The sequence below is a fragment of the Lepidochelys kempii genome, chromosome 24 (genome assembly GCF_965140285.1).
Source record: "Lepidochelys kempii isolate rLepKem1 chromosome 24, rLepKem1.hap1, whole genome shotgun sequence".
NCBI lineage: Eukaryota > Metazoa > Chordata > Testudines > Cheloniidae > Lepidochelys > Lepidochelys kempii.
Window position 1 is genome coordinate 11,256,241 of NC_136403.1, and position 282,335 is coordinate 11,538,575.

Below are 282,335 nucleotides of genomic sequence, written 5' to 3' on the forward strand. Positions count from 1 at the left end.
GTGTCAGCCAATCCACTTGCACAGCTCAGGGCAATGCAAAGACTAAACAAACTAGTCCAAAGAAGTGTCTCTCCCTTAGTGAAGCCCCAGGGAAGGAGAGCATGTACTAATGTCCAGGGGCTATTGGTCCCATACTGACACTTAGTGGGGGGTTGGTGGGTGCTCTCTGAACACCAGGTGGAAGGGGAAGGGCTGAAGAGGAGTCAGGATCCTGAGATTGATGGGTCCCCAGGGTCAATGGGGAGAAGCTGGCACTCCTAGTTTGCCTTATTCACACATAGGCAAGCATAGGTGACTGGTAACTGCAGATGGTTGGGGAGACAATGGCAGCCCTGCTCCCACCACAACCATAGCCATGGTCAGCTTCCCGGTGACTGCAAAGGCACCCTCCAGCATCACTTTCTTGATCAGAGCGCCCCCCCTGACCAGGGCACCTGGGATTGTCGCCCACCTCACCCACCCTTAAGACCAGCCCTGCCAGACTCATCTTTAGGGAAAATGGCACTGTGGGGGAACTTGTATTTTGGCGCCCTGGCCCCTGCTGCCTCTCCCACCCCCTCACCTGTCACCTCTTTCCATGCTGCCTCCCCCAGACCCGTATCCCACACCTAGCACCCCTGAGCCCCACTGACTCCTCCCCCACCGCCCCAACTCCCTGAGCTCCCTTCTGCCCACCCCTGGCAGGCTAGTCCAGACACGTACACAAGCAGGTGTACTTTCCTTTCTGGTTTAACACTCATGTCACCATGCCGGTGTCTGCAGTGAAGAGGAGTTATTCTCCCTGGGGCTATGTGGCTGCCGGAGAAGAGGGACAGACTCAGCAGGCTTTCCTGCGCCCCCTCTAGCAGAGAGCTGTGCTGCCAGCCCGGTCTCGCTCCTCTGCTCTCGGCGCCACCATGTGGGGCTCAGTGGGAGTGCTTCCCACTGGTGTCTTTCCCAGGAATGTCCCTTCAGCCCAACTCCCACCCTGGCAGAAATTGGGGGGCAGGGGGAAGATGTGACCCCACTGAGCCACCTCCGCCCCGCCACATGCGTCAACTGTGCAGGCAGGTCAATGAGGGAGTCAAGAGTCCATCCTCTGCATGACCTGGGGCTTCCAGGGCAGCATAAGGCAGCAGCCCACAGCTGAGCAAAGGGACCAGAATAGCAGCCCAGAGCCACAGCCCAAGAACCGAAACACAGGAATGCTCCTTCCTGGGCCTAGCAGCATATTACAGATGGGTTGTGCCAGTTTTCCCCTCACTGGTGACATGACATCCTCAGGGACCTGGTTCAAATGGCTTCCTCACTGCAGACAGCATGGTCATCCCAGCATCACTGAGCATTTGTAGAATTAAATGAATTCTTTGTACTAAGCCCATTTTTCTCAGCCCTGATTTTTCAGACCCACTCATCACACAACAAGCCACAGTCATAGTTCTGCCTGCACAAGTTCCATCCTGTCTACCAATAGACAGTTCCTGGAGATGGAGACCTTGCCCACGGCCCTCAAAAAAGAATGTTTGCCCATACACTGAGGTACTCCCTGTGTGGGACACCATTTGTCCTGTCCCCAATTATGCAGCCCAAAGCTGGCTTCAGACAATGCAGGACTGAAATGCCTGCCTGACCGAGTAGTATTTAACATTACAGCCTATCCAGTTCCAGGTAAAAGAGATGAATACATGTGAACATTCAATGAGTGCCCCAACAGGACCACTCGAACCGGAAGGTATGAGAAGGAGTGCACTACCCCTCTAAGGGGTCAGCCTGGAGCTCCCAAATAAAACAGCCTGGGTGCAATGAACAGGACCGTAGGGACTATTCAAACAGGAATCAGAATATAGCAAGGGGAAGAGACTAGAAGCTCATGAAGGGGTGATCTCCTTCCAGCTTTGGAAGGTTAGCCTGAACAGGCACAGAAACTTTGCTCGGACTTTATTTTGCAGGATCCAAACCTGGATCTGTAGCTAAGAGACTTTGGCTTGTTGTTACATGTGCTCTTGCCCTGGGGCATCATTAAGGGAGACATACTTCTTTGGACTCGTTTGTTTTGCCTTTTTATTACCCTGACCTCTGTACGTGTCTTGGTTGAACCCCAGTTAGGGGAAGATAAGGTAGGGCTCAACTACAGTCTCACATCTAGTCAAAACAGGGTTCTTCAGGTGACCACCTCTCTCCACAGGGCCCCAGACCAATGATGGTTAAAATGTCAGAAACCTTGATCCGAAACACTTTCTGTTAAACAACATTGGGAGGTTGGAATAATTTGTGGGGAGACACCAGGCTGCTCTTTTACCTCAGCAGTTTGGGAGGTTAAGTACTGGCATTGCCCATCTGGGACATACCAAGCACCTACTGTTAGGCAGTGAACAGTGATAGAAAAGGTCTAGGTGCCCTGAATAAGAGAGAATACACAACATCCTATCTAGGTTAGTCAGTAGAAAGAGGGGAGCCACCGGGGTGATACCTCTCTTATGATTTACAGACTCTTACCAGCCTTGATTATCTTCAGGCCAGGGGTCTCGAGTGGCACTAAAGTAGTGCACAAGCACTGCTCCATGCACAGAAGTGACTTTTTACTTATGGGTCCAAATTCACAAATGTATTTAAGCACCTAACTCACATTGTTTTCCATGGGAGTTAGGCACCAAAGTAGCTGGGTGAGTCTGGACCAGAGTGGTTGATAAACGAGGAATGGAGCAGAAAGGAAAACCAGAAGGATGATAGTATAATTCAGAATCGTTTTAATGTGGATACGAAGCAGAATACACAGAAAGAGACAGAAAGACAAAAGAAAGAAAAATAATATCTCTGTGGCACGACCAATCCCTTGCTTCAAGGTGATGTATTCCCAGAGGCTCTTTATGCTTCATCACACATGTAGAGTCTGACAATCAAGTTCTGTTTGAAACCACTTTAAGGTACTTGTTCCAGAATCAAATGAGACAAAGTACAATTTAAGACAAGGACTAAGCTGCTTCTCCAGTATACTGCTTCTAGAGCACTGTTGAAAGCAGAAACAAATGGTACATATTCATGAAAGGGCTAGAACATGTAGGGTTTGAGTCTCATTGACACAAAGACACCTTTACATGGCTCTTTAAGGAGTCTTACAACGACTATAAATGTCTTTGACTCACCCATAAGGCCCCTGCTTCATTTACTGTGTCAGAGCGGCCTCAAGGGGCCTTCATGGAACCGGCAGCCGTGGAGCCAGGTGGAGGGAACAGGGGGAGCGATCCAAAAAAAAGGTGCCACCCACTGCGGCGCTTTTACTCACCCAGCAGTGCTCCGGCGGCCGCCCTCACTTGCTCTGGGTGTCTTCGACACTGATGGTCCCACCGCCGAGGTGCCGCTGAAGTCCCGGAGCGAGTGAAGATCCCACCACCGAGGTGCCGCCAAAGTCCCGGAGCGAGTGAAGGTCCCACCACCGAGGTGCCGCCAAAGTCCCGGAGCGAGTGAAGGTCCCACCACCGAGGTGCCGCCAAAGTCCCGGAGCGAGTGAAGTTCCCGCCACCGAGGTGCCGCCAAAGTCCCGGAGCGAGTGAAGGTCCCGCCACCGAGGTGCCGCCAAAGTCCCGGAGCGAGTGAAGGTCCAGCGAGTGAAGGTCCCGCCACCGAGGTGCCGCCAAAGTCCCGGAGCGAGTGAAGGTCCCGCTGCCGAGGTGCCGCCGAAGACCCGGAGCGAGTGAAGTTCCCGCCACTGAGGTGCCGCCAAAGTCCCGGAGCGAGTGAAGGTCCCGCCGCCGAGGTGCCGCCAAAGATCCGGAGCGAGTGAAGGTCCCGCCGCCGAGGTGCCGCTGAAGACCCGGAGCACCGGCGGGTGAGTAAAAGCGCCGCTTTTGGATTGCTCCCCCTGTTCCCTCAGCAGGGGAAAATTTGAAAGGCGCCAAGACATTGAGAAGGCGCCACTTGTGCTCAGTGGGGGAGCGGCTGCTCTCCTGCTCGCCCCCTAGCTATGCCACTGGGAACAGGGATTCCCGCCCAGATAGATTGTTCTAGAAGAAGCAGAGAGTATGGAAGACAGTAGAGGAAACAGTCAACAAGTGTAATCTGGGAAATAGAGATATGGGGCAGATTTACTGAGATACTGAGCATGCACAGCTCCCATGGGAGTCAAGGGCGATCTCCATTTCGGAAAGCCTCTGCCCATAAGCTGGCACCCCCTCTATCTCTCACTCCCCCACGGCACTGAGAGGGAGGGAGGAATGAAACCTCCTTTGCTCTCTTCTCCCACTGCCCCCGCTCCAGCCGGCTGAGCCTCTGCCCCACAGCTGTCAGGGGGAGCTAAGCAGGGAGAACAGGGAGCAGCAGTTTAAGGCTTTTATGGTTTTCCAGTTTTCACCAAAATCACTCATTTGCAGGGAGATACTGCTGCCCTCTTCTTATTTACAATGTCACCTGAAAGTGAGAACAGGTGTTCGCATGGCACTTTTGTAGCCAGCATTGCAAGGTATTTACATGCCAGACATGCTAAACATTTGTATGCCCCTTCATGCTTTGGCCACCATTCCAGAGGAAATGCTTCCACGCTGATGATGCTCGTTAAAAAAATAATACATTAATTAAATTTGTGACTGAACTCCTTGGGGGAGAATAGTGTGTCTCCTGCTCTGTTTTACCTGTATTCTGCCATATATTTCATGTTATAACAGTCTCGGATGATGTCCCAGCACGTTGTTCATTTTAATAACACTTTCACTGCAGATTTGACAAAACGCAAGGAAGGTACCAATGTGAGATTTCAAAGGATAGATACAGCACTCGACCCAAGGTTTAAGAATCTGAAGTGCCTTCCAAAATCTGAGAGGGATGAGGTATGGAGCATGCTTTCAGAAGTCTTAAAAGAGAAACACCCAGATATGGAAACTACAGAACCCGAACCACCAAAAAAGAAAATCAACCTTCTGCTGGTGGCGTCTGACTCAGATGATAAAAATGAACATGCGTAGGTCCGCACTGCTTTGGATCATTATCAACCAGAACCCATCATCAGTATGTCCTCTGGAATGGTGGTTGAAGCATGAAGGGACATATGTATCTTTAGGGCATCTGGCATGTAAATATCTTGCGACACCGGGTACAACAGTGCCACGCGAACTCCTATTCTCAATTTCAGGTGACATTATAAACAAGAAGAGGGCAGCATTATCTCCTGCAAATGTAAATGAACTTGTTTCTCTGAGCGATTGGCTGAACAAGAAGTAGGACTGAGTGGATTTGTAGGCTCTAAAGTTGTACATTGTTTTATTTTTGAGTGCAGTTAGTTTTTCTACATAATTCTACATTTGTAAGTTCAACTTTCATGACAAAGAGATTGCACTACAGTACTTGTATTAGGTGAATTGAAAAATACTATTTCTTTTGTTTTTTACAGTGTAAATATTTGTAATAAAAAATAAATATAAAGTGAGCACTATACACTTTGTATTCCATGTTGTAATTGAAAACAATATATTTAAAAATGTATGTAAGCAGTGTCAGGATGAGCTCCACCCTGACATCTGGTGGTGAGGTGTGGCAAGTTGTGGAAAAGAACTTCAGGGGCCGATCTCATTTGCATAGGCACACCCACCACGCCTAGAATGAGACCATAGCTGCCCAAATGGTCACTTTGGCTGCTGTGGGATCCCCAGTGTCTCTGTTATTGGGGCAGGAAGAATAAATTGTTATTACCCTGATTATGGGAACTGTGCTTGGAACTGTACGTGGCCTTTTGTTATGATGGAGGGATTCACCATCCACTAAGTAGCACTCGCTAGGCAAGGGTCATGGGTTCCAAAACTGTGTGAATGAAGAGAGACTGGGGACAAGTATTAATACTTGGTGGCATGGGCCCCTTGGTGAGGGCCTTACATGCTAATTGCACTTCCTCCTCTCTCCACTGTAGAATATCAGAGCTAATTTTGATTTCATTAGAAGTCTAGTCATAGGCTGCTGAGCTCACTTTGGGCTGACAGTGCACCAGCACTGGGGCTCCCCTACTACAAGCTGAATTCACCTAAGAGCTGAAATCACTGAGTGTTGTGTTAAGTAGTGGGGGAGCCTGAAGCTATATTGTGGAGCGGTTGGCGGGCTGGCTGGAGTGCCTTGCGGACCGGCTGGTGGAGCAGTTTGTGGATGGCAGGAGCTGCTTGTGGAGCTAAGCGAAGGAGTTCGTGGGGCGGCTGGCGGAGCGAAGGAGTTCGTGGGGCGGCTGGTGGAGCGGAGTGCTGCTATGGAGCTATGGGGCGGTCAGCTTCAGATCATGTAAGGTGCCTCTTACCCCCATCCCATTTCCACCCAGGTTGGGAGGTAAAGCTCCACAGATAAACTTTTGAACTCTGGGGCTGCCCTGACCAGGGACAGAGACTTTTGGGGCATTGGACTTTTGGGACTTTGGGTGATTTGGGGTTGCTGGACTCAAGAACCAAAGGGAAAAGGGCATGCCCCAATTTGCCTGGGGTGGGTTTTTTTTGCTCATGGGTTGTGTTATGAATCCTGTTGGTGGTGTTTCCCAAACATAATGCCACATTGTTTCTCATTGTTCACATTGTTTCATTGTGGCTCCAGACCCAGACCCACCCCCAGCTGGAGCCCTAGACTCAGCCCCCTTACACCTGTCTGGCACTGGCTCGTGCAGGGCTTGGGGGGGGGAATGACCATGGGGACAGGGGGAGTGTGACCCTCAAAAGTTTGGGAACCACTGTTCCAGGGGCTGGGCAGGGAGCTGCATGGTCAGAGCTCTCAGGATGGCGTGCTCAATAGAGGCTGTGCGCCCCGAGCCTGTATCCAGGGACCGAAGTGTCTGAGCACAGTTCGGACTCTGCAGGCTCAAAGTACCTGGGACAGCAGTCTAGGGAGAGGCGATGGGGGGGGGGAGAGGAGGTGCTTGACTGGACCAGCCCTGTGGACAGATGCACTGCCAGTGAATGGAACTGATTGCAGATCAAACTTCTCCCACCTCACCCTCTGCCAATGCCCCTCACCAGCCTGCCCTGGGGGACCCGCTCCAGGCAGAGAGGGGAAGGCTTGACTGTGCCGCTCTGCTGAGGCTGCCAAGGATGGGTAGTTAGCACAGGTGAGGTTGACGCTTTTGAGATGGGGACCCTATCCAGCAGGAGCTGGGCTGGGCGCACCCAGTGGGAACAACGCCTGGCTTCACCGGGGCGGTGACGGCACCATCTGCTCCTTATTTCTAATTTACTTTTGTTAGCGTGAATGCCGTTTGAAGCGAACATGAATCATGTCGGGCCAAGGAAAGCAGGGAGGTCAGGTGTGGGCTAAGGCGAAGTCTCGCTCCTCGCGGGCTGGGCTGCAGTTCCTGGTGGGCCGTGTGCACCGGCTGCTCAGCAAAGGCAATTACACAGAGCAGGTGCGGCTGGCACCCTGCTCTACATGGCCACGGTGCTGGAGTATCTGCCCGCTGAAATTCTGGAGCTGGCTGGCAACGCGGCGCGGGGTAACAAGAAAACCAGGATCATCTCCCGACACCTGCAGCTCTCCATTCGTAACGATGAGGAGCTTAACAAGCTCCTGGGGAAAGTTACCATCGCTCAAGGGTGTGTCCTGCCCAACACACAGGCCATGTTGCTGCCCAAGAAAACCGAGAGTCAGAAGGCCAAGAGCAAGTAAAAGCCGATGAACAAGAAACCATCTGCTCTTCTGCCCAAGATGACACCACACTCGTTAAATTCCTCAAGGTGGTGCCATGTCCCCGCTGCCCCCACCCAGGGTCTAACAGCAGCCTGGGCTCAGTCTCCCTCTTGCTGAAGGTTTCCAGGAGCTGGAACAGGCTGGAGCCCGAAGGTTCAATCTCAGAGACGCTGAGACTATGGGGTCTGCCCCTAAGGAACAGTGGGGCCACGTGAGGGGCTGGCACACTGACAGACTCCTCCAAGGGACTGTTTGACAGCTAGGGCGTGGCCCAGATGCTGGGGATCCGGGACAGCCACACCCCAGCCAATCCAGTCCACCATTCTGGTAAAAGTTTTAGGCATCAACAGGCAGAACTTGAGTAATTTTGGTGAAAACTGGAAAACCAGAAGAGCCTTAAACTGCTGCTCCCTGTTCTCCCTGCTGAGCTCCTCCTGACAGCCGTGGGGCAGAGGCTCAGCCAGGGGCTGGGAGGGCGGGGTGGGGGGAGAGACAGTGGGAGGAGAGAGCAAAGGAGGGTTAATTCCTCCCTCCCAGTGTGCTCTCTCCCCAAAGCCTGTGCCATGGGGGAGTGAGAGCTAGAGGGGGTGCCAGCCGTTGGCCCCTCCCTTCCCAGCAGAGGCAGGGTAAGAAAGCTACTGTGGATGGGGGAGAAAAAGGAGAGCCACAAGAGCCACTGGTAAGCAGGGCAATGGGGGAGCCATGGCACGGATGGGGGCGCAGATGCCTGATTTGGGGGAGACGGGGAAGTTGCAGGAGGTCCCTGAAATAGAGCGGATGACAGAGCAGTCCCCAGGGAGCCTGGAAAGGGGTGGAGGGTTGCAAGACGTACCTGGTGCAGGCAATGAGCTTGGCCGACAGATGCAATGAAGTTCGTGATCGCCTAGTTCAGCGTTTCTCAGGTGGGGACAGGTGTTTCTTGTGGGCACAGCCAGTGATGAGCTGCCAAAATCTTAACAACGGGTTCCCTCCTCACCCCACGAGGGGGTCGTTGCCCACCCCACCCCCTGGGACCCTCCCCATCCACCCCTCTTCCCCTGTCCCCTGACTGCCCCCAGAACCGTGCAGGAGGGTCTCGTGGGCCACTGTAGTGGGTGCCCACCCCACCCCTAAGAGCCAGAGGCACCTGCCGGGGGGCAAGGTGGGGAGTCCTCACAGTGCTTACCTGGGGCAGCTCCCAGGAAGCATCCGGCAGGTCCCTCTGGCTCCTAGGGGCGGGGGAGCGTAGCTGGGAGGGAGCAGGGGAAGCAGCCGCTCCCCCCACTGATCACATCAAAAGTGTCGCCTTAGGTGCCGACTCCCTGGGTGCTCCGGGGCTGGAGCACCCACAGGGAAAATTGGTGGGTGCAGAGCCCCCATCGGCAGCTCCCCGCCCTGCACCCTGCCCCAGCTCACCTCCGCTCCACCTCCGCCCCTGAACGCACCACGCCACTCTGCTTCTCCACCCCCTGTCCCGGCTTCCAGCGAATCAGCTGTTCAGCAGGAAGCCGGGGAGGGCTGAGAAGCAGGCCGCGGCTTCCCGCTCAGGCCGAGGGTGGCGGAGGTGAGCTGGGGCAAGGAGCGGTTCCCCTGCGCACCCCCCCTCCCTGGGTTACCTGCTGCGGCCCTCCTCGAGACACCCCACGCCCCTGCCCGAGCTCACCTCCGCTCTGCCTCCCTGGGCCTGAGTGCGAAGCCACCACCGGCTTCTCAGCCCGCCCCGGCTTCCCGCACGAACAGCTGATTCTCGGGAAGCCGGGGGGCGGAGAAGCAGAGCGGGGTAGCGCGTTCAGGGGAGGAGGCGGAGCAGAGGTGAGCTGGGGCCGGGGGTGGGGCAGGGAGCTGCCGGTGGGTGCTCTGCACCCACCAAATTTTCCCTTTGGGTGCTCCAGGGCTGAAGCACTGTAGAGTCGGTGCCTAAGGCGCCACTTTTGTCCAATTAAATTTAGAAGCCCTTTTAGAACCGGTTGTCCCTCGCAGAACAACCGGTTCTAAAAAGGCTTCTAAATTTAACAACCGGTTCTAGCGAACCAGTGCGAACTGGCTCCAGCTCACCACTGGGCACAGCCTCTTGGGCAGTGATGAGAAGGGGGAAGCAGCGGCCCTTCCCCCAGGGCTGCCAGCAGGGGTTGGGTCCTGCTCCCTCTGGAGACACCAACGCTGGAGAAGTCGAGAGCCAGTGAGTTCCCCACCTTCCCGGGGGCAGTGGAGTTGGGCTTCTGCGCTGGGGTGACAGGGTGTGACGAAGTGGGGATTTTCCCTTGTTATGGTGTATGTGAGTCTTACTGTTGAGCCTATGTGAATTTTACTGTTTTGCATGAATGCTGTGTGTGCCTCAGTTTCCCTGTGTGCTGCACCAATAACTCGGTGGTGGGAATAGGGGTGTGTGACTTTGGCTGAGACCTCAGGGGCAGATGAGTCTGCTCCAGCTGCCTGCACATATGCTATGGCTGGTGCCCTTCCTAACCTGAGACCCAGGAGGGGGATGCGACCAGGTGACTCTTTGCACAGGAAGCGAGACAAAGAGAAGGGGGAGGAGCAATGATGGTGTCTGAGATTGGGTCACTGGAAGCTGGAAGTCTGCTTGTGGGGACTGGAAGAGGGGGAGTCCAGGGCTTCTGGCCCAGGACTCCCCAAGATGGACTTGACTGAAAGTCACTGATTTCTGTGCTAACAAGTTCTGTTCTATACTGTGTTCCTGTCTAATAATAAACCTTCTGTTTTACCGGCTGGCTGAGAGTCACTCCTGACTGCGGAGTTGGGGTGCAGGGCCCTCTGGCTTCCCCAGGAGCCTCACCTGGGCGGACTCACTGTGGGAAGTGCACAGTGTGGAAGGGGATGCTGAATGCGCCGAGGTCAGATCCAGGAAGGTTGAAGCTGTGTGAGCTTCTTGCCCTGGCGACAGTATGCTCAGAAAGAAGAGGCTGCCCCAGAGTCCTGGCTGGCTTCATATGGAGTAGTTCCAGAGCATTGCCCTGTGATTCCATGACACAGGGCCTCTGGCTCTGGCTATGGGGTTTCAGGCTCCATCTCCAGGCTCCATCCCTGGGCCCCATCCCCCGGGCATGGGGCTTTCGGCTCAGTTCCCTGGCCATGCAGCAGCGGGCTCTGGCCTTGGGCTTACCTCCCCACCCCCCTGCCACCGTTGCCTCTGGCTCCAGGCTTTGGCTGAGTAGTGGCAGGGTCCTTCCCCCAGCCGTAGGGCTTCAGGCTTGGGCCCTGGAATCTGGCTGTGGGGCTTTGGGCTCAGGCCTTGGCTGTGCAGTGGTGAGTGCCATCCCCAGCCTCCAGCCCTCCTATTGCTCCTGGCCCCCACTGTCTCCCTACCCACCTTCCCATCCAAGGCTTAATTTGTCCCTGGGCTTGCCGGGGTTGAGTAAGTCTGCTGCTGTGAAAAGAGGTACTTGTATGTTAATATCACTTTTCACAGCAGACTTACTAGCCAGCAAGTCAAAAAAAAAGAAAAAAAGAAAAAAGCAACCAAAAAAGCAACAACAAACAAGACAAAAACGTGCAATGCACCTTATTTGTGTTTCTGTTTTGTGTAGGTCCAGGAAAGAATAGAGACAACTCTGCATTATTGGTATTATTCAGTCTGCAAAAGTTAATTAGGTATTTTAGGAAAAACTGTCAGAGTTGGTGGCTGCACTCTAGGGCCACCAAATTTTTTTTTGTGAGAACCCCTGGCCTAGTTTGTCTCCACAATGTGCAGAACCCACCCCACCCCTGCCCCTGGATAGTGCTGGCGCTTCTGGCTCCTGCATCATGCCAAGTGAGCTACCAGGCCTAGGCGCTCAGGGTTTCATCCCAAGGGTGGCATTCCCAGGAGCACAGCTCCCCCAGCACCATGCTGGCTCCTGGGTAAGGGCAGCCCGTGCTGAGTCACCCCCACAAAGAAAGAACCACCCCATCCCTGCATAGTGCTGAGACCTCCCTGGGCTCAGCCCCCGCAGAGCAATCTGGTGACACCAGCGCTGCCTCCCGTGCAGGGGACCGTTAGCCTCCAGCACCCCCACTTCCAGCGTGCATTCGCCAGCCCCTCCGAGGAGTCCCGGGCCTGGAAAGTTCAGCTCCAGGGAACGGTGCCCTCTGTGCTCCATGCCATGTGGTCTGTACATGGAGACGCGTCATGGGCAGCGTGTGTACCTAGGAATGTTCCTGGCACAGGACGCAGAACGAGGCTGGGGCTCACCCAGAATTTTCCTGGGGACAAGGCCCAGGTTGCACACACTACGTTCCCAATTTCCTCCTCAGCGGACTCCTGCTTTATGCAAGTATGCCCTCGCCAAGCCACTGCCTCTCCTCCCAGAGTGGGGCCGGCTGCAGCAGGGCCAGAGGAGGCAGCATGAGGAGATGGTGGCCCAGGATTCTGGGAAGAGGGGAGCCGTATCTGGGAGCTCCTAGGGGCCAAAGCCCCAGGAAGAATCGCTGCTCTCATTTCTGTTGTGCTGGTCTCTGGCGGCTTCAATTGCTGCTTCTTCCTCATCTCCAGGTGACAGACACTGGCCAGGACCTCTCCCCCTCTCCTCTCTGTCACAGAGCACAGGCTCAGTGGTCTGGAGCTGCTCTGAATGAGGTTCAGGCAGGACCCTCTTGCAGTGTGACACCCCTCAGGGCTCATTCTGCCTAGGGCAGCCTCCTGGCTCTGACCTTGGAGCGCTCAGTGCCCTGCTCCATGCCATGAGCTCCCCCAGGGAGTCCCCCTGGATGGAACACCTGGGGAACCCTCTCCACAAAGGGGCAATGCACCCCACCCCCACAATCAGCAGTGAACCCAGCCAGCAGGTAACACAGACGAGTTATTATTGGGAACACAGCATAGGGCAGAGCTAGTTAGCACAGAAATTAGGAACATTCAGCAAAGTCCATCCTGGGGGAGGTGGGGAAACCCGAGCCCAGAGCTCTCCTCTCTCATGTTCCTCAACTGCAGACGGACGAGCTTCCAGCAGCCAAGCCTCCCTTCCCTCCCACCAGACAGACCAGGCCTTGGCCAGACCATATCCTCCTTCCCTCCCACCAGAAGACTGGGACCACCCACGACATCTCTCCCCTTCCCTCCCATTAGAGAGACCGGGACCACCCAGGACGTCTCTCCCCTTCCTTCCCACCAGAGAGACTGGAACCAGCTGGGACATCTCCTCCTCCCCTCCCACCAGAGAGACCAGGACCAGCTGGCATGTCCTGTCCCCCCTCACCACCACCACCAGAGAGTCTCCCTCCCTGCCCCCAGCAGGCCAATCTGGGGGAGTACTTGAGCCCACATGTCCCGTCGTCCCCCCTGGCCCATCACCTCTAAGCGATAAGGAGAAAGACCAACCCGTAACCTTGTTACACACTACTGATATTAGTAATTATCAGTGAGATGCTGAGAATGACCATAGAAAGTGTTTCCATCGAAAGAAAGAAAGAGTAACACACACACTGCACTGGCAAAATTCATCATAATGTGTGCCATACAAGAAACCTTCACCGCACACTCAGCAAATGTGTGCTTAACAGGTGAAGGGTCCACGTTGCTGGAGGAGGTGGATGTGACTATGTGACGCAGCAGGGAGGGGGGAGTGTTGACCTGGGAATATGCCCTGGGGATGGGAGACCTGAGAGCCTGTCACCTGAGCCAGGAGGGGGAGGGGGAGGTGACACCTCTGCCCAGGAATGTGAACAGAGGCTGCAGGAGGGAGCCTGCTGGGGGGGGGGTTAGTTTTCAGTTTGGTGCTGGGTGGAGGAACGCAGGGAACCCCAGGGCTGGGGTCTAAGCTCCCTGCTCCCCCAGAAGGACTTGACTGAGGGATCCTGGTTGTACCCACAAGCTCTGTTTTGGACTGTGTTCCTGTTGTCCAATAAACCTTCTGTTTTACTGGCTGGCTGAGAGTCCCAGAAAGAGGGGTGCAGGGCCTGGACTCTCCCACACTCCGTGACAACTGGTGGCAGCGGTGGGATGTACTGCACCCCGTGAACGGCGCTTCCTGCAGTAAGTGACTGGGGAACAGTAAAACGAAGGGGGATTGACGGGGACCAGGCGTGCTGAAGATTCAGAGAGAGACAGTTTCAGGGGGCGGTTAACCCCTGGGAGTGTGTGACCAGAGAGAAGGACTTTTGCAGTAACAGGGTCCCCCGGGGGATTGCAGCGAGCGGTCCCAGGGGCGGAGGAGTCTGCAGCTTGACCCTGGCAAAGAGGTGGTGACCTCAAGAAGGACTGGCACATGAGGGGTTTTTCTTGGAAACCGTAGAAAGCTGCCCAGGCCTGCGAGTGGCCAGCAGGGAGATGTACGCTAAACGCCTTAAGAAAGACCTGGTGGAGCTGTGCAGGCAGAGGGGGCTGCGCGTTGGGAGGTCCACCAAGGAACAGCTGATTGCCCAGTTGGAGGAGAGGGATCACTTGGATGACCCGATCCCTGTCCCTGAGGGAAGCCGCCCGGCGAACGCAGCATGGGCCCTGGGGCCTGACCGGGCTGGGAGGGGTCAGACTGCTGCCGAGGACATCCCGAGACCCTTCCTACCTATTCCTGGGGGAGGGCTTGGGGGAAGCCCAGCGAATACCGAGGGCACCCTGACCCCGGCAGCCAGCAGGGGATCCTCCCAGCGGAGCTCCCCATCCCTGGAGTGAATGCGGCTGGAATGGGAGAGGGAGATGAAAATGAGGGAGCTGGAGGATCATGAAAAACAACGTCAACATGAGCAGGAGGAGAAGGAGCGGGAATGTCAGGAGAAGGAGCGGGAACATCAGGAGAAGGAGAGGGAATGTCAGGAGAAGGACGAATCTGGCCAGGGAGAATCTGGCCAGAGCCCAGAAGAAGCAGAAGGTCTGGTATGACCGTACGGCGCAGGCCCGTGCCTACGCCACCGGGGATCGGGTGATGGCTCTCATCCCTGTGAGAAAGAACAAACTACAGGCTGCCTGGGAAGGCCCTTTCAAGGTTGTCAAGCAGCTCAATAAGGTAAACTATGTGGTGGAGCTGTCTAACCGGGCGCACCACCACCGGGTGTACCATGTGAATATGATGAAGCCATATTATACCAGGGGGAATGTGGTGTTGGCCGTGTGTGGACAGTGGGAAGAGCAGGGAGATGACCCTTTAGTAGATCTATTCCCTGGGACCAGAGCAGGTTCCCCCCTGGAAACAATTCCCCTCTCGGATCAGCTAACCCCTGCCCAGCAAGCTGAGGTCAGGGGGGTGCTGCATCAGTACCGACAGCTGTTTTCCAACCAGCCTGGACGCACTAATCTGGCTGTCCACCAGGTGCAGACAGGGTCGCACCCGCCGATAAGATGCTCCCCCTTCCAAGTCACAGGGAAAACTGCTCAGGACCTGGAAAGAGAGGTCCGGGACATGCTGGCTTTGGGGGTGATCCAGGCATCTGCCAGCCCTTGGGCCTCGCCAGTGGTGCTGGTCCCCCAAAAGGACGGGTCGGTCCAGTTCTGTGTGGACTATCAGAAGCTCAGTGCCATCACTATATCTGATACCTACCCCATGCCCAGGCCTGACGAGCTCCTAGACAAGTTGGGAGGAGCTCGGTACCTTACCACCATGGACCTTACACAGGGCTACTGGCAAGTGCCGCTGGATGCAGATGCCCGGCTGAAATCGGCCTTTATCACCCCTCTGGGGCTCTTTTAGTTCCTGACCCTGCCTTTTGGCCTCAAGGGAGCGCCGGCCACCTTCCAGCGCCTGGTGGACAAGCTACTGAGGGGGATGGAGAGTTTTGCCGTGGCGTATATTGATGACATCTGTGTCTTTAGCCAGACCTGGGAGGATCATGTGTCCCAGGTTTGCTGGACCGACTCAGGGGGCTGGGCTGACTGTAAAAGCAGAGAAGTGCAAGGTGGGGATGGCTGAAGTATCTTACCTGGGCCATCGGGTGGGAAGCGGCCGCCTAAAGCTGGAACCAGCCAAGGTGGAGGTGATCAGAGACTGGCCCGCTCCCCACACCAAAAAGCAGGTCCAAGCCTTTATTGGGATGGCAGGATACTACCGAAGATTTGTGCCCCACTTTAGCACCATAGCCACCCCCATCACTGAGCTATGCAAGAAGGGGAAGCCAGACAAGGTGGTCTGGACCAAGCAGTGCCAGGAGGCTTTCCGGGCGCTGAAGGAGGCTCTGGTCAGTGACCCAGTTCTGGCAAACCCAGACTTTGACAAGCCCTTTGTGGTGTTCACCAACGCCTCAGACACGGGACTGGGGACGGTGTTAATGCAGGAGGATGAAAAGGGGGAGAGACACCCCATCGTGTACCTGAGGAAGAAGTTGCTACCCCGGAGCAACACTATGCAGCCATCGAGAAGGAGTACCTGGCCATGGTGTGGGCCCTCAAGAAACTAGAGCCCTATCTCTTTGGGCGACACTTCACCGTGTACACCGACCACTCTCCCCTGACCTGGCTGCACCAGATGAAAGGAGCCAACACCAAACTCCTGAGGTGGAGCCTGCTCCTGCAGGATTATGACATGGATGTGGTCCACGTGAAGGGAAGTGCCAACATGATAGCGGATGCGCTGTCCCGGAGAGGGGGCCAGGAACTTCCCCAGGTCACTGGTCACTGGTCAGTTCAGTCTCGAAGGGGGGAGAGATGTAACGATGTGACGCAGCAGGGAGAGGGGAGTGTTGACCTGGGAATGTGCCCTGGGGATGGGAGATCTGAGAGCCTGTCACCTGAGCCAGGAGGGGGAGGGAGATGTGACACCTCTGCCCGGGAATGTGAACAGAGGCTGCAGGAGAGAGCCTGCTGGGGGGGTTTAGTTTTCAGTTTGGTGCTGGGTGGAGGAATGCAGGGAACCCTAGGGCTGGGGTCTAAGCTCTCTGCTCCCCCAGAAGGACTTGACTGAGGGATCCTGGTTGTACCCACAAGCTCTGTTTTGGACTGTGTTCCTGTTGTCCAATAAACATTCTGTTTTACTGGCTGGCTGAGGGTCTCAGTGAATTCCAGGAAGAGGGATGCAGGGCCTGGAGTCCCCCACACTCTGTGACAATGGACAAATGTTTGGAGTGAAACGAGGCTGGAATTAAGATTTAGTTTGACAGTATCAGCAGCATTTTGCACAGGGCAGTTGAAAAGCAGCTGGAAACCGAGTAGGATGCCCATGGAATGATGGGATTGAGAAACTTGCATCATGTGACACTGAACCTGCCCTGAGGAGGCACTGCAAACCCTTCCCCAAACACCCTGTAGCAGGTTGCACAGTGGGATAACTACCCACTGTGCGCTGTTCTCTGTGTTGATGCAAGAGCTGCTCCTGTGGATGTGCTCCACTGACACAAGGAACATAGTGTGGACATGAAACAGTGATATAATTACAGTGGTGATTGTACATCAACATAACTTAAATCAAATTAACTTTGTAGCATAGACATGGCCTTAGGTGTCATACTCACAGTGACTGCAATAGAAGTTAGGTGCCTAAGGAATTCTGAGGATCTGGGCCACAGTTTGTAAATAAGACATGGAGCAGAAAGGAAAACCAGGACGCTGGTATTATGATGCAGAATGACTTTAATGTGAAAAAGAAGAGAAGTACACAGGAAGAGACAGAAAGAATGCAAAGTACATTTGAGAGGATATATTTCCAGGGTTTCAAGAAGGTCTACAATGAATCACTGGTTCAAAGGTGATGCATTTCACACTAGATGTTCTTCTTTCTTCATTACAGTTGTTGAGTTTGACAATCAAGTCCTGTTTGCAACTATTTTAGGGTACTTGTTAGGTACTAGGGGGGCTAGTGCTAAATGGAAAGCAGAAATTTGGGGAGGGTATGTGATCCCGCATCCCCCCTCCCTACCCCACATCACTTCTGGTTGCAGGCATGTTCGTGGACTCTCTTGATTATACTGGTGGACCCCTAAGGTTCCTGGCCAATGGGAGTTGCGGAGGGGGCACTTGGGGCACGGGCAGCACGCGGAGACCCCTGCCCCTCGCGGGGGCTGCAGGGACATGCTGGCCACTTTCGGGAGCAGCATGGGGCCAGGGCAGGTAGGGAGCCTGCCTTAGCCCTGCTGCGCTGCCGGATTTCTAGCAGCCTAAAATCTCCCGGATTGGCTTTAGTAGTCTCTGGGAGATAAAGCCCAATTTTGGGAGACTCCCAGCAAAAGCAGGAGGGTTGCAAACCTAAGAAAGGTATTTAGGCTCCTAACTTCCACTGATTTCAATGGGCCTAAATGAGCTAATGTGTCCTTTTGACACAAAAAGTAAAGGTTTGAAGCATGTTATAAAAACTAAAATGGTGCCTTACCTGAATTTCTTATTATAAATCTCTCAGCAGCTGAGAAACTGCAAATAAAATGTCAATTGGAAATAACTGTGAGAAGTGTGTTTTTATGGAACGCCCCATTATGGGGCATGGTGGCATATGACCAGGCCAGCGCAGATCTACTTGACTCCACCTCTTGCAAATCATATCAAAGCACAGCCCTACGCCTACAGCACTGAGGGAATTTTGGGTCCCTATCAGCACACCCCTTACACAAACACAAACAAATACACGGTGCTTGTTAAAGGGGCGTACTCACTGGGACGGTGAGCAAAGTTTCCAAGACCTCTGAAGAGTCATCGCCCAACTGCTGACAGATTTAATGAAGAAACTCAGATAAGGCACCATTTTTCCTTTCTTATGTGCTTAAAACCTTTGCCTTGTGTGTCAAGAGGCCTCCTTAGCTGATGCTCTTGAGCCCCCAAAGTTTTGACTGGGTGCCACATTCCCTAGCCATTTGCGTGATTGTGACCAGTTTCTATCATCGGCACCTCTTGTTTACCCTTAAATATTTCTACTTGCAACTTAGCTGTGATTTGGCCCTATGCACCCTGACATTGGAATTATTCGGAGTCTCCTGATTAGGTTTTGGCATCTCAAACAACAGCTGAGTCCAAGAGCTGTCCTCATGATCACATTCATTACCCATTACCATGGTTGTGTGGTTCTCATTACATGGTTCTGGGGTCTCAGACATCGGTTGCAACAACCATATAGTTGTGTATTGGGTTTTCACAACCTTGCCCATGTAACATCTCTTCGTGAGCCACTTGTCTACAGAGTGGTGACAAGGAAAGATTGAAGGGTCTTTTCAGCAGCTCCATCTTTACTCAGCAGGCCTTTTCAATGGCACATCCTTATTCATACCCTGGTCATTGTCTTAGCCAATCGTTTAGGGGCAGCACATCAAAACCCTTTTGGTATCAGGATTTATTTATCATAAACCATGTTGACTGGCATTTATAATATTACCCTCCAGTGACCAGTCCTCTTCATTATTTACCCCTCCGCCGTCAACTGCAAACTTCATCAGTAATGATTTTCTGTTTTCTGTGAGGTCACCGATAAAATGTTAACTAGCAGAGGACTACTAGTCAGGACTATTCAGCAATGTTGATGAAAATTATAGACAGAAACAAGCAAATTCAGTAAAAATGTCTGCATGGTTTTTAATGTGGGGGTCTGGGGAACTGGGAGAGAAACACGGTGCAAAGGGTGAGCGACTGCTCTGAGGGCTGATTAATGCTTCTGTGGCCGAAAGCAAGTCTGTGCTGGGATCCTGACCCACAGTGACTTTCACAGTCACCCAGCTGTCCCCGGGGCAATGGAAGCTGCCAGCCCCCTGAGAAATTCTCCAGAAGAAAAGAGAATGTGGGTCAAGCAAACCCTGTGAGCTTTCTTCCATGCCAGCGACGAAGAGAAAGGAGGGCTGCTCTCCCAAAAGGACATGCCTCTGCTCTGTACACAGTGTCAATTCCTAGACAGGGGCCGCGGCAGGCTCCGAGGCATCCAACAGCAATTTCGTTCTTTGCTTCCCTAAGGAAGGGGGGAACAAATGTCATTCCCAGAAGTTGCAGAGCTTTCGGGAAGGGGTGTGTATTAAATATATTTGTTCTCTGCCCAGTGACTATTCACACACACACACACACACACACACCCGAGGGGCAAGCACACCTTTGCATTTCTGTAGCACCTCACCAAGCCTCACAGGCTAAAGACGTGCACTGCTGGTGACATGTGGCAGTGTCTGGGGAGCTGGGAGGCAGCAGACACCCAGCGCAGCAGAGCGTCAAGATCACAGGGAAAACTCCAACAATAGCAGAGTCATGGGACGCACAATGTCTATGCAGATAGGACAGGTTTTAAGGTCACAGGCAAAAGACCCAACCATCATGGGACTTGGCTCAATTACCTAACTGGCTGAGCTGACCCTGCGGGGCTCACAACTGAGCTAATGGAGATTCAATCAGACAGCACTGGCATTCTCTCTGTGCTCCCTTTTGGCTTCAGCAAGGAAGTCAGCAGCCCCAGCAGACAAACAGCCCTTGTAGCTTTGTTCCAGCCGCGAGTTGAGTTGTCATGGGGAACCAGCAGGAATGTCTCCAAATGGCCATTCCACCACAGCTACAGGTCGTTGTCTGAAGGCGGCTGGAAGCCACTCCTGCAGCTCTCTCACAGGGACTATGGTGCAGCCAGTCCCTGCCTTCCAGTGGAGCCACTGGGTGGGACTGGCCTGGCAGTCTAATGCCAGCACCTTATGGGGAGGAGGTTTGGGGCCATGGCTTGGCACCTGGCCGGACAGGCTGGGAAGGCTGTGGAGGCCACAATCCAGTCTGGTGGTAGAAGGCCCTTCATGCTGGCTTTGTGGCATCAGACTCCACCTGAGCGAAGAGGGGAAGCTCCCTGTGCACAGAACTATGAAAATCAGATTCCCTGTTTGTGTCACAACCCCTGAGCTGCTGGAGGGTGGGGGTGGGAAGTTCCCACTTTTATTTCCTAAGGGGGAGATTTCCAAATGCACCGAAGGCTAATGGGGACTGAGCGCCGAGCTTTCATGTTGTCTCTGGAAACCTGCCCCCACTGGCAGCAGCTGGTTTCTATGTGGGAGACAAGGACAGAGCAACACTGTGACACCCTGCACCTCCCTCCCTTCCTATCCATCTGCCTGGGGATTTGCACCATGCCCATCCCTGTGGTATCAGAGTGCCCATCCCCCTGCATTCTCCTGGCATTGCGTCCCTCTCCTGCAGGTGTATACAGCTCACAAGAGGGCTCTTCAGTACTTGGCAGAGCAAAGCCAGTGAACAGTGATTCTTGTGATAGACAGCTCCTACCTGAGCGCTTCCGAGAGAGAAGGAGCCCGAAGACAACCACTGCCAGGACCAGGACAGAGAGGGGCAGAGCAATGAGCAGGATGTTTCTATAGTCGTGCACGGCATCTTCCGCACCTGAGCAGGGAAGAGGAAGATGTCATGAGTGCCGTGGGCTCTTCTGGGCAGGGAACTCCAGCCAAGTACGCACAGGCTCTGTAGCTGTGCTGGCGCCAGGCATTGGGAAGAGGAATTCCAGCCACCTGCTGCACCATGAAAGCTTCTCACACTCCATGAGCCAACAGACCATGACAGAGTGGGGGAGGAGAGTCACAGGGAAATTCAGACTGCCCAGAACTTTAGCCTGTCTACTCTTTAGCCTGCATTCCCAGCCCCCCCCCCCCCCCCGGATCCACAGCCTTCCTGCTGTTCTGCCAGGAAAGTCACAGAACCCGGCTAAAAGCAGCTGCAGGAAAAGCCAGAGGAAAAGCATTCTCCAAACACCCCCGCTGCCCTCCACCTCCCGACGGTGCCAAGAGTGAGCTGAGGCAGCAGGAAATGCGGGGGAAGCTGAAGTTCCTCTGCAATCCAGAGCGGGGAGGATTTCTTGCAGCTTCTTTAGATTTGTGGAATTTCCTCACCCTTCCATGGATCTTCTTGTCCTGTGTTTGCAACAGTCCAGGCCAAAGTCTACTCTCAGCTACACTGGTGAAAATGCAGAGTGAGGCCAATGACTGAATTGGAGTGACTCTGGATTGACAACCATGTAAATGAGAGCACAGTGTGGCCATTACTCGTGCATTCCCTTGTATCAGCTGTGGCACTGAGGGGCTGAGTGACCTGGGCTGCCAACTCCCAACCTTTAAACTCAGCCATTGTGCAGGTAACCGAGAGCCCTCCTCCAGTGCTGCAGATGCTTCCACAGCTTGAACCCATGTGGGGGTCTGACCAGGGCTTGGATCATTCAGAACACCCTGGATATGCCTGTAGTTTTAGACTCTCTGGGTGATAATCCTCAGTGAAGATTCACCAGGGACCGTGACTCCCTCTCCACCTCATCCACCTTCACATGGTAGCAAATCTGCTATCAAAAGTAAATGCCCTCCCACAAAATCCATCTCCCAGGCACTGTCTTGTGGCTGCAGACAGCTGGGCCATTGGCTCATGCCAAGTGGCTAGGCACTGGGCTGGGCATGGGAGATGGGTGAAACATGACATACCTGTTTCCCTCTGGCAGTGTTCCCAGGGTGCGATGGTAGCTGATTCCCAACTGACAGCATTGGCTGCAGTACAGGTATAGGATACCTGCCTATCCGAGGGGCCCAGCTTAGCCCATAGGACCAGGCCAGCCTCAAAGAGAGAGTGATTGTCCATGCTCAGCACCTTGCCATCCGTCCTGCCCCAGCTGTAGGTTACGTTGGTGCCAGTGGCCGCCACACAGGTCAGGAACACCTCGCAGACCCTCGCAGAGCCACTGCGGCTGCTCTCTGATGTGAACACCTGCAGTGTCAGCTGGGAAACCACTTCTGGACACAGAGCAGACAGGACAGCAGAGGGGTCAAAGCCAGTAATCTCCCCCTGGCTGGATACTCAAACCCCACCTCCCTGCGGGACCACCCGCTGCACCAGCACACCTGGTATTAGTGTATGAATACATCCATTTGCACTCACTCACCAGATCTACCCCTAGAAATATCGGGCTCTGTCTGGGGGTTTGGTGCTGCTCTCCCACTGGGCAGGGCTTTCAAACTTCAGTCCTAGTAGCCCCAAGTGTATGTGTGTGGGGGGGGAGGGGGGGTGTAGGAGGCTGTGACAGCCTGTGTGGCCAACTTCATCTATTGCCGATCTCACAGGGTCCCTCGTCATCCAGAGCCAAAGGGCTGTGGTGCCAGCCTGGTAGTTGCTTTGTAAGAGCAGAAATAAAGGCAAGGGGGAAGTCACAGCCCCAAGTTCCCTACATGCTGCCTTGTGCCTGTGACAGCATTTCCTGGTTAGCAAAAGGGCAGTGCTCCCCTGTCCCTGCCCTCTGGGACATGTCCATTGGGTGCCCAGAATGAGGGCGATGGGACACGCAGTCACCTCCCAGGGCAGGCTGGCTCTGGATGCCCAGCTGACGTGCCCCGTGATGGCAACGGCGCTCGCCTTCCATAGTAATGCAGGGAGTGGAGGGCGGACTAGACGATCCCTTCTGGCCTTGTAACCTGGGGAGTCGCCGAGTTATACCCTCTGCAGCAGAGGCTGGACCAGGCCTCACACCACAGGCTAATCCCCTTCGCCAGGCCAGCAGGACATTTGCCCCCAGAGCTTCGTATTAGAACATAAAATACCCAAGGAGTCTGGGTAGGGTGGGTGCCCTGTCCCGGGACTGCCTGCCTGGAAGCTCAGCACAGCTGCCCCAGCTCCCTCAGGGGGCCTCTGTCAGAGTCAGCTGCTGGGCCTGGCAGCCTGCGGGGACAGGGCTGGCGCCAGGCAGCGGGTTGTTCCCTGCTGGTTCAGGTGAGACTGTTAGTCTCTAAGGTGTCACAAGTCCTTCTTTTCTTTTTGCGGATACAGACTAACACGGCTGTTACTCTGAAAACTGCACAGAGTGTTCGTCCATGGAGAATTTGGCCTAGCTCCAAACACATCACCCTCCTGCGCTTAAGTGGCAAGGAAACAGGAGCCCAACCCGGCGTACCGTAGACTGCCAGGTGCAGCATGCGCGTCTCCGTCTGTCCTCGTGTGTTCACCAGCAGGGCTGAGAAGGTGCCGCTATCTCCCAGTTCCACCTGACTGATCTCCAGGGTGAGGTTACTGTGGAGCCAGCTCCGCCCATAGAAACGGGATTGGTACAGGGTCTCCGCTGAGCCCCTGAAGTAGGTGGCCACTAGCTCTTCTGCCGGCGCTAGGTACCTCCAGATGGCATCCCTGACTTGGAACCCCAGGGGGATGTCGGCTCCCAGCAACACTGCTCTCCCCACCACTCCTGTCACCTTCACGGTGGCACGGGCTGTGGCCGGTGGGGCTGGAACGAGGCAACAGGCAGATGCCTTCATGTTAGGGTCATGGGAGGAGCTGGGATAGAAGCAGCATATCTGAGGCCACAGTGGTTCTCCTCTCCCGACACCCAGGGCAGCCTTCTCCTTGCTCCCCTGGGCATCTTTGGCATCTCCATGGCTGAGTCTGACATGGTGGCCAGTGCAGAGTCCCCACAGCCTCTCCCATCCCTGCCTCTGGTGTCACCTTCCCAAGCTCCCTCTTCCCCTGCCTACAGGCTTCCCATCTGCAGTGCCCTGGGAAGGTGAGGCTGCCAGGACCAAAGGCATCCATGTCACAGGAGTCCTAGGGCCTTTCTCCTGGCAGGCACCCACTGGGAAGCTCACAGATGCCCAGGGGCCTCCAGGCAAAAACAAGACCAGACTTTCCTAAGGCAAAAAGGAACCATCAAACAACAAACTTTGAATCACCCTCCCCCATCCCTGCCTCTAAACCGTCCACCTGTCCCACACCTCTCTGCTCTTTCTCCATCACAAAGAATCTAAAAAGAGCACAAGCCCCATTTAAAAAATCCTGTGCAGGTTGCCAGTTAAGAGCGAATGTTCCAGCAGTTGGAAGCAGCGTGGCCGTTACTATGGTGAGACAGGAACCAACAGAGCAGCCCCTGGCTTGCTCTAGATGCAGCCTGTGATGTAGCAACAAGGAATTATGCTGAAGTCAGATATTTAACTGACATATCCTTCTAAAGTTAAATGCTGCAGATTGAGACTCCCAATAAAAAGAAGATCCAGGCCCCCACACAAACAGAATTTGACATTTCCACAAGGATAAACTCTCTCCAGAACACTTCCTCACCAGCATCAGCTTCCTGGCCACCACAATCAGCTTCAACAGTGGAACCCTACAGACAACTGTATACAAGACACCCATGGATCACCGCACCTACCTTCACAGATCCAATAACTACCCCAAATACACCAAGAAATCTGTTCTCTATAGCCAAGCCCTCAGATACCACAGGATATGCTCCAAGGAGAAAATCCAGGATACACACCTTAACACACTTAAAACTTCCTTCAACAAAAAAGGACACTCCACCAGAGAAGTAGATCTATTATGGAATGGGCCACCCAAATACCCCAAGAGAACCTGCTTCAATACAGAAATAAAACCCCCTCCAACCACACACCTCTAGTTGTCACCTATCACACCACATGGGAACCCATATGGGGGATCATCAAACTAGTACGACCCATACTCAACGGGTGTCCCATCCTGAAAGAAATTTTTCCTGAGCCCCCTCTTTGGGCCTTGAAGCACCTCCCCCCACCCCACCCCACCCCACCCCCCCACAGCCTTACCAAGCTCATCATCAGAAACAAGCTCCCCACAGACCAGGACCCACCAACTCAGAGTGACACCAGACCCTGCCAGAACAACAGATGCAAAACCTGCAGACATTGCTCCACTGCTACAATGATCAACACCCCCCACAACACACCTTTAAAGACCCCTTCCATGGGTCCCTACACATGACTATCAAAACAAATGATAGTAGGAGAACACTTCAATCTCCCTGGCCACTCAATAACAGATTTAAAAGTAGCCATACTTCAACAAAAAGCTTCAAAAACAGACTTAAAAGAGAAACTGCTGAGCTACAATTCATTTTCAAACTTAACACCATCAATCTGGGCTTGAATAGGGACTGGGAGTGGCTGGCTCACTAGAAAAGCAATTTTCCCTCTCTTGGTATTGACACCTCCTCATCAATTATTGGGGGTGGACCACATCCCCCCTAACTGAATTGGCCTTCAACACTGGTTCTCCACTTGTAAGGTAACTCCCTTCTCTTCATGTGCCAATATATATTTATGCCTGTATCTGTAATTTTCACTCCATGCATCTGAAGAAGTGGGTTTTTTACCCATGAAAGCTTATGCCCAAATAAACATGTTAGACTTTAAGGGGCCACCAGACTCCTCGTTGTTTTTGTGGATACAGACTAATACAGCTACCCTTCTGATACTTAAAACAAATGGTGTACCTAATCCAGTGCACTAAATGCCTCAGTAACTACTATGTGGGTGAAACAAGACAATCACTACACTCTCCAATGAACTCACCCAGAAAAATGATAGAAGGCAAAAATACTTCACAAAGTGATCACTGCATATCTGATCTCTCAGTCCTCAGCCTCAAAGGAAGCCTGCAAAACACCTTCAAAAGACAAGCCTGGGAACTTCAATTCATAACTTTGCTAGACACTGAAAATCATGAACTCAACAGAGATACTGGATTTGTGACTCATTACAACAATCTGTAACTCACTAGCCCCCTCCCCAGCTTTTTTTTTCCTTCTCCCCCTATGACTGGAGAGGTGTTAATGGGCCACTTCACCTTGAATGGTCTCTTGAAATGTGCTAACTACTTATGCTAAACAATCTGTTCCAGGTTGTGTTTAGCTGTGACACTCTGAGTACAGTTCCTAGATCTGAAGAAGAGCTTTGTGTAAAGTAGAAAGTTTGTCTCTCTCACCACAGAAATTGGTTTAATAAAAGAGATTACCTCATCCCCTTGTCTCTCTAATATATTTTGTCAGCTTCTTGGGGCAGGGACTGTCCTTTTGTTCTGTGCACAGTGCCTAGCACCAGAGTTCTGGTCGTTGGCTGGGGCTGCTAAGCACTATGGTAATACAAATAATACACAATAAAAATTACAACTAGCCCTGAATCTGTAGCAACCCATGGAGATCCAAGTGAATCTGCACTGGCATATGTGTTCATGTGGCTCACCCAGCTGCCCTGAGACACTGCTGGCTGCTCCCATGGGTGAAAGGAGCTGCTCCTCTCACTCCCTGATAAACACACAGGTCTGACGTGTTCCAGTGATGCTCATATCTGCGGTGAGCCCTGTGGCTGAGTTAGCATCAGGGACTGGCTGAGAGTCAGCTCTCCATCCACTCACTGGTTAAAGGTCAGCCTGCAGAGACCGCAGTAAGTAACAGCAGGGTGAGGAGGGGTGAGAACTCTTACCTTTGTGCAGGAACAGAGCCAGCACCAGCCAAGCCACCATCTCGCTAATCCAGAGCCTGCTAGGGTGCTTTTTCTGGAGAAAATGAAAGCTCTTGTTGATGTCTGGCAATGGGATTGCCTGATTTTCCCACAGGAAATCCCCTCTTCTCTGTCATCACTCAAACCCGCAACTCAAAGCAGAAGTGAGAGGCTGTGCTCAGCCTGTACTTCTCAGGAGCAGTTAATGGGCCCAAGACAGAGGCTGGAGATTCTGGTCTCATGCAACACCAGAGCAGTAGCTGGCCCCTCAGAGGAGGCAGGATAGGGCCAGACTGTGCCTTGCAGGTACCAGGCCACATGGAGGCTGCATTGGCTGGGGAGGAGCACAGTACAGGCCAAAATGTTTCCAGAGAAGACGCCAGTGGCCCATGAGTGCACGATTCACACTGCTAGTGATGAGACCAAAGCACCATGGCAGACCTAGGACCTTGGTGAACTCTGTCCTATTGAATGGTTCTTCCATGACCCAAATATCTGGGCGCCTTCCAGCCGGGCATTAAGTAACATGATCCTGGCTTCCTAGAGGGAGAACTCTGCATGCCAGGGAGGGGGTGCTTTGGGAGAGATTTCAGGGGAGGGGCTGTTTTTAAAGGTCCTGTTTCTTTCAGAGCAGACCAGGCAGAGCCATACTGCTGGCACTGGGAGCAGGAAGTGGTGAGTCCATAATTCCTGGGGGAGTTTGCTCCACAGTCTGGGAGTGGCCCCTGAGGAAGCCCTGTCTCCAGCACAGATGAGCTTTCCCTGCTGGCGGAGAACTCCATTGGACAGTAAGAACAGTAGGACAATGGAACAGATGCCTCGGGAGGTTGTGGAATCTCCTCCACTGGAGGTTTTCAAAAGGAGGCTGGAGCCATCTGTCTGGGATGGTTTAAACACAACAAATCCTGCATCTTGACTAGATGACCCTTGTGGTCCCTTCTAACCCTATGGTTCTATGGACCTGAGAAGCAGAGCTGTCAATCACAGCCCCCCGGCTGGAGCTTTAGGCTCTTTTAGGTGCCTTGGCCCAGGCCACTGTTATAGAAAAGTGCTTATATGCTATTTTATATAAATGTTGAATAAGTTTGTTCTTATAACTTAGCATAAGTTACTAACTTAGCATCAGCGATTAAAGTAGTTGAAGCCTTAGGCCAAGGTCAGGCTGACCTGAGAGAAATGCTGAAGAAGCAGCTGCAAAACCAGTTGAGACTGCCCGTTATCACTGGAGATAAGGGAGAAATGCAAAAAGAAGAACTAATTGTCTTCAGGAGTACATCTGGTACCCGGCAACGGACAGTCCACTCAGCAACAAAACTGTCCAATAGGAAAGGACAGAGACCCCTACTCAAATTAGGGGATTGGACTTTGAACATGGGCAAGGGCGGTGTTACCAACTGAAAAGGGTATAAATGCTTGCAATTTCTGAGGGGCGGAGTCCCTCTCCTGAGGCACCCAGCTCGAGCTGTATTTCTGTTGACTAATAAAGGATGCTTGTATAAATTGGACTCAGAGTTTAGAAGTTTGTGGGATCCTAGAGTCGAATCTAACACCTAGATTGGTTAGAGACCTGCTAATTCATTTTCCTTTACACCACTGAGCGTCCCAAAAAACAGGGCTGTGACCTTGCACCTGTTCTGGTGAGGCACTACAGGTCCTGAACCAGGGTGCATAGGTCCCCAAACAACCTTTGCCCCCAGCTGCCGCCCCATGGCTTGTTAGCAACTTGTGGGCTGAGTGGCTAATGGAACCCTGGCCCACGAGAGGCACCACCCACATGTGTCCTGATTGGAGAAGCACCCGGCCACACCGATTGGTCCAGCTGCACTATTTAAGCCAGAAGGAGGCACAGAAAGTTGTTTGTGCAAATGGATTAGTTCCTGGCTGGCTGCTTTGTCGGACCCTGCCTTTTTGACTGGCTCCTGAGCCCTGCTCTGCTGACTTGTACCCAGATCCTGCTTTCCTGACCTGTTCCTGCCTCTTGGCTGTGACCACTAGGTCTGACTGCCCAAGCCCCAGTTGTGACATTTCTAAGGGGAGTCTGTGCAGGGTCTCATGGGCTCATGGTAGTCTGTGTTCTTGAGGAAATGCACTGTGGCGTTCTGTATTAGTTGGAGTTTTCTAAGGGCTGAAGGCTTCATGCCCAGGTCTATCACACTGCTGTCATCAGATGAGTGGTGATGAAGGTGTGAATAACTGAGGCCAGGTGATTGTCTGCCAGGAAGGCATGAGTGGGCTTGCCAGCTGGAGGTGGGAGAAAGCACGACTCATGGAAGCTGCATTGTGTCATGTATTTCCCCTGCTCGACCTTTACCAATTCCACAAATCTTATTGATTCCAGTGCAGCTCCTCCTGATTTACACCAGATTGCTTCAGAGTAATGTGGGTGTAATCAGGATCTGAATGAGCTCTCCCATGACATCTAGTGATGGGCTGAGGAAGAGGACTTCAGGAGCTGACTTTAGAATCATAGAATCATAGAAGATTAGGGTTGCTAGAGACCTCAGGAGGTCATCTAGTCCAACACCCTGCTCAAAGCAGGACCAACCCCAACTAAATCATCCCAGCCTGGGCTTTGTCAAGCCTGACCTTAAAAACCTCTAAGGAAGGAGATTCCACCACCTCCCTAGGTAACCATTCCAGTGCTTCACCACCCTCCTAGTGAAATAGTGTTTCCTAATATCCAACCTAGACCTCTCTATGACAGACCCCCCCATAAAGCTTTATGAAAATATGCTTATGAATATATATATGATGTATCTGGAATATGTTTCATGCTACATATGGCATGTAACATATCTATGTAAAGGTTATGATCTACTGAATATATTCATCCTATTTGTATGCATGTGCCATTGTTGTATTTGAAGTTATGAATACTGGCTGTATACTTGTTTGATTTTAAATAACCTAAGTAAAGCATTTGGTCAGCTTCTTTAGAAGGGAATTTGCAAGTTAAGTGCCCAATCAAGAAGCACTTAATGCACAATGGATCTTGGAAGGCTCCAATCCACATAAGAAGTCTACCTGAGGACGTTCAAGGTAGCATGTAAGCAATGGCTGCTGCCTGTAAAAACTGAGTCATGCATGGACATGTGACTTGCCCATGTGACTCCAAAACTCCATCTTGGAGCTGGACTTTGCATAGGAGAGAGGAGCGGGTCTCCACCTACAAGAGAAAGTCTGTTTAAGCCTGTGGGAGACCCCTCCATTTGGTCTTCAGCTGGCTAAAGAGATAGCCTCTCCACCCCCAAGGATACCTGAAAGAAACTGGAACAAAGGACAGTAACTACAGGGGGTGTGAGTTATTGCTAGACCCAGACTAGAAGGAGACTAGCCTGTAAAAGGAAGCTTACTGGAACTCCTCTGAGGGTGAGGTTTTACCTGTTCTCTTAGAAATAGACATAGACTTGCATGTTCTATTTTATTTTGCTTGGTAATTCACTTTGTTCTGTCTGTTACTACTTGGAACCACTTAAATCCTACTTTCTGTATTTAATAAAATCACTTTTTACTTATTAATTAACCCAGAGTATGTATTAATACCAGGGCAGGTGGGGGGGCAAACAGCTGTGCATACCTCTCTATCAGTGTTATGGAGGGCAAACAATTTATGAGTTTACCCTGTATAAGCTGTATACAGGGTAAAACGGATTTATTTGGAGTTTGGACCCCATTGGGAGTTGGGCGTCTGAGTGTTAAAGACAGGAACACTTCTTAAGCTGCTTTCAGTTTAAGCCTACAGCTGTTAGGGGACATGGTTCAGACCTGGATCTGGGTTTGCAGCAGGCTAGCGGGTCTGGCTCAAGCCAGGCAGGGTTCCAATCTGGGAGGGTAGGGAAAGCAGGGGCAGAAGTAGTCTTGGCACATCAGTTGACAGCCCCAAGGGGGTTTCTGTGATCCAACCCATCACACTCTCCCACTGCAACTTGAGACCATTGCTCCTTCTTCTGTCATCTGCCACCACTGAAAACAGCTGAGCTCCATCCTCTTTGGAATCCCCCTTCAGGTAGCTGAAAGCTGCTATCAAGTCCCCCCTCACTCTTCTTTTCGGCAGATTAAATAAGCCCAGTTCCCCCAGCCTTTCCACATAAGTCATGTGCCCCAGCCCCCTAATAATTTTCGTTGCCCTCCGCTGGACTCTCTCCAATTTTTCCACATCTTTTCTATAGTGGAGGCCCCAAAACTGAATGCAATACTCCAGTTGTGGCCTCACCAGTGCTGAATAGATGGGAATAATCACTTCCCTCGATCTGCTGTCAATGCTCCTACTAATGCAGCCAATATGCCATTAGCCTTCTTGGCAACAAGGGCACACTGTTGACTCATATCCAGCTTCTCGTCCACCGTAATCCCCAGGTCCTTTTCTGCAGAACTGCCGCTTAGCCAGTCGGTCCCTAGTCTGTAGCGGTGCATGGGATTCTTCCGTCCTAAGTGCAGGACTCTGCACTTGTCCTTGTTGAACCCCATCATATTTCTTTTGTCCTGATCCTCTAATTTGTCTGGGTTACTCTGGACCCTATCCTTACCCTCCAGCTTATCTTCCTCTCCCCCAGCTTATTGTCATCCGCAAACTTGCTGAGGGTGCAATCCATCCCATCATCCAGATCATTAATGAAGATATTGAATAAAACTGGCCCAAGGACTGACCCCTGGGGCACTCTGCTTGATACTGGCTGCCAATTAGACATGGAGCCATTGATCACTACCCATTGAGCTCGACAATCTAGCCAGCTTTCTATCCACCTTATAGTCCATTCATCCAGACCATACTTTTTTAACTTGCTGGCAAGAATACTGTGGAAAATGAATCAAAAGCTTTGCTAAAGTCAAGGTATATCACGTCCAGTGCTTTCCCCATATCCACAGAGCCAGTTATCTCATCATAGAAGGCAATCAGGTTGGTCAGGCATGACTTGCCCTTGGTGAATCCATGTTGACTGTTCCTGATCACCTTCCTCTCCTCCAAGTGCTTCAAAATGGATTTCTTGAGGACCTGCTCCATGATTTTTCCAGGGACTGAGGTGAGGCTGACCAGTCTGTAGTTCCCTGGATTCTCATTCTTCCCTTTTTTAAAGATGGGCACTATATTTGCCTTTTTCCTATTGTCCGGGACAATCCGATCGCCACAAGTTTTCAAAGATAATGGCCAATGACTCTGCAATCACATCAGCCAACTCCCTCAGCACTCTTGGATGCATTAGATCTGGACCCACGGACTTGTGCATGTCCAGCTTCTCTAAATAGTCCTTAACCTGTTCTTTCACTACTGAGGGCTGCTCACCTCCTCCCCATACTGGGATGCCCAGTTCAGCAGTTTGGGAGCTGATCTCGTCTGTGAAGATGGAGGCAAAAAAACATTGAGTACTTCAGCTTTCTCCACATTATCTGTTACTAGGTTGCCTCCCCAATTCAGTAAGGATCCCACACTTTCCCTGACCTTCTTGTTGCTAACATACCTGGAGAAACCCTTCTTGTTACCCTTCATATCCTTTGCTATCTGCAACTCCAGTTGTGCTTTGGCCTTCCTGATTACACCCCTGCATGCTCGAGCAATACTTTTATACTCCTCCCTTGTCATCTGTCCAAGTTTCCACTTCTTGTAAGCTTCCTTTTTGTGTTTAAGCTCACCAAAGATTTGTCTGTAAAGCCAAGCTGGTCGCCTGACATATTTGCTATTCTTTCTGCCCACTGGGATGGTTTGTTGCTGCACCCTCAAAAAGTCTTCTTTAAAATACAGCCAGCTTTCCTGGATTCCTTTCCCCCTCATATTAGCATCCCAGGGGATCCTGCCCATCGGTTCCCTGAGGGAGTCAAAGTCTGCTTTTCTGAAGACCAGGGTCTGTACTCTGTTGCTCTCCTTTCTTCCTTGTGTCAGGATCCTGAACTCGACCATCTCATGGTCACTGCCTCCCAGGTTCCCATCCACTTTTGCTTCCCCTACTAATTCTTCCCGGTTTGTGAACAGCTGGTCAAGAAGAGCCCTGCCCCTAGTTGGTTCCTCCAGCACTTGCACCAGGAAATTGTCCCCTACACTTTCCAAAAACTTCCTGGATTGTCTGTGCACCGCTGTATTGCTCTCTCAGCAGATATCGGGGTGATTGAAGCCCCCCCCCATGAGAACCAGAGCCTGAGATCTAGTAACTTTTGTTAGTTGCCTGAAGAAAGCCTCGTCCACCTCATCCCCCTGGTCCGGTGGTCTATAGCAGACTCCCACCACGACATCACCCTTGTTGCTCACGCTTCTAAACTTAATCCAGAGACTCTCAGGTTTTTCCTGCAGTTTCATACTTGAGCTCTGAGCAGTCATACTGCTCTCTTACATAGAATGCAACTCCCCCACCTTTTCTGCCCTGCCTGTCCTTCCTGAACAGTTTATATCCATCCATGACAGTACTCCAGTGATGTGAGTTATCCCACAAAGTCTCTGTTATTCCAATCACATCATAATTCCTTGACTGTGCCAGAACTTCCAGTTCTCCCTGCTTGTTTCCCAGGCTTCTTGCATTTGTGTATAGGCACTTAAGATAACTCACTGATTGTCCTGCTTTCTCAGTATGAGGTAGGAGTCCTCCATTCTTTTGCTCTCCTCCTTGTGCTTCCTCCTGGTATCCCACTTACCTCAGGGCTTTGGTCTCCTTCCCCTGGTGAACCTCGTTTAAAGCCCTCCTCACTAGGTTAGCCAGCCTGCTTGCGAAGATGCTCTTCCCTCTCTTTGTTAGGTGGAGCCCGTCTCTGCCTAGCAATCCTATCTCTTCAATCCGACCCATAGCAGGTCCATAGCAAAACTATCTCTTCAATCAGACAGCTGAGCACAAAGCCCTACATTTCAACAGTCTCCAGGCACAGGAAGCTGTATGTTAAGGAGGTGGGAGAAGGCTCCTGAGGGGTAACACTACCTTTGTTTGTTTGACTCCTTACTTTTATATTTTTTAAAGAGCAGCTGCATTCCACACCTTGAGTAAACTCCTAAACGTTGCCAGTTGCATTAGAGAAGGTGGCTATTTCGGAAGCCATTTGCAGCAATGGTCAGTGTTGTATATTGAGACATTGATTTCTTTAGTCATTTCTGTTAAAAGTAAATAATTAAATTACTAAGAAACTATAATATCTAAAATTATTAAATGTTTAAATACTAGACCATACTGTGATTTACCCCATCTTACTATAAATTATTTCTAGGCTAATTTTAAGTAATTATAATTAACCTATAGATCAGCGTTTCTCAAACTGGGATCTGCAGACCCCTGGGGGTCCAAAAGGGTAGTCCAGGGGATTCGCGGGCCCCACTGATCAACTCCTCCCCTTTCCTCCCAGCACCTCCTGCATGCTGCTGAACAGCTGTTCAGCGGCATGCAGGAGGCACTGGGAGGGAGGGGGAGGAGCGGGGCTGGGGTGCTCAGGGGAGGGGGTGGAAAGAGGCAGGGAAGAGGAGGAGCAGGGGTGGAGCGAGGGTGGGAAGAGGTGGGGTGGGGATGGGGTCTTGGGGGAAAGGGGTGGAGTGGGGGCAGGGCCTGGGGCTGAGTGGGGGTCTTGGGGGTCCATGAAAATTTTTAAATCATAATGGGGGGCTTGGGTTGCTATAGTATGAGAACTGCTGCTATAGATTCAAAGTGGGGGTAGGGTTTGACAGACACAAATGAATGTCAGTGAAAATGTCACCCCCAGATGTTGAGGCCAGAAGGGGCCATTTCAGTCCTCCAGTCTGAGCTCCTGCATAACCCAGGCCAGAGACCCTGACCAAGGGACTGCAGGATTAGGAAATCATTTTTCCCTACTGCATAAGTGACACTGTGAGGTCCGGTGACTTTTAAAGACATCCAGCTCTGATGTAAAGACTCCAGGTGATGAAGGATCCACCATCCTGGGAACCATTGTTCAGTGACTAGCTCCCATCCCTATTAAAATGCGTCATATTTCCGTTTTGAATTGTTCTAACAGCACCTTCTAGCCCTTGGCTCCTGTTACGTGTGTGCCTGCTAGTGTCCCTAGTGTCACAGTGGATGGATGGGGCAGATATCTCCTCCATGCGGACTCTGGTTTCTTCTCTTGGAGCTAGAGCCAGGTTAGATATAAATATTTCTTCTGGTTCCTCTTCTCAACTCAGATAACAATTTTTGCAGCCTTTAAACAAAATTGCTGAGACCACAGAAGGAAATGAGCTCCCAGCAGGCTGCTTCTGCTCAGCTTTGTTTCTCTTTGTGCAGAAGAGGCTGAGGGATATTCTGTGCAGTGGATTCCAAGGGGCAGGACAAGCCATGATCTGGCTGGCTTGCTGCGTAACTGGTGTACTTATCATTTTGTTAGTGCCCTGGAATCTACACCAGGGTTTGTCTTACTTCTGTAATTTGTCTGGTCTTTCTTAGCTAATTGATTTCGTAAGTAACTACTATGATAGTTATTCAATCACTACACAATAGAGTCATAGATTACTGTGATCATTTAGTCCTGTATAACACAAGCCATAGGAAGTCCTGTTTGAACTAGAGTGTATGGTTTAGAACCTTACCTGATCACTCTCGTTACGGTGTGTATGGTAACACTCATTGTTTCATGTTCTCTATGTATATAAAATTCCCCCACAGTATTTTCAACTGCATGCATCAGATGAAGTGAGCTGTAGCTTACGAAAGCTTATGCTCAAATAAATGTGTTAGTCTCTAAGGTGCCACAAGTCCTCCTGTTCTTTTTGCGGATACAGACTAACCTGGCTGCGACTCTGAAAGCTGGTGTAGAACAGCATATGCAGCCCACAAAGTGTTACCTGGGCTGCAGGTTGAGAACCACAGTACCCCCCAAACTCCTATGCTCAGCACCCTCCACCCAGAGACACCCCCCCACAGAGTGGGGCCAGGAGTGGAGAGCTGGGCATGGGGCAGTGTCAGTGATGGAGAATCCACAACTCTTGGTAAATTGTTCCAAAGGTTACTTGCCATCACTGTTAAAAATTTGCACCTAATCTCGAGACTGAATATGTCTAGCTTCAACTTCCAGCCATTGGATCTTATTATACATTTGTCTGTTAGATTTAAGAGCCCTGTTCCCCTTATAGGTACTTGCAGACTATGATCAAGTCTTCCATTAACCTTCTGTTGTTAAACTAAGTAGCTTCAGCTTCTTGACTCTAAAGCACTAATCGACATGTTCACTAATCCTTTAGTCATTCTTCTGGCTCTTCTCTGAACCCTCTCCAATGTGTCAACATCCTTCTCAAATCATGGACACCCAAACTGGCCACTGTATTCTAGCAGCAGCCACACCACTGCCAAATACGGAGGTGAAATAACCTCTCTGCACCTGCTCAAGATCCCCTTGTTCATACATCCTAGGACTGCATCAGCCCATTGGCCTCAGCATTGCAAGGGGCCCTTGTGTTCAGCTGATAATCCACCGCGACCCGCAAGTCTTTTTCAGCGTCACTGCTTCCCAGGGGAGAGTCCCCCATCCTGTAAGAACAGCCTGCATTCTTTGTTCTCAGATGTGTAACTTTACCTTTGGCCACATTAAAACAAATATTGTATGCTTGCAACCAGAATAACAAGCGATCCTGGTCGCTCTGTACCAGTGACGTGCCCTCTTCATTGTTTACCCCTCCACCAATCTTTGTGTCATCTACAACAGTGGTTCTCAACTAGGGGTCCGAGGGTCCCTGGGGGACCACAAGCAGCTTTCAGGGGGTCCATAAAGCAGGGCCGGCAAAAGACTTGCTGGGCCCCAGGGCTGAAAGCTGACGCTGGACTATGAGGGGGTTGAAGCCCAAGGCTCTGAGCCTCACCACCTGGGGCTGAAGCTGAAACCTGAGCACCTGAGCTTCGTGGGAGCCCTCTGTGGCATGAGGCCCCAGGCAATTGCCCTGCTTGCTACCCCCTAACGCAAGTCCTGGCTCTTATATGCAGAAAAACAATTGTGGCACAGCTGGGCCATGGAGTTTTTATAGCATGTTTGGGGAGTGGAGGGGGGGGCTCAGAAAGAAACGGGTTGAGAACCCCAGATCTACAACCTTTATCAGTGAGGGTTCTGTTTTCTCCCAGGTCATTAATAAAAATGTTAAATAGTCTAGTGCCAAGAACCCATCCACCTGGGATCCCATTTGAAACACTCCTACTCCGTGACGTGAGTCACCATTTGCAATTGCATTTTGAGATCTGTCAGTTAGCCAGTTTTTAATCCATCTAATATGTGCCATGTTAATTTTATATTGGTCTCATTTTTTAACCAAAACATTGTGCAGGACCAAGTCCAACGCCTTACAGAAGTGGAAGTATATCACATCAACACTGTGACTTTAGCGCTCTGTAGTTTATGTGCTTAGTATTTAATTTCAAGCAACCACAGAGAATTGCTACAAAGCCTGGCAGATGATTCCCTGACTGTGCCTGAGAAACGCTGTGGCTTATGGTGTGAATTGAGTATGGCTGGTGCCCGAGTCTCAGATGGGGAGCATTTTATGCCATGCACTTGTGGGTCACTTCATTCTCTGCTGTATTCTCCCCCTGGCCCACACCTGTCTTTATGGCGATCTTCTGGAGGCGACTGGCTGTTAGTCAAAGATACAGGGGTGGTTGCGGTCTAAGGAGTAGATCCTCTCAGGAGAGGTAAAAGGGGCATGAAGTACATGGGCTGGAGCCAGGAGTAGTGGAAAACTCCCTAAAATTGTGGGGCCACCAGAGCCCAAACCATGGCCCTGCCCTCACACTGCCCATTCCCCCTGAGGCCCTGCCCTCGTGCCACCCATTCCATCTGGAGGCCCCACCCTCATGCCACCTATTTCATCCTGAGGCCCCGCCCTCATGCCACCCATTCCCCCTGAGGCCCCTCCCCAACTCATTCTTCTCTGCCCACTCCCCCTGTCGCTTGCCCTTACGGGTGGGAAAAAGTGATGGGGCCCCTGGCGTCCCCTATTCTGGCTCCCCAGCTGGAGCATTCAGCCATGGTGCCTGTTTCCCAGAGGCACTGAGTCAGGGGCAGGTTACACTCCTGTTTCTTTGGCTGTATTTCCAGCTGGGGTGGGCTTGTCTCACCTTCTCCCCTGATGCTCTTTCCCTGCTGTGGCAACAGAGACACCATTCCTCCTGGGTCCCCAGCCTGCATCTCTAATGGCTCTGAGCTGCCCCAGAGTGCTCTGGGCTCCTGAAGATCACCCCTGCCCATCGGGGCACTGGAATGGGGGGAGGGAGCCAGGGGGCCATGGCCCCCCTACTTTCTACCAGCTGAAAGGGCAAGTGATGGCAGGAGGGGGTGAAGAGGAGCAAATGAGGGGCGGGGCCTTGGGGGGAAAAGGCAGTGCGAGGGTGGGGCATCGGAGGGAATCAGGGCCTCGGGGAGAAGGGGCGGTGTGAAGGCAGGGCCTCAGGGGGAATCGGGGCCTCGGGGAGAAGGGGCCATGCTGGGTGGGATCTCGGGGGGCGGAGGGTGTGGTGTGGTGCAGGAGGGGCCCTGTGGCCCCCCCTTCTGTGCCCCCCCCTACTTTCAGGGCGCTTCCCCTGCTCCTGCTCCCATGCTCCATGCTGAATGGAGACAACTCTGCCCCTCGCCGGCAGGGCGTCTGAGCCACAGCCATCGATGGGTTTTAGGCTTGATCTGCGTTACCAACTTATCTCGGTATCACTGCATTGCTCAAAGGTGTAACCTCTGGTGTAGACAGCGCTGTGTCGGTGGGTGGGATTTTCCCATCAACATAGCTACCGCCTCGCGGGGAAGTGAGTATCAATGCCAACAGGGGAGCTTCTCCCATTGGCATAGGTAGTGTCTTCTCTAAGTGCTACAAACCCTTAGTCTCAGGCCCCATGGGCAGGGAAGGGCCACCCCCATTGTACAGATGAGAGCTGAGGCACAGGAGAGGCTAAGGGATTGGCTCAAGGTTATGACACAAAGCCAGTGGCAGAGCTGGGAAGAGGAACTCGGGCTCCTGCACCCCAGTTCAGAATGCTCTCTACTAGCCCAGGCCTATGTGCCAAGGGCAGGGGGAGGTGATGGGAGCTGGGCTGAGCAGACTGGAGCTATGGGGGGATAGTGTGCTGGAGCATTGATCATTTGGGGGTGGGGGATGGGCCAGCATTAGGGGCTGCTGTGCCCAGTAGTCAGCTGCCTTCATCTCCCCTTCCTCCATTCTGTCACCTGATTGGACGCGGCTGGGGCTGATGCCCTTAGTAACCAGAGAAGAGTATAAAAGATTCATGGATTCCAAGGCCAGAAGTGACCACTGTGCTCATCTTGTCTGACCTCCTGGATAATCCAGGCCAGAGAGCTGACCGCAGGTGATTCCTAGAGCAGAGCTGTTAGAGAAACATCTCAGCTTGGGCTAAAAACTGTCAGTGATGGAGATTCCATCACAACCCCTGGTGAATTGCTCCAATGGTAATTACAGTCATTCAAAGGGTCAATCCGAGCCCCGCGGCCCCTGTCCCAGCTGGCCAGGGAGGCTGGGCAGGCAGTGAGGGCTCCCGGGCAGCAGGGAGAGTAGTTCAGAGGAGGAGCTGGGACTGGGAGCTCCCCTCTCCTGGGGGCTATGTGGGACCAAGAGAAAGAGAATGGGAACAAAGGGGTGACAGGGTCTGAAAGGAACCCATGTGCCCATGCAGGCCCAGAGCCTGCCACGGAAAAGGGGGGTGTGTGTATGTGAGTGAGCATGCAGTGAGAGGGCTGCGTGTGTGTGTGTATACGCACCCATGAGTGGCTCTAATGGGGCACAGCCCTCACGCTCTCCCCACCCTGTAGCCAGGAGGGGAAGAGGTCTCAGCCCCATCCATTGCTTTGGGGAGGGGCGGGTCTCGCCTTCTGATGGTGTTAGAGGACACGTCCCATAAATGATTCAGTCTGTTTGACTCCTTTAATGGAACTGCTCTGTACATGCCACTACCTGTGGCCAGCCTGGTAGACCCTGTGTGACACACACGATCTATAGGCTGATACCTCTCCCTTGGGAGCAGCGCTACTTGGCTCTTACACCACTCTCCACAGACGAAGTGTGCATCACCAGCCGCAGTCTATGGAGGCAGAAACTGAGGCACAGCTTGGGAAAGGGACCTGCCCCAGGTCACACAGGGACACATCAGTAGCAGAGATGGAAACAGAACCCAGGAGTCCAGGTTCCCTGCTTGCCACACTAGAGCATGATGACTGAACCATGCAATAACCAAAGTTGGTGTGGAAGCTTCTACCCCACCTCACCCCAACCCCCTCCCCATCAGACCCCATCAACCCTGACCCCAGGGACCCCCCCTCAACATCTGTCCCCATCACCCCTAGGAAGCCCTTCCCCCACCTGATTCCATCACCCCTGGTCCCCAGTTGCTCCCTCAATATCTGCCCCCATTATTCCTAGGAACCTCTTCCCCCCCTGACCCCATCAACCCAGTCCCAGGAACCCCCCCTCCTCACCCAACCCCATCACCCCTGGTCCCAAAGAGCTCCCTCAATATCTGTCCCCATCATCCCTAGGAACCTCTTCCACCCCGACCCCATCACCCCAGCCCCAGGCAGCTCCCTCCCCATTTGATCCCATCATTCCTGGCCTAGAGAACCCCCTCCCCATCTGACCCCATCATCCCTGACCCCAGGGAGCACCCTCCCCATCTGACTCCATGATCCCCAGTCCCAAGGAGTCCCCCCCTCATCCATTGGCCCAGAGAGCCCCCTCCCCATCTGACCCTATTGTCCCTGGCCCAGAGAGCCCCCCTCCCTACCTGACCCCCATCATCCCTGACCCCATCACCCCCAGCCCCAAGGAGTCCCCCCCTCATCCCTGGCCCAGAGAGCCCCCTCCCCATCTGACCCCATTGTCCCTGGCCCAGAGAGCCCCCCTCCCTACCTGACCCCCATCATCCCTGACCCCATCACCCCCAGCCCCAAGGAGTCCCCCACATCATCCCTGGCCCAGAGAGCCCCCTCCCCATTTTACCCCATCACCCCAGCCCCAGGGAGCCCCCTCCCCATCTGTCCCCATCACCCTGGCCCATGAGTAAGGTGTGTCTGTCATTCCAGCTGGAGCCCAGACAGGCTGTGCAAACCCCAGGGCCTCCTAGAGAAACAAGGTGTTGAGCTGTAGAGGGGCAGTTCCCAGGCTGCTGGGTGCTGTCTGCCCTCCCCCCGTCACATTCCATACTTGTATCCGGCTAGTGCCAGGTGCATCATGTCACGACACACGGCCTGACATGTCGTGATACAGTTCACCCCACTAAGTGTGTGTGTGTAAGGTGGGTGCGGGGGGTATTACCAGCCCTACGTCTTGTTTGTGTGCAGTAAGGAGTCTCCCTAACCGTGGGGTGCGTATGGCATGGGTGGGGGGTTCTCCCACTCCCCACTGGTGGACATGGGGCAGGGGCTCAGCAACCCTGTGAAAGAGGCACAAAGGTCAGCGCTAGGTCCCTGAATGTTGCTACCGCCCTGGGGTCTCAGCCCAAGAGCCCTGCCCAGTGTCAGCACCATCATGGGGATGCCCCCGCAGCAGCTGGGATTGTTCATGGGCTTCCCATGGGCAGGAGCAGCGTCGGAGCTCCCTGGATCTGCGCAGAGGGTGGATGGAGCCGTGGGGCTGGGCACACAGTGGGGAGGTTCTTGCTTCTTGGGTTGCTTGGAGCTGGAGCATAGCTGGGAGTCCCGCTGCTTGCAGGGGGTGCTCTCCTCCCCACCCCTGGGGGTGTTACTTCTGGCATGGCGTGTAGCTGATGTGATGCGAGCAGCCGTGGCTGGGGTGCAGGTGGCCACCTCTGTATGGGCCAGCAGGGGCACAGTCTCTGTGGGCAGGGATAGGCAGCGTCAGGTCACTCCTCCCTGCCCCTTTAGCACCCAGCCCCCTCCGCTGGCTCATTTTGAGCCAGTGCCAGGCCTACCTGGCCTGCCACAGTCTGCTCGCCCTCGGGGCGCATGCAGGGTCTCTGGGTGCCAACGCAGCCGCTTTGGGTCACACTGTCACCCTGAGCCTCGGGTCTCGCTCTATCGTTCCAGCCTCTTCCAGGCTTTGCCTGTTTCCCCTCTTTTTCCTTAACCCCCTTTCTTTCCTTGCCCCTTCCCCCTTATTCCCCACCTCCCTTCCACGGCGCCCCCTCCCCCCAGCCCAGAGGCGTCACCTGATCTCAGTAGGTGCCACGGGCTGGCTGCGCCTCCGTCGGCAGTACCACAGCAGGGCCCAGAGGATCGAGAGCAGCAGGACCAGGAGGAAAATGGCCCCCAGGACAGAGCCCACAATGAGCCCCACGTTCCTTGTACCTGCAGAAGGGGAGCAAACCTGTCACCTTCTCCCCTCCCCGTACCGGGCTGGGACCTACACCCAGAAAACACCACAGGGACCCCTGGCCGCTGAGCCCCATCGACACCCCTGCCCACCGGGCACTGTTCCCATATTCGCTCTGCAGGCCCAAGGGGCGTCCCCTGCTGGGCTGCCCATGAGGCCCTGGCCAGGCCCATGTAATCCATGGGGCCCTGCACGGGCAATAGCTCCTGTGAGAAGGTGCCTGCTACGCGGGGTCAGTGCATTAGCCTGGAGCTGCAGCTTGGCCCCAAGAACCTGGCCGTCCCTGGCACCTGGTCAGCCCCAGCGATGGGGGCAGAGATGGGGGAGTCGCCTTTGCTGTCTATGGGTCATTGTTCCCAATGCAGGAGGCAAGGGGGATTAGAGTCAGAGAGCTTAAGGCGAGCAGGACCCATCAGATCATCCAGTCTGCCCTCCTGCACATCACAGCTCACCAGCCCTCCCCCCACAGCACCCCATAGAACCGGGATTACACTAAAGTACCACAGCCCAGCAGAGCCCTAGCTGTGGGGCACCAACCACAGAGCCCAGGAGGGGCCGAGTCTCCATTGTTCTCTACGGGGAAGGGGGTTCTCCACTGTTCTCTATTGGGGGGGTTCTCCATTGTTCCTTATGGGGAAGGGGGTTCTCCATTGTTCACTATTGCGGGGGGGTTCTCCATTGTTCCCTTTGGGGAAGCGGGTTCTCCATTGTTCCCTAGGAGGGTCTCCATTGTACCCTATGGAGAGTTCAGAGTCGCAGCCGTGTTGGTCTGTATCCGCAAAAAGAAAAGGAGGACTTGTGGCACCTTAGAGACTAACACATTTATTTGAGCATGAGCTTTCATGAGCTACAGCTCACTTCATCGGATGCATCACGAAAGCTTCTGCTCAAATAAAAGTGTTAGTCTCTAAGGTGCCACAAGTCCTCCTTTTCTTCCTATGGAGAAGGAAGTTCTCCATTGTTCCCTATAGGGAAGGGGGCTCTCCATTGTTACCTACAGGGAAGGGGGGGTCTCCAGTGCTCCCTGGGGGCTGCTGGGGGCTGAGCTCTGTTCTGGCTCTGGCCCCTCAGGCTGCCCCTCACACTGATATTTTTGGACATGCCCCTCTCCTCGGGGTGCTCACAACGCCAGGCTGGTCCCGCTCCCAGCCCAGCCTGGGGTCCAGGCTCAGCTTCAAGAAGCTGCTGCCAGATGCTTGGGTCCTGCCCCGCTGGGCACTCGGGTGCTTGCCCCCTGTCCGGGCCTTGTGCCCCCCATCCTACCTGAGTAGCCGGTGCGAGGGATGGAGATGTGCACCATGCACTGGGAGTAACCCACCCTGTTGGTCACGCGGCAGCAGTAGGTCCCGGCGTGCTCCTGAGACAGGCTCTGGATCATCAGGTCTCCGGAGCCTTGCCCTGCTCAGGAGAGACCCAGCCCTGAGTGGGCCCCCACAAAGTACCCCCGACAGGGCGGCGGAAGCTCCTCCACCCCTAGGTGGCCCTGGGACAGCGCAGGACAGCCAGAGCCCCCTGGCAACACATCAGGGCCATGTGTGGGCCCACCCCCAAAAACACCCCAGCTGCTCCATCCATGAAAAGGGTCCCCCCAGTGCCAAGACCTCAGGAAACTCATGTCACAGACATTTCCAAGGGGATGCTCCCAGCTCAGCACAAGAGCATCCCACCCTCTGGGCGCCCCCACCTCTCCCCTGCACCATCCTGGGGCACACACCCCATGATGAGCTCAGCAAAGTGAGCAGCCCACCTCCCAGGGATCCCCCGCCCCCACTGCTTACCCTGCACTGTCCTGGGGGGCAGCCAGCCCATGGCATAGTCCCCTCCCATCTTGGACCACTGGTAGGAGAGGGGAAGGGAACCCCCATCAGAGCAGCACCTGAGCATGAGGTCCCTGCCCCTGGCCGGCTCCCCATCCATCCAGCACCGAGGGGCGGCCGGCTTCTCTGGGGAGAGACACAAATCACATCAGTTAATGGGAGCTAGTAAGGAGCAGCAGGGATGGACAGGTGGACATGGCCATGCTCAGAGACAGGCAGGCAGGCAGGCAGAGCTCGGGTACAGCAGGAATGGGGTGGCAGTGCCCCCTGAAAGGGGGAGTCAGAGGATGGGGATTGCTGATGGACAGGCAGATTGGTGGGCAGGGTCGGTGGGCTGAAGTCAGCATATGGGGACTGGCAGGCAGGGTCAGATCAGTAGGCAGTGTCTGTCCACGGGGAATAGCAGGCGGGGGTGGTGGGCAGAGGTAGGTCTGGGGGTGGCGGGGGCAGTGATGGTTGGGTCAGCGGTTGGAGTTTAGATCTGTGGCCGGGCTTAGGTTGTGGGGGTTCGGTCAGTAGGGGGAGTTTGGGTTAGTGGGTTGGGTCCGTGGGTGGGGATTGGAACTCACCTAGCACAGTGATGGTGACCTGGTGGGTGTTGGCAGTGGGTGAGGGTGGGTCAGTGGGTGGGGGTGGGTTAATGGGTGAGGGTTGAGTCAGTAGGTGCAGGGGGATCAGCAGGGTTGCTGGGCCTCACCTAGCACAGTGACGGTGTTGGCAGGGGTTGGTGTTGGGTGAGTGGGTGGAATTTGGGTCAGAAGGTGGGGTTGGGTTAATGGGTGGGGTTGGGTCAGTGAGTAGAATGTGGGTCAGTGGACCATGGGGGGATCAGCGGGGGGGTGGGACTCACCTAGCACGATGAGGGTGACCTGGAGGGTGTTGGCAAGGGTTCGTGTTAGGTCAGTGAGTGGGGCTGAGTCAGTGGGTGGGGTTGGGTTAATGGATGGGGTTGAGTCAGTGGGCAGTGGATGGGTCGGGGTCAGAGGCAGATTAAAGGTTTGTGGGGCCCTGGGTCAGAGCAAGTGAAGGCCCCTTCTGCCTGCAGAGCAATCCCACACTCCCCAGAAGGAGAGCTGGGTGGCCAAGTAAGTCGGGGCATGGGCACCCATTTCTCTGGGGGACCCCCAATTGGCTGGGGGCCCTGGGAATGGGCCCTGTTGGCCCAGTGGCTAATCTGCCACTGCTGGGGGTGAGGGGCCAGCAGTTGGGGGCGGGACTCACCGAGCACAGTAATGGTGATCAAGTGGGTGTCGACAGTGGCTTTCTTCACCCTGCACTCGTAGGTGGCCGAGTCCGACACCTGCAGGTTTGCCAGGTGGATGGAGGCATCATACAGGCTTGGGTCCTGGGCCACAAATGCCACCCTCCGCTGCAGGCCTGGGACGCTGCCATACCTGATCTTCTGGTCCTGGTAGATCAGGAACTGATGGGGAGGAACCGAGCAGCAGTGAGCAATGGTGAGTGGTGAGCAAGGGGGACTGGAGACCTGCCAAGGGGCAGAACCAGGGCAGGAGCAGCACTGGGGGCTGAGAATCCAGGTCCTTGGGGACCGTCCTGTACAGGGAGCTGCTAGAGATGCATGTTCTACACCAGTGGTTTTCAAACTGTGGGTTGGGACCCCAAAGTGGTCACAACCCGATTTTAATGGGGTCACCAGGGCTGGTGTTAGAGTTTCTGGGGCCTGGGGCCAAGTCCAAGCCCCAACTCCAGCTCCACCACTGAGGACTGAAACCCGAGCCCCACTGCCCAGGGCCAAAGTCCCATGGCTTCTGCCCTGGGTGTTGCGGGTCAGGTTACAGGCCCTGCACCTGGGGCTGAAGCCCTCGGGCTTTGGCTTTGCCCCCTCCCCCAGCCTGGATCGGTAGGGCTTAGGTTTTGCCCCCCTCCAACCACTCCCCACCCAGGATGGTGGGGCTTGGGCTTTGGCTTTGGCCCCCAGGGCCAGGGTGGAGGGGCTCGGGCAGGCTCAGGCTTCAGTCCCCACTGCTGGGGTTGTGTAGTAATTTTTGTTGTCAGAAGGGGTTACGGTGCAATGAAGTTCGAGAACCCCAGTCTACACTGATGGTGCTGGGTGGTGGGGCAGGGAATGCCCTGCCCAGGGACTGGGGCCAACTGGGAGCGGAGAGGCTGGTGGAGCCCAAGCCAGGTGAGCTCAGAGTCCAGGCATGGGGTGGCGGGGGGAAGGGGATGTAAGGGATTCTGTGGAAGGCAGAAGCGCAGGGCCCAGGGGGAAGGGGTCAAGGCCTCAGGAGCAGAGGGTGACAGCCCCTCTTGAGGGAGGCCTCTCGCTGGGGCAAGTCACAGGGGGCAGCTGGAACAGGACAATTCAATGGGCCCTGGGGGAGACTCGGACCTGCTGCTGGGGCTGTGCCCGAGGGAGGGACCGGCACCATGAGGGGGCTCAAGAATATGCACACACTCAAGGGTGAGGAAGGGTGGCCGGGTGCCATCAGCCAGGTTGGCAGAGGGGGCAGTGCCCAGGGGTCTCCGCAATTGGACTGGATTCGTGGGAGATGGAATCTGAGCAAGGACCCAGTGCTGGGCAGGGGGTAGCAGTCCATGAGGCAAAGGCAGGGGCAGGAACTCGACCAAGGTGTCCCAGCAAGCCAGGGGCAGAGCTGGAAACAGACCCCAGCACAGATTCCAACCAGGCGTTTGATGTGCCTTGCTAAGGAAGTGGGATGAGGGGCAGGACTCAGACTCACCGGCAGCCTCTGGTCAGGGTTCACCATGGTCCATATAATGTCCAGGTTGTTGGGTCCATTGTCCTCAGGCTCCAGGATGTAGGGGCAGCCCAGCCTCACCGAGTCCCCCTGAGCCAGGTACAGCACCTGCTGGCTCTTTGCATTGATCCGCACGGCCTCCAGCAGAGCTGAGGGTCAGACAGACAGAGCCACCCATCAGGACAGACAGGCTAGTTCTGGGCAGAACAGCTGCAAAGAGAGGGAGGAGTCCCCGGGCACCTTCTGCGGAGACTGAGCCCTTCCTGCAGTGCCCAGAGCCAGCTATGCAGGGAGCCAGTCCTGTGGCCTGCCAGTGTGGGAATGAGTGAGGGGATTGTCAGAGAAGGGGCTCTGGGGGAAGCATGTCCCATCAACTTTTAGAAGATGCTGCATAGGGGGGCATTATCCATGCAGGGACCAGGCTGTGCCCTGGGCAGAGATGGGCTCCCTTCCCCGGAGCTGGGCTCTATTGCCCAATATTTGTCAAGCTGTGGACATCTTGCTGCAAGGATCCCACTTGGCCCTGTCAGAATACAGCGAAGCAGGGTGGGTTTTGCCCTGTATCTGAGGCCAGTGCCCCTGGGGTGATCTCTGGTGAATACTTACCTCAGGCTAGTGAGCTCAGACAGCCCCTAGGGGGAGCCACACTGCTGATACTGGGGCTCGATTTGAAATGCCGTGCAGCAGGGGGCACTGCAATGAACAAGTGTGCACATAATGCACTCACGAGTGTGCCAGTCCAACACATTCCAGCCAGCAGAGGGCAGCATCCTGCACAAAGCCCCCCCGCGCTGATGAAGCGAACAATTTCACTCAACTGATTTTTAAAGTTGCCAGTTTCAGCAACCTGCTGGGTCCTGACTCAGCCTCGGGAAAGTGAGCGAAGGTCCTGCAGGGAATGAGGGGGCGGGGGTGTTGTTATTTATTGCACTGCTTCATTAAGAGGCTTCTCCAACTTGCACCAATTGCCAACAGCAGCCAGGGATCCACAGGCCCGGGAAGCCCAGCCATGCCCCCTGCCTGCAGCTGGAAAAGAGTCCACAGGGGAGGTTCTCAGAGCTAGATCTGCCAGGGCTGATGTGTCTAAGCCAGGTATGTCTGCAGAACACACCCAGCCTTGGTACTCTGGGAGAGCTGCCTGCTATCAGCCTGAGGGGACCTCTCCAGTGTTTCATTGTTGTGTAATTAATTGGTGACTCTTTGCAGAGCACTTTCTAGGTGCAGTGTAATCCAGGTGCAAAGGACTCTTGCTTGCAAAGTGTCACTATATGGGAGGACAGCACAGGAAGGTAACATGCCTGGGAAAAGGGTGCTGCTGGCTGATTGTCACTCCTGCAGCAGCTGAGGGGATTTCAGCTCAGGTAGATACACATATTCTAGCTTTGATGGAGCTGCTAGCTCAGTAAAAATAGCAGTCCAGCTCTGGCAGCACTGACGGTGGGATGGGCTAGCCACCTGAGCAAGCACCTGGAGTCCTGGGCGGGACTGTACTCGGGGTAGTTATCCCAAGTGTCCTACCACCCATGCCGTGGCAGCTACACTGTTCTGTGTAGCTCAGTGGTTCTCCCTGAAATGCTGCGGGTACACAGAGATCTTTCAGGGGGTACATCAACTCATCTAGATATTTGCCTAGTTTTACAACAGGCTATATGTAGCGAAATCAGTACAAACTAAAATTCCATACAATGACTTGTTTATACTGCTTTTTATATTGTAAGTACAATATTTATATGTCAATCAATTTATTTTATAAATACATCGTAAAATGAGAAAGTCAGCCGTTTTTCAGTAGTAGTGTGGCTGTGATACTTTTGTATTGTTATGTCTGATTTTACAAGCAAGTAGTTTTTAAGTGAGGTGAAACTTGGAGTTACACAAGACAAATCAGCCTCCTGAAAGAGGGACAGTGGCCTGGAAAGGTTGAGAACCACAGATGTAGTGCACTAGCTCAATCAAAACTACTCTGTGTACACCGACCTGAGCTGGAAATTACACTGCCAGCTCCAGTGTAGACGTACCGTAAGAGGTTTTTCTCTTGCTGCATTTTGTCAGCGCTGCTCCATATGGGAAATGCCCAGATTTATGGAGCCGGAGCAGTTTTGTGGCGCACTAAGGGCTTGAGTACACACAGGTGTAAAATGACAGCTATAGGGGAAACTATTCGGCTCTAGCTCTGCCTGCTAAACTGCCCGGTGTGAACGCTTCTCTGGAACGAGAATGACTGTATTCCAGTATAATTGCTCCTGTTCCATAATGAACTCCATGTTATTCTCGAATCAAGTGTCCACACAAGGAAGTTATTCCAGCACAACTATTATTGTTATTATTTATTAGGTGTATTACCGTAGCTCCTAGCAGCCCCAGCCAGGGACCAGGCCCCATGGTGCTAGGAGCTGTACATTATTTATTAGGTGTATTATCGTAGCACCTAACAGCCCCAGCCAGGGACCAGGCCCCATGGTGCTTGGGGCTGTGCAAATGCAAAACAAAGAGACAGTTCCTGCCCCAAGGAGCTCACAGGCATTATTCCACTACAGCTATGCTGGGCAATTTCCCCATGTAGATGAGCCCTAAATTGCCAGGCTGGGAGCCATGGGGAGGGAGGGGGGTTTAGAGCCAAGTTCAGTAGCGTTCCCACCCTCTCCGGCTCCCTGTCACTGGCTGGGGAGGGCCTGAGGGGTCCCTTGGAGAAGCCTACCTGGTGTTAGACACAAGAGGAGGAGCTGGACAGTCCCTCGCCCAGCCATGGTCCTGCAGCCTCTCCCAGCGTATCCAGAGCAGCAGAGAAGAGAGACGATCCTGAGTGGGGAGCTCGGAGACAGGGAAGCAGAGCGTCTTGGGGCTGCTTTTATCTGCCGGGGCTGGGTGTTCCTCCCTCCAAGGAGAATGCCTTTGGGGTGAGTGAGGAGGTGAGTGAGCGGCTCCAAGCCGTGAGTGTGAGCTGCCGCCCGCTCTCTCCTGTGCCTACCTGATAATTAACACTGGCTTGGCTGGCGTGGGCTTTCCTGCTAGCCGGGCTTGTTGCCCTGCATCCTTCTCGCACAGGGAGGCCTGACAGGTGGCTCTCTAGGCTCAGGGCTTGGGAGGAAGGTTAGCGACAGCTGGCCTCAAAGCTTTTAATGGGGCCTCAACCCATCCGCTGAGCTTACACCTACAGTTTCCACCTGCAGTGGCAGGCACCAGTGACCTGGTAGCAGGGAGATGTCTATTCTCCCTGTGTGGTGTGTGTGGCTGCCAGGCTGCCGGCCCCTCCCCCTGCACCATAGCCAGTGGGACAGAGCCGCAAGCCCATACCAGGCGCCCGCTTGTCACACAGAGTCTCAAGGGAGAGATAGGGTTGCCAACCCCTCCAGGATTGCCCTGGAGTCTCCAGAAATTTAAAGATTAATCTTTAATTAAAGATTATGTCATGTGATGAAACCTTCAGAAATATGTCCAACCAAAATTGGCATCCCTAGTGAGAGAACATCCCAGGTCTGGCCAGGCAGTGGAGGAGGGGGCAGGGCAGGCTGCCTGTGCCGGCAACACATCTGTCTCTGGTGCCGGGGGCAGAGGGACCATCTGCAGAATGAGCAAAACCAAAGGAGGATTAGAAACAGCCAGGGAGGGAGAGTAAACATGAGTCCACCTGAGCGGCCAGTTTGGATGTGAGCGTGCAACATAGGGAGCACCAGTGTGTGACAATGAGCCTGTAACACTGTGTGTGAATGTGCAATTGTGAGCATGTGACGGGGTGTCATAAATATAAAGGGAAGGGTAAACCCCTTTAAAATCCCTCCTGCCCAGAGGAAAATTCCTCTCACCTGTAAAGGGTTAAGAAGCTAAAGGTAACCTCGCTGGCACCTAACCAAAATGACCACTGAGGAGACAAGATACTTTCAAAAGCTGGGAGGAGGGAGAAAAACAAAGGGTCTGTGTCTGTCTGGGTGATGCTTTTGCCGGAGACAGAACAGGAATGGAGGCTTAGAATTTAGTAAGTAATCTAGCTAGGTATGTGTTAGATTATGATTTCTTTAAATGGCTGAGAAAATAGCTGTGCTGAATAGAATGAATATTCCTGTCTGGGTGTCTTTTTTGTAACTTAAGGTTTTGCCTAGAGGGATTCTCTATGTTTTGAATCTAATTACCCTGTAAGGTATCTACCATCCTGATTTTACAGAGGTGATTCCTTTTTTACTTCTATTAAAAGTCTTCTTGTAAGAAAACTGAATGCTTTTTCATTGTTCTAAGATCCAAGGGTTTGGGTCTGTGGTCACCTATGCAAATTGGTGAGGATTTTTACCAAACCTTCCCCAGGAAGTGGGGTGCAAGGGTTGGGAGGATTTTGGGGGGAAAGACGTTTCCAAACTACGTTTTTTCAGGAACCCAGATAAAGTTTGGTGGTGGCAGTGGAAGTCCAAGGGTAAAATAGTTTGTACCTTGGGGAAGTTTTAACCTAAGCTGGTAAAAGTAAGCTTCGGAGGTTTTCATGCAGGTCCCCACATCTAGAGTTCAGAGTGGGGAAGGAACCTTGACACGGGGTGTGGGACTGTGGGCATGTGACGGGGTGTGAAAGGGTGTGATGGGGTATGTGTGAATGTGAGCATGTGATGGTTTGTGGGACTATGTGTTACAGTGTGTATGAGAGATGGGATGTGACAGGGTTTGTGACTGAGCATGTGATGGGATGTGACTGTGAGGATGTGACTGTGTGTGATGGTTTGTGTAACTGGGAGTGTGTTACACTGTCACACCCTATCTCACACACACTGTATGTGACTTTTGAGTGTGTGATGGGGTGTGACGGTGTGCGTGTGACTGTGAGCATGTGATGGGGTGTGATGAGATGTGTGTGAAAGTGAGCGTGTGACAGTGTGTGACTGTGCATATGTGATGATTTGTGTGACAGTGTGTGTGAGATGAGGTGTGACAGTGTGTGTGTGTGACTGCGCATGTGTGATGGTTTGTTGACTGTTACAGTGTGTGTAAGATGAGGTGTGACAGTGTGTGTGTGACTGTGAGCATGTGACAGTGTGTGACTGCATGTGTGATGGTTTGTGTGACTGTGTGTTACAGTGTGTGTGAGATGGGGTGTGACAGTGTGTGTGACTGTGAGCATGTGATGGGATGTGTGACTGAGTGTGTGACAGGGTGAACCCAAATCTAGATGTTCTCATGCTCGTGTTGCTTCTCCAGGTGCTCTGAGTCCCCCCCGGGGGCCTGGGCACCACATCTCAGGTTGTATCTTACCCACAGTGTTTGTGTGCGGGTGTGAGAGGGATAGTGTGCATGTCTGGCACAATGTACATGTGCTGGGGTGTGGCACACCAGTTAGCACTGACTGCTAGTGGGGAGCGACCCCTACGGAGTCACCTGCCCTGCTCCCTGCCGCACAGCGCCCCTCAGCAGCAGGTGCTGCACTGGGGCCAGTGTTGACTGGGAGAGGAGAGCGCCCCCTACTGAGCCCCCACCCCGCTCCCTGCAATACGGCACGCCTTAGGACCACACTGTCATTGGGGCCACCACTGACTTCGAGGGGAGAGCACCCCCTACTGAGCCCCCCCCCCCCCTGCTTCCTGCAATACAGCATCCTCTAGCACCGCACAGGGTCATTGGGGTCAGCACTGACTCTGAGGGTGGTGCTCCTGCCTCACTCCCTGCACTTACTCTTCCTTGAAAATCTCTGCCAGGAGCTGAACCCGCCCAGCTGGGGTAATCCAGGGAGATATGCCTAGTAGCAGCCCGAGGGGATCTCCCCAGCGTGCACTTATCATGTAATTAACTAACTCATCCTCCCAGAGCACTTTCAATGGAATTCAGGTGCCAATTGTTATTGTTGTCTGCTGCAGTTTCCACGGTAAACATCTGATGAAGTGAGCTGTAGCTCACGAAAGCTCATGCTCAAATAAATTGGTTAGTCTCTAAGGTGCCACAAGTACTCCTTTTCTTTTTGCGAATACAGACTAACACGGCTGTTCCTCTGAAACCTGTCATTGTTGTTATTGTCACTGTGGAGGGAGACGATCAGGAACAGGAAGGCGTATGGATGCCTGGGGAGAAGGGTGCTGGCTGATGGTCTTTCCCGCTGAAGAGATCTGAGCAACCCCCCATGGAGGAGTTATGTCATTAAATCTGCCTGAGGCCCCCCATGAGGCCCCCAGGGCTGGTGAAGGCCCAGGATTTTCCAGCAGGTCAGAAAATGGGGACATTTGCACAAGAATTTGTCTCTTTTTCCCACCAACTTATTTTTGAAATTTTCCGGCCTGCTCTGTCCAGGTGAGAATCTGCCCGTGGCCAATGCGGCCAGCTCTTGCGATTTCATCCTGAGATTTGCAAGGTTCTTCATGCCTCGGCTTCTGGAATTGTGATGTAGCAGCAGGACCTCGGCTTTTATTTGAATAGAAAGTTAGTTTCTAGCACTTGTGGCTGAAGAGAAAAACATGGACTGAGTGCGACCCTTGAGCTCCAAACCAGGGGACAAAGAGACAGAACCCAACATTCACTAGTTTTAAAATAATCTCATGATTTTAAACCAATCTCACAACTTTTGGGCCTGGACTCCTGATTTGGTACCATTTGGGGCTGACAGTGCTGCATGTCCCTCTGTGCCCGGCCATAGGGACCGGCGCACTCCTGACCTCCGGACTCAAGCAGAGCCACTCGCTACCTCTAGGGAGAAGCCTGCCCCGAGGATGCCCCCCAGTACAAACGCCGGAGCCCATCTGGATTTCAGTGGGATGAGCAGTGTTGGCCGCATGCTGGGCCTCCTGAACTGTGGGGAGTTTCGCTTGGAGAAACAAAAGGAGACCGGGAATCTTGTCTGTTCAGCCCCGGCTGCTGGAGCGGCCCTGGGAGCCCCAGCTGAGCAGCTCTGCTGGTGCCTATACAAACCAGGCTGCATGTCTCCCTTCCCAATCCCATCCAAACCATTCCTGCTGGTACCAGTGTGGACAGGCCCAGCTCTCCACTAATGGACAGGAAGTGGGTAGGACTCACCTGGGCAGCACCTGGCACCTTGCTGGTAGGGCTGATGTTAGAATTAAGGGGGACTCCTGTGGGGTGGGCACTGAGACCACGGGGAAGCAACTGGAGAGGATGAGGAGGGAGGGAAGTGTTATTGGGAAAATGCCCCAGGGCTGCCCATATCCCATTATCAGGCGCATCGATCCCTGTATGTGGGATGGTGCAGGACTGCAGCCCCTCCCCCCACCCCCCGAGCCTGCTGGTTTCAGAGGCTGAGGTGTGATTTGAACACTGAAGGAAGCAGGCAGGAGGGACCTTGGCTAGGATTGTTTCATCTCAGGGCTTGTCTTCTTCTTCAAGCTGTAGTTCCATCTATGTGGGGCCAGCTCTTTGAGTCCTTCTTCTCCATTGCAGTCGATCTCAGAGCAGTTCCCCAGAAACTCCACAGCTAATCAGTCCTTTTGGGTGACACTGCAGTGGGGCCTGCTCCATCCCCACTCTCTGCTGCCCAGAAACCAATCAGATGCTCCAGTGGATGGCACCTCCACCTTAGTTCTTTATAGTCCCGTCATCAACCCCAACACAGTCTTGTGCAGCAGTGGTTTCTTGTGCTTTCCCACAGGACCAGAGGGGACCAGAGCTCTCCCTCCTGTGGGATCTGAGAGCATACTAGGCTTAGCTAAGCCAATCCTCTTCCTCCTGTTGCCGGCACCCAGTGCCAGAGGCAAGCAACAGCAGGGGGTTCGCTGCCCGGAATGCATCACCCAATAATCACAATGGGGTGGAGAAGCAGAAAAGTTTATTTGAAGCTTCAAAGAAGGTACAGGGAGAATAGAATCTCAAATCCTGCACATAGAGCAGGAAGTTACGTAGGCTTTTATACATCCTTTCTTCAGCATACTTATCCAATAGCAAGCTGCCCTAAGTATCCATATAGCCAGCCAATCCAGTTACCAGCTAGTTCCCTTGTTCTCTGTACCAGCTGTTAAATCATACATAAAGCTGCTTTATTCAGCATTGTTCTTCCATATCTGTCTTGTTTGGCCTTGTTTAGTTTCAGACAGTCTGACTCTGCAAGATATTGTTGCAGATCCTCAGCATAACTGCTGCGAGTGCCTCCAGGCGGGGGGGCCAAGGACACTTGGGCCTAGTGCGCATAACTGCTGTGAGTGCCTCCAGGCGGGTGGGGGGCCAAGGACACTTGGGCCTAGTGCGAGGGGGCTTCATCGACACTCGTGGTCTTTCATCGCCTCAAGTTACCTAGTGGCCATGCCCCAGTGTCCCCAAAACTCCCCACCCTCCTTCCTTCCTTCCTTCCTTCCTGTGTCTTCTTTTACAGCCCTCAGCTAATGGCCCCCAGACTGATCAGCTAGTTTTCCCCGGGGGTGCTCCACCCCAGCTCAGTCCTGAGGCCCTACCCCCACTCCGTTCCTTCCCCCAAGGCCTCACCCTTGCCCCACCTCTTTCCTCCCTCGCTCCTCCCACTCCCCCCAGCACCTCTCATCCACTGCCAAACAGCTGATCAGTGGCAGGCAGGAAGCACGGAGCGGGGAGCTGAGCACCCACTATTTTTCCTGCTCCAGGGTGCCACTCTCAGGACATTTTCTGTTAGTGTCTGGAGCACTGACGCGAACGCAAAGGTGATTTGTGCCAAGCCTACATATGCTCCGACTCTTACTACAAACTGTTCACTTCCTCCACATGGCCGTCTGACTGTGGTGACAGCATCTTGTGCATGTCCTGGACGAGTCTGACAGTCTCCAGGTACCTGTTTCATTCTCATACACCACCTGATGTTTGTCTACACAGAGAAATGGACCAGAATAGCTGCCCCTGTGGACACAATAGAGTCCACAGAGGGAGCTCTTCCAGAGCAGCTGATTTCACCATAGCTGTCAGTCAGTTTCCCTGTGTAGACAACCCTCAGAAAGGAGGGACATAGCAATGGAGCTCTGGACATTCTCACCACAGGATGGGTGCCAGGAAACTCACGGTCCTCAGGCCAGATTCACAGGAGTATTTAGGCACCTAATGATGCAGGTAGGCACCTAGTGGCATTTGCAAAAGCACCTGGGTGAGTTAGGCCCCTCAGCCTGATTGATTTCAATGGGAATTAGGCACATAGGAGTAAAGACCCCCCCCCCAGGGACTAGATCCACAAAGTGGCTTAGCCATTGCAATGCTGAACTCCTCGGCACCCTGCTGCACATTGGGATCCTCAGTGCTGAGCTGTGCACCCAGGCTGCCCGTACAATGCATGGGGAGAGTTGGGCGCCAAAGGAGGGGATCCTCTGACACCCGCAAGCTGAGCAGGGAGCCCCCTAAGCTGGCCAGGAGCAAAGTGTGAAGGGATGGGATTTAGGGCCCAGATCCACAAAGGGATGTAGGCGCCTAACTCCCATTGACCTAGGTCATTGGCTGATGGGCTGGATGGAGGCACCTCTCTCTACTCAGGTGTCTTAGCCGTGAACCCGCTGCAGGAGTTAAGTGCCTGAGCCAGGTCCGCCCATTCTCATGAAAGAGGGAAACAAACCCCAGCCTGTTGTAGCCAACAGCCTAGCATTTAGGACACTCACCTGGGAGAGCCACATTCAAACACCTGCTCTACCTGATTTGGAGTGAGGAATGAACACATCTCCTGCTCCCAGCTGAGGGCCCCAACCACTGGGCTATTGGCTATGCTAGGGTGAGGCTCTCTCTGCCAGGAAACACGGCCTGCAGCAGAGCCAGTCTCTGGCAACCTAACAAGCGCAGCTGGCCTGTAGCGGGCTCCCTAGTTGGCTACCCTGCCTGATTGGTGGGGAGAGTGGCAGACTGACTCTTCTGCCCAGCAGCAGTAGCGGTTCATGGGCTGCTCAATGCATTTGTCCACAGCTGAGATAGTTCCTGCAGCTGCTTGTTTCCTGCGTTGTTCCAGGCAGGCCCCTGCCTTGGACCCAGACCTACCCCTGCCCTGTCTCACTCCAGGTGCCCTGGTTCTGACCCTCGGCTCCAATTTCTGACTTTGGCTCTGAGCTGGGCTCCAATTCCTGGCTACGGATGCCTGCTCCAGCTGTTAGGTCTGACTCCTGCTCTGAGCACTAGGCAGACTGCCCATGTCCTGGTCACTGACAGTTGGCTCAGCCCCAGCACAAGCCCTAGGAGAACTAGAGCTGTAACAGCGAGCATGGATCCTGCAAAGGCCAATCTCTCTCTGACAGACAGAGTGGGAGCCCTACAGACTTTGCAGGCCCAAGCTGCCATCCTGCAGACCCAGAATGATGTCCTGTAAGCTCCAGCTGTGCCACCATCAACTCCTCCCCCGCCCCCTGCAAACGGCTCCCTCTGTCTGGCAAGCTTCATGGTGATTGTGACAAATTTCGTGGGTTCCTAAGTTAGGGTTGCCAACTATCTAATCACATAAACCCAAACACCCTTGCCCGCCCCTGCCCCGCCCCTTCCCCAAGGTCCTGCCCCACTCACTCCATCCCCTCTCCCCTCCATCACTCGCTCTACCCCACCCTCACTCACTTTCAGCAGGCTGGGGCAGGGGGTTGGGGTGTGGGAGTGGGTGCAGGGTACAGGCTCTGGGAGGGAGTTTGGGTGCAGGAGGGAGCTCAGGGCTGGGCAGGGGGTTGGGGTGCTGGAGGGGGTTTCGGGTGCTGGCTCTGGGAGAGGGCTCAGGGCTGGGGTGGGGGTAGGGGTGGGGGAGGGGGTGAGTGGTGCAGGCTTCAGCTGGGAGGTATTTACCTCGGATGGCTCCCAGTTGGTGGCACAGCGGGGCTAAGGCAAGCTCCCTGTCTGCCCTGGCCCTGTGCTGCTCCTGGAAGTGGCTGGCACATCTCTGCGGCCCCTGCGGGGACAGGGAGCTCTGCGTGCTGCCCCTGCCTGCACGTACTGCCCCCGCAGCTCCCATTGGCTGCAGTTCCTGGCCAATGGGAGCTGTGGAGTCGGCGCTCAGGGAGGGGGCAGTGCACGAAGACCCCTAGGCCCCCCCTGCACCTAGGGGCTGCAGGGACACTCCAGCTGCTTCTGGAAGCAGTGTGAGGCCAGGGCAGGCAGGGAGCCTACTTTAGTCCTGTTGCGCCGACAGACTTTTAGCGGCCTAAACTCTCCTGGTTTGGCTTCAGTAGCCTCCAGGCGATAGAGCCCAATTCCAGGAGACTCCCGGGAAAACCAGGAGGGTTGGCAACCCTATGATCTAAATCAGTGTCAGCTCCTGTTTCTGCTACGCCCACAGTCATATCCCACTGACCAAGCCCAGGTGAGATTAATTGTCAGCCTGCTTCCCATGGAGGCCCTGGCTTGGGCACCTCCACTCCTGGGAAAATCAAGCCCATGTCTGGGACAATTTGAGGACTTTGTCAGAGCTAAGGCAGCGATCTTTGATGACCCCTGCCATGAGGACATGGCGGAAGTCACTCTTCAGGGGTTGTGGCAGGGACACCAGAGTCCAAGCACTTGGTAGTGGACATCGAGTGGCATGAGGCCACTCAGCATTATTATGTCTGGCACGGCCTCATCCATGGTATTAAAGATGAACTGGCACAGGAGGAGTCCGCATCCAGCCTGGATGCCTTAGTCAACCTTTGCATCAAGATTTACGACCACCTGACCAAATGCTGCCATGGAAAAAGATGGTCCTCCTGGCTCCAGCCAGCCCTCATGGCTCTGCCCCACCCCCCTCACCCGTCCTGTCTCCATCTCCCAAACACATGCAAGTCGATCAGGTCCAGCCCCACCTCTCCAATGTGGAGAAGAATTGACACAGAACATTGGGCCTATACTGCAGGCCACCAAGTCAAGCTGCCCTGCCTAGGTCCAATCTGCACCCAGGTCAGGAAACACCAAGCCCCAGCTGCAATAGGAAGGTCTGAGCTGGGCTGGTGTCCTTCTCTTTTCCCCAACAGTCCACACCAACACTCATCCTCCAGTGCCCTGGTGATGGCCAGTCAGTACCCAACACATCTTTAACTCCCTCTCCAGCACCCTGTGATGTCCAACACCAACTTATAGGGTGCTGGTGGACTTGGGTGCCTCAGGCAATTTCATGGATCTGGAGTTTGCCCAAGCACACAATATCTCCTCCCAGTGCAAGGACTTCCAAGTTAGTGAAGTCCATAGATGGGTCATGCCTTTCTATAGGATTGGTCAACCACCAGACAGCTTTCTTAGAGATAATTACCCCTTGAGGCCACTGAGAAACCCTCCAGTATGGGCTAAGTCATGCACCACATGCATGTTGTCACTGGCATCCTGTGGCTCATTGCACATGACCCGCATGTCTGCTGGCAGTCAGGCACAGTACGCTTTGACTCCCCATCTTGCCGACAATCCTGTTTCCCAGAGCTGACCTTGGACCAGCAACTCTTTATGGCTTACTCGGTCCTTCAAAGAATTCAGAGATAGTCCAGTTAAATATCAACTTTATGCTGACATGTTCAACAAAAAGAAAGCCAACACCTTACCACCTCATCACGGCTATGCCCATCCCAATGAGCTCCATCTGGGAGCAGAGATTCCTTTCAGATGCATTTACTCCTTCTCTGAACCCAAACTACAAGTACTCTGGACCTATCTAGAGAAAAACTTGCAGAAGGGATTCATTTGCCCTCTACATCCCCATGAGGGGCCACAATCTTTATCGAGATGAAGGCTTTGGCCTTTTGTGGACTACTGAGTGCTGAACAAGATTACAAACTGAAACTCGTCCCCTTACCACTGATTAATGAGCTGTTCAAAAGCTCTGCTCTGCCAAGGTCTTCATAAAGTTGGACCTCCAAGGAGCTTATAACCTGGTGAAGATCCAGAAAGGAGACGAATGGAAGAGAGACTTTCATACCAGGTATGGTCGCTTTGAGCATTTGGTCATGCTGTTTGGGCTGTGCAACACCCCAGCAACTTTCCAGTATTTCATAAATGACATATTTAGGGACATACTAGACCAATTTTTCATTATTTATTCTTAAAAACATCCTCATTTTCCCTGAAAGTCAGGCCCTCCACAATTATCATGTGCTCACTGTCTTGGAGAGATTCTGCCAAAATTACATTTATGCAAAGCTCAAGAAATACAAGTTTGATAGGCTACTGTAGAATTCTTGGGATATATTGTCTTTCCCAAGTTATTTACCATGGACCTATGTAAGGTGGCAGCAATAATCAACTGGGCATCACCCAAGGACGTATGCATAGTTTAGCAATTCCTGGGGTTTGCCAATTTTTGTAGGTGGTTTATTAAAGAATTCTCTATGGTTGCAGCCATAGTGGCATTCTTGCAAAAAGGGGCCTGGTTCACCTGGTCTATGGAGGTTCATTTGGCCTTTCATTGACTATAGAGGGCATTCACCTAGGCACCTGTCCTGATTGACCCAGATCCCATTAAACCATTTAGGAACAAGGCCAGTGCCTTGAACTTTGCCATTGGTGCAGTATGGCAACATGTGGGCCTCCACAACCAACCCCACCCCTTTCCTGTGCTTTCTTTCTTGGAAGCTAACCCTTGCTGAGAAAAATTACAATATTTAGAACAAGGAGGTACCAGTTATCAAGGTGGACTATGAGGGGTGAAACCATCTTGCAGAAGGAATCCAATTCCCAATCCAATAAACCATAAGAACCTGGAGTACCTACAGATCGCTAGAGGCCTTAACCAATGTCAGATCCACTGGTATCAGTTTTTCACTCACTTTGAATTTTTGGTAACCTATTAGTCAGGGACAGGAAACTGGAAGGTGGAAGCCCTCTCCAACAAAATGTTGAATCTGGTGAAAGGCCCTCTGCCACCCTCTGACTATTTAGAAAAGCTGGACGTGCACAAGTCCATGGGGCTGGACGAGTTGCATCCGAGAGTGCTGAAGGAATTGGCGGCTGTGATTGCAGAGCCATTGGCCATTATCTTTGAAAACTCGTGGCGAACCGGGGAAGTCCCGGATGACTGGAAAAAGGCTAATGTAGTGCCAATCTTTAAAAAAGGGAAGAAGGAAGATCCTGGGAACTACAGGCCAGTCAGCCTCACCTCAGTCCCTGGAAAAATCATGGAGCAGGTCCTCAAAGAATCAATCCTGAAGCACTTGCATGAGAGGAAAGTGATCAGGAACAGCCAGCATGGATTCACCAAGGGAAGGTCATGCCTGACTAATCTAATCACCTTTTATGATGAGATTACTGGTTCTGTGGATGAAGGGAAAGCAGTGGATGTATTGTTTCTTGACTTTAGCAAAGCTTTTGACACGGTCTCCCACAGTATTCTTGTCAGCAAGTTAAGGAAGTATGGGCTGGATGAATGCACTATAAGGTGGGTAGAAAGCTGGCTAGATTGTCGGGCTCAACGGGTAGTGATCAATGGCTCCATGTCTAGTTGGCAGCCGGTATCAAGTGGAGTGCCCCAAGGGTCGGTCCTGGGGCCGGTTTTGTTCAATATCTTCATAAATGATCTGGAGGATGGTGTGGATTGCACTCTCAGCAAATTTGCGGATGATACTAAACTGGGAGGAGTGGTAGATACGCTGGAGGGGAGGGATAGGATACAGAAGGACCTAGACAAATTGGAGGATTGGGCCAAAAGAAATCTGATGAGGTTCAATAAGGATAAGTGCAGAGTCCTGCACTTAGGATGGAAGAATCCAATGCACCGCTACAGACTAGGGACCGAATGGCTAGGCAGCAGTTCTGCGGAAAAGGACCTAGGGGTGACAGTGGACGAGAAGCTGGATATGAGTCAGCAGTGTGCCCTTGTTGCCAAGAAGGCCAATGGCATTTTGGGATGTATAAGTAGGGGCATAGCGAGCAGATCGAGGGACGTGATCGTCCCCCTCTATTCGACATTGGTGAGGCCTCATCTGGAGTACTGTGTCCAGTTCTGGGCCCCACACTACAAGAAGGATGTGGATAAATTGGAGAGGGTCCAGCGAAGGGCAACAAAAATGATTAGGGGTCTAGAACACATGACTTATGAGGAGAGGCTGAGGGAGCTGGGATTGTTTAGCGTGCAGAAGAGAAGAATGAGGGGGGATTTGATAGCTGCTTTCAACTACCTGAAAGGGGGTTCCAAAGAGGATGGCTCTAGACTGTTCTCAATGGTAGCAGATGACAGAACGAGGAGTAATGGTCTCAAGTTGCAGTGGGGGAGGTTTAGATTGGATATTAGGAAAAACTTTTTCACTAAGAGGGTGGTGAAACACTGGAGTGCGTTACCTAGGGAGGTGGTAGAATCTCCTTCCTTAGAGGTTTTTAAGGTCAGGCTTGACAAAGCCCTGGCTGGGATTATTTAACTGGGAATTGGTCCTGCTTCGAGCAGGGGGTTGGACTAGATGACCTTCAGGGGTCCCTTCCAACCCTGATATTCTATGATTCTATGATTCATGTTCAAGGGTGTGAAGGGGATGATCAACAGCAGTCCAATGTCCTCCATCTGTTCCTTGCTCCCCAATGACCTGTTTGCAAGCCAGATCCACCAAATCCTGAATGATGCAGGTAGTCAACTCGCCTTCGAGTTCCAAGTACAGAATCACAAGGATTGGCTTCATGTTCCACAGGGACAAGAAAAGGTTATTCACTTTGTGCGGTAACTCAGTTGCACATGCGCCTCTCAAGCCCTTCATCGGAGATTTTTAGTTAGCGGTGTAGGCCTTGCTGGAGCCCTAAGCTAAGTTTCACTTCAAGTGACTTCCAAGCAGTATCCCCAGATGGAGGAGGAAGTTTCAGAATAGAGTCCAGAACTGAAGTCAGTACTGCAGAAACACGGGCTGCATCAGATCTGATGGCTTGGATCAGGACATAATATTTCAGAAACATACACATTAAAGCCCAAGTAGCCACCCTACATATTTCAGATACTGGTACATTCTTCAGTAGGCTGTGAGCCAGAGTACGCCTGGCTTTGGCAAAATAGCAACGCACCAGGATTCAGCTAACCAAGTGAGTACATTCCTGACCAGAGACAAGAGTACAAAAACACACAGATCTCTCAAGCAACCACAGGGACACTACTCAAAGAAGAAGAGGTGACTCACCTTGTGCAGTAACTGCAGTTCTTCAAGACGTTTGTCCCTGTGAGTGCTCCACTACCTGCCCTCCTTCCTCTCTGTCTCAGGGTATGTCCACACTACGGAATTAGGTCGAATTTATAGAAGTCGTTTTTTTAGAAATCGTTTTTATATATTCGAGTGTGTGTGTCCCCACAGAAAATGCTCTAAGTGCATTAAGTGCATTAACTCGGCGGAGCGCTTCCACAGTACCGAGGCAAGCGTCGACTTCCAGAGTGTTGCACTGTGGGTAGCTATCCCACAGTTCCCGCAGTCTCCGCTGCCCATTGGAATTCTGGGTTGAGATCCCAATGCCTGATGGGGCTAAAACATTGTCGCGGGTGGTTCTGGGTACATATCGTCAGGCCCCCGTTCCCTCCCTCCTTCCATGAAAGCAGCAGCAGACAATCATTTCGCACCTTTTTTCTTGAGTTACCTGTGCAGACGCCATACCACGGCAAGCATGGAGCCCGCTCAGGTAACCGTCACCGTATGTCTCCTGGGTGCTGGCAGACGCGCTACTGCATTGCTACACAGCAGCAGCAACCCCTTGCCTTGTGGCAGCAGACGGTGCAGTAGGACTGGTTGCCGTCATCGTCATGTCCAAGGTGCTCCTGGCCACATCGGCCAGGAGCGCCTGGGCAGACATGGGTGCAGGGACTACATTAGAAGTGACTTGACCAGGTCATTCTCTTTAGTCCTGCAGTCAGTCCTATTGAACCGTCTTATGGTGAGCAGGCAGGCGATACAGATTGCTAGCAGTCCTACTGTACCATCTTCTGTCAGGCAGGCAAGAGATGAGGATGGCTAGCAGTCCTACTGCACCATCTTCTGCCAAGCAGCCATGAGATGTGGATGGCTTGCAGTCCTTCTGCACCATCTGCTGCCAGCCAAAGATGTAAAAGATAGATGGAGTGGATCAAAACAAGAAATAGACCAGATTTGTTTTGTACTCATTTGCTTCCCCCCCTCCCCCATCTAGGGGACTCATTCCTCTCGGTCACACTGCAGTCACTCACAGAGAAGGTGCAGCGAGGTAAATCTAGCCATGTATCAATCAGAGGCCAGACCAACCTGCTTGTTCCAATAAGAACAATTACTTAGGTGCACCATTTCTTATTGGAACCCTCTGTGAAGTCCTGCCTGAAATGCTCATTGATGTAAAGCCACCTCCTTTGTTGATTTTAATTCCCTGTAAGCCAACCCTGTAAGCCATGTCATCAGTCGCCCCTCCCTCCGTCAGAGCAACGGCAGACAATCGTTCCGCGCCTTTTTTCTGTGCGGACACCATACCAAGGCAAGCATGGAGGCCGCTCAGCTCACTTTGGCAATTAGGAGCACATTAAACACCACACGCATTATCCAGCAGTATATGCAGCACCAGAACCTGGCAAAACGATACCAGGCGAGGAGGCGACGTCAGCGCGGTCACGTGAGTGATCAGGACATGGACACAGATTTCTCTCAAAGCCTGGGACCTGCCAATGCATGCATCATGGTGCTAATGGGGCAGGTTCATGCTGTGGAACGCCAATTCTGGGCTCGGGAAACAAGCACAGACTGGTGGGACCGCATAGTGTTGCAGGTCTGGGACGATTCCCAGTGGCTGTGAAACTTTCGCATGCGTAAGGGCACTTTCATGGAACTTTGTGATTTGCTTTCCCCTGTCCTGAAGCGCATGAATACCAAGATGAGAGCAGCCCTCAGAGTTGAGAAGCAAGTGGCGATAGCCCTGTGGAAGCTTGCAACGCCAGACAGCTACCGGTCAGTTGGGAATCAATTTGGAGTGGGCAAATCTACTGTGGGGGCTGCTGTGATGCAAGTAGCCCACGCAATCAAAGATCTGCTGATATCAAGGGTAGTGACCCTGGGAAATGTGCAGGTCATAGTGGATGGCTTTGCTGCAATGGGATTCCCTAACTGTGGTGGGGCCATAGACGGAACCCAGCTCCCTGTCTTGGCACCGGAGCACCAAGCTGGCGAGTACATAAACCGCAAGGTGCTGCAAGCTCTGGTAGATCACAAGGGACATTTCACCAACATCAATGTGGGATGGCCGGGAAAGGTACATGACGCTCGCATCTTCAGGAACTCTGGTCTGTTTCAAAAGCTGCAGGAAGGGACTTTATTCCCAGACCAGAAAATAACTGTTGGGGATGTTGAAATGCCTATAGTTATCCTTGGGGACCCAGCCTACCCCTTAATGCCATGGCTCATGAAGCTGTACACAGTCAGCCTGGACAGTAGTCAGGAGCTGTTCAACTACAGGCTGAGCAAGTGCAGAATGGTGGTAGAATGTGCATTTGGACGTTTAAAGGCGTGCTGGCGCAGTTTACTGACTCGCTTAGACCTCAGCGAAACCAATATTCCCACTGTTATTACTGCTTGCTGTGCGCTCCACAATATCTGTGAGAGTAAGGGGGAGACATTTATGGCAGGGTGGGAGGTTGAGGCAAATCGCCTGGCTGCTGGTTATGCGCAGCCAGACACCAGGGCGGTTAGAAGAGCACAGGAGGGCGCGGTACGCATCAGAGAAGCTTTGAAAACCAGTTTCATGACTGGCCAGGCTACGGTGTGAAAGTTCTCTTTGTTTCTCCTCGATGAAACCCCCCGCCCCTTGGTTCACTCTACTTCCCTGTAAGCTATCCACCCTCCCCTCCTCCCTTCAATCACCGCTTCCAGAGGCAATAAAGTCATTGTTGTTTCACATTCATGCATTCTTTATTCATTCATCACACAAATAGGGGGATGACTACCAAGGTAGCCCAGGAGGGGTGGTGGAGGAGGGAAGGAAAATGCCACACAGCATTTTAAAAGTTTACAACTTTAAAATTTATTGAATGCCAGCCTTCTGTTTTTTGGGCAATCCTCTGGGGTGGAGTGGATGGGTGGCCAGAGGCCCCCCCACCGCGTTCTTGGGCATCTGGGTGTGGAGGCTATGGAGCTTGGGGAGGAGGGCGGTTGGTTACACAGGGGCTGTAGTGGCAGTCTGTGCTCCAGCTGCCTTTGCTGCAGCTCAACCATACACTGGAGCATACTGGTTTGATCCTCCAGCAGCCTCAGCATTGAATCCTGCCACTTCTCATCATGCTGCTGCCACATTTGAGCTTCAGCCCTGTCTTCAGCCCGCCACTTACTCTCTTCAGCCCGCCACTAACTCTCTTCAGCCCGCCACCTCTCCTTCCGGTCATTTTGTGCTTTCCTGCACTCTGACATTATTTGCCTCCATGCATTCGTCTGTGCTCTGTCAGTGTGGGAGGACAGCATGAGCTCAGAGAACATTTCATCACGAGTGCATTTTTTTTTCTTTCTAATCTTCACTAGCCTCTGGGAAGGAGAAGATCCTCTGATCATTGAAACACATACAGCTGGTGGAGAAAAAAAAGGGACAGTGGTATTTAAAAAGACACATTTTATAAAACAGTGGCTACACTCTTTCAGGGTAAACCTTGCTGTTAACATTACATACATAGCACATGTGCTTTCGTTACAAGGTCGCATTTTGCCTTCCCCCACCGCATAGCTACCCCCTCAACCCTCCCCCCTCCCCGTGGCTAACAGTGGGGAACATCTCTGTTCAGCCACATGCAAACAGCCCAGCAGGAATGGGCTCCTCTGAGTGTCCCCTGAAGAAAAGAACCCTATTTCAACCAGGTGACCATGAATGATATCTCACTCTCCTGAGGATAACACAGAGAGATAAAGAACGGATGTTGTTTGAACGCCAGCAAACATACACTGCAATGCTTTGTTGTACAATGATTCCCGAGTACGTGTTACTGGCCTGGAGTGGTAAAGTGTCCTACCATGGAGGACGCAATAAGGCTGCCCTCCCCAGAAACCTTTTGCAAAGGCTTTGGGAGTACATCCAGGAGAGCCGCGAATGCCAGGGCAAATTAATCCTTTCACATGCTTGCTTTTAAACCATGTATAGTATTTTAAAAGGTACACTCACTGGAGGTCCCTTCTCCATCTGCCAGGTCCAGGAGGCAGCCTTGGGTGGGTTTGGGGGGTACTGGCTCCAGGTCCAGGGTGAGAAACAGTTCCTGGCTGTCGGGAAAACTGGTTTCTCCGCTTGCTTGCTGTGAGCTATCTACAACCTCATCATCATCATCATCTTCTTCGTCCCCAAAACCTGCTTCCGTGTTGCCTCCATCTCCATTGAAGGAGTCAAACAACATGGCTGGGGTAGTGGTGACTGAACCCCCTAAAATGGCATGCAGCTCATCATAGAAGCTGCATGTTTGGGGCTCTGACCCAGAGCGGCCGTTCGCCTCTCTGGTTTTCTGGTAGGCTTGCCTCCGCTCCTTAACTTTCATGCGGCACTGCTTCGGGTCCCTGTTATGGCCTCTGTCCTTCATGTCCTGGGAGATTTTGACAAAGGTTTTGGCATTTCAAAAACTGGAACGGAGTTCTGATAGCACGGATTCCTCTCCCCATACAGCAATCAGATCCCGTACCTCCCGTTCAGTCCATGCTGGAGCTCTTTTGCGATTCTGGGACTCCATCATGGTCACTTCTGCTGATGAGCTCTGCATGGTCACCTGCAGCTTGCCACGCTGGCCAAACAGGAAATGAGATTCAAAAGTTCACGGGCCTTTTCCTGTCTACCTGGCCAGTGCATCTGCGTTGAGAATGCTGTCCCGAGCGGTCACAATGGAGCACTCTGGGATAGCTCCGGGATGCCAGTGCCGTCGAATTGTGTCCACAGTACCCCAAATTCGACCCGGCAAGGCCGATTTAAGCGCTAATCCACTTGTCAGGGGTGGAGTAAGGAAATCGATTTTAAGAGCCCTTTAAGTCGAAAAAAAGGGCTTCATCGTGTGGACGGGTGCAGGTTTACATCGATTTAACGCTGCTAAATTCGACCTAAAGCCTAGTGTAGAGCAGGGCTCAGACTGCTCCTTAACGGATGTTTGGGTGGAGAAGGAATTGAGGGCAGCTTGCCACACACGCCTGTATAGCCTTGGTGTTCTCGCAAGGAGGCATAGGGCGTGTCCACAGGCTGAATGGACACTGGTTGTTGTTAGTAATGTGGACCGTTGCTGAAGCTGCAGCATTTATACTGCTGTTACTGTTGCTGTTCTTGGAACTCTGATGTCAGCTGCATGAGCAGAGAGTGCAGCATGTTAATTCAGCAGACCTCGAGTCCAAGTTATTCGTAAAAGAAAGACCACGGGCTCAGTTTGGTGGCAAAGGTACTCGGCCAGATTTATTGTCAACAAAGCACAGTACTAGACCGCTGGCTCAATGGTTACAGGTACAACAACATTGGTACAACATTGTATATCAATGGTACCAACTCAGTCAGCACACCAGAATGCTGTCCCCTCAGCAAGTATAAAGATACCCCTCCTATGACTTCTCCTTTTATACACTGTTACAAACAAGGTTACGTATACACTCCAGATGTTGTTAGTTACCATCCTTATTCTTGTACCTGCTAGTTTGAACAAAGTATTGTCACCCATTAGCCTGTCATTCACTCCTTATCTTATGAGGGGTCAATGTGTTCTTCTGCCATCTCTTAGGAATGTGCTTGCCATAGAAGTTGCCTGTGATCTGGTTGAATGTGCTATCACTCCAGAAATCCACCTTGATAGTCTTTGAGTAGAGATGAAGGATCCCTTGGATCTATCCGCAAAGGAAATGAAGAGTCTTGGTGACTTCTAAATTGCTATCTAAATGAAAGACCAATACCCTTCCAACAGCCAGAGTATGTAAGCAGGACTCCTAGAGGGAACAATGTGGTTTTGGGAAAAATACTGGTAGATGAATGCATTGACTGAGGTGAAACTCCGATAGAACCTTAGGTAAGATTTTAGGGTTTGGACGTGTAGAGACCTTGTCCTTAAAGAACACCATGAACAGGAGGTCTGTCATCAAAGTTCCAATCTCCTCAACCCTACAGGCCAATGTGACGGCTACTAAAAAGGCTGATTTTATAGATAAATGCAACAGTGGACAGGTTGCCATAGGTTTGACTGAAGATCTCATAAACTAATTGAGTACCAGGATGAGGTCCCAGGTCAGGGTAGGGTTCCTAATCTGTGGATAGAGATTCCCCAAACCTTTAATAAACCTAGATGGCAGCTGATGGGCAAATATAGAAAATCCTTCCACCAGAGGATGAAAGACTGATATTTTGGCCAAATGGACCTTAATTGAACTAATTGATAACTCTGATTTCTTTAGATCAGTGGTTTTCAAACTGTGGGTCAGGACTCCAAAGTGGGTCATGACCCCATTTTAATGGGGTCACCAAAGGCTGGCATTAGCCTTGCTGGGGCCCAGGGCCAAAGCCCGAGCTCCACTGCCTGCTCTAACATAGGTGGGGGGCTGGCGGGGACTCAGGTTACAGGCTGAAGCCCTTGGGATTTGGATTTGGCCCCCCTGCCAAGAACAGTGGGGCTCTGGCTTTAGCTTTGGCCCTGGCCCCCCTGCCCGGGGCGACAAGGCTCAGGAGGGCTCAGGCTTCAGGTTCCTGTCTTGAGGTGGTATAGCAATTTTTGTTGTCAGAAAGGGGTCGTGGTGCAATGAAGTTTGAGAACCCCTGCTTTAGATCCAGCAGATAATCCAGGAAGACTGAAAGTGGCAAAAATCAGGCATGAGGTAGCGATGACAACACCTATGGAAGAGCCTCTTCCATTTCTGCAGGTAACTAGTGTGGGTTGATCTCTTTCTACCATTCAGTAACACCTGTTGTACTTCCAAAAAGCAGGGGGATTCTAACCCTGTGAACCATTGTGGAGCCACGCCCTGAGGCAGAGAACTGCTAGATTGGAATGAAGCACATGACCTGCATCCTGTGACCTGAGATGAGTAATGGTCAGGAGTTTAAATGATGGTTGGTGTGATGCTATGCACCCCTGTATTCACACACCCTATACAGTTCTGTACTAATCTTCGTACAAGGCATGCCTTCTGAGGTGTCACTTGAAAACATAACTTACTCATCAGTAATATCATGGTAAAATGCATGTTGCAACATTATGTGTAAAATGATGAACGTAAGCTGAAATCATGACTGAAGTGTGTTTCCCACATAAGTCTGGGCACTGAATAAACCAGTTTCTCAAAGACAAAGGGCAAGATGATTCCTCAGCCAAGTGTCAACAAAGCTGATGGGCCATCACCTATAAAGTGGCCATTCTTTGGCAAGAAATGTGGTCAGGAACAAAGAGACCTGCACCTTAGCAAACAAACAGCATGCGGTCTCCTTCCTCCACCAGACCCCAGTCTCTTGGTTCTCAGCTGGAAATGCTTTTCAAAGGGAGACTGAAATTATAAAAAGGAGGGGCAAATACCCCAAGAGACCTTCCACCTGCTCATCTTATTCTCTGCACCTGAAAAGACAAAAGAAACAGCCATTGACCTCTGGGGCAGGGGTCCTGACCTGAAAGTTTGGTCAGTGATGCTCTTGGAAGCATGTGGTGAGAAACTTTGCTTTGAATCTAACATAGTTTGTTATGCTAGGCAATAGAAAGTTTTTTACCTTTATTTTTCTTGTAACCATTTCTGACTTTTATGCCTCATTACTTGTACTCACTTAAAAGCTGTCATTCTGTAGTTAATAAACTTGACTTGTTTTACTGTTTTATTTAATCCAGTGTGTTTAAGTTAAAGTGTCTGGGTAACTCCATTTAAGGTGGTAAGCTGGTGTATATTATTCCCTTAAAGGAATAACAGATGTTATGTACTTATACTGTCCAGGAGAGGGTTGGGCAATACAGGACATACATTTCTGGGAAAAATCTGGGGCTGGGAGTGTGAGGGGTCACCCTGCAGTGTAAGCCAGGCTGGTGAGAGCCAGAGTGTAACCCAAGTGTGGCTGGCAGGCTGCAGTTACACACAAACACTCGGGGTGTGGCTCGCATGCTGGAAGGCTGTTTGTGAGCAGCCCAGGAGGGAGCTACTTCAGAAAGGCATTGTAAGGCACCCAGGGTTGCAGGGCAAGGTTGCAGAGACACAGCCTCCCAACTAGTCTTGATTGCACACCAATATGTCACAAGTGGACACACAGGTGAAGCTGGTAAGGGTATAAAGTTAGTCTTGGTCCGGTTGGCTCTATCCTGTCTGATCTTATTCATCACCTTTACTATCAGCTGTGTTGGAAGGAATGCATAGGACAGACCCCTCCTCCAAGATAGAAGAAAGGCATCTCCCAGGAGCGGTGGCCCAGGCCCTCTCTTGAGCAGAAAAGAGGCACTTTCTGTTCCTGGAGGTGGCACAGAGATCCACCACTGGCAGTCCCCTCCCTGGAATATGCTATGGAGAACTTGGGTATCTAGCTCTCATTCGTGAAAGGGAAAGGGATTAACTCTGTGAGACGTGTCTGCTGAGGACATCATCTGTGATGTTCTGAACACCTGGGAGTAGACTGCTGAAATTTGGATCTGATGATCTATGCACAAATTCCATAGCTTCATGGCTATGGCACACAAAAAGGGAGATCTTGCTCCTCCCTGCTTGTTGATATAAAACATGCAGGATACATTGTCTGTCATGACCCTGGTTGATCTGCCCCCGATGAGTGGTAAGAAATGAAGGCAAGTGTTCTTGACAGCCCTGATCTCCAACAATTTTGTGTGGAGATTGGTTTCTTGAGCTGTCCATCTGCCTTGGGTCCTGGCATTGGGGAGGGCTCACCATCCCAATAGTGAAGCATCTGTTTTTAACATCACCAATGGAGCTGGGTGACAGGAAGGAACACCTGCACAGATGTTAGGCTGAGCCTTCAACCAGTTGAAGGAGTTTCTTACTTGTAGAGGAACCATCACCTGTCTGCCCAGAGAATAGGTCATTCTGAGCCAACCCTGGAAGCAGCGGATTCATAGCTTTGCATGATCAGTCACAAGGCTTCAAGCTGCCATATGCCCCAGGAGCTGAAGACAGTTTCTTATTATGGTCTGAGGACTTCCCTGAATTGCCCGTACCAGCCTGGACAATGGTATGAATCTGTCTGAGAGAAGGTAGGCTCTGGCTGTCATCAATTCCAAATGTGCCCCTATAAATTAAATCTTCTGCGCAGGGGTTCATGTGGACTTTTTTTACATTTAGTTGCAGACCCAACGTCTGGAATAGAGCAAGGGCCGTCTGGGGGAAGATAGCGCTGCTTCATAAGAACAGCCCTTGAGTAGCCAGTCACTGAGGGAAGACTAGGATCTCATCTTGTTACTGGTAAGCAGCCACTACTGCCAGGACCTTTGAGAACAAGTGAGGGATTGGTCGTGACATGGTAGCTGAGGCCATGGTTGCTGCCACCAATGGTGCCGTTGGTGGGCATACCAAAGACAACACCAGTGATGCCTGGTGCCATTGCCTGCTCCATGATGAAAGTGCCAAATGCATAGATACTGACAGCTGAGCACAAGGCATAGATACTGACAGCTGAGCACAAGGCATAGATACTGACAGCTGGGCAGAATGCAAAGGTACTGACAGCAGGGCCAAACTTGACAGTGCCCATCCTGAGTGTCTATGTTTGCCCTCCTTGCTTGAAGATGGTACCAAGGTCTTATCAGAGCCGTGTCCTTTCCCCTTGGCATCCCAGGACTTCATGGTCCTGCCAGTACAGAGGAGTCCTTTGACTCAACAGTACCCAGCTGAGAAGACAAAGCTTTGGAAACTGTAGATCTCTCTGGGGACCCGGTCTTTTTTAGAGCTGGCTCCTTAAGGTGAGACTCCACAGTCCTCTTTTTGAAAGCTTTCCTTGGTGCTTCCAAAGTCTCCCCTTTCTTAGTGGAAGGTTGCGCCAAAGTAGAGGGGGCGCTGGATCTATCCAGGGATAGATGTGGTGTGCGGGGCAATGGCCTCTCCTGATCCGGCTCAGACACTGGTCAAATGGAGCACTCCATCTTAAATGGTCTGAGCTTAATCTCCATGGTCTTCCTTGCCCTGAACTGAGACGTGCGCTTCTGGGAGATGAGGGACCCCCTCCCCCCGCAAGCAACAGACACACTTAGAGTGGCCATTGCTCACCAGTATGGCCTTTTGGCAGGTGAGGCAATGTTTGAAGCTTGGAGAGCCAGGGATGCCCTGCCAGGAGAAAACAAGTCCCCAAAAGGGAAAGAGGAGAGAAAATTATCCTCTCCCTATTTCACTCTACTAACTAACCATAATAACACTCAACCTAACTAACTTCTGCACAGGCCTGACTTCCTCTGGGCCCCAGGAGTGCTCAACCCCCTGCCCTGTCTCAGGCCCCACTCTCACCCACCCTCTTCCTCCAAGCCCCCCCTGCCCCACCTCTTCCCATTCCAGCTCTGCCCCAGGCCCCACCCCAACCCCATCCATTCTCCCAAGCCCCCACCTCTGCCCCGTCTCTTCCCACCCAGTTCCGCCCCCCCCCCCCCGAGCACGACCTGTCCTGCTCCTCCCTTCCGCCTCTCCTCCCAGTGCCTCCTGCATGCCACGGAACAGCTGATTGCGACAGGCGGGAGGCACTGGGAGAGAGGGGGAGAGGTTGATCAGTGGGGCCGCAGGCAGATGAGAGGCGCTGTGGGGGTGAGGGGAGCTGACTATTGGTGGGTGCTAAGCACCAGCTAATTTTTTTCCATGTGTGCTCTAGCCCTAAGTATTCTAAGAGCGGTTTAAAAGCCGAGGCATGCTCAAGGCAGACACACTAAGGCTCCATCTCAGGCCAAGACAATTGAGGGCGATTCACCCATGCACCCCTAGATAGCCTGAGTGTCCAGCACAAGGAGGATGCATGCATGTGCCAAATGGAAGCTGCAAACTGAAAGTCTCTGATCAAGGGCTCGAGAGGTGCATGCACCTGAAGTGGAGCAGCCATAGGGATGCTACTGCAGGAAGAATGTAGGCTTCAGGTATTGACACCATCCCACAATTGGCCACTCCTGGGCCATTGTAAGAACAGGAATCTGATCTCCAGGTGCTGCTGGTGGCCAGGCCTACTAGTTTACATCAAGGATTCTATAAGGTCCTGTGACGTCTGCACCAGTACCAAGAACTCACAATCAGCCCCTGCCCACACCTCCACAGCTTGGGTCTATGATCTCAAAGGGCTTCATTGTAGAACAGCTATACTCCTGTGGACACTTGCCAAGCCTGGTTGTCGTTGACCTCCCAACAAAGAAGGGGCACTTGTCTCGTGCCATGCTGTTCCTACTGCACAGGAGATGACTTGGCTCTTCCTGCAAACAGCGGGTTGATCAAAGATTTAGTTGGGGATTGGTCCTGCTTTGAGCAGGGGGTTGGACTAGATGACCTCCTGAGGTCCCTTCCAACCCTGATATTCTATGGTTCTATTGGAGGAGGAGAACTTAGTCCACTGAATTCTTGACTTTCAGCAAGTTAGGGGAAGGCTCCAATACTTGATGTACTGGGAAGGCGACAGTACAGACGAGTGGTCTTGGGAACTGGTAGACAACATCCACGCTCTAGACCTATTGCAAAAGTTCCATTGGAAGTATCCTGAGAAATCAGGCCCCAAGGCCCCTAGAGGCACCTTCAAGGGGTGGGGAGGAATCAGGGCCGCAGCAGAGCCAGGCCACTGAGCACAGATGGCCTGTAACAAGCTACCTAACTGGCTATACTGTCTGATTGGTTGGAAGGGTCCGCAGACTGGCTCCTAAGCCCAACAGCAGCAGCAGTTCAGTGGCTGCTCAAAGCACTTGCCCACAGCTGTGATAGCTTCTGTGCCTGCTTGTTTCCCAGCCTTGTTCCAACCCTGCTTCTGCCTTGGACCCAACCCTGCCCTTGTCTTGTCTCGCTCCAGGTAGCCTGGTTCTGAGCCTTGGCTCCGATTCCTGACTTCAGACTCTGGCTTTGACCCTTGGCTCTGACTCCTGGCTACTGACACCTGCTCTAACCACTGCCCTGGTCCTGGTCACTGACACTCTCCATCACTCTTGTTGGAGCAGTTCCACTTTGTGCGCAGTTCACTGCTCACTGGGCCAGAGAGAGAAGGACTTTCCTTGCTAGGTCAGGACACTCCGGGGTGTGGGAGAGCCAGGTTTAAATCCCTGCTCCAACTCAGGTAGTGCAGGGATTTGAAGCTGTATCGGCCACAACTCTGATGAGCACTCGAACCCCCAGGCCTTTGGGTTCTCTGGAGACACACACGTGCACACCCAAGACTGAAAAATGCTGGACCTGGTCACCCCAGCTGTCTCTTGTGCGCAGGGGAGCTAGGCGGGGGAATGCCTGGCCTAAGAATCCCACTGGGTCTTAGGCACGAGCAAGGGGTCTGCACTGCTTGTTTACAGGGGGCCGCATCAGAACTTTGCCTATGCCAACCAGCAGGAACTTAGGCACTGGGGGACTTAGACACCTTCAGGGTTAGGTAGCTACTGAGTGCTGGTCTTAAGGATGTCAGAGGTGCCTAAACGTTGGACGTAGGCACTTAATGTGGCAGGTAGGTGCCTAATCCCCTTTGTGAACCTAGTCTTAGGTGCCTGTCTGCATCTTTAGGAGCCTCAGTCTCAGTGCTTAATGTGTAAGGAAAGAGGTGCCAGGGCTCAAGCAACATTTTTACTTTCATGCCTGATGTGGCAAGCCCAGAGGTGCCGGGGCTGTGAACTGCCAGGCCCAGAGGTGCTGGGGCTATGGACTGCCAAGCCCAGAGGTGCCGGGGCTGTGAACTGCCCAGCCCAGAGGTGCCGGGGCTGTGAACTGCCAGGCCCAGAGGTGCCGGGACTGTGAACTGTCAAGCTTAGAGGTGTCGGGGCTCAACCTTGGCAAGCCCTAGCACAAATTAAACACTGCTTAGTCCCTTTGTGAGTGACAGCTTTGTAACTGGTTTGCCCAGGTCTGACCAGCCCAGCCCACGTGTCACTCAATCCCAAGACGGCGCCAGGAGAACTGGCCTCTGCCAGAGAGCTGGGCTGCCTAGGGAGTGGCCGTGTTACTGGGAGGGGCAAGGACAGTGGGAGGCACGAGGGGCAAAGGAAGCAGTAAAGTGAGGTTCAGTCCTATGGGCATGGGTGGAGATTGGGGGGTATGGGAGGGCCTTGCCCCCCCAAATTGAATAGGAGGCAGAGGTGATGCATGGAGGGGCGCCCAGTTTTCTCCCTTAGCTCTGGAACTTTCGGGTGGGGGGAGCAGTGATGCCGGAAGCTCTGTGCCTGCTGGTCACTTTCCCCAACTGGGCTGTGGCTATTTTCACCGAGGATAGCCAGGCGCCTAAGCTGCTTCCCAACCCAGGTGAGCTGTCAGTTGTTAGTCCCGGCTGGGGGTGTGGGGGAGAGGATGACTGGACTGCCCCTGCTGGGAGCCACTGGGGCCAGTCAGAACCACCCCCGGCTTCAGGAAGCTCTGCACCTCTCCCCAACTTCCTGTCCCCATCACTTCTCAGCTGCGGTGGGGAGGGGTCACTGTATGGGACCCACTCCCCCCGCCCCGTCTGCCCAACCCCTGTGCACCCAGACCCCTCCCCCACTGAGCCCCACCCACCTTCACCTGGACCCACCCCCTGCAGAGTCCCATTCCTTCTGCACCCAGAACCCCACAATGAGCCTCTATGCATTCAAATTCCCCCTGCATCCGGACCCCGCACTGAGCCACTTTGACGAAGTGGGAATGTTCTTAATGTTTTCTCTGAATACTGTGTGGGTGCCTCAGTTTCTCCTATGCATTTCTTAAGTATCTTAAGTATAAGGTGGTGGGATAAGGATGTGTGATAGTTGCAGAGCTCTAGGCAGGTGTGATGCTGTCTGCACAGAGAATGGCCGACACCCTGTCTCCTAGCAACTGATAGCCTGGGCCCCTCCCCTGTTTGTTCTCCAACAACTGAAGGTTTTGGAGAACAAAGAGATCAGGTGGTGTCCTGGCCCGGGGAGAGACAAAGGCCAGAGGAGGGACTGGAGGGGGCTTCAGTTTGGCTGGCCAGGGAAATGGAGAGAGGCCCAGAACCGGGGTCTGGGCTCCCTACCCTCCAAGATGGACCTGACTAAGGGGTCCTGTTCTCTGTACCTACAAGCTCTGTTTTAGAGTGTGTTCCTGTTGTCTAATAAACCTTCTGTTTTACTGGCTGGCTGGGAGTCTCAGTGAACCTTAGGAAGTGGGGGGTGCCGGGTCCTGACTCTTCCACACTCCGTGACAGCCACTCACACCAAGATTGCCCCACACAGAACCCTCTTACCCCGCACCTGCATTCCCCCACACTGATCCCCTCCACCCTTGGACACTGCCAGGCTGAGGCTTGGACACTGCCTGTCCCACACCTGGATTGCATTCCTGTGAGACTCTGTCCCTCTCACTTGCTATCTTGGTGCACCTGGTGTGGAGGGGCTGGGGACAGCCTTTAGCAATGGGTTTGTTTGATGTGTGCAAAAGACATTAGCCCTCCCATTTCGGGGGAACAGAGCGTATTTCTTTCTAAAAAGGTGACATAGGAAAAGAGAAAATCGGAGCTACCAGTCTTTCTGAAAGACATATTTTGACACGCTATATGAGGATTTAATTTCAGTTTAGTATGGTTAATAAATACAAAGTGTTTATTAAAAATGCAATTAACTCTGTGGCAAGCAATGCAGGCAGATCTGCTTCATGCAAAGGGTGAGAAACGGGGAACTTATGTGCAAGACGGAGATCTCAGTTTGGAGTGAGCTGTACAAATCTTGTTTTGTTGATGTTGCTTTCCCTTTTCTTCCCCTCCCGCATGCTTGCCTGGAGTTTGGGGAACAAACTGAAAGCTGAATTCAACTGCATCAATAGAGGTGGAACCAACAGGTGTCTTTAGCAACATCGTGGGGCTCTGTGGCCTCTTCTAACACCCCTAGAAAAAGCTAGACGTCAAAGGGCAGGTCCACACTTGAAAATTACATCGGCGCAGCTGCACTGATGTAGTTGTGCCCAGGGCTGATCTTCATGAAAATGGTGCCGAAGGCACACTTGTATTTTGGCGCTCCTGACCCCCGCAGGCACACCACCCCCCATTGTCCCTGACCCTCAGAGCTCTCCCCCATCGCTCCTGATCCCCACAGTTCCCCCCCATCACCTCCAGGCCCCACTGCCTCCCCCCAGTGCTTAATTTGTATTGGAAGAGATGCTGGGGCTGAGCCCCCCCCACAAATTCAGCACTGGCGGCTGGTGCTGGCCAGGCATCCCTCTCTGAGCGTTTGCGGGCCGGGGGAGTGTTGCGGGGGGGGGGTGTATTGTATGTTGTAGGGTGACCATATGTCTCATTTTGGCCAGGACAGTGCTTTTTTGGAAAAAGTCATTTGTCCCATTTGCTCTTGATAATTTGATCAGTTGGAAAGAGCAAACGGGAGAAATGCCCCTTTTGTCAAAAAAGGTGGGGTGCAGAGGAGCGTGAGTGGGGGCGAGCGGCGATGCCAGCCCTGCGCAGGGGGGAGGCAGGACTCGCGTGAGCAGCAGTGCCATTCCCAGCCTTTGGGAAATATGGTCACCATGTGTGTTGCTGCTCACCCGAATCCCGCCTGCACCTGGCGCAGGGACGGAGGCTCAGGTGAGCGGCTCGGGCCAGCCACACGTGGGCGGGGGTGCTCGGATGTGTGGTCACCCTAGTGTGTTGGGAGTCTGTGTGTGTGAGAGAGACAGTGTGCTCGCTGGGGGAGTGTGTGTGTGAGAGAGACAGTGTGTGCGCTGGGGGAGTGTGTGTGTGAGAGAGACAGTGTGTGTGCTGGGGGAGTGTGTGTGTGAGAGAGACAGTGTGTGCGCTGGGGGAGTGTGTGTGTGAGAGAGACAGTGTGTGCTGGGGGAGTGTGTGTGTGAGAGAGACAGTGTGTGCGCTGGGGGAGTGTGTGTGTGAGAGAGACAGTGTGTGTGCTGGGGGAGTGTGTGTGAGAGAGAGACAGTGTGTGCTGGGGGAGTGTGTGTGTGAGAGAGACAGTGTGCGCGCTGGGGGAGTGTGTGTGTGAGAGAGACAGTGTGCGCGCTGGGGGAGTGTGTGTGTGAGAGAGACAGTGTGTGCGCTGGGGGAGTGTGTGTGTGAGAGAGACAGTGTGTGCGCTGGGGGAGTGTGTGTGTGAGAGAGACAGTGTGTGCGCTGGGGGAGTGTGTGTGAGAGAGAGACAGTGTGTGCGCTGGGGGAGTGTGTGTGAGAGAGAGACAGTGTGTGCGCTGGGGGAGTGTGTGTGTGAGAGAGACAGTGTGTGCGCTGGGGGAGTGTGTGTGTGAGAGAGACAGTGTGTGCGCTGGGGGAGTGTGTGTGTGAGAGAGACAGTGTGTGCGCTGGGGGAGTGTGTGTGAGAGAGAGACAGTGTGTGCGCTGGGGGAGTGTGTGTGTGAGAGAGACAGTGTGTGCGCTGGGGGAGTGTGTGTGTGAGAGAGACAGTGTGCGTGCTGGGGGAGTGTGTGTGTGAGAGAGACAGTGTGCGCGCTGGGGGAGTGTGTGTGTGAGAGAGACAGTGTGTGCACTGGGGGAGTGTGTGTGTGAGAGAGACAGTGTGTGCGCTGGGGGAGTGTGTGTGTGAGAGAGACAGTGTGTGCGCTGGGGGAGTGTGTGTGAGAGAGAGACAGTGTGTGCACTGGGGGAGTGTGTGTGTGAGAGAGACAGTGTGTGTGCTGGGGGAGTGTGTGTGTGAGAGAGACAGTGTGTGTGCTGGGGGAGTGTGTGTGTGTGCCGAGTGTGTCAGTGCGCTGTCTGTTTAAGAAGACCACTAGGAGCCTGAACAGCAGCGCCAGCTCCCACTCCAGATATGGAGGCACCAGCACAGACAGGCTCCCCCTCACCCCCACCCCAGCTCAGCAGAGACTGGGTACCCGGGTTCGGGGGAGGGGGACAGCCTGACATCAGCAAGCCTCCTCTCCAGCACACAGGAGCCACGCTCCAGGTCCTGAGCTTGGCCAGGGCGGCTCCATGGGTGGGGGCAGAGGGGGAGGCAGGAGCAGCGGTTGCTGCAGACTCAGTGGAGCAGGGCAGCGGGGAGGAGGGGCACCCCCACTTCAGAGCAGTTACCTGGCTGCTCCAGCTGCCCCCCCTTCTTCCCCCCTCCCCCCGCAGCTCAGTCCGTCCACCCTCTCCAGACGCTGCCATGCCTGGCTGGCTGCCTCTAAGCCCTGCTATCGGCAGGTCAAGTGGGTGGGATTTACCAGCACTGTGCCCTCTTGGCTATCCACCCTGGGCAGGGGCCTAGCCCACCCACCCCTAGGGCCAGCCCTGGCTGCACTGCTGTAGCACGTCTGGGGAGGATGCTTTAAGCCGATGGGAGAGAGAAGCCCTCCTACCAACATAGCTCTGTCTACCCGGGGGGTTAGGTTCGCTATAACTACATCGATCAGGGGATGAATTTGGCACACCCCTCAGTAACATGTTACCGCAGTGTGTGTAGTGTAGACCTCACCAGAGACTCCTATTGACTTCAATGGGCATTGGATCAAGCATCTTGAGAAATTACTCTAAAAAGCTACAGCATAGTTATAATTTTCTATTAGATGCTATAGGATGATGCAAAACACCTGTGGAAAAGTGACTCTGTGGCCTATGAAAGTTTTAATTTGAGTAAAATATTACTCTGTTTTAATTTAGAGCCATCAAATTATTTTACTTTAGCTAAAACCGAGAAAAGCTAACCGTAGGGAAAGACAATTGCTTCTACATTAAGATTAATACAGTATTTCTATATTAAGACAATCTTTATGTAACTCTCAAACCAGGGAGTTATGAGCCATAGTTACATGAAAGTGCTCGGTTCTGTTTATTCAATAATTTACAAAAACAAGGGGAAATAGGCTACCTTGCATAATGACTTAGCCACTCCCAGTCTCTATTTAAGCCTAGATTAATAGTATCCAATTTGCAAATGAATTCCAATTCAGCAGTTTCTCGCTGGAGTCTGGATTTGAAGTTTTTTTGTTTTAAGATAGCGACCTTCATGTCTGTGATTGCGTGACCAGAGAGATTGAAAGCTGGAGGCATGCAGGTAGGAATAGCGGTCAGTAGGTTTCCGGTATAGGGTAAACACATAAACACATAAACACCACCCTATACCAGAAACCTACTGACCGTTATTCCTACCTGCATGCCTCCAGCTTTCACCCTGACCACACCACACGATCCATCATCTACAGCCAAGCTCTGCGATACAACCGCATTTGCTCCAACCCCTCAGACAGAGACAAACACCTACAAGATCTCTGTCAAGCTTTCTTACAACTACAATACCCACCTGCGGAAGTAAAGAAACAGATTGATAGAGCCAGAAGAGTTCCCAGAAGTTACCTACTACAGGACAGGCCTAACAAAGAAAATAACAGAACGCCACTAGCCGTCACCTTCAGCCCCCAACTAAAACCCCTCCAACGCATTATTAAGGATCTACAACCTATCCTAAAGGATGACCCAACACTTTCACAAATCTTGGGAGACAGGCCAGTCCTTGCCTACAGACAGCCCCGCAACCTGAAGCAAATACTCACCAACAACCACATACCACACAACAGAACCACTAACCCAGGAACTTATCCTTGCAACAAAGCCCGTTGCCAACTGTGCCCACATATCTATTCAGGGGACACCATCACAGGGCCTAATAACATCAGCCACACTATCAGAGGCTCGTATACCTGCACATCCACCAATGTGATATATGCCATCATGTGCCAGCAATGCCCCTCTGCCATGTACATTGGTCAAACTGGACAGTCTCTACGTAAAAGAATAAATGGACACAAATCAGATGTCAAGAATTATAACATTCATAAACCAGTCGGAGAACACTTCAATCTCTCTGGTCACGCAATCACAGACATGAAGGTCGCTATCTTAAAACAAAAAAACTTCAAATCCAGACTCCAGCGAGAAACTGCTGAATTGGAATTAATTTGCAAATTGGATACTATTAATTTAGGCTTAAATAGAGACTGAGAGTGGCTAAGTCATTATGCAAGGTAGCCTATTTCCCCTTGTTTTTTCCTACCCCCCCCCCCAGATGTTCTGGTTTAACTTGGATCTAAACTTGGAGAGTGGTCAGTTTGGGTGAGCTATTACCAGCAGGAGAGTGAGTTTGTGTGTGTGGTTTTTGGGAGGGGGGTGAGGGGGTGAGAGAACCTGGATTTGTGCAGGAAATGGCCCAACTTGATTATCATGCACATTGTGTAGAGAGTTGTCACTTTGGATGGGCTATCACCAGCAGGAGAGTGAATTTGTGTGGGGCGGTGGAGGGTGAGAAAACCTGGATTTGTGCTGGAAATGGCCCAACTTGATGATCACTTTAGATAAGCTATTACCAGCAGGACAGTGGGGTGGGAGGAGGTATTGTTTCATATTCTCTGTGTGTATATAAAGTCTGCTGCAGTTTCCACGGTATGCATCCGATGAAGTGAGCTGTAGCTCACGAAAGCTCATGCTCAAACAAATTGGTTAGTCTCTAAGGTGCCACAAGTACTCCTTTTCTTTTTGTGAATACAGACTAACACGGCTGTTACTCTGAAACCTGTCAATAATTTGTGTTTAAGCAAATGCTGATTTTTTAAGTGGTAGCTGGTAAACATGGCAAATAATTAAGTTAAAATAAAAAAAGGGTGATTAAATAATGAATGTAAACTGTATTTGTGATTTTGGGTACACTGTAATTTAACTACCACTAACAATTGTACCACGAACAATCGGTAGATCTATATGTATGATTAAAGCCCTTCCCTCCCACCCCCATGCCCCCTATAGAGAAGTCAAACTACACCTAAGCCTATGGGTGCAATTTGCTTGTTAATTACAGTCTTGTGCTTGGTGCTCAGGGCCTGACTCAGGTGGCCCCACATGTGCTGATGTTCCCAGCACACCCATGCAGCGTAGTTAGTGCCTCCATGGCCTTGGCGTCTCCTTGTTAAGGCTCAGGGCGCTTGTATTTAATGCCCACATCAGTTTATTTAAGCATTGCAGAATTCACCCGACAGCCACCAAAGCCTGGTCCTGCGGCTGAGTGCAGCCCTCCGGCCCCCCTCCCATGGCCTTCCAAGATGGCTTGCATCTCATTGTTAATGCATCTCATCTCTGCAGCCACCCTCAGCTTCAGCAGCTTCCCTCCATGATGGGCCCCACTGGAGTCCTGAGAGCCCACTTGCCCCTCATTTTGCTTCCACCCTGTTTCTGGGCTAGGACAACAGTGCTGCCTGGGGCGGGGGGGGGGGGGTGAGCAGGGCTGACCTAACCCTAGGCTAAGAATGCCTGTCATTTAACCCTCTGAGTGCAGTACTGGGGTTAGTGAGAGTCCGGCATTGATCAGGGGCTGTGGTGTCTGCCATGCTGTAGCTGTGTGGTTAATCACAGAACCCTCCCTGCCCTGGACTCTCAGCTCCTCTACAATAATGCCAGCCCTCCTGGTCACAAAACGCCCCTAGAAATGTGAGCAGAATGAGACCAAGCAGCAGGGACAGCCTGAGCCTGCAGAGAGCCTGAAACAAAAGAGGTGAAAACAGCCTGTTCATTTAAGTGGGGGGTTGTCTCTGAAACCTACGGATAATTTAAATGACAGTTAACTGCTTCACAGCTGAACATTTTAGCAGCAACATCCAGCTAGCGTGCTTATCCCCCAATCCTAACCTGCTCCTCTGGGGACCAACCCCACAAGGGTCCCTTCCCAACTACCAAGCCGCATCCCCAGCTTCGCCTTGCTCCCGTTTCCACGCTGCAGTTCTGAGGCTGGGATACAAAGATCCTTGGCATCTCGAAAGCTGAGTGTGTGGGGAGATAAATTGACCTCATCTGAATCGGAAGATAAACCACCCGGGCACAGCTTTTGTTTGTGTATCAGATCCAGTAAAAACCTCCTGCATCTGGTGCAGAATTGCCCCCAGCAGGGGCACCGAATCCAAGGATTTGGCTCCAGCCCGGATACCCTGCACCTGGGCATTAACTCACAGGCCCTGAATTCCAGCCCCTGCCAATCCAGGCCATGGCAGCACCATCCACCTGCCTTGTCCACTCCCGCTGCCAGCACAGGCACTGAGACCTAGCTCCTGCTCAGTAAAAGCATCTGCCCTGGGCACTGGGCACAGCCTGGGTCTGTGGTTTCCCAGATGGGTCCCACGCCCATTTGTGAGTGATGCGGAACCAGCCTCTTCAGTGCTGCCCGGCCTGCTCCTCCAGCCAGACTCAGCCACAGCCTGATTATTAACACTCCGCTGGGTCATCTGCTGCACCGAGCTCAGTCTTCTGATTTAACCCTTAGAGGGGTGGATCCACGTGAAGGCTCTGAGCCAGCCACACGCTCTGCAGTGTCTGTGATTTATCCAGCCCAGACTAGATCTGGTTTGAAGAGAAGTGTCAGGTGGGGAAGCCAGAATGACTGTTGGGAGGAATGCCGCGCCCAGCTTGGATGCCCTGGCAGCTCCTCTGCTCCACACCCCTCCACAAGGCTCACGCTCATGGGGCTTCACTCTCTGGGGGGCCGCTGACAAAATCTCATCACAGCGTTCTTCCTTGTTGCACCACAAGGCTGAGTGGCTTCTGGATCCTGAGCTCAGCAACAATCTGTCCTGGCCTCCTGCCCTCACCAGAACCCCCCATGGAGCCCCCCAGCAGCAGCAGACACAAAGAAATCCCCCAGGGCCTTGCAGCCGGGCCTGGGGACCCAGACCTCTATGACCCAAGGTGCTCCAGAGCCAGGCACAGCTCAGTTATTAGTTATTTATTTGTGTTACCGTAGAGCAGTGGTCCCCAAACTTTTTATGTCATGCCTCCTGTGCCCCCCAGGAGCCGGGCGGCCAGGAGTAGGGCTGCACTCCTGGGGGCTGGGGGGTGTGCAGACAGGGGTAAGGGGGCTGAGGCTGGAGCCACAGCTGTGGGTGGGTCTGGGGCCAGGAGTAGAGCTGCGGCTGGGGGCTGGGCGGGGCAAGGCAGGGCGGGGCTGGGGCGGGGCAGAGAGCAGAGCTGGGCTGGGTGGTGCTCCCTCCGCAACCCTGGCCCAAGCCTCCCTATACCCCACAAACTTTCCTCCATGCTCCCATAGGGGCATGCCCCACAATTTGGGGACCACTGCCGTAGAGCTTATGAGGCCGAGTGCTGGACTGTGCTAGGCGCTGGTAGCGGCAGAGGACTGGGAGGCTGTGCGTCTCCTCTCCTGAGGCTCTGATGGGAACCTCAGAGCTTGCCTATGGCTTCATCTCCTGTCACCTGCAAGCACATTGATAAATAAATCTAAGCTCAGTGGCAGAGACAAGACTAGAACCCCAGAGCCTTGGGGCCCAACCCCCTCTTTGCACCACTCGGCAACATGTCCCATGTCATGGGATCTGCAGAGAGGCGCAGCGTCCTTTAGGCTGGCTGAACCCAGTAGCTCAGCGTCCCTGTAGACCCTAAATCAAGATTCAGCATCTTTGTCCCTTGGGTCCGTTCTCACCCACAGACAGCAGCAGTATTCCCCCAGCTCAGCACTGTCCTTGGGACCTTGGCTGGCAGAGCCCTCTCATTCCAGCCGGGAGCGTCCCTTCACTGAGCTGCTGGATCCCGTTCCAGGACAAAGGGAGCTGGAGTGGGTACGAAAAGCTGTTGACTCAGAGTGGGGACGCTGCAGCCAATGCACTGGTATAATTGGCTGGGCTGGGTGCAGAGAATTGGCACCAGCGTGACAGGTGCCTGAGGAGCACCAGAGAAAGGCAGCAGTTACTCAGAGCAACCTGCTGAGCAGCAGATTCACTGCTTTTCTCCCTTCCCCATGGGCAGGTCAGCAGGCGTGGGGGAGCAGACCCACGGCTCTCCTGGGCTGCAGGAGGATAAGACTAAGGAAGGGGTTCTCTGGGCCCCAGCAGCAGGAGAGGACTGGAGCTGTGGCAGTAGGACACAGGCTGGCTGGCCAGCAGGCCAGGCACAGAGCCTGTGGGGAGCAGAGACTGGGGGCCCTGCAGCTGAATGGATGAACAGAGGGGCCTAAAGGGGTTCTGAGTAGCATGGGCTGGCAGCTCCCCACAAGGCAGGACCTGAGAATCAGCTGTTGCACCCCTGGTGTTACAGCCTGGGAATGGGGCAGGCGCAGGGCTGGGGGTGGAACTTGCAGCCTAAGGGTGGCTCACAGGGCAAACAGCCCAGGCAAGAGCTGCGGGAGAGTCCCTGTGAGGCAGCAGTGTGGGAACAGACCCCGCCCAGGGGGACCTGCAGGCCAGAAAGTAGGGGGACGAGGGGCTCCCTTGGGAGCAGGGCTGGCTATATGGATGATAAAGGGGGGGGTGCATAGGGCTGAGAACACAGTGTGTGCACTCTGGGGGCACACACGAGTGAAGCAAGAAGTGGTGTTCACCCTAGAGGCCAGTCTGAGGAATAATGGTGGACGCCCCCCCCCCCCCCCACACACACACTTTGCGCCTGGGCTGGGCCTGCTGCCGCGAGATGGTGCTTGTTTCTGGCTGGGATTGCCAGTGCTGGTTGGACGTATTCCTGGAGGTGTCATCACACAACATAACCTTTAATTAAAGGTTAATCTTTACTCCTGGAGATTCCAGAACGATCCTGGAGCCCGGCAGTCTATTTCCGGGTGGCGCTGTCTGCCGCCCCTAGGCTGTGGCGGATTACCACACGGGCCCATGGGACACCTGCCCAAAGGCCCCAGCCAATTGGAGGGCACCCCGCAAGAGCACCAGAACTCTGGCCCCTACCCCTGCTCCTCCTCTTCCCCCGAGGCCCCACACCCTGGCCAGGCCAGAAGCTGGAGCCTGGCTATGGGAGGGTGGCCATATTTGCCTGCCCCCACATGAGGCGCTGGCCCAAGCCCCTCCCCAGCCCCCGAGTGGAGCTGGCCCAACCCCCTTGCTCCCTGTGTGGGCCTGGCCCAAGTCCCACTGCTCACCCCCCCCAAACCCTGCCACTCGGCCCCCCAATCCCCTTTTTGGCAAAACTGGGCATTTATCTCATTTGCTCTTGCCAATTGATTATCAGTTGGCAAGAGGCCAAACCGGGGCCAAAATTGGACATATGGCCTAGGCCAGTAGTTCCCAAACTTTTTTGGTGCCCGCCCGCCCCCCTCCCCGCTTACCCAGTCTGCATGCCTCTGGGAGCCAGAGCCAGGAGTAGGGGCAGAGCCAGGATTGGGGGTTGGGGGCCAGGAGTGGGGCTGTAGCTGTGGCTGGGGCCGTGGTCAGGAGTGGCACCGTTACTGGGGCACGCTCCCTCCCCACTCCCCATGGGGGCTGACCCAGGCCTTGCCATACCCCTCCCAAATGTTGGCATATGACGCATATTGGGGACCACTGCCTTAGGCTGTGGTAAGAGCCACCCAGGGAGCCCGGGCAGCTGTGAGGAACCCCAGATCCTCCACCTGCCCTGGGTGGGGGGGCCAGGGGCCCCGAGAGCAGCCCCCAGCCCATGTCCCTACCCTCCAGGGCACACTGCCCTGGGCAGGTAGAGGGTTCTGGGCGCACCAGACAGCTCTTATCATGGCCCTGCTTCTGGCCAGGGCAGGTGCCGGGGCCTTGGGGAGAAGGGGAGAAGCAGGGAATGGGGTGGGGGGAATATTCTTTGTGCCCAGGGCCCCAATAAATCTTTATCTGCCTCTGCCCATAGGCATGTGTTGGGGCAGAGAAGACTCCATGCACCTCAGCTAAAGATAAGGAGCCTGAGGCCTGCCCGTTCTTGCAGTGCATCCCCAAGGGCTCTGCATGCTCCCCTCCCAGACACTTCCCCTGTACTGCTGCTCCCAGGCAAAAGGCAGGCCTGGCTGGAGTCCAGATTTCTTGGAGGAGTCCCTGCTGGCTGAGACATGTAGAGCATTCCCAGCTGCCCTTGCTATTCCTGCACTAAAGAAAGTTTTGGAGATTCTCTCTCCCTCCCGCACCTCCTGAATGCAATCACATATCCGCATGCACACAGGTTTCTGACAATGCATCAGTTTTAGAGGATAAATAATTAGAGGAAATGGTCACTTTTTGCTGTTATTTTTTTAACAAAGGTCATCAGAGGTTGCAAAATGAAATCAGCTTCCAAGAAACAGCACTGGTGAGGCCATACCTGGAGTATTGCGTCCAGTTTTGGGCCGCCCACTACAGAAAGGATGTGGACAAATTGGAGAGAGTCCAGGGGAGGGCAACACGAATTATGAGGGGGCTGGGGCACATGACTTACGAGGAGAGGCTGAGGGAACTGGGTTTATTTAGTCTACAGAAGAGAAGAGTGAGGGGGGATTTGATAGCAGCCTTCAACTACCCGAAGGGGGGTTCCAAAGAGGATGGAGCTCGGCTGTTCTCAGAAGTGGCAGATGACAGAACAAGGAGCAATGGTCTCAAGATGCAGTGGGGGAGGTCTAGGTTGGATATTAGGAAACACTATTTCAGTAGGAGGGTGGTGAAGCACTGGAATGCGTTACCTAGGGAGGTGGTGGGATCTCCATCCTTAGAGGTTTTTAAGCTCAGGCTTGACAAAGCCCTGGCTGGGATGATTTAGTTGGGGATCGGTCCTGCTTTGAGCAGAGGGTGGGACTAGATGACCTCCTGAGCTCCCTTCCAACCCTGATCTTCTGTGAAGACTTCTCTTTCAAAATGGCTCCTAGCTGCTGTTGCTTCCAGCAGTGAAAACGGTAGCAGCATCCTGTGTTGCTCGGAAGCAGATTCAGGAGCCCTGCAAAGAGCCAGCAAATGGAGGCAGTGGACATATCTGCTGAGGGCACCTGGAGCTTCGGCCCTATTGAGAACAATAAAAGATGGCAGCCCATTCTGAAATGGGGCAGCTCATGGCATTCTCTGACAGGCTATAGGCCAGCCTCTGCTGAAGGAGAAACTTTCACTCTGAGCAATGTCAAAAATGGCCATTGCCTCTAAAACGTGGCTGGAAACATGGTCAGTGTGGGGATTTCAGTGCATCCTAAGTCTTTGATGACCTCCTGAGGTCCCTTCCAACCCTGATATTCTATGATTCTGGGAAGTTGGAAGAGTTAGAGTTATTCTGTTCAGATCATCTCAGACAGAAAAGGTCTGACATAGGGTTCTCAAAATCTTAGAGGATCCCTTTTTAATTAGTTTTTATTCAAACTATTTAACAGATGTTGTGGTACATTCTCAGAAAACCCATTCCACACTCAGAGCACGTGCTGTCATGTTGAAGGCTATTCGCACTTTTCACATTAACAAAGTGGTTGAATCCCTGCTGTAAGAGCAAAACTCGGCCCAAACTGAGCTGTGGAGCCCAGAGAGGCACCTGCACGATGCGGCACTGCGCAACTTGAAGCTGAGGTTGGGTGGGGGGATACGGACCGCTGCTCATGGTCCCTATCGTAATGTGCTGCTAATGGTCTGGCTGAGATATCCCCCTCAAAGAGCTGGCATTCCTCCACCTCCCCACCCTCCAGTTTACACCAAGCCCTGGTGTAAATATTTTCTCCAAGCTGTACCGTTTACAGAGTTCTCTACAAACTCCGCCTGGATGCAGCAATAGCCTCCTGGAGAAAAGCCAGCGACAAGCCTCGCACCACCTGCTTCCTCCCATTATCTTCGCAAACCATGGCTGTGGTACAACAGGTTAGCGCGCTGGCTCTTAGTCAGTGGGCTAAGCCTATTCAGGGAGGTAGCTGTTTCGTCTGGGTTTCTTTGGGAACGCTTGGTGCACACGTCTCTGAGCGTCTGGCTCTGACGTCTCCGACAACGTACAGGGTTGAGGGAATCTCCTACTGAGGAATTAATTCTTGCACAGTTCCTGCTGGGGAGGGTCTCCTCGTGAGAGGTCACAAGATGGTACGGGGCCTGGGACTATTCATACGTAAATGCTTCTGGAAAAGCACTTCGAGTTCCGAAGGAACAATGATACAACACCCAGCACCACAGAACCTATTCTAAAGCCACGGACTTCCCACAGCACCTCTTCTATCACACACAGTCCCTGCCCTCCTAGGCCAGACAACCTCAATGCTCTCCTCTGGGCGGGTGTCAGCTGGGCCTTATTCCCTGTCCTGTTGTAACAGATAGGTCTGGGACATTTTGGGCTCTGGGAAGAATTGCCTGGCCTACTTCCCCCATGCAGGGGATTCACTCTCGCTCTGGGGATACGTTGCCCCTGCTAAGCTGTGCAAAGAGGATTGGATCTCCCAGCTCTGTGCCACCCCTTCAGAACCACTGGTACAGGGAGCGTTCAGGGACAGGAGACATGGCCTGCGGAGTCTTGCACCCCAGCTAACCTCTGCTGCCACAATGCTTAGAAAGCCTATTACTTAGGGCAGCCCTCAGGCTGCTCTAGCCTTTGCCAATCTGTCCCCATCTGCCTCTGCACAGGAGAGGCACACAGCCTCTCTGAGGCCCCTGTGCTGATTGGGGCCCGCAAGGCACGGTAGAGATTCACACGCTCTCAGATCTGTTGGGTCCATCACGCTGCTCTGAATTATTCAGCAGAACAAGCCCTGAGCTCCATGTCCGATGCCATACACTCAGAGAGGGAGAGGCAGCCCCACTAGCTGAGATCTCAGCCCACCCCTGTCATAAATATAAAGGGAAGGGTAAACACCTTTAAATCCCTCCTGGCCAGAGGCAAAACCCTTTCACCTGTAAAGGGTTAAGAAGCTAAGATAACCTCGCTGGCACCAATGACCAATGAGGAGACAAGATACTTTCAAAGCCGGGGGGGAGAAAAAAAGGGTCCTCTCTGTCCGTGTGATGCTTTTGCCGGGACCAGAGCAGGAATGCAGGTCAGAACTCCTGTAGAAAGTTAGTAAGCAATCTAGTTAGATATGCGTTAGATTCTGTTTTGTTTAAATGGCTGATAAAATAAGTTGTGCTGAATGGAATGTATATTCCTATTTTTGTGTCTTTTTGTAACTTTGCCTAGACAGATTCTCTATGTTTTGAATCTGATTACCCTGTAAGGTATTTACCATCCTGATTTTACAGAGGTGATTCTTTTACTTTTTCTTTAATTAAAATTCTTCTTTTAAGAATCTGATTGCTTTTTCATTGTTCTTAAGATCCAAGGGTTTGGGTCTGTGTTCCCCTATGCAAATTGGTGAGGATTTTTATCAAGCCTTCCCCAGGAAAGGGGGTGTAGTGCTTGGGGGATATTCTGTGGGGGGAAGACGTTTCCAAGTGGGCACTTCCCCTGTTCGTTGTGTAACACTTTGGTGGTGGCAGCTTTTAACCTAAGCTGGTAAGAATAAGCTTAGGGGGTTTTCATGCAGGTCCCCACATCCGTACCCTAGAGTTCAGGGTGGGGAAGGAACCTTGACAGCCCCTGACGCCATGTATAGGACCATGCAGTTCTGGGACATGGGGACAGAGCTGGACTTGCAGGAGCCAGAGGAGGGAGGTAAGCCAGTCTGTGCCTCCCTCTACCAAAGACCCTCCGGTGATTTTTCTCATCTTTCCATTCCCCGCTTGCTCTCTCTCTCCTCCTTTCCCCCTCCTCCTCCCGCCCAGAGTCTCTCTGTAACAGCAAGGTTTATCACCTCTGGGGTTCAGGCAGATGCTGTTGTATGAGGTGGGAGGAGCAGCTGGAGAAACTTCTGTCCCAGGGATATGGGTGCCTGGAGCCTTCAGTTAGGCAAATTTTCCTGCCTCTGACAGTGATTCTTCTGGAGAAAGCTCTCTGTGGGGTACGCTGCTGTGCCTGACACACTGGCTCCTGGCACTCCTGTGTAGCACAGCTGGGAGCAATCTATCCATACTCAGGGATTTTCTGCTGTTGCTGCACTTGGCGCCAGTCCATTTCCCCACGCAATGTGACTCCCTCCAATATGTCGTTCTCAGAGTATACATCAAGAATTTGCTCCAAAAAACACTGACAGCAGAACAGAACTAGACTGCAAAGGAAAATCCGGTTTCAACTTTAACTCTAGTGCTGCTCTCAGCACCAATCCCTACAGCACTACAGAGCCAATACTGCATGCAGGACGGGTGGTGGGACTGTGCGGGGACTGTCAGCCATCGAAGTGGGAATCGGGAGCCAAGGGCAGGGTGTACTGGGAGAATGAACCTGTTGAGAGTTCTTGATGGTGTTCTGGCAGCTGCTACACTGTTCATCCAGCTTTAATGACAAGGGTTATTAAAGTCCAGGGAGCGCTGCTTGATGCTAGGGGACCTGGAACTGAGCTGAGAGCCATCAATTCAGTCAAGCCAAGGAAGGGACCCACCTGCGCTGTATCTAACTCTGTCCAAAGAATTGTTTGGGGGTCCGGAGCCAATGCCGTCTGGAGGGCAGGGGCCCAGCGGGGTCTGGAGCCGATGCCGTCTGGAGGGCAGGGGCCCAGCGGGGTCTGGAGCCGATGCCGTCTGCAGGGCAGGGGCCCAGCAGGGTTTCCAAGAGCGTATGGTTTCTCTTGCTCTTCTCAGACATCAGCGCACAACTCCAGCCTTTAGCATTCTATACTGATGGACATGGGGATATGGGAACAGATCAAGCCGGGATTTTTCCCTGCTGCCAGTGACTGGCTGGTCTGGCTCTGGCCACAAGCTGCAAGCTGGCTGAGCAGCCCCATGTAACTGAGCTAAGGACTGTAGCACAGTGAAGAAAATGCCCATGTACCTTGCCCACAGTAACCCAGGAAGCCTGTGGTTGAACCACCCATGTCCAGGACCTGACATAAGCCCCTCCATGGAAGCGGAGGGGAGGTACCCTCTAATGCGTCCCTCTCACCTGGGGAGCATGGGTGAGCCACTCTCCACAGCCCATAGAGCTGGGTCGAGCTGGAGAGGGGATGCTGTTCCCACCTTCCCTGGTGGGGTTGGTTTGGGGACACAGTAAAGCGAAGGACACCAACACCTCCATAAATATCTCTATTCAAAAAACATACTCTCAGAAACTAACAAAATATACAATCTAAGCCCCTGGCGAGGTTGGGCTGCTATTCCTTTCTGTGCGGTGGAGCCAGGTTGGGCTAGGCAATGCTGCCTTGGAGACCCTCAGTGCACGGAGGCTGGCCCAACGAGGGCTCGGCGCTCCACCTGGGCACAGTACTTCTCAGGCAGGCCAGCAGCTCTAGAAACAAAGAAAACAAAGGAAGGGATGTCACTGAAAGCCCCAAGGCCCTGCTGCAGAATGCTGGGGTATGGGTCCAGCCCACAGTCGGAGCCCCCATCTCTCCCAGGTCCCATAGAGTCAGCTGGGAGGGCCACACTGGACTTGGCACTACCAGCCTCCTCACCATGATCAGTGGGGCCTCTGTCTGGTGGGGCAGGGGGCCTCTTCGCCATGGAATTTAAATCTGTCCCTCTGGCTGCTCCCCCTGGGGCCCCGCTGCCTGGTCACAATGAAGGAGTTGGCAGATGTGATTGCAGAGCCCATTGGCCATTATCTTTGAAAACTCATGGCGATCGAAGGAGGTCCCGGATGACTGGAAAAAGGCTAATGTAGTGCCCATCTTTAAAAAAGGGAAGAAGGAGGATCCTGGAAACTACAGGCCAGTCAGCCTCACCTCAGTCCCTGGAAAAATCATTAAAAGAAAAGGAGGACTTGTGGCACCTTAGAGATTAACCAATTTATTTGAGCATAAGCTTTCGTGACCTAGAGCTCACTTCATCGGATGCATAAAGTGGAAAGTACAGTGAGGAGATTTTATATATACACACAGACCATGAAAAAATATACATTGTAAGCAGAGTGATCTCTCAGGATGAGCTATTACCAGCAGGAGAGTGGGGTGGGGGGAGAGAAAACCTTTTGAAGTGATAATCAAGGTGGGCCATTTCCAGCACATTTCCAGGAGTTAACAACAATGTCTGAGGAACAGTGGTTGGGGAGGGAGGGGCGGGGGCGGGGGAGGAATAACAACAAGGACAAGTGCAGAGTCCTGCACTTAGGACAGAAGAATCCAACGCACCGCTACAGACTAGGGACCGAATTGCTCGGCAGCAGTTCTGCAGAAAAGGATCTAGGGGTTACAGTGGACAATAAGCTGGATATGAGTCAACAGTGTGCCCCTTGTTGCCAAGAAGGCCAATGGCATTTTGGGATGTATAAGTAGGGGCATTGCCAGCAGATCGAGGGACGTGATCGTTCCCCTCTATTTGACACTGGTGAGGCCTCATCTGGAATACTGTGTCCAGTTTTGGGCCCCACACTACAAGAAGGATGTGTTAAAATTGGAAAGAGTCCAGCGGAGGGCAACAAAAATGATTAGGGGACTGGAACACATGAGTTATGAGGAGAGGCTGAGGGAACTGGGGATGTTTAGTCTACGGAAGAGAAGAATGAGGGGGGATTTGATAGCTGCTTTCAACTACCTGAAAGGGGGTTCCAAAGAGGATGGCTCTAGACTGTTCTCAGTGGTAGCAGATGACAGAACAATGAGTAATGGTCTCAAGTTGCAGAGGGGGAGATTTAGGTTGGATATTAGGAAAAACTTTTTTACTAGGAGGGTGCTGAAACACTGGAATGCGTTACCTAGGGAGGTGGTGGAATCTCCTTCCTTAGAAGTTTTTAAGGTCAGGCTTGACAAAGCCCTGGCTGGGATGATTTAATTGGGGATCGTCCTGCTTTGAGCAGGGGGTTGGACTAGATGACCTCCTGAGGTCCCTTCCAACCCTGATATTCTATGATTCTATGATAAATAAGGGGAAATAGTTTTACTTAATATAATGACTCAACCAGTGACAGCAGGATTCTCTGGCTATGTAGACTCCCTCTTCAGGCCCTACGCTACCAGCACTCCCAGCTATCTTCGAGACACCACTGACTTCCTGAGGAAACTACAATCCATCGGTGATCTTCCTGAAAACACCATCCTGGCCACTATGGATGTAGAAGCCCTCTACACCAACATTCCACACAAAGATGGACTACAAGCCATCAGGAACAGTATCCCCGATAATGTCACGGCAAACCTGGTGGCTGAACTTTGTGACTTTGTCCTCACCCATAACTATTTCACATTTTGGGACAATGTATACCTTCAAATCAGCAGCACTGCTATGGGTACCCGCATGGCCCCACAGTATGCCAACATTTTTATGGCTGACTTAGAACAACGCTTCCTCAGCTCTCGTCCCCTAATGCCCCTACTCTACTTGCGCTATATTGATGACATCTTCATCATCTGGACCCATGGAAAAGAAACCCTTGAGAAATTCCACCATGATTTCAACAATTTCCATCCCACCATCAACCTCAGCCTGGACCAGTGCACACAAGAGATCCACTTCCTGGACACTACAGTGCTAATAAGCGATGGTCACATAAACACCACCCTATACTGGAAACCTATTGACTGCTATTCCTACCTACATGCCTCTAGCTTTCACCCAGACCACACCACACGATCCATTGTCTACAGCCAAGCTCTACGATACAACCGCATTTGCTCCAACCCCTCAGACAGAGACAAACACCTATAAGATCTCTATCAAGCATTCTTACAACTACAATACCCACCTGCTGCAGTGAAGAAACAGATTGACAGAGCCAGAAGAGTACCCAGAAGTCACCTACTACGGGAAAGGCCCAACAAAGAAAATAACATAATGTCACTAGCCGTCACCTTCAGCCCCCAACTAAAACCTCTCCAACGCATTATCAAGGATCTACAACCTATCCTGAAGGACGACCCATCACTCTCACAGATCTTGGGAGACAGGCCAGTACTTGCCTACAGACAGCCCCACAATCTGAAGCAAATACTCACCAGCAACCACACACCACACAACAGAACGACTAACCCAGGAACCTATCCTTGCAACAAAGCCCGTTGCCAACTGTGCCCACATATCTATTCAGGGGACACCATCATAGGGCCTAATCGCATCAGCCACACTATCAGAGGCTCGTTCACCTGCACATCTACTGATGTGATATATGCCATCATGTGCCAGCAATGCCCCTCTGCCATGTACATTGGTCAAACTGGACAGTCTCTACATAAAAGAATAAATGGACACAAATCAGATGTCAAGAATTATAACATTCATAAACCAGTCGGAGAACACTTCAATCTCTCTGGTCACTTGATTTCTGATCTCAAAGTGAGTATCCTTCAACAAAGAAACTTCAAAAACAGACTCCAACAAGAGACTGCTGAACTGGAATTAATTTGCAAATTGGATATAATTAACTTAGGCTTGAATAGAGACTGGGAGTGGTTGAGTCATTATACTAAGTGAAACTATTTCCCCTTGTTTATTCCTCCCCCCCCCCCCCCCCCCCCCACTGTTCCTCAGATGTTCTTGTTAACTCCTGGAAATGGCCCACCTTGATTATCACTTCAAAAGGTTTTCTCTCCCCCGACCCCACTCTCCTGCTGGTAACAGCTCATCTTAAGTGATCACTCTCCTTACAATGTATATTTTTTCATGGTCTGTGTGTATATATAAAATCTCCTCACCGTACTTTCCACTTTATGCATCCGATGAAGTGAGCTCTAGCTCACGAAAGCTTATGCTCAAATAAATTGGTTAGTCTCCAGGGTGCCACAAGTACTCCTTTTCTTTTTGGGAATACAGACTAACACGGCTGCTACTCTGAAACCTGGAAAAATCATGGAACAGGTCCTCAAGTAATCAATTCTGAAGCACTTAGAGGAGAGGAAAGTGATCAGGAACAGTCAGCATGGATTCACCAAGGGCAAGTCATGCCTGACTAATCTAATTGCCTTCTATGACGAGATAACTGGCTCTGTGGATGAGGGGAAAGCAGTGGACGTGTTGTTCCTTGACTTTAGCAAAGCTTTTGACACGGTCTCCCACAGTATTCTTGCCAGCAACTTAAAGAAGTATGGGCTGGATGAATGGACTATAAGGTGGATAGAAAGTTGGCTAGATTGTCGGGCTCAGTGGGTAGTGATCAATGGCTCCATGTCCAGTTGGCAGCCGGTGTCAAGTGGAGTGCCCCAAGGGTCAGTCCTTGGGCCGGTTTTATTCAATATCTTCATTAATGATCTGGAGGATGGTGTGGATTGCACCCTCAGCAAGTTTGAAGATGACACTAAACTGGGAGGAGAGGTAGATACGCTGGAGGGTAGGGATAGGTTACAGAGGGCCCTAGACAAATTAGAGGATTGGGCCAAAAAGAAATCTGATGAGGTTCAACAAGGACAAGTGCAGAGTCCTGCACTTAGGATGGAAGAATCCCATGCACCTCTACAGACTAGGGACCGAATGGCTAGGCAGCAGTTCTGCGGAAAAGGACCTAGGGGGGTTACAGTGGACGAGAAGCTGGATATGAGTCGACAGTGTGCCCTTGTTGCCAAGAAGGCCAATGGCATTTTGAGATGTATAAGTAGAGGCATTGCCAGCAGATCGAGGGACGTGATCATTCCCCTCTATTCGACATTGGTGAGGCCTCATCTGGAGTACTGTGTCCAGTTTTGGGCCCCACACTACAAGAAGGATGTGGAAAAATTGGAAAACATCCAGCGGAGGGCAACAAAAATGATTAGGGGACTGGAACACATGACTTATGAGGAGAGGCTGAGGGAACTGGGATCGTTTAGTCTGCAGAAGAGAAGAATGAGGGGGGATTTGATAGTTGCTTTCAACTACCTGAAAGGGGGTTCCAAAGAAGATGGCTCTAGACTGTTCTCAGTGGTAGCAGATGACAGAACAAGGAGTAATGGTCTCAAGTTGCAGTGGTCTTCAAGTTCAGGTTGAATATTATGAAAACCTTTTTCACTAGGATGGTGGTGAAACACTGGAATGTGTTACCTAGGGAGGTGGTGGAATCTCCTTCCTTAGAAGTTTTTAAGGTCAGGCTTGACAAAGCCCTGGCTGGGATGATTTAGTTGGGGATTGGTCCTGCTTTGAGTAGGGGGTTGGACAGATGACCTCCTGAGGTCCCTTCCAACCCTGATATTCTAGGATTCTAAGATGGGGATCCTGCTAACCAACTTCCTCTTCTGGCCTGCCCAGCTCTGCCCAGCAGCTGTTCCTCCCCATCTCCCTGTCGACTCCATCATCTCCACAGCCCCCATCTACCCTGCTGGGCCCAGAACCAGGGAGTGGATATGGGGAGAGAAAGCAGGGATGGGGTTGTGACCCTACGTACCCCTGTATTCACACCCTACGCCAGGGGCAGGCAAACTTTTCGGCCTGAGGGCCACATCGGCTTTCCAAAATTGTATGGAGGGCCAGTTAGGGGAGTCTGTGTCTCCCCAAACAGCCAGGTGTGGCCCGGTCCCCGCCTCCTATCCGACCCCCCCGCTTCTCGCCTCCTGACAGCTCCCCCAGGACTTCTGCCCCATCTAACCCCCCTGTTCCCTGTCCCCTGATGGCCCCCCTGGGACTCCTGCCCCATCCACCACACCCTGCTCCCTGTCCCCTGACCACCCTCAGATCCCCCACCCCTGCCACCCCATCCGATCCCCACCTCATTCCTGACTCCCCCCCCCTCGGGACCCCTGCCCCATCCAAACCCCCCGTTCCCTGCCCTCTGACCCCCCCCGACCCCTATCCACCCACCTGCCCCCTCACAGCGCTGCCTGGCGCACCGGTGGCTGGCAGCGCTACAGCTGTGACGCCCAGGGCATTGGGTCAGGCTGCAGCTCTGCAACTGCACTGCTCGGCCACCCAGAGCGTGGCATGGTGCGCTGAGGCTGGCAGGGCGGGGGCTAGCCTCCCAGGCCAGGAGCTCAGGGGCTAAGCTGGAGGGTCCTGTGGGCCGGATGTGGCCTGCGGGCCGTAGTTTGCCCACCTCTGCCCTACGCCCACAGCACGGATCAAACTATCCTTGTGGGGTATCATCTGAAAACTACTAATGCACAGGTCAATACTATCATTGTAGAATAGATGTGACAAAGCTGCATGAAGAGTTATGAACATCCCTTGAGACTATGTTTTAAAGTCTGTATTTGAACAAAGTAGAAACAGGTCTGCCCATGGCTTGCATACCAATGAAGCAGGTGACTGGTGACAATGGAATTGTAAACAGAACCATTCAAAAATAACGAGGAGTCCTTGTGGCACCTTAGAGACTAACAAATTTATTTGGGCATAAGCTTTCGTGGGCTAGAACCCACTTCATCAGATGTATGGAGTGGAAAATACAGGAGCAGGTATACATACATGAAAAGATGGGAGTTGCCCTACCAAGTGTGAGGTCAGTCTAACGAGATGTGCCACTCTCATTACCACTATAAAAGTTATTTTTCCTCCCTTGGTATCCTACTGTTAATTGGGGTTCTAGCCCACGAAAGATTATGCCCAAATAAATTTGTTAGTCTCTAAGGTGCCACAAGGACTCCTTGTTGTTTTTGCTGATACAGACTAACACGGCTACCACTCTGAAACCTAGAACCATTAAATCTCACCTGGTGGTTGGGGAGTCAGCATGTCTAGACCATAAACGACTGTGTATTCACTTGTCTAACCAGCCTCATCACCAGGCAGAGACAATGAAGCTACATTTACATGAAAGGTAACAAAGCCATTCAGTGAACAAGGGGAAGAGGCGAAGACTAAACTATCAACGGCTGATGGAGACACCACCCCCAGGAAGCCTTCATCCTTGTTGAAGCAGGATCAATGCACTTTAAGAGAGAAGCTTTTCAAAGGTTTACTGGACCATAAAGAGAGGGACAGTGAACCACTGAGTTATTATCCTTCACCATGGAGACAAGGGAACCAGTGCCCTGTATTTCTGTGATGGTCCTGACTGAAGGACAGTCAGCCATGCTGGACCATGAGTAACTGGTCAGTGACACCATCTTAAGCAAAACACAGTGCCTTGCTAGATAAAGTTTCAGTCTTTTAAATACGGGTTTTCACTTTGATTTCTTGAAACCATCTCCCCCTTTATATATTTTACTTGGCATCACTTAACCTGTGCCCTGTTGCTAATAAACTGGTTTTATTTTAATCTAAACCAACCCAGTGCTGTGTCTGAATTGAAGGAATTGTTAACTCCAATTAATAGGGCAAGCTGCTGGGTACTGTCTCTTCAAAGGAATAAACGACCCTGATTTCTCTGAGTGATCCAGGACAGGGCTGGATGCTTCAAGGCAGATGGTTTTGGGGAAATTCAGGACTGGAAGGGTGTTGGGGTCTGTAGCGGGGCAGTTACCCCGCTCCTGAGAGAAAAGGCTAGGCTGATTGGGGAAGCAGCCACAGCTGGGGCCACGCCCCAATCAGGCCACAGCTGGACCTGTTATAAGGGCTCAGGGAGGAGCTGGGTTAGTCTCTCTCTAGCTATGGCAAGAGAAGGACCTAGCTGTCAGGGAAAAAGGGTACCTGGAGCAGAGCTGGGGGAAAGCTCCAGCCTGGCAACGGCCTATGCAGGGGCTGGGAGGTGCAGACCAGAGACAGGCAGAGGCAGCTGGTCCAATCTCCTTGCCAATGATGAGTGGCCATGACAGACTGCAGTTAGCCCCAGTAAGCGGGGGCTAAATGATGACTGGCAGTAGTCACTGAGGCAAGGTGAGTGAGAGGGTTGGGGCTTCCACTGGGAGGGGAGACCCAGAGTGTGGGGGTACTGCAGGGGCAGAACCCCAGGGCAAAGGGCACCGGGATCTGGAGGGAAACAGGGGCCAGCGGCAGGCAAGACACTGGCCAGTAGGAGGCACTCTGTATGCTAAAGCGCTAATTCCCAAGACAACCAGCAGGAGGTGCTGTACCAGTGAGTTGGCGGTTTGCTACAGGGTCATCCTCCCAGGTGTAACCAAAGTTGGTGGACGGCAGGGTGGGACTGTTATGTTGTGACAGGCTGCTGAAGTCAGAAGTGCTGACCCAGGGCTGCACAGCACACAGACACTCAAGATATCGCATGCCTGTCTGCTGGCTGTTGGTATCTGAGCTGTGAACTATAGCAGCAGAACATTTACAGCACTCAGGGTTACAGGGCACAACCCCTTACTGGTCTGGATTACACCCCAAAATGTAACGGGGTATCCTGCTGGACTGTGCTGCATGAGCAGTGACCCTCTAAGCCCTTCCCATGGCCTTTCCCAGCACTTGGAATGGGCTGATATCATGCCCAGCCGAGCCCAGACTCCCAAGGCACAGGCCTCCTGCTTGGCCCTGCAACCTCACCTGAGCTCCTCTATCTTCTTCCTCTTGATCTCGCTGATACGCTCACTGCGCCGGCGTGCCTCTTCCTTCAGCCGCTTGCCCTCCTCGAAGGTAGCAATTCTCTCCTGCACCTGCTTCTGCTGATGCTCACGCACTTGGCGTCGCACCTGGTCGGCGTGCGTCACCTGCAGGGCTGCGCGTCGCTCCTGCTCCTTCCGTTCCTTCTCAATCTGATCCCGCTGGGCTCTGCAGGGAGACATTGGGCTGCATGACCCTTGTGCTTGAACTGCCGCCTGCCCCAGCAGCAGCGCTGGAAAGGCAAATAACCCTCTGTCCAAGGCTCTGGCCCATGCTGCAGCCATAGGTTCCTCCTGATGCATTCCGGTTTCATTTCCCCACTCTCATGCTACACACCCTCCCATGCAGACAAGGATTTCCTTGTTCCTGCTGCTGACTGCCCAGGCTGTGTCCTCCCCACCATGGCTTCATGGGGGAAGCTGGGCTCCCCAGGCAGATCTGTAATGGGCAGGCTCCCCGTGCAGTCCAAGGCAGATTGCAGTCTGAGCAGGCAGCTCAGGCCCAGTGTTTTGGCTGATGGCTGCTCAGCCTGGGAGCTGGGTGGGCACAGAGAGCAGCGTGAGCCTGACATACAGAGGGAGATTTTCTACAGAACCCTGCTTCCCACTATGCTGCTCAAAGCTGGAGGGGCAGAAATGACACAGTGCATGCTGGGTAGAATTTTCTGATCATGTGATCAAAGATCCATAAAACCATTGTCCATATAAAGAAAATTAATGGTGTGAAAAGCCTCTGAAGGAAACCCTGGTGCTGAGGGGGCAGGAGATCAGCCCCCAGTCCCTTCAGCACTGGACAGGGCAGAGGGAAGGTGCACAACCAGGGGTGCTTCACAACATCACTGGGAACTTGGTCCCTGAACTACCTGGCTCTCCGGGGCTGGGCCTCAGTTACTACATCAGTGACCCCACCAGCGCCACCTGTGCTACCTGAGGATCCTCTCGAACTCCTTGCGGTCCCGCTGCACCTGCACAGCCAGGCTATGCTCCTTGTAGGCTATCTGCTCCAGCCGGCTCCTCTTCAGCATGGCTTCAGTCTCTGCCTTCCTCTGCGCAGCTTCCTTCTCCTTCTGGCGCAACTCTCGCTCGGTGGCCTCTTGGTTCCGCTTGGCCCGCAGCGCATCCTGCCAGGAAGGGAGAGCACTGACTCCCACTGTGAGCAGAGCAAGGACCCTAGCCCCACACACCTGATGCGGGGCCCAGGACAGACAGCCCCTGTTGCTGCTCAGGACCTTGGGCTCCCTTTGTCTGGGTTACAGAGGAAACAGCTGGATTCTGTCCTGTCTCTTGCCCCACAGCACAGCATCCAGCTATGTGTATGCTCCTACTAGTGATGCAGGATGGACCCAGCCAGAGTGGCTGAGCATGGGCAGAGCCAGTGGTGCTGGACGTTACAGAAACCTTGTTAGACTTGGGATCTGAGCTGAACGGAGAGAAGAAAGATACAGAACAATGTGCTGGTGCCATCTGAGTTATGCTGGCACCCAGCTCACAGCCTCAGGGTCCTCATGGTCCTTCAGAGCCAGTGATCATCTATAGCAGGGGTAGTCAATACGCGGACTGTGGGCCAAATCCGGACTGCCAGATGCTTTTGAACAGACCCTGAAATTTTTTTTCTGACTTATTATCGTTGTTGTGTGTGGTTTTTTTAAAATTTTCTCTGGAGTGTGGATCTGGACTGTACCTTGACAAAAAATAGTCTATCCCTGATCTATAGGACGCTGCAGGCACCTCCTGAGCAAGGCAGGCTGCTGGGAGCGCATAACACAGGTTCTAGTGGGTCCACTGAGGGGCTGATAGGATCTCCAGAGCTGTGGGCTGGGGCCACCTGAGAAACCTGCCTCCTACCCCATTATGGCAGCAAGGCCTGGCTGTGCTCCTGAGGTTGCCTCTCCAGGACAAAGAGCAGAGCTTTCTCAGCTAGGTTACAGACCTGTGGACACAGGTTTCTCATGTCTCCCTTGCTTTGCTGTGAGACCCCCAAGAGGTATGTGAGGCAGCAGCATCATTCCTGGTCCCTTGCCAAGGCGAGGGATGGGGTGAGACCTCCTCCCAGGGCAGGGGAAGGGAAGGCTGCTCTACACCACAGTGCCTCAACAGGGCAACACAACTGGTTTAACAAGGTCCATTTCTCAGTGCGTTTCACTGAAATATTCCCCCTCCTCGCAGCAGCATGGGCTGAGTGATGGGCTCCTGGCAGGACAGCCAGCAGAGAAGAGAAGCTCCAGCTTCTCCATCTTATCTCTGTCCCAGCTGCCCTTGCTAGCCCCTTGCCAGCTCCAGCAAGGGGGACAGACATTCTGTGTGAAGGGAAGCTGCTAATTCCTTGGGGCTGGGGAACATGCTGCTCAATGCAAGTCTGTTAAGAGAATGCAGCATCTCCCCTGGCCCCTTGCTTGGCCCCTCCGCCCACTGGCTCTGGAGCGTGCAGATGTAATGCACTCTGACCAGGTGTCCTGGCCATGGGGTGCCACCCACCCATGCCCCCTTCACCACTAGGGCTCTAGGGACTGGCCTGGCAAGAGGAACCATTCCCCTGCTACTCCCATTGGGTTTCTTGAGGTTTTGACATGGCTGGGATGGGATGGAAGCAGGGGAGAGAGAGGGAGGGAGGGAGACGGACTGGCATGGGGGCAGGCTTTGCGAGCATGTTACCTGCTCTGCTTGGTAATCCTGGGCCTTTTCCTGCATCGCCCTTAGACGTGCCGTCTCCATCTCCTTCTCCCGACGGATCTTCTCCTGTTCAGCCTCGAACTCTGCTTCCCGTGCCTGGGCCAGGCAAACAGCGCCGGGTCAATGAACTGCACCCGGGCTGTTAACAGTAACCCTTCCCCGTCGCCAACCCGTGCGAGTGCACAGCATAATACACACCCAGCGTCTCTGTCTTTTGCTCACACACACATCTCTGACCCCCTGTATAACACTGGCCAGAGAACTTCCCCCAAATAATTCCTAACACAGATATTTAGCTACACATCCAGACTCGTCAGTGATGGAGAATCCACCACGACCCTTAGTAAATTGTTCCCCTTCTTGTCTGGACTCCTTACAGGGGCCAGCATTTAGCTCTCCAGACATGCTCCCTCTGTTCTCAGCTGAACAATGCTCACGAGCAGAAAACGTGGTACATACAGATGTGTGTCTCTGCCTGTGGGATATGGACATCCATCAGCACAGATGGATCTCGCTGACAGATTCACAGATGTTAATGCCAGAAGGAACCATTATGATGATCTAGTCTCAAGTCCTGCATAGCACAGGCCAGAGAACCTCACCCAGTAATTTCTGCACCAGGCCCAGAACTCCTGGCTAAACTAGAGCAGAACCTTCATGGTGACATGCAGCTCAATTTACTGGGCAGGAATGCCACCTGGTCTCTTGTCCCCCTGCCCACAGAACATACTATTTTCTGCTTCTGGTACTGCAGCACCCGCTGGTCAGCCATCCTCTCCTGTGCCAGCTGCTCCTCCTTACGCTGCTGGTTTTCATCATTGATACGTTTAATCTCAGCCTGAATTTTCATCTTCTGCTCATGTCTGTGCTCCATGTCCTGAGAAAGGTACAAGACAAGGTGGCCATGAGAGAGGGACCCCAGGAAGATGGCCCCAGCCCCGGCCCATTCTTGCTTTGGCATTTGCCTGGAGCCTTCCTGGTACCATGCACCAGGAGGGACAGAGGGGCCAGCTACTGGGCTGGGGTTGAAGAGCCCACTTTCCAAGTGGGCTCCTTGTCTGCTTCCCATAGTCCTCAACCGTGAGGAGATTAACTAGCTCTGGGCTGCCCCTTCCCCGGGCCCCAGGGGATACTAGAGAGCCGGAGTCTGAGTCTCCTCTCACATGCGCTGGGTTGGCAGCAGAGCTCCTCCTCACTTACACCGCTGGGAGCAAGAGAAGAGTGGTTGGACGGGCTCAGAATCAATCTCTGACACCTCACCTTACATATATCTCTCTCACCCTCAGGTCTTCCATCTGCATTTGCTCCAGATAATCCAGCATCTCCTGGGCCTCCTGATCCCGCTGCTCCGCCTTCATAGCCCTCTCCTCTTGGTTCTTCTCTATCTGCTTGATGATATGTTGCCTCCCTCTGAGAACAGGACACAACAATGTCTCTGGCAGGGAGACATGAGTGGCCCATCATATTGTCCCCGGCACAAATGTCTGCAAAACCTGCCTTGAGGGCTGCTATGCTGGCCATGCCCCATGGCCACACAGGCAGGTATCCCTGGGTGCCTGTCACCTTGCACTGGAAGTGGGAAGTGCTGGGAGAAGGGCTGCACTATGACTAGCTCTGCCCAGTGCTGGGGGAGGGGCATTCCTGCTCACCTGATCTGCTCCTCCTTCCTCTTCTGCTCCAGCTCCTCCTGCATCTTGGTGGCTTTCTGCCTCTCCACCTCCATCATCTGGTCCAGGCGCTTCTCCTCCTCCTCCAGCTCCTTCTCAATCAGCTGTTTCTCCAGCATCTGTGCATCGCGGATCGCCTGGCACTTTGCGTTCAGGATCATCTGTGGGGACATAGGGGTGACAGTGGACGAGAAGCTGGATATGAGTCAGCAGTGTGCCCTTCTTACCAAGAAGGGCAATGGCATTTTGGGATGTATAAGTAGGGGCATAGCGAGCAGATCGAGGGACGTGATCGTCCCCCTCTATTCGACATTGGTGAGGCCTCATCTGGTGTACTGTGTCGAGTTTTGGGCCCCACACTACAAGAAGGATGTGGAGAAATTGGAGAGAATCCAGCGAAGGGCAACAAAAATGATTAGGGGTCTGGAACACATGACTTATGAGGAGAGGCTGAGGGAACTGGGATTGTTTAGTCTGCAGAAGAGAAGAATGAGGGGAGATTTGACAGCTGCTTTCAACTACCTGAGAGGTGGTTCCAGAGAGGATGGTTCTAGACTATTCTCAGTGGTAGAAGAGGACAGGACAAGGAGTAATGGTCTCAAGTTGCAGTGGGGGAGGTTTAGGTTGGATATTAGGAAAAACTTTTTCACTAGGAGGGTGGTGAAACACTGGAATGCGTTACCTAGGGAGGTGGTAGAATCTCCTTCCTTAGAAGTTTTTAAGGTCAGGCTTGACAAAGCCCTGGCTGGGATGATTTAATTGGTCCTGCTTTGAGCAGGGGGTTGGACTAGATGACCTCCTGAGGTCCCTTCCAACCCTGATATTCTATGACAAAGAACCACACTGGCTCAACCTTGCACACGGGGGAGGAGAAGGGAGAGACAGTTCAAGGAGAAAGAAACAGACCATGATCTATCTAGTGGTTAGAGCAAAGAATTAGCTCTATTCCCAGCTATACCACTGACTCACCGTGTGCCCTCGGGCAGGTCACTTAACTTTTCTGCACCCAGGTTTCCTCACATCTGAGTACAGCAAGGACTGCATGGCACAGGAGGCTGGTAATGACCCAAAGAGCTTCCCCCCCACAGGTAACCAGTTCATATCCAGCCCAGGTCAGTAGTGACCGTAAGTCCTTGCTATCAGATGGCTGGCCAGTGGTACCATGTGGAATGAGTCTTGGTCCCACTCCTCGTAGACAAGTCATGATCTGCACCATCACAGCAGGCACCTTCACTGACAGCTATCGCACAGGGGCCAAGAAGACTCAGCTTCCCTCTCCCTGTACAGGGTCCCTCCAGGGAAAGGCTGAGCTTGCCCTGCTTTGGATAAACCTGGCTCTGAGTGCCATGGGTCAGTGGGTACAGCACTGACCTGCTTCACAGAAGGGCCTAGTTATTGGGGAGAGGGGCAGACTGCAGAGCAGAGAGCCCGGGACCCCACCTCGCTGAGCTCCTTGACCTCGTCCTCCTGCTCCATGCGCATCCTGTTGGCCCGCTGCAGCAGGTACTGGGCTCGCTCCTTGGCCTCCTCCTCCAGGTCACTCAGCTTCTCCTTTTTCTTCTGCACTATCCCCTTCAGCTTCATGACGTTCTTGCGCTCATTCACCCCAGCCTGGAGGGGAAAGGCAGGCTGCTGACAGAGGGATCCCCACACCACATTCCTGGCGCTGAAGAGACTGGCTGACCCTCGCTCCAGAGTGCTGTCACAAGCCAGATTCGTCTGGGCCAGCACCACCATGACACCATATCTGGGTGGGGTTGACCTGAACTGTGGGGAGTGCTGGGCCTGCCTGGGGGGTGCTTCAGGGAGGCAGCAGTGCTGAGGAAGACGCACGAATCCTATCGTCTCCGAGACAGGAGAGCTGCCTGGAACCATGGGCTCTGTGATATACCCCCTCATCCTGTGTTCATGAGCCAGCGGCTTTGTACAGAAGGCTCCTTCCTCCATGGGATCCCTGAGTTTGGTAGCAACCACCCAAGCCCATTAAATGAGCCACTCTCTCCACTGCCAGAACTTCCTGAGATTGTAGCACTGCTGTCTCCCCACCCCACAGGGGGTGAGGATTCTCACTGGGATATGAACTGTGGGGACTGGCTGATCCCTACACCCCTCCATCAGAGCCTGGGCTTGCTCCCTTGGGTCCCAGTGTAGGGTACAAGTTCCACGTCTCTGCTGCTAGGAGCATTTGGGTGGAGAGCTCTTTCCAGATCTCTGCCAATTGCTAGAAGTCACCAGAGGTCACTCTGGAGCACAATGACCCTTCTCCCCTGACAGGGAAGCAGTTTGGGGTTAGCAGCATAAACAGTTCGCTGGCCCATAGACATGAGCTTGTCCAGGGGCTTCCTCTGTAAAGCCCTACATGATTTGGGGCCTGGCTGGTCACAAACCCCACCCCCTCCTTGCAGTCTGCACCCCACTGTGACACTCTGTACCTCGGGGGAAGACCCTACACCCCCACGTTCATCTTTCTAAAATGATGGTGTGGTATCCAATGCAAACTTTGTCATGTTGGGTGTCTTCACAAGGCTCATAATGCACCGAGCATAGTTGTTATAGTAAGGTGTCAAGGTTCCTTCCCCACTCTGAACTCTAGGGTACAGATGTGGGGACCTGCATGAAAGACCCCCTAAGCTTATTCTTACCAGCTTAGGTTAAAAACTTCCACAAGGTACAAACTTTGCCTTGTCCTTGAACCTTATGCTGCCACCACCAAGCGTGTTAAAGAAAGAACAGGGAAAGAGCACACTTGGAGACATCTTCCCCCCAAGCCCTACACCCCCTTTCCTGGGGAAGGCTTGATAAAAATCCTCACCAATTTGCATAGGTGAACACAGACCCAAACCCTTGGATCTTAAGAACAATGAAAAAGCAATCAGGATCTTAAAAGAAGAATTTTAATTAAAGAAAAAATAAAAGAATCACCTCTGTAAAATCAGGATGGTAACTACCTTACAGGGTAATCAGATTCAAAACACAGAGAATCCTTCTAGGCAAAACCTTAAGTGACAAAAACACACAAAAACAGGAATATACATTCCATTCAGCACAGCTTATTTACCAGCCATTTAAACAAAAGGAAACCTAACGCATTTCTAGCTAGATTACTTATAAACAAGTTCTAATACACCATTCCTGTTCTGTTCCCGGCAAAAGCATCACACAGACAGACAGACCCTTTGTTCCCCCCCTCCAGCTTTGAAAGTATCTGTCTCCTCATTGGTCATTTTGGTCAGCTGCCAGCGAGGTTATCTTAGCTTCTTAACCCTTTACAGGTGAAAGCGTTTTGCCTCTGACCAGGAGGGATTTTATAGTTCTGTATACAGAACGGTGGTGACCCTTCCCTTTATATTTATGACATAAGGTTACGGGGGGGATATTTTGGGGGGAAGACGTCTCCAAGTGGGCTCTTTCCCTGTTCTTTGTTTAACACGCTTGGTGGTGCCAGCATAGGGTTCAAGGACAAGGCAAAGTTTGTACCCTGTGGAAGTTTTTAACCTAAGCTGGTAAGAAAAAGCTTAGGGGGTCTTTCATGCAGGTCCCCACATCTGTACCCTAGAGTTCAGAGTGGGGAAGGAACCTTGACAGTTAAAATTTCATGTATATAGTTATGAGGCTGAAAATGCACCCTCATGGCTAAAAGCAAGCCCATGCAAAAACTCTCCAAGAACAGAGAGGCAGTTCATGCCTCGTCAGGGCATGCATGGGACAAACCCAGCCCAGCCTCACAGGAACAAAGGGCACTGGCCTGCGCATCAACAAAAGAATCTGTTATACCCGTGAGGGAGTCACCCCCTTCCTTTGGGCATTTTTGGGACTGCAATGAGGTAATGCTCACCTGACTCTGAAGGGGGGAGGGAGGAAGCCAAGAGGGAAGAAAGGACATGATAAAAGGGAGAGACATTTTCCATGCTCATTCTCACTCTTCCACCTACATCTGCAGACACCACCACCACCAACTGAAGTGCTGATCAAAGGGGCGAGCCTGACTGAAAAGTAACCAGCCAGCCTGTGGTGAGAAGCATCAAAGTTTTTAAGGACACTGAAAGTGTTCAGATCAGCTTAGAATGTGTTTTGCTTTTATGTCATTTGACCAAATCTGACTTGTTATGCTTTAGAAAAGAAAAGGAGGCAGCCAGGGAAGAAGCTGCACACAGAAGGGCCATGCAAGACAGAGAGAGAGAGAGAGAGAGCAGGAAGAAAGAGAGCGAGAGTGAAAACATCAACTGGACCTGCTAGAGAAGCAGAACCAGAACCTGCTGACCTCAATGACTCCCGTCACTCCAAAAATTCACAAATGGGAACACTTCTGTCCTGCATACAGTGAGGACAATGATATTGCTGAATATCTGACTACCTTCAAAAGGCTGTGTGTAATACATGAAATCCTTGATAAGAGTTCCTACCCTGATTACAAAATTAACTGGTAAAGCTGAAAATGTATTCAATGGAATGCCTATTGACGATGCTTTAGACTATTGTAAATTTAAAGATACTGTTTTGCAAAGTTTTCAGATTACCCCTGGAACATAGAGTTAAATTTAGGAATCTTAAAAGGGATATTGGTATGAGTAATGGGGAATATGTAAGCAAAATGGAAGATTTGTTGAGAAAATGGGTGAGGGGTAAGGAGGTGGCAAGTTTTGAGGGAATGTTGGATCTTGCTGCTCAAGAGCATTTCCTAAGCATATGTGAGGCTGATGTGAAGCAGTGTCTATGGGACAAAGATATCAAGTCTGTGGATGAGAGAGCTTTTTTTGCTGATGCCTTTGAGCAGACTCAGAAGTCTATTGAGGGCAGGCTCCAGAAAGAGGGGTTTAAAACTGGTGGGAAGGGAGAATCCCATTTTGCCCCTGGGAAGAGAGAAGGGGGCTGGGAGCCTAAACAGTCTCTTACCCAAAAACATTCCTCTACTGACAGGTTTCAGAGTAGCAGCCATGTTAGTCTCTATCTGCAAAAAGAAAAGGAGTACTTGTGGCAACTTAGAGACTAAAAAATTTATTTGAGCATAAGCTTTCGTGAGCTACAGCTCACTTCATCGGATGCATGCAGTGGTAACTCTCATCCCAAATCTCCTGTAAAAGCAGAAGAGCCCAGAAGGTGCGATCAGTGATTACACTGATCACCTGAGCAATAGATGCCCTGTGCTAGGAGGAAGCAGGCAAACAATAGCTCATGTTAGTTCTGCTGTCCTCAACACAGAAACCCCCCAAGCAATGGAAACCTATTATACTTGTTCTGTGAGGTTAGTCTCTGCAGAACCAGATATGGAGCATGTTAAGGCTGTCTGTCCAAACTGATGGCAGGGAATACTTGGAGCAGAGGGATACAGGGGCCCAGATCTCTCTGTTTAAGTAGAGTGTGGTCCTAAAGGCCACTATGTTGCCTGGCCAAATGGGAGAGACTGTGGGGGTGCGTGAAAGCAGATTCCTCATACCACTAGCTAAAATCCATTGGTTTGGAAAGTGTTTTGACTGTGGGGGTAATGGAACACCTCCTATTTGACCTGCTCCTTGGTAATGATTTTTTTCTGTGTAGCTCAGGTTAAAGTATTTGCCTGTAGCAGGAGGGAGTGTTATGCTGGGACCCGTGAGGGGAAGGGGGAAGGTCTCAGGAACTGCTGAGAGAATGGGAAAGAGTCTCCTTGATACTTCTGCAGCTGGGGGAAGCAGTGTGCTTCCTGGTGGGAGGGTGGTTGAGACCAACTCCTGCACTGCAGCTGGAGGCAACACCACATCAGGAAGGGATGGGAGTGTAATACCTGCCAGAGAGAGAATTGTTCAGGTTGTTAGTTGCTAGCAGGTCGCAGCTGAACCAGAGGCAAAACCAGCTCAAGGGAGCAGAGAGCAATGTGTCCAGAGGAGAGCCCAGAGAAGGGGCAGGAGATCTCAGAAACCACTGAGGTGGGTGAGGATTCCTGTGACTCTGTAACACAGGGAAGCAGGGTGCTTCCAAGTATGGGAGGGGCTGAGACTAGCTCCTTTCCAGCAGAAGGCAACATGTCCTCAGGCACAGGGGCAGGAGAGGTGCTGTCAGTGATTAAGGAAACTGTCCCAGTTGTTAGCTGACAGAGTTCTGCAGCTGAAGGAAGGGGCCCAGAGGAGGAAACTGGGGAAGGAATAGTGCGGGTAAAGGAATGTCTCCTCACTAGTCACTTGGGGCAGGATGCCCAAGACACTAGGAGGATGGCTGGGTCAGCATCTGTGCACCAAGGCACTCAGCCTGTGACCCAGGTTTTGAGAAGGAACTGTGTCACTGACCTCCTGGAGGGGAGCAGTCACACAGCTGACTTCTCAGGGACAGAGACAGGGGTGATGGAGGGTATCCCAATCCAAGTCCCAGTTTTTCAGGATGCTATTCCTGATAAGAAAAGGAGTACTTGTGGCACCTTAGAGACTAACAAGTTTATTTGAGCATAAGCTTTCGTGAGCTACAGCTCACTTCATCGGATGCATCTTGTATTCCTGATAAGTTTTTGGAAAGTAACTGTGTCTCTTTACATCAAGATGCAGCTCCAACGCCTGTAACAACAGAGGAGTTGAGACCAGGAAATTGCGAGGTGGTTGTCTGCCAGAATACAGACGACCCAACTCACCGAAGTGGGGGTGCTTTCCCCCAGGCTGGTGAGACACAGAGAGCAGTTAAGGGAAAGCTGCTGGGAAAGGTTGAATCTGATCAAAGGGTAAATACACCTAGCCCAGAGAGCACAGATCACAGCCCTCCTGGGGGCAGGGAAGGACTCAGTGCTGGGAGGGGGAAACACAGGGTAACCCCAAAAGGGGAGCTCTATTACCTACATATGTACAGTCCTGTGGTTGGGAAACAGCTCCCCAAAGGGCCTTCGAGGACCTAGACCCTTATCTTGCCAGACCTTGAGATACCAAAATGCCAGAAACATGATTAAATTAAGAGCCCACACAAAGGGAAACACTGGAGGGAAAAAAGCCAGTGACTAATTACATGGGAGAGAGTCAAAGGACACCATGGGTAATGAACAAACTAACCTCAAACTACACTAACTGAACAGAGGGCATGGTATCATAAAGATACTTGTAAACACCCATCTGTGATAAATATTTGGGTATTAATGTTAAGTTTTGGGGATAAGAATTTCAACACAGATGTTAAACCTTATGATAACGCTACTTTTCAATTAATACCTGTAAACAGGTTTAAAGCTTATCACAGCAGAGAAACCATTTAAAAAAAAACCTCCTGGTTTGCTGTGTGTGACTGGGAAAACTGAGGCATGCTGCCTCATGGCCTTAATGGCAGGACGCCAAGAGAACTATAAGAAACTGCCTTCGAGAAAGTTTACTGCAAGAGGGTTAGTCACTGAATAACAGGGGAGGTGTGATGCTCTGTAACCTGGGGAAACACCCTACACCCCCATGTTCATCTTTATAAAATGATTGTTTGGTATCCAATGCAAAGTTTGTCATGTTGGGTGTCTTCGGAAAGCTCCTAATACACTGAGCATGGTTGTTATAGTGATGTTATAGTAATTGTTGCAGTAATGTTATAGTAAGGTTATAGGTTATAATTTCATACATAGGTATGAGGGACATAGGACATAGTTATGAGGCTGAAAATGTATCCTCATGGCTTAAAGCAAGCCCATGCAAAAAGTCTCCTAAAACAGAGGCAGTTCACGCCTTGTCAGGGCATAAATGGGACAACCCCAGCCCAGCCTCACAGGAACAATGGACACTGGCTTAGGCAGCAATGATAGAATCTGTTAGACCCTTGAGGCAATCACCCCCTTCCTTTGGGTAGTTTGGGACTGCAATGAGGTAATGCGCACCTGACTCTGAAGGGGGTGAGGGGAGCAAAGCCCAGATGAAATGCTGATCAAAGGGGCGAACCTGACTGAAAAGTAACCAGCCAGCCTGTGATGAGAAGCATCAAAGTTTTTAAGGACATTGAAAGTGTTCAGATCAGCTTAGAATGCGTTTTGCTTTTATTTCATTTGACCAAATCTGACTTCTTATGCTTTGACTTATAATCACTTAAAATCAATCTTTATAGTTAATAAATCTGTTTATCCTACCTGAAGCAGTGTGTTTGGTTTGCAGTCTCAGAGGCTCCACTGGGATAAGAAGCCTGGTACATATTAATTTCTTTGTTAAATTGATGAACTTATATAAGTTTGCAACATCCAGTGGGCATAACTGGACACTGCAAGACTGAGGTTCCCAGGGTTGTGTCTAGATATGGGCTAGTATCATTCGCTTGCAAGTAGCTGGGAGCAGCTGATATGCCAGAGGCTGTGCATGAACGGCCCAGGAGTGGGGTTCTCACCGCAGAGCAGGGTAAGGCTGGCTCCCAGAGTCAAGGATGGGAGTGGCCTTTACCGGCCTAGCAGATCAATGGTCCAGACAACACCAGAGGGGAATGTCACACCCCCCTCCCCCTCTGTCTAGCCCAATGACCTCTGGCAGGCAACAGCTGGACCCAGCACACCACGAATGCCTGGGGTGGCTGCCTTTCCCCAGCAAGTCAACCCTACATGGCCATTTCAAACAGCATCCTGGAATCTGCCTACAAACCAGCTGACAAAAGGAAGCAACAGGAGACACATACTATAACAGCTTCCTTCTCTGCCTTGAGGGCTGCTATCCTGGCCTCACGCTCCTCCTTGGTCAGTACTCGGGATGCGGTCTTAATGCGGTGGAAATCCTCTGGGCTCATAATGAGGGATTCTCCTGATGGGTCCTCTGCAGGAACACTGGCAGAACAAGTGAGCAGGGCACAGAGAGCAGAGTCACTGACATAGATTCTCCCTACCCCACACTTCGCACACACTTCCCCATAACCACATCAGCCTGGGCAATGTCTGGTGGTTTCCTGTGTGGAGAACAGACCCTGTGGTGCTGCCTGCAATAAGGGTTACCGGATCCATGGAAGGACCATGAGGGATTTGGGTGTAAAGTCACTGGCACTGCCTTTGGCCCAATGCCTATTTCATTATTTATACGAAGTGGAACACCTTCACCAGGAGATATGGAGAGTCTGGCTCCAGAACACCCCATAGCCCTGTGATTAGGGCACTCACCTGAGAGGTGAGAAACCCTTGTTCAAATCTGTTCTCCTCATCAGGCAAAGGGGGAAATTGAATCAGGGTCTCCCACACCCAGGTGGGTTCATAATCGCTGCACTGAAGGGTATGGGGGAGTTCCTCCTTGTCCCCTCTCCCTGGCCAGTTTGTGTAGTTAGGCATTCTTAGAGCACACAGATCAGAGCAGGCCCTGCAGGCAGGATAGGTTTGAGGATCACATTAGGAAATAGGCAGACACCCAAACCCCCATGGGAGTAGTATCCATGCCTCGAGGCAAAAACTTAAGTGCCTTGGGGACTTTTACAATGAACATGTAGGTGTCTACAGGGTTAGGGAGCAGCTGAGCAGGGATTTGGTGAACTGCCGTGGTACCCAAATCTGGACCTTTGTGTATATGGGCCAAAGTGCCTGGGCATAGTCTAGTGTGGGGAGTAGGCAATGGTGCTTCAGGAGAAGCACTGTCAGATTAGTGGGGAAGGAAGATCCCCAAACCCCAGTGAGAGCAGCATGATGCTATCACATGCTGGGCAAACTGACCTCACTCCAAGAGTGACGGTGTTTAGACATGTTCAGTGATACTGTGTAAGTGCAGAAAATCAAAGACTCCCCTTCATGCGACTCCAGTGCAAACATTGAAACCATCAAACACATCATAATGCAGAACTCCAAATACGGATTCAAAGGTGAACTGGGTGATATCCACAATGTCACAGAGCAGGCCTTGAAATGGCTTATCGACCTGCAAGTGCATCTACAGAATGTTGCTCTGCAGATCCCATATATGCACATGAGAGAGAGGGGCAGCACAAAGACAATCATGACTAAGCCCAAGCCCAAAGCCTATAGGCCAGCTTTCCTCCAGGGACTGGATTTGATCCATATGGAGTTTGGATAGAAGCACATGGTACCGAACAGCACAAGGTGCATCTGTGACAGCATGATGCCAACAGGTCATTTCCTGTGGACTCCCCATAAGTTTGACTGGAATCACAAAAACACTACGTGTGGAGCTATTTAGCCCCTGATAAAAGAAGTTCAAAACATTTCAGAGTCGGACTTGAATTTCCCAACTTTTTGTGAAAGCAGCTCAACTGTCATCCTGGTGCTTTCACCAGTTTCAGTGGGACATGATCATCTTCACTGCCTGTCCTCAACAGCAGGTCAGCACTGCTGTGCACTGTCAAACAGCTGTTGTCCTCCACTGTAGTAGTAGGATTTTGTGTTTGTATTTTGTATAATTTTAAATAAAAAATAATAATGTAGCATGCATTAAATGTATTGATGTATGATTCAATCATATTCTGCCAGCCACCCTTTCTGAAAGCAGAAAGGAATGGCCTAGTGTGCCATTGGTAAAGATGCATTAGCCAAAATCTTGCGTCCGAAGCTAATTTCAAGGCAGTGACAGACTTTTAGGATCACCACTTTGTTGTAGGTTTAGCATTTTAAAATAAGTAAAAAAATGCAATGATCAACCTAGCTGTCCACTAGATTGATCTGGACTCTGGACTGGTAACTATAACATTGACTGGCAGGACAGTGTGTGTGTGTATTTGAATGCATATGCTAATTGTTGTATATCCAATAAACATGGCGTATTGCCTTTTCCCCTGAAAAAGATTCCGTGTACTTCTTATAAGCATAACACCACCCCAGTGATGTTTGCATTTCAGAAATGGATGATGTAATCCCTGTGCCTAGTTTGTATGGCAGTTTGTTGAGATTTCAAAGTGTATTGAGTCTCTAGGGAAAGAAGATACCAGGAAAATATAAGGACACTCTCCTAACCAGGAAACAGAAAACACCAGTATGCTGCACACATTGCTGACAAATGACCCTTAAAGGGTTAATATCTTTATAGAAGGCAGTGTAGTTTCCTGTAATGAGAACAGAATGAGGAAGCAGAAGCAACTGAATTCTAGTCCAGGTTCTGCAGCTGACTCACTGCGTGACCTAGGGGAAGCTGACTGTGCCCCCATTTTCCCAGTTGTAAAATGTGGATAATATGGGTCTAGTTCCTGGGGGAGTTCTAAGAAATAAATGACTCTGTGTATTACTCAGATACCATGGTGATGGGCGCGGTATAAGAACTCGAATAGAAGAGAATGTGTAAGGCACTTTGAAGATGTTCCGTGCTAAGTATTTAATAATTATTAGTAGTATTATTATATGTTGCCTTTCATCCACCCACATAAATAGTGATACCTGCTGAACGATTTCTTCAAAGAGAGCAGCAGCAGACAGGATTCCAGAAACACTTCAAAGAATGGTTAATAATAATAATAATAATAATAATATCATTGCTGTACTCAGAACCTTTCATCCCACAGGATCCAAAACAGCCACCTTGTCAAATGAGACATTAACCTAAGTGCCTCGGTGTTTGGTTGCCCAGTCTGAGACATCTTGGGCCTGATTTTCAGGCACTCCCATTGACTTCTGTTGGCGCTCTGGCTGCTCAGCATCTCTAGAAGTCAGCTCTCCGGGGTCTCAAACCGGGTGCCCAAAAAATTGGAGTGCTCAGCATCAGTAGCCACCTTTGAAAACGTTAACCAGAGTGCCTTGGATCATTTCACCTACCACAAAAATGAACCCACCTCTGGAGTGAGATGTGATGGCTGTTTAACAATGCACAGTAACATTACACAACAGTTCAAGCCAGGAGGTGAAGAAGCCTGCATGAAGTTAAAACTGCAGGGAAAATTTAGGGAGGCAGAAAGTAATTGTCCTGGCCAAATACCAATTCAGACAATAGCCCTATTCTTGCAAAGTGCTGCAGGTTCTTTAATGAGTAATCATGGCCCTTCTTTTACATTTCAGTCCTGCTTAGAAAACATTCCTGGAGCAATCCACAGCCCTGTCTGCTGGATGTTGACAATGCACTATTTTCTGTACTTAGGCTGCCTTTCACACATAGGGGGACATATGGGACAGTGTTTGACCAATCACTGCTTATGTCTTGAAGGTGCTCTGTGCTGCTCCTGCCCTGCATATACTATTGACTGAACAAGAGGGGCCTGTAATGTGGCCACTGAGGAAGGGAACTTTATAGAGCAGGGTGCTAACAGTGCTCTCTGACCGGCTCTCAGGAGGAGTCATTCCCCTCCACAGTGCGTAACTCACTTCACACCTCAGACCAGACATTCCAGGGGATTGCCACTTGCTTCATCTACAGGAGACTACACAGTAAGGGCTAGCCTAGCACTGTAGCACTTTCATGGGACAGGCATGCAGCCCCATGGGGTCCCTAACACAACCTCAAAGCAGAGGCTCAGGTGCTGGCTTACACGAGATCACGGATGAGGTCCCTGGTGATGAGGCGGATGGTCTCAGGTTTGTGGCCCCAGCCACAGGCAGAGGGTGATTTCTGGACAGTCTGCACATCCCGTAGGATCACTAGGGGGCTGCCAGAGCATGATCGCTGCAGGTTCTGAAAGAAAGAAAGAAAGAAAGAAAGAAAGAAAGAAAGAAAGAAAGAAAGAAAGAAAGAAAGAAAGAAGTGGGGTCTTCTCAGGGTTGCTCATTGCTCCCCGCACAAAACACACCTTTGGAATCCTGATGTGTCTCTCCCCTGGCTCCTGTGCATGGCTGTACCATTGTGTGAGCACTAACCCCCAAGCACTAACTTACCACAGAACATTCATGACCCTTTCTGGCAAACATCCTGACAGACTACTGGGTCAGGGAACTGGAGCTGAAGCTTTTCACCTGGTTCTAATCCAGGCCAAACACCCAGCCCCTTTCTAGCCCCAGTCACCAGAACCTGAAGGATATTCTCTCCTAACAGCTGTTTAGGTGCCAGCATCAGCCCTAGTCCATGAACATTTGGCTGAACTGAGCTGACATTGTTCACAATCCACCTGCCTAATGCCCCAGAAATAGCCGTACTTACTCTGATTGGGGCCTGGCAGAAGCAAAAAGCTAAAAGCAGAAAGGAGTGACGACGAGGTTTGGATTCTGTAGGAGCCAAGCATCCAGCCCCTGTCATAGACACTGGATCCTGCAGAACAGATTAATTCAGCCCTAGAAATGAACCTTCCAAAGAATAACTTTCCCTAAAGCTGGTCCTGTCCCCATTCATTTGAGCTGACATTGCCACCTAGTGAACAATCCAGCACACTCCAGGGGTGATTCAGCTAGACCAGCCTGAAGGCACTTGTGCTGTCTTCTAATACAAAAACATGTATCAGTACAAGCGGTTTGCTAATGCACCATGGAGGTAAAAAGTTCAAATGCACAAACCCAAGAAACTGAAAGGTGATGGTCTCCAGAACAATGCTAACGGAGCCATGCAGCACTCCTGGAGATCAGAGATGGACTGTGGTGCTGGGACAGACCCAGTGCAGAATGGTCCCGGGGTGGCGAATGCAGCATACTGAATAGTGCTGCGTCTGTAGTACCTCAAAGCTCTTTGCACACCTGGACTAATTAATCCCATGAGACAAAGCAAACCTTATTACACCCATTTTACAGATGGGGGAAACAGACCCAGAGTGGTCAGACTGGGTCCTGTGACACATGCCTAGAAATAGATGTGCAATGTGGCTAAGATAAATGCTGCTCTAGGGATTGTAACTTTGGATCATCCTGATTTGTCTGTGTCAGAATTCTCAAGATTAATATAATCTACTTGTCAATATAGCGTCTAAGTGGCAAATGATGAAATAACAGTGTTAGCACTGAATTACCTACCCTTTAACACAAAGAAAACAGTGTCATTTATTCCAGTCTGTGACTGAGTCAGCCAGTCCCACAGTTCCTCTTGATCCCACAGAACTCAGAGTGGCTGTGTTTACTCTGTGCTGTCACACATATCAAGGAACTCAATTAATGCTACAGTGATTACTACACTAATCTCCCTGCTGAAAAACAATATCTGCCTGGAGGCTTGTGTGATATCAGATCATAAACCTGTCTAGAGCTCTTCTGGCACTAGTCTGGCCTTTAATACAGCAAGTCCCAGACTTCAGGCCAATGCTCATTCCCCAGCTAAAGCTGGACTCCTCCTCCTTGTGGATCAGGGTGCCTCTTGAGAAGCCTGAAGTGTGAAAGGGCTGTTACTGTTCATTTAACCACATTTTCTACCTCTGCTTTCCTAACTCAGAAATGGCCAAAAGGGTTTTACTCGATCTTCTCTGAAAGAATCATCTTGGGAGTGAGGCAGAAATAGGAAGTTTTAGCCCAAAACAGCCATTTTGGATAAAAGAATGGAACACGTCCTTCACAAGTTGCTAGAGTGCAGCAATCAGCACTTACGGGACTGGGAGCCAGCAGCCACTCCTGGCTTATACAGCTCTTCCCCTTGTGACTGAATAAAGATGTTCTCAATCTGTGTTGACTAAGTAGCTACTAAAGCCTTGCCTTCTCTGCTAGAAAGGAGTATATAGCACATGAGCTATCCCACGGGGAAAACCCAGTGAAGACAAGGCACTAGTTTCACTGGGAGGTAAGCCCCAGGAGTGGGTACACTGCTGACCTCACGTAGTTTACTTGATGGTAAAACTAAAGGCCCAGATCCACAGAGGGACTTAGGCATGGCAACACCAAGCTTTGCAACACCTAACTTTTAGACTTCTAGAAAATCACTGGAATAAATAATGTGATCCACAAAGTCTGACTTAGGCACCGCTACAATGAACTGGTGCCTTACACTGTGACTCACAAAAACCAGCATGTTAGGCGGGGTACCACCTACGCTTGCCGACAAGATGGGCATGTCCTAGCCCCCTGCCCCTCAGAGTTCAGCCCCTACATCTGGGCTGCAAGGGAAGTGCCTCTCTCTGCTTGGGATCCAGAGCCGGGAACTCCTCTCGTGGAGTCAGATGGCTTAGGTGCCTCAGCTGTTTCTTATGAGAATGAGTAAGGGTCTCCCTAACTATGCACACAATGGCTAGGGTTGAGGGAGAAAGGCAACCACTCTTATAATCTTTAGCCCAGTGGTCAGGGTACTCACCCAGTATATGGGAGACCCTTGGTCAATTCCCCCTCTGCCTGATGAGACAAAGCGATTTGAACAAGGATTCCCCACCTCTCAGGTGAATGTCCTAACCACCGGACTGTGGAATGACTGTTGCTCTGTGTCTGCCCCAATTCATAACAAGATAAAATTCAATAACGATAAGTGCAAAGTACTTCACTTGGGAAAGAAAAATAAATGCAGAACTACAAAATGGGGAATAACTGGCTAGGAGATGGTGCCACTGCTGAAAAGGATCTGTGGTTATTGTGGATCACAAATTGAATACGAGTCAGCAATGGGATGCAGTAGTGAAAAAGTCTAATGTCATCTATGGTGTATTGACAGCAGGGTCATATGCAAGACATGAGAGGTGACTGCCCACTCTGCTCCGCACTGGTGAGGCCTCAGCTGGAGTAGTGTGTGCAGTCCTGGGTGCCACACACTAGGAAAGATGTGGACAAATTGGAGAGTCCGAGGAGAGCAACAAAAATGATAAAAAGATTTAGAAAATCTGACCTATGAGTAAGGTTAAAAAAACTGGGCATGTTTAGACTTGAGAAAAAACCGCTGAGAACGCTTCACGACTGTGCACCTCATCCTTATACAGGGGCCATGCTAATCTTCTCTGTATTTTTCCTATTTTCGTATATGTGCTGCCGAAGCGAGAGGAACCTGATAACATACTTGAAGACTGTTAAGGGCTGTTATAAAGAGACTGGTAATCGATTGTTCTCCATGTCAACTGAAGATAAGGCAAGAACTAATGGGTTAATCTGTGGCAAGGAAAATTTAGGTTAGATATTGGGAAAAACATTCTAACTATATGGAGAGTTATGACGGGAAAAGGCTTCCGAGGGAGGTTGCAGAATCCTCGACATTGGAGGTTTTTAAGAACAGATTGGAGAAATACCTTTCAGGGATGGTCTAGGCTTACTTGGTCCTGCCTCAGCAATGGGGACTGGACTTGATGACTTCTCAAGGCCCCTTCCAGCCCTGTGCTCCTATGAGTCTATGAATATTTAATTATTGAGAATATTCAATTATTTCATTATAGTAGAACTATTTCAACAGGAGAGATCGTGGAACCCACATCAGAATATCCCATAGTTCAATGGCTAAGACACTTGAGAGGGGACATCCCTCCTCCTCCTATCTCCCCCCTCATATCTCCCACCAGGCTATAAAGCCATTCCCTCTCTCTGCCCCAATGACTATTTAATCCAAAATGGAATGGCTTTAACAGGAGAGATTGAGGAATACCCACATCAGACTATTACATAGCCCAGTGGTTTAGACACTCTCCTGAGAGACCTGAGACTGGCCCCTCTCCAGCCCTGTTTTAAATCCTTTCTCCACATCAGACAAAGTGGGGAATTGAACTTGGGTCTCCTACATCCTAGATGAGTGCTCCAATTAGTGGGCTAAAAGTTACAAGGGAGGAGGCAGCAGCAGCACCACCACCTTTTAGAAACCTAAACCACCTGACTCCAGGAGACAGATCCCCATCTGTGCATTGCTAAACAGACTTAGGTACTTCCTTGCTGTCTGGACTTCCATGAGAAGGGTGGGGCTTAGGACACACCCTTCTTGTCGGCATATCCCACTGGCTAGCTTAGGTGGCTCCTCGCCTAGCATGTTGGGAGCCTGTGGGCCTAATTCAGGCTTTGTGGATACCATTGTTCTTCCAGTGTTTCTAGGCACCTAACAATTAGGTATTGCAACACCTAAGTACCTTTGGGAATCTGGGTCTAGATGCCAAAGTCTGGGGTTGTGGATCAGGGCCAAGGTGCCTTGTCTTCATGGTGTTTTTACTTTGGGATAACTCACATGAATTAGTTAGCCTGAGCTTTAAAAAAAACAAAAACAAAAAACACCCCACACTTTTTTTTAATCAGTGAAAACAAGCAAGAAAGCCCAGAGTCATAACGAGACTTACGTGTTGCAATGCCTACATTTTAGGCATCCAGGAAATCACTGGAACAACCCATGGGACCTACAAAGTCCGAGTAAGGTGCTGGGATTCCCTATACAGTAACTCCTCACTTAAAGTCGTCCCTTAAAGTCGTCCCGGTTAACTTGTTTCATTGTTACTTGCTGATCAATTAGGGAACATGCTCATTTAAAGTTGTGCAATGCTACTTTATAATGTCTTTGGCAGCCGCCTGCTTTGTCCACTGCTTGCAGGAAGAGCAGCCCATTGCAGCTAGCTGGTGGGGGCTTGGAACCAGGGTGGACTGGCAGCCCCCCCATCAGATCTCCGCTCCCCTAAGTTCCCTGTGCAGCAGCCGCCCAGCAGGCTATCAATTGCAGCAGTTCAGCTGTCCCTCCCCCCACTGCCATGTGCTGCTCCTGCCCTCTGCCTTGGAGCTGCTCTCCAGAGCCTCCTGCTTTCGGGGGGAGAGGGGGGCTAATGTCAGGGTGTCCACCTGCACCCCGCTTACCCCATCTCCATAGAGGGGGGGGACACACGACAGGGCTCAGGACAGAGGGATCTTCCTGGCAGCAGCTGCTGCGGTCTCAGCTTGCTGATTAACTTAACAAGGTAATGTACTTAAGAGTGGTGTTAGGTACTTAAAGGGGAAATGCACATCTCTCTCTTTCACACAAAGGGTGTGTGTCTCTGTCTGCCATGCTGTCTCCCCTCTCTCCATTTGTGCTGCTTTGCAGAGCCTGAGGCTACATTAACAACTAGTTAACCCTTGAGGGCTCAGCCAATTGCTAGTTCATCATTTAGCAGTAAGGCATTCCCTGGGAAATATCCCACCCTCTGACTCCACCGACTCAACCAAGCTTCACAATCATCATCGTGTACAGTATTAAATGGTTTGTTTAAAACAGAGAGAGAGAGAGAGTGTGTGTATGTGTGTTCGTTCTTTTGTCTGGCAAAAAAAAATTTCCCTGGAACCTAACCCCCGCTATTTACATTAATTCTTATAGGGAAATTGGATTTGCTTAACATCGTTTCACTTAAAGTTGCATTTTTCAGGAACATAACTACAACGTTAAGTGAGGAGTTACTGTACCACAAATGGGGAGAGACAGAGGCCTGAGAATGCGAGCCACAAAAGCAAACATGTTAGGCAGGGAATGTCCTAAACTAACCAATGGCTGTGTCATAAATATAAAGGGAAGGGTAAACCCTTTTGAAATCCCTCCTGGCCAGGGGAAAGCTCCTCTCACCTGTAAAGGGTTAAGAAGCTAAAGGTAACCTCGCTGGCACCTGACCAAAATGACCAATGAGGAGACAAGATACTTTCAAAAGCTGGGAGGAGGGAGAGAAACAAAGGGTCTGTGTGTCTGTCTATATGATGGTTTTCTGCCGGGGATAGACCAGGAATGGAGTCTTAGAACTTTTAGTAAGTAATCTAGCTAGGTATGTGTTAGATTATGATTTCTTTAAATGGCTGAGAAAAGAATTGTGCTGAATAGAATAACTATTTCTGTCTGTGTATCTTTTTTGTAACTTAAGGTTTTGCCTAGAGGGGTTCTCTATGTTTTTGAATCTAATTACCCTGTAAGATATCTACCATCCTGATTTTACAGGGGGGATTTCTTTATTTCTATTTACTTCTATTTTTATTAAAAGTCTTCTTGTAAGAAACTGAATGCCTTTTCATTGTTCTCAGATCCAAGGGTTTGGGTCTGTGGTCACCTATGCAAATTGGTGAGGCTTTTTATCCAACATTTCCCAGGAAAGGGGGGGTGCAAGTGTTGGGAGGATTGTTCATTGTTCTTAAGATCCAAGGGTCTGGGTCTGTAGTCACCTAGGCAAATTGGTGAGGCTTTTTACCAAACCTTGTCCAGGAAGTGGGGTGCAAGGTTTTGGGAAGTATTTTGGGGGGAAAGATGCGTCCAAACAGCTCTTCCCCAGTAACCAGTATTAGTTTGGTGGTGGTAGCGGCCAATCCAAGGACGACGGGTGGAATATTTTGTACCTTGGGGAAGTTTTGACCTAAGCTGGTAAAGATAAGCTTAGGAGGTTTTTCATGCAGGTCCCCACATCTGTACCCTAGAGTTCAGAGTGGGGGAGGAACCTTGACAGGCTGATATCAATGAGAGGGGTGTGTCCTAAGCCCCGCCTCTTTCAGGGTTAGGTGTCTAAAAGCCTTGGCTGCAGGGAAGCATGTGACCCAGAGTTGTACACCCCTCTCCTGGAGTCAAGTGGCTTAGGCACCTGAACTATTTCCTGTGAATTAGGCACCCAGCTAACTCCATATAAAATAAAGCATGGTAGTGTTATAACACTTATCACAGTGGTTAGCACACTCACCCAAGCAGTCAGAGATTCAGGTTCAGTTCCTCCCTCTGTCTGATGGGGGACAGGGAGCGGAAAAGTATTGGAACAGGGGTCTTCTACCTCTCAGGAAAGTGCCCAACCACGGGGCTATGTGATAGTCTGATTTGGAGATTTCTCAGTCTCACTTGTTGAAGCCATTCCACTTTGGATTAACTAATTAAATAATCATTAGGACAGAGAGAAACTGAATGAGAATGACTCTATAACCTAGTGGCTAGGACACCCACCAGGAAGGTGGGAAATCCAGGATCCCGACCCCTTACTCCAGTGACTCTTCAATCATTGTTGTGGATACAGACTAACACGGCTACCCCAGTCATACTTCCATCATTTATCATAAGTGGAACAGCTTCAACAAGAGAGATTGCCCGTTGCCAATTGTGCCCACATATCTATTCAGGGGACACCATCACAGGGCCTAATAACATCAGCCACACTATCAGAGGCTCGTTCACCTGCACATCCACCAATGTGATATATGCCATCATGTGCCAGCAATGCCCCTCTGCCATGTACATTGGTCAAACTGGACAGTCTCTACGTAAAAGAATAAATGGACACAAATCAGATGTCAAGAATTATAACATTCATAAACCAGTCGGAGAACACTTCAATCTCTCTGGTCACGCAATCACAGACATGAAGGTCGCTATCTTAAAACAAAAAAACTTCAAATCCAGACTCCAGCGAGAAACTGCTGAATTGGAATTAATTTGCAAATTGGATACTATTAATTTAGGCTTAAATAGAGACTGGGAGTGGCTAAGTCATTATGCAAGGTAGCCTGTTTCCTCTTGTTTTTTCCTACCCCCCCCAGATGTTCTGGTTTAACTTGGATTTAAACTTGAAGAGTGGTCAGTTTGGAAGAGCTATTACCAGCAGGAGAGTGAGTTTGTGTGTGTATGGGGGTGGGGGGGATGTGAGAGAACCTGGATTTGTGCAGGAAATAGCCCAACTTGATTGTCATGCACATTGTGTAAAGAGTTGTCACTTTGGATGGGCTATCACCAGCAGGAGAGTGAATTTGTGTGTGGGGGTGGAGGGTGAGAAAACCTGGATTTGTGCTGGAAATGGCCCACCTGATGATCACTTTAGATAAGCTATTACCAGCAGGACAGTGGGGTGGGAGTAGGTATTGTTTCATATTCTCTGTGTATATATAAAGCCTGCTGCAGTTTCCACGATATGCATCTGAGGAAGTGAGCTGTAGCTCACGAAAGCTTATGCTCTAATAAATTGGTTAGTCTCTAAGGTGCCACAAGTACTCCTTTTCTTTTTGCGAATACAGACTAACACGGCTGTTACTCTGAAGAGAGATTGAGGGTGCCTCCCATCAGACAGAGAGGGGAATTAAACGTCTATCTCCCATATCCCAGATGAGCATTCTAACCACTGTGCTAAAACTTGTAAGATCATCACTACTACCTCCCCCGCCTCCTGGATTTTGAATGGCGCCTGATGTGGTGGACATTCTCTAAGCACATTTACTGGATCAGGCAAGGTAGGTGGAGGAGCAACTATCTGCTCCTGGTTTTTGGTTTGCAAGGGGTATCAGGCATCGAGACGCCTAGAATGAGGCAGCAGCGTGTGTGCCCAGAGGCAGACTCATAAGCATCTAGGAAATCTTTACAGTGAAAACAGGTGTCAAGGGAGTTTAGATGTCTACAGGGCTAGACACCAGCTGAGCAGGTTTTTTGTAGATCATGGTGGTACCCAAAATTGGGGCACAAGCCCCTAAATCCCTTTGTGACTCTGGGCCTAAGAGATTAGAATACAGTTGGATTTAATTAGGAACAACTGATTCTTTCAAAGCCTGATTGCAGTGGGGCCATGAGCGTAAGCTATGGGCCACCTGTGGGCTGACTACCCCTGCCTATAGTTTCAGGGTAACAGCCGTGTTAGTCTGTATTCGCAAAAAGAAAAGGAGTACTTGTGGCACCTTAGAGACTAACCAATTTATTTGAGCATGAACTTTCGTGAGCTACCGTGAGCATCCGATGAAGTGAGCTGTAGCTCACGAAAGCTCATGCTCAAAAAAATTGGTTAGTCTCTAAGGTGCCACAAGTCCTCCTTTTCTTCCTGCCTATAGTGACCACACAGGCTATAAAAGCCCTCAAACAGTCCCTTTCCTGAGTCTCATCAATAAAGGAGCTGGAAAGGTGCTTTAGTGGAGCTCCTTTATATCCAAGGAAAGAAGGGAGTAAACGGGTATATTCGTTTTCGCTTCTTTCTAGGGTGTTTTATACTTGATGATTGTGCTTTGGAAATATTGTTTGCATTGTTCTACGGGTGTCTCAACACCAGCACAGGCCGAAAGGGTGGGACATACAAGTTGCCCATACAAGCCCCTTTCCTTACCTTGGCAATTCCAAACAGGCTCTCGTCCACCTCTGAGTTCAGGGCCTTGGTTCTGTAGCGAGTGCGGGTCCTGGACCTGTTGGATGCACTGGATGAAGCGCTCATTGAGCCAGACACGCTGGCCGGCTGGGGAGCAGGGAGAGAACCCAAGCCCTTGTTAGTCACAGCCGCTCCCAGCACGGGGCCAACACAAGCCTAGAAGCCAGAGGGTTCAACCTGGGATGCGGACGTGCCCTTGCCCTCGGGGCCGGCCTGGAACAAGGGGGTCGCCCAACATCCACGCACCGCCCAGGCCGGGCACTTCCGAGGGAGCGGCGGGGCTGGGGGCCTGGCCCGCGGGCAGGGGAGGGGAACACCCCCAGCGGGCGCAGGGAGCGGAGCGGAGCCTGCTGGCGGGGGCCTGGGCTGAAGGCTCCGCCTGGGAGAGCCCCGGGAGTGGCTGGGCTGGGGCTGCGGGGAAGCCCGCCGCCGGGAAAGAGGCAGGACGAGGCCCGGGGCGCGGCCCGTCGTTAGGGGTCAGTGGAAAGGTCCCAGCGTGCTGCGGGAGCAGCCGGCCGGGATGGCGGGACCCGCGGGGCAGGGCGGCGGGACCCGCGGGGCAGGGCGGCGGGCCGGGCCGGGCCGGGCCGGGCTCTCACCATCTTCGCTGGGGCCGCCGCGGCCGCCCCTCTCCCGGCTCGGCGCCGGCCCCGCCCCCGGTGTTGACTGGTCGCCTTGGCAACCGCGGAGCCCGCGGCCTCTCCTAGGCAACCGGAGCCACGGCGTGGAACGTTGCGGGTCAGCCGGAGGTGATCCACCCAGCCCCGCCCCCTTCCCCTCCCTCTGTCCTGGCGGAAGGGAGGCCGCTTCCGCCTCAGTCGACGGGGGAGGGGGCGGGGTTGTACTTCAGAGAGAGCGGTACCATGGAGGTGTGGGAGGAGCTGACGCTAGAACGGCCCGCTTGGGGGCGCGCTGGGCAGCGGGAGCGCGCGGGGGGGGGAGGGGTGAGTGGAGCCCAGCTTGGGCGGGGCCCCGCGCCCGCGGGAGGGCCCGGCGCTGCCCTGAGCCCCAGGTTGGCAGGGGGCTGAGAGCCATTGAACCAAACTGTAAACCCCGAATATGATGGAAACCGCTTCAAGCTGGGGCACGGCAGCATCACCAGCACCCCTAGTTCCAGCACCTCTGGCCCAGGGCCTCCCTGAGCCCTGCCTAGCGGGGCCCTGCCTCGGTGCTCACTGCAGCCTTCGGTCCCGGTGCCGTGGGCACTGGGCGTGTCCGTTGGCTCGGCTCCTTGCCTCGGGGCAGAGCAGACGGTGGCTGCCTTGGCTGTGGCCCTACACTGTTTGCGGTGCTCCGGCTGGCCCATGGGTGCTGGACCAGTCCCTCTTTGTGCCTCGCTGCTGCCCCAGGCGCTTCACAGCAGGGTGACCTCCCTCCTGTTGCCTTGAGACCTTTGAATTACTCCCGCAGCTTTTCCCTGGCTCTGTCCAAGCACTTACGCATCCTCCTGGGGTGATCGCTTGTTTCTCCCGCCCAGAGAGGGCGCATCAGCCTTCCTTGGGTCTAGTTATTCCAAAGATCTTTACTTAAACTACCCTGACCAGTTAGTAACCTCAACCAAAGCACCTGGCTTTTCCTAACCAAGACTTGAACTATTTTGTTATCCTTAACTCTAGGGCACAATTCAGAAAAGCTGCTTCCTCTTTTTTCCTTAATCCGAATCCGATTTTTTTCCATTCCTCTTTTCCATTTTTCTGTAGGAGACTTTTGAATTCCTGTTCGTTCCTGGGTATTTCTACATCAGTCTTTCCATTTTTAAAGTGTTTTAGCAGCTTTGTCCACCATTTTGTTCTCTGTTATCCCAGTATGCGCTGGGATCCAAGCTAATGCTACGTGTATCCGTCTCTGTACTAATGCTGTTATTAGGAATATAATTTCTTTGATTAATCACTTCTACATACTGAGACACCTTTTTTATCACCCTAAAGCCTGAGATTAAGTCCAAAAAAATGACTACCACTACTGGATGTACAGTCCAATTTCAGTTTAGTGCTAGGATTTATTGTTAGTAGTTTGGCTCTCAAGACAGCTATATAATCAAATATTCTTTTAGATGTACTAATTCCAAATTTTTGCATAAAATATGCCATTCAGACTCCTCTTGTTTTCTTTTTAGGATCTATCTGTATATTTTTGGTAAAACCCACACCAATTTTCATATATATATATATATATACACATGGTTCACTTCATTTTTAATACCCACTGTCTCTTTTTTACTCTTAAGTTTATAAAAATAAATCTAAATCCATATTTGGACATGTGACTTTCCATCCATTTAGTTTTTCCCTGTGTTTCTGCATCCACACTTTTAACTTGTGGCGTTCTAATACTGTAACATAGAATCATAGAAGATTAGGGTTGGACGAGACCTCAGGAGGTCAAAAAATAAGGTTGGCTGTACTGGGTCAGACCAGTTGTCCATCTAACCCTGTATCCTGTCTACTGGCAGTGGCTGATGCTAGATGCTTCGGAGGGAGTGAACAGATCAGGGCAATTATCAAGTGAACCCATCCCTTGTTGTCCTGTCCCAACTTCTGGCAGTCAGAGGTTTAGGACACCAGAGCAGAGGGTTGCATCCCTGACCATCTTGGCTAATAGCCATTGGTGGGTCTATCCTCCGTGAACTTCTCTAACATTTTTTTTAAACCCATTTTTTTAAACTTTTGGCCTTCACAACATCCCCTAGCTGGCAATGAGTTCCACAGGTTGACTGCGTTTTGTGAAGAAGTACTTCCTTATGCTTGTTTTAAACCATTTCATTTGGTGATGCCTGGTTCTTGTGTTATGTGAAGGGATAGTTCCTTATTCACTTTCTTCACACCATTCAAGTCATCTCTTTTCTAAACTGAACACTCTGTCTTTTTAAACTCCTCCTGTGGAAGCTGTTCCATACCCCTAATCATTTTTGTTGCCCTTCTCTGTATTTTTCCAGTTCTAATATATTTTTTTGGAAACGGGGCAACCAGAACTGCATGCAGTACTCAAGGTGTGAGAGTACCAAGGATTTATATAGTGGCATTATTATATTTACTGTCTTATTATTTATCCCTTTCCTAATGGTTGCTGACATTGTTAGCTTTTTTGACTTCCACTGCACACTGAGCAGGTGTTTTCAGAGAACTGTCCACAATGACTCCAAGATCTCTTTCTTGAGTGGTAACAACTAATTTAAACCCCATTATTTTGTATGTATAGTTTGGATTATGTTTTCCAATGTGCATTGCTTTGCACTTGTCAACACTGAATGTCATCTGCATGTTGTTGCCCAGTGACCCCGTTTTGTGAGATCCCATTGTAACTGTTTGCAATCAGTTTTGGACTTAACTATCTTGAATAATTTTGTATCCTCTGCAAATTTTGCCACCTCACTGTTTACCCCTCTTCTGAATCATTTATGAATATGTTGAACACCACTGGCCCCAGTACAGATCCTTGTGGGGGCCCCACTATTTAATTTTCTCCACTGTGAAAACCACCATTTATTCCTACCCTTTGTTTCCTATCTTTTTAAGCAGTCACTGATCAATGAGAGGACCTTCCCTCTTATCCCATGACTGCTTACTTTGTTTAAGAGCCTTTAGGGAGGGATCTTGTCAAGGGCTTTATGAAAGTCCAAGTACACTATATCCACTGGGTCACCCTTGTTCGCATGCTTTCTGACACTCTCAAAGAATTCTAATAGATTGGTGAGGTGTGATTTCCTGTTACAAAAGCCATATTGGCTCTTCCTCAACATACTGTGGTGATCTGTGCATCTGATAATTTTGTACTTTACTATACTTTCAGCCAATCTGCCTGGTACTGAAGTTAGGCTTACAGGCTTTTAATTGCCTGGATCTCCTCTGGAGCCTTTTCTAATACTTGGCGTTGCATTAGTTATCCTCCAATCATCTGGTACAGAGGCTGATTTAAGTGATAGGTTACATGGTAGTTCTGCAATTTCATATTTGAGTTCCTTCAGAACTCTTGGGTGAATATCATCTTGTTCTGGTGACTTATTAACTTGTAGCTTCTCTGCAACACCTTGTCTTCCTTTGAGTGCTCCTTTAGCACCTCCTACATCCTGTGGCACCACTGATTGTTTGGCAGGCTTCCTGCTTCTGATGTACTTTTTATTTATTTATTTATTTATTTATTTTTGCTGTCAGTCTTTGTTTTTTGCTAGTGTGCTATAGTTTGCCTGTCAAATTCCCCACAATCCTGATATATTTGTTTGATACTATCATTGCAATTCCCGTTAACTCTGGCCCCAAAAGTTAGGTCTGGTAGTTTCATTCCTAGTGTAGCATTTCAGTCAAACTAGCATTTCACTAGAAGCTATCCATAGTTCGCTTATAGGTGCTATAATAGAGGTGCTACATGCAATTAGCTTGAATTAAAGCTAATTTTTTAAGTTCTGATTTTGATGCTGACCCAAAACCTTGGCAGCCATAGTCAGTAACGGCTCAGATTAAGGCTCTATATACCCTCAGCAGTGTTTACTTATCTGCCCTTTGGTTAGTCCCAGGAAGATTCTTATATAGGTTAATCTTTCCTGTATATTTATCTTTAACATCAGTTATATGATCATTCCAAAGTAATTTAGTATCAAATATTACCCCCATATGAATTTAATCCTTTTAACAATATTTGTTCTCCATTTGTTCACATTCCTTTATAACTTTCCTTTCTTGTAAAGATCAGTCCTTTGCTTTTAGCAATGGAGAACTTAAAACCCCAGGCATTTCCCCACTCAGAGGTCTGTTGTAACACTTTCTCTTTTCTGCCATGCCAACAGTCCTGTTTCTAACCCACAGAGCACAGTCATCTGTAAACAGAATGACACCTCCCCCAGTACTTATTCATTTTGGGAGATCATTTATTATAATAAATATCGGGTGGATAATACTTCCCTGTGGTGTACCATTTTTCAATATTGTGTACATTAGATATAACTTTCCCAACTCTGACCTGCATGGTCCTTTTACTCAAAGTGTCTAATCCACCCAGACCTGAAGAAGAGCTTTGTGTAGCTCAAAAGCTTGCCTCTTTCACCAACAGAAGTTGTTCCAATAAATGATATTACCTCACCCACCTTGTCTCTCTAATCTACCCATACATTCTTCCCTGTATCTCTAGGCCACCTATTTTGTACAACAGCATGTCACACGCCTTTTCAATATCTAGAAAGACCACTCTCGTAAAACCTTTCTCCCTCATACTTAATTAAACACTGGGATCAATGGTACATCTTCCTCTCCTGCAACCACGCTGCACCTTGTCTATTATGCCATTGTTTTCCAAATAGGCAACTGATCTTTCATTCACCATTCTTTCTCTGTAATTTTACCCAGACAGGATGTGCGGGTAATTGGTCTATAGGCATCCACTTTCATGGCTACTTTGCCTGGTTTTCACATTGGAATTACTGCTGCGTGTTTCCACCCTACCGGTATCGCTCCTTTTTTCCATATGGCGTTATAGAATTCCAAGATAACTCTCAAACTGCTTTTAGGGAGAGATATAAACATTGTTGCATATATTATCTTTAACTGGGGATGTAGTCTTGTGACTATCAGTAGCTTTCTCAAGTTCCTGCATACAAAACCATTGATTCAGTATAATACTTTGTGTTTACTACCCAAAGGGTTTCTTCTCCAGCCCTGGCAGGAAACGGCCTCTGAGCAGCTTTGGTTACCAAGATGCCTGGCTGCTCCCTGAGAGCTCCGTAGGCTGCATGGAACGCTGCCTCCTGCAGGACAGATTTGAAAATGTGTGTACATTTTGAGAAGAGAGGCTAGAATGGGTGGCTCCTACAGGAGATTCCCCTTCACCTCAGTGGTTGAGAAGAGGGTTGTGGCTTCTCTCCCACACCAACCATTCCCTGTATAGAGAGCTACAGCAAGCATTGAAGGGTGGCAAACGCAGGTTAATGGGAGAGCAGCAATACTAGGTTAACAAGGGTGCCGTGGTGCTGGGCCCGCCCTCAGGAAGGGGCCTGTAATCCCTCCCCGACTACTGGCAGCTCTCCCTGGGGCTGGGAGGTAAGAAGGGAAGGTTGGGTCACATATGTGGTGAGGGCAGCAGGGGAGAGGCTGCGGGGGGGGGGGAGCCAGGGGATGTTTGTCTGTCACTCAGCTGAAGATGGAGCACGTCAGTGCCTCACACCGACTGAAGGGCTCAGGGGAGCACAGCAGCTCTGCCACGCCTGGCCTGGGGAGGCAGCAAGCGGTAGGTGGTGTGGTTTGTCTGGCCCTCTCTCCTCCTGGTGGCTCAGCAGGCCCAAGTCAGGGTTTTCTGGCTGCCGTGCAGATGGCTGGGCTCCCCTGTGTGCCGATCGCATGGCCCTCGCCCAGCCTGGGGCAGCGCTGGCAGAAGGGTGCTGAGCACTTGGGAGTGCATCCACCCTCAGTGCATCCACCCTGGCCCTGCCATTATATGAATGCAGAGGCCAAACCAGGTGGTGCGGGAGCACAGGGGTCCCAGACCATGCTGGTCAGGGGGTGGTGCCTGACGCATAGAAATATAGTGCGTGCTCAGCATCCACCAGCTACCTGCCAATCAGCTGTTTGACGGACCCCACCCTCCTGCCATGGAGCATCCCTGGGAAAAGCTGAAAGTCTCCACCTGTGGCCTGGTGGATGCACACTCCAACTTGTGAGTGTTCGTTGCACGAGGTAACCCCGTGGGGAGGGATGTGGATCAGGTCTGGTCTGATCTGGAGGGTTGGCACGGTCTTGGGGGCATAGTTGGTCCTGATCCTAGTCTCTCTGCCTGACTAGCAAGACCAGTATGAATAATGATGCTGTAAATAAAATGTGTTAAAGTTTTTCATACATTTTATTTTTAAAATGTTTTAAAGAGTTGTAAATCTACCTCAATTTCATACAAAAATGTGATTCAAGCCCTGGTGGTTCAGATGAGAAATGTGAAGGTTCCCTTTTAGTGAGATCAGCACATAGCTGGTGTTTTTGCTGCTTTGGCTTTTGTTACCCACTGTCTTTTATTTTGTATTTTTTTCTTTTATAATGGATTTGATGTACACTTGTGTGTGTACCTTTTGCTCTAGGAGTGGGGTTCTCAAACTTCATTGCACTGCGACCCCCTTCTGACAACAAAAATTACTGCAGGACCCCGGGAAGGGGGAGTGAAGCCTGAGCACCATCACCCTGGATAGCAGGGCTGAAGCCCGAGCCCCACCGCCTTGTGGGGTAGGGGCAAAGCTTGAGGGTGTCAGCCCTGGGCAGGAGACTCTAACCTGAGCCCCAGCGCCCAGGGCTGAATCCTTCTGGTTTCAGCTTCCACCCTGGGCGTTGAGGCTTCGACTCTGGCTTCAGCCGTGGGCCCCAGCAAGTCTAACGCCGGCCCTGGCAACCCCATTAAAACGGGGTTACGACCCACAGTTTGAGAACCGCTGCTCTAGGGCTACCGTGGCTGGAGCCCTAGTGGCAGCCACCTCCATCTGTAACTTAAACTCGTAAATAAAGCCTGTGTTGCTGTGTGAAGACAATGCCTACATCGCTCTGCTGTCTCACACAATCGTTCCCCGGGGGGCCCACAAAGAGTTGATCTGGCCCCTGGAGAGCAGGCACTCCAAGCATGCTTAATCCCCAAATCCTTGCACCTACACCTGGGGGCTTTTAGCCCAAGTGCCTCAGCTGATCTTACCCATGCAGGTGGTATCACAGTTGGGTCTCGCTGGCATATTGGGGGAGAGGGAGATGGGTATGAGGGAGCCAGCACCTGGACCCTAACGGGCTTCAGGAATCCAAACAAATATCTAGAAAGGAGGGGGTGGCAGAGTAGGCTTTGGGTCCTGGAGGGTTGATGTGCCTAGGAGAGAAGATGGGCTTGTGATTAAGTTCCTTGTCTAGGTTCAAATCACACACACCCCACACCTCCCCGTCAAGGAGAAGAATATGGGGCACTAAAGCTGCACGCTCTCTGTCCTGCCAGGCCTGCAGAGATGTCAGCACTACCTGTGCTAGGTTACAGAGAGCTTAGCAGCACCCCCACTCAGACCCACCTTGTGGAGAGCTCCCCACAATTTCCATACTTATGGCATACATCAGCAGCAGGAAGCCTGCCTTTTCTCTCAGGGGCAGGGAAGTGGAAGGGTGGACATATGACCAGGGAAGAGTATAAAAATATTGCTCGGGCATGTAGGAATGATAACAGGAGGGCCAAATCGCACCTGGAGCTGCAGCTAGCAAGAGATGTCAAGAGTAACAAGAAGGGTTTCTTCAGGTATGTTGGCAACAAGAAGAAAGCCAAGGAAAGTGTGGGCCCCTTACTGAATGAGGGAGGCAACCTAGTGACAGAGGATGTGGAAAAAGCTAATGTACTCAATGCTTTTTTTGCCTCTGTCTTCACTAACAAGGTCAGCTCCCAGACTGCTGCGCTGGGCATCACAAAATGGGGAAGAGATGGCCAGCCCTCTGTGGAGATAGAGGTGGTTAGGGACTATTTAGAAAAGCTGGACGTGCACAAGTCCATGGGGCCGGACGAGTTGCATCCGAGAGTGCTGAAGGAGTTGGCGGCTGTGATTGCAGAGCCATTGGCCATTATCTTTGAAAACTCGTGGCGAACGGGGGAAGTCCCAGATGACTGGAAAAAGGCTAATGTAGTGCCAATCTTTAAAAAAGGGAAGAAGGAGGATCCTGGGAACTACAGGCCAGTCAGCCTCACCTCAGTCCCTGGAAAAATCATGGAGCAGGTCCTCAAAGAATCAATCCTGAAGCACTTGCATGAGAGGAAAGTGATCAGGAACAGCCAGCATGGATTCACCAAGGGAAGGTCATGCCTGACTAATCTAATCGCCTTTTATGATGAGATTACTGGTTCTGTGGATGAAGGGAAAGCAGTGGATGTATTGTTTCTTGACTTTAGCAAAGCTTTTGACACGGTCTCCCACAGTATTCTTGTCAGCAAGTTAAGGAAGTATGGGCTGGATGAATGCACTATAAGGTGGGTAGAAAGCTGGCTAGATTGTCGGGCTCAACGGGTAGTGATCAATGGCTCCATGTCTAGTTGGCAGCCGGTGTCAAGTGGAGTGCCCCAAGGGTCGGTCCTGGGGCCGGTTTTGTTCAATATCTTCATAAATGATCTGGAGGATGGTGTGGATTGCACTCTCAGCAAATTTGCGGATGATACTAAACTGGGAGGAGTGGTAGATACGCTGGAGGGGAGGGATAGGATACAGAAGGACCTAGACAAATTGGAGGATTGGGCCAAAAGAAATCTGATGAGGTTCAATAAGGATAAGTGCAGGGTCCTGCACTTAGGACGGAAGAATCCAATGCACAGCTACAGACTAGGGGCCGAATGGCTAGGCAGCAGTTCTGCGGAAAAGGACCTAGGGGTGACAGTGGATGAGAAGCTGGATATGAGTCGACAGTGTGCCCTTGTTGCCAAGAAGGCCAATGGCATTTTGGGATGTATAAGTAGGGGCATAGCGAGCAGATCGAGGGACGTGATCATTCCCCTCTATTCGACATTGGTGAGGCCTCATCTGGAGTACTGTGTCCAGTTTTGGGCCCCACACTACAAGAAGGATGTGGATAAATTGGAGAGAGTCCAGCGAAGGGCAACAAAAATGATTAGGGGTCTAGAACACATGACTTATGAGGAGAGGCTGAGGGAGCTGGGATTGTTTAGTCTGCAGAAGAGAAGAATGAGGGGGGATTTGATAGCTGCTTTCAACTACCTGAAAGGGGGTTCCAAAGAGGATGGCTCTAGACTGTTCTCAATGGTAGCAGATGACAGAACGAGGAGTAATGGTCTCAAGTTGCTGGGGGGGAGGTTTAGATTGGATATTAGGAAAAACTTTTTCACTAGTTGGGTGGTGAAACACTGGAATGCGTTACCTAGGGAGGTGGTAGAATCTCCTTCCTTAGAGGTTTTTAAGGTCAGGCTTGACAAAGCCCTGGCTGGGATGATTTAACTGGGAATTGGTCCTGCTTCGAGCAGGGGGTTGGACTAGATGACCTTCTGGGGTCCCTTCCAACCCTGATATTCTATGATTCTAAGTGGCCAGAGGTAAGAGAGGAAGGAACCTAGATCATGTGTTCCCAGTGTGAACAGGGCCTGACTGGAACAGACTTCACTCTCCTTGCATGAAACAGCTGTGCTGGGGCCTTGCTGCTGCTAACTTCTGTTCTGATTGCAACATCCCAGCCCCCTAACTGAGCTGTTCTGGTCTGTGACAGGGTCTGGCTGATAGAGCAGGGCTGCCGCTATCATGAAGGGGTATCCAGCTGCTGGGCTGGAAATCCACATTCTCCAGCACGCAGCCCAAGCTCCACTCCTAGCTCAGCTGCTTAATTAACAAGAAGAAGGTTCTGGGGTGACTTGGTTACAATCTGTAAGAACCTACATGGGGACAAATATTTGACACTGGGCTTCAGTCTAGCCAAGAAAGGTCTAACACAACCCAATGACTGGAAATTGAAGCTAGACAAATTCAGACTGGAACTAAGATGTACATTTTTAACTGAGACTAATTAACCACTGGAACAACTTACCAAGGGTCATGGTGGATTCTCCATCACTGACAAACTTTTCAATCACGGTTGGATGTTCTTCTAAAAGCTCTGCTCTGGGAATTATTCTGGGGAACTTCTGTGGCCTGTGGTATCCAGGAGGCCACAATGGTCCCTTCTGGCCTTAGGATCTATGAAAAGTGCAGAGGCTAGGGCAGGGGTGGGCAAACTACAGCCCCCCAGCCTTTTTAATTCGGCCCTCAAGCTCCCGCTGGGGAGCAGGGTTTGGGGCTTGCCCCGCTCTAGCCGGGGAGCAGGGTCAAGGGCTGCTCCACACTGCTCCCAGAAGCAGTAGCATGGCCCCCCTCCGACTCATGTGCGTAGGGGCAGCCAGGGGCCTCCGCTCTGCACACTGACCCCACCCCAAGTGCCGCCCTTGCAGCTCCCATTGTCCAGGAACCGTGGCCAATGGGAGCTCCAGGTACAATGCCTCTGGACGGGGTAGCGCATCGAGCTGCCTGGCCGCGCCTCCACATAGGAGCCGGAGAAGGGATATGCCGCTGCTTCCGGGAGCCGCTTGAGGTAAGCACCGCCCAGAGCCTGCACCCTGAGCCTCCCTCCATGCCTCAACCTCCTGCCCTCCAACCCCCTCGCTCCCAGCCCGGAGCACCCTCCTGCACCCCAAACTCTTCATCCCCAGAGCCCGCACCCTCAGCTGGAGCCCTTACCGCCCCCCACATCCTATCCCCCAGCCTGGAGCCCCCTCCTGCACCCTGAACTCCTCATTTCTGGCCCCACCCCGGAGACCGCACCCCCAGCCAGAGCCCTCATCTCCTCCCACACTCCAACCCCAATTTTGTGAGTGTTCATGGCCCGCCATACAATTTATATTCCCAGGTGTGGCTCTCAGGCCAAAAAATTTGCCCACCTGTGGGCTAGGGAATTCAGTTCCTGGGTGATGCCTCATAAATGCCCATAGTAGAGATTACCTGGCTCCTGGGGGAATGGGGTGCAAAGCTCTGGGTTTGGGCAGAGCCATGGCATTTGGTTCTGGAGAGTCTTATGAAGTTCACACCCTAGAAGCAGGTTGAAAACAACATGGAGTTTTTGTTCGAAGGGGAAGTGGAGGATCTTCCCAAACAGTTGGATCATATGGTCCTGACTGACCCAGACAGACAGCTGCCTGGTCTCTCTTTAACTCTTTGGGTCTTGCATGGCGTTAGCTGATGTCTGCCTCCTTGAATGTATCACAGGCATGAGGGGTAGGTACATAGCAATGGGTGACTTGGGGCCTATGCCAAAGACCCTGGCTTCTGTGCTCTGGCTCCGGGCTCCAGAGCCCCTGTGCTGATGGCCAGCTCTCAGGAGGGAACAGGTGCACTGTTAACCCTTCAAATGCTGGGAATAAACAGGCTGAGCTCTCCCCAAAAGAGGCTGACTCCATCCCATCTCCTTCACCTTCTTGCAAAGTGCCCCAACATGAGACTCCCCTCCCCTGTCAGCAAGTTTGTCCAGCAGCAGGGCAGTCAGGCATGTTCACCCCAGAGTAAGGGGGTATTTCTTGTGTCCCCTGGTCTGTAAGACCATGGAGGGGCACCCTGACCCCATCAAGCTGCCATTCCATAGCATCTCAGCCACTTTTCCGCTGAGCTGGCTCCCTCCTGTGAACGTGCCAAAGAGACGGGTGGCCTAATGAGGCCAGTCAGGTCAGTGACTGGGGCCAGCACAAGATGCTGCTAAAGAAGCCAAAGAAATGTCAGCCCAAGCCAGGAAAATTCCCTGCCAATCCTTGTCCTGGTTCAGCAGGGTCTGTGACTTCCCCCACCCCCATTGTAGCTAAATGCCCGAATGTCTAAAACCAGCAAGAGCAGCACCCCTCAAATGGCACCTCAGCAGCAGCCCCCCTGAAGCACTGGCTGTGCAGAGCTAGCCAGTGCAGTGGTGCTGTGCTGAGGGGGAATGGTTACACTGCAATAAAACAATCTGCAGCACCAAGTCTCTCAGCCCTGGGCTGCAGGGCTAAAAATAGCAGTGTAACTATTGGGTGGACTCCTGGGCTCTGAGACCCTCCCCCACTGTGAGTCCCAGAGACCCCAGGCCAAACATCTTCACTGCAATTTTATAGCCCCGCAGGCCTGAGTCAGCTGACCTGGGCCAGCTGAAGCCTTGCAGTGGGCCTTTTATTGCAATGTGGAGGGAGCCAGGGGGACTGCAAGGTAATGCCAGACCCAGCACAGCTGAGAACAGGGGCTCATCACACTGCCCCTTGCCAAGAGGCAGAGCTGGTTCTTGAGACTACTCAGGGGATGAGGAAACCTGACAGCCCTATGGAGGTGGGAATATCAGCCCCTCTTCCCTCCTGGGGCTGGAGGCCCAGCCCCTTCCCAGGTCCTCGAGAGAAGGCTGGGTCACAGTGTGTACGCACATGAGCACACGCATGCAAGCTGGAGCTGGGCCCTTTTATATCCTCCCTCCCCCGCCCGCACTGGGAATGTCTCATTCACTCCATTACACTCCAGTGCCTCTGATCTGAGGGCCTGCCCCGGACACAGCCCTTGACAATGATTTTCCACTACGTGAATGAAAGGAAATGACTCACTGGGATATTGTGTCACCTCCTTGCCGCTGCTCCCAGCCTCACACCCAGCCCAACTGTTGGTTCACTGCTGACTGGCGGCTCTTTAGACAGGATTAGGAGCCGGCCTCTGTGTCTGGCCAGTGCACATAGGTGAGCTGATGTGCACCAATGACAGTAGAGCAAACAGACACACCCTGACACCCACCACATGTGCACACACACTGAGTGCAAACACCCTGCCCTGTCCTCACGCTGCCCCCCCCAGCCCAGCTTTCTTCCTATCAGCTGGTTCTGGAGTTGTGCAGGGGTCTCCATTCAGCCAGGGAAGCCTGTAAGGAGGGGTTGGCTCTGTGCCTGTCCTGCTGCAGTGACCCTGCAGGTTTCTGTTCCCTTCCCCTCATCCCAGCTGAGTCTCTCCTCCCTGCTCTCTGCCCCCTCCCCAGGGCTGGAGCAAGGGCCTGTCAGTCTCAGGCCAGGCCTGCACCCAGTTCTGCAGGGACGGCATGATGGTTGGTGGGATGTGAGTGTTACTGAGTGAAATTGGCACAGCCCCCCCTGTGGACTTAGTTAGACTAGGCTAAAGGGGCCTTCTACCAGCCAAGCGTATGTTGCAGAGGAACAGCACCAACATATGGCCCTTCACCCCAGGTCTGCGGTGTCCACACCAGAGGCCGGCCCGGTCCAGTGGTGCTGGGTTCAAAGTTCTAGCGTTAAAGCAGTACAAACCCTGCCTCACCCCTTGCCAGCTGCAGCATGGAGCCATGCCTGAGCCTGTCGTCATCCCCCAGCTCCCACTCACACATGCAGCAGGTACAGTCTGCCAGCCCAGATGCTGCAGCACAAGCCCCATGTTGGCACATGCATCCCTGGAGCCAAGACTCAAAGCGAGGGGAGGAGCTGCCCCACCCCCAGGCCTGGCTCTCTACTCCCCTGCATGCCACAAGGGGGTTGGGGCTGACCCCCTCTCCTCATCCAGGGACACCCCCCTGCTCCCATTGAGCCATCCACCCACCCTGTGTGCAGGCATTCACACCCATGCAAAGCGCTGCCAGGTCAGCAAGGTGGTGCTTTGCACGCCCTTGGCATTGATATAAATGATAACAGGCGTAGGGCATCAGGCCAGCATGGTAACATCCTGCCTGACCTACAGCTCAGCAACAGGCCTGCCTGGTGCAGGTGATGCTGGTTGCCTGGCTACAGCAGCTGTGGCCAGAGTGGGTTTAACCTGCATCAAATCCCCACTCTAGCCCAGCTAAGTCATGGTTTAACAGTCCTGACTCAAAGCAGGCCTTCTCCATGGCTGGCCTCTTCCTCAGCACCATGCCCTGGGGCCAGGCTACACCAGTCCTAGGGGTGGCCTTGCCCTGGCACCCACAGAGAGCATTCCATCAGGGGTTCTTGCTCAGGAAAATTTTGGCTGGTGGCTGCAGGGATCCTGACCCAGGCTGGTCAGTTAAGGCAACACGGCAGCAGCAGAGAGTAAATATTTGCGCTGGGAGGTGGCTGCATGTTCAGCCTGAGCCTGTGGTTTGAGAGGGCTGCAAATGCCTTGATATCAGACTCTGCAATTAGCTAGCACAAACTGTGCCAGCAGGAGGGGGCAGTGACTGCAGGATCAGCCTGGCTGCAGGGGCAGATGCTGGGAGGGTGTACTTGCCCCTCTGGCTGTGCTTTCTCCAGATCCAGGATACTGGAAAACACAGGGTGTGGTGCCTTGACTTGGAATGCCCTCCAGGTGGGCCCACTGCAACTCCTCAGGGGGGTGGGGGTGCCTGCACCCCAGGGTGTTGAAGGCATATTCACTGCTACTTGTAAAGGCCCCAGAATGTGCCCAGGGTGTCTAAGCACAGGCCATGGGAGTTGGCTGTGTTCACTGTGCCTAGCTGAGGGATCAGGGATGTTCCAGCTGGAACTCCTGGACTGGCTGTGGCTAGGTGTGAGCATGGCCAGGGCCAGGTGCTGCATAGTGTTACTTCGCAACACACATGCAGACAGATTGCACCAAGGCAAATGCTCTTCTGGGAGCGTTGCAACTTACCAAGCCCCTTTGCTTCCTAGAATTCAGACTGCTGCACCCAACCTGTAGAAGATAGAGAACCCAGGCTCCCAGCTTGGGCTAGGGTCCCCCTACTACCCACTCCTTTCCATCAGAGGGTGGAAGGCAGCAAGGCACAACTCACCCCCCCCCCTTGCTCCAATTTGACTCTTTAGACTGACTCTGCTCCTGAGCCCCAGAGCCTGCAAGCAGGACCAGGCAACCCCACCACCCCAGTCTTAAAGTGATAGCTTGCAATTCCCACAGCGCTCAATACACCACACCATGGTTGAGAAGGGGCCCAGGGCCTGCCTGTCTTTTGGGAGGCCAGAGTGGGTAGGTGGCTGGCTCCACGGGCTGTAGCTGAGTAGGGCCAAGGAGCTGTCTGCCTGCTGGGAATAGGGTTAAGAGCCTGTGTGCATCTGATGAAGTGAGCTATAGCTCACAAAAGCTTATGCTCAAATAAATTTATTAGTCTCTAAGGTGCCACAAGTCCTCCTTTTCTTTATGTGGGCTCAGTTTGTTCTCACCAAGTTTTAGGAACTCAGGGCTCCCAGACAGGTGACTGGAGAGAGGCAGGCCTGCTGGTGCTGCTGCAGCACTCGGCTCCAGGTAGTACATGCACTGATCAAAGCAGGCTCTTGGCAGTGAGCTGGGCCCGAGCCCTGGCTACAATGCAAACCTTGTTCCTACCAGAGCTGGGATGTGGGCAGCAGCTCTGCTAATATCAACCTTCTGTTCCCCAACAATGGCTGGGGCTGCCCTTCTGAGCAGAGCCCTGCCCTGACCATGCTGGGCCAGGCCCTTGTCAGGGTCACTATTGCCTCTATTGTATGGAGTGACAGACAGAGATAAGACGTGCAGAGCTGGGAGGTGCCACATCTTTGTGGCATCATTTAGTTGTTCATCATTTAGTGAACCAGATTCCACTCTGCTGCAGCTCCCAAGCTGCTGCTTTCAGCAGTGCAGAGCGTGCTGGACCCAGCTCCAAAGCAGAGCCAGAGCAAGCCACTTTGCTTCTGAGAATTCAGACCACTGCACCCAACCTGTAGAAGATGCAGAGAACCCAGGCTGCCAGCTTGTGCCAGGGTTACTAGCCTCTGCTCTGAGCAGCCCATCCTGACTGCAACAGCATTAGCTCTGTGCAGCTTCTCTCAGAGCTGGGCACCCCCAAATACCAGGGAGCAGAGTGACCCAAGGGCAGAAGAACCTGCCATGCACTGCCGGGGCCTGAGGTGATTAGCTCTCTGCAGCTTCTCTCAGAGCTGGGCACCCCCAAATACCAGGGAGCAGAGTGACCCAAGGGCAGAAGAACCTGCCATGCACTGCCGGGGCCTGAGGTGACTGGCTCCTCCTAAGCCAACGGCCCACTGTAAAGAGCAATGAGTCCCAGCAACAGCAGATGTGCCTGTTTACATGGGCCACCCAGCACCCCTGGGTCAAAGCAGCCTAGAGGGGAGAAGCAAAAACAGCTCCAGGGACTACCCCCTCCAGTACTTTGGGAGCAGAGCTGGTGCCCCACCACAGCTAGTTTCCACACCTGGTGCTGAGCAACCCACCCAGATGAACAGCCCATGAGAGGTCAGGACTCCACCCAGACACCCATTCTACAACCAAGAGCATCCTGCCACTTCAGGGAGCCTACAGTCACCAAGGGACTCAGCAGGCTGAGGTGAGGGTGACTCCTGGCAGGTGCTGCCCCATTATCCAGGGGCCCAATAGGGGCTTCCAAAACCAGGGCCCCTGGTTTTGGAATACCCCCCCCCAGAGTCCTGGGAGGGGGTGAGCCACACACACCATGCTCAGCTTGCTGCTGCCTGGCCATTACTGTAACAGTGGCTGGGCAGCAGGCTGCTGCTTGCAGCCCCTACAGCATGCCCAGGTAATTACCCCCATCTCCCCCTTTTGCCCATTTCATCCTCTTAGAGATCACAGGCCATGGCACAGCCAAGGCAGAGTGCCCCTCCCACCCTACCCACTTGGTCCAGCTGCTTGAAGGCACAGGCTGTTCTGCATGGACATGCCTGATCCTTTGTGGATTGCTCCTCAATACAGGAATGGAGGCCCAGCTGGGGTAAGGGCCTAATGCCAGCAGGCTGCTCCCACCAGTGAAAGTCTAGCCTCACTCCCTTTCAGGGGGCCTCTTGTGTCCTAGACAGAGGAAGCTGGGCCAATAGGAGCAGCCAGCTGGTCTCCACCAACTCATGCTCCCTCCAGCACAGAAGGACCCGAGCCTGAGCAGAGTCCTGGCACTAACCCTTCCTGTGCTCCCCTTTCCTGCAGGCCGTGCAGAGGTGGCCGTTTGCTTGCCCTGTCGTTTCACTCTTTGCTGCCCCAACAGTGTCTGAGAATTGGAAGCTAAGCCAATCCTGCATGAGCTGCTCAGACCCTAGTGCCACCCCTCCACCCCCACCCTGCTTTGTGCTAGGCTTCCCCATCACACACAAGGACTCAGGGATATAAACAAGATTTGGGTGACCTTTATTCTGAATGGTGACCTCAGCGATACATTCCAGTCAGAGTGATCAGAGCACAGGTGACAGCTACAGCCTAGCTGCTGAGCTGGGCATGCAGCACTGCTGGACCAGCTAGGGTTAGCGTCAAGCCACAAGTCAGCCAGGAGCAATGGGGCCTGCTGGTGTTGGAGCTAGCCCCAGTGTCACAGATGCAATGCACTTCCTAGCTCCTCCACCCGGGAGAGCACAGCACACAGCTGCTCCTAACCCAGAGGGAGGACCTGGACCAGCTGGCTGACAATGCCCTGTCCCAAGCCCCAGGGCAAGGTATTGCAGCCCTTTCTTCACAGCCTGAGCTGGGCAGCGTTCTGCCTCCATCCCAGCTACGGGAGCCTGGGACATCAGGTTACATGTTTTGTTACTAGCACAGGTGAGTTACTCAGAGACAATACAGACTGCTCTGCAGCACACGTGCGGGATTAGAGACAAGACAGTTGCTAGCAGGTCTTACAGCTGAACAGGTGCACGGAGCCCTGCAAGGGAGATTTTTGGTCCTAAGACTATTGACAGATCAGCAAGAGCCACTGGCCTGGGTACCTGGAATGCAAGAAGTGGGTTTGCTGCTTCAGGCAGAGCCCCAAGCCCGAGGGAGGAGAGATCTGGCTAGCAGCCATAGCTTTGGCACTTTGCTTTGATGGCAGGGTGGGAGGGGGCAGCCTTGAGTGGTCCCAATGTCAGTCTAGACAGTCATTTGGTCAAATATGGAAATTTGTTTGGTCCCTACAGAACTAGGGTGTAAGACGGCTGGGGGAGGGAGTTCATGGTGCTGGGATAGGGAGCTCTGAATACAGACTGTCAGGGCATGAGGCCCTGGCCCATTTCACTGTGGTGGTTTGTGGGGGGTGTTCAAGGCACCACTCCCCAATTTTCTAGACTGTAGATGAATATATTAAACCCTGGGGGTGGGGTGGGGGGGAAGATAGTGGAGAGGGAGTGCTGCCATGCTGGGCTGATCAGAGGATCTGGCGTGGCATCCCATAGCCTGTCATGCCCGCTTGTGATGCGCCCCGGTTGGTGCCCATCTGCAGCCCAATCACGTTCTGACCCTCCTTCAGCTTGTCTTTAGAGAAGTCACGGCGGTTCTCCTGGGATTTCCTGGGGGTGAGGAGAACATGAGTCAGACCAGAGGGGTCACAGGGAGAACACCTGGGTGGCACCTAATGGCTAGGCAAAAGTGCATGCTGAAGAGGAGCAGCAACTATGCCTTTGTTGTATTGGCTACACTACAGGGCCTTCCAGGACAGTCAGGCTGTATGAGCCAACACCCTGTTCCTCTGTAGAGGGACTGAGACCCAAATCACTTTGCTTCCATGTAGCCAAGTCCCCAAGCCAGTCACAGACTGAGCCCCAGAGTCCCTCCTGCAGGCTGGGCGAGAGGGGGCAAGAACACTGGCAGGTGCTTGCACCACTTCTAGCCCTCCTGCTGGAAGAGGTGGCTCCTGCACAGCAAGGCTGCCCAGCTCTACTCCCTGACTGGAGAGTGGAATCTACTTCCAGTGGCTCCAAGATCAGCTAGAGACTGGGAGCCCCAAACCTTACTGCACCCAGGGCTGGGCCACACCCACTTGGCCTGACACCCCCCACCCTGTTCTGAGGGGCTGGTTTTCTGTTACTCTCAGAAGTTCAAGAGCCACTTACTTGGGGAACCAGTTGGGATCTCCAACGAACAACCCATCTTGCTTTGTGACAGCCAAGCCCCCCAGGTTCATCAGGGTCCTCTGCACACAGGCCATGTTCTTTCCTGGCAGGGCAGAGAGCCCATGAGTGATGTGCTGTGATTTGACCTAGGTGCATTCAGCACAGAGCCCAGCCTCTGCAGTGAGCCCAGGCAGCACTTGGATGGGGTCAGTTACCCAACCCTGCCAGTGGGGCCTGCTGCTCATCTAAGTTCACCCCCAAGCTCTCTGGCCCATGTACAGAGCCCTGGCCAGGGTTCAGGATAAGCAGCCATTCCAGAGAATGGTGACAATACCATCCCCAGACAGATTCTCCTGGGTCCAAGCACAGCCTTTGGATGTGCCAGAAGCATCTGCTGACCCAGCAGGTGTGGAGCCTGCTGGGAAAGGGTCAAATGGGCTCTGCTAACTCATGAAGGCAGGAGACCCAGTGTCACCCAGATACAAGGGAGGCAGGAGAAGATCTAGGGTATGGGCTGAGTCACCCTGAGGAGGATCCCCAGGACAAGCAGAGCCTGGGGAGGCAGCTTTCTGCTGATGAAGCCAGACCCCATGAAGGGGAAGAGTTTGGATTTCTGCACAGCACAAGGGCTGGATCTAGGGCAGGCTGCTCATGTGGAGTTTCCAACTCAGGGGTTCCCTGCTCATCCCCATGCTAGGGGTTAAGCCTCCCACATAAGCCAGGGCAGTTATGTGCCAGGCCACCCCCGCTCTCCCTACCTTCCCAGAGGTCCACAGTCTGGAAGATGTCAGTGGGTGCAATGCCATACTGCTCAGCAGCCCGCAGGAACTGGGAGATCTGTTCCATTTGTTTGAAGGCCTTGTTTGAAGGCTCTGTGTTGGCAACCGGCCCCTGGCCCTTTGGGTAGAGGCTGTTGATGAGTTTGCCGAGCACCTGGGCAGGAAGAACAAGGATAAACCCAGGACTCAGCCAGTGTGCTGGGCAGGTCTCTGTAGCAGTCTCCACAGCACCCTGTATCTGGGGACAGGACCATCTGTGGGGGTTACTTCAGGGCAGAGTCCACCCTTGTTAGCTCAGCACAGCCAGTGTGTGCCCTGGCGTGCTCCAGCCCTGCTAGGGGAGGCTCAAGGGGCAGCAGGGAGGACCAGGTGCCCCTGGTCTATGGAACTGTGCTGCCCCCGCACAGAGACCCTGGAGGATGCTTGTATCTCACTGCCCCATCAAGGAGGGGGAATTGCCTGGGGCTCCAGCTCCCTGGAGGGGAAGGGATGTCGCAGCTCATGCAAGAAAGCCCAAGCTGCTGGGGCACACAGGGAGATCCTTCTGCCCCAGTGATACTCACTGTGCCATCTTTCAGCCACTCCTGGAATTTCTCTTTCCCGGGCTCAGGTGGCTGGATGCCCCCACACTGTGCCAGGATCCACTGGGTGAGGATCTGCTCCAGCTCTGGGTCGTACTGCTTGTCGATCCTCTGCTGAACCTCCCAGCTGAGTCCGTAGGCTGGTCCCCTGTTTGCCATGGCAAAGATGCAGTGTCTGCAGGGCCAACACAGACAGGGCAGCTGAGTGAGGCACCCTCTGCAGTCTGAGCCATGACAGCAGCATCCATCAGCCAGACCTTGCCTACTGTGTGGCAGGGATGGGCTCCAGATACAGCTTCCCTCTCCCTACACCCAGTTCCTGCTTCTGCTATTCCAAGACTTGATCCCTTCAGCTTTTGGGGTGCTGTAGGGTCAGCACTGATCGGGGCACCTCTGCACTGGGCCCAGCAGAGCATCATTCAGATTCAGCCCCTCCCTCCACCCACCCAAAAAAAAAACACCTCCTGGGCCAAAGCCCACTCCGCAAGGTCAGGGCAGGAGAGGAGACAAAAACATGGTGGGTCAGGATTGTAAAAGAAGTGGCTGCTGCTTTGGCTGCAGCCCGGACCAAGGTCTCTCCAGACGGTGGGAAAGTGCCTGTCCGAGAGCCCGTCTCTCCCACCCATCCTATACACTGGGTGCTGTATCAGGAAAGTCAACAGCCCTGCTGGCCAGGCACATTCCAGCCCTAATCTCTGGAATGCAGCTCTGTGCTGGGGCCAAGCAGGACGTGCCAGAGCCTCGGCTCAGCCCCAAGCTGCCTGAGGAGCCCAGCAGCTGTTCTGCAGGGGAGCTGCCCAGCCCCACAGGCTGCTACATGGAGCCTTAGGGGGAAACTAGGGCTCCAGGACAGATGCAGCCAGGCCAGAGGCACTGGCTCGGGCTGCCAGTCCAGCCCTTGGCTGGCTCTTCAGCTCACACCCCATGTAAGGGGATAGGTGCCACACCCCTCCCCACTTGCTGGGATGGTCATCTCAATCCCACTTGTTCTGCTCCCCCTGCCCAGGCCAGCTGGTGGCAGGCCGGGGTCTCAGATGGGACCAGGCTTTCCAGGAAGAAGAGGGATGAAGGAGCTGCAACTCTGATACAATCCACCCCATTGCTCCACCTCCCACCACTGCTGAATCATGCTTGCACCTCTGGGTGAGGCCTAGGCTGGAGTTCTCAGCCAGGAGACCTCATCACCTCTGTAAGGGCTGCCAGCGTCACCCCACCACCTGCAGCATGGGAATGTTGCTTGGCAAGGCAGTGACAGGCACTGGAGAGAGCGAGACTGCACAGGGTGCCATACAACAATGCTGCACTCAGCCAAGGGCTCTCCTGGCTGGGAGAGACTTGGGATTCCTGCCTCACAACATGGGAGCAAAAGCTGCAAGCTCTACCCCAGGTACAGGCTGCACATGGAGCAGCTGCTGGTCTGGGTCCTGTGTTGAAGACATCCGCAGCACATGGGCAAGATGGAGGCAGAGGGGGGCCATGCCCAGGAGCTGCAGAGAAGGCTAGACTGTAGGGAGGGCAGCTGGCAGTGCTGGGCCAGAGGAGCTCTGACCAGTGCTGCCATGGCAGGCCCCTGCAGGGCTTGTGAACGTGAGCAGTTCTGCTGTGGCTCCTGGAGGAAGCAAGCAGCAGCATTTGATGTGCCAAGCCTGGGTACCCATCCATGCCTGCAGGACAGTTCTAGCAGAGTCATGGGGAGAGGGAGGGCACACAGGCACCAGCAAGGCCTGTCCTTGCAGGGATTTTTGGCCCATGCTGGACACAGTGGGCAGGATGACAGCCACCACCCTCTAGACTAACCAGGAACTGCCTCCGGCTGGGATCTGAACAGACAAGCCCCAATAAATGATCCTGCAGGCCAGCCAGCCCCAAGGCAGGCCTAAGTCAACAGCCCCCACCATGATGCTGCATCAGCACTTCCTGGACAGCAACTTATCACCATTGCAGGGAACTTCCTACCCAAGCAACCCCTACCCTACCCCCAACCAGTGTCCATGGCAGCCCCACTCACAGGCACCACCCCTAGGAGCAGGAAGTGGTGTGGGGGGTGGGTATTTCAGCTCCTGCAGCCATTCTGAAGGGAGAGGCTCCAAGGGAAGGCTGGGAAGGAAATAATCAGCATTTGCTGGTCCCTGCCCTGGTGCCAGATGGGAGTGAGACCTTTCCGGAGATTCCCCTTATTTATAGAGCCCCAATCCTCCCTGACCACACCACTTCCCCGAGCAGCTCAGTCAGGGGGAGCTCCTTATAATCCTGACCCTCAGCTGGTCGAACAAGGGGACAGCACAACCCAGATGCACATGGGCACCCAGCAGGCTGGCTCCCCACCCCACCCATCACTATGGAGCTGACCTTGCAAGAGCCCAGTGGACCCAGCACCCCACCCCTCCCCTGAAATGTTTACCAGGGTTGTGAAATGGCTCTGGGGCCCAGAGGCAAGCAGGGGAGAGGAGGGGTGAATCACTCCCATTCAGGGACAATTGCTATTGAGCAACTTGGCGATTTAATCATGTCTGGAGATTGTCAGTAGTTTGGCTCCCTCCAGATCCCTCAGTGTCACTGAGACCTAGCCTATGCTGGATGTTCAGGGCATGCATGGCTCTGGCAGCTGAGAGGAAGGGGCAAGGATGCCACAAGCCAGGGACGCTGCAGCTCTGGGCACCGTTCCTGTGGCAGGAAGCAGGCCCTCCCCCACCCAGCCTGGTGCCAATATGGCAAGGGAGGGGTAAGAGGGGAGAGCTCTTCTAGACACAATGGCACATGCACCCATCCAGGCAGGGGCTCCCACCCCAAAAGGCTGGGACCCAGGGGCTGTGCCAGATGGGAATGTGGTTCCCAGGCACACACAGGAGGGAGGGGTGCTATTCCAGAGCTGGAAGGCTAGGCACTCTACCCCCACCCAGGCTGCAGATGCCTAGGGAAAGAGGCCTGAGCCAGTAGCCTGAGCCTTTGCTAAAGTGGCCTGAAATGCTCCTTCCAGAGGTACTTGAGCATTTGGGGTGGGGGTGAGGGGAGGAGCTGGTTATCTCCAGAACCCCCAGCACCACAGATCCCACCAGGCCTGTGGCTGTTGGGTCGCACTACAGCTCCCTTGAGAGCTCATCCAGCTTGCTGGGCACAGGGGAAGGTTTGAGCCATCCCCAAAGCTTGTCTGAGAAAGAACTGCAGTAGGAACCCTCTGTCCTGCTGGCTTTTTTCCCCCAGCAGCAGCCTTACCAACCCTCCTCATCGATGGTCCCTGCCTGCCTGTCCTCAGCAGTCCCCAAAACCCCAGCCACAGCTCACCCCTGCACCAGTGGCTGCCCTCCACAAGCACCGAGCCAGTGTTACTGAGGTAGAGACCATCTGTCCCCAGCAAGGTGCCTGCATGGCTGACAGGTTGGAGTGAGGCAGGGAAGGGGAAGATCCAGCTCAGCAGCTGTGGAATTGCTGCTCTGGGTCTGCACGCCACCTCTGCAAAGCAGGCAGATCTGAGGCAGGAGAGCCAGTCTGAGGGGGTGCAGACACACCCAGCTAGGACCCAGTCACACAAAGGAGCCAGCCCTGAGGGCTCCAGCCCCTCCCAGCCACATGCCAACTCCCAGCCCTCTGTGCTGCAGGCAGCTCCTTCCAGTTCAGTGTAGCTGGCCAGAACCACCCAGGCAGTGGGAAACAGATGGGGGCAAGTCCTGTCTCAGCATGTTCCAGAAGCTCCTCAGGCTGCACTTTGGTGGGTTGTGTCCCCCCCGCATGCAGGGAGCCCAGCTCTCTAGGCAAGTCTCCCAGCCAGCAGCACTCAAGTCAAGGAGTGGGCTCTCTCATCCCTGGATCCCAGCCTGTTCAGGGGGCAACAGCAGCCAGTCCACTCAGGATGGCCAGAGCCATGATCATCCTCCCAGGTCAACCCTAGCCAGGCTCCAGGCAGTCACTGCTACTGGGGGGAAAGGTGCTGCATGGGTTCAACTACAACCTGGTGTTCACTACACTCCTCTGTGGCACACAGTCCAGGAGTGCAAGTGTACAGCTCCTGTGGGGGTGGGGAAAGAGACCAGGGCAGCGCTGCTAGGAGGCGACTCCCTGCCATCGCCAAGGCTGGGAACAGACCTTCCCTACCAGATCAGCTCTGCAGAGAGCATCTCACACCCACACTTGCACCATGCAGGTTAGACGGTCAGGCAGTGTTTCTGGGAAGCCAGCACCTCTTCAGCACTTATACAGATCTAGCTCCTTTCAGGCACATGCTTGCTGAACCATGAAGGGGCCAGTTAACGGGAGGCCAGATGCTGCCTGACTCACTGCTCATCATTGACTCACTGAGCTGGATTTAACTTCTGCACCCCCCCTCCCCATTAGTTTCACATTCTCAAGCTCAGGACAGTCCAGGGCATGTGGGAACTCTGCCCAGTCCAGCCCCTAGATAGATGCTTTAAGTAGAAATGGGCTCAGAAGGCAGGGTTTGGTTTCCCTACAGTATGGGTTAAGTCTGTTTGGCGCATGCCAGGCCAGCACTTGGTCATAAACTGGACCTGAGCCAGGAGAGGAGCTGGTGTCACCAATTCTCCAGTTCATCCTGCCAGGTGTTGAGAGCTGACGGCACAACACAGCTTTGTCCCAGCATGTCAGGGAAGAAGAAAACCTACATCACTTCATTTCCCAGAACAGTTGCTACCTGTGAGCCATCACAGCCATGTAAGCATGCCCACCCGTCTACTATAGATGGGGTGAGAGCAGGGCTGCCTCAGCCACACAGCCAAGTGCATGGTCATCTCTAGGACCAGAGGATATAGTGTCCTTGCAGGCTGGGCAGCTGGCTGGCAAGCAGTGAGCAGGGACTTGGTTATTCACCATGCTCCCTTCCTGAGCATGTACTCCCAAGCTGTACATGGGACATAATGACTCTCCTGTCTGTAAGCAGGATGAAAGGGGGCACTACCTCTGTACATGACCTACACCCCCTACCCGCTCCTGCACCCCAACCCCCTCCCAAACCCAAACCCCCTCCCTTGGCAAGTATAATTCTTAATTAACCAGAATTTTTGACTAACCAGCACCCCTCATCCCCCCCCCCCCAATATGCCAGATAACAAAGCTTTTATTGTATTTAGCTTCACAAAGTGCTCAGACACCTACACAGAGGCAATATCCTGTACCCAAAGATCTAACCAGCCAGATGAGCAACATCAGCCAATGACTTGAAACTGAAATCAGCGAAGTGCTAACCAAAAAGCAACAGCAGATTAAGTGAAGGTAATTAGCCACTAAGTAGATTGGCAAGGGATGTGGGGATTCTGCATCACATGGAGATTTTACATTGAGCTCAGCTGGCAGGCTCTGGCCTGTGCTAAGTAGTCATTCAGAGTGGATGATCACAACAGTCTCTTCTGGTCTTGAAATCTAGGAGAACGTTGCTTTAAATTGGGTCCCAGCAGGATCTTGTTGTCTGGAGAGCATCTGGCTACGCTGGCCCATTGTTCTCTCACAGTCTGGACATGGGCAGCAAATGGGACACACTGAACAATGGGACAGGACCAGCTGCTGCCAAGTCAGCATGCTATGCCACACCCTTCATTGGGAACATGGGCAGAGGAGATAGCACCTGTCCCATCCAGGCAGTAAGTGAGCAGCCACTGCTAGAACCCACAAGCTGGCTGGAGATTTGTTTCCATCATTTACATGATCTGGGTACAGACATTCCCTCACTCACTTATTTGTGCTTCCACCTGCCCCCAAGTGGGACCTGCAGGAACTTTAAGAAGCTGATTGAAGAGGGCTGTCCCCAGAGCCCCCACCCCCATGCCAAACCTTGGATCAGTCCTTGGCAGATGGGGGGGGGTGGCCAAAAAGTCAGATCCCACTTCCACTGCAGCTCACCAGCAGGAGTGCAGCTTTGCAGAGTTAGAGCAACATCAAGTGGGGCACAGCCTGCACTGGGCTCAGACAGCAGCAAGAGGGCTGAGGGAGGGAGAGCACCCCACTTCCCACAAGATTAGTGGGACAGACTCTGGTGCTGAGCCAGAGGCCCCTGGCAAGGGTTCTCAGAGAGGACAGGCCACAGAAAAGGCATGAAGGGGGATTGGAATGGCCCCTGCCCAGGTCAGTGGCCCTATCTGGGAAGCTACAGAATAGGTAGCTGAGCTTCTGGAGCGTGGTTGCAGAGAGGGCACCCGTCAGGCCCAGCCTGAAGCAGCTGTGAAAAGCAGCTCCCCAGGAGCATTAGTAGCACTGGGCTCCAGGCCAAGGAATTGGTGGAGACAGGGCTGATTTCCTGCCACAGACAGCATCTGCAGGAGACATGAGCGCTTGGGGGGGCAGCGCTGGAAGACAAGAGCCAGCCCTGGGGGCGGATGCTACTGAGCGGAAAGCAGCCAGGTGGCCAGGAAGCGATAAGCCCTCAGGGGAACTGAGCCCCCCCCACACATCTGAGCAGGGAGGGCAAGTTGCTGCTGCTGAAATCCCCACAGACAGGAAGCCCCCTGGAAGTGTGGGCAGGTCCCCTGGGGATGTTGCCATGGGGACAGAACACAAGCCAGCCACAGACCCAAAGGCACCAGAAGTGCAGGGTCCCTGCTATACTAGGGTCGCAGGAGGGCAGCATGTTCATGTGGGCACACTAGAGCACAGGGCTCCATGAGGCATGTGTCTGGGCAGACACCCCACATGAAGGGCTCTGGCTAAGAGCTGCCAAGGAGTGGAGCAAGCCAGCAAGAAGGTACAAGCCCCATGCTGGGCTCTTGGGCAAATAGCCGGGCTGCTGAGCCACCCCCTCTCCTCCCCAGGAGTTTGGACCGGCTCTGTTTTGGCCTGTGTCACCCCCCACCCACAAGAGCCCTGGGGGAGGAGCTAGGGTTACCACCTGGCTGGTGCAGGACCAGCCTGGCCGGTTTTGCCAGAAAAATAATTTAATCTGCTGCCTTTTTTTTTTTTAAATTAAGTGTGGGTCTAAAACAACAGGGAGTTCTTGTGGCACCTTAGAGACTAAAATTGAAATTGCAGCCACCCCTCCTGTCTGCCAAGGACTAAGAAATTGATGTTCTCGATCTTATAGTATCGAGAGAAAGAACACTTATAGATAAGTGGCTGTTGAAGGGAGGGGGTTGCCTTGCGGTTGGGGGTGCAGCCACCTTACTTGGGGGGTGGTGATATTTTTGCATTTCAAAGGTAGTAACCCTAAGAGGCGCCAACAGAGCCTGCAGCTTCAGCTGTTGAGACTGCCAAGGTGTGGGGAGGCCATGACCCCCATGGGGGTCATGAGGAAGGAAAGGCCCCACCCTACTCACCCCTCCTCCTGCTACCCCCACATCCACTCACTTGCAGCCAATGTTCTTGAGGGCACTGACCCTGGCTCCAGCTGGGAGGAGGGCCTGCAGCACCCCAAGCAGGCAAGCCACAAGGAGACTCAGCCATGCAGATGCTGCCTAAGAGCTACGCAGCTCTCTTGGCTTTCAGGTCAGCTCTTTGGAGCCTGCTGGCTTGGGGGGGGGGGGGGCGTAGATGGGCTAGTGTGGGAGGCAGAAGGGCTTACTGGGTGGGGGGTGGTGGATAGTCTCTCTGGCCCCCCCTCAGAACTGCAGATTCTCCCTGCTCAGAGCTGGGCCACCCAGGATTAGTACCTCCACCCAGGAGAGTTCTGGGACCCTAGTCAGGGCAGGCCCCAGCCATTCTAACCTGCAGTTCCCAGAACTGAGCACCCTGGGGGCAGAGGAGGATTTGATGAAATCAGAATGCATGAGCCAGATCAGCATCTCATGAAACTTTAGAAGGCACATTCCCCGCCCCCCCAACCCGCCTATCTCCACCATTCAGAGGCTCCAGCTGCTGGGAATAAAACTGCCCGCTCTGCCTGCCCCGGAGAGGTGCCAGCTTGCAGCAGGTTGATTCACATGAACTGCAGCTGCTGTTTTATGGGGCAGTTTCACTTCATGGAGGCCCTCAATTCAGCTGTGAACAGATTCCCATTAAACATTCCTGCCCAAGAGCACAGGTTGCTAATCTGCTGCCCCGGGACATGCTGCCACCCTCCCAAATCCAGGCCTGCTGTACATCGACATTGAAGCTTGCCAAACTGGGAGCTGGACAAGGCCTTTTCCCTGTGTTAGCCATGCTGAAGGCAGGACTGTTACATGTTCCTAGCCATCAGGCAGCCTGGGACAGGAGAGCCCAGCCTGCTCCCAAGAACCCATCTGGATTTGCTGCTGTCCCACAAGAGGTGCCAATAACGGGCCAAAGTGATGGATCTAACTCCCATTCATCCCAGTTACCTGCAATACCTTCTCCCTGCCCCCAGGGCCCTGCACAGAGTTCTGGAGAAGGACAAACACAGGAGCCAGCAAACACTCCCCATGTTAGGACCAGTCCAATTCCACAGGAACTTCATTGGCTCAGGAGGCCATGCCACAAGAGTGGTCTACACAGCACTGGAACCACTTCCACTGTACCGCTCCAGTGGCTGCTGTTATACTGGTAAAAAGCTACAGCTGCAGCCTGATCATACACGACCAGCTATGCCAGCAGGGGAGGCACCTCCAAACCAGCAGCGCAGCATCCACACTAGAGGACAGCTGACTTAGCTACTGCAGAGCCCCGCCCTAGCCAGAACAGCTACATTGACACAAACAGTCTGCTAGAGCTAGACCACTGGTTCTCAGCCTTTCCAGGCTACTGTCCTCTACTTTCAGGAGTTTGATTTGTTTGCATTCCGCAAGCTTCACCTCCTTTAAAAACTACTTGCTTACAAAACCAGACATCACAAGTGCCACAGCCACACTATTACTACAAAATTGCTGACCTCATTTTTACCAGATTATAAAATAATTCAACTGGAATACAGTTATACTTCCATTTCAGTGCATAGTATGTGAAGCAGTATAAGCAAGTCAGTGTCTGTATGAAATTTTAGTTTGCATGGACTTCGCTAGTGCTTTTTGTGTAGCCTGTTATAACACTAGGCAAATATCTAGATGAATGGATGTACCCCCTGGAAGACCTCTGTGTGCCCTCAGGGGTACAGGGATCCCTACTTGAGAACTACTGTGTTAGACCAGGCCTTCCTTGCCTTGCATCAGGGGCTGCCCCAGCTTTTGAATGAGGGATTTTCACACCACAGTCTGAGAAAAGCAACCTGGAGGCTATGGATGAAGTGCAGCCACTTCACACGGCACTGCCCAACAGCATGCTACTGGGTGGATGCCAGGCACCACCACACCCTGACCAGCCACGGCAGGGGGGAAGGGACTTAGGAGCTGGAGAGCTCACCCATTATTTGCACTCTGGGTCAAAGCAGCATTAGCCTGCTTGAGGGACCAGTTGTGGCTGTTCCAAGTGGCCAGTCCCTCAGGGGAGGGCAAAGGTTTCATACATCTCCACTGCTCACAGCCATTTTAGAAGCAGAGTCCTGGAAACCAACCAGCATCCAGGGAATTGGGTCAGACCCAGAAGCACTGCTAATTTTTCCTTTTCTGGAGAGAAGAGAGGGCCCAGGCCAGGAGACTGTTTTGAGCATGAAGTCGTCAGCCCCTCACCGGCCTTTGTAACCGCTGTGCTGCTTGCCAAGCTGGGGAGCGCAAGGCAGGGGGAGGAGAGCAGGCCTGAAGCCAGGAGCAGCAGCACAAGGAGCCAGTTCGCAGAAGTTCCCCGATTTATAAGAAGTTTGTTGTAGCAACAGGCTGCTAGCTCCAGCCGGCGGCGAAGGGGTCATGATCCCCGATGAGACAGCAGTTTCTGCCCTAGAGACCCAGACTTTCCCCACAGCGCCAGAGTGCCTTCGCCAGCGACCACCCCCGAGAGGGCGAAGCAGCTACCACCCCGACCCAGCTCCCCTCTGGGGACCCACTGGTTCACTCACTCCAGCCACGGCAGATTTAACAGCCCAGGCCACAGCACCCTCTCCCCCAGGGCCTGCAAACAGGGGGTCCTGGGGCAGCCTTCGCTGGCAGCAGCACCGAGCAAAGCCACCACCTTTAAGAACCCACCCACTGGACCGGCCGAGCTTAGGGGCCCCACCTCCGGCCCCAGCCACACCAAGCCAGGGGTTCAGCCCCGGGGCTAGCTGCTGTTCTGACACGTGGGAAGCCTGCGCCGGGGCCGTGACCGCTCAATCAGCCCGCGGGCCCGCAGCTTAACGCCCGCGGCACACGGGTGGCAGGCAGCGCACCTAGCCCCGCTGCGCGGCCCGGCACCGGGAACAGCCCCACACCCCGGGACGAGACGTCGGGAGCTCCCCAGGTCCTGAGCAACCGCGGGGAGCTGCCAGGAGCGCAGCACCTACAGCAGCCCCCGGCCCTAAGGGGCCCCGCGCTCGCCCCCAAGCGTGAGACAAGCTCGGGTGTCCCCACCCCCGCGCCCGGCCCGGGGCCCGCAGCTAGGGGCTCCCCACCCAGCCCCAGCGTGGCTCTGACCTGCTGGCGGCAGTCTGGAGCTAGAGCGATGGGATGGGGCCGCACCCAGCCCGCGCGGCTATTTGAGGGCTGATGTCAGCGTCCTGGGAGAGGGGCGGTGCCGGGGGAAGGGACTTAAAGGGCCAGGAGGGCCCAGCCCCGCCTCGCACTAAGGGGGGGTGCGGTGGTGCTGGGCGTTCTCCAGGGCTGGAGCCGCCTGGGTTCTGCCGGGCCCCACGGGAGAGCTACCCGCTTCGAACCTGCCTTTAGCTCCCCTAGCCTGGGTCGAGCCCAGCCGCCCTCACCCCTGCGGCACCTTCAGGGGAGCAGGGCGTTGAGTTCAGGGAGGCCGCTTCCTCCTGCGTGTAGCGGGAAGCCCCCTGTGTCTGTCTGATGGGAACCCCCGAAGTCCAGGCTGTAACTGTCAGTTCCTGACACACCCCTGAGAATATTGTAGCTTTCCACCGCCCGCAGGCAGGGGTCCGGCTACAATCCACAGACACACAACTCTGGGAAGGCAGGATCGAGGTCTGGGCTCAGCCTTAACCTCCCCACTATTTCCATGCACTGAAAAAGCAAATGCAGAGAGGATTCTACCAACGCTCAACCTCTGTTCCGCCTCTTCCCATGGGGGGGGGGGGGGAGCACATCACCTGCCTTTTGGCAGAGGACAGTACCCCTCTCATGGATCATAGAATATCAGGGTTGAAAGGGACCTCAGGAGATCATCTAGTCCAAGCCCCTGCTCAAAGCAGGACCAATCCCCAGATCCCTAAATGGCCCCCTCAAGGATTGAACTCACAACCCTGGGTTTAGCAGGGCAAGGCTCAAGCCACTGAGCTATCCCTCCTCCCCAGGGAGTTGCACAGAAGGGCCAGGTTCTTCTACACCAGCCTTTTCTCCCTGGATGTGACCAATGCCGAAGCCTGCAGGGTGCCCTAGACCAAACTCCCGACAGTCAGCGCGGGCAACCGGGATTGGCTGGAGCTGCCTCTCACTCTGGCTGAGCTGTCAAAAGCCCTCTGTCTCATGCCCACCAACAGATCCCTGGGCATGGACAGGCTGACAGTGGAGTTCTATCACGTGTTCTGGGATGTCCTCGGCCCGGACCTTGTCACCGTTTGGGCCAAGTCCTTGGAGAGTGGGGTCCTCCCTCTGTCGTGCAGGTGAGCCATGCTCGCCTTGCTGCCAAGGGGGACCGCCGCAACCTTCGGAATCGGCGTCCTGTCTCACTCCTCAGCACGGACTGTAAGGTCATAGTGAAGGCCATCTCGCTGCGGCTGGGGTCCGTGCTGGCATCCCAACCAGACCTAGACCTACATCCTGGACCGGACCATCTTTGATAATCTGTACTTGGTCTGGGATCTCTTGGAGCTCGGGTGTAGGGACGTTCTGTCGTTCACCCTTCTGTCCCTGGATAAGGAGAAGGCGTTCGACAGGGTGGACCACAGGTATCTCCTGGGCACTCTGCGGGTGTTCAGCTTCAGGCCCCAGCTCGTGGGTTTTCTCCAGGTGCTGTAGGCCTCCGCAGAGTGTCTGGTCAGGCTCAACTGGACCCTGACCTAACTGATCAGCTTCAGGCACGGGGTGCATCTGGGGTGTCTGCTGTCAGACCAGCTTTATGCTCTGGCGATTGAGCCCTTCCTCTGTCTCCTCTGCCAGAGGTTGACGGGGCTAGTGCTTCGGGAGCCGGAGCTGCGCCCGGTCCTGTCGGCATACGCTGATTATGTGCTCCTCGTGGTCCAGGACCTGGGCAACTTGGTGCGGGTGGAGGCTTGCCAGGCCATCTACTCAGCGGCCCCCTCTGTCTGGGTCAACTGGGTCAAGAGTTCTGGCCTGGTGGTCACGGATGGGTGGTAGGCGAGCTCCCTCTCACCTGCGCTTCAAGCCATGGGATGGGTTGGAGTGCGGGTCTGTTGCTCTATGTCGGTGTTTACCTTTCTGCCACGCATCCGTCTCCACCAGAGAACTGGCACAGTTTAGAGGGCAGGTTGGCAGAGTGGCTCTGGAGATGGACAGGACTACTCTGGTGTCTCTCCCTTCGAGGGAGGGCACTGGTGCTCAACCAGCTAGTCCTGTCCATGCTCTGGCACCAGCTCAACAGCCTGGTCCCAGCCCCGGGTTTCCTGGCTGATATCCAGAGGCTGGTTCTGGGGTTCCTTTGGCCAGGACTGCACTGAGTCTCTGCAGGAGTCCACCACCTGCCCCGGAGAAGGGAGGACAGGGCCTGAAGTGCCTGCGCACTCAGATCCACATCTTCCACCTCCAGGTCCTGCAGAGGCTCTTTTTTTGGTGCAGGTAGTCCGGCGTGGAGCATGTTGGTGCACGCCTTCCTATGCCGCTTCCGAGGGCTCTGATATGACCGGCAGCTCCTTCATCTCCATCTGAGGGGTCTTCTGACCTCTCCGGCCTGCCAGACTTCTACCAGGACCTCACCCGGACCTGGAAACTGGTCTTGGTGACCAGGTCCGTGGCGGCCACCAAGGGGGCAGATCTCCTCGCAGAACCCCTGCTACACAACCCCTAACTCCGTGTGCAGGTGGCGGAGTCCCACTCAGTGCGACAGAGGCTGGTCCTGACAGAAGTCAGCAGACTCAGAGACCTCCTGGACTACAACCGAGGAGACTGGCTGGATCCCCTGATGCTCGCTCAGCGCATGGGGCTCTCTGGCCCTCGTACTCCCTGGCGCGTACTTCAGGAGGTGAGGGCCGCTTTACCACCTGCTACTCGGGCCTACCTCGACTGAGTCCTGTGAGAGGGTGCCTCCCACGCTGCACCCCAGGCCTTCTGGATGGTGCCCCGGGGACCTACCCGGCCATTCAACCCCTTCACTGTGAGCTGGCTGCACAACTTGCAGCCAGCTCGTTTCTGGACCACACCAAGGAAACATCTGTACACGCTTGTGCTCCACACCCTTCACGTCCTCATGCCACCCCAACATGAAGTGGCGGGACTTCTTACCACCTCTGGAGGGTAAGGAACCCCAGTGGGCAAGCCTATACTCCACCCTGGTCCTTAAGCCCACCAGGGATATCAGTTGGCAGCTCCTCCATGGAGCTGTGAGCACGGGCATGTTCTTGGCATGGTTCACCCCCATCCTGGACACCTGTGCCTTTTGTGGAGAGAGGGAGACCCTGGCACACGTGTATCTGGAGTGCACCAAGTTGCAGGCCCAATTCCGGCTCCTCTTAGGAAGAGGACCCCCCCTGCGCATACTCCAGGAGGTGGGGGCAGCCTTGTTGCCCACCTCTCAGGTTTTCTTAGTTGTCCCCCGTAATTAAATGAGATCCCAGACCTTGTGGATCCTCCTGTTAGGCTGGGGGAGGTCTTTTAGCAGTGAGCAGGCTTCTGCCACCCACTTCCAGGATCCCAACAGGCTTAACCTCTCCTCTATTTCTATGCATTGAAAAACCAAACCCAGAGACAATTCTACCCATGCTCAACCTCTGTTCTGCCTCTCCCCCTCCCCCCATGGAGGGGGGTGAAAAAGCACGTCACCTGCCTTTTGGCAGAGGATGGCACCCTCCTCACAGGTCCGGAGGAGATGTGCGGAAGGGCTGGGCCCTTCTATGTCAGCCTCTTCTCCCTGGACCTGACCAATGCCGAAGCCTGCAGGGTGCTCTGGACCAAACTCCCGACAGTCAGTGCGGACAACCGGGACTGGTAGGAGCTGCCTCTCACTGTGGCTGAGTTTTTGAAAGCCCTCCATCTCATGCCCACCAACAAATCCCTGGGCATGGACGGGCTTTGGAGTTCTACCGTGTGTTCTGGGATGTCCTCGGCCTGGACCTCATCACCGTTTGGGCTGAGTCCTTGAAGACCGGGGTCCTCCCTCTGTCGTGCAGGTGAGCCATGCTCACCTGCTGCCAAAGAAGGGGGACCTCCACGACCTTCAGAACTGGCATCCCATCTCGCTCCTCATCATGGACTACAAGATAGTAGCAAAGGCCATCTCGCTACGGCTGGGGCCTGTGCTGGTGGACATGGTGCATCCCGAGACCTCCTCGTCAACCTCCTCTTGGCTCTGTCCAAAGTCACCATCTGCAATACCAGGAGGAGGAAGCTGGACGAGGGGGCGCTCTGCGACTGTGGGGCCTATTTCTGATCCTCCCTGGTCTCACGCATCCGGGCAGAGTTCCCCTGGGCGGCATCCACTGGCTCCCTTGACAGTTTGAGGAGTAGTGGGTGCTGTCTGGGATTCTCTGCACAGTGTCCCTCTCTGGATCCCTAGTTTTGAACCTGTGGCCTTCACTCCTGACCCTGTTATGTCTTAGTGTCCCCCGTCTTCATTTGGTTCCTGGGTCCAGTGGTCCCTTCAGCTAGGCTGCGGGTGGGGCCTTTAGAATTGGGTGGGCTTGTGCCCACCCACCTCCCAGGATTTCCAACAAGGCCTCTCTCTGTGAGGGAGGGCACTGGTACTGAACCAACTAGTCCTGTCCATGCTCTGGCACTGGCTCAACACCCGGGCCCAGCCCCGGAGATCCGGGCCCGGCTCCAGAGGGTAACTGTGGAGTTCTTCTGGCCAGGACTGCACTGGGTCTCTGTAGGGGTCTTGAGTCTTCCCGTGGAGGAGGGAGGACAGGGCCTGGTCTGCCTCCGCAACCAGGTCCATGTCTTCAGCCTCCAGGCCCTGCAGAGACTCCTTTATGGTGCAGGTAGTCCGACGTGGAGCATGTTGGCACATGCCTTCCTCTGCCACCTGCGATACGACCGGCAGCTCCCTTATCTCCATCCAAGAGGTCTTCCATGAGACCTCTCCAGGCTGCCGGTATTCTACCAGGACCTCCTCCAGACCTAGAAGCTATTCTCGGCGACCAGGTCCATTGAGGCCACCGAGGGGGCAGACCTCCTCGCGGAGCCCCTGCTGCACAACTCCAACCTACGTGTGCAGGTGGTGGAGTCCCCCTCAGTGCACCAGAAGTTGATCCTGGCAGAAACCACCAGAATCGGAGACCACCTGGACTACGACAGGGGAACTCGGTGGACCCTTGAGCGCTCGGTCAGAGCATGGTGCTTTCCATACTCCTGACCCCTCCTGCGCATACTCCAGGAGGTGAGGGCAGCCTTGTTGCCCACCTCTCAGGTTTTCCTCAAGCAGCTACTGCAAGAGGGAGCTCCCCGCCCACCCCTCAACCCGGGCCCTCCGGACCTTTTCATCGGGCCACTGTCCTGCGACCCCTCCCGGTCCCCTCCCAACCACAATCCGAGCTAGCTGCACGCCCTGCAGCCGGTTCACTTCCAAACTGTGCCTAGGAAACAACTATAGATGCTCACTTCCTCACCCTCGTGTCCCGCCCTGATACCAAATGGCAGGACTACTTACCACCTGTGGAGGGTGAGGAACAGCGGTGGGCAGCCTCAATTCCACCCTGGTCCCACGGCCTGCTGGGGATATCAGCTGGCAGCTCCTTCATGGAGCCGTGAGCACAGGTGTGTACCTGGCATGGTTCACCCCCATTTCCGCTGCCTGCCCCTTTTGCGGTGTAAGGGAGAACCTGACGTATGCTTATCTAGAATACACCAGGTTGCAGCCCTTATTCCAGCTCCTCCAGAACCTTCTGCTGAGGTTCTGGCTGCACTTTTTCCCACACCTGTTTACATTTGCACACCCTGTCCACGGCCCTATGAAGTCGCGAGACCTCCTTGTCAACCTCCTCCTAGCTCTGGCCAAGGTGGCCATCTACAACATCAGGAGGAGGATGTTAGATGAGGGGGTGCTCTGCGACTATGGGGCCTATTTCTGATCCTCCCTGGTCTCACGCATCTGGGCAGAGTTCCTCTAGGCAGCATCCACTGGCTCCCCAGACAGCTGTGAGGAGCAGTGGGTGCTGTCCGGGGTTCTCTGCTCAGTGTCCCGCTCTGGATCCCTAGTTTTGAACTTGTGACCTTCACTCCTGACCCTGTTATTCCTTAGTTGGTCCCCATTTTCCTTTGGTTCCCAGGTCCAGTGGTCCCTCCCACAAGTCTGGGGGAGGGGCCTTTAGACGTGGGCGGGCGCACCTCCCAGGATTTCCAATAAGGCCTTGCAGGCTGAAGGCAGCAAGCATCTGGGACAGAGCAGTGCTACAGGCAAAGACCTGGAGAGCTAAAGGCAGCTCCGGGTGGGCTGCAGATATCTACAGGCTGAGGCCCTGAGGCACGGGTAAAGAGGGTGCTGGGGCTGTCTCCCAGGGAGAAGTTCCCTTGGGTGCTGGGAAGTCTCCCAAGGAGAAGTCAGAGGGGGCGCTCAAAGCAGTGGCCATCTACAGGGTCCCTGGGCCGGGGTCGGGACCCAGATTAGTGGGTGGGCCTAGGTCCCCTCCCCCACTCACCACTGAGGAAGTGGCTGGACTGTGATACTATCCCACCCGGAAGCGGGGAACCCAGGTATAACATGGCTGGAGGGCTGTGTCACTGAAGAGGACGCTGCAGACCTGGGAGTGACGTGTGTCCCAGAGCAGAAGTGACGGTGGCAAGGCACCACCAGAAGAGGGTGCACTGGCAAGAAGAGCTAATCTGTGTGACAGCCAGCAGGAGGCACTGGAGTGATGAGTTGCACCCTGGAGAATGCAGGCATTTGGTTGCCCCGAGGGAAGAGTGAGAGACCCAGACTGTTTGGCAGCTGCCCCTGATAGAAGGGGAGTTTGGAAGACTATTAAAGGAACGATGGAGCTGCCGTGTTCAGAGGCCTTTTTGGCAGAAGGTAGGTGTACCTTCCCGGGATGGACTTTGGCGTTGCCACTTCCACTGAAGGGGATTGAAGAGCAACCAAGGGGCGATTCAGGCCCTGGTGAGACAGACCCACTGTTGCCACTGATTTTCCAGGAATGCCTGAGGCAACTAGCAGAAGAGCAGCATTATTTGCTCAAGACCCTCCAGGAGGTGATCAGGGGCCAGAGAGCCTGGGGCAAGAAGCCAGGTCCCAGGATCAGACTAGAAGCCCAAGCAGGGCAGTGTTATGCCTGTAGGCAGTGGGGATGATTTAATTGGGGATTGGTCCTGCTTTGAGCAGGGGGTTGGACTAGATGACCTCCTGAGGCCCCTTCCAACCCTGATATTCTATGATTCTGTGACACTTCAAGAGAGGGTGCCCCTGTCAGGAAGAGAAGAAGCCTATCCCCAAGGGAAAGGGAGCAGGGAAACCCCAAGATGGTTTCACTCCCCTTGATACCAGCTGCCAACTAGACATGGAACCATTGATCACTACCTGTTAATCCCGATGATCTAGCCAGCTTTCTGTCCACCATATAGTCCATTCATCCAGCCCATACTTCTTTAACTTGCTGGCAAGAATACTGTGGGAGACAGTGTCAAAAGCTTTGCTAAAGTCAAGGAATAACATGTCCACTGCTTTCCCCTCATCCACAGAGCCAGTTATCTCGTCATAGAAGGTAATTAGGTTAGTCAGGCATGGAAAGGGTGTTTACCCAGAGGAGTACAGCCTGGAGCCCACAGAGGGGTAAAGTTAGGTGCCTTTTGCCTGGAGCCCTAGGAACGGGGTAAGGGTGGGGGGTGCCTAAATTAACCGGGTTACATCTTGAGCCCTAGGAACTAGGTAGAGGTGGGATGTCCTGGAGTGTGTGAGTAACTGAGAATTTTGTGCAGGTAACAGAGTGAAGATTCCCCTCAGTGGCAGGGCACCCAGTGTTAGCCACTGTGATGCTGAGCGTGTTAGTTTGTGACGCTAACCCCGAGGGTCTCTCCTGTGGCCCATCACTACTGCAGCGTGATGTATTCCCTTGGGGGCTGAGTCTGGGGGTTGGGTCAATGGGTCAACTATTCACACTCTGCTGGAAAGGAAGGAACCTCCTGCTCCACTCCTCCTGCTGCCCCACTCCACCCTCCCTGCCATGCTCCCACCCTCTCCTGCTGTTTGATCCCACACGAGTGGGGGAGGCATTTCTATGGAAGCAATGTGGCTGTGGCCATCACTGCAGGCTCCATCGCAGGAGGAAGTGAGTCAGGGTGACTCATCCCTCCAGTACAGCGGGGTGGGACCCCTAGATGCTACGAACACACTGCATGGGGCTGAGTTGGCTCCTCTGTGATGGTGGCTTGGGGCCCTGAGCATCCCAGCAAGAGCCCAGCTGGGGACTGTCTGTGGCATGGGAAGTTGAAGGACTCTTTGCTGCTGTGGAGGCAGAGAGCAGCTGGCTAGGCAGGTTAGGGGTCAGCCAGAATCCAGCTTTGGGTCTGAGCCTTGAGAGTCACAGGCACGAAGGGTGGGCAGCCGGCCCAAGGGCTACTCTGGGGCGCTGAGGGTCTGGATGGAGGGTGTGTAAAGGGGAGCCCAGGGCTGAGTTAAGAGGGGGCTGATGTGCATTTGCAGGGCTGAAGGAGGGGAGGTGGAAAAGGTGAATACGATAGTGGAGGTTGTAAAAAACTTTTTAAAAATGAAAAGAATTACTTTGGCACAATCCAATTGTCGCTCAGCCCAGCCATGCCAAGGCCTTGCTGTCGCCCCCGCCCCATGGCTAAGACCAGGGAGGGCTGGCCCAGGTGCCCAGTCACTGGGTTCATGGCTTCCTGTTGCAGTCGCTGGTGCTTGGAGTGTTTCCAGGCAGATGCTGCCAGTGCCCGAGAGCTGAATGCCTGCGGCTAACCCCAGCTTCGACCACAACTCGAGCCTTTGCGGGCAGCTGCTGTCCGGTTTGCAGGGAGGATTTCGGGGCCAGGATTCAACCTTAAATGCCCATGTAAAACCACAGGTGTTATCTCCACTGCCTGGACTGCTTCCCTCCCCTTCCAAGGCAGGGAGGGGTCCAACTCCTTTCCCTCTGGCCAATCACACCAGCCCCCCCTCTTCCTGCTCACCAGTCTCCTGCCCCCCACAGCCCTCCCCTTCTCTTCAACCCATCTCTTCTCTGACCCCATCCCACTCAGCCCCCTTCCTATCACTGCCCCCACAAGGACCATACGTGGTGATGGGGGGAATCACCTTAGATTCAAGGCCAGAGGGGACTTTTATGACCATGTCCTCTGAGCTCTGCCCAGATGCCAACTGGTGCCCTGGCATTGAGGGAAGGACCATCCCCTGTCCCCTAGCATTGAAGGTAGGCAGCCCCATGGAGGCGCCCCCCCCCCCACCCCCAAGTGCCCTGGCATCGAGGACAGGTAGGACAGCCTCATGGAGCCCCCCCCCAGTGCTCTGACATTGAGGGCAGGCAGCCCCATCAAGCCCCCCTGGTACCCTGGCATTGAGGGCAGGCAGCCCCATGGAGTGGCTGTTGTGAATAGGCCCCAGCTGCTGAGGCAGCTGCAGGGGGTTGGGGACGCTCATGCTGTGGTGCGCACTGGGGCTGGTTATATGCTCCCCCAGCCCGGCCTCCGCAGCCCAGCCAGGCTGGCAATGATGTGGGGGGTGCCCGCATCCCAGGGCACATGGTGCTAGGGCGGGCCAGAGACTGATGCCCAGACAGCTCATGCTCCAGGCCCTGTGCCCCTCCCTGGGAGATGCTGAAGTCCAGCAGTTTGTCTGATGCCCTTGCCAGCAGGCCCCTCTATGTGGGGGGAGTGGAGGGAGCAGGGACAGCCCCCTCTCCCTGCCAGCTCGAGACTCTAGTCCTGTCCCAGAGGATGTGTCCAGCCTCTGCTGCCAGGGAGCAGCTTGGGGAGCTGGGGGTGGTGGAGTCCAACTCTCACCCATGAAGGAGGCTCATTGCTTCCCTGGGTCTCAGTCCAGTGCCACCTCCTGGGCACTGATTGTCCCCAGTCCCAGCGGCCAGGGCAAGCCCCTGGTCCCAGCCCACCGTGTCCTGGGGCCTGTGGGCTGGGCTGGCACAGCAGCTCCCACCCTCAGTGGGGATGTGCCAGAGAGCAGTGCCCTGATCTCACAGTGATGGGTGCCCTTTGGCCCCTGGTGCCTGGCAGAGTCCTTGCCCAGGGTATCCTGGGCAGCAGCACAGAGCAGGGCCAAGCAACCCTTGTCACCCCTGGGGATGGGGAGAGGCATATGCCCACGAGGTCTTTGCAGGCAGCAAGCTCTGGGGCAGCTACAAACCCAGCAACAGCGGCACTGGGGCCTGAGCTGGCCCCACTTGCTCCTGCCGCATGACCAGGCTCCCAAGGAGCCAGCAGGTGCCCCCAGCTCTCTGGGCCAATCCCTGCTCCCTATGTGTGGGGTAATGTAATGGGGACTCTGCCTGAGGGGGGGCAGTGCCCACAGGAGGTAGCATGCTGGGGGGACAGACAAGGCTGCCTGAGTTCATTCACCCCAAACCACCTCTTTCCCTAGGGACCCTCATGCTGCTCCTGTCCTGGCTCAGTTGTTGGGGGAGGGATCCCAGGGCAGCGGGAGCAAAGGAAGTGTGGGGGGGGCAGGGGGAACTGCAGGGAAGAGTCTGTGGTATGGGGGTGGGGCAGAGGGGTTTTGGGGGAGGATTGTGGGGTGGGTGGGGCAGGAGTGGGTCTTCGGGGCAGGGATGCTGGGGAGGGGTTGGTAGTGGGCGGGAGGGGACACAGAGGGATGCCGTGTGGAGCTCATGGTGCAGAGGTGTATGGGGGGGGTGACAAGGGAAGGGGGGTTGAGTGGTGGGGGGAGGTGGGCTGGGGGAGCACCATGGGGCAGGGCGGAGATGGGAGGGGGAGGGGTCCATGGTGTGTGTGGAGAGAGCAGGGCAGGGGAGGCACATGGTGCAGGGTAGCGGTGGACGGTCTGTGGTGCTGCCCTGGGGCTGGCTCAAGGGGTGGGGGAGTTGGGAGGGGTCTATGGTACAGGGGAGTCTGTGGGGAAGGGTCTGGGGAGGGGAAGGCAAAGGGAGGCACCTGGCGTGGGGGAGGGGTCCATGGGGCAGGGCTGAGGGAGGCAGCCGACATGGGGGAGGGAGGGGTTCATGGGGCAGGGCTGGGTGGTCCATGGCCCTGGAGCTCCGCGGCCCAACCACTTCCCTTGTCAAATGACCTGCCTGAGCCTGGCCAAATCTGGGGAACGAGGAAGTGCAGCCCATCCGGCCCTAGCAGCCGGGCATGGCCTCCGCTAACCCTGCCCGTGCCAGGAGCTGCTCCAGGGCCTGCTCTAGCCCGTGTCCCCGCCGCAGGGGCTGCACCACAGCCCTGCCCCTCACTTGGGTGCTGGCCAGGGATCACCCCAACAGGCCCTGCTGGCCACTACAGCAGCAGCCTTGCTAGATTTCATGTTGCCAACCCCCTGTGGCTGCGTGGAGGCCACAGCCTGGTCAGCCTGCCCCCACTCTGCCCACAGGGCCTGCAGCAGCTAGGGCCAGAGGGGAGGGGGGCACCTGCCAAATAGAGACGAGCCGGAGGTAGGCCCAGGCCCCAGCCCTCCTGAGCCAAGGCAGCTGGAAGCAGTAGGGCGCTGGAGGTGAAAGGCTGCGTGGCCCCAGGTGGGGGTGATGGCACTCCATAGGGCCAGGAGGTGACGGTGGGAGATGGGGGCAGGCGCTGTGTGGGGCCGGGGACTGATGGCGGGAGGGCACTCCGTGGGGCGACAGCGAGAGATGGGGGAGGACACTCCGTGGGGCTGAGGGGTGACGGGGGGAGACGTGGGAGGGAGCTCTACAGAGCTGGGTGGGAGGGGGTTGGCAGATGGGGTGGAGGCTCCCTCGCCTGGCATTGGAGCCTGTCGCCCCTGCCGGCGTGGTCTGTCACTCCCATGGGGGCTAAAGTCTGTGCAAGTCTCTCTTTATTCCGTTACAAATGCCTCTGCCCTCCACCCATCCCCTGATAGGACCCCTTGGCCCATCCCTCACAAGAAGCCCTTGGCCCACTCCCTGGCCCAGCCCGTGGGAGCTCCTGGGGCCAGGAGCAAGGGACAAGCAGCCTGTGGCAAGTGCTATCTGTTGGCTTGGGGCTGGGCCTGGGCTCAGCTCGGTCCCCACAGCTGTTCAACCATGTGCTGTACGAAGGGCCGGTCAGGCCGAAACGCACCTGGCAGGCTGAGCATCAGGCATGGGCTCCCCGCATCACAGGCCCTAGGACAGCCTGGCAGACCAGCCACTGCAGGGGCCTCCTGAGTCCTGACCCCACATCTGCTGATGATCCCATGGTGGGGCATGGCATCTGCCCAGCCGGGGCGCTGCAGGGATGCCCTGCCACCCAGCAGACTCTTTGCAGCCCAGTCACGCCAGGCCGTGTGAGAGAGCGGGGTGCATCCTCTCACAGCAGCGTGGCCTGCTCAAAGCGCTCATCGTAGCGACGGCTGCTCATCCTCTGCCTGCGCTGCTGGGCAACCTCCCTGCGGCGCCGGTATGCCAGGAACTCCTCCCTCAGGGCCACGCAGCGAGCCTCTGGGCTGGCACGGGCCTGTTCTGAGCCCGACGCCTCCAGGGCATCCACTGACTTGGAGTTCCCCGGGGAGCCACTGCCGTCACTGGGAGCTTTGGCACCTGCAAGCCAGCAACAGGGACGGCGTCAAGGGAGGGGAGGGCAGGAAGTACCCCCCACCCCAGTCCTGCCCTCCCTCACCATGGTCCCCAAGAGGCTGCTCCAGGGCCGGGGGAAGGGAAGCAAAGAATGACTCCTAGCTGGGACCAGCTCAGCACAGCTCACACGGGCCCGCCCACAGGGGCTCCCAGCTGGGACCGGCTCAGCGCAGCTCACACGGGCCTGCCCACAGGGGCTCCCAGCTGGGACCGGCTCAGCATGGCTCATCCATGGGTTGGGTCCCTCCTGGAGGGAGAGTTACTGCTCACAGCCCTGTCTTGGTGCCCGCTCATGGCTGGGGTAACAGCTGGTGAGCCTGGCCCCCGGCTGGGATTGAGAAGCACCAAACAGCAGCCCACGGGGTTGAGGGGCTCTGACTCCAGAGGGGGATAGGTGAGGAGCTAGACTGGGCCTGGTGGCCTCCTGTGTGGTGGGGTAGGAATACAACACTGTGCCCAGCTAACCCACTGCTAGGCCTATAGCAGGGACATGGGAAGCTTGGTCTGAAGCCAGCCCTGAGGCAGAGTAGGAATTTTTTGTAATATTTTGTATGTTCCTCAGTTTCCCCTAGGTGGCGCATGGTTAAGTCAAAGGTGGGAAAAGGTTGTTCAACTGATAGGCCTTTACTTACTTGGCAGAGATCCAGGTGTGACTGACGCCTGGCTGTGTGGGGCCTGGGGCCCCAAGCCCATGGAAAGTCCGAGAAGACAATGGCCTCTCCCATTGCCCGGACATTTGGCACCTAGCAACTAATGACCATGGATGGCCCACCCTCTGCAAGTGTGACCAGCTGGAGAACAAAGGCCTCCTGGGGTTGTTAAGTGTGGGCTGCTGGAAGCAGCAGAGGCTCCTGGGCTGGGACTAAAGAGGGTTCAGAGGTCTCTGTGCTGGCCAAGATGGACCATGCTGTAACTTTCTGTTTCTCTGCATGCCTCATTCTGGAGGGGAGGGCTTGTGCTAATCCCTGGGATACACCGGAGGCCCCGGAATCTCAAATCACAATACAGGCTCTGCTCACCTCCCCTATGGAGATGCAGCCACCTCCGGAGTAGGATGTGGCAGCTGTTTATACTCACATCCTCATGCCCCTGTACAGGAGTCCAGGGAAGAGAGTTAGGGAGGCCCCACAGGCACCTGGAACAGCAGGGAGGGCTCAGAGGGCAGGACTCTGGGACTTGGGTGGCCAGCCCGCAGGCAGGAGCACCCTGCTCACTCACTCTGCCGCTCCAGCTCCTGTACAGCGATGGTGGAGACGGGTCTCTTGGGGTTCCCGCTGCGGTACAGCTGCAGCGCATCGAGGATGTCTGACTCCAGCGCAAACTCCGAGTCCCACTCATAATTCTCATCCACAGATGTGTTCCTCCTGCCGGGCAGAGGGCAAAAGCAAGCGTTAGGAGCTGGGGCTCTAATGTGGGACAATGTCCAGTGCTGGGGGTCGGGCTGGCTGCTCCAATTCTATGGGGAGGGGAGCAGTGAGAGGCTGACAGGGGGCTGGCTGCCCCAGTACCATGCTCAGTGTCGGGGAGACAGGAGCAGGGGAAACACTGGGACCGGCCGAACCACTGCCCCAGTGCCATGCCCAGTGAAGAGTGAGGGGAGAGCAGAGAGGATGCCAACAAGGGGCTGGCTGCTGGGGTGAGGGGGTGCCTCAGGAAGGATGTGGACAAATTGGAGAGAGTCCAGTGAAAGGCAACAAAAATGATTAGGGGGCTGGGGCACATGACTTATGAGGAGAGGAGGGAACTGGGCTTGTTTAGTCTGCAGAAGAGAAGAGTGAGGGGGGATTTGATAGCAGCCTTCAACTACCTGAAAGGGGGTTCCAAAGAGGATGGAGCTCCACTGTTCTCAGAGGTGGCAGATGACAGAACAAGGACCAATGGTCTCAAGTTGCAGTGGGGGAGGTCTAGGTTGGATATTAGGAACCACTATTTCACTAGGAGGGTAGTGAAGCACTGGAATGGGTTACCTAGGGAGGTGGTGGGATCTCCATCCTTAAGAGGTTTTTAAGGCCCAGCTTGACAAAGCCCAGGCTGGGATGATTTAGTTGGGGATTGGTCCTCTTTGAGCAGGGGGTTGGATTAGATGACCTCTTCCAACCCTAATATTCTATGATTCTGACCCAGGGCAGCTTGACGCTTCCCACAGTGGGTGCCAAGCGACCTTCCAACTCCAGGGCCCTAGGCCTGGCATTACACCCAGCAGGTCCCAGGGCCTGACTGCCCCTGGGTCCAGCAGTGTGGGGCCATGCGGTGCAGGATGGGAGCGAGGTCCCAATGCCCCATCCATCCCAGACCTAGGGCATGGCTTGGGCCCAAGGTAACACCTCACAGACAGGCCCAAGAAGCACAGCCTGCTGCTGGGCTTGACCTGGGCTCTGTGATGTAGCCTACCATCTTCCTCACTCCCTCCCAGCTCACTGGGCTGGACTCTCCCTGCTGCTTGGGTCCCCAGGCCAGCAAGCGAGCGTCCCCCCTGGCATAGGAGAGAGAGGCCTTCCTGTGCGCTGGCGTCAGCAACGGCACAAGGCTACACAGCAGAGCCCCAGGGCTGGGGTGGTGACTCTGCCTGGGCTGCTGGGGTCACCTTTAGCCTCCCTTCCCTATGGGGCGCACATGCTGCTCCATGGGCCACACAGGGGTCACTCACACTGCCCCATAGCTAGATCTGCCACTGAGCCCCAAAACCCACCCTGAGCCCATAACACTCGACAACTGGCAGCACTGAACACCTGGGGGAGTGAGCTGAGCCGGGCGCGGAGTGCCCCCCCACAGCGCCCTGGGGGAGTGAGCCAAGCCGGGCGCGGAGTGCCCCCCCACCCCCCGATAGCACCCTGGGGGAGTGAGCCGAGCTGGGCGCGGAGTGCCCCCCTCAGCCCCCCATAGCGCCCTGGGGGAGTGAGCCGAGCCGGGTTCAGTGTTCTCCCCTCCCTGGGCAGTGAGCAAGTTGATCACTGGGAGAAGGGACACCAGGGCTGTTGCTTGGTCCCATCTGGCCACAAGGGACCAGTCCAGCCCCCCTTTCTCATACAGAGCATGCCGAGTGGCTCGCCCCTGCAGGGCTAGAGGCTTGTGGCTAGCCAGCACCCCTTCCCAAAGGAGGCACACCTGGGTGAGCAGAGAGCAGCAGCTGGCTGCAGCGAGGGGGATGCTCAGGAGCTAGAAGCCTGAGGAGCTGTAGCTGGCTTGAAGCAGTGGCTGCAGGGAGCCAGTCCGGCTCCTACAGACACTGAATTGTGCCCAGCTCTGGGAACCCCCCAGCTAAGGGAGAGACACACTGAATGGGGTTGGGACCTGGAGAGCCAGGACACAGCTGAGGACAGAGTAAAGTGGAGCCCGGGTGGGGAAATATTTTAATTTCCTTTGGCCTGAGTTGGGTTTGAGGAGTCCTGAAAACGAGGGGCACTCGGGTGTGATCTCATTACACACCCCTGAGCCCGGTGCCACCGCTGGCCTGGCCTGACCTGCTCCCCTGCAATGGCAGCAAAGGTAGGAGCTCAGACCAAGCTAGGCACACAGCAGCAGCTGACACAGTGGCCACTGGGGGGCGATGGATGCTCTGGTGACAATCCAGGCCAGTGGCAGCAGAGGCCTGCACACCCCATGATCCCACTGTCCTCCAGCATTGGTGGGAGCTGGCTGTGTGGGAGCAGGCCAACTATGGTCTGCCAGGGGACCTGTGCTGTGGGGTGGCTGGACACAAGCTCTGCTCCATCTACTGAGGGGCTTCCCCCGCACACCCAGTGAGGCCCCCAAGGCAGCAGGCTGCTAGGACAGCGCCAGCTCCACAAGCACGTTCTGACATGCAGCCAGGACCCCCAGAGCTCCCTCCCCTGGCTCAGCACATCTCCCATGGTGTGGGCCATACCCTGCCCCGGAACTGCAAAGTCGCTGATGGGGGGGCACCTGGAGGGTTTGGGAGGTGGTTTCAGAAGCTCTGGGGGCTCTGGTGGGGGGAGGGGAACAGCCCCTCCTTTCCTCACCTGCTTGGATCAGGGCAAAAGAGGCCTGGAGATTTCAAGGGAGGGACATTTGCATGCCTTTGTCTCCTCCCAGCGATCTCAGACACTGACAAGCTGCTCCCAGCTGGGTATCTGACACTGCGTTCAGCAGTCTCGGGAATGCACCCTAACTGGGGGCTGCTGCTAAAGCAATCGGCAGTGACATGTGCCATTGTTAGGGTTAAGGGTCAACACCACCTTGAGGCACTAGAACAGCCCCCCTGCTCTCAGAGCTATCGGTCCAGGCTGCCTGCAGAGCCTCTTGTGGCCAGCCTGAGGGCTCTTGGTAGCCAGGGGGCTCAGATATTTCCATAGCGATGAATTTTCAGAGTAACAGCCGTGTTAGTCTGTATTCGCAAAAAGAAAAGGAGTACTTGTGGCACCTTAGAGATTCTGGAGCTCAAACATGAAACTACTTTAAGAACCAGCATCAGTCTGTCTGACCACGCTGCAGGCTGATGGCCCTTACCCTCCCGGGGCTTATGCTGCCCCGCAGGCCTCTCTAGCTGGTTGTTCTGGGATGTTCAAGAGATTTGGGGGGTGAGGTAAATATCTTTTATTGGACCAAGTTCTGTTGGTAAGAAAGACAAGCTTTCGAGCTACACAGGGCCGGGAAAGGTACCCCCAGCGTCACAGCAAAATACAAGGGGGACTAGAGAGTTTAGCATAAGTGGTTAACATCCATCAAGGAACCATTCAAGGTGAAGTGCCTCATTACCATACCTCCAGCCTAGGGCGGAAAGGAGGGCGGTGGGGGAAAGCACCTGGGAACAGGGGAGCTCTTAGTGGGAAACTAATAATTGTAAAGAGCCATAAATCCAGTCTCTCTCAAAATCATGGACTGGGCAGTGTCTAGGGCAGGCTGCCTCATGCCAGGTCTCCAGGAATTTCACAGCCTTTGTGCTCCCTCTTCACCCCATGGACCAGCCACCAGCAGTCTCTGCGGCTCTCTGTGGGGGTCTGGGCAGGCTCCCACGCCCTGCTCCAGAACAAAGCCCATGGCAGCATGGCCCTCCCTCACCCTTCCATGCCATAGCTGACAAACAGCCTAGGAGCTGGGCATCGGCTCATGTGAACACTGGGAAGGAAAGAATCACTCACAAAAGGGTAGAGGCCAGTGGGAGCTCTGTTCATAGCAGCTTAGGTCCATCTCCAGCCCCTGCATTTGGCCATGCTGGGGCACTTTACAGTCCTGTATTCCATTACACAGAGAAGGGCTTTTCATCCCTCGTTCTCCCCGGGAGCCAGGGCAGGGCAGAGCTGAGGGTGTTCGGGGCCTGGGTGGGTAAGGTGTCTGTGTGCAGCTGGTTTCCAGGCTGGTAATGCCAGATTTGGGGTTCCCTCGGATAGCTCCCCATAGCCACTGTCCTGGGCTCTCAGCATCCAGGCTGCAAAACAGGCCCTGGGGTTATTATCCCCATCACCGCATGAGTCAGCAGAGCTGGGAATAGAACCCAGGAGTCCTGGGGTTTCTTCCACCCCTCTCCCCCAACCCAACCCATGTGGCTCACCTCTTGCTGACAGTGGCAATGGCCAGCTCCTTCCTTGGCCTGCCCTCCTCTGCCATGGATCCCCGGGACTCGCTTTCACTTTGCCAGCCTGCTGTTTCTCCTAGGGGGGAGCTGAGGTAGGCGCCCCCCAGTGACAGCGCCAATGAGGGGGGTCTCAGGAAGGACACGCTGCCCCGGCCGCTGCTCTGGCTGGTCAGGCTGCCCCGCAGCAGCTTCTCGGCAGGTGGCCCCAAGACCTGGTGCTTCTCAGACACCTGAGCTTCCAGCAGCCCTGCAGGCAGCGGCTGCCCTGGCAGGCTCAGGGCCCAGTTGGACTCTGAGGAGATGGCTGTGTACATCAGCTCGGTCCTGCTGCTGTCCGTGGGCGATGGCCCCCGGCCCCAGGGGGCCTGCTCCTTGGCCGGGAGCGGGTCGGAGCCCAGGAAGCCTGGCCACACCGTGCTCCCAGGCAGGGCAGCCTTGGCAAGGACCACCTGTGGCTCTGGTGGTTTGAGGAGAGCCTTGCTGGGCGCCTGCTCCAGAGGAGTCTCTGCAGTGCCATGCGCGTCCATGTAGTCCAGGCAGGCCACCCCCTCTGTGCTCTGCAGGGGACCCTCCTCCCCCAGCAGGGTGGGCTCCATGCTGCCCAGGGCCTGGGGCTCGCAGGGTTCCTCCTGGGGCGGCCAATCCCCATCCACGCTCATCTCCTTGAAGAAAGGCAGGCTCAGGTACTGAAGGATCCCACTCTGGGCCGAGGAGCTGGCTCTCTGCTGGCTGCTCGGGGACCCAGAGTCCAGTGGCTTGGGGCTGGCCAGAGCTGGGGTGCTCAGCAGCCTGCTGAGCACAGGGGAGCCCACGGGGCCTGGGGAGTTGCGCAGCGTGCTAACAGTGCTCTGGCAGCACCCCTCACAACACGTGCCATCTCGCGGCTCTTCCACTGTGCTGAGGGGCAGGGGCATCGGGGAGGCCACTGGGCTGAGGTTGATGACGCACAAGGGCTTGGCTTCTTCCGTGGGGCTGCTGCTGTAGCTGAAGTAACGTCCCTGGCGGTAGCCAGAGGATCTGGCTTCTCTACGGGCCTGGCCTGTGGCCTTGGGCCGCAGCGGCACTCCCCTCTGCCAGATGGGCTCCTCTGCCTCCAGGGGAGCATACACCTGCAGGTAGGGTGCTGGCAGGCTGGGCTCAGGAGGGATGGGGGAGGGATCCCGCTGCAGGAGCTCGGGGAACAGCTCCGTCTCGAGGGCACAGGGGAAGGCTTCCCGAGGCAGCCTGTCAGTCTTCACCACAAAGCGCCCGTCCGGGCCCCGGCAGATGCGCTCCAGGGGCATCGCATCCCCAATATGGCTTTCGTACACCGTGTACTTGGAGCTGGTCCTAGGGCCGCCAGCAATGGTGAGGCCCAGACTGGTGCCAGCCTTCTCCCCGCACAGCAGGGTCCGGCGCAAGCTCTGGTATGGGGAGGCCTGCAGCTTCAGCTTCATGGTGCTGTCTAGGCTACCAGAGCTGAGAGAATTTCTGCAGAGAAAAAGAGGGATTACTGCGGGGGGGGATCCCGCTGCCTCCTGCCACAGGGCAGCCCCTGCCTACTTGTTCCCCCCATCCAACCTGGCCTGCACATTCACTCCAAGAACTGAGGACAACCCCCCGGCCCCGAGAGGGAAGGGTCAAAGTGCACTGCTGGGGAGCTAGCCCCACACCAGAGCATGGCCAGTAGAGGGGTGGCCCGTTCCCCTCAGCCCCACCCCAGCAGCCAGGACCCAGCCCCCCTCCCTCCCGCTTGAAGCCCCACCCTGAGTCAGCGGGGAGCAAATGAGGAAAGCAAGGAGAACAGCATGGCACAGGGAGCGTGGTGAGACAGGAAGATGTTGTGGAATGGCGCGACTTACTGCGGAGGTGGAAGCTTCTTGTTGGGGGAGAAGACGAGTGGTGGATCTGGAAGGTCATGAGAACACAAGGGGATCACATGGCGAGCAACTCAATGTGAAATGAGGAGACTGCAGTGGCCTGTGCCTGCCCCCCAGACGTGTCCTGAGGGGCCCCACGGGTTGGGGGGGGGTGATAACCTGCTTGTGACAACTGGCATGAAACCCACCAGCGCCCAGGGGCCACCAGACAGCCATCAGGGGATGGGTTACAGCCCCTATTGCCCTGGGGCTGGATCAGAACCGGTGCCCCCTAGAAAGGAAAGGCACCGTGTCCCATTTCCCACCCCGCTGACCCAGCCAGTCCCTTGACCTAATGGTGTTGCGCATCTCAGCTCACCTTCCCCACAGCCCCATTCCCAGCAGGGCACTTGCTCTGGGCAGGTTTTGCTCCTCCAGGAGGGAGCAGCAGATGAAGGGACAGGTAGAGAGGCTGGGATCAAGGGGACTCCATCATTCCCAGGCCTTGTCAACTGGGGAAAGTGGCACCAGTATAACCCCAGGAGTTCAGTGACCTCGGGGCAGCCCCCGGGGACTGTGGCTCACCCCAGTGGATAGTTGCTGTTTAGCCTGCATTGGTTCCTAATGGCTGTAGCTAACCTTAACTAGCCTGGGTCAAACCAAAGTCAGAGCAGCCCCACCAACAAGGCACCCGGTTAACTGAACCACTTTGAACTCACCCCTCTGACTGCAACAGTCCTGGGGTTCTGCGTGTCCCATGCCAGCCTGACCTCAGCTCCCCACTCCTCTGGGCTCTTCCCACCCAACCAACTTAGAGGGGGCTGTCACCCAACCTGAGTTACAACCTCATGTCCCTTGCCTCCTGCGCCCACCACCTGGGCTACAATCCCTTACCCCTATGTAGGGAATGACCCCTGACTCCACTGAGACCTCACCCCATCCTCCAGTGTGTTTCTGGGTTGCCCAGAAGGATCCCAGCCCCTTGCTGTGCTCCCGGCCTCTGCAACTGCCCTTCCATGCCAGGGTTGGGTCCCTACCTTGCCTGCGTTTTTGGAGGCGGGCGGCACGCCGGCGGTTCATGATGCAGGCTACCATGGTGCTGAAGATCACAGCCACACTGAGAAAGCAGATGCCCCCGATGACACCGGCCAGCACAGGCTGCGGCAGGAGCTCAGGCAGCTGAGTGCGGGATGGATACACCTCCATACCTGGGCAAGGTGACGGGGAGAGGCCTCAGACAGACAGCAGGGCGAGGGGATACCGTCTTTCTCCCTTAGGGGGAAACCAGCCCATAGACACTTACCTAGTAGGGAGGGGCCCTCTGTTTGGGCACAATGGCCAGTTCAATTCCTGCCCCGGTCACACCCAGGCTGGCCTGGCTTGGGTGCATGGAGGTAGGCCCATGCCTGAGGGGGCAGCACAGGAGTTGTGGCAGTACAGGTCCCCTCCCCTGCACCCCAAGGATACCCAGGGCCCTGCCAGGGCATGGCTGGCTGTCCGGGGCAGCACAGAGCTTTACCTGCTGTGGAGACGTTCACGGTGTTGCTGGGATCACTAATGTAACTCCCAGCAAAGGCCACCAGGCGGAACTCGTAGTAGGCGTCCTGGGAGAGCAGAGAGGCTGCATTAGCGTTACGGCCTGTGCCGGCCAGCTCTCCCCCATGATATCGGGCGCTGACCAGAGGCAGCTCCTGCCACAGGACCTGCAGTGCCACAGCCGTGTGTGCAGCAAACTGAGGGCTTCCATAGCACCAGACCCACTCTGTCTCAAAGCACCTCGCAAAGCAACTCTGCAGGGACACCTGGGGACAAGCAGAGGCCCTTCCGGCCAGCCTCGTCTAAGCAGTACTCACCACCAGGGGGCCAGTGCCAGAGCCGAGCAGAAACCCATTTCCACCCTCAGTGGCCTGCTGGGCAAGAGGACACTCCCATGATACACCTTGGCCCAGGCCCGACCAGGCTGTTTGGGCCCCGCTAGCCCTTTTAGGGCCTGCTGCTGTCCCGAGAGCTCAGGAGCCTGCAGCACCAGGCACAGGATCCGTAGTGAACCCTGCAAGCCAGGGCCCAGGGCTTCCCACCCTGCAGGGAGCACCAGGCACCAGCCTGGAGCCACTGTTCAGCCCATGGGCTGCCAGCCCCCTGCTTGTGCAGGTCTCCCCTCCCTATCCGGGGGTCCCGCTTGGCAGGGGGTCTCCGAACTCCACAGAGCGAGCCAGGGGCAGGTACATCAGCACAGCACTAATGAAGAGGCCATAAAGCACACCGGGCGTGCAGTCATCTAGTGCCACCCAGCCAGGGAGGGGCTGCTCCTCAAGCCCGGGGCTGCATCCTTCACAGCTCAGTGCCAGGGGCTCAGGCTGCCAATCTCAGCAGTGGCAGGCAGAGACCCGGTGCAGAAACATCCATTGCAAGACCCAGAGGTTGGCATTTCAACCCCCCTCACCCAGCCAACCTTGATGAGTCCTGGCACCAGGACCTGCGTCTTCGTGCTGGGGATGGAGCCATCCAGTACCTCCCAGCCACCCTGGTCCTGCCGTAACTCCAGTGCGTAGCCTGTCAGGGCCACGGAGAACTGCAATGGGGGCGCCCACTGCAGCAGGACCCCGCGCGATGTCTCATTGGCCATCAGGGACTGCGGGGGGGACAAAAAGACGTGTGTGGCTGTGGTAGGCAGCACAGGAGGCACCTTGGTCGTCGGGAAACCTGAAAAGAAAGGAGACACTGAGGAAAGGAACCAGGCAGCCATCTGGGGAGTGGGCGATCCCAGGACAGCCATTCAGGGTGGGGGTGGGGGGGAGCCCCAGACAGCCATTTGGGGGAAGGGGCTGCGGAGGAGCCCCAGGGACGCTATTCAGGAGGGGTGCTGGGGGTACCCCAGGCAGCCACTCAAGGTGGGGGTGAGTCTCAGAGCTGCCATTCAGGGAGAGGGGTAGCCCCAGGCAGCTGTTTGGGGGAAATGGCAGGGGGAGCCCCAGGGCAGCCACTCAGGGGATGTGAGCTTGAGTGGGTGGCTGGGAAGCATGTTCCTTCTTCCCTTAGTGATCGGAACCTCCCTGGGGGTCGGGACATGGGAAGGGGACATGGAAAGGGGCAGCCCTAGAGCCCTGGGATTTTCCAGCATCACTTGAGGGGTGGGGGTTCCTTTCCCAGGAGTTCAGGGGGTAGGGATCCAGTGGGAATGCCCCTTCTGGGGGGTGGCGAAGGTCAGGGTGCCCCTACAGGTGAGGTCCCTCTTCTAGGTGGAGGAGCTGTTCCCAGGTGTAAGGGAGCTGTTCCCGGAGGCTGGAGTAAGGGAGAGGAGAATATTTCCAGGAGGCAGGGTGCTGGCAGTGGGGGAGCCAATCCCGGGCTGGTGATGGTGATGCTGATTCTCAGGGGTGCTGGCGGTGGGGGAGCCATTCCTGGGGCTGGCGGGTGGAGAGAGGGGAGCCTGGTTCTCAGAGGTGTGGGCAGTGGGGCGGGGGGCATTCCCGGGGTGCTGGCAGTGGGGCCATTCCTGGGGCTGGCGGGTGGAGAGAGGGGAGCCTGGTTCTCAGAGGTGTGGGCAGTGGGGCGGGGGGCATTCCCGGGGTGCTGGCAGTGGGGGAGCCATTCCTGGGGCTGGCGGGTGGAGAGAGGGGAGCCTGGTTCTCAGAGGTGTGGGCAGTGGGGCGGGGGGCATTCCCGGGGTGCTGGCAGTGGGGGAGCCATTCCTGGGGCTGGCGGGTGGAGAGAGGGGAGCCTGGTTCTCAGAGGTGTGGGCAGTGGGGCGGGGGGCATTCCCGGGGTGCTGGCAGTGGGGCCATTCCTGGGGCTGGCGGGTGGAGAGAGGGGAGCCTGGTTCTCAGAGGTGTGGGCAGTGGGGCGGGGGGCATTCCCGGGGTGCTGGCAGTGGGGCCATTCCTGGGGCTGGCGGGTGGAGAGAGGGGAGCCTGGTTCTCAGAGGTGAGGGCAGTGGGGCGGGGGGCATTCCCGGGGTGCTGGCAGTGGGGGAGCCATTCCTGGGGCTGGCGGGTGGAGAGAGGGGAGCCTGGTTCTCAGAGGTGTGGGCAGTGGGGCGGGGGGCATTCCCGGGGTGCTGGCAGTGGGGCCATTCCTGGGGCTGGCGGGTGGAGAGAGGGGAGCCTGGTTCTCAGAGGTGAGGGCAGTGGGGCGGGGGGCATTCCCGGGGTGCTGGCAGTGGGGGAGCCATTCCTGGGGCTGGCGGGTGGAGAGAGGGGAGCCTGGTTCTCAGAGGTGAGGGCAGTGGGGCGGGGGGCATTCCCGGGGTGCTGGCAGTGGGGGAGCCATTCCTGGGGCTGGCGGGTGGAGAGAGGGGAGCCTGGTTCTCAGAGGTGTGGGCAGTGGGGCGGGGGGCATTCCCGGGGTGCTGGCAGTGGGGCCATTCCTGGGGCTGGCGGGTGGAGAGAGGGGAGCCTGGTTCTCAGAGGTGTGGGCAGTGGGGCGGGGGGCATTCCCGGGGTGCTGGCAGTGGGGGGGCCATTCCTGGGGCTGGCGGGTGGAGAGAGGGGAGCCTGGTTCTCAGAGGTGTGGGCAGTGGGGCGGGGGGCATTCCCGGGGTGCTGGCGGTGGGGGAGCCATTCCTGGGGCTGGCGGGTGGAGAGAGGGGAGCCTGGTTCTCAGAGGTGTGGGCAGTGGGGCGGGGGGCATTCCCGGGGTGCTGGCGGTGGGGGAGCCATTCCTGGCACTGGTGGTGGGGCGGCTCTCGAGAGTGCTGCTGGTGGTGGGGCCATTCCCATGGCTGGCATGGGGGGCCCAGTTCTCAGGGGTGCAGGTGGTGGGGGCTGGTGGGGGAAGAGGGGAGCTCAGTTCCCAGGGGTGCTGGTGCGGGGGTGGTACTCGGGGGGGAGGGGCAGAGGCTCTCTCACCCAGGGGGAAGGAGGTGACGATCTCACTGAAGGGGCCGCTGCCCAGCTTGTTCTGGGACAGGACACTGAACTGGTAGCCAGTGGCTGGCTGCAGGTTCTCCACCAGGAGGTGCCCGGCCCCCACAGGCACGGTCAGCGACACCCAGTCATGATGGGGCCGGTTCAGGTGCTTCACCCTGAGGAGACAGAGCAGGCAAGCTGGAGCCAGTGCTAGGGCCCAACCCCCCCCACCCCCCTCAGTGAGGGCCTGTGCCTGAGAGCCCCAAATTTGCCCCTCATGAGGGCGCAGGGACACAGCCTCCACCTGCGCTGAGAGCTGGGAACTCCCTGTGTTGTGTCTGTCCTGCATGGGGCAGGGATCCCCGCGCTCACACCCAGGGCTAGCCTGTGCCCCGTGCCCCCATGGCCGCGCCAGCCCACTTCCGCAGCAGGTAGACAGGGGGCACCCCAGGCAGTTGAGAGCCTGCCTGGCATGGGACTCACAGTGGCGTGTACCAGACGCTGAACCTCTGGAAGTATCCCCCGTCGAACCCTGGCTCCCAGGAGACGTTGGCTGCCAGCAGCAGCGGCAGCACCAAGACCTTGGTGACAGCATGAGGACTGGTGCCTGGTGGAGACAGCCGGGGTGGGGGGTGAGTCAGGGGCCATCTCTGCCCTGCCCCTCCCAGGGCTCAGGCTCTGGCTGGGAGCTACCAGGGGCAGAGTGCCACCTGGCCAGCACGAATGTCCCGCCCCACAGATGAAATGGGCAGGTGCCATCCACAGGACGCCCACAGGGGAGGCACCTGCATCTGTGGGCTCACAATGGGCAGTGGCTGTGCTGGCGGGAGCGGCTGGGATGCTGCTCACCAGGGCACACTGGCCTTACACTGCAGAGTCCCTGGCAGTGCCCAATGGAGCTGGGCACAGGCCGAATCCAACATGGATTCCAGCGCGATACGGGGTCTGGGACATGCAGATTGGGTGTTCGTCTCATGTACACTCCGCCAGGCATTCCCATGCACAGCCAGTGCACCCCCCCTGCCCCGGCAGGCATAAAGCCACCCACCCCCACCCTGTGTTATACCCACATCCCCCCACACACACCCACTCCCACCCTGAGCCCCCCGCACGCAACCACCCACTCCCACTCTGAGCCCCATACACAGACACACAGCCGCCCAGCCCCACACCCATTCCTCCCCGACACACAGCAGCCCACCTCCACCCCGAGCCCCATACACACACCCCCCACAGCTGCCCAGCCCCACCCCAAGCCCCATTCCCCCGACACACACAGCCAGCCACCCCCACACTGAGCTCCATACACACACAGCTGCCCACCTCTCCACACCCCCCCACACACAGAGTCGTCCACCTCCATCTCGAGCCCATAGACACACTGCCAATGCATCCCCCCCATACATACACACACACAGCTCCCTCCTCAGAGCCCAAAGGTCCTGGGTCAGGCCTCCCGCCCACCCTGGTCAGCTGGTAGTGGTGTTGGCATGGCCCAACTCACCCAGCACGTAGACGGAGGTGGTGGTGCTGATCCGGGCCACCTGGTTGCTGACTGTGCACTCCCAGGCCCCGTGCTGCTCCTTAACCAGTGGCCGGAAGACGAGGCTGCTGTTCCCGTCCACTTGGGCACTGTTCCGCCCTGTGCTTCCCAGCTGCAAAGCAAAGGTGCAGCCACACTGACACCAGCAGCCCAGCCCTCTGTCACCCACGGGTCCCCGAGCCTACCCGTGCCATTGTCCACCAACCAAGGGAGAGCCTGAAGTGGGCAGGGCTGTGAGCGCAAATCTGAGGGGGGCTGGGCCCTGCACGTGCAGACGGGAGAGGGATGTGGGGGAGCCAGGCCGGCAGGCGTGCACAGACTGGCGGGGAGATAGGGTGGCGCCGGGCTGGGGGAGAGCAGCTTGGGGAGAAAAGGGGGGCCATGAGCATAGATGGGGGCTGAGGAGAGTCTCTAGGCAGTAATCCAGCCAGCGACCAAGCTGAGCTTGCTTCCCACCACACTGGTGCCAGGGCCGTATTCATCTCGAAAAGCCTTGAACCTGCCGCCCCAGTGGCGGGTGGGAAAGGTGAGGCACAGGGGGGGCAGTGACTGGGCCAAGGTCTCACTGAGAGACAGGGGCAGAACAGGAACAAAGCCCCAGAGTCCTGGGTCATCGCTTTCTCAGAGGGAGGGGGCTGTCCGGAAGGAGACCCCGACCCCGCCGCGAGCTCTGGAAGGGTTGGGGCACAGAAAGTCTCTTCACAGGGAGAGCCTGAGGAATGAATAACTCAGTGGATGACCCCCATCCCCAGGGCTCCGCCTCTCAGGGGGTGTCTGTAAGGCAGGAGCTGCATGGGGCAGCTGGGCCACGTGGGGCTGGCTCCCCCTGCAGCACTGAGCCGAGTCCTGGGCCACAGTGGGTCCTGCTTGTGGAGCCCTGAAGCTCTAGGCTGCACCCCACTGCCAAGGGGAATGTGCCACATGGGTGGCCAGCAGCAGAGCCGGCACCAGACCACAGGCTGGGGGAAGTGAGGGTGTGATGTGAAGGAGCCAGTCTCCGCAGTCCATCCCGTCATCTGAACCCAGAGCTGCAGCCCCCTACCTTTGCCCATGCGACCGTGGGTGGGGGGTCTCCTTGGGCGGTGCATGGTACCACCAGCTCACGGCCCGCCTCCTGGAAGTACTCCTCCTTGGGGCGCACGGTGAACACGGGAGGGTCCTGGAACAGACACACTGGGGTAGCTCAGCACCCCACTCTGGGGACAGGAGGAGCAAGACAGACAGACAAAGGGGTCAGGGCTCAGCAGCTCAAGCGGGAGGTGGTGCTGGCCTGGATTCATGGGCAAGAAATCCGACAGGTCCAGGGAGCAGAGCAGACAGAGGGCTCTGCACAGGGGCACTCAGGGCAGGGAAGAGACCAGCCTGAGCACGGCTACCCAGCTTGCTCTGTGGAGTGCACAGATGGGGTGGGTATTGTAACAACAGGCCTGGCAGGCCTACCCCTTAGTGAGCTTAGCCCAAGGTTAAAGAATGTCCCAGTCACCTGTAACCAGTGTTGATGGGAAAAGGTACAAGAGTGAGACAGACAGGCTGGATTAGTACAAGTAAAAAAGGCCTCCACATGGAACTCCAGGACTGTGTTATGTTCACATCTGGTAAACAAGAGGAGTGTGGGACGGAAATCAATGCACCAGAATGGGTGTGTTGGGGATTAGGAGGGGATGAGCTATTCCACCCAACCCCCTCTTGAGGTCCTTCAAATGAAATTAGCAACTGGCTGGGACCAACAGGAGCGAGGTTCCCCATAGTGGCTGCCACCTCCGCCGTCTTCTGGGAGTCGCTGTGACTCCACTGGGCCTTCACTGTCCAAAGTGTCCTGACCAGAGCAGGCCAGAGCAAGGACATCACCCCCTCCACCTGAATCCTGACCAGCTTCAAGTCCTTTGGCTGTCGCCTCCTCCCTTTTCCTTCCCCACCTTACTTCTTCACTTTCCTATCTCTCAGGACTTGTCTATACTAGAACATTCCTGTTCTAGGCCCGAGAACCATTGCAAAGTCAGGCAAGGATGATAGGTTAGGGTGGGTTATGGGGCCCAACTCCTGGGTCAGGAGTTCTGTCATTAGAGGACATTGCAGAGGCAGATATTTTGCCAGCTGGATCATGGTCAGGAACCACCCGTCTCAGCCACACCAGAGCCATGAAAATGATTGCTGCTTTCTTGTTTCAATTTAAGCAGGGCTTTGTGGATCAGTGGAGTTGGATGGAAGGCATATAATAGACCCCAGGGCCAAGAGGCAAGGAGTGCATCCCCCAGGGAGTCACGACCGTGTATCTCCCCTCCCACCCCGCTGCTGAGAATAGGTAGCGGTGTTTTCAGTTGGAAGTTGTGGCAAAGAGGCCTTTCTGTTGAAGAATCCAGGCAAAGCAGATCTCTCCAAAGAAAAGACAGTTACCTTTTCCGTAACTGGTGTTCTTCGAGATGTGTTGCTCATGTCTATTCTACAATAGGTGTGCGTGCTCGCCACGTGTACTGGTGGTGGAAGTTTTTCCCCTAGCAGTACCCGTAGGGGGGAGCAGCCCCCCGCCCTCTCTGGAGCAGCGCCAGCCTGGCGCAGTATAAGAAGGGCTGCGCTCCCCACACCCTCAGTTCCTTCTTGCCAGACAACTCCGACAGAGGGGAAGGAGGGTGGGATGTGGAATAGACATGAGCAACATCTCGAAGAACAGCAGTTACGCAAAAGGTAACTCTCTTTTTTCTTCAAGTGATTGCTCATGTGTATTCCACAATAGGTGATTCCAAGCTATATCTGTTGGGGGTGGTTAGGAGTTCACAAGTTCTCGGGATGGAGTACTGCCCTGCTGAACCCGGCATCATCCCTGGCCTGGGAGACGATCGCATAGTGCGAGGTGAACGTGTGAACCGAAGACCACGTGGTGGCCCGACAAATGTCCTGGATGGGGACGTGGGCCAAAAAGGTAGCTGACGAGGCCTGCGCCCAAGTCAAGTGTGCCCTCACAATGGGCGGCGGGGGAACCCCTGCCAGCTCATAACAGGAATGGATGCACAAAGTGATCCACTTAGAAAGCTGCTGAGTGGAAATGGCTGACCCTTCACGCGCTCAGCCGAGGCGACGAACAGTTGCGACTTTCTGAACGGCTTGGTCTGCTCAAAGTAGAAAGCCAGAGCTCGCCTCTTGTTGAGAGTGTGGAGATGGCGTTCCTCACTAGTCGCGTGAGGCTTGGGGCAGAGGACTGACAGAAAATGTCCTGACCCATGTGGTAGGCGGAGACCACCTTCGGGAGGAACGCGGGGTGTGGGCGGAGCTGGACCTTGTCCTTATGAAAAGCCGTATACGGCGGTTTGGGCCCTGAGCTCCGAGACCCACCTGGCCAACGTGAATGCTACCAGGAAGGCAACCTGCCACGAGAGGTGAGACCAGGAACACATGACCAGTGGTTCAAACGGGGCCCCCATGAGACGAGCCAGCACCAGGTTTAGGTCCCACTGTGGAACCAGGGGCTTGGAATATGTGTAGAGACAGTCCAAACCCTTAAGGAACTGGCCGGCCATAGCATGGGAAAACACCGTGTGCCCTTGCATCGGGGGATGAAAGGACGATATGGCCGCCAAGTGTACCCTGACTGATGAGGGTGCCAGTCCCTGGGCCCTCAGGTGGAGGAGGTAATCAAGGATAAGCTGGATCGGGGGGGCCATCGCGGAAACCGAGACCACTTCGCCACATAGGAGCGGCAAGTGGAGGGCCATCTACTTTTGAGGAGGACGCGCTGAACCTGTTCCGAGCATGTCCTTTCCTCGCCACCTAGCCACTGAGCAGCAACGCGGCGAGGTGAAGCATTGCTAGGTTGGGATGGAGGAAGCGGCCCTGGTCCTGAGAGAGCAGGTCCAGGCGGAGCAGCAACTGCCATGGCGGAGCTACCACCAGCCCCGAGAGGGTCCTGTACCAATGTTGCCAGGGCCATGCCGGGCCAATGAGGAGGACCCTGGCTTTGTCAGTCTTTATTTTCTCCAGGACCTTGCTGATCAGAGGGAACGGAGGAAAGGCGTAGAGGAGCTGGCCTGACCAGGACAAGGTAAAGGCACCCCCTGGAGCAGAACCGGGCGCCCAGCAGGTGGAAGGCTTTTAGGTAGATATCGTGGACTATACAGAAGTCCCACAGACTGAGGGCTTCATGGCAGAGGGCAGAGGATTGGGCCCTGCCTTGCTTGTTGATATAGAACATTGAGGCCTTGCTGTCCATGAGGACCCTGACTACCTTGCCTTCCAGGTGCGAGCAGAAGACCATGCACGCCAGCCGCACCGCCCTGAGTTTCTTGACGTTTATATGAAGGGTTAGGTCTTGTAGAGACCACAGGCCTTGGGTCTGAAAATTCCCCACATGGGCCTCCCAACCCAGGTCCGATGCTTCAGACTCCAGCTCCAATGACGGGGCCCTGGACCCCTTGGAGCATGTTGTTTGGGGTGGACCGCCACCACAGGGAGGTGATCACCGAGTTCGGCACGGTGAGGACTTTGTCCATTCTGTCCGTGGTTTGGAAGAACTGCGAGGCCAGCCAAAGCAGGAGGGGCCTCATTCTGAGTCTGGCATGATGGACCACATATGTGCACACAGACATGTGACCCAGCAGTTGCAGGCAAGCCACCGGGAACCTTGTGACCGAGTCAATGAGCCCTTTCAGGGTCTCGAACCTGTCTGGTGGGAGAGAGGCCCTGGCTGACGTTGTGTCCAGTAGCGCCCCAATAAACTCTATGCATTGGACCGGGACTAACGTGGACTTGGCACTGCTTATCAACAGGCCCAGGGCAGTACATGTGGACAGGAGGAGTGCCACATGATCCCTCACCTGCGACCAGGAGGTGCCTTTGACTAGCCAGTCGTCCAGATATGGGAATATTTGGACCCCTGGTGTCTGAGGTTGGCCGCTACCACTGCCATACACTTTGTAAAGACCCTGGGGGCAGTGGACAGACCAAACAGTAGGACCGTGAATTGGTAGTGACTCTGTCCCACCATGAAACGGAGGAAGCGTCTGTGCCCCTCAAATATGTGGATGTGGAAGTACGCGTCCTGTAGATCGAGGGTAGCGTACCAGTCCCCGGGATCCAGGGAGGGGACGATGGAGGCCAGGGAAACCATGTGGAACTTGAGTTTCACCATGCAGTGGTTCAGGCCTTGCAGGTCCCTGATGGGCCTGAGCCCCCCTTTGGGATAAGGAAATACCGGGAGTAATACCCCTTGCCCAGGAACTCCTTGGGCACCGCCTCTATAGCTCCTAGGTCCAGGAGCTGCCTCACTTCCTGCAGAGCCTCGTGAGAGGGATCCCCCAGGAGGGACGGGGGCAGAGGGTGGTTGGGTGGGGAGGAGGTAAACTGAAGGGTGTAACCTCAGGAGATGCTGCTGAGGACCCATCGGTCCGAGGTGAGCCGCGACCATTCTGGGAGGAAAGCACACAACCGATTGGAGAAAAGGAGCTTTATTGGGAGTAGGTCCCTGCTGAGAACTGGTGGGGTACCCCCGAGCTTCCGTCAAAAACGCCTTTTGCCCGCCTGCCTGCCCTTAGAAGACCCAGGCTGGGGAGCAGGCCGGGATTGTCATTGCAGGCACTTTCTATAGTCCCGATGCTTTTTGTGGGCGGCCTCGTACTTCGGGAAGGTGGCCTGGGCAGGAGCCTGCAGCGGCTTGAACTTGGGTTTTGCCGGAGGAGAGACACAGAGGTCTGGAGGGTCGTGCGAGAGTCTTTCATGTCATGCAGCCTTGTGTCTTTTTCCTCAGCAAACAGAGCCTTCCCGTCGAAAGGGAGATCCTGCATGGATGACTACGCTTCACTGGAGAGCCCAGAGAGCAGAAGCCATGACGCTCGTCTCATGGACACCGCCGAGGCCATGGACCGTGCGGCCGTGTCCGCTGCATCTGAAGCGGCCTGCAGGGATGCCCTTGCGACAGCCACCGCCCCTTCCTCCATGAGCGCCTTAAAATCCTTCTTATCGTGCTCCTGGAGAGAGTCCTCAAACTTGGGGAGGGATTCCCAGAGGTTAAACTCATAGGGACCCAGGAGAGCCTGATGGTTTGCTACTCGTAGCTAAAAAGCTTGACAACGAATAAACTTTTCTCCTGAAAGCATCCAGCCTCCGAGAGTCTTTTTCTTGGGGGTCGGGGCTGGTTGCCCCTGCCGCTCCCTGTGGTTGACTGACTCGACAACCAAGGAGCGGGGCGCCGGGTGGGTATACAGATACTCGTGTCCCTTCGTGGGTACAAAGTACTTGTGCGCCACCTTTTTAGAGATGGGGGCCAACGAGGCTGGTATTTGCCAAAGGGCATTTGAAATTCTTGCCACCCCTTCATGGAGCGGCAAGGCCACCCTGCCCAGTGCTGAAGGGGACAGCACATTGAACGGAGAGTCTGAGGGCTCTTCCATCTCCACAACCTGGAGTTGGAGGCTCGCTGCCATCCCTTTTAGGAGGTCTTGGTGGGCCCGGATGTCCTCCTGCAGGACGAAGGGGGCAGGGCCACAATCAGTTCCTCTGGACAAGGTGAGGCTGGTGTGGTGCTTTGGGTGTCGTCCGGCACTGGAGGATCCACCACCTGGTTGGACTCAGGGCACGGTATTGAGAACACAGGTCCCCCAGACCTTTTTTCTGGCGGTCGAAAGATGGACGCCAACGGTGCTTCCAAGGCCCCAGCCACTGAGCGAGCCCCCACTGGGGGCTGCGCTGGAGGCCACGGTGCCCACTGGTACCACTGGGCCAGCCACGACGCTTGGTGCCATTGCGCTTGCTGAGGCACTGGCGGGGCCAGCTGGCTAGCTTGGTCTGTAGACGGGTGGCTGTGAGGGGAGGCTGGCCTGGCGTATGATCCACTGCTGCCTCTGGACCGGGAGTATCAGTGGTGCCGGGACCTATGTCGGCCACAGGACTGCAATCTCGACTCGGAGGAGCGGCACCGATGGTAGTAGCTGTTCCACGACTGGCCTCAATGGGTGGACCCGCGTTGGTGAGACGCCAGCGATCGACGCCCGGGCTACGGTGCCTTGGCAGAGACTTGGAATGGGAGTTCTGGGGACAAACTAAGAGTTCTGGGGACGAGCTGCAGCAAAGCTGGAGCCGAGCAGTTCCGATGCACCTTCACTGGCGGCAAGAAGGAACTGGGGGGGGGGGGGGGGGGGAAGCACAGCCCTCCTTATACTGCGCCAGGCATGCGCAGTGGGGGGGTGCTCCCCCCTACGGGTACTGCTAGGGGAAAAACTTCCAGCACCAGTGCACGTGGCAAGCACGCACACCTATTGTGGAATAGACATGAGCAATTACTCGAAGAATACATTGGTCAGCTCCCACTCATGGTCTCGATGGAAAATTCTGCTCAGCTAATGTGCAATGGTGTTCTGTGATCCCGGCAAATAGACCATGGAGATATCTATGCACTGGGGTATGCACCAGTTCCATAGTCTCAGTGACCCTTCGCATAAGAATTGGCATTTTGCTTCTCCTTGGAAGTTTATATAGTATGTGGCCGCGTCGTTGTCCAACCTCACTCTGATTGACTGGCCCCACATAAGGTAGGAAACAAAGGCAGGCATCACAGGTGGCTTGAAGTTTGAAGACGTTGATATGTAGTGACAACTCTCAAGGAGTCCATCTGCCTTGCACTGTATGATTCTGTCAGTGAGTGCCCCAGCCTAGAAGAGAGGCGTCCATGGGGATGATGTGTGAGAGGTGGATGTGAGGGAGGTTCCCATGCAGACTCTTTGAGGGTCCTTCTATCAACTGAGGGAGTCAGGTGCCATCCAAGGGACTGATGCCTCCCTGGAGAGCTTGTGCTTACTGGGTGTAGGCTGTCCTAAGCCAGGCTTGCATGGGGGGTTATGAAAGTGCAGGATGTCATGCATCCCAGGAGCTAAAGACAAGCCCACACCATGGTTTGTGGGCTCTGCTGTCATGCAGAAATCAGGTGAGACATCGAGGTGAACCTATCCACAGGCAGGTATGTTTTAGCTGCCAGAGTCCATGGTGGCCCTGATAAAGTCTATGCGTTGCATAGGGTTGATTTCTCTACACTGAAGTGAAGGCCTGAGGAGTGGAACAGAGCTAGGTCCCTCTTGGTGGTGGACTGACCTTTGAGTGAAGGATGGCCTTTGAAGAGCTAGTCATCCAGACATGGAAAAGTTACTGTTCCCAGATGCCAAAGGTGGGCTGTGATGATGGAGGGGACTTTTGTAATGCTGGAGGGGACTTTCCCCTCAGGGCAGCAGATAGGCCAAAAGGCATGGCACAGTACTGGTGATGGTCAGTGCCCACTACAAACCTGAGGAAACACCATGGTGCTGGGTATATGGCTACACGGAAATAGGCATCCTGGAAGTCAAGGGTGATGAAGATCTAACAACAGAATGATGGCCGCTAGGGTGGCCATCCAGAAGTGCTGCATGTGAATCAAAGTGTTTAGAGATGGAAGGTCTGCAATCGGTCTCCACCCTCCTTTTTCCTTTGGGACCAGGAAGTACCAGGAGAAGAAACCCTTAATGATGAAGTCTGGAGGAATGGATTCTACCTCCTGCTTTAAGGAACCCCTCCTGAGTGGGGTTCCTGAATATGAACAGGGAGGTGGGATGGAGCTGAGCTAGATGGAATAGCCAGTCAAGATTACTGCCAGTACCCATTTGTCTGAGGTGCAACGCTCCCAAGAATCGTAGACTGGGTTGGAAGAGACCTCAGGAGGCCATCTAGTCCAACCCCCTGCTCAAAGCAGGACCAACCCCAAATAAATCATCCCAGCCAGGGCTTTGGGAAGAAGGGAAGACATGGGCAAGACGGTCTACAAAGAGTTGGTGAATGGAATGATGTAGCTGAAGATCCAATAGGGAGGGTTTGTGGGCCTCAACTAAGGTGTCAAAATGGTTGTTTGGATGAGGCAGCCACCTGAGAGGTGACAGTGGAGGATGGGCCTTTCTTGTATGGCCTAAACCTCTTTCCGGGTGGCTCAGCAGTTCTCTTGGGCAGCGTTGTGCTGTCTGAGACTTGCTGTATTTCCTCCTTGTAGCTGGATACCAAGAGCGTGCAACGTCACCCTGGAACCCTTGAATGGGTGAAGAGAGCCATCTGTAGTGCCACTGAAAAGTTTAGGCTCTTCAAATGGCAAGTCCTCCACAGTATTTTGCACTTCCCTGGGCAAGCTGGAGGATTGTAGCCAGGAGGCCTGACACACGACTTTGGCAGTAGCCATTAAAAAGAGGCCATATCTGCCACGTCCAGGGAGGCCACAGGAGGGCTTTGGCTATTGTCTGGCCCTTTGTAATAAGAGCATGAAACAGCTCTGTCTTGTCCTAAGGCAAAAACTCAATTTAGTGTGAAAATTTACTCTAGCTGGTAAAGTCACATTCACCATCAGGGCTTGGGAGCAAGCGCCTCAGAACTGTGGCTCTTTTGTCCTAGAAGGTCCAGACACTTGAGTTCCTTGTCAGATGTTGTTGCCTTGAAACAATGTTGCCTACTCCTTTTGTTGGCAGCACTGATGACCAGGGAGTTGGGCGTGGCATGAGTAAACAAGTACTCTGGGCCCTTGGCTGGACACAATACATTTTATCGGCACTCTTACAGGTGGATGGGATGCTGGCTAAAGTCTGCCACGCTGAGTGGGCTGGCAAGAGGAGGATCTCATTAATAGGTAAGGCTACCTTGCCCTGGGTAGAGGCGTGGGTGATGTCCACCAGGGAGTGCTGCTGTTCCTGGATTTCCTCCAAGGGATTCTGCAAAGCTTCTGCTGTGTGTTTCATCAAGCCCTGAAAGACCCTGAAGTCATCTGCGTTGGATGGCAGTGGGGGGAGTCACCTTATTGGGGAGAAAGAGGATGGTGGCACCTCCCCATCTATTCTCAACTCTTAATGCACTGATGCCTCCTCTTGAGTAAGGAGGCTCCCCAGTTGTTGGCAGAAGAGACTCTGGTAGGACCTCTTGCGTGTGAGGGTACCCTGTAGACTTGGTCCCCAAAAGAAGCCGAGGGTTTCCAAAAAACCCACTGTGGAGGGGCATAAGGGAAAGGTACTAGACCTCATGGGTGGTCTCACCAGGGCTATTGGTCAAACATCTGCTGCCTTCTAGAGTCCCTTTCTCGGGGAGGAGGGTGCACCAGGCACTACTAGCAGAAAAACCTCTGATCGAGAATTTATGGGCATGCGTATCCTCACATGGAGCACCCATAGGGACAACAACTTAGAAAAACTTAAGTGTTCATATAGATAAGCCCACACTCTCTTTCACCTTCTAACAAGAGTCTGGTTCAGCCAACCAAGACAATGGCATTTTTTGCAATGCTGCTCTAACCCCATGACCAGAGAGGCAGCTAAAAGCAATGGCTTGGTACAAGTTTGCCAGGGCTTGGAGTAGCTGATCAGACCATAGGCTGGGCCTGCGTTTCTCCAGCAGTGAGTTTGCAAGTGAGAGTCAGCACCAGAGACAGAAGCTGCATTTTCTATCTTTGCTCGTCTTTTCTCGCCCCTCTTGTGCGCTTGCCTTGTTTTGTCTTACAGGAAGAAGAATCAGACTTTAAGAGCAGCAGCAACAGCTCCAGCCCATCTCATCTAACTTCTTTTCCTTCCCCCAACAAGGTCAGTTATCACTATCTTTAATACCACCTAAAAATTCTCTGCACTCAAAAGCCCCGACCACGTTTGACTGTTTAGTGCTATACAATGACTGGGCCACGTTCACACCTTGACTCTCTGGGCCCACTTGTTACACCAAAATTAATACACCTGGTTGCATGGCTGCATGAGGGCACCAGGAAAGGGCTCCCCAGCCATGCCCCTGCTCAGCCAGTGTGGAGGCAGGCTGCCCCCCTCTCTCACCTTGAGCAAGACGCGGGTGGGTGCTGAGGCACCAGCTGTGCCATAGCTGTTGTAGGGGGTGCAGGTGTAAAGCCCCAAGGCGTCGTCGTTCCCCGTGGCGATGACAATGGAGCCGTCGGCTGCCATGGACCAGCCAGGGAACTGCAGAGGGAGAGATAGGTCAGAATGCGGCCCCCTGTCAGCGGGTGTGTGGCAGAGGCTGAGTTTCCAGGGAGGCCCGGTGTAGTCAGTACCTTATCAAGCTCCAGGGGATGCCCATCCTTGGTCCAGCTGATGGAGAGAAGAGGCGGATTGGCCTTGGCGGGGCACTGGATCATGCCCTGCATCCCCATGGGCAAGAGGGTCTCCGGTGGCATGGTCGTCACCTGGGCTGGATCTGCAAGGCACCAACAGGCAGGACGTGGTCAAGGCCTGGGTGAGCTCCCTGACCCGCAGTGAAGGGGCTGCGGAATAGGGTGTGGCGGCCATATGCACAATATGCTGCCGGCCCACAAGGCAGAGATGAGCCCAGGTGGCAGCAGCACTAGGGACGGTGCCTTCTCTATCCGATGGGCTTCTCCAAGGCAAAGCCCTCGGAAAGCTAGGGACACCCTGGGATCTACCCATGGAGGGAGCCCAGATCCTGGCAATTCAGCACTGCTCCCCTGGGTGCATCTGGGCCATGGTCACATGGGCTCCTCAGCTCAGAGACCTGGGCCAGGTGGGAGGCAGGCACACTCCAAATCAGGGCAGGCGGATGGGGAGGTCAGCCAAGGACCATGGCAGGGGATGGGCCTTTCTCTCCCAGGTTTCAGGCCACAAAGGGGGAGGCCACAGGCCAGAGGCGATTCCCTACTCCTGTCAAACAAGTTGGGCCACCAGGGCTCAGCTCAGGAGCCAGTATGTGTGGGTACGGTAGGGTCCCTGAGAGAGGGCAGTGTGGGATGGGGTGGCCCTTACACAGTACAGGGAGGGCAGGGGCAGTGGGGCCTTACACAGCACCGTGAGGAAGGCCGAGGCAGAGGGTGGTTTCCAGAGCCCATTGCTAGGAACACAGGTGTATCTGCCAGAGTCGTCTGGGGTTGTTTTCTGGAGCAAAAGGCTCCCGTCCACCAGGACACGAACACGAGACTGCAGGTGGCTGGAAGGAAAGGAGGGGGCAGAGTCAGCAGCCCAGCAGGAGCTGCCTCAACGAGCCAGCACCCAAACTGCTGGCAGTCTCCACTGCAGGGCTCAGGGCACATCCACAGCAACTTGATCCCAACACATCACAACGGCTCAGCAGCACCCCCAAGACCAGCTCCCAGGGCCCGGCCCGCTGCCCCCACGGTCCTGCCAGTAGCACCCAGTCATTTCCTCCACAGCCCTGACACTGTGACCCGGCTACTATCACCACGGCCACACCACTGTCTAGCCAAATCCCCACAGTCCAGCCACGGCCACGCCACTGGGACCCAACCACTCTCCCCACAGTCCCACAGCTCTGCCTTGGCTGCCATCACTTTGTTACAGCTGCCATCATCACAGCCCTGTCCACATTCTCATCGCTGTTGACTGTCCCGCTGACTCCTATGACTCCAGCGGCACCACTTCACCCTCCCGCCACCAGCCAATCAAATCACCCCCTCAGCACTCACCGCGCAAGCCCTTGCCAGGTGTGTATGATCTGGATGGTGCTGCGGGGGGTCCCTGCCCCGATCTCCTCCCTCTACTCTGCTCCAGCCCCGGGCTCCATGTGCTGCCAGCACTGTCAGCATCACAGGCCATGCATCACCACCCATGTCTGAACTGCCAGCCACCAGAGGATCTGAGTCCCCTTTTCAGCACCACCAGGCCTAACAGGGAGTCCCCACACTCCCACCAGCACTGACACATCACAGGGACCCAGCTGGGGTCACCACTCCTGTCACCAGCACCATACTGCCTGTGTGCATCAGCCTTGCCACACAGCTTTCCGTGGGCTGGTATCCGTGTGCACACACATTCTTGCACGTATCTGTGTGCTTAGGGACTCTGAGCATCTCCCTTGCTGTAGGCCTGTGTGCATGCCTGCATCTCTTGGTGTGTATCCAATGCCGTTGTTGTGTGTCAGCAACTATACATCTGTGTGCGCACGTCTCTTCAGGTGTGTGCTTGCATGCATATGTCTCCACAACATTCCGTGTGTGCCTGTGCAGCAGTACCTCTGCCATTGTGTTGCGTATGTGTGTGTGTAGGGAGCCAGGGTGGCTCCCCTCCAAACCAGAGGGTAAAGAGCCCCCCTCTGAGCCTGAGTGGGCGGGGCCAGGCCAAGCTTCCGCCAATCCCCGGAAGGGGAAGGGTGGGACAGGAAGTACAAAGGGTAGGGCCCTCTGCCCAGCGAGGAGACCACCAGGGAGGGAGACAGACAGAGGCTGCTCCCTCGTGATCCTGCTGCTGACCCAGGCGAAGCCCTGGGCAAGGAGGAGCCTGACCCGGGGGAAGGCCTGTGGCAACCACGGCTGCTGGCTGCTGAATACCCAGAGGACCTGGAGGGGCCTGACTGCAGCCTGGGCCAGTGTGAGTCCGATACTGAGGGGGAGCGGTGGTGGCCCGCAGCGGAATACCCAGAGGAACCGGAGCTGCCCGCAGCGGATTATCCAGAGGAGATGGAGGATCCGGAACTGCCCGCAGCAGAATACCCGGAGGAGATGGAGGGACTGGAGCAACCCGCCTGAGAGAGACCAGGTAGGAAGTAGCCCAGGGGCCCAACTACACCGTGGGGTGGGTGTGTTTGGTCAGCAGGTGCGGATTGCCCCGCTGACCCAGCGGCGGGACCTTCGCCTCCCACCACTGTCAGGGTCCTGGGCTGGAACGCAGCGGAGTTGGGCGCACTGCTGACTCCGGCCGGCGCTCCCCTGCCCGAGGGGCGTGCCGGCTGGCGTGCCCCTGCCCCTGCTGACTCCGGCCGGCACACCTTCCCGCTAATTCCCCAATGCCTGGGAGGTGGGGCCGAGGCCTGCCACTGAGACCATTGCTCTCCATTGCCCCTAGGGGCTCGGAGGACCGACCGACACCTGTCAGTGTGTGTGTGTACAGGTGTATATCTCGTGGTGTATACGCTTCTCTATGAATCAGTGCATGAGTGTGTGTATGGTGTGTGTGTGCACGTGTCAAAGTGTGCGTATCTGAGGGGAGTTCAGGTGTGGGTCACTGAGTGCATGGGTGTGTGTGGGGGGAGCAGCATATGAGCGCACAGGTGTGGGTCAGTAAGTGCATGGATGTGTGTGTGCGGCATCAACAAGTTTAGGCTTGAAATTAGACAAAGGTTTCGAACAGTCAGAGGAGTGAAGTTCTGGAACAGCCTCCCAAGGGGAGCAGTGGGGACAAAAAACCTACCTGGCTTCAAGCCTGAGCTTGAGAAGTTTCTGGAGGGGATGGTGTGATGGGACTGGCATGTAGCCGATCTGCAACTGCAGCAAATATCTCCAATGGCTGGAGATGGGATTGTAAATGGGAAGGACTCTGAGTTACTATGGAGAATTGTTTCCCAGGTGTCTGGCTGGAGGGTCTTGCCCACATGCTCAGGGTCTAACCGATCACCATATTTGGGGTCGGAAAGGAATTTTCCCCCAGGTTAGATTAGCAGAAACCCTGGAGGTTTTTCACTTTCCTCTGCATCTTGGGACACAGGTCACTTGCAGGTTTAAACTAGTGTAAATGGTGGATTCTTTGTAACTTGAAGCCTTTAAACCATGATTTGAGGAAGTCAGTAACTCAGCCAGAGGTTCTGGGTCTACTGCAGGAGTGAGTGGGCGAGGTTCTGTGGCCTGCAGTGCATAATTTGTGCCAGGGCTGAGCCCCGGCCCCGCTAGGCTGGGCAGTTCATAGCCCCGGCACCGCTAGGCTTGCTACATCAGTTAATGAATGTAAAAAAATTGCTTGAGTCCCGGGAACTCTTTCATTACAAATTAAGCACTGGTGGCCTGCAATGTGCAGTCTAGATGATCATGTTGGTCCCTTCTGACCTTAACATCTATGAGGTATGTGCTTCTGTGGCAGTGTGAGAGTGCCCGGGTGTGTGCCATTGAGTGTATGGGTGTGTGTGCGTGCAGCAGTGTGAGAGTGCACGTGTGTGAATGTGGTAGCATGTGAGTGCACGTGTGTGCACACGTGGCAGTGTATGAGTGCATGGGCATGTGTGCATACAGCAGTGTGAATGCAATGGGTGTGTGCAGTGTGTGCGGCAGTGTGTGAGTGTGCAGGTGCATGTCAGTGAGTGCACAGGTATGGATGTGTGCCTGGATGTGGAGTCTCCAGTTCCCTGACGAAGCTCCTGCCCATCCCCACAAGAGGCCATTCTGCCCCTGCCCGCTGCCCCTGTGCCACCCCTTCGGCTCCTGGCGCTGTGTACCTGAGATGATAGACGTTGCTGCTGCCCTGGAACCAGCTGTAGGTGAGGTTGCCAGGGTAGGCCTCGGCTTGGCATGCCAGGAAGGCATCCTGGGTGATGTTGACCGTGATGTTCTGTGGCGGCACCACGATGACCGGCGGCCCTGGCGCACACAGGGCACAGAGTGAGGCTCTGGGCAGAAGGGGGCGACAGCTCACTCTGAGGAGGGGAAGCGCTGACTGGACCAATGGGACATGGAGAACAGATTCCCAGAGAGGCTTCAATTCCTCTGCAGAGACTTGGAAAGGGGAGTGAGCAAGGTCTGGCTGCAGGGGATGTGGGGGGCTAACGCGGCCTGAGGGAGAGGACTACCCCTGCAAGATCCTTCTTTGGGTCATGAGAGAGGCCCAGACTCCCACATCTCACTGCGTGTGCCGGGTGTGTACGCACACGCACATGCACCTGCACCCAGCCCTTGGTCTGACAGGCTGGCCTCTTCAGTGGAAGGTAAGAGGTGCCCAGATGACAGGACCTCACTGACTACGGAGATCGCCCCAGATCAATCAGAACCCCAGAGATAGCCCTCTCCCCTTACCTTGAACAAGCAGCTGGGTGGTGTGGGTGACAGAGCCCTCCTTACTGGAGGCGTGGCACGTGTAGATGCCAGCGCTGGCCCGCTCCACGCTGGTGATCCTCAGCGTCCCATTGCTCACCTGTGAAGGCACAAAGCAGTACAGGCAGGAGTGCAGGGAAGGACGTCCTCAGGCACTCCCAGCCTAGCAGCAGACCAGGGCTTGGATTTATGAGCTGTACAGGCCATTTCAGCATCCCAAGGAGCTGAATCTCTTGCCTTCCCTAGGCTCACAGTGCCAACCCCAGCACGGTGCTGCGAGATGGGGCCAGTATTTCACCTCCCCTTCCCCAGTGATCTTCTGTCCTATACAGAAGAGTTATGTTGCCCAGCACAAAAACACAGCCACCTCTGGGACACAACATGGTGGCTATTTAACAGCAAGATGACACAGCAGCTCAGGACAAGAAATGAAGACTCCTGTATCCAACTGAATCTACAGTGTGGGTTAGGGAGGCAGAATGGAAGTGTGACAAAATGAGAATTATTTGTATGAACACTGTGTGTGCCTCAGTTTCCCCTATATTTGGCATGGCTACTCAGTGGGGAACGGGGGAGGGGGGGAGGGAGAAGAAGGACAAAGTTTTCTCTCAGGGCAGGCTGGGTGGAATGAAGAGTCCTTAAGGAAATGGCTGAAACTGACCCAGATCAACAAGGAGACCAGTGAGACAATGCAAGCTTCAATGACTCAAGGTCAAGGAATTTCCCCACCTCTCCACAGGGAAGCTGAGCAAAGAGGTCAGCGGAAGAACAAATGACTGGAAGGTGTGAGGTGGCGAGATAAGTGCTGGCTCCTGGAGGAAGCTGGGAGCTCTCTCACCTGGAACTGACTGAGGAGGCCAGGCAGATACAAACACAGCCTGAACATGGGCTTCACTACAGCATGGCTGCGGCTCTGGGCTGACCAGAATGTCTTCCTGTCTCTGTGCTGACCTCCGGGCTACCGCTGCTGTGTTCCAGCTGACTGATAAATCTGCCTGTTTTGGATAAATCTGGCTGTTTGAGTGTCACTGGGAATGCTGGGGAAGGTGCGTTAGGTCTCTCCCAGGGGTCCGGCTCAGCTGGACTCGCTGAGCAGACCTCACAGCATGAAGCAGGAGTGCTGGAGCCCAGGGGTCAGTCTCAGAAGGTGACCCTGAAGGAACAGTGAGACCTTTGGGGGCCTGGCCCATCAAAGGGTTTCCACCAACAGACTGTTCCACCAGTCCTGAGGATCTGTGACAGGAAGCGGCCAGGACAAGCTGGGATGCACGTGGATCAGCATCACTCCCAGACAGCTCTTGGGGGAGAGGGGATCGTGGCCAGTGCCTGGGGCAGGTGGCCTGTGGGGACTGGCCCCACCCTGGTTTCTAAGCTGAGCTGGGCAGCTCTGGGGGAGGCAGAGAGGGGCCCATGCCTCAGGGGCTCAGCTCGGGTCTGGGTCTCCAACAAAACAGGCCCTTGATGCACTTACCTCCCCACACAAAGCTTCGCCCCCCAGGCTGGGAGAACTCTGCAGTGGTGACAGGGGGATTCTGCTCCCCACACAATGTCTGCATGAGCCCCAACCCCCTCTTAGCGCTTGCTGAGGGAGGAAGCCCGGAGTGAGCAGCACGTGGGGAAATGCAGGAGACAGCCTGGGAAAGCTACATGATCTCCTCCCTCTCTGGGGCTGCCCCTCCCTTACCTGCACCTTCTCTCCACTCTCAATGGCCAGGTCGTTTCTCTTCCAGACAATGACCGGCTGGGGGTTGCCGATGGCTGAGCAGGTGAGACTCAGGGGTTCTCTGTCTGGCACCTCGACAAGAGCTGGCGGGGTCCCTAGGAAGCTGGGGGCAGCTGCGGAGAGGACACGGAAACAGTGCTTCAGAACCGCGCTGCTGGCCCCAGGGCAGGCTGGGCTCCCTCATGCAGCCACACCAGCTGGTTCTGCTGTAGAGAGCCCCAGGCACTCACTCTGCTTAGTCCTGGTGGGCTGGCAGCACAGGGCAGGGAGTGTGATCTGAGGGTCAGAGCCAAGGGCTAGGAGCCAGGACTCCTGGATTCCATTCCTGGCTCAGGGAAAAGGTGTTGTGAGGGTATGGACAGGGGGCGGGACATCTGGAGTCCGAGCCTGTCTGTGGCGTTGGGCAAATTCCTTCCACTCCCTCCCCCCAGTGCAGTGTTGTGCAGGGAGCATGTGGGGAAGTGAGGAGCAGTGTGGGGCCGAGGATGGACTGAGGGCTTCACTGGCTGTGCTGAAAAAAATAAACAAACTGGAAAAAGTTTGATTCAGCCCAAACTGAAACTGTCAATGCCCAGAAATGTCAGAAAATGGGAAATATCGACAGATTTGTTTTGGGGTGAACAAAGTCTGTTGTGTGACGCGGAATTAGACTGTTTGTTCCCAGATGCTTTAAATTTTTTTTTTTTTTTTTTTTAATAAAAGCAAAGGAAATGAAGGGCCAGATCTGCAAACAAAGAGCCAGAGGAGGAGCAGTCCCTTTTAACCTTTAGCAGCCTAAGTGACCCTGATGTGTGTGTGTGGGGGGGGGGGGGGGGTGTCACACAAGCTTAAAGAAGTGAATGAATCAGCCTCTAAGTCTCTGGAATCCTGAATTCCAGGAACACTGCGCTCATCCCACCCCCGCAAGGGGAGCTGGGGTCAGGCAGCCCCTCAGGGAAGTGAGCAGCTGGTGCAGACACACGACCCTGCTACGTGCAGTGGGTGCTGAACACTCCTCCCATGGGGGTGCAGAACACTGAGGCACTCGGTGCACAGCTGTCGCTGGTGGCACCAGCTGTGGGGCAGGGCCTGTCTGCAGGGAGATGGCAGACTCCACGGGGCAGGGCCTGTGTCCATTGCACTCAGCTGTAGAGTGCACAGGGCACTGTCCATACTACACCCAGGGCCCAGCCAGCATCCAGGCACACAGCTGTGCTGGTCCTGATGGGTCCGGGATTGCTGGGACCCTGGGGCAGCCACTGGGTTTCTGTGGCAAAGGAGAGGGGAGGCACAGACTGTGCAAACGCCTCGTACAGAGCAGGGCTCACTCCCTTGGGCCTGTGATGATGGCAGGGTGCCTGCAGCCCCCAGGCCAGGCTGCTGGGCTGAGCCAGAAAAGAGGCATTCGGGTAACTCCTCTGCCTCCCCAGCTGGATAGGATGGGAAAGCCCACAAGGCATAAAGTACAGGGTCAGGGTGGCTCCTGCAGGCCAAGGGCAGGGATGGACCTGCCCTGGCATCCAGGCCTCCCAGTCCCCACCCCCTGATGCTATAAATGGAGAAGAGGCTCCGCACAAAGGCTCATTGTGTGCTGCCTGGGGTCCAAGGGTCGGGCCCAGCTCTTTGGGAGGTTTAATAGTTAGGCTGGGCCTTTTACAAGTGTTTACTTAGGAGGGTGGGTTTGGGTCCCTTTGCAGGCTTCTCTGGGAAGGTGGATTGGGAAGAGGGAGTGGAGGTCGGGGCCCTGCAGGGGCTGTGTCTGCTCCAGGAACAGCATCCTTAGGCCAAGGCAGGATGATCCCCGCTGGGTTAGGGGCTCGCTCTGGCTCCCCCCCATATTTCTGCTGAGCAACTTGGGCTGTACAGACCTGGAATGGGACCCTGCAACCCATCCATGGGGCCCATGTGCTCAGATCCAGTGTGGAATGCTGAAGCCAAGGGCTGTGATGGCAGTGCAGCCTGGCCAACATCCCCAGAGCTAGCACTGCCAGTGGGTACAGGAGAATTACACCCACATGTCTACCAAGGGCCCCTAACGGGGGCTGCCTCAGGCATGTGCAGAGGGTTCCCGGAAGAGTCTCGAGTTGGGCTCCCAAGAACTGGAGCAATAAGCTTGCCGGCTGCTCTGCTAATGTGCTTGGCACAGAGGGGAAAAGTGGAGCTTTCGAGGAAAGCAGCTGCCAGGGTTTCACAGAGGCTAGCAAAGGCAAGAGGGGCGGGGACTGGACAGGGACATGCCTCACTGCTCCTGTCCCCCGGGCTGGAGCAGGTGTGATGGTCTCACTCTACTCAGCCGTGTTTACCCTGACCGTGTGCTCGTTCTGCTCAGGGCTAAATGAGGAGCCCAGGGAGGATTGGGCCCAGGGCATATCCGGGGAAGGGGATCAGGCCTAGAGCATACCCAGAGGAGGGGTGGGGGAAAAACTGGGCCCAGAGTGTTGGGTGTACCCACTGTGGGGTGGAATTGGGCCCATAGTGTATTGGGGGGAAGGAGGGGGCAAACTGGGCCCAGAGCATACCTGGAGAATGCGGAGGAGGAGGATCAGGCCCTGAGCGGAAGCGTGTACCCGGGGGAGGAGAATCAGACCCAGAGTGCAGCGGGTGGGGGGAGATGGGACTGGGAGCAGAGATCAGACCCAGAGCATAGTGTGTCCCCAGCACACTCAGCACTCTCTGCACCCTGCCCACAGCTGCTTCGAGTCTGCCACAGGGTTTGGGAACCCCCAACCCCCCCCCCCATTCCAATACAAGAACTGGGATCCAACACCCGCAATCACCCTGGAGCGCCATCAGGCCCAGCCCGAGACATGGCATGGGGCCACGATGGCCTCAGCAGGCCCTGCCCAGCACTGCCCCTGCCATGGTGCAGGCAGGCAACCACAGCACTGCCTCTAGGAAACCTAGGCCCTATGTAGGGGAGGCAATGCCTCTTCACACAGAGCTGGGGAGACCAGTGCCAGTGCAGGTGCCTAAGAAGGCTGTAATAGCTGCTGGTGCCAGGCAAATCTTGTGCCCAGGATGGGGAGGGAGCTCTGGTCACTCCCCAGGGCACCCCTGCATGGGGAAAGGCTGGACACGCCTGGCACGGGGACCTAGAGTGCCCTGTCACAGGGGAGGGACTGGTCATGCCTGGAACCAGAATCCAGAGACCCCCAATGCAGGCAAGGGCTGGACATGACTGGCACCAGGACCCAGAGTGCCCTGGCACAGGGATGGGGGTGATCATGCCTGGCATCAGGACCCAAAATGCCCCGGGAAGGGAGGGGGGGGGGGAATTCGGTTTCACTGGCACCAGGACCCAGACAGCTCTGGCATGAGGGGCAGGGGGCTGATCACGGCTGGCAGCAGGACCCAGAGTGTCGCTGCATGGCGGAGACTGGTCATGGCTGCCACCAGGACTCAGAGCCTCCCTGCATGGGGGAAGCTGGTCATGGCTGGCACTGCCTCTATCTCTCCCCGTCTCCCTGTGGCACTGCCCAGCCTCCCCGCCAGAGCACACCATCGCCTGGCCTGGCACATACCGTTGACAGTGAGGTGGGTCCAGGTGCCATTCTGGAACTCGTCGTCGTTGCTGTGCCTGTCTAGGAAGAGGACGCGACACTCATACCAGCCTTGGTCCTCGGCGCGCAGGAGGTCGATCCGCAGTGAGGCACCTTCCTGGATCCGCACACGACCTGCCGACATAGAGCCAGCCTGTCACTCAGTCACCGAGCTGCTTGGGGGCAGTGCCAGGCACCAACAGGGGAAGCTGTCTGGCCTGGGAACACCCCCTACTTGAGGGCAGTTGCCTGGGCCAGCCGTGTGCTGGAGGGCACATGCCCAGCCTGCGCCAACCCTTTCTGTGCAACGCTGGCAGTGCCAGCTCAGTATCTCGCAGCCCTCTAGGCTCCAGATCAGTGAGCTCTATCCAGTCCCCATTCAGCACATCCTGGCCTCTCCCAGCGCAGTACCCCAGCTTCCTCCCCAACCCACCCAAAGGGGCCAGCTGGCTCTTGGTCCAGGCTGAGGCCCTACAGCTCAACCCCCTGCCTCATAGCCCTGCTCCTGCTCCAGGCTGGGGTGGGGGGCTGGGAACTGCCCAGCAAACAAATGCCTGGCTGAGGACGAGGTCAGATACACAGACTCAGCATTAGACACATTGCTGCTGGCCCAGCGGGGCAGGAGGGGCAAGGCAGTGGGGGAGGGGAGATGCAGAAAGGGAGCTTGGGACAGAGGAACTAATGAGACCCTCCAGAGTCATCCTCTAGTACCAGTCTCCTCTACCTACTATGGCATGGGAGCCCCGGCCGCAAGTCCTGCAGATTGCTGTGCGCTGAGGGCCCCCTCCCCAGCAGCTGCTGCCTCCTTAGGGAGCCCCCTCCAGCCCCCTTTGCCCACAACCACCAGTGCCACCCCCCCAACCCCCCCTCCCATCTTCAGCCTGCCCCCTCCCCCAGAGTCCTTGCTAACCACACCTCCCTGGGAGCCTGAGGCCACCCCCTCCCCCTCTCCAGCATCCCCAGAAAGCCCTTGCCCCTCCCCCTGCCTCAGCTCTGGCCAATCCACTCTCCCCTGCCCCTCCCCCCATATCCCTGGAGCCCTCACTGAACCCCTGAAAGTCTGAACCTCCTCTCCTCTGCCACAGTAACTTCTGCCTCCCCCAGGAGCTCCCCTCCCCCAGTAGTCCCTACCCCTGCCAGCCACCTGAGCTGCTGGTTCCCAGCTTGACCCCATCTCCTCCTCCCCCCCCTCCATGGGGGTTGCGGGCCTCAAGCATTGCATCCCAGTCCCTGCTCTGGAATACACACCGCAGGCTGGGACGGCACTTGCGGGCGCAGGGTCATGGGGCAGCAAGCCAGATGCAGGGGCTGCCCCCAGTCCCACTGTCTGGGGCTGCAGAGCACCCAACTGGGGGCCCAGTGCGCAGCCTCTTTCATGAGCAGGAGGCTAAGTACCCTAAAGAAGCAGCAAATGCAGCCCCCTAATCCCCAGGGCTATTATCAGAGCCATAATCGGCTCAGGAGCACAGCGGGCAACTGGCTCAGTGCAGGGGCTGTGTACACACACCCTGCTATGTAGGGCTACACCGCACCCCCCTGCGATACACATAGCTACCCTGTTACTCACCACCCACACAAATACACACTGCTACACCCTCCCATACAGTTACCCCAATACATGCTGCTAAACACTCCCTGCTAGACACTGCTACACATCCTCCTGATACACGCAGCTACCCCTGCTACACCCCCCCACACAAATACACACTGCTACGCCCACTGACACACACATATGGACACTGCTACGCCCTCCCATACATAGTTACTCCAATACACACTGCTGAACAACCGCCGCTAGCCACTGCTACACACCACCAATTCACACAGCTACCCCCACTACACCCGGCTAGATCCTCCCCACACAAATACACACTGCTACAACTCAAAAAGAAAAGGAGTACTTGTGGCACCTTAGAGACTAACCAATTTATTTGAGCATGAGCTTTCGTGAGCTACAGCTCACTTCATCGGATGCACTGTACAAGTTTTTTCATGCAGTTGATAGATTTCCACTCCATACGGCTAAATGCAGTGCCTTGCATAATGACAGGTTTCAGAAACCTGCTACAACTCAGATACACACTGCTACACTCCTCTCATACAGTTACCCCAATACATACTACTACCTGCACACACTGCTAGACACACACATAATACACACAGCTACGCCAATACACAATGCTACACGCCCCCAAATACACACTGCTACATCCCTGATACACATGCACCCGATACATATACTACACACACCAATATCTTATCCATCGACCCAACACACACACGCAGAGATATAGATATATACACCCCCCCAATACACACATACTAACACACACCATGCACACCTTGTTCACCTATACAGACCCATGTCTTTATGCTCACACACTGACATGCACATACATACAGTACAATTCAATAATACGTCATGGGCACAACAAGCTACGCAAGGGTTCACAAAGTGTAAAAAAAAAAAAAAAAGACTGTCTCAGGGAAAGAGAGACATCTGCTTAGGACTTGTATGCATACACCCACACCTGCACAAGTGTGCATACACACTTGCATGCAACCCACAAACACACATGCATTGCCACCCACCCATAAGCATGTACACCAAACATATCCTCGCCTATGGCCACATTCCTGTATGTGCACACCAGGATCCCTACCCACAGATACCTACCTCTACCTGCACACACCCATATAAACGTGAGTGAGCACACACACTTTGTCTCAACATAGGTCACTACTCAACTGTCCCTCATTTCACACCCACACTGGCTCCCCATCTCGCAGTCTCTGGGGCTCGTCCCTTTTAATGATGGTGGCTGACTCGGGCTGCACACACCCCAGAGCTCCACAAAGCTCCCAGCGCTACAGGTCATCACCCAATCCCTCTCCTGCATGGAGGTGGGATCTGTAGTAGACCTCTGCAGGTTGAGAGGAACACTCTGCAACATGGGCTTACCGCACAGTTCACTGAGAAACACTCCCCACCAGCTCAGCACAATCCCATTCCACAAGACTCCCTTGGCCTAAAAAGCTATCAAAGGCCAGGTCCACTTTACAAAGTTTTGCTGGCAGAGCCGTATCTATTAGGAGTGTGGAGGGAAAACCATCCTACATCTCTGACCAACACAGCTGTGCTGGCAAAAGCCCCTATGTAGACAGAGCTATACTGTCAAAAAAGTCCTTTAATGAGGTAGTTCATTTGGTTTGGAGAACTAGGACTAGCGAAGTTGCCATAGACAAAAAAGGGCAAGGGATGCAGACTGGGATCAGTAAAGATCATATCAGAGATCTGACTGATCTGAATGAATTAAAATCAGCTGGGATGGATGCTATTCACCTGGGTACTGAAGGAATTAGCTGAAGAAATCTTGGAGCCAATGGCAACAATGTTTACAAATTCATGGACGACAGGAGAGGTCCTGGAAGACTGGAGAAGGGCTAACATAGTCCCCATCTTTAAAAAGTGGGAAAAGGAGGAGCCAGGGAACTATAGACCAGTCAGGCTGACCTCAATACCTGGGAAGCTACTAGAGTAATATAAAAACATTCAATTTGCAAATACCTGGAGGATGATGGGGTGATCACTAGCAGCCAGCATGGATTTACCAAGAACAAATCATGCCAAACTGGCTTGATTTCCTTCTTGACAGGGTAACTGTTTGGTGGACAAAATATACCTGGACTTCAGCAAGGCTTTCGACACAGTCCCGCATGACATTCTGATAGATAAGTAAGCTGGAGAAACGCGGGCTTGGCAGAACTACCATTAAGTGGATACATAATTGGTTAAACCAGGGGTTCTCAAACTTCATTGCACCGCGACCTCCTTCTGACACTAAAAATTACTTCACAACCCCCAGAGGGGGGACTGAAGCCTGAACCCACCCGAGCCCCACTGCCCCAGGTGGGGGGCCAAAGCCTGAGGCCCACCACTCCAGGAAAGGGGGCCAAAGCTAAAGCTCAAAGCCTTCAGCCCCAGGCAGGGGGCCTGCAACCTAAGCCCTGCTACCTTAGGCTTCGGCTTCGGCCCTGGGTTCCAGCAAATCCAAACTCCAGCAAGTCCAAGCCAGCCCTGGCGACCCCATTCAAAGGGGGTTGTGACCCACTTTGGGGTCCTGACCCACAGTTTGAGAACTGCTGAGTTAATCGCAAACAAAGAGTAACTATTAATGGAATGATGTTGGAGTGAAGTGAGGTCTCAAGTGGGGTTCCACAGGGATCTGCTCTGGATCCAATATTGTTTAATATCTTTACCAATGACCTGGATGTACGACTAGAGTGCGTACTGATCAAATCTGTAGATCAAAGCTAGTGGGGGTTCCCAACACTTTGGAGGATAGAGCTAAAATGCAGAGGGATCTTGATAAATCGGAGAACTGGGCTACAGACAACAAAATGAAATTAAACAAAGATAAATGTAAGGTGCTACACATAGGGAAGAAAAACCAAATGCACAAATACGGAATGGGGGATACCTGGCTTGGCAGCAGCACTGCTAAGAAGAATCTGGGAGTGGTGGATCACAGCCTCAACATGAGTCAGCAACGCAAAACTGTTGCAAAAAAATCAAATGCAATTTTAGGTTGCATTAATAGAAGCAAAGCATGCAAGTCATGGGAAGTGATAGAACTGCTCTACTGAGCGCTGGTTAGGCCTCAGCTGGAGTACTGTGTCCAATTTTGGTCACCAATGTATAGAAAGGATGTAGAGAAATTGGAAAGGGATCCAGAGGCAAGCGACAAAGATGATCAAAGGGATGGAATGCAAAACATAAGCAAAGGCTGAAGGAACTGGGTATGTTTAGTTCGGAAAAGAGGAGATTAAGGGGGGACATGATAGCAGTCTTCAAAAACTTGAAAGGCTGCCATAAAAAAGATGGAGAAAAGTTGTTCTCTTTTGTCACAGAGGGAAGGACAAGAGGCAATGGATTCGAACTAGAGCACAGAGATTTAGATTAAATCTCATGAAAACCTTCCTAATGGTAAGTACAGTAGGACAATGGAACAGACACCTAGGGAGGTTGTGGAAGCTTCCTCACTGGAGGTTGGAGCCATCTGTCTGCGATGGTTTAGACACAACAAATCCTTCATCTTGGCACGGGGTTAGACTGGATGACCTTTGCAGTCTCTTCTAACCCTATGATTTTAAGCTCCACTGGCAAACCCATTCTAGTGTAGCCACAGCCCGCATGTCACAGAGACCCCAGTCACAGGGCTTAGATGTGCACCAGGAGGGTGTCCTGCTGTGTTTGTGCCCATTTATCAGTAGTGTCCATTCCTGGTCTGGTGGCAGGTTGCTACATACTCCCCCGCCTTCCCCCACCCCCCAGACGTCCGTGCACTTTCACGCATATGTGTGTGCTCACCAGCCCTCTGCCCCAAGCCTTACGCTCACAATCCCCTTTCAGGCTGGGTACACACCAGCATTTTGCTGGGATTCCCTGTCCCTGCACCAGCCCCTCTGCAGGGTTGTAGACATAAACAATGAAATGGCTAAACTAACCTAACCTAAACTCCACAGCCCCAAACAGGAAGTGGGTAAACTCAGTTTACCCAGGTTTACTCTCAACAATATGACCGGACTTGCTGCATCCATAGCGAAGGGCAGCAATGTAGACCAGCCAGTAGCGCATTAACTGCCACGTAGCCTAACCCTGCTTAGAGCGGGCCCAGGTGAGTCGGTAATGCTGGTATGCCTAGTGCTCCCCCAGCTGCGACTGATTGCCAGAGGGGCTGCACCAGGGGGAGCTGAGGCAAATTGCCAGTGTATATAAGGGGCCAGATCCCAGCCCTGCTATAACGGTGCCCAGTGCAGGTGCAGCACAGGCCCAGCATCCCTTTTGCTAACCCCTTGCAACTGCCTGGCAAAGGGGAATATGCTCCAGCAATTCTGGTCTGCAGCCTGGGTCAATTAGAGCAGCCCCTGGGACTGCTCAAATTTAGGCCCAGGGCTGCCTGGAATCCTTCTCCCCCATCCCACTCTGCCCTTTCTGTGCCTGCCTGCTGAGAGGCCCCAGGCCTCCAGGCAAGGAGGAGGGGTGCTGGGTATCACACACGGGCAGGGCCAGGTGGGGGTGGGTAGCAGAGTCAGTGAGGCGGGGAGCTCCGGGGAATTCCCCTCCCCCACCCTGGAGCAGCAGCCAGGCTCCTAAACAAAGGCCCCATTGGAAGGAACTAAACCCTGCAAAAAGACTGCAGTGGGGACCCCTCCCTGATCCCTTCCCCCAACCCCTCCATAATCCCTGCACTGGCTCTGCCCATTCCTTCCCCCTCACTCACCAAGAGGATTGGCAACAAAACATCATTGACTTTAGCAACCCCAGCCTCCCATTGCTTAGCAACCACCTTTCAAAGGCTGCAGCTCCCCGCATTAGCTGCTCCTGTGTCTGGAAGCAGGAGTGGCAGGTCAGGGATGGGAGAGGAAGGCAGGGGCTGCACTGACGGACATGGGGAAGATGGGGAAAGGAGGAGGAAAAGGAGGGCGGGAGAGTGGAAGAACTGTTCACACCTCCCCAGGCAGCAGCACTGGTGCCGCATCCTTGTCCCAGGCGGGGATTTACATGGGGCTCGGCGGCTGCCCCCTCCGTGCCCCACACTCAATTCCTTGCAGCAGGCCGGAAGCAACTCCCCTGGACCTTGCTCTACTCACCTGTATCCATGGTGTGCAGGCACCACTTGATCTGGTTTGAATCCATTCCCAGGGGCCTCCAAATGCCACCCCAAAGCAACCCCCATGGAGCCATCCCTAAGTCAGGCAGACCGAGGCTGGCAAGATCAGGACACCTGCCACCAGCCCCTAGGGAGAGAGGAACTCCATGCCCTGCCTTAGCCAGTCCTGTCTGCGTGTGGTTGCGCCCAGCTGCCAGGCAGGGACAGAGGGCCATGGCTCAGACTTTAGGGCCTAGATTAGGAAGGGCTTGCTTTGTCTAGCGGCACTAAGATCCTGCGTCTTTGGGCCTCTGGGTAGGGAGAGTGACTCCTGGCCCCCAAGCCCCCACCTTGATTTCACAGGGAGCCCACCTAGCAGCACATGGGAGCGTGGAGGAAGCAACCTTCCAGGAGACAGCAGGAGTCATGACCTGCCCCAGGCCCAGCACATGCACCTGCCTCACCAGCAGCAGCTGCATCCTGAGGAATTGCCTTCCCCTGATCACGGGCCCGGGGGGCATGCCACAGGCGGGGGTGTGCATGAGATGCTTCCTGGCAGCTGCTCCCACCAACGGCTGGAGCTGTTTGAAAAGCGCCACATGGGAACTGCAGCAACGGGACTGAAATCCCATGTGAAATCCCAGCCTGACCTCCCTGGTGAAACTGTAAGGCACTTCCCACTGGCAGGCCCCGCCCCCACCCCACTCCTAACTCACCCTCAGCAGCCAGTTGCCATGGGAACAAGGGTGTCACTGAGCAGCCCCAGGACTCTGCCCTGGGCTCAGGGTCCTCCCAGGCCCTCTCCACAGCACAGCTCTGCCTTGGGCCCAGCCCTGCCCCCTCCTGGCTCTACCCTGGGCCAGCCCCCAGCTCTGCCGTCTCCCCCCAGCACAGCCAGCACCCTCCCAGTCCTCCTCTTCCCAGCAGGGCTCTGCCCTGGGCCCAGCCCTGCCCCTTCCTGGCTCTACCTTGGATCCAGCCCTGCCCTCTCCCCTCAGCACGGCTCTGCCCTGGGCTCAGCAACCTCTCAGCCCCTCCCCCCAGCCCAGCTCTGCCCTGAGCCCAGCGCCTTCCCAGCCTCTCCCCCCAGCACAGCTCTAGGCCTAGCAGCCTCTGGGAGCCCACTCACCCCCCCCACACTCCCAGTGCAACTCTGCCTTGGGGCCAGTGACCGTCACAGCTGCACCCCCTCTGCCCTTAATTGGGTCCCTCTGGTCAGTATCTATCTGCTTTTCCATGTGCCAGCCCCAGGCTCCCTCCATGCACTCCATGAGTCAAACCAGGTTCTTCTCTTTCCCCCATCAGTACCAGGAGAGGGGCTCGGCAAACCTCTTGCTGCCCTCCCCTGGGTGGCCCTTTTGCCCCAGTGTGGCCAACTTGAACTTCTCCCCGGTTGCATTGCCGCTGCCCCCGCAGGAGTGGCTCCTGGAGCATGCCGGGCTGCTGGGAATTGCTGCATTCCGCAGAGCTGGCTGGGGCGAGGAGGAAATGTGCCGTTATGGCAGTCACTATTGGGAGTAGAGACACACTGTCAATATCCCAGTCCACCCCGAAATACATCATCCCCCCGACATGGTCTCCGCCGCTGGAGAATGCTTCCATGCATGGCACTGCACCTGCATTAGGGCTGATGCACACAGAAATACTTTAGTGCAACCACCTCTGGGGAGGTGGCAACCGGCCAACACAGCAAAAGTTTAGCATCAAGAGGAATTGCCTGGGATCTTGAACTGCCTGCACAAAGCAGACAGAACCCAAGGCTTTTAAATCCTCCTCCAAAAGACCTAAAGGCCCAGGATGGTGCCCTGGGAGGATGAAGCACTGACTGGTTGACATTGCAATATGATTCCAGGGAGCTAAGCCAAACCAGGCTCTTAACCAGTGACAAACATGCCTGTAGCATCTCTCTCCATCTTGGGGGGAGAGATAGCTCAGTGGTTTGAACATTAGCCCGCTAAACCCAAGGTTGTGAGTTCAATCCTTGAGGGGGCCATTTAGGGATCTGGGGCAAAAATTGGGGACTGGACCTGCTTTGAGCGGGGGATGGACTAGATGACCTCCTGAGGTGGTCCCTTCCAACCCTGATCTATGTAGCATGCTGGGAGCCTTGGCTGGGCTGTCCCTGAGGGGCCCCACAAGCTGCTGTGCTTTCAGGTCTGGCCAGTAGGTAGCATCGGGGGAGCCCCTCACTGCTGCAGAGATGCCTGCGAGCAGCACTGAACCCTGCATTCAACGGCCCTGGCAAGACCCCTGCCCTCAGCAGCTCACATACCAGGAACAGCAGCCATGGCTGCAGAGAGAAAGGAGCCAGCTCTGAGCCACAGGCTGAGTGGGGCAGCTCTCTGACCAGGGAACGAACAGGGCTGGTGGTGCCTCTGGATCCCAGAGCCCGGCCAGCCAAGAATGCCTTTCAGACCTCAGGACAGACTTGGAGCCAGAGGCCCTGGAGAGGTGTGGGGAGGAAATAGTTGGTCTCCACAGAGACTAGGTCAGAGTGTAGGGGAAAAGGCAATGCAAGACCATCCCCCAGTCATAAGTGAGCACCAGGAGGCAGAAACCCCCCAGACTGGGGAGGTGTGCAGTTGCCCAGCAGTAACCCAGCCAGCAGCTGTGAGCCAGGGGTCATGGTGAGGAAGCAGGACTGTGAACAGCTTGGGCATAGGCTCCCCTCCCATGGCCAGCCATGCAGAACGAGCAAGCTGAACCATGTGTGGTCCCCGCTGCCAGGAAAGAGCCTGACCCAGGGACTCTACAGCCCACCCGCAGCCCAGAGGGCAGCTCAACTGCCCAAACCAAGGACAGAGCAGTGCATGCTGGGAGCAAGCCCCTAAATGTTAACGTGCACACACTCCTACTCTGAAGATTAGCTATTTCAAGGTAGTATCTTGCTACTCAACAAATCACTCCCTTTGTCCAGGCATCAGAGTCCCATCAGCTCCCTCGTTAGTCCTGCAAGTCAGCACAGCCACAGGAGAGGAACTGGATTCCAGTCTGGCTTGTGCTTCATCCTGGCAGTGGGGATGGGCTTAAAGGCATTAGGAGACAGACAGGTGGAATTAGCTCCATTCTGAAGGCAGAGTCTTTCCTGCTGGTGATCTGAGAGTGGGCGGGGGAGCCCAGTGGGACTCGCCCAAGGGCTTGGGGGCAGCACTCCATAATTGTCAGCTGAGCAGCAAAGCTGGGCCAAGTTTTTCAGATAAATAGTGTATATCAACTCCTCCCACCTCCACGGCAGTGTCTCTCCCACGCCAGCTGGCTGAAATATAATGATCATTTTTCTCCTAAATCCTCCCCAACTCAACCCATGTTGAAAGCTGCGATTTCTATGGGTGCAGGGCCACCCTGCTGGCAACAGGCTTTTCTTGGTCTGCATTTTGGTGTCCAAGACGTCAGCTCTCATTGGCCAGCTTGGGCACAGGAGGGATTTACTTTTTTTAAAATTTTTGCTTTTGAAACAAAGTCCAGCAATATTTTTGCAGCCAGCCCTGCTCATGCTGGAGGGATACTCCTGCTATAGCTTGCCAATGCAGCCTTGCCTGGGCAAAGTTTGGGTGCCCCAGATCTATCCCACCCTGTCCCCCAGAGTCTGGCTGTAACAGACCTTTATTGGGATGTGGTTTGTGTTAGTGCCCCCAGCCTCTGCCCTGGCCTGCAGGGCTGTCAGTCCCCAGCCCCACAGCCGGCCCTCCCACTCTGCCCCAAACCAAAGCTTTCAGCATTCCCTTTCACTAAGAGAAGATCCTGTTGCTCACGCCTCTGCGTTTGCAAAGAGCCCTGAAAATCTGCCACTGTTCCACTTTAAATACCCTCTGAGTAGAAGAACATCCCCCTCCCACGCCACTGCCCCCTCTCCAGCAGCTTCGCTCCAAATCCCACTCCACCCAGTACTGCCAATTAGCAGCTTTGCCGAAATCCCCTCCCCAAGCTCAACCTTCAAGTGACCCACCAGGCAGGGCTGAGCAGGCAGCGCGCACAGCCCCAGGACTCCAGCAGCGATCAAGCCACAAAAGTGTGAAGAAAGGCTGGCTCAGTCCCAGTGTGTGTGGCAGGGACAGAGGGGCTAGAGGATGCTTCAGACACAGAGATCCTAACCCAGGGCTGGCTTGAGAGAGGGAGTGGTGTGCATGTGTGTGTCCTTCTGTGTCTCCCAAGGAGATTTTAGTTCTGTTTGTCCCCAAATACTGAACGACTCTTGGAGCTGCGATTGGCTGGGGCCTGAACAGGCAGGACAGTGCCCAGTTCCACGGTGTTGTAGGACTTAGTCCTCTCCTGTAGGGGGAGCTGTCTGGTACTCAGGGCAACAAGGGTGGGGTGGGGAGCAGGGAATATTGGACATTCCGGGTAAGTGTAGCTGATGGGCAGTACTGTGACACGAGGCAGCGTGGATGAGGTGGAGGGGTGGGACACGGGTCAGGGGATTATGACACAGTGCGCATGGGGCTGTGACACAGGGGTAGGCTGGATGGGGCAGTGGGGGAAGGGGGGGCTGTAACAGAGGAGTGGGGGGGTCTGTGACACAGGGCAGTGAGGATGGGGTTGGGGGGCTGTCACACTGGGCTGTGACACAGGTGCAGTGTGGATTCAGCGGGAGGGCTGTGACAGCAGGCTGTGACAAAGGGGCAGTGTGGATGGGGCGGTGGTGGGGGCTGTCACACAGAAGTGGGGGTCTGTGACACAGGGCAGTGTGGATGGGGTGGGGGGGGGCTGTGACACAAGGCAGTGTGGATGGGGCGGGGGGTCTGTAACACAGGAGTGGGGGTCTGTAACACAGGGCAGTGAGGATGGGGCGGGGGTTTGTGACACAGGGGCAGTGTGGATGGGGCGGGGGGGCTGTGACACAAGGCAGTGTGGATGGGGCAGCAGGGGGGGCTGTGACACAAGGCAGTGTGGATGGGGCAGTGGGGGGGCTGTAACACAGGAGTGGGGGTCTGTAACACAGGGCAGTGAGGATGGGGCGGGGGTTTGTGACACAGGGGCAGTGTGGATGGGGCGGGGGGGCTGTGACACGGGGCAGTGTGGATGGGGCAGTGGGGGGGCTGTAACACAGGAGTGGGGGTCTGTAACACAGGGCAGTGAGGATGGGGCGGGGGTTTGTGATACAGGGGCAGTGTGGATGGGGCAGGGGGGCTGTGACACAAGGCAGTGTGGATGGGGCGGGGGGGCTGTGACACAAGGCAGTGTGGATGGGGCAGTGGGGGGGCTGTAACACAGGAGTGGGGGTCTGTAACACAGGGCAGTGAGGATGGGGCGGGGGTCTGTGACACAGGGGCAGTGTGGATGGGGCAGCGGGGGGCCTGTAACACAGGAGTGGGGGATGGAGGAGCTGTGAAGAGAAGTGCAGGTGGGGTGTGGGGATAGTAACAGGAGCCGGGGGCTGTGATGCAGGTTGGTGTAGATGGGGGTGGGGGGCTGTGACTCGGAAGGTGGGTGTGACACATGGCACTGTGGATGGGGCAGCTCGGGGATTGTAACAGGAGCCAGGAGGCTGTGAAGAGAAGTATGGAGGGTGAGTGGTAACACAGGGGCTGGGGGCTGTGATGCAACGGCAGTGCAACTGCGGAAAGGAAGAGGCTGTGACTGTCACACAAAAGCCCACGCTCAAGGTTGTGCCAAGGGCTCCCTGCAGTTCTTCCCATGGGATCGCAGCTCATCCCAGAGCCACAGGAACTGCCAGGAGGCCCAGGTGGCGGTTGGCTCCCAGGCATGAATTTCCCCTGGCAGCAGCAGGCCCCAGTTGGGATTATGGGATTAGAATGTAACAAAGATCCCAGGAGCAGCGTCAATCTGACCTCTGACCCTGGCAAGAAAGAGCCTTTGTGTGGCCCAGGCCCAAGGCACCCAGCTCCTGCGCACAGCACAAAGAGGCCAGCGACTTGTTCAGGCCGGGACCTTCATCTGCTGCCTGCCTTCTTTCAGCAGCCCCAGCCCCATGGTGCCCCCGCAAGGTTCTGTGCTGCAGGGAGTCCAGCTCCCGGTGTGGCGTGCCACTTCCTCCCAGTTTCCCTTTGCCCTGCACCGAGCAGGATGCCTGCACTTTGGGCAGCAAGACACAGACCAACAGAGACTAGTACACTCTAGTGCAAAGCAAAGATGTACCACCGAGCCACTGAAACACTCCCATTCAAGTGCAGACATGGGACGCCATGCATGGATGCGGGCTCAGAGCCTGGCAGTGTACCTGTCTCACAAAGCCCCAGACAGGCCTGTTCCCAGGCTGGAGGGAGGAGAGTCTCCCTGCAAGTGGAGGCCACCAGCACATCAATAAGGGGAGGGTCACACTATGGGAGTTTCCTGCCTCAGCAGGTGCTCATTGATGTGTCCACAGCCCCATCCCCTCCCCCACACTCAGCTGGGCTGTGTGTGGCTGAGGCCAGATTTGCCGCCCCCACCCCCCTCAGCACAGAGCCTTAGGCATAAGAGGATGGGGGAGGGAACCCCCCCTGCAGCCCCTCACAGCGCCCCTCCCCCCACTTCCTCCACACTCCCATCCCTACCAGCGGAGAGGGTCAGACCAGTCAGTCCAAGCTGCAGGGACGGACCCCTTCACCTCCCTGCCTTGCCCCATGGCCATCCCTTCCTCCAGCTGGCATGGGCAGGGTGAGAGCCCTGCCTGCTGCGCTACACAGCCCATGGGGCGTGACTAATGCAGCCTGACAGCAGCAGCCCTCGGCTGGGGCCCAGCTGTGGGGGCGGGGAGGAGCGTGCGGCAGGTAGAGCACTAGTGCGCGGTACACACAAGACGACCCAGAGCTAGTCCAGCCCAGGGAATGCCATGGCCTCACCCTCCTGGGGCCTGGCCAGTCACCAGATACTGCAGTCACGGGAAGGAACCCAGGGCTCCTGCCAGGAAACTCCTCTGGGCCCCAGGGTGGGATGGGCTCGCCTCAGGGAAGGCAAACACCATGCAGCTGTGTAAGGCCAGCCCACGGACTGCACCTCAGACACTGGATCACATGCCACAGAACCAGCCACTGCCCTACTGCTCCCGCATCGGTGTGTCCCACCTAGAGAGCCTCCAGCCCCAAGACATGCCAGCATGTTCTCTGCTACATTCCACCCTGCCACGTCTACCTCGATATACACCAGAGTCCCCTCTGCTAAGTCCCAGCCCCACCCCCAACTCTGCTACCCCATATACACCAGTGTCCCCTCTGTTACCTCCCAGCCCCGCAGGACTTCTCCATCCCCAATAGACACCAGCATCCCCTCCGCTACGTCCCAGCCTCACCCCCTACTTCCCCTACCTCCATATACACCAGCATCGCCTCTGCTACCTCCCAGCCCTACCCCCGACTTACCCTACCTCCATATATACCAGCATCCCCTCTGCTACGTCCCAGCCTTCCTCCTCCCCCCAGACTTCTCCTACTCAGATACACACCAGCATCCCCTCTGCTACATCCCAGCCCCCAGGTCCTCCCAACGGGTTCACCTTTTCACTGCTGTCCCAGCATGCACTCACCTACGTACTCCGGATCGATGCGTGGGGAATAGAGCCCAAATTTGATAAAGATGGGGAGGAGGAAGCCGAAGCGGACCCACTCAATCACATAGAGATGGGGGCGTGCCTCCTCTGCGTTCAGGAGGTCACAGCCCAGGATCACGCTCTCTCCGACACGCCCAACCACAGCCTGAGACTTCACCTGGCCGTTACCTGTAGGGCCAGCACAGGGAGATTTCACACTCATGGGGAGGACATCCCATGAGCTGCAGCCCACCATCTCCAGTGGAGCCCCTGCTATGTCCTGGAGCTCAGACACAGCACCGCATCAGTCAGCCAAGCCCCAAGTTGGGATGCTCCCACAGGTATCCAGGTTATGCAAGGAGAGCCCATGTACCCTGCCCCACCCAATACCCTGCAGCGAGGCAGGGCCCATTACACCCAGCACCCTGGGCATGGCGCTCTCAGAGCAGGATTCAAAACCCTGAGAGGGAACGGCTCCTGGGGCCATAAGTGACTCCTGGAGAGTGCCTCGCGCTACTCTGCTGATGACGAGGGAGCCCTGTGGGGTGCAACTCACACTCCAAAAAGGCAGAAGAAGGTGAGAGCTAAGGTTGCGTCCTGCCCGGCTTTACCTGGGGCCTCGTCTTTGCTGTGTGTGCCACAACAACACAGTGTGTTCCATCCCCACATCCCAGCGCCCCTCACAGAGGAAGGGCACCGTCTTCACCCCCCTTGTTAGAGCTCTGCATGGATACAAAGTTTGTAACCACAACTAATCCACAAACATGGTCCGTGGATACCCAGATCACTGCAGAATGCAGGGCCGAAGGGAAAGGAATGGAGTAAGTGGGGGGAGGGTACTGCATCCCCCACCCCAGACCCTTTGCAGCAGGAAATAACTTTCTCGAATAGCCCTGCAGGCTGCTTGCTGGAACTCCAGGGCAGGGGCAGTGCCAGGGGCCCTCAGGCATCCAGTCGTCATGGTCAGAGAGATTGAGCATCCCCAGTAGAGCTCCCTTAATGTAACCTGCTGCCTGGGCATCTGGGCAGGGCACCACCTCCCTGGCAAGGGGTGAACGTCTGGGATTCCCTCCCACCCCCTCCTCTTTGGCAGTTCAGCAGCATCACTGTCTCTGCTCTTCATGAACATGGTCCCCCAGAGGGGCACTAGCCTTCTTTGCTGCTCTAATCATGACCTCAGTGGCTCCTGCACCCTCCCCGCTGCACACCCCAAGCTCTGGGGCCTGATCAAATCCAATTCAAACCCACAGAAAGGCTCCATTGGGTTCAGTGGCTCCGGGTCAGGCCCCTGGTGCATACAGCTGTGCGGCTGCACAATACAGCGTGCTATGTTCACCCACTTACCTTCAGCAAGGTTGTTGGTGAACAGGCTGAGGCAGGCAATCCATAAACACCAATTCATAGCACAGCTCCCCTTATAGCCACGTTGCACCCCCTGTCCCAAGTCCTCCGGCTCGCCGCACTGCACAGTTAGAGACCAGACCCAGGGTGGGGGAGGAGGGTGGGAGGACCGAATGGCTGTGCGATGGGACAGAAGGGTCTGGTGTCCCCCTAGGTGAGGCCCGTTAGGGCCAGGAGTGCAGGAGACTCCTTGGTACTGTTCCTAGGTTCTGTGCTTTGGTGGCCTGATGGGAAAGTGCCACTCCTCAAACCAAGAGCCCTTGGCTAGCACAGACCAGGCGCTGCAGTCCAGGCACGATCCAGCTTGTCTCACCTCCCAGCTGCCCTTTGGTCTCCTGTGGACTATCGGGAGCTCGAAGAAACACCTAGGAAATAAACCAGCACAAAGCCCTTAGGGAGCAGCTCCCTAGCTGGTCTGAGCAGAACAGTCCCAGCATGTCACTGCCCCAGCTAGACACAGCATAGCCAAGCGCTCAGAAAGCATCTGCCTCCCATTTGCACCCCTTTCTCTTCCTGCTCTGTTAATAGCAACATGGCATGCAGGGAGTTGCTAGCCTTACTTCAGGAGAGTCCCTCAGCCCATCTCTCAATCAGCCAGCTGTCTGTGGAGGAGCAGGAGGAGGTCTTGCAGAGTGGGGCAATCAAAAGGAGATCCTTGCCTGCAGCTCTTTCAGCCCCCTCTCCTCTTCCCATCACAGCTCTCCCCTCCTGTGCCTTCTTTCATCCTTCATTTGCTCTTCTCTTTTCATCACTTCTCTCTCACCTAGTTCCCCCAGAGTTTGTGCCCTTCTAGGTACAGCAAGAGCTCCCTCGGGGACAGGCATGGAGCCCTCAGCCAGCCAGCCCCTTTGGGTACCTTACCTATCCCCAGCCCAGGGACCCCTGGATATGGGGGTGGGGGCACAGCCCTGCTCCTCCAGTCCTCTGGCGGTTGGGACCCTTCGCATTCTGCTTTGCTGGGGCTCTTCCCAGCTGATGACTCCGTTAATAAGAAGCACATGCCCGGCAGGAACCCTCTCCAGCTCAATGCCCTGGTGTAGCATTGGACCTGCCTCTCTTCCTTAGTGCCCTCGTGCTGAGATCTGGGCATGCGGCCTGGCAGAACCCGACAGGGGAGGCTCTCCCTGTCCTTTCCCACCAGGCCATTTTTCTGCCAGCCCCACTCCCTGTCCTTGGCATTGCCAGGGCCCAGTGCTCCTGGGCACATGCAAGGGGAGCAGCGCTGAGCAGAGCTCCTACCTGGCCGCTGCCTTTGTTCTAGGTCCCGGATCCGATTGCCATGAAGGGCCCCGAGAGGAGATTTCTTTCCCTGCTTTTATGCGGAAAACAAACCAACTTTCCTGTGGGGATCGAATGTGCCTGCAGCCAACGGCAAAGGCCAGCCCCTGCCCACGCCCAGCCACCCCCGCCCCGCCCCACTGCCATCGCCGGTGCAAAACATTCAAAAACAAACACGGTGGCGTCCGGCGCGGGCAGCCCCCATTGGCCAGGCTCGCCCCCCACCGCAGCCTCTTCCCTCGCACCTCCCTGTGCTCACCCTTCCCACGGGATCTCAGCGCCTCCCCCCCGAGGCTGGGTCACTACAGACGGCGAAGCGGAGGCACAGAGGGGGCAGTGGGAGCAGAACCCAGGAGTCCCTCATCCCTGCTAAGGTACCCGGAGAACCCCCCCGCCCCCAGAACCCAGGAGTCCGGGCCCAGCACAACCGCCTCCCCCAGGCCGGCGCCCCCGGATACCTGCGCGCGCGCTCGCCCTGGGCACTCAAGGCTCCTCCGCGGGCAGCGCAGCGCGGCGCGGCGCGGCGCCCCGAGCGCTAGAGCAGCCTCGGCGCCATGGTCCGGTCGCCAGTCCCCCCCGGCCTGCGCCCGGACACGCTCCGGGACCGGCAGGGCCTCTCCCGGGCACCCGCATCCGGCGGGCAGCGAGTCGGCGCCGCGCAAGCTCCCGGGGCCCCGGCGCTCATCCCCAGCCCGGGCCGGCCGCTTCGCTGGGACGCGCCTGGCGGGCAGGAGGGAGCTAGCCAGGGCCCCCGTGGCCCCGATCCCGCCAGCAACACAATAGGGGGCGGCGCCTCCGCCCCCCCCCCAAGCCGCCCGTTGCCACGGGGACAGCCAATGCCCTGCGAGAGCTCCGAGTGCCCCCCGCGTCACCAGTCGCCGGGCCCGCCCTGCCGCTCCGGGAGCCGGCGGGGTGCGACGGTCCCAGGCTCCGCCTGGTAGCTGCGGCTGCCCTGCGCGGGGCCGGGGGCGCAGACAGCAGCTGGGGCGGGGCGCGCCGCGCAGGGGCCCGACGGGCGAGAGCGGCGGGCCGGGCCGGGGTCTCGGTCATCGCCGCCCGGGCAGCGCAGGAGCTGGCGTGTGAAGTTCGCTTGGCTCCTGTCTGAGCCAGGTGATGGCAGCGCGGCCAGCTGGGAACCCCTGGCTGAGCGTGGGAAGCCGTTGACCCGGTGCTGGGAACAATCAGGGCTCCTGGCTTCGGGGCGAAGTGCGTCCTCTTTACGTGCCTCAACTTCCCCAGCGGTAGCAGGGAGCTTGTCTGTGGGCGTGTGCGGCTGAAGGCATTCCTGCTAGCGCCCGGCAGCGGGGTCTTAGGCACACCAGGGTTGCGTTCCCAGTCAAACCCGACCGCCTCCCCTAGCCCAGCCGCAGAGAGCTGTGTTGTCTGCTGGGGAGTTACCAGCGGATCGTCCAGCCCAGTGCAGGGCGCTCTCTGCTGAACAGCCCCCCTGGCACAGAGATCACTCACTGGCCAGGGAGACCATCCACCTGCTTCACTGCTTTGGGAGTTGGAAACTAGACTGAACCAGACACGGATGATTAGGAGCGAGTTCGCCTTTGCCTTAGCTAGGAAGAGGGACCGCGGGACCCAGCTGGGCTTTGCCATCCTGGGTCCTGGGATGTTCTAACCCAGCTGCCCCCAAGGTAAGCCAAGGGCTGCTTGGGGCCTAGGCACAGAGATCACAGAAGCTTAGGAGGGACCAGTCTGTCTCCCCTCATCCTGCCTGTCACCAGGACAGCTCACTCTGGTTCTCCAATTCTCCTCCCCTGCTCCAAGCTGATGCCCTGTAGGCCTCCTAGCACCTTGCATTGTTGCACAGATGCCACACAGTCCAGACCTGAACTCTGTGTAGCTTGGAAACTTGTGTCAGTCTCTTCCACCACTAGAAGTTGGTCCAGGAACATGTATTATCTCACCCATCTTGTCTCTTCCATATCCTGAGATCAATATAACTACAAGCCTGCACACACTCATCCTGTCATGCTGGGTGGGCCCAGTTCTCCATGGCCTGTGCCAGTCATAGCTCTGAAGTTATGCTACATACTCTTTACAGAAATATAGTTATGATGTGAATATGGCATAATTACGATATACTTTATGCAAGATGGCTCTTGTAAGATACAATTGGAAAGGTTATGATGTACTGAATGTGATTATCCAATTTGTATGCATGTATCTAAAGTTAGGAATATTGACTATGTAATAATCACAGCTGTGTGTGTATGTATTTGGGAGACACCTGCCAGACAACAGGCCATCAGTTTTGGTGGACCATTAGGAAGAAACAATAAGACTTTAAAAATACTAATCTCTCTCCTTCCTGAGAGGTGTCCTGGGACCTAGCTGTGACACTCTAGGTCAGGTGGTCCTGTCACCAAGGTCAGGCTTGACAAAGCCCTGGCTGGGATGATTTAGTTGGGGATTGGTCCTGCTTTGAGCAGGGGGTTGGACTAGATGACCTCCTGAGGTCCCTTCCAACTGATACTCTATGATTCTATGATAAAAACTATCTTGGACTTCTAATAATTTTCCACTAAAAGGAGGGGGACATCAAGACTGGGAAACAAAAGATTCCTGCCTTATGTAAATCTTATTAAAGACTGCGGCATAAGGAAAACAGGACTTTCTCCTCCATTGCCTACCCAAGAAGAAAGACTGCTGAAAGTACCTGAAGGGATAAAGGAACTAGCCTGAGAGAAAAGACAGGGGTGAAGCCAGACTGACACAGGGGTCTAATTTTTAAGAAGAAATACCTGGAACTCTAAACTACAGAAACTCTGCAACTTGCCTAAAATAACATTTAGGGTGAGAAATTTCTTCTTGAAACCAGTTTCTTTAAGATCTTAAGCTTAGTATGCCTGTTTTGTTTTATTTGCTCAGTAATCGCTATGTTCTGTTTGCTATCCCTTATAATCTCTTAAAATCTGCCTTTTATAGTTAATAAATTTGTTTTGTTTAATTTTTAAACCCAGTTTGTGCAATTTCTAAATGTGGGAGGCAAGAAGTTGTGCATATCTCTCTTCACATTGAGGGAGAGGACAAATTTTTATGAGCTTGCGCGGTGCAGATCTTTCTATATAGCGCAAGACGGTATTATTAGACAGTATTATTTTGGGTTTATTCCCCAAAGAGGGTGTGCAAGTGAGTGCTGGGTAAATCCTCTCACACAGAGCTGACTTCAATCTGTGTCTGCAGCTGGATGTGGCCCTACCGGGGGTGTGTGTGTGTGTGTGTTGCAAGAGGCCGGAGAGCCTAATTCAGCAAACCAGGGAGAGGGAATCCAGGCTGATGGATCAGGAGGGGCTCAGTGAAACCCCAGTACATCAGGTAGCATCCCAGAAGGTAGTGCCAATTTGTGGAATTTATTTGTGTTCCCCATCCTGAGTTTCCAACCCCCAGGACTCACTCTAAGGCCAGATGCAGCAATGATGTACAGATAAGGGTGAATGACTGCAGCCCTGTCTAGAGACACCCACTGTGTGGATATTCTCTGACACTCGGATCACATGGTGATGGGCTCCAGTACCAACCCAATAGAACGAGGGTGTGGGGATAGATAGGTATACAGATAGAGGAGGTGTATAGGGATAGATAGATAGATGGGTGTGTAGGGGACAGATGGTTGGAGAGAGAGAGAGAGAGAATGAAGGTGTCTGGTGACAGATCTTCTCCAGAGGTCCATATCTGAGAAATCACTATTGTATGAACTGATGCCAGTAGATGCCTATCTTCCCTGGACTGAGCCCTGCCTGGGATTCAGGGTGATGCATGTTTCCCTGGAGCTGTCCTGGTTGATTGCATACATGGACAGGGCTCGGGGTGCAGTGGAGACAATGGGTGCCTAGGGGTTGTGTCCGTCTCTTTTTCTCTCAGGAGCCATCCCGATGGGGCTGCTTTGCGCTCTGGCAACTCACTGCCCTGGTAGCTGAGCTCAGGCTGGGTGAAGCAGCCGCTCCCCCAGTGGTGTGTGCTGCCTGGGAGCGGGACAAGATAATGGAGCAGCTGATACAGGACTCGATTAATAAAGAATGAAAGGAGAGTACTATAATTAATGCCATGCAACATGGATTTATGGAAAATAGATTCTGTGGATATAACTGGATAACTTTTTCTGATGAAATTACAAGTTTGGTTGAGAAAGGCAAAGTGCTGATGTTCTGTAAGGTGTTTGGCTTGGTACCACTCAACATTTCGATTAAAAAACTTCAGTGATATTGTAACCTTGCACTCCATATGTTTTATGGAAATATGCTTTATGAGTGAATATGATGCAACTGGAATATGCTTTATGCAATAGGATATTATAACAACTGAATATATTCCTCCTATTTGTATGAATGTATCATTCTTGTATCTGAAGCTAGAAATATGAAGTATAACTCAGAGGTCCTATTGTAATTATGCAAAGTGTGGGCCATTAATGGTGGCTTAGAATTTTGATGGCTACCCTTAAATAGGACAATAGGTTGTGTTTATTTACCTGCAAGCCATCCTAAATCCCCCCAGCAGACTCCCTCCTGCAGCCTCTGATCACATTCCTGGGCAGAGGTGTCACCTCCGCCTCCTGGCTCAGGTTACAGGCTCTAGGTCTCCCATTCCCAGGTCAACACTCCCCTCTCCCTGCTGCATCACATTGTCACAACAGAGTATAAGGAATTTATTTGGGGTTTGGATCCCATGGGGAACTGGGTGTCTGGGTGCTGGAGATAGGTGACCTGCTGAGCAGTTTTTGGTTAAAGTCTGCAGCTTTGGGGGCATGGATCAGACCTGGGTCTATGTTCCAGCAGGCTAGCATGTCTGGCTCGACAAGGCAGGGTTCTGGAGTCCCAAGCTGGCAGGAAAACAGGCTCAGAGGTAACTTCAGCACATCAGGTGACAGTTCCAAGGGGGTCTCTCTGACCAAACTGGTCACAGATACAAAAATTAACATGATACACATGAAATGGATTAAAAGCTGGTAAGTGATAGGCCTCAAAATGTAACTGTAAATAGGGAATCATCATTGAATGGGTGTGTTTCCAGTGGGGGGCCGCAGGGATTGATTCTTGGCCCCAGACTATTTAACATTTTTAATCAATGACCTGGAGGAAAACCTAAAATCATCACTGATAAAGTTTTCAGACTTTCAGGAGCAGAGATGGGAGATAGCAGCGAAGTGTTAGGTTGAACGTGACATGCCATGCACTTGGCAGGACAGACGGCACAAAAATTGTGGGAGTGATAAATAATGAAGAGAACAGGTGACTGACACAGAGCGATCTGGATCAATTGGTAAACTAGGCACATGGAAACAATATGCATTTTAATATGGTTACATGTAAATGTATGCATCTAGAACACAGAATGTAGGCCATGCTTACAGATGGGGGACTCTACCCTGGGAAGCAGGGACTCTGAAAAAGATTTGGGGGTTGTGGTGGTGTGACCAGGTGCAGACTCACCCCTGCTGCACCTCCTGGTGGTTGCCCCAGGAATTGGCTCAGTCCAGTTCCAGAACACCCTCAGCGGGTGGTGTCTTGCCCCTTGTCTGCTCTACTCCGCTGTTTCAGACCCACATTGCTCCCCCACTCGGTGGTGTCCTCTTCAGGACACTGCCCTCTGCCAGTGCCCACTACTTCTTTCTTACCCCCCTTCTGGGGGGTCACGGCAGTCATTTGGCTTGCACCCACTGCAGGGGCCAACCACAACCCAAAGTCTAGCCCTTCACTTCACTAGCAAGTTACAGTCTGTATTGGCCCTGCCCCTCTGCGGCCAGGTGCAGTGCAAGGGGGGGGGGGGGACCAAGGCCCGCCCGCTACTCTGGGTCCAGACCCAGGGACCCTCAAGCGGCAGCCTCTCTGCCCTTCTTCTCTCCCCTTGTCTGCCTATCGTCCCTGGGCTACTTCCCCTTGGCCCTTGCACCTTCTTGGCCCTATCTGGCAGGGGCCTGCAGCCTATCAGGTAATGGGCCACAGCTCACCCTGGGCTCCCCTGAACATGCCAAGCACTTTTCTAGCTCAGGTGCTATCCCTAGGAGCCAGTCCTCCCCCTCCCCGTCCCTTGTCAGGGAGAGACTCTCTGCTCTGCTGGGCAGCACCTTAGATCTGGGCTACCCCAGCAGTTGCCTCCTAACAAGCCTTTTCCCAATTAACTGCAGGTTTCCACAGCCTCACTGACCGGTTCTGCCCTGTCCCCTACTGGAGCGGGCCACCTGCACCACCAGAGCCAGCTCTAGGTTTTTTGCCGCTCCAAGAGCGCAACTGCCCAAGCAAAAAAAAAAAAAAAAAAGATGGCCGGAATGCCGCCCCCGGAATCGTGCTGCCCCAGGCATGTGCTTGCTTTGCCGGTGCCCAGAGCCGGTCCTGTGCACCACTATAGGTGGATAATCAGCAGAACATGAGAACCCAGCGCTGTGGCTAAAAGTGCTAACATGACCATGGGACGCCTACACAGGGGAATTTCAAGTAGGAATAGAGAGATTATTCTACCTCTGTACTGGCACTAGTGTGACTACTGCTGAAATCCTGTGTCCAGCTCTGGTGTTCACAAGTCAAGAAGATGTTGATCAGTTGGAGAGGGTTCAGAGAAGTGTCATGAGAATGATCAAAGGATTAGAAAACAGGCCTGATAGTGATAGACACAAGGAGCTCAATCTGTTTAGTTTAACAAAAAGAAGGTTAAAGAGTGACTTGGTTACAGTCTGTAAGTACCTACGTGGGGAACAAATATTTACGAATGGGCTCTTCAAGTAGCGGAGAAAAGTCTAACCTGATCCAATGGCTGAAAGTGGAGCTAGACAAATTCAGACTTGAAATAAGGTGTAAATTGTTAACTGTGAGGGTAATTAACCATTGGAACAATTTAGGGAGCATTGTAGTAGATTCTCTGTCACTGACAATTTTTAAATCAGCATTGGATGTTTTTCTAACAGCTCTGCTTTAGGAATTATTTGGGGCAGTTTCCTGGCCTGTGTTGTACAGAGGTCGGACTAGAAGATGATCACACCGATCCCCTGTGACCTCGGAATCCGTAAATCTTTGCTCTTGAGGGTAGGGTGCCAGGGTTGCCACTTTACCACTCCAGCAACGTCAGGTTCCTAGCAGCTATTCCCAGTGTAGATCTAGGGGCTGTGCTCCGCAGAGCCTTGACTTGTTTTCCTGCCTGGAGCAGAGATGGGAGATAGCAGCGAAGTGTTAGGTTGAACGTGACATGCCATGCACTTGGCAGGACCGGGCCTTTTAGGGGTTCTGGACAGTTGCAGCCGTTTGGACGCAATGGCCAGGTGAGGCTAGGCCCGGGTGGAATGTGTCAATGCTTTGAGCAGGGGGTTGGACTAGATGGCCTCCTGAGGTCCCTTCCAACCCCGATATTCTATGAATGTGGCCTGGTGACTTTGGGAGCAACATCCTTCCTGGCACTGCTAGCCTGTCTAAGCAGCAGAGGGTAGATTCAATTTTAAGAAGCAGCTGCTCAGGGGATGTGAGTTCCATGCACCAAATCTCCCCCGTGGGGCAGTGCAGAACACCGCAAAGCCTGGCACGTTGGATATACCCAAGTCAGCATGCTGCAGAGAGGTCAGTCCTCCCCTTGCCTCTGCCAGGGTGGGGAGTACAGCAGAGGGCCATTGCCCTCCCAAGGGCTGCAGCAGCAGGTGCCATCCCTGGTTGCCTTTGGTGCATTGGAGTGGGTTTTGCCCTGCTTACCTCAGGAGATGCAGGGCTGTGGGGAGAGATGGGAGGCAGGGGGCAGCTAGCTTTCTCCCATCCCCAAAGATCACATCCCTTCCCTGAGAATTTCAGTCTGAGCCTGTGATGTACTGAGCAGCACAGAACCCTTATCAATCTGCCTTGCTCCTGGGGCCAGGATCGCCTCCTGCGGATCTCCAGGCACCTGGGGCTGGATACCCTGCCATGGCCCCTATCACTGGGGCTGTGAGTGCCCCACTGTCCCCAGGGATGGGAGTACCCCCCTCCCCCAGGCTGTGAGTACCTCCTGTCCCTGGGGCTGAGTGCCCCCCATTTAGGGTTTAATTTGTCCCCAGGCTTGCTAGGGCTGAGTAAGTCTGCTGTGAAAAGCGAAACTTGTATGTTTGTTAATATCACTTTTCACAACAGGTTTACTACCTAGCAATGAATAAATTACAATAATTTAGACATGTTTCTGTGCATATTTATTAGTTTTTCCTAAAGCTAATCAAGTATTTTAGGAAAAAAAATATGAGAGTGGCCACCAGCAAAAGTTTGGTGGCCTGAGAGTGCAGCCACCAAAAATTTGTCCTGAGAACCCCTGATCTAGAAAAAGGGATAAACAGTGAGGGGCAAAATTTGCAGCTGTTACAAAACTACTCGAGATCATTAGGTCCAAAGCAGACTGCGAAGTGTTACAAAGGAATTTCACAAAACCGCGTGACTGGGCAACAAAATGACAGATCATAGAATATCAGGGTTGGAAGGGACCTCAGGAGGTCCTCTAGTCCAACCCCCTGCTCAAAGCAGGACCAATCGCCAACTAAATCATCCCAGCCTGGGCTTTGTCAAGCCTGACCTTAAAAACTTCGAAGGAAGGAGATTCCACCACCTCCCTAGGTAACGCATTCCAGTGTTTCACCACCCTCCTAGTGAAAAAGTTTTTCCTAATATCCAACCTAAACCTCCCCCACTGCAACTTGAGACCATTACTCCTCGTTCTGTCATCAGCTGCCACTGAGAACAGTCTAGATCCATCCTCTTTGGAACCCCCCTTCAGGTAGTTGAAAGCAGCTATCAAATCCCCCCTCATTCTTCTCTTCCGCACACTAAAAAATCCCAGTTCCCTCAGCCTCTCCTCATAAGTCATGTGTTCTAGACCCCTAATCATTTTTGTTGCCCTCCGCTGGACTCTCTCCAATTTTTCCACATCCTTCTTGTAGTGTGAGGCCCAAAACTGGACACAGTACTTCAGATGAGGCCTCACCAATGTCGAATAGAGCGGAACAATCACGTCCCTCGATCTGCTGGCAATGCCTCTACTTATACATCCCAAAATGCCATTGGCCTTCTTGGCAACAAGGGCACACTGACAGGTTTCAGAGTAACAGCCGTGTTAGTCTGTATTCGCAAAAACAAAAGGAGTACCTGTGGCACCTTAGACTAACCAATTTATTTGAGCATAAGCTTTCGTGAGCTACAGCTCACTTCATCAGATGCAAACTGTGGAAACTGCAGAAGACATTATATACACAGAGACCATGAAACAATACCTCCTCCCACTCCACTGCTGGTAATAGCTTATCTAAAGTGATCACTCTCCTTACAATGTGTATGATAATCAAGGTGGGCCATTTCCAGCATAAATCCAAGTTTAACCAGAATGTCGTGGGGGGGGGGGGGGGAGGGAGTGTAGGAAAAAACAAGGGGAAATAGGCTACCTTGCATAATGACTTAGCCATTCCCAGTCTCTCCAGACTCCAGCGAGAAACTGCTGAATTGGAATTCATTTGCAAATTGGATACTATTAATTTAGACTTAAATAGAGACTGGGAGGATCCCCCTCATGTTATTCTCCCAGGGGATCCTGCCCATCAGTTCCCTGAGGGAGTCAAAGTCTGCTTTTCTGAAGTCCAGGTCCGAATTCTGCTGCTCTCCTTTCTTCCTTGTGTCAGGATCCTGAACTCGACCGTCTCATGGTCACTGCCTCCCAGGTTCCCATCCACTTTTGTTTCCCCTACTAATTCTTCCCGGTTTGTGAGCAGCAGGTCAAGAAGAGCTCTGCCCCTAGTTGGTTCCTCCAGCACTTGCACCAGGAAATTGTCCCCTACACTTTCCAAAAAGTTCTTGGATTGTCTGTGCACCGCTGTATTGCTCTCCCAGCAGATATCAGGGTGATGGAAGTCTCCCATGAGAACCAGGGCCTGAGATCTAGTAACTTCCGTTCGTTGCCAGAAGAAAGCCTCGTCCACCTCATCCCCCTGGTCCGGTGGTCTATAGCAGACTCCCACCACGACATCACCCTTGTTGCTCACACTTCTAAACTTAATCCAGAGACTCTCAGGTTTTTCCTGCAGTTTAATACTTGAGCTCTGAGCAGTCATACTGCTCTCTTACATACAATGCAACTCCCCCACCTTTTCTGCCCTGCCAGTCCTACCTGAACAGTTTATATCCATCCACGACAGTACTCCAGTCATGTGAGTTAACCCGCCAAGTCTCTGTTATTCCAATCACATCATAATTCCTTGACTGTGCCAGGACTTCCAGTTCTCCCTGCTTGTTTCCCAGGCTTCTTGCATTTGTGTATAGGCACTTGAGATAACTCGCTGATCGTCCCTCTTTCTCAGTATGAGGCAAGAGCCCTCCCCTCTCACACGCTCCTGCTCCCTCCCAGTATCCAACTTCCCCACTTACCTCAGGGCTTTGGTCTCCTTCCCCCAGTGAACCTAGTTTAAAGCCCTCCTCACTAGGTTAGCCAGCCTGCTTGCGAAGATGCTCTTCCCCCTCTTCATTAGGTGGAGCCCGTCTCTGCCTAGCACTCCTTCTTGGAACACCATCCCATGGTCAAAGAATCCAAAGCCTTCTCTCCGACACCACCTGTGTAGCCAGTTGTTGACTTCCACGATTCGACGGTTTCTACCCAGGCCTTTTTCTTCCACGGGGAGGATGGACAAGAAGACCACTTGCACCTCAAACTCCTTTATCCTTCTTCCCAGAGCCAGGTAGTCTGCAGTGATCCGCTCAAGGTCATTCTTGGCAGTATCATTGGTGCCCACGTGGAGGACCAGGAAGGGGTAGTGATCCGAGGTCTTGATGTGTGTCTCGGCAGTCTCTCCGTCACATCGTGAATCCTAGCTCCTGGCAAGCGGCAGACTTCTCAGTTGATGAAATTCAGTGTTAATAAATGCAAAGTAACGTCCACTCAATGTGGAGCGGCAATCAAAAAGCGAACAGAATATTGGGAATCATTAAGAAGGGGATAGATAATAAGACAGAAAATATCATATTGCCTCTATATAAATCCATGGTACGCCCACATTTTGAATACTATAGGCAGATGTGGTCACTCCATCTCAAAAAAGGTATATTGGAATTGGAAAAGTTACCGAAAAGGGCAACAAAAATTATTAGGGATATGGAACGGCTGCTGTATGAGGAGAGATTAATAAGACTGGGACTTTTCAGCTTGGAAAAGAGACAACTAAGGGGGGATATGATAGAGGTCTATAAAATCATGACTGGTGTAGAGAAAATAGATACAGAAGTGTTATTTACTCCTTCTCATAACACAAAAACTAGGGACCACCAAATTAAATTAATAGGCAGCAGGTTTAAAACAAACATAAGGAAGTATTTCTTCATACAATGCACAGTCAACCTGTGGAACTCCTTGTCAGAGGATGCTGTGAAGGCCAAGACTATAACAGGGTTCAAAAAAGAACTAGATCAGTTCATGAAGGATAGGTCCATCAATGGTCATTAGCCAGGATGGGCAGGGATGGTGTCCCCGAGGATAGGTCCATCAATGGCACTGGTGTCCCTATTCTCTGTTTGCAGGGGATGGATCACTTGGTAATTGCCTGTTCTGTTCATTCCCTCTGGGGCATCTGGCACCAGCTGCCATCAGAAGACAGGATACTGGGCTCAATGAACCTTTGGTCTGACCCAGTATGTCCGTTCCCAGGGATGGGAGTGCTCCCTGGTGCTGTGAGTGCCCCCTCATACCTGGGACTGTGAGTGCCTTCCTGTCTCTGGGGAAGAGTGCTCCCCTCACCCCTTGGGGAATGGGAGTGGCCCTGTCCCCTGGGCTGTGAGTGCAACCCCCATCCCTAGGGCTGTGAGTGCCCACTCTGTCCCCAATGTGGTGAATGGCTGTGCGGTGCCCTTTGCTGCACCTCCCTGTTCACTGTTCTTTGCTGTTCCAAGGAAGTTTCTGGATAGTCCCCTCTTAAATGGCTCTGCAGGGAGAGGGGACTGTTGCTCTTGCCCCACCTCACCCTGCTGGGCCTAGCAGCCAGGACAGATGGGCACAGGTGCTGCCAGTGGCTCCCTGGCCACAGCGATGGGTGCCAAACCTCCTAGCTCTAAACCAATCCCCTGGGTTCAAAGTGCTCCAGCAGGAGCCAGGGGGGTGGAGGGAACTGTGAGTGGGCTGGAAGCTCCAAGGCTGGAAGTGGGAGTGATGGCCCCACTGCTGATGGGACTGAGATCTCAGCCCCCACGCCCCCAATTCGTTCTCTTTCTTTCTTTCCCTTCCATCAGATGCAAAAAGGAAGGAGGAAGGGATTCCCAAAAGGCAGGTGGGCAGTCTGCAGATTGGAGTGGGGGGAGGGGAGGGCTGGGAGTCAGGACTCCTGGGTTCTTGCCCCAGTTCTGGGAGGGAGCGTGGCTTGGACCCTGATCCAGCCAGTGGAGTGAATGCAAGGGCCTGCTCCAGGAGCTGTTGCAGGGAAAGGCTCTGGTCCTGAACAGAACTGCCACTATGTGTGTGTGGGCGCAGGAGGTTTGCACCTCTCTGTATGTCCATGTGCATTCAGGGTGTGTGTGGGGTGTGTGTAGGGTGCAGCTGGGCTGTGCTCATGCGTGGGCCGGGCGCTGCTTGGCGCTGGGGTTGAGTTGATGTGGAAGCTGCTGTGACCTGTTGTAGGCACTGGCTGCTCCAGCACAAAGGGCTGCCTTCCTAACGCTGCTCCTGCTGCACCCCCCATTCAGCCAATCAGCACGGCACAGTGGGTCTGAGAGCGGAGCCAGGGGCGCACCGCACAGTGACTTTTGCCCTGGCAGTGGGCAGCAGCCCTGCCTGCGTCACTGCCCTGACCATCACTCTGAGCCCAGGAGACTATTAAGGACAGAGCTCCAGTTAGAGGAGTTAGAGTAAATAATACTGCGGTAAGCAGCTTTCCTGCATCTCCCGGCCCATGTGAGTCAGGCAGCTCCGCTGGGTTTAGAGGCTGCTTGTGGAATGACTCCTAGCTCAGCCCTGCCCTCCCCATGGCCTTCCCTCCGGTCACAACCTTCCCTAAGCCCGGTCCCCCTGGGGCACGTGGTCTGGGGAACTGGGGTTGAACAGAAGCAGCCCCTCTGCCAACAAGGTGCCTCCCCATTCTGCCAGATCCAGCCAGGTCACAGCCCCGGGGCTGTGACATCACAGCCCACTGTCATACGATACCTATGATGCAGTGAACACAGGAACAAGCCTCGAAAGGTCAGCGTCCTCTCTGGGGGAGAGGGACACTGAAGTCTGTGGGGGAAGGGGAGGCGTGGTTGGGGAAGGGGGAGGCTGCCCGGCTGCTTGCTCCCCACAGCCAGACAATCGCAGAGCATCCACAGGGTTCTGGGGGCAGGAGATGCATGTGCCAAGCAGGGGTTGGCACTGCCTGTCTGTGTCAGTAGCAATCCTGGTGCCCAGGGTAGGGAGCCGAGGGGAAGGGGTCTTTGCCCAGGAGCCTCATCCTGGGAATAGAGAAACCCTGTGGGAAAGCCTGTGGCTTTGGCCCAGCAGCGGGGGCCCGTCATGGGCCATACTCCCAGCTGAGCAACATCTAGCCACCCTGCCCCTCACAGCAGAGCCTGGTACAGGACTGTTTATTTAATCCCACCCCGTAATACCCACTCCCACTCCCTCCCCAGCATCATTTCTTGCCTTTTTATCCTGCTCCCACTTGCAAAACTCCTTAGATCCTGCAAATCCCGCAAAAGAGACAGATTCCCCCATGCTACTAACAAACCCAAACCAATGGTCGGTTAATATATGATACAAATAAACAGAATTCAGACACAATTGTTATCACTAAAAGAATAAAACAACTCTTGCTTAAGCCATGTAAAAATACTTTATCATCTCTTTCTATCCCTCACTTAAATGTAAGTCATAAAACATTTATTAAAAAAGAAAAACTTGCTTTACATTGCTGAAATTCTGTTTCTGACACTCTGACGAGCGATTTAGGGTTTCCCCTGCAAACTCTTGCACTCTGTTTTGGTTTTTTTTTCCCTTCCCACCCAATCCTGCCCATAACAAAGTAAATTTTACCTGCTCCCGCTATTATGGCAGCGGGTCCTGGAGAACCCATGGGATTGCTGCAGGGTTCTGTCTCACAAGCCAATACATGGCAGCCCCAGCTTCTTGTCAGCCAAGCCCAGAGAGAGACACCATCAGCTGGGCACCGCTACTCCCAAGTGGCACCTGTTTAGCTTGAAAAGCAATTACACATAATGGAGCTGGCTGTGTTTCCTGCAGTGGGAGCAGCCCCCTGAGACCAGACAGCCACTACATGGACTGTATGAAAGCAGAGGCCCAGACTAATGTATCTGCTGGGAGGGCACACACAGACACGCTGGCCTGGGACACGGAGCCACGGATCACACACACACACACCGGGAGATAGGCTCCGGCCAGGCCACGAGTGCTGCTTAAATGCCTGTTGGTTTCTCTTAGCCCATCGGAGATGTAGCAGAAACCCAGGAGCGATTCTCCAGACAGGCCAGCAAATAGCTCTTCCAGCATAGTGCTTCCACCTACACGTGCTGGCATAGGCAGATGCCAGCGCTGTCCAGTCAGGGGGGGTGATCACCAAAGCACAGCACCTGGTCCCTTGGGTAGATCCTTACCAGCTGGTCATCTGGACGCAGCATATGCCTTGGAGAGCAAATGCCAACCAGCCCCTGTATTGTGGGGCCACAGGGGGACAGCAGGGACATGCACGCAGCCACTGCTCTGACCACTCTGCCATGAGCCCAGCAGGTCAGACAAGGGGCTGCGTTGGAGAATGGGCCGTGAATCTCACAGCCTAAAGCATGCTAATAGCTGATTAGATAGAGGGAAGCTCCCCCACGCATGCATGGACAGCCTGTCCCAGCCAGCTAGCATCATGGTGAGCCAGGTCCTGGGGAGAAGAGAGCTCCAGACCTTGGGCTCCAAAGGCCCTGGCTCCTGCCACTTGAGTTATACAGACCCCTCCCGTTAGTGTGGCAGTCCTCAGCCCACAACCCTCTGAGGCGCCATGCTCACATGCAGTGCTGGGACATTGTATGCGCCTCCTCGCTGCAGGCAGAGCCCACTGCGCGGCCGGGCTCTTTTCTGTGCAGTCTCAGCGCCTGGCTGCATTGCAGCATGGCCGGGAGCAGGGCTGGAACCTGGGTCCTTCAGCACTAAAAGGACATGCCCCTAGTGCTGCAGCAGCTACCCCAGCAAGATGGCCGTAGCAGTAGGGTTGCCAGGTGTCCGGTTTTCGACCGGAACGGCTGGTCAAAAAGGGACCCTGGCAGCTCCAATCCGCACCGCTGACCAGGCCGTTAAAAGTTTGGTTGGCAGGGGAGCCTGGGGCTGGCAGGCTCCCTGTCCAGCTTCGTACGACTCCCGAGAAGAAGCGACATCTCCCTCTGGCTCTTAGGCGGAGAGACAGCCATGGGGGCTCTGCATCTGCGCACTGCTCCTACCCCCAGCGCCAGCTCAGCAGCTCCCACTGGCCAGAAACCGTATAGGCCTGGAATGGGACTATCCTAGCTTTGGGGTAATTACACCTTTGACCCCCATGTGGTCTACTCAAGGGATGCCCTCTCAGGCCTCTAGCCATCACCTCTCTCCAGGCGGGAGAGGAGTTTTGGTGATCAGGAGTTTGATCAGGAGTTTTGGTGACAGCTCCCCTGGGAGGGATAGCTTAGTGGTTTGAGCATTGGCCTGCTAAACCCATGGTTGTGAGTTCAATCCCTGAGGGGGCCATTTAGGGATTTGGAGCAAAAATTGGGGATTGGTCCTGCTTTGAGCAGGGGGTTGGACTAGATGACCTCCTGAGGTCCTTTCCAATCTTGATATTCTATGAATTCACTGTGATTCTCCCCAACAGGCCTGACCAGGTGTGCTGCCCCTGCGTGTGGCTCTAGCCCTTCGGCAGGGCTGGTCCTCCTGGGACACAAGCTCATCCCTTTGTGCCAAATCAAAATGATGGGCCCTCTGTCAGGATAGACTCTGCCTTTGATACTTAAGGCCCTTTCATTGTCTCCTGTTCCTCTGGGACCGGGGGTGCTTCTCTGATGCTTTCCAGAGACCCAGGCACTGCAGTCATCCCCCACCCCATGTTTAGTTCCTGCAGCAGCCTGGTGAGTGGATTGCAATGTTTTGCCAACAGCAACCCACAGACCCTTCATCACGTGAATACAAGAGTCCACAGGGCACTGCCTGGGGTCACCATATCTGTCACATCTCCCCCCAAAAGAAGAGGATGTGGCTAGGGGATTCAGCAGCAGCCTAAAGGAACCCACACGCTTTTCCCTACTAGCCTTTCTCATAAGCCCCTCCTTGTCTGACCTCATTGTGACACTGCACCCTATATTCTTCATAGTGCAATTATGATGTGATGAGAGCATAATTATGCATTTTATGCAAGATGGGTCATGTGAGGTGTCATTGGAAAAGTCATGATTTGCTGAATATGATAATCCCATTCATGTGCATGCATCATTTTTGTATCTGAATTTATGAATATTGACTATGTATCTGTATTTCACATGTAGTCACACCTGGGTGACAGCCCCCATGCAAGATGCTTCCAGTCTAGATGGTAGGTTGGGAAGGGCCAATTCAGGGTAATGAGCCATTAGAAAAAACAATAGGCCTTAGAAGAAGCTTATCCACCACCTGGTGAGCCCTCCTGAGAAGCCTGTAGGTAATAGCTGCTATGACGCCACATGACTCTGGAATCCCTCTTGAAATGTCAGTGTTTTTCAATGGGACACAGAAATACCAGGGTAGAAAATATATTGGAAGGACATAACAGGTTGTGGTGGCAGGGGAGTGGCACTATATGTGAAAGAAAGCATAGAATCAAATGAAGTAAAAATCTTAAATGAACCAAACTGTACCATAGAATCTCTATGGATAATAATTCCGTGCTCGAATAATAAGAATATAGCAGTAAGGATATTTTACTGACCATCGGACCAGGATGGTGATGGTGACTGAAATGCTCAGGGAGATTAGAGTGGCTATTAAAATAAATAAATAAATAAAACAACCCTCAATAATAATGGGGGATTTCAACTATCCCCATATTGACTGGGTACATGTCACCTCAGGACAGGATGCAGAGATAAAGTTTCTTGATACCTTAAATGACTGCTTCTTGGAGCAGCTAGTCCTGGAACCCACAAGAGGAGAGGCCATTCTTGATTTAGTCCTAAGTGGAGCACAGGATCAGGTCCAAGAGGTGAATATAGCTGGACCACTTGGTAATAGTGACTACAATATAGTTCAATTTAACATCCCTTTAATTAGGGAAAACACCACAGCGGCCCAACACTGTAGCATTTAATTTCAGAAAGGGGAACTACGAAAAATGAGGTGGTTAGTTAAACAGAAATTAAAAAGGTCCAGCGCCAAAAGTGAAATCCCTGCAAGCTGCATGGAAACTTTTTAAAGACACCCTAATAGAGGCTCAACTTGAACATATACCCCAAATTAAAAAACATAGTAAGAGAACAAAAAAAGTGCCACAGTGGCTAAACAAAGTAAAAGAAACAGCGAGAGGCAAAAAGGCATCCTTTGAAAAGTGGAAGTGAGGAAAATTGAAAGGAGCATAAACTCTGGCAAATGAAGTGTAAAAACATAATTAGAAAGGCCAAAGAAGAACAGTTAGCCAAAGAGTCAAAAAGTAATATCAAAAAAATGTTTAAGTACACCAGAAGCAGGAATCCTGCTACACAATCAGTGGGGCCACTGGATAATCAAGATGCTAAAAGGAGCACTCAAGGACAATAAGGCCGTTGTGGAGAAACTAAATGAATTCTTTGCATTGGTCTTCATGGTTGAGGATGTGAGGGAGATTCCCAAACCCATTATTTTTAGGTGACAAATCTGAGGAACTGTCCCAGATTCATAGAATATCAGGGTTGGAAGGGACCTCAGGAGGTCATCTAGTCCCACCCCCTGCTCAAAGCAGGGCCGATCCCCCATTAAATCATCCCAGCCAGGGCTTTGTCAAGCCTGACCTTAAAAACTTCTAAGGAAGGAGATTCCACCACCTCCCTAGGTAACGCATTCCAGTGTGTCACCACCCTCCTAGTGAAAAAGTTTTTCCTAATATCCAACCTAAACCTCCCCCACTGCAACTTGAGACCATTACTCTTTGTCCTGTCATCTGCTACCACTGAGAACAGTCTAGAGCCATCCTCTTTGGAACCCCCTTTCAGGTAGTTGAAAGCAGCTATCAAATCCCCCCTCATTCTTCTCTTCCTCAGACTAAACAATCCCAGCTCCCTCAGCCTCTCCTCATAAGTCATGTGTTCCAGTCCCCTAATCATTTTTATTGCCCTCCACTGGACTCTTTCCAATTTTCCACATCCTTCTTGTAGTGTGGGGCTCAAAACTGGACACAGTACTCCAGATGAGGCCTCACCAGTGTCGAATAGAGGGGAACAATCACGTCCCTCGATCTGCTGGCTATGCCGCTACTTATACAGCCCAAAATGCAATTGGCCTTCTTGGCAACAAGGGCACCATTGTTGACTCATATCCAGCTTCTCGTCCACTGTAACCCCTAGGTCCTTTTCTGCAGAACTGCTGCCTAGCCACTCGGTCCCTAGTCTGTAGCGGTGCATTGGATTCTTCCGTCCTAAGTGCAGGACTCTGCACTTGTCCTTGGTGAACGTCATCAGATTTCTTCTGGCCCAATCCCTCCAATTTGTCTAGGTCCCTCTGTATCCTATCCCTACCCTCCAGCGTATCTACCTCTCCTCCCAGTTTAGTGTCATCTGCAAACTTGCTGAGGGTGCAATCCAGACCATCCTCCAGATCATTTATGAAGATATTGAACAAAACCGGCCCCAGGACCGACCCTTGGGGCACTCCACTTCATACCGGCTGCCAACTAGACATGGAGACATTGATCACTACCCGTTGAGCCCGACAATCTAGCCAGCTTTCCATCCACCTTATAGTCCATTCATCCAGCCCATACTTCTTTAACTTGCTGGCAAGAATACTGTGGGAGACTGTGTCAAAAGCTTTGCTAAAGTCAAGGAACAACACGTCCACCGCTTTCCCCTCATCCACAGAGCCAGTTATCTCATCATAGAAGGCAATTAGTCAAGCATGACTTGCCCTTGGTGAATCCATGCTGACTGTTCCTGATCACTTTCCTCTCCTCTAAGATTGCGGGGTCAGTAGAGGAGGTTTTGGAACAAATTGATAAACTAAGTAGTAATAAGTCACCAGGACCAGATGGTATTCACCCAAGAGTTCTGAAGAAACTCAACTGTGAAATTGCAGAACAACCAACTGTAGTCTGTAACCTACCATTTAAATCAGCTTCTGTATCAAATGACTGGAGGATAGCTAATGTGACACCAATTTTTAAAAAGGGGTTCAGAAGTGATCCCAGCAATTACAGGTCAATAAGCCTGACCTCAGTACCGGGCAAATTGGTTGAAACTACAATAAAGAACAAAATTGTCAGACACATAGATGAACATAATTTGTTGGGGAATAGTCAACATGGTTTTTGTAAAGGGAAATCCTGCCTCACCAGTCTACTAGAATTCTTTGAGGGGGTCAACAAGCATGTGGACAAGGGGGTATCCAGTGGATATAGTGTATTTAGATTTTCACAAAGCCTTTGACAAGGTCCCTCACCAAAGGCTCGTAAGCAAAGTAAGCTGTCATGGGAGAAGAGGGAAGATCCTTTCATGGATCAGTAACCAGTTAAAAGATAGGAAACAAAGGGTAGGAATAAATGGTCAATTTTCAGAATGGAGAAAGGTAAATAGTGGTGCCCACCAGGAGTCTGTACTGGGACCAGTCCTATTTAACATATTCATAAATGATCTGGAAAAAGGGGTAAACAGTGAGGTGGCAAAATTTGCAGATGATAAAAACCTACTCAAGATAGTTAAGTCCCAGGTAGACTGCGAAGAGCTACAAAAGGATTTCTCAAAACTGGGTGACTGGGCAACAAAATGGCAGATGAAACTCAATGTTGATAAACGCAAAGTAATGCATATTGGAAAACCTAATCTCAACTATATGTATAAAGTGATGGGGTCTAAATTAGCTGTCGCTACTCAAGAAAGATCTTGGAGTCATTGTGGATAGTTCTCTGAAAACATCCACTCAATGTGCAGCGGAAGTCAAAAGAGCCAACAGAATGCTGGGAATCATTAAGAAAGGGATAGATAATAAGATAGAAAATTGCCTCATTTTGCCTCTATATAAATCCAGGGTATGCCTGCCCATATCTTGATACTGAGTACAGATGTGGTCGCCCCATCTCAAAAAAAAGATATATTGGAATTGGAAAATGTTCAGAAAAGGGGAACAAAAATGATTAGTGGTATGGAGCATCTGCCATGCCAGGAGAGAATAATAAGACTGGGACTTTTCAACTTGAAAAAAAGAGGACTCCTTCTCATAACACAAGAACTAGGGGTCACCAAATGAAAATAGGCAGCAGGTTTAAAACAAACAAAAGGAAGTATTTTTTCACACAATGCACAATCAACCTGTGGAACTCCTTGCCAGAGGATGTTGTGAAGGCAAAGACTATAACAGAGTTCAAAAAGAACTAGATAAGTTCTTGGAGGATAGGTCCATCAATGGTCATTAGCCAGGATGGGCGGGGATGGTGTTCTTAGCCTCTATTTACCAGAAGCTGGGAATGGGCGACAGGGAATGGATCACTTGATGATTGCCTGTTCTGTTCATTCCCTGGCATTGGCCGCTGTTAGAAGACAGGATACTGAGCTAGATGGACCTTTGGTCTGACCCAGTATGGCCATTCTTATTGGTCACCTAAAAAGAATGCTTCAGGTGTGGTAACCTTCCTCACATCCTCCGCAGTGAACTCCAATGCAAAGAATTCATTTGACTTCTCCCCAATGGCCTTGCCTACCTTGAATGGTCCTTTAGCACCTTGATCAGACAGTGGCCCCACTGATTGTGTGACAGGCTTCTTGCCTCTGATGTACTTAAAAAAAATGCTGTTAATTTTTGTGTCTTTTACTAGTTGCTCTTCAAATTCTTTTTTGACCTGCCTAATTATACTTTCACAATTGACTCAGAGCTTAGGCTCCTTTCTATTTTCCTCAGTAGGTTTTATTTCCAATCTTTAAAGAATGCCTTTTGGACTCTAACCACTTCTTTTACGCTGTTGTTTAACTTGGGAGGTAGTTTTTTGGTCATCTTGTTATTGTTCTCTTTGATTTGGGGTATGCCTTTAGTTTGAGCTTGTGTCATGGGGTCCATTCACTGTGAGCAGCACCTCCTGCTGGCCATCCTGGGGACTACTCTGCCAGATTGCATTCCTACTCTGGTGTTGTTTTCTCCCATCTTGTCTCACTTTGTTGCCCTGCTCACTCCCAGGTCTGCAGTTTCCCTCTTCGTGGCTTGGCCATCTGGCCAGGTCAGTAAAGTCCTCCTCTTCTGTGGGATTCACGGTCTTTCCAGACCTGCTGGCTGGCACCTCTAATGTCTTTGCCACTCCCCAGTGGCTAGTATAGTCCCTGTACAGTCTTACCCCTTACGGCTGTTTCCCTGGGCTTCTTCCTACTTATCAGGGTTCCCCCCGCTCTGGGTTTGCCAGCCTCTAACTCCCACCATTCAGAGAGTGATTGCAGACTACTTCCATACAGCCTTTCCCAGCAACAACTCTTACTGCAGCTAGCTATCTGGCTTTATACAGGCCCTGCCTGTATCTGCACAGGTGAGCTTGTCCTTAATTAGCTGCCTCCAACCTAAATCTCCCCTGCTTGCAGCCTAATTAGTTGTTTGGGCCTCATGGCCTAATTCAGCTCTTGCAGGGCTAATGAGGGTAAGTTTACCCCATCACAGCCTGTGTCAAGGTTTCTTCTGAACTCTAGGGTACAGATGTGGGGACCTGCATGAAAACCTCCTAAGCTTACTTTTACCAGCTTAGATTAAAACTTCCCCAAGGTACAACTAGTTTACCCTTTGCCCTTGGACTTCCACTGCCACCACCAAATGTTTATCTGGGTTTATTTATTAGGAAAATGTTGTTTGGAAACGTCTTTCCCCCCCAGAATCCTCCCAACCCTTACACCCCACTTCCTGGGGAAGGTTTGATAAAAATCCTCACCAATTTGCATAGGTGACCACAGACCCAAACCCTTAGCTCTTAAGAGCAATTAAAAAAAGCATTCAGTTCTTGAAAAGAAGAATTTTAATAGAAGTAACAGTAAAACAGAAATAATAATAAAAAGACTCACCTCTGTAAAATCCGGATGGTAAATACCTTACAGGGTAATTAGATTCAAAACATAGAGAATCACTCTAGGCAAAACCTTAAGTTACAAAAAGACACACAGACAGGAATATCCATTCTATTCAGCACAGCTTAATTTCTCAGCCATTTAAAGAAAACAGACTCTAACACATATCTAGCTAGATTACTTACTAAGTTCTAAGACTCCATTCCTGTTCCATCCCTGGCAAAAGCATCACACAGACAGACCCTTTGTTTTTCCTTCCCCCCAGCTTTTGAAAGTATCTTGCCTCCTCATTGGTCATTTTGGTCAGGTGCCAGCGAGGTTATCCTAGCTTCTTAACCCTTTACAGGTGAGAGGATTTTTCCTCTGGCCAGGAGGGATTTTAAAGGGGTTTACCCTTCTCTTTATATTTTGACAGCCTGTATTATGGTGTTTTAAAATAGTTTTCATGAAGCTTGCAAGCATTTCACTCATGACTGTTCCTTTTAATTTCCTAGTTTTAAGTTCCTAATTTAACTAGCTTCCTCATTTTTCTGTAGTTCCTCTTTCTGAAGTTAAATGCTATTGTATGTGTTTCTTTGGTATTCCCCCCACCCCCAAGGATATTACATTTAATTACACTGTGGTCACTATTACCAAGCGGTAATACAGTCCTACTGCTATGCTCTTTTTATTCGAGCATGGAATTTCTATCCCTAGAGATTCTGTTAGAGTTATTTAAAATGTTTACTATATTTGATTCTTTGCTTTCTTTCATACATAGTGCCACTCCCCGACCAGCACAAGCTTCTCTGTCAATCCTCTGTATTTTGCAGCCTCGTATTACGGTGTCCCACTGATTATCATCATTCCACCTATTATACCAATATCCTAGTTTAATATTAGGCACTCAAGTTCACCTGTCTTAGCGTTTAGACTTCTAGCATTCATACACAAGCACTCATAAAATTGGTCAATATTTAGTTGTCTACCTTCATGTGATGTAATTGAATGGGACTCTTTTTCATTTGACTGTTTCTCTTCGGTTCCTTCAGTAGATTTTATCAACGTCTATCCTCTCCTCTTTACAAGGATATAGAGAATACCTTTTAATATATCCTTCCCTATGGGAGGTCTCTAGCCGAACTGTGTGCTTCTCCACACCTGTAGGCTTTTCCCCACCTTTAGTTTAAAAACTCTTCTATGACCTTTTCGATTTTCCATGCCAGCAATTTGATTTTGTTTTGGTTTAGGTGGAGCACATCCTTTCTGTCTAGGCTCTTCCTTTCCCAAAAGGCTCCCCAGTTCTTAGTAAACCTTAAACCTTCCTCCTTACACCATCATCTCATCCATACATTAAGACCCTGAAGTTCTGCCTGAAATTGGTCCAGTGCATGGAACTGGAAGCATTTCAGAGAATGCGCTGTAGGAGTTCCTGGACTTTAATCCATTACCTAGCAGCCTAAATTTGGCCTCCAAGACCTCTATCCTATCTGTTCCTATGTCACTGGTACCTATGTGTATCATAGAATCATAGAATATCAGGGTTGGAAGGGACCCCAGAAGGTCATCTAGTCCAACCCCCTGCTCAAAGCAGGACCAATTCCCAGTTAAATCATCCCAGCCAGGGCTTTGTCAAGCCTGACCTTAAAAACCTCTAACGAAGGAGATTCTACCACCTCCCTAGGTAACGCATTCCAGTGTTTCACCACCCTCTTAGTGAAAAAGTTTTTCCTAATATCCAATCTAAACCTCCCCCACTGCAACTTGAGACCATTACTCCTCGTTCTGTCATCTGCTACCATTGAGAACAGTCTAGAGCCATCCTCTTTGGAACCCCCTTTCAGGTAGTTGAAAGCAGCTATCAAATCCCCCCTCATTCTTCTCTTCTGCAGGCTAAACAATCCCAGCTCCCTCAGCCTCTCCTCATAACTCATGTGTTCCAGTCCCCTAATCATTTTTGTTGCCCTTCGCTGGACTCTCTCCAGTTTATCCACATCCTTCTTGTAGTGTGGGGCCCAAAACTGGACACAGTACTCCAGATGAGGCCTCACCAATGTCGAATAGAGGGGAACGATCACGTCCCTCGATCTGCTCGCTATGCCCCTACTTATACTTATCACAACCTCCATCTCCTCCCCAGCACTGTACATAAGTCTGTCTAGATCAGGGGTTCCCAAACTGTGGTATGTGTAGCCCCAGGGGTATGCAAGATGTCTCAAGGGGGCATGCGGGAGAAATTGTGTAATGGTGGATTTTATTAATTATTTTCTTTATTGCATTTTCATAAGAGGCTACTCAGATAACTCTGTGGGAATTTGTTATATAAAATACGGTAGTTAATTTACTTTAAGATGTACCAATGAGTACCCTGACACACAGAGATGCTAATGTACAGAGCCTTCACCTCCAATCACTGTACAGCGCGAGTTCAGTCGCCCAGCAAATGTGCAGAACTTAGTCAGGGTTTTTTTGGGGAGGTTGTATATGTTGCACTATAACTATATCTGTACGTAACAGTGCAGCATGGACAGATGGCTAATACAGGTAGTGTGAAGAAGAACACACAAAGGATCAGTGATGAGAAGCGAAGTGATGAAATTTGTCCTGCTTGCTGAAATCGCTGGTGAGACAACGATTACCGACTCAACATGCAGATCTCAGCCTGTGAAGCGAAACGTTGACACCAGGGACAAAACGGGATGCATATCAAAGAGACTCAAATATGATGAAAAGTCCATCGAAATGGGCTTTACTTGGGCTGGAGGCAGTGAATTCCCTCAGCTGCAGCGTGTGCTATGTGGTGAAGTCCTGTCAAATAACAGACTAAAACCACCTCTTCTACACAGACACTTGGAAACAAAACATGAACAACACAAGGGCAAACCATCAGCATTTTTCAAGCGGATGTGGGTGCAGCTAATGGCGAGCAAGGAAGTTTTGCGCTCTGCTGCTCCTGGTGACAATCTTAAGGCCCTTGACGCATCACTAGTGAGTTACAGAGTTGCAAAGTCAGGAAAACCTCACACCGTAGCAGAGGAATTAACACGACCTGCGGCTGCAGACATGCTAAGCACTATGCTTGGAGAGAAGGCCCAAACAACACAGTGCCACATCAAATTGATGACATGGCCAATGAGGTCCTAACTCAATTAGTGACCTGTGTCAGGAGCAGCCAGCACTTTGCAGTTGGAACAAAAGCAGTTGGCTGAGTTTGGGATCCAGATGCTAGCAGAGTTCCCTGAATTGTCAGACAGGGCTGTTCAAGGTTTTGATGCCGTTTGCTACAATGTACCTGTGTGAAAGTGGATTTTCATCATGCACTGGAATGAAATCAAAGTATTGTCCAGTGCCTTTGTGTAGAAAACAACTTACGACTCCAACTATCACCTATCACACCAAACTTATACGCTGGTGCTCAAACAACCTCATCTGTCATGTTAATGGTGAGCGGTACTACTAAGCCATTCTTTACGGTGGTCAAAAATATGCATATATTAAAATTAAAACCGTAAATGATATGTACTATAGTCCTTTATATCATGTGTATTTAGATTCATAGATATTAAGGTCAGAAGGGACCATTATGATCATCTAGTCCGACCTCCTGCACAATGCATGCCACAGAATCTCACCCACCCACTCCTGCGAAAAACCTCTCACCTATGTCTGAGGTATTGAAGTCCTCAAATCCTGGTTTAAAGACTTCAAGGAGCAGAGCATCCTCCAGCAAGTGACCCGTCCCCATGCTACAGAGGAAGGCGAAAAACCTCCAGGGCCTCTTCCAATCTGCCCTGGAGGAAAATTCCTTCCCGACCCCAAATATGGCGATCAGCTGAACCCTGAGCATATGGGCAAGATTCACCAGCCAGATACGCAGCAAAGAATTATCTGTATTTGTGTATTATAATTTGTACATTTTGTACATTTGGGCATTAAAAGGCTTTATAAAACCTGTATTTTGGTAGGGGGTATGTGGGCAGCTGGTGGATCTGGATGGGGGTACGTGGGCAGCTGGTGGATCTGGATGGGGTACGTGGGCAGCTGGTGGATCTGGATGGGGGTATGCAATAAGAAAATTTGGGAACCTCTGATCTAGATGAGACTAGGTAAGATCCGCAACCTTCATACCCAACAAGCAATTCACCATGCAGTTCTCCTTGTTATGACAAACCCAGCTATTTGTATTTCTAATAATCCAGTCCCCCATTACTATTACCTGTCTTTTCCTGATACCTCTTTGGGGGAGGGGAGCCCAGTTATCCTCAGTGCAAGACATCATCTGGAAGGAGAGTCCCAACTATGGGATCATTTCCCTCTACTTGAGCCTGATGTTCTCCTTCTCTGAGATGTTCATCCTCCTCAGCTGTACAAATGCTGTCAGATTGGGTGTGGGACCACTCTTCTGTGTCCCACAAAGCCTCCTCTTTGTACCACTCTGTCTCCCTTAGCTCCTCCAATTCAGCCATTCTGGTCTCAGGGTCCCATATCCAGTCTCTGCAGGCCAAGAGCTCCTTGCACGGAATGCACACAAGTCACCGGCCCACAAGGCAGGAAATGGCACATGCTGCATTCAGTACAATAAACTGGACAACTTCCCTCCCCCCGCTGGACTTCTGCCTGCATTCCTTTTACTCCTGCAGGCTTGGTGGGGATTTTTTGGAGGGGGGTGTTAATTGGCCTGAGTTCAAAGACTGTTAATCAGGTGTATCTGGCTCCTACATTCCCTCTCTAAACTCCCTGGCAAAATGCCTGAGGTCACTTAGAAGCTGGCTTTTTAACCCCCTGTTCTCCCTGAGTAGCCCATCCCTCTCATTAAGCGAGCCTTAAGGGAAGAGGAATTAGAGGACATGGAAAGCTTTCAGCCTTGCCTAGAAGGCTGCTTGACTCAACACACGGCCCCTAAACAGACCACACTATAAACGTCAATCCAGCAGGCACACAGCAAACAACCTAACAGACCACAGACGAGGGAGGAGAGACAGATGCTTCCAACCAGAGAGCTACTTGTCGCCCCTGGCTCCCAAGACACAGCTCCCTCCACTCCCTGCACACAGCAAAAGGAAGGCAGAGAGCTGATGCCTGGTGAAGCCATGGCTTCAGGGGGCACGGCTGGGCAAAAGCCAGTAGGGTTTCCACTAGAGGAAAGCAGACCAAACTCTTTTCAGATTTGCCAAGCAACTTGTATGGTGCATCCAGTCAGCCCTGCATTCCTGTCCACATCTGAGAAAAAACAGAGCAAAAGACCCCTATTACGCACCATTTGGCCTAGAGCTACCTGCGGAGACTAGCAGTCCCAGCTCTTCCAACTGCCATTAATATCTCTGTGCACTTTACAGTCCTTATCAGGCAACATCTCAGACCCCCACTGCAGCAGGAGGAAACTGCCATGCAGCTATTTCACAGAAGGGGTAGCTGCACAAAGTCACGGCTAGCATGGCTGGGAAAGAACCCTCCTCAGCATGGCAGAGCCAGGTCTCATCCACTTGGCCACGCTGCCTTTCAGAAGGAATGTGCCACACTAAGTGCTTGGCTAGGCTGCCTCTGACCTAGGCTACACTCTGCTTGGAGGGAAACAGAACAAGGAACCTTGATTCCCAACAGCCCAGTGAATCTGCAGATTAACCTCTGAGTTCTGGGGCACTAGAGGGGAAGCCTTTGAGGCAACCAAAGTGTAAAATTTGGATTGTAAGTGCCTCAGGGCAGGCACAGCACCTAGCCCAGGACGAACCTGGTCTAGGACTGCAGCCTCTAGGAGCTACTGCAACTCCACAGCTAACTAACAGCCAGGACCCAGGCTAGTAGGCACTGTTATGATGAACATTTACGTTCTGAGGCAAATGCAGCTCTGGGGTAAAAGGGCAAAGGCTCACGCAAGCCTGCTCCCTTCTCTAGGAGTGGGAAATCCTCATTCCCCTTCTCAGCCACACTGACAAATCCTGCAGCCTGCCTAGGTGGAGTTGGGGGTGAGGAGGCAAAAACAGGGCTCCAAACCGCCCCCAGCTGATTGGTTTGTATTTAGGGCCCACTGTCAGCCAAACAGCCAGGCACACAGCTATTGCTCCAGGCTGCCTCAAGCCCGGCAGCTATGGGGGCAGCTCGGCTCCAGGGCCCTGTGACTGCACGGCCACTCCCTGCTCCCACCCAGGACAGCTATGCTAAGCATAGTGGCTTTAAGGCTGTGATGTCTGGTGTGGGGACCCTGGGGCAAAGGGAATGGCCTAGAACCCTCTAACAGCCAGGCCCCCTCTGCACAGCAAGGGAAGGATCCTGGGCCCTTTCTAGCCATTCCTCTAGGTCTCCCTCTGTGGCAGGTACTTTCCAGCTTTAGCAGCAGGCGTGGCTTGTGGGAGGGGGTGACGCAGGTGCCAGGAGGGAAGTGCCCCTCCAGTTTAGCCTGAGGCTCCCAGCCAATTGGTGGCCTTGGAGAAGATAGGCTGTGTGCTGGGGAAGCTGGTTTGCAGCAGCAGATGCTCCCGCTACCTGGCCGGCAGTACCAAGAGCCCAGGGGGCCCAGGACAGAGCCTGCTGTAGCATGGCACAGCTGGCTGCCCTGGACCCGCAACCTCTGCACCAAGGAGAATCCCACACTGGCTCTCATGTAGCCACAACCCCCAGAGCCAGCAGCAAGTGACCTGCCCCAGCTGCTCCCCAGCCCCCTTCACTTCTGTGCAGCACTGGACACACTCCCAGGAAGCACAGGCATCCATGGGAGCAGCCCTCCCTGTTCTACGACCTGCACATGGTGCCCCGCTCAGAGATCACAAGGGGAGCCAATGCCAACTTCTTTTATTCAGGGCGGGGGGTGGACACGTTTGCAGCAGCTCTGAAGAGTAAAACCCCCCAACACCTCCAGCCTCATCTACAGCCATTAGCTGGATAGGCTCCAGCCCACACACCCTGCAGGCATGCATAGCCTCCCTACAGGGCAAAGCCCCACTCCGTCTCTATGGGCCTGGCTCTCCCAAGGCAAGGATCACAGGGGACTGGAGAAGACGTTGCCCTACGGGGCTCCCCCTTCCACATTGCTGCCCCTTGCCCCTCCCCGATTCAGATCTCATCCTCTCTGCCTCGAGTAAAGGGGGCTGGGGCAACCCCTGCCCCAGTGCAGGCAGATACTGCCGAGAACGGAGTGTGGCTCCAGGCTCTGAGACCAGCCCCAGCTCCCCTCAGCAGCCAGGAGTTGGGAAGGTTCCCTCCATGGGTCCAAAAACGCCCAGCAGGCACCTCCTGCAGGTGTCTGTGTAGCTGAGCAGCCCTCTCCCTCTGCCCCCCATTCCCCGTGTAGGGAGAGGGGGGCGCCGCCAGCTGTGGCTATTTGATGTGGTGGTGGAACTGGATCACGGCTTTCTCCTGCTCATGCGTCTCAATGGCTCCGGGCCGGATTCTCCGGATCTCGTGGATGGCGTCGACTCCGGTGAGTCTCTGGGCTTTCACCAGGTAACAGGCCAGCATGGTTCCTGTCCTGCCAAATCCCAGCATGCAATGCACTGCCACCGCCTGGGGGAACAGCACACAGCAAGGTTAGGCCAGGCCTGGTACCTTCACCCCCACTCACATCTCACTGCCTGGGAGCAGGTGAACGTCCCAGTGCAGAGCAGGAGAGGCCTGCCCTCATCTCCGGCACTGAGCGACAGAGCTGGGTGTCCTCAGCCATGAATGCCCTGGCCAGCCCGGTAGGTGGAAGCCCTGGATGTGCTGCATGGAGCCCAGTGTGCTGCTGTGGGGAGTGGCAGAGAGATACCCTAAGGCTGAAGAATGACTGCCCTCTGCTTACCCAGCACCAAGCACTCTGGGGTGGTAGCAGCAGTGGGAAATACCCAAGGACTGGCAGGCTCTTCGTCCTGCCCTGACATTTTTCCCAGCATGAGCCACGTTCAAAGTGATGGCTGCTCGGGTGTCTGGACTTCAGGCTCCCATCACAGGCAGTCAGGACCCAGAGGGCGTGACAGGGTGAAAATGGTGCAGTGTCCCCAGGATCCACACTGGGTGCAGGGGCAGAACAGTTCTTGGCCCTGTCCCACTGAAGCAGGGATAGGAGGGGTAAGGAGCTGTAAGACCTGCCCCACTCCAGCCAGCCTCAGAGTTGGGGTGACTCTGGGAAATTCCCCCACACCTGTGGTGACGTTTGAGAACCTGCTGCGTCAGGGCCCTCCGAAGCGGGTTACAAGCTGCCTGGGGCTGAGCGGCTGCTCACAGAGAGCTGTAGGGGGCTGTTATATGCCAGCCTGGTGCCCCCAGGCAGAGATTTTCTGTGGCACGGGCAACGCCAGGCCTCATGCTTCTGGGCCTGTGGAAAGCCCTGTTACCGTTCCCACAGCAGATCCACACCACCAACTCCCGTCTCCTCCTGGGAGCTAGCTAGCATTCAAGCCTGCCCTCTCCTGGATGGAATCAGAATGGCACAGCCATGTGTCTCTGGCCCCACACTGCCTACAGCGCAGGTGTCCAGGGCCTGGACCTCAAGCGGAGCCCCATGCCAGCCAGCACTGGGAAGCTCCCATGGACACAGTGTGAGGCACAATGACCCCAGCTCTAGGGACCAGGGCTGTTCCGATCACTGAGTGGGGGACAGGCCCATAAGGGACACGCCTGAGCTGGGTCATAGCACGAGGCATGAGCAGCCCCACCAGGGAGGGGGAACTCCAGCACTGCTGGCTCAGACCTTGGCCCCTTCTCCTGGGACCTGCCCCAGAAGAGCAGCAATCCCTGCCCGCAGGCCCAGAGTCCTTCCTGCTGCTCTGGGCAGAGTTTGGGCTTGAAGGAGAGCTCTGCTCAGGCCCAGTTTTAAAGCCCAAGCTGAACCCACCCCGGGCACAGCCGACCCGAACCTGCCCTGAGCGTCCAGTCCTTTTCAGACCTGCCCCAACCCTGACATTTCCTCTCCGTTCCAACACCACAGCCTCGTCCCTGGGGCTCAACCTGGTGGGGACTCCCAGCTCCCCACGCCCTGTGCCTGCAACCTGTCTCTGGCCACAGCTGCGTTATTTGGAGTCGCTGCGACTCCTCAGTGCACTCACTCCGCAGCGTACACAGAGTGCCAAGGGGGCGGCCGGTGGGAACAGGGCATGCAGACACTGTCATGCCAACCCCACAGGCTGGGGGAGGTGATGAGAGCTGACCTGAGCCTCAGAGGGTCAGGTTGTTTTCAGACCTGAGCTCAACTCCTGGGTGGGTCCCAGCGAGTTGCCAGGCTCTAGCAGGAAGAGAAGGGCACAGGGAGAGTGGGGGCACTTCCTGGGCATCACAGCCACATGGCGTTTCAGACCAACAGCCAATCCGGCTGCAGGGGTGTGTATGCACGTGGGGAGAGGTTACGGACAGGCCAGACCTCCCCCTTGGTGCTGGCGTCCTCCACAATCTGCAGGAAGTGCTTGATCTGCTCCAGCGATGGGGCACAGAAGTCCTGGATGCGGAGGTGATGGAGCTTGATGCCAGGGCAGGTGTCGTGGTAGGGCGGGCTGCGCTCGGTCAGTGACACCAGGTGCTGGATGCCATGCTCATGCATGTACTGGTAGTGTGCGGGCTGCCGTGGCATGGCCAGCCCTGCCAGCTTGCCAGGCACCACCCAGGAGAAGTTTGGAGGGACGGCTGACGCCATCGGTGCTGCAGGCAGACACAGCAGCATGTTAGAAAGCGCACTGTAGGAAGACACATTCCTAGCACCCTGCTGCCCCTGTGCCCCCATCTCCAACCTGGCCCAGGGCCTCCCTCCATCCCCATCCCTGGTTCCAACCTGGTCCTCACAGCTTCATCCCCATAGCCCCAAAGGCTCTAACCCCTGCTGCTCTAGGGCAGTGGAGGGGACGGGGAAGGTGGCACCATCCAGTCCCCTTTTCACTCCACGTGCTCTGCAGCCCATCCTTTAACTGCCTGACAATGGGGCCAGACACTTGCATGGTGGCACCAGCCCTGCCCCATGAGTCCAACACTGACTCCAGCTGCTGGAGCTGGCACGGCTGCAACACACGCTGGCAGTGGGAGGGCTAGATACACAAGCCAAGGCTGCTGAGTATAGAGCACAGCCTGACCCCAAAGCTGCAGAATGGAGCTTGTTGGTCTGTCATTCTATGGGGCTGGGTGGGGAGCTGCCATTACCACAGTTCCCGGCCTCCCTCGCAGATCCACCTGCAGTCACTACACTGTCTAAACTTGAGCGGGATTAAGGAGCACAGGAGCCAAGTGTTGATAAATTGGAGAGGGGTCAGAGAAGAGCCACGGAAATGAATGACTGACAGGTTAGAAAACCTATCTGATAGTGAGAGAGTCCCGGAGCTCAGTCTATTTAGCTTAACCAAGAGAAGTGAAGGGGTGACTTGATCACGGTCTGTAAGTACCTACATGAGGAACAAATATTTGATAACGGGCTCTTCAATCCAGCAGTGAAAGGTAAACATGATCCAAGGGCTGCAAGTTGAAGCTAGACAAATTGCGAAGGGAAAGAAGGCGTGCATGTGTCCCCATGATGGGGATTAACCACTGGAACCATCTACCAAGGTTGTGGTGATGGAGTCTCCATCACTGGCCATTTTTAGATCACGACTGGATGTTTCCCTAACAGCTCTGCTCTAGGAATTATTTCAGGCCAGGTCTCTGGCCTGTGTTATCCAGGGGATCAGACTACATGATCACCGTGATCCCTTCTAGCCTGAGAAGCTATGAAACAAAAGGATTCCTCTCTCTCAGTCATGTGACAGCCCCACTCAGGGGGCAGAGGGCTGAGCGTTGACTCCTACCTGACTCCGAATGGGTCTGGCCACACCCCATCCCTTTGAGACTGGAGCAAAGAGGAGCTGGCTGTGCAGAGCCCAGACACAGTGCAGCCATTAAAACAACAAGGAGTCCAGTGGCACCCACTGCCACCTCCCACCCAGGCCCACCAGTCCCTTGCCTAATGTACTGTGCCCCCAAAACAGAGTGCCAGGGCTTGGGGCCAGGGGAGGGGGCATGGCCCAGCCCACTGCAGAGCCCTCCTGTGCCCCCTGCTCATTGACCCAGGTCAGGCCTAGCTGCCCCCAGAGCAAACTCCCTGGGGCCATGAAGCAGAGCCCCAATCCCAGAATGCACCTGGCAGCTACAAGAATAATCCTGCTCCATAGACGAGTTGGGATAAATTCCGTGGCCCCCCAAGGGGCTGGGCAGATCCATGAACACCTTTTCATTGGGGCGCAGGGCCTGTGCCAGAGACCAGAGTGCACTGTGGATTCAGGGCCCTATTCATATCCCCACACCTACTAAGGGGGTGCTAAGGCCGAAGCACTGGGTCCCCTGGCAGGCCTGGGGCATTGTGGGATTGCTAGATGCCCTTCTGGGCCTGAGATGCCCCTTGTCCCAGAGGCACGTGACCTCTGGGAGGTGGAGGAAGGTGTCAGGGTGCATCAGAGCTGCTCCCACCGCAGGCTGGCCCCAGAAAAAGCAGGATTATCTGTTCGGGGTTCAGATGGTCACAGACAAGGGGGAGCAAGGTGCCTAGCCCTTGGATGGCACCAGTCCCCAGACAGTCAGGCAGCACCGTGCAGATGCCAGTACCTGTCAGAGCCATGATTTCTCCTGGCTTTCCTGCAAGGAAGTGGCTGGCGATTCTGCGCTCCTTCCTGCTGTCCTTACCTCACCCAGGCAGTGCAGGGCCACCTGGAGACTCCTGCCTCAGCCACTCAGGGGCCCCAAGGCACCCACAGTCACAGGGCAGTTCTGTAGGGTTAGTTCCCAACCACTCTGAGTCTCAGCACCCCAGATGAGATGGGGATCAAACCATGCTTCTGGCTGAGGTGTTGGGAGGAGGACCCACTGAAGATAGATTTTTGAAAGCGCTCCCCATGCAGCAGTTCCCCCCCTCACCTCTTCCCCACATGCACGCACGGACCCCAGGCACTTTGGCATCCTGCTCTTTCCTGTTTGCTCCTTGTCAGGCTCAGATCCTATAGTGACAAGAGCCAGAGGAAAGCTATCCTGCCCCACCCCATCAGTCTAGTCCTGAGACACAGAAATGGAGCCCAGGTCATTTTGAACCCCGCTCATTGTCTCTTCTCTAGGGAAACGATGGATGCTTTTTGGAGTCAGATTAAATGGGGGGAGAAGAGCCCTAATTTAGTGCAACACCACGGTCCTCATTTTAGCTGCCCCAAAGAAGACACGCACCCCATGGATCCAGCAGCCTGGAACGCAGCCCCAGGACACACCCGAACTACAGGTGTCACAGAACTGTCACTAGCCATTTCCTGACAACTGCACAAGGTTCACATTTCAGCCAGCCAGTGCCTGGGGAGAGCTTCAGTTCCTGAGGGGGGGTAGAGTGGGGGAAAAGGACACCCAGACTCCCTGCACCGAACTCTCGGATACATCTCTGCCTGCCTCAGTGCGCCAGCACCCCCAGCCGGGCAACACAATGACCTGGCCTGCACTGACCTCCAGGGAGCTCCCTGGGTGGCTGCACCCTGCACACACTTAACATCACAAGGGAGGGTGTTGGTGAATCAGTAACACTCCAGCACCATAGCTCCTCAGGCCCAGCAGAGCAGCTGTTCCACACTGAGTATCACAGATAAGCCAGCAGCGAGTCCCAGACCCAATATCAAACATTTTCACAGTACAGTTGCTGAGAGTATCATTTCCATCAACCTCTCATAACAATTATTTAGCCCGTACATTTTGGGTAAGTCTTAGAAAATGTCACCTCAGCCCCATGGCGCTGCCCTACCCTGTAACATAACAGACATTTAACCCTTTAAAACGCTTGCTAATTGCTTGCTGCAATAATATGTGTCAGTGAGTTCTGCAGGATAACGGGACCTTGTTTTAAAAGGGGTTTGTTGCCTTATTTTGTATTATGGGAATGGAATAAGGAGAAGACTTAACAGTCCCCTCTGCTCACCTTTAAAATCTCCCGAGATGGCACAGTCCCCCGAGCTAGCATCCAGCCCCCAGCCCAGCACCCACAGCTCCCCCAGTCCAGCACAGCTCGCACCCCAACCACCCCCCCACATCTCCCCAGCCCGGCACCCCCCCCACATCCCCAGCCTGCCCCCCCCAGCCTAGCACCCCCCCCCACATCCCCAGCCTGCCCCCCCAGCCTATCACACCCCCCCCGACAGCCACAGCCCGGCACCCCCCCAGCCTAGCACCCCCCCCCCCCGACAGCCACAGCCCGGCACCCCCCCAGCCTGGCACCCCCCCCCGACAGCCACAGCCCGGCACCCCCCCAGCCTAGCACCCCCCCCCGCGACAGCCACAGCCCGGCACCCCCCCAGCCTAGCACCCCCCCCGCGACAGCCACAGCCCGGCACCCCCCCAGCCTAGCACCCCCCCCCCGACAGCCACAGCCCGGCACCCCCCCAGCCTAGCACCCCCCCCGCGACAGCCACAGCCCGGCATCCCCCCAGCCTAGCACCCCCCCCCGACAGCCACAGCCCGGCACCCCCCCAGCCTAGCACCCCCCCCGCGACAGCCACAGCCCGGCACCCCCCCAGCCTAGTACCCCCCCCCCCGACAGCCACAGCCCGGCACCCCCCCAGCCTAGCACCCCCCCCGCGACAGCCACAGCCCGGCACCCCCCCAGCCTAGCACCCCCCCCGCGACAGCCACAGCCCGGCACCCCCCCAGCCTGGCACCCCCCCCCCGACAGCCACAGCCCGGCACCCCCCCAGCCTGGCACCCCCAGGGCTCGGGCCCTCCGCGTCTCACGCTCCCAGCCCGGGCTGCAGCAGGCGGAGGCCGCGGCCGCTCTCGGAGCCCGGCCCAGCACCTGAAGCCGGCCCGGCTGGTGCACACCCGCTCTCCGCAGCCCGCCGGCGAGAGCCCCGGCCGCGCGGGGCCTGGCAGAACCGGGGCCGGGCCGGGCCGGGCCGGGCCAACGCGTGACCCGGGGCCGTGCGAGCCGCGGGTGTCTGGCTCCCGGAGGCCGGGGGAAGCGCCAGGCCGCTGCGAGCCCCAGAGCTCCGGGCGGCGCTGGCGGGGGAGGTGGGGAATCGCTGCGACTTGCCGGCGCTGGGGGTCCGGTCGATATCGCTGATCGCCGCGGGGAGGCTCGACAGAGGCTGGAAAATTGCTTGATTATGATTGAATCAGAACCCAGTTATCCGGCCCGCAACTAGTGGGAGAGCTGAGACTGCGCCCACGCAGGGCCGCCGCGGAAGGAGTCGTGGGGCAGGAAGCGGGCAATGGCTGTAGCCAGAGAAGCCCTGCAGAAGCTCCAAGCCAAGGAAGGGCTAGCAGGCTGAAACAGGAGGAGAAGGAAGGTAGCGTAGTAACAGCCACTGAGCGTGTTATAAAGGGAGTCAGAACCATTCTTGTCACTTTGCAGATGGGGAAACTGAGGCACATATCAGGGAAGTGACTTGCCCAAGGTCACATAGCAGGCCCCTGGCAGAGCCAGACAAGAACCCCTCCGCTCTGGAGTCCCAGGCCTGAGCTGTCTCCATCAGGCGCATGCATGACTCAACAGAGTTATTTTTCTGTTTTCTAAGTACAGTAATTCCTTGAACTCTGTAAAGGGATCCCTGCAGTGTGACTGAAGGGCTTGTGCCTGGAAGACACACCTCCATGCTGCCATGAAATTAATTAAAACCCGAAATGTTACGCAGCATGTGCTCTCTCTTCCCCCTTCCATGATTCCCTATATCTGCCTCTGTACACAGCCCTGCATTCTTCTGCCACACAGGTTCCCCTTAGGGCCCCCAGAATATCTGATATTGATGTTAACACCTCACTGAGATGCAGAGAACCAGTTCACCACTCTCACAGTGACAGGCTCAGGCTCTCTGCAGACTCAGGCAGTGTTGCTGTGTCCATTACATTTGGGGCAGCTCCTCCCTCTCACAGCAATGGGCTCAGGCTCTCTGCAGGCTCAGGTAGCATTGCTGTGTTGGTTACACTCAAGTGAGGTTTTTATGATTTTCTTTGCAGCCATGAGGGCTAGTAACTGCCTTTTGTTCCAAGGAAAGCTGTGATTGCAGGCTGTGAGGAACAGGGCTCTAGGCAGAGGCCTAAGTGCCTGGGCTCTAATTCATCCCTGGGGAGGAGAAGAATTCCTGTGGTGGTGGCTGGGAAGTGCTGATGGACTCTGGTGTGTAGGGTTGGTGTATTTCTGGGAACAGCTGATGGATTCACAGGGGCTGCTTGTGCAGGGTGTGTGTGTGACAATTTTATTACTTTAAATCTGCATGCACAAATATTGTGCATTCAGACTGGGATTTTCACAGGTGACTGAAGCTCTCTCAGGCTTCTTTGGATATCCCAGGCTAATTTCCTCAGGAACATCTGAAAACATTTTCACCAATAAATGAGCAGCCTCCCATATCCCTGCAAAACAATGAATGAATAGAAAATGATATGCACAAATCTTGTTATCCCAAATGAAGTTCCCAAACACTTCAAACCAAACACACTGGTGTAAATAAAACAATAAAACAAGTTTATTAACTACAGAAAGATAGATTTGAAGTGACTACAAGTAGTGAGGCATAAAAGTCAGAATTGGTTACAAAGAAATAAAAGGCAAAACACAAACTAATATCTAATGTAACAAGCTCAGCGAATTCAAAGCAAAACTCTTTCTCATCATATGTTCTAACAGTCTTACTGGCTGAATCTTCGAGCCAGGATCTCTCTGCCTCATCCAGTGATGCTTCCTTTGTCTTTTAAGTTTTGTCATCTCCAGCTGAGGTTTGGGAGCAGCAAGTCTGTTTGCATGGGAAGCCCCAGCTGTTCCTTTGCCAAGATGTAAATTTCTCACTCACACCCTTCTTCCTGCCAAAGAATGTCCCCTTAATCAGGTGATAGTCCATTTGTTTATGTTGGCACCTGGCCAAGGCATCAGTTTGCCTTTTGTCTCTGAGGAACTGGTTTGTGCCTGCTTTTCTAAACTTGGAACATGTCTCAGCAGTCTCATACTGTATAATCTTATGACTTTACATACAATGTTGTCACACATATTGTACCAGGACAGTAATGACCTGCAAATTATGAGTTTTCAAATGATACCTCACTAGTCATATTTTGTACAAAATTTATCATCGTCTTATAAAAGTGGTAAACATAAGGGTACAGACTGTCACACCTACTTTGACAGGGTAACAAGCCTTGTGGATGGGGGGAAGCAGTAGATACGATATATCTTGACTTTAGTAAGGCTTTTCATACTGTCTCGCATGAGCTTCTCATAAACAAACTAGGGAGAGATAGCCTACTATAAGCTGGATGCATAACTGATTGGAAAACCATACTCAGAGAGTAGTTATCAGTGGTTCACAGTCAAGCTGAGGTCCCACAGAGATCTGTCCTGGGTTTCATTCTATTCAATAGCTTCATACATGATTTGGATAATGGCACAGAGAGTACATTTACAGATGTGGATGATACCAAGCTGGGTTGCATGCACTTTGGAGGACAGGATTAGAATTCAAAATGATCTGGACAAACTGGAGAAATGGTCTGAAATAAATAGGGTGAAATTCAATAAGGACAAATGCAAAGTACTCCACTTAGGAAGGAACAATCAGTTGCACACATACAAAATGGGAAATGACTGCCTAGGAAGGAATACTGCAGGAAAAGATCTGGGGATTATAGCAGATAACTAACTAAATATGAGCCAACCAAGTAATAGTTGCAAAAAAAGTGATCATTCTGGGATGTATTAGTAACAGTGTTGTAAGAAAGACACAATAAGTAATTCTTCCACTCTACTCAGTACTGATAAGGCGTCAGCTGGAGTATTGTGTTCAGTTCTGGGCACTACGCTTCAGGAAATGTGTGGACAGAATGGAAAAAGTCCAGAGAAGAGCAAAAAAAAAAAAAAGATTAAAGGTCTAAAAAACATCCTATGAGGAAAGATTGAAAAAAATGAGTTTGTTTAGTCTAGAGAAGAGAAGACTAAAGAGGGGTCATGATAGTGATCAATGGCTCCATGTCTAGTTGGCAGCCAGTATCAAGAGGAGTACCCCAAGGGTCGGTCCTGGGGCCGGTTTTGTTCAATATCTTCATAAATGATCTGGAGGATGGTGTGGATTGCACTCTCAGCAAATTTGCGGATGATACTAAACTGGGAGGAGTGGTAGATACGCTGGAGGGGAGGGATAGGATACAGAAGGACCTAGACAAATTGGAGGATTGGGCCAAAAGAAATCTGATGAGGTTCAATAAGGATAAGTGCAGGGTCCTGCACTTAGGACGGAAGAACCCAATGCACAGCTACAGACTAGGGACCGAATGGCTAGGCAGCAGTTCTGCGGAAAAGGACCTAGGGGTGACAGTGGACGAGAAGCTGGATATGAGTCAGCAGTGTGCCCTTGTTGCCAAGAAGGCCAATGGCATTTTGGGATGTATAAGTAGGGGCATAGCGAGCAGATCGAGGGACGTGATCGTTCCCCTCTATTCGACATTGGTGAGGCCTCATCTGGAGTACTGTGTCCAGTTTTGGGCCCCACACTTCAAGAAGGATGTGGATAAATTGGAGAGAGTCCAGCGAAGGGCAACAAAAATGATTAGGGGACTGGAACACATGAGTTATGAGGAGAGGCTGAGGGAGCTGGGATTGTTTAGCCTGCAGAAGAGAAGAATGAGGGGGGATTTGATAGCTGCTTTCAACTACCTGAAAGGGGGTTCCAAAGAGGATGGCTCTAGACTGTTCTCAATGGTAGCAGATGACAGAACGAGGAGTAATGGTCTCAAGTTGCTGGGGGGGAGGCTTAGATTGGATATTAGGAAAAACTTTTTCACTAAGAGGGTGGTGAAACACTGGAATGCGTTACCTAGGGAGGTGGTAGAATCTCCTTCGTTAGAGGTTTTTAAGGTCAGGCTTGACAAAGCCCTGGCTGGGATGATTTAACTGGGAATTGGTCCTGCTTCGAGCAGGGGGTTGGACTAGATGACCTTCTGGGGTCCCTTCCAACCCTGATATTCTATGATTCTATAACCGTCTTCAAGTATGTAAAACGAATAAGGCAAAGCTACTGTTGAAACTTGCATTATATGCCAAATAAAAAAAAAAGGCTGTTAAAAAAAGTGGGTTTAACAAATTGTGGTTTCCAGCAATATAAGCTCCTGTATTTTCTGTATACGCCAGAGCAGCTTCAGCTAACTCTCCCTGTATGCGCATGCTTGAATAAATGGACCTCAAGCTTTGTTCTGATTCAAACACAATGAGTGGTTAATTTTTCCACGATAATCTTGGTGCCGTGACTCGGATAGATGGTGACCCCCAAGAGCCGGAGGACCATGAGCTGTTCCCCACCAGACCCCGGGCCCATCTGAAAAGGTAAGAGACCTTTTGAAATCTCTATATTGGGTTTCTGATGGAGGACTGCCCGTAGGCTCTGGGTTCGGATGAGTTGCACACTCTATTTGGACTTTTGCTGCCAGACACACCTGATGCCCTTGGGGTGGGTCAGAGTCCCATCCAGGTTTGGTTTCCCTGGGAAGAACCAGTGAGGGTGGCTGGGCAGGTTGTGGATAGATCTGGGCAGGTCGTGGATAGACCTGGTTCCATGTGCCAGTGTGAAACTGAAGGTTGGTAGACTGGTGTGAGTGTAAGTCACAGGAAGACACCCAGAGCGCCCTGTGAAGCTGTGGGCTCATGACCGGCGAGGGGCCTGTCTGGGTCTAGGAGTGTGTGATCCCATCCCTTCCATCCTCGGATGGTCTGTTTCCATACCCTCTTTCCTCCTCTGTCTCTGGTTCCCGCCTGAAGGTGGTTTGAAAAGCCACTGACTGGTCTGATCTCCTCGCCCAAAAACAACAGAGTATGTGGCACCAGCTGATGCTCTTTGCTAAAGGGGGGCTGTAAGACAGTCGTGGAGGCCCTAAACAAACCTTCCCTGTGTGAGTGGGATGAGTGAAAGATCTGTAGGGATTCTGGGAGCCAGGGGATCCAAAAGGGATTCCAGCACTCGCCAGCTAAAATGGGGGCTGGTGAGTCAAAAAGGATCACCGTCCTGCCAAAAGGCACACACTAGTTCACTTGCAAGTTTCTGAAAAAATTGGAATTGGTATACCAGGAATAGGGATAATCGATGAAGTGAGCTGTAGTTCACAAAAGCTTATGCTCAAATAAATGTGTTAGTCTCTAAGGTGCCACAAGTCCTCCTTTTCTTTTTGTGGGTACAGACTAACACGGCTGCTACTCTGAAACCTGTCTTTGAAGTTATGGTTTCCCTTAGAGGGAAAGCTTCGACCTTAACAAGATTGTGCCCCTCAGAAGTGCGCTTCTGGCCAATGTCAGTGTGAGGCATATTTCTATTGGCATGAAGAAACAGAAGGGGGGGGAAAAAACCCGGCTCCATGAATCTCAAATAAGGAGTCTCAAGGACTACCAGGAGAAACTTACAACATGATTAAAAAAAGATAAAAAGAAAAATTGGCAAAGAATTTAAATCCAACTAAGCCGGCAAGAACTATTAAGCAACAGAAGCCCCTTACGTTCACCCCTCAGACAGTGTCTCCCCGTATTGAGGAAATGTTCCCCTTGCGCCAGTTCCCGGGCATTGGTGCTTCGGGTCATGAGACCTTGGTGTCTGCACATGCACCTTGGTCTCCTACGGAATTGTATAATTTACTTAAAAATTTTCCAAAAAATAAGAGAGGACCCTGTTAAATTAAAAAATAAATTGCAAATTGTTTTAAACTGTTATAACCCTACATGGGCAGATTTAAACCAGCTTCTATGAGGGGTCATGCCTAGGAAAACACTGAGTTGCTTTTGTGAAAAAGCTCAGAGGCCCAAGCAAAATCCAGGCCATAACCAGGAAAAGTTAAATAAAATCAGGAAAAAGCTGTTAAATAAAATTCTCACCGTCTGCCCAAAGAAAGCTGACTGAAGCAAAAATTAGCACCTGTGAACAAAGTAAAAATAAAAATTTAAATAAAACCCAAATACTCTCACCACCACATTAACATTATATTAATGACCTTCCAGCTCCAGAACGTACAGAACCCCGTAATAGCCGCCCATTGCAGGGGGAGAAGGGGAAGGCCAAACCAAGGTCCCCACCGTCCACCTCCCCTAGGAACCCAGTGATGGCGTGTGTTACTATTGCAAGCAAATGGGCCATTGGATACAGTAAATGTCCCTACTGCCCTGGTTGATCCAAAAGCCGTAAGGGTTGGCAATACTCTTTTTCCCCACCCCGTCTCTTCACCTCTGTCTGTTTCTGTCGGTCCTTTGTTTGACCATCATGCTTTCCTCCTAAGTCCTTGTTCACCTGCTAACCTTTTGGGAAAAGCCTTGTTGTGTAAATTAAATTGTATAATCTGCTATACCTCAAATGGTGTGATCTGGACATGCCTGATCCTGCTCACAATGAGATCCTGGCAGTTTACCTGACCAACCCCAGCCCTTCCTCGTTGCAACTGCTGGCTAAGGTCTCTCCCTCCTTGTAAGCCTTGTGAGCTGATTTAGTTGGGGATTGGTCCTGCCTTGAGCAGGGGGTTGGACTAGATGACCTCCCCGTCCCTTCCAACCCTTATATTCTATGATTCTATGATCATGCCAACCAGGTTCAGTGCATTGGGTCTGCCCAACCCATTAAGATTTGCCTAAACCCAGCAAGACCCCTTCCTGAGGTGCAGCAGTACCCCCTATCAAAACAGGCCAAGGAAAAATCCAACCTGTTCTTACCTCCTGCATTCAGCAAGGAGTCATTATTCCTATGGTCAGTGAGTGGAACTCTCCCATTTTACCGTGCTGATGATGCTACTGTTCTTCCTATCTTTCCCGTTGTCCCTAGTCCTGCTACTATCCTTTCCTGCAAAGCACCGGTGCTGAGGGGTTGTTACCGCCTCAAATAAGAAAAAGGTTGTATTAAGTCCAAACATAAAAGGATTAAGGTTATGGTTAAATAAAATGCATCTAGATATAAGGAGTAAATGTGTGTGCATGTAAATAGGTGTGTATATATCAATAAAAGGGGGGCTAGTCAAATAGCCCACCCCTCCTTGCTAAATTGGTAGTAAAACAATGCCTGTGCCCATGAAAAAAAAAGAATGCAACAACACCAACACCAGAAGGGATTGAGCCCAGACAAGTGGGCAACTGCAGTTTGAGGAAGTTAAAAGAAAAGAAAGTAAGAGGTTAACTCTGTAGTTACTGGAGGAAATTAAGCAGTAAAACTTTGTACAAATGTTAAAAAGGGTGTTATGAAAAGAAAATTCTTGGTTTCTTTGCAGCCGTTCCTTTGGAGAAAGGGCACATTTCTCTGGAAGAATTTCTGTAAATAATCCAGGCAAACGGTTGTTTAAGTAAAATCATTTAACTGTGAACAAGTTAGTCAAATTTAAACAAACAAACAAACAAAACCACTCCTGGTGTGTACAATCTTTGTTTTATAAATTTAAGATAAATTAATGTTGTTTTAAAATTGTAAAACCAAAAAAAATAATTTTGCCAGAGAAAAGAAACTAGTGTTGTTTAATTTTGGTATTTAGCATTTAATCCTTAAGGTAACTTAATGCTTTAGAAGATTTAAAATGTTTTTAAATGAAGACCAAAGTTGTGGCTGCAGCAGGGCAGTCAAAGCCAGGAAAATAAAAAAAAAAGATTTTAAATCTGTTTTGGTAACAAATAGCAAATAAAAGCTGTAGTCAGTGCCCCGCACTAATTTCCTGGTCGACACGAGGAGTTGAGGTCGAACTTCGCAGCGTTAAATCAATTTAACCCTGCACCCGTCCACATGATGAAGCCCTTTTTTTCGACTTAAAGGGCTCTGAAAATCAATTTCCTTACTCCACCCCCAACAAGGGGATTAGCGCTGAAATCGGCCTTGCTCGGTCGGATTTGGGGTACTGTGGACACAATTAGACGGTATTGGCCGCCGTGAGCTATCCCGGAGTGCTCCATTGTGACCGCTCTGGACAGCACTCTCAACTCAGATGCACCGGCCAGGTAGACAGGAAAAGGCCCGCAAACTTTTGAATTTCATTTCCTGTTTGGCCAGCATGGCAAGTTGCAGGTGACCATGCAGAGCTCATCAGCAGAGGTGACCATGATGGAGTCCCAGAATCGCAAAAGAGCTCCAGCATGGACCGAACAGGAGGTACGGGATCTGATCGCTGTATGGGGAGAGGAATCCGTGCTATCAGAACTACGTTCCAATTTTCGAAATGCCAAAACATTTCTCAAAATCTCCAGGGCATGAAGGACAGAGGCCACAACAGGGACCCAAAGCAGTGCCGCGTGAAACTTAAGGAGCTGAGGCAAGCCTACCAGAAAACCAGAGAGGTGAATGGCCGCTCAGGGTCAGAGCCCAAAACATGCTGCTTCTTTGATGAGCTGCATGCCATTTTAGGGCATCTACCCCAGCCGTGTTGTTTGACAACTGGAATGCGTTACCTAGGGAGGTGGTAGAATCTCCTTCCTTAGAGGTTTTTAAGGTCAGGCTTGACAAAGCCCTGGCTGGGATGATTTAACTGGGAATTGGTCCTGCTTTGAGCAGGGGGTTGGACTAGATGACCTTCTGGGGTCCCTTCCAACCCTGATATTCTATGATTCTATGACTCCTTCAATGGAGATGGAGGCAACACAGAAGCAGGTTTTGGGGATGAGGAAGATGATGATGATGAGGTTGTAGATAGCTCACAGCAAGCAAGCGGAGAAACCGGTTTTCCCAACAGCCAGAAACTGTTTCTCACCCTGGACCTGGAGCCAGTACGCCCCGAACCCACCCAAGGCTGCCTCCCGGACCCACCAGGCAGAGAAGGGACCTCTGGTGAGTGTACCTTTTACAATACTATACATGGTTTAAAAGCAAGCATGTTTAATGATTAATTTGCCCTGGCATTCGCGGCTCTCCTGGATGTACTCCCAAAGCCTTTGCAAAAGGTTTCTGGAGAGGGCAGCCTTATTCCATCCACCATGGTAGGACACTTTACCACTCCAGGCCAGTAGCAGGTACTCGGGAATCACTGTAGAACAAAGCATTGCAGTGTATGTTTGCTGGCGTTCTTTATCCCTCTGTGTTATCCTCAGGAGAGTGATATCATTCATGGTTGAAATAGGGTGCTTTTGACTAGTGAGGCCACTGGGAATTGTCCCAGACCTGCAACACTATGCGGTCCCACCAATCTGTGCTTGTTTCCCGAGCCCAGAATCGGCATTCCACCGCATGAACCTGCCCCATTAGCACCATGATGCCCACATTGCAGGGGCCCGTGCTTTGAGAGAAGTCTGTGTCCATGTCCTCATCACTCTCGTCACCGCGCTGACATCGCCTACTCGCCCAGTTTTGCTTTGCCAGGTTCTGGTGCTGCATATACTGCTGGATAATGCGTGTGGTAATTAATGTGCTCGTAATTGCCAAAGTGACCTGAGTGGGCTCCATGCTTGCCATGGTATGGCGTCTGCACAGAAAAAAGGTGTGGAACGATTGTCTGCCGTTGCCCTGATGGAGGGAGGGCCGACTACGACATGGCTTACAGGATTGGCTTACAGGGAATTAAAATCAACAAAGGGGGTGGCTTTGCAAGAAACTGAATGGCCCCCTCAAGGATAGAACTCAAAACGTCAAGGATAGAACTCAAAACTGGGTTTAGCAGGCTGTTGATTTCACGGAGGGAGGGAGGAGAAAATGAATACAAAACAAATCTGGTCTATTTCTTGTTTTGAGCCACTTCATCTATCTTTATACATCTTGCTGGCAGCAGACTGTGCAGTACAACCGCTAGCCATCGTCATCTCCTGGGTGCTCGGCAGAAGACGGTGCAGTATGACTGCTGGCCATCATCTTCTGCTGGCTGCTGATTAAAAGACAGTGCACTGCTGGTAGGACTCAATCGCCATGGAGCGAAACTTAAAAGGGAAATGACCTGCCGGAGTCACTCCCATGTTTGCCCAGGCACCCCTGACCTCATCGAGGTCAGTTAAAAGAGCACCCAGGACTACCAACGACCCTGCGTTGCATACGAGAAACGGAGGATATTCTGGACAAAAGTCAGGATATGCTTCTACGGGCACAAAGCTCTAAAGATTTAGAGTAGGTTGCACAGAGGAGCCAAGAGGCCAGTGAAGAAGCTTGGCAACAGGTGACCTCCAGAAGAGGTAAGCGGAATGTCCGGGTTCCAGCAACGCAGACACAGGTAACTAACCGCTTTCATGTTCTCTCCACAGGTACCATTGCGGAGAGTGGACCAGATGATATGTCTGGGGGGAGAAAGCAGAAGGAGACTCTGCTGGTTGGAAGGCATGACATGCACTGTCCTGAGATGGGGGGTTCCATGACCACCACTCCCAAGAGAAGGAGGTGGGTGTTGGTGGTCAGGGACTCTCTCCTCAGGGGGACTGAGTCATCTATCTGCCGCCCTGACCGGGAAAACAGAGAAGTCTGCTGCTTGCCGGGGGCTAAGATTCGCAATGTGACGGAGAGACTGCCGAGACTCATCAAGCCCTCGGATCGCTACCCCTTCCTGCTTCTCCACGTGGGCACCAATGATACTGCCAAGAATGACCTTGAGCGGATCACTGCGGACTACATGGCTCTGGGAAGAAGGATAAAGGAGTTTGAGGCGCAAGTGGTGTTCTCGTCCATCCTCCCCGTGGAAGGAAAAGGCCTGGGTAGGGACCGTCGAATCGTGGAAGTCAACAAATGGCTACGCAGGTGGTGTTGGAGAGAAGGCTTTGGATTCTTTGACCCTGGGATGGTGTTCCATGAAGGAGGAGTGCTGGGCAGAGACAGGCTCCACCTTACGAAGAGAGGGAAGAGCATCTTTGCAAGCAGGCTGGCTTACCTAGTGAGGAGGGCTTTAAACTAGGTTCACCAGGGGAAGGAGACCAAAGCCCTGAGGTAAGTGGGAAAGCGGGATACCGGGAGGAAGCACAGTCTGCTGATCTGTATTCAGTGTTAAATTATTTAAAGTAAACAAAAGGACATGCAATTGTTGCTGAATGTCTCCTAAGGTTCAGAGACGCAGCTCCCCTTGTTTTAATTGTTTGTCGAGCAAGGTTTTTAGCGTGCGATTTGCACGTTCAACAATAGCTTGGCCTGTGGAATTATAAGGGATCCTGTGTTTGAGACGGAGGTCCCATTGGGCACAAAAGGTGGAGAGAGCTGTGGAGCAATAGGCTGGGGCATTATCCGTTTTTATCTGGCTCGGGCGACCCATAACAGCAAAACAGGCTAGCAAATGGTGAATAACTTTGGGAGTGGCTTCCCCACGCTGTTGGGTCGCCCAGAGGAATCTCGAATAGGTATCAATGGAAACATGTAAAAACGAATAGGGGGGGAATTGTGGCACGTGAGTGACATCCATTTGCCACAGCTGATTCGCTGTGGTACCTCTGGGGTTAACGGCATAAGAAAAGGTAGGGGCAGCAGCGGCACAGTGGGGGCAGGAGCGAACAATAGAACGTGCATGATCAGCAGGAATGTGAAATTGTCGGGGCAAAACAGAGGCAGACTGATGAAAAAAGGAATGGCTTTCAATGGGGGCAGAAAAGAGGAAATTTACCTGACCACGTAATGCGCGATCGGCGCGCGCATTGCCTTCAGTGAGCAGCCCAGGCAGAGGGGTATGACTGCGAATATGAGCAACAAAATAAGGGAAATTACGAGTGGTGATGAGATACTGTAAGGACAAAAACAGGCGAAGAAGGTCCGCATCGACCTGAGGGGTAATGAGGGCAAGGGGTAAATGATCAATTACTTGATAAACATAATGGGTGTCCACAATTAAATTAAAGGGACAATCAGCAAAAAGTTGAAAGGCCAAAATAACAGCAGCCAGTTCTGAGCGCTGCGCGGAACGCTAAGGCAGCGTAAAACGAGAATGCCAACGAGGGGGGTCACCTAATTGATAGGTGACAACACCGCGATGTGGAGAGCCATCAGTAAAAAGAGTGATAGCTGAAACAATAGGTCGAGAGCGGCTAAGACAACACAGCTACAGACTAGGGACCGAATGGCTAGGCAGCAGTTCTGCGGAAAAGGACCTAGGGGTGACAGTGGACGAGAAGCTGGATATGAGTCAGCAGTGTGCCCTTGTTGCCAAGAAGGCCAATGGCATTTTGGGATGTATAAGTAGGGGCATAGCGAGCAGATCGAGGGACGTGATCGTCCCCCTCTATTCGACATTGGTGAGGCCTCATCTGGAGTACTGTGTCCAGTTTTGGGCCCCACACTACAAGAAGGATGTGGATAAATTGGAGAGAGTCCAGCGAAGGGCAACAAAAATGATTAGGGGACTGGAACACGTGACTTATGAGGAGAGGCTGAGGGAACTGGGATTGTTTAGTCTGCGGAAGAGAAGAATGAGGGGGGATTTGATAGCTGCTTTCAACTACCTGAGAAGTGGTTCCAGAGAGGATGGTTCTAGACTATTCTCAGTGGTGGAAGAGGACAGGACAAGGAGTAATGGTCTCAAGTTGCAGTGGGGGAGGTTTAGGTTGGATATTAGGAAAAACTTTTTCACTAGGAGGGTGGTGAAACACTGGAATGCGTTGCCTAGGGAGGTGGTGGAATCTCCTTCCTTAGAAGTTTTTAAGGTCATGCTTGACAAAGCCCTGGCTGGGATGATTTAATTGGGGATGGGTCCTGCTTTTGAGCAGGGGGTTGGACTAGATGACCTCCTGAGGTCCCTTCCAACCCTGATATTCTATGATTCTATGATTCTAATGTACGATTAGTGGCACCTTTTGTGTGATCACCAACCGAGGATCTTTTGGGGGATTATAAGAAATCTCTCCCACATAACCAGAAAGAACAACCTGCCAGGCCAAGGAGGTGTGTTACAAGGAATCAAATTTACTACGTGATTAGGGGAAAACAATGGCAACTAAATCAGTGCCCGTGAGTTGCACTGCACGGTGGCGGGCTTTACGAACAAGGTCGGAGAGGGCATCGAAATAAGGATAAATGTTCCGGGGAGGAGTGGAAGACAAATATATCCACTCTATGATAGAGACGGCTATGTCTGTACGCGGGACAAACAGACCCGCAGTAGGCATATGAGGGGTGGCAAGGAGAACTAACCGCAGGGGACGAACCTCAGTGAGTCTATCCACAAACTGCTGACTCAAAACTGCATTGATCTGTCGAATGCAGGCAATGTGCTCCTCAGTGATGGCAATAACTGCGCCCAGTGCCCGAGCTCCATGTAGGAGCTCGAACAACGGCTGCTGCATCGATGTGGGGAGATGGAAGTAGGGTCAAATCCAATTTAAATGACCCAAAATTTGCTGTAATTTAACGAGGGTTAGCGGTTGGGGTAGGACCACTTCCGGACGAACAGGGGCACCATAGGTTTGTGAAACCTTATGCCCGAGATATTGGTAGGGATAAGAGCGTTGAATTTTTTCTGGTGCCACTAACAGGCCATTTTGGCCAAGAATCTGAGACAAGTATTCAAGCTGTTGTGCCGTAACCTGGGGACCGCTAAGCAAAATATCATCCATATAATGGTAGACCTTTAGTGTGGGGTATCGGGCACGAAAAGGGGCAAGGGCCCGATTCACAAAAAATTGACACAAGGTTGGATTATTTTGCATTCCCTGGGGCAAGACCTTCCACTGATACCTTCGAGAGGGTCGCTGATTATTATATTCTGGCACCATAAACGTGAATTTTTCGCGATCTTGTGGGCAAAGGGGGATTGTGAAAAAACAATCTTTTAAATCTAACACACAAAGCTGATCGGTTTGAGGAATTAAATTCGGGTTTGGCAACCCAAACTGCAAGGGGCCCATGGGTTGGATGCGTTTATTTATTTCCCTTAAATCGTGTAACAGCCGCCATGCACCAGATTTTTTCTTAATAACGAACACCGGGGTGTTCCAAGGACTGGTGGAGCTCTCCAAGCGCTGTGCATGCAAATGTTGTCGCACAAGTGAATGAAGCGCTTTCAGCTTTTCTAGGGGGAGAGGCCACTGATCAATCCACACGGGCTCTAAGGATTGCCATACCAATGGCAATGCGGAGGGCAAGGTGGGTGGGGGAGGGTTTGGGCCATTATATATTAATATCGAGGGTGGTGTCCAGCTTTACAAGTAAGTCACGGCCCCAAATATTGAGGTGGACAGGGAGCACAAAAGGGCGGATCGTAGCAAGGGCACGGCCTCCTGGTTTAGAGACTGTGACCCAAGATAAACTTTGGCGCCCGGGTTTGCTACCCCCGATCCCCCACAACTCTTTAGAAGGAACTGTTGGCCAACTGACCGGCCAGTCCTGATCACGAATCACCGTAACGTCAGCTCCAGTGTCCACCAGCCCTGTAAAAGGAACATTATTTAAAAGAAGTGTTAACTGAGGTTTCGAGGGGCGGAGCGACATTGTTAGAGCAACAAGTGGAGAGGACATGTTGTGAGGCGGCGACTGAGACAGCGTTGATCCAAAGCTGCCTCCGCCCCGGGCTCGATCCTCTGCGGCTGGCACCTGATAAGGGACTAAAATCAATTGTGCAATCGACCGTCCACGTGGGAGCGACTGCGGAAGATGGGTCCACACCTGAACCTTAATAACGCCGGTGTAATCAGCGTCAATGACCCCTGGGATGACAAAAAAACCCTGTTTCCCAGCATGTGAGCGAGGGAGAACCAGACCCACAAATCCGGCAGGGAGAGGTCCCGTCACCTGTGTAGGTATGGCGCAAACCTCCCCCGGCAACTGAAAATCAGCGTCCTCCTGCATAATCAAATCAAGCCCTGCACTTCTGGCAGTCGCCGCCCTCATGGAGTCTATGGATTTTAAGGCAGAGGAACAGTTGTCTGAGTGGGAAACACCCCCGTTTGGCCCTGGGTTCGGGGGGGACCCGTCGTGCAGTTTCCCGACCCGCTACGACACTGATTAGCCCAGTGATAGCCCTTCCGACACTTGGGGCACTTCTTTGAGGAGCGAGCGGCCGCCGTCGATGAGCGGCACTCCCGCTGAAAGTGACCCTCCTTACCACAGTGATAACAACGCTTCCCCTCCTTCCCGCTTTTCCGCAGGGCGGTGGCCAGAACCCCAGCTTTATGTGCTTGTGTGCCGATGTTTTGGCACGCCCGCAGCATGTCCGACAGCTCTAGAACGCCAGCAGCGTGTGCCGCCTGGAGAGCACGGTGGCAATCCTCGTTCGCATTTTCAACCGCTATTTTTAACAGAATCTCCTGAGCTGCTGCAGGGTTATCCACCTGTCGGAGGATAGCCTCCTGCAATCTGTTGGTAAAATCCATAAAGGACTCTGATGCACCCTGACGGATACTGGCAAAGCTTTTGGTAGGCTTGCCTGAATCCGGGACCTTCCGGAAAGCATGCTGGGCGCAGGCAGAAATAATGGGGAAGACGGCCTGAGGGAGTTGAGACTGCATCTGAACGGTAGCAAATGGGCCCTCCCCTGCTAACTGCTCATAAGTGACACCTTGCGCTATATATACCTGGGCTTGGCGTTCTGCCATCTGCCGATACTCACTAGCCAAATAACATACTGACTGGGCATCAGCATCATGCGCAACAGCGCCTTCCAGTCTTCCGGGACCAGGGTGTACCCAGTACCTAGTCCTTCAAGAAGACCACGTACATACGTGCTAGTCAGGCCGAACTCACGAATCGCTTTCTTTATGTCTCTGATCACCGAGTAAGGCAAACTGTAAGTTTGCAAGCTGGTTGCCCTGGCCATCATCCTGCCAGGTCACCGGGCAAACTGAGTCCAGATCAGCTAATTCCTCTGCTGTAAGATCTGGGCAAGTCTTCGCTGCGTGAACCACTTGTTGCACCAGCGAAAGCCCCTGAGCAGACACGGATGACCCCCCAGGGGGCCCCGGAGCATGGGGCCCCACGGGGGAACGGTGACCACTCACCGGCTCCAGAGGGGAAGACAAAGGAGGCGGCAGTAATTGAGGCACTGGGGACGAAGCAGGGGGAGGGATGGCTGCAGGAGCGGACGGGGGTGGCGAGATCGGCAGCCCCTCTACTGGCGTGGGAGAGGGTCTTTCTGAGGCGACACGCTGTATCGCATCACCAGGAGGGGGGATGGCTGCAGGAGCGGACGGGAGTGGCGAGATCACCATCCTTTCTATTGGTGCGAGGGAGGGCCTTTCCGAGGCGACACGCTGTATCGCGTCGCGGCAGAGGTGCCAGGCATGTAAAGCCTGCACGGGCGCCCAAGGCTCTTTGTGCAATGTCTGGCCCAACCGCTCCCAGTCCGCTAGCTTAAGGGTTCCGGCTTCAGGGTACCATGGGCATTGGGCACTCACCTCCTGTAGCAGGAGAGTGAGTTCTCGAGTGGGGCAGTCATGCTGAGCCTTACACAGCAAATACTGTAGCTCATTGCGGTGTTGCACTTGCAAAGCAGAGAGGGAGCTTCCCATACTTACCACAATGAAAAATACTCACCGGGATCCGCGAAGCGGATGAGTGACACGTCTGAAACCCTTGTCGGGCGAGGTGAGTGCTTAGGGCCCCACGTTTGGGCGCCAGTTGTTGCAGTCCAAATACAAGACAGCACAAAGCTTTAAGCAAGCAAGCAGGCTGGTCTGCCAACGGGCTCGTCCTGTCAGCTTTCCACCCTCTCCTTTATTCTTTCTCTCGCCCCGCGCATTACATTCTCCAACAGATAAAAGGAATACACTGGCTTTGTTTAACATTCTTATTTACCAATTTCTATCTACCACATTCCTTGCTCTTGGGCCTTGAGCCCAGTCCTGGGAGGCTTCCCACGGTTCATGCCCTCTGGGTGAGATTCCAAGGTTCATGCCCTTGAGAGGAGCCGTGTGTGCATTGCTCCTACACAACACTCCGGGTGTGCCCTGAATGTTGCCAAGTGCATGAACCTTGTATGAATGCTATACATTTGTGTATAGGCACTTGAGATAACTTGCTGTTTGTCCTGCTTTCTTAGTATGAGGCAGGAGCCCTCCCCTTTCGCGCTCTCCTGCTCGTGCTTCCTCCCGGTATCCCACGTCCCCACTTACAACAGGGCTTTGGTCTCCTTCCCCTGGTGAACCTTGTTTAAAGCCCTCCTCACTAGGTTAGCCAGCCTGCTTGCGAAGATTCATAGATTCATAGATACTAAGGTCAGAAGGGACCATTATGATAATCTAGTCCGACCTCCTGCACAATGCAGGCCACAGAATCTCACCCACCCACTCCTGCGAAAAACCTCTCACCTATGTCTGAGCTATTAAAGTCCTCAAATCGTGGTTTAAAGATTTCAAGGAGCAGAGAATCCTCCAGCAAGTGACCCATGCCCCATGCTACAGAGGAAGGCTCTTCCCTCAGTTCATTAGGTAGAGCCCATCTCTGCCTAGCACTCCTCCTTCTTGGAACACCATCCCATGGTCAAAGAATCCAAAGCCTTCTCTCCGACACCACCTGTGTAGCCATTCGTTGACTTCCATGTTTCGACGGTCTCTACCCAGGCCTCTTTCTTCCACGGGGAGGATGGACGAGAACACCATTTGAGCCTCAAACTCCTTTATCCTTCTTCCCAGAGCCACGTAGTCCGCAGTGATCTGCTCAAGGTCATTCTTGGCAGTATCATTGGTGCCCACGTGGAGGAGCAGGAAGGGGTAGCGATTCGAGGGCTTGATGAGTCTTGGCAGTCTCTCCATCACATTGTGAATCCTAACTCCTGGCAAGCAGCAGACTTCTCGGTTTTCCCGGTCGGGGCGGCAGATAGATGACTCAGTCCCCCTGAAGAGAGAGTCCCCAGCCACCATCACCCGCCTCCTTCTCTTGGGAGTGGTGGTCGTGGAACCCCCATCCCTAGGACAGTGCATCTCATGCCTTCCAACTGGCGGAGTCTCCTTCTGTTCCCTTCCCTCGGATGTATCATCTAGTCCACTCTCCACATTAGTACCTGTGGAGAGAACATGAAAACGGTTACTTACCTGAATTTGCACTGCTGGTACATGGACACTCCCCTTTCTTCTTCTGGAGGTCACATGCTGCCAAATTTCTTCACCGTCCTCCTGTCCCCGCAGTGCGGCCTGCTCTGAATCTTCAGAACGTTGTGCCTGTAGAAGCATATCCTGACGTCTGTCCAGGAAATCTTCAGTTTCTCTTATGCAACGCAGGGTCGATACCTGTTGCTCCAGACCTTGAACCTGCTCTTCCAATATGGAGACCAACTTGCACTTTGTACAGACGAAGTCGCTTCTGCCCTGTGGAAGAAAGACAAACATAGCACATCCAGTGCAGGTCACAAAAGCTGAACACTCCCCATTCATATTACCTTCCTTCTATGAGCTTCCTCAGGAGTTGTAGTGACTACTCAGAGAAGACGGCAAGATGTAAAAGCTCAGTGGGCTCTCCCCAGGCAAATTCCCTCTGTTAGCCCCTCTGCTGTTCGCCGCTGAGCTGGTTCGCAGGTGACTAGCTTTTTATAACAGGCAGGCCCACTCAAGGCTCACCTGGAACAAAGCACTCCCAATTCACACTTTTCAAACAACCAATAAAGCACACGGTCAAACTGTCCCCACAACAGACACTCAGATACTCACTAACACAGCCTCCCTAATGCAGCCCTTAGCGTACCACCAAAGTCCAGAAATTCCTGACTACAAAAGACATTAAAAATTGGTCCTGGTGGAAAAAACAAAGTGTTGTTAACTGTCAGGGAGGGAATTGTGGGGACCGCACTTGGAAATGTAAGATTAAGTGGTGGGGTGGTTTTTTTTTTCTTCCAGGGGCTGGGCTCCGTGCTTACTAACAAGTACCATCAAAATGCACTGCCCTCCCTAACTGGCTTCTGGAGAATGAATACCAAAAACACCTTGCTGCCACAGACATTACTCCCACCATTCCCTCCACCTCTGTCATCAACCCTAAAATTTACCCCAATACAAATAATACTGTATATTCTAATGAAACCCAATGGCCCAGGCCTTCATATCTTAGTAATTTACTAAAATTTTGTTAAAAAAATTTTTTTTTAAAGTTCAAAATAGTTCATATAAGCAAATAATAAAGTGAAAAACAGATGGGTTGGTGGAAATAAAAATATATAATATTACTGCAACTGAGCCCCAAAAGTCAAAAATTGAAATTAATGGGGCCCATAGCGGGACAGATATAATGGCCATTCCCAAAGTTTGTAGCATGATAGATAAGAAGGCCCTTATTCTTATTTGGTCAACCAACTGGTAAGTAATAAACAAATACCCAAAAGGTTTGTTCCGCTGCTGAAAAAAATTACCTGTACTGAAAATGTCCCAACAAATAATAATGTAAACTGCACCATATTGCAGTACACCCCGTCCTATGATATTGATGTTAAGGGCTCTCAAAAGTAAATAAAGGTATAACACATCAAATGTGGTATAAACCTTCATCAGAAAAAATGTGTTGGACTTTCAATGAACTGTGATTAATGCTACACTAAGGACTGTAAAATTTACACTACCCTTATCTAGTTTTCAGATTACCTCTATATATCCTAATTGTTCAAAGGGAGCTGCCATTAGGTTGGCACAGCAACAGACCTGGGTTTCCCCTAGAAAAAAGAAAGACTTGGCTGGACACCTATGGGATGGTGCAAATAGCGTAGCTGCAATCTGAAATATCTATAAAGGTCAGCAACATGAGGAAAAATTGGAACAGTTGGAAAAAGCCACGGGCCTTATTACTGGAGCACAGCTAGCCCAGGTTCAGGCTGGTGTTGGTGAATTACACGTTATCTCCGCCCTTAGTTCAATAACCCAAAAGCTGTTAACAGAGATGGTACTAGGTATCACCAACACTGGAAAGGCATTGCAGTGGGATCTGGCTTGTTCGGAGGTTCAGGATTTTCTAAATGACCAGCTCACGGCCATTCAGAGGGATCTTGAACATCAGGCATGGCCTACTGCCCTTACAAATACCTCAGGAGTTCCATCTAATCTGTGGCCATGAAGACATACTTGGAAATTTTCTAAATGGAAATGCAGACGTTCACAGTGCTCCTTCCAAGCATACAGGCCGGTCGGAGGGGTATAGGCTCCCACCTACCGAATCCTGCCGGGTCCGTGGGGAGGATGCATGTGGGATTGGATAATTCACCAAGACATTTGGGAACTTAAACCACCTGGTATGTCCAACTGATTCGTAGTCAGTGCTCCTGGAGTAACGCCCGACATTTGGGGAGGGATTGGAAGCCAGTGGACACTCTGGCCGTTAAAACCCCCTCAACTTCAGTGTGTACTTAAACTAAAACCACAAGAGGTTGTCGCTGTTCATGACAACATTTGTTGGAAGGGTATGGGACAGGGGACTACCCTGACAGGACATCTACTTCTCCAAGCTAATAATAGCTGTGTGCATGTTAAGACCACTAACTTAAATACTGTACATTTTAATCTCACCACAGCCACAGGCAATCATATAATTTACTGTCCTGCGGATAAAACTCTACAATTAGCCCTTAGGTTCCAGATACCCTTTAACTGGACTGCTTTAGTACCTAACCGATTCCAAAATTTGTTTTCACTCCTATTAAAGGTTCAAAAAATTCCAAATTACAGGGACAAATTTACATGCTCCAAAATATATATCAAGCCAAAAAAAAATGCCTTTTATACTGCCTATAGAATGCCTACTTTGTGTACCCAAACTAATGTATTGTGTTTTGTGGCTAAAGCTATACACCAATCCCAACCACATCATATTATTACCAGGGGAAATGTTGTTGCTTTTACTGCTGTTTAGCACAGAGTTGTGTTATTGTTGCTGTAATAAATGTATTTATCATTGCCTATCCAGCCCTAGACCTGCCAACCTCAACGCAAGGAAGCAGGTGGCACTAATGATTGTAAATAAAATGTGTGACACAGTTTGGCAAAAGGACAAAAAAAAATTAACAGGCTCATGGCTATAGAAGTTTAGGCCCAATTTGTGGTGCCAAAAAAGGCACCAAAAGGGGGGAATGTGGAGGAAAAATTCAGTGGACTCAAGTAGGCATAAACTTCCCGAGAAGGCCTAAAACTTTGGTCAAGCTAACTGTGGATATAAAGCACAAGAAAAGAGTGTGGAAAATTCCATTAAGGGGCGATTGCAAACAGCACAGCTTAAGAAATGTAACCATAACCGCTAGAAGTTAAAAAAGATCATTAACCACAAAGAAAACACCTGTCAATAACAGGAAAAGTTTGTTTTTGCTAAACTCCAAATAAGGCAAACCTACTGTTGAAACTTGCACTATATGCCAAATAAAAAAAATGCTGTTAAAAAAAGTGGGTTTAACAAATTGTGGTTTTCAGCAATATAAGCTCCTGTATTTTCTGTATACGCCAGAACAGCTTTGGCTAACGCTCCCTATATGCGCATGCTTGAATAAATGGACCTCAAGCTTTGTTCTGATCCAAACACAACGCGTGGTTAATTTTTCCACGACCGGTTGTTATGTGGAGGAGGGTGATAAATTGTTCTTCTTATCCACTGAAGCCAGGACAAGAAGCAATGGTCTTAAATTGCAGCAAGAGAGATTTAGGTTAGACCAGTGGTTCCCAAACTTGTTCTGCTGCTTGTGCAGGGAAAGCCCTTGGTGGGCCAGGCCGGTTTGTTTACATGCCGCGTCCACAGGTTCGGCCGATCACAGCTCCCAGTGGCCACGGTTCACTGCTCCAGGCCAATGGGAGCTGTGGGAAGCAGCGCGGGCCAAGGGATGTACTGGCCACCACTTCCAGAAGCTCCTATTGGCCTGGAGCAGTGGGCCACTGGGAGCCGTGATCGGCCGAACCTGCAGACGTGGCAGGTAAACAAACTGGCCCGGCCCGGCCCACCAGGGGCTTTCCCTGCACAAGCGGCGGAACAAGTTTGGGAACCACTGGGTTAGACATTAGGAAAAGCTTCCCAACTATCAGGGTGGTTAAGCACTGGAACAAGTTACCTAGGGAGGTTGTGAAATCTCCATCATTGGAGGTTTTTAAGAACAGGTTAGACAAACACCTGTCAGGGATGGTCTAGATAATATTTAGTCCTGCCTCAGTGCAAGAGGCTAGACTAGATGTTTTATTGAGTTCCTTTCCAGTCCTACATTTCTATGATTCTGTGATCTGGCAAATGGGGTGTACAGTGAAGTGGCAGAGTTTGCAGATGATACACAATTATTTAAGATAGTTGGTCCAAAGCTGACTATAAAGAGCTACAGAGGAAGCTCTCACAAAACTGGGTAACTGGACAACAAAATGGCAGATGAAATGCAACATTGATAAACGTAAAGTAAAGCACATTGGAAAATATAATCCCAAATGCACATATAAAATGGTGGGTTTTAAATTAGCTGATACCACTCAAGAAAGAGATCTTGGAGTCATTGTGGATAGTTCTCTGAAAACTTCTGCTCAGTGCACAGCAATGGTCAAAAAGACAAACAGAATGTTAGGAACCATGAGGAAAGGGATGGAAATAAGACAGAAAATATCATAATGGCACTATGTAAATCCATGGTGCACCCGCACCTTGCATACTATGCAGTTCTGGTCACGCCATCTCAAAAAAGATATAATAGAACTGGGAAAGGTTCAGAGAAGGGTGACTAAGCTTATCAAAAGTATGAAGTGGTATGAAACTACAAATATTAGGACTCTTCAGCTCAGAAAAGAGACGACTAAGGGGGAAAGCCAGCAGCAGGAACAGGAAGATGTCTGAACAACTGGGCTCCACCCTGGACTGTATGCCTTGTGCTTCCTGTTCCTGCTCCCCCAGCTTGTCTTCCTGGCATCTGACTTGTGAGTCTGACCTCTAGTTTGTCTCCTGCCTCTGACTCCTCCCAGTATCTTGACTTGGCCTGACTCTGGTTACTGACTCGTGGCTCTGATCTCAAATTTGTCCCTGCTTCTGATCTCCTGGTATCCTGACCCAGGTGACTCTGGACTCCTGTCATGGGTCTGTGGACCCAACTCTGATCACTGGGTCTGGTTGCTCAGGGCCTGGCCATGACAGCTTGTCTAGACCACAGTAACCCTATAGCAGAGGTAGTCAATAGGCGGGCTGCGAGCCAAATCTAGACCACCAGATGCTTTTGAACAGACACCAAAATCTTTTACTTATTATCATCATTTTTTAAAATTGTTTTCTCTGGAGTCTCGACCTTGACCAAGAAATTTGGACCTTGACAAAGAAAATTGACTACCTCTGCCCTACAGGACTGAACCCAGCATGAGAACAATGGATCCAACCGCACTGCCACAGTCATCAGAAGCATTGGACTTGCCTGAATTGACCGTCTGTCTTCAGGCGGATAATCAAGCCCTGCAAGCCCAAGTTATGCAACTGATTGGGAGCAACCAGCAGCTGCAGGGGCAAGTGAGACAGCTCAGTGCTGAGAATGCCATGCTGTGAGCACAGCCTGTGGTGCCTTGCCTTGAACAGGGGCCTACGATACTCTCACCAGAACAGTTACATGGGAGTTGCCGGTGGTTCTGGGTCTTCGTGAACCAAAGCTGCCTTCTGTTCCGGATGCCCCCCAGAATCTATGCCTCTGGCCAGTAATCAGCCTGCTGACAGGAGATGCATTAGACTGGGCCTCCCCCAGCTGGAAGGCCACAGTCTAGTGCTGTCAGACTGGGATGCTGTTCTCCAGACAAGATCAATCATCTTTGTTGCCTTGCACCAAACTTGAATGGCTGAGGTTGCTATGAGGAGGCTCCAGTAGGCGCCAGGTACATAGGATTGCCAACTTTCTGTAACCCTTCTGCCCGTCAGAGTTGGCAGCAACAAGGGCCGGGTTCAATATCTAGGGGATCCATTCCAATAACACAATGCAAACCGGCTCGAGCCCCCACCCAGTGACCTGGGACAAACATATACCACCCCCGCTGGGCGCCTCCAAGAGGCAATACTTCCCCTCTCGCAAGCACATAGTCTGAGTGTAGCAAAAGCCTTTTAATAACAGAGAGAAACAATGTGGCATTATGTTGGGGAAACACCACCAACAGGATTCATAACACAACCCATGAGCAAAAGAAACCCACCCCAAGCAAATTGGGGCATGCCCCTTTCCCTTTGGTTCTTGAGTCCAGCAACCCCAAATCACCCAAAGTCCCAAAAGTCCAATGACCCAAAAGTCTCTGTCCCTGTTCAGGGCAGCCCCAGAGTTCGAAAGTTTATCTGCGGAGCTTTACCTCCCAACCTGGGTGGAGACGGGACAGAGGTAAGAGGCACCTTACTTGATCTGAAGCTGACCGCCCCACAGCTCCATAGGCCTTCGCTTCGCTTTACTTCGCTCCGCTCCACCAGCCGCCCCGCAAACTCCTTCGCTCTGCTCCGCAGCCCACAAGCAGCTCCCGCCATCCCATGAACTGCTCCACCAGCCGGTCCACAAACTGCTCCGCGTCCCACCAGCAGCTCCCGACGTCCTACGAACTGCTCCACCAGCCTGTCCACAAGGCACTCCAGCCATCCCGCAAACTGCTCCGCAATATATCTTCAGGCTCCCCCACTACTTAACACAACACTCAATGATTTCAGCTCTTAGGTTAATTCAGCTTGTACTAGAGGATCCTCAGTGCTGGTGCACCATTAGCCCAAAGTGAGGTCAGCAGCCTGTAACTAGACTCCTAATGGAATCAAAATTAGCTCGGATATTCCACAGTGGAGAGAGGAGGAAGTGCAATTAACATGTAAGGCCCTCACCAAGGCGCCCATACCACCAAGTATTAATACTTGTCCCCAGCCTCTCTCTCAATTCACAGAGTTTTAAAACCCATGACCCTTGCCTAGCGAGTGCTACTTAGTTGATGGTGAATCCCTCCGTCATAACAAAAGGCCAAGTACAGTTCCAAGCACAGTTCCCATAATCAGGATAATAACAATTTATTCTTCCTGCCCCAATAACAGAGACACTGGGGATCCCAGAGCAGCCAAAGTGACCATTTGGGCAGCTATGGCCTCATTCTAGGCGGGGTGGGTGTGCCTATGCAAATGAGATCAGCCCCTGAAGTTCTTTTCCACAACTTGCCACACCTCACCACCAGATGTCAGGGTGGAGCTCATCCTGACACTGGTTACATCTCTAATGGCACAAAACCAAACAGCCATAGCCCTGCCCCTTCTGAGGCCCCACCCCCACTCACTACATTCCCCCTCCCTCAGTGGCTCGCTCTCCCCAACCCTCAGTCACTTTCACTGGACTGTGGTAGGGGCTTGGGGTCCAGGAGGGGATAAGGGCTCTGGCTGGGGGCGTGAGCTCTGGGGCGGGGCTGGGGATGAGG

At 53.3% G+C, this 282,335-nt stretch overlaps 6 protein-coding genes, 1 non-coding gene and 1 pseudogene across 13 annotated transcripts; 1 reads left to right on the forward strand and 7 right to left on the reverse strand.

The window, feature by feature from the left end:
- The first annotated feature begins 7,207 nt into the window (after positions 1 to 7,207).
- Positions 7,208 to 7,596, forward strand: LOC140902503 (histone H2A.J-like; annotated as a pseudogene).
- Positions 7,597 to 19,002: 11,406 nt separating this feature from the next.
- SLAMF8 (SLAM family member 8) lies at positions 19,003 to 26,726 on the reverse strand. Its single transcript, XM_073323081.1, has 5 exons — positions 26,662 to 26,726; positions 23,328 to 23,654; positions 21,871 to 22,176; positions 20,675 to 20,788; positions 19,003 to 19,376 (listed from the first exon to the last, which is right to left on the reverse strand). Exons 1-5 carry the CDS (start codon positions 26,699 to 26,701, stop codon positions 19,318 to 19,320), a joined length of 846 nt encoding a protein of 281 aa, XP_073179182.1. The 5' UTR covers positions 26,702 to 26,726; the 3' UTR covers positions 19,003 to 19,317.
- A 15,014-nt stretch (positions 26,727 to 41,740) lies between these two features.
- On the reverse strand, positions 41,741 to 49,195 carry VSIG8 (V-set and immunoglobulin domain containing 8). The gene is made up of 6 exons (XM_073323503.2): positions 49,147 to 49,195; positions 46,395 to 46,597; positions 44,947 to 45,148; positions 43,687 to 43,851; positions 43,172 to 43,306; positions 41,741 to 41,883 (listed from the first exon to the last, which is right to left on the reverse strand). The coding sequence occupies exons 1-6, from the start codon at positions 49,193 to 49,195 to the stop codon at positions 41,741 to 41,743; spliced, it is 897 nt and encodes a 298-aa protein (XP_073179604.1).
- Positions 49,196 to 91,983: 42,788 nt separating this feature from the next.
- On the reverse strand, positions 91,984 to 142,226 carry CFAP45 (cilia and flagella associated protein 45). Of its 3 annotated transcripts, XM_073322485.2 has the most exons (13): positions 137,664 to 142,226; positions 136,778 to 136,926; positions 126,234 to 126,359; positions 116,907 to 117,049; positions 113,145 to 113,289; positions 106,005 to 106,175; positions 104,547 to 104,725; positions 104,158 to 104,332; positions 103,628 to 103,774; positions 102,880 to 102,993; positions 101,155 to 101,348; positions 100,172 to 100,396; positions 91,984 to 92,198 (listed from the first exon to the last, which is right to left on the reverse strand). In XM_073322485.2, exons 3-13 carry the CDS (start codon positions 126,336 to 126,338, stop codon positions 92,123 to 92,125), a joined length of 1,674 nt encoding a protein of 557 aa, XP_073178586.1. In that variant the 5' UTR covers positions 126,339 to 126,359; positions 136,778 to 136,926; positions 137,664 to 142,226; the 3' UTR covers positions 91,984 to 92,122. The 3 variants fall into 3 exon arrangements, with proteins under 3 accessions (XP_073178586.1, XP_073178587.1, XP_073178588.1); XM_073322486.2 differs by lacking the exon at positions 137,664 to 142,226 and having other exon boundaries at positions 136,778 to 137,386; XM_073322487.2 differs by lacking the exons at positions 136,778 to 136,926; positions 137,664 to 142,226 and adding an exon at positions 126,872 to 127,111 and having other exon boundaries at positions 104,178 to 104,307.
- LOC140903016 (U6 spliceosomal RNA) lies at positions 120,141 to 120,250 on the reverse strand. Its single transcript, XR_012156143.1, has one exon. It is a non-coding gene; the product is annotated as a U6 spliceosomal RNA (small nuclear RNA).
- A 1,580-nt stretch (positions 142,227 to 143,806) lies between the features above and the next one.
- On the reverse strand, positions 143,807 to 169,309 carry TAGLN2 (transgelin 2). Of its 2 annotated transcripts, none has more exons than XM_073322417.2 (5): positions 169,077 to 169,309; positions 146,845 to 147,037; positions 146,261 to 146,435; positions 145,503 to 145,605; positions 143,807 to 144,959 (listed from the first exon to the last, which is right to left on the reverse strand). In XM_073322417.2, the coding sequence occupies exons 1-5, from the start codon at positions 169,097 to 169,099 to the stop codon at positions 144,818 to 144,820; spliced, it is 636 nt and encodes a 211-aa protein (XP_073178518.1). In that variant the 5' UTR covers positions 169,100 to 169,309; the 3' UTR covers positions 143,807 to 144,817. The 2 variants fall into 2 exon arrangements, with proteins under 2 accessions (XP_073178518.1, XP_073178519.1); XM_073322418.2 differs by lacking the exon at positions 169,077 to 169,309 and adding an exon at positions 157,233 to 157,339.
- Positions 169,310 to 170,848: 1,539 nt separating this feature from the next.
- IGSF9 (immunoglobulin superfamily member 9) lies at positions 170,849 to 221,224 on the reverse strand. The gene is made up of 21 exons (XM_073322416.1): positions 221,073 to 221,224; positions 219,777 to 220,198; positions 218,430 to 218,621; positions 204,297 to 204,449; positions 200,758 to 200,909; positions 199,056 to 199,173; positions 198,482 to 198,623; positions 195,105 to 195,250; positions 194,364 to 194,506; positions 194,131 to 194,271; positions 184,374 to 184,490; positions 183,293 to 183,443; positions 182,272 to 182,395; positions 181,789 to 181,964; positions 179,385 to 179,644; positions 178,461 to 178,545; positions 177,979 to 178,149; positions 176,945 to 176,990; positions 175,080 to 176,573; positions 174,670 to 174,956; positions 170,849 to 170,934 (listed from the first exon to the last, which is right to left on the reverse strand). Coding segments are annotated over exons 2-21 (4,158 nt in total). The 5' UTR covers positions 219,835 to 220,198; positions 221,073 to 221,224; the 3' UTR covers positions 170,849 to 170,932.
- A 28,802-nt stretch (positions 221,225 to 250,026) lies between these two features.
- DUSP23 (dual specificity phosphatase 23) lies at positions 250,027 to 257,399 on the reverse strand. Of its 4 annotated transcripts, none has more exons than XM_073322605.2 (3): positions 257,232 to 257,399; positions 252,585 to 252,859; positions 250,027 to 250,753 (listed from the first exon to the last, which is right to left on the reverse strand). In XM_073322605.2, exons 2-3 carry the CDS (start codon positions 252,852 to 252,854, stop codon positions 250,568 to 250,570), a joined length of 456 nt encoding a protein of 151 aa, XP_073178706.1. In that variant the 5' UTR covers positions 252,855 to 252,859; positions 257,232 to 257,399; the 3' UTR covers positions 250,027 to 250,567. The 4 variants fall into 4 exon arrangements, with proteins under 4 accessions (XP_073178706.1, XP_073178707.1, XP_073178708.1 ...); XM_073322606.2 differs by lacking the exon at positions 257,232 to 257,399 and adding an exon at positions 256,995 to 257,191; XM_073322607.2 differs by lacking the exon at positions 257,232 to 257,399 and adding an exon at positions 256,125 to 256,191.
- Between the last annotated feature and the right edge of the window lie 24,936 nt (positions 257,400 to 282,335).

Excerpts from the sequence above, each read along its gene's own strand:
- CFAP45 (XM_073322485.2), bottom strand. The coding sequence starts at position 126,338 with ATGAGCGCTTCATCCAGTGCATCCAACAGGTCCAGGACCCGCACTCGC. Across the intron at positions 104,333-104,546 it reads AGGAAGGAGGAGCAGATCAG|AGACATTGTTGTGTCCTGTT; the intron begins GTGAGCAGGAAT and ends TCTCCCTGCCAG. Across the intron at positions 101,349-102,879 it reads AGGATTACCAAGCAGAGCAG|GATGCGCTGCGGGCCAAGCG; the intron begins GTAACATGCTCG and ends CCTTCCTGGCAG.
- DUSP23 (XM_073322604.2), bottom strand. The coding sequence starts at position 252,941 with ATGGGGGCACAGGGGCAGCAGGGTGCTAGGAATGTGTCTTCCTACAGT. Across the intron at positions 250,754-252,584 it reads ACGCCAGCACCAAGGGGGAG|GCGGTGGCAGTGCATTGCAT; the intron begins GTCTGGCCTGTC and ends CTGTTCCCCCAG.
- IGSF9 (XM_073322416.1), bottom strand. The coding sequence starts at position 219,834 with ATGAATTGGTGTTTATGGATTGCCTGCCTCAGCCTGTTCACCAACAAC. Across the intron at positions 195,251-198,481 it reads AGCAACGTCTATCATCTCAG|CCACCTGCAGTCTCGTGTTC; the intron begins GTACACAGCGCC and ends CTTTCCTTCCAG. Across the intron at positions 178,150-178,460 it reads CGTGAACGTCTCCACAGCAG|GTATGGAGGTGTATCCATCC; the intron begins GTAAAGCTCTGT and ends CACCTTGCCCAG.
- SLAMF8 (XM_073323081.1), bottom strand. The coding sequence starts at position 26,701 with ATGGTGGCTTGGCTGGTGCTGGCTCTGTTCCTGCACAAAG. Across the intron at positions 23,655-26,661 it reads GGCTCTGTTCCTGCACAAAG|CCCCACCGGCCACAGCCCGT; the intron begins GTAAGAGTTCTC and ends GCCTCGTTCCAG. Across the intron at positions 19,377-20,674 it reads TCTCTCTCGGAAGCGCTCAG|GGAAGCAAAGAACGAAATTG; the intron begins GTAGGAGCTGTC and ends CCCCTTCCTTAG.
- VSIG8 (XM_073323503.2), bottom strand. The coding sequence starts at position 49,195 with ATGGCTGGGCGAGGGACTGTCCAGCTCCTCCTCTTGTGTCTAACACCA. Across the intron at positions 46,598-49,146 it reads CCTCTTGTGTCTAACACCAG|CTCTGCTGGAGGCCGTGCGG; the intron begins GTAGGCTTCTCC and ends TCTGACCCTCAG. Across the intron at positions 43,852-44,946 it reads GATCACCATTACTGTGCTCG|AGAAGCCGGCCGCCCCTCGG; the intron begins GTGAGTCCCGCC and ends GTCTCTCCCCAG.
- TAGLN2 (XM_073322417.2), bottom strand. The coding sequence starts at position 169,099 with ATGCCTGATGCTCAGCCTGCCAG. Across the intron at positions 146,436-146,844 it reads AGTGGCTGAAAGATGGCACA|GTGCTCGGCAAACTCATCAA; the intron begins GTGAGTATCACT and ends CTTCCTGCCCAG. Across the intron at positions 145,606-146,260 it reads GACTGTGGACCTCTGGGAAG|GAAAGAACATGGCCTGTGTG; the intron begins GTAGGGAGAGCG and ends CTGCCCTGCCAG.